General features: G+C 40.9%; 2 protein-coding genes across 3 annotated transcripts; one reads left to right on the top strand and one right to left on the bottom strand.

Annotated features, from left to right (window-relative positions):
- Positions 1 to 37,360: 37,360 nt before the first annotated feature.
- Positions 37,361 to 73,562, bottom strand: SELENOF (selenoprotein F). Its single transcript, XM_073357158.1, has 5 exons — positions 73,446 to 73,562; positions 71,423 to 71,590; positions 47,120 to 47,183; positions 38,831 to 38,880; positions 37,361 to 38,223 (listed from the first exon to the last, which is right to left on the bottom strand). Exons 1-5 carry the CDS (start codon positions 73,512 to 73,514, stop codon positions 38,092 to 38,094), a joined length of 483 nt encoding a protein of 160 aa, XP_073213259.1. The 5' UTR covers positions 73,515 to 73,562; the 3' UTR covers positions 37,361 to 38,091.
- A 647-nt stretch (positions 73,563 to 74,209) lies between these two features.
- HS2ST1 (heparan sulfate 2-O-sulfotransferase 1) lies at positions 74,210 to 237,515 on the top strand. Of its 2 annotated transcripts, none has more exons than XM_073357156.1 (7): positions 74,210 to 74,544; positions 200,270 to 200,529; positions 209,488 to 209,573; positions 213,062 to 213,200; positions 222,362 to 222,459; positions 223,858 to 224,015; positions 230,779 to 237,515. In XM_073357156.1, the coding sequence occupies exons 1-7, from the start codon at positions 74,421 to 74,423 to the stop codon at positions 231,003 to 231,005; spliced, it is 1,092 nt and encodes a 363-aa protein (XP_073213257.1). In that variant the 5' UTR covers positions 74,210 to 74,420; the 3' UTR covers positions 231,006 to 237,515. The 2 variants fall into 2 exon arrangements, with proteins under 2 accessions (XP_073213257.1, XP_073213258.1); XM_073357157.1 differs by having other exon boundaries at positions 74,211 to 74,544; positions 200,291 to 200,529; positions 230,779 to 237,512.
- Positions 237,516 to 265,842: the final 28,327 nt, after the last annotated feature.

Raw genomic sequence — 265,842 nt, 5'->3', positions numbered from 1 at the left:
TTTGTGGTCCACTAGAGCTTGAATGAGGACCCTTTCTGACTGATGTACTCCCTCACTTTTGGTGGACAAAGTACGGGGGGGTGTGGGGGGGAGTGCCATTGATAGCCTCCATGCATCTTAAGAACGTAAGAACAGCCATTCTGGATTAGACCAAAAGTCCATCTAGCCCAGTATCCTATCTTCCGACAGTGGCCAATGCCAGGTGCCCCAGAGGGAATGAACAGAACAGGTTATCAAGTGATCCACCCCTGTGGCCCATTCCCAGCTTCTGGCAAACAGGTTAGGGACACCAGCCCTGCCCATCCTGGCTAATAGCCATTGATGGACCTATCCTCCATGAATTTTATCTAGTTTTTTTTTTTTGAACCCTGTTATAGTCTTGGCCTTCACAACATCCTCTGGCAAGGAGTTCCACAGGTTGACTCTGTGTTGTGTGAAGAAATATTTCCTTTTGTTTGTTTTAAAGCTGCTGCTTATTAACTTCATTTGGTGGCCCCTAGTTCTTGTGTTATGAGAAGGAGTAAATAACACTTCCTTATTTACTTTCTCCACACCAGTCAGGACTTTATAGACCCCTATCACATCCCCCTTAGTCATCTCTTTTCCAAGGTGAACAGTTCAGTTTTATTACTCTCTCCTCGTATGGAAGCCATTCCATATCCCTAATAATTTTTTTTGTCCTTTTCTGAACCTTTTCCAAATCAAATATATCTGTTTTTGAGATGGGGCGACCACATCTGCACGCAGTATTCAAGATGTGAGTGTACCATGGATTTATATAGAGGCAATATGATATTTTCTATCTTATTATCTATCCCTTTCTTAATAATTCCTGGCATTCTGTTTGCTTTTTTGATTGCCACTGCACATTGAGTGGATGTTTTCAGAGAAACACCATTGTCTGGAAACCAGCAATAATTTCCATAACTTTGGCAGCTACCCATGGGTAGATGAGTGTTGATAGTTTCGCAAATCTGCATTACCATGAGCCTGACAGTGGATTTCCCTATCCCAAAGTGTTTTGTGACTGACTGGTAGCTATCTGGCATTGCCAGCTTCCAGAGGGCAATAACCACCTGCTGCTGCACCAGTATGCATCTCTGGAACCATGTGTTCTGCTGCTCTAGGGTTGGGGCTGGCTCCTCACAGAGGTCCAGGAATGTCTGCTGCTTCATTCTGAAGTTCCGGAGTCACTGGTGGTCATTCCAGGTTTTGAAGACTGTGGCCCCACCACACTCTGCTGGTTTTTGTGGTCCAGAAGCAGCAGTCCATCATGGATGTACCAAAAAAGAAAAGGAGTACTTGTGGCACCTTAGAAACTAACAAATTTATTTGAGCATAAGCTTTCGTGAGCTACAGCTCACTTACAGTCACAACATGGGCCCTCTCCTTGCATCTCTGTGTCATAGGGCATTGGTGGGTCAGTCACCGTCCCAGTCACCTGCCTCTGGCTTGTGAGAGAGATTTGACGCAGGATTCTCAATTGTCGCAGACTGCAATATACACACATTTGTCCAGCAAGAAGGGCAGGAGCAGAACCACATAATTGATTACTTGTTTCATGTCTTCCAAGTTGGACAGGAGAGAGGGGTTAGTGGGAGCTGCCATTGCCAGATTTGTGAAGGCTCCTGCAATACCCAGCAAGGCAGATCCTAGGACGTCTCCTGTGACTCACTGAACCTGGGGATACCACCCCTGAAATGCTAACGCTAACCTTGTGTACCAAAGAAGACAGCGTGGATGTGGATATACCCAGGTACAAAGTGTATAGCCGTGGCTAGCACAGCATGTTTGGACACTTGTCAGGGGGAATATACAGATGTGTGGACGTGTATCCAGACGCCAGTGTAGACAGAGCCTATATGCTGCATAAACACCAGTTCTGAAAAGATTGCTACCTTCTTGTTCTCTAGAAGTCTTGCTGAATCCTATAGCTTCATTTCACAGTAGTCCATTATCTTTGACCTTCTGACCATTTGATCATCCTGAGAAAAATGTGCTCAGTCAGAAGTAGCCTCAGTATGAACATTCCCATGGGATGCAGGGGTGGGGTGTCCGACAGTAAAGCCCCACTAGTTGAGGTTAGTGGAGGGAGAGCCGGAGATCTATCAGGTTTCTAAATTTAGTTGTGCGTTTCCATCTTCCTTCACGTTCTTGGTTTGACACATTTGATGTAATAAAGGCATAATAAATGAATTGTCAAACTAAGGTGTGATTAGCAATGACCCAAATGAATAATTCAATACTGAAATGAACCATGAGGACCATATATATTTCTATAATAATGTATAAGCAGTATTTAATGCCAGACTGATATGTGAGGAAGCTGAAATAATTTTGTAGTTCGTTCTTTCTTTATTTTCACATGAATAATAGAACACACATAAACTTGTACTATTGAGGTATTTTATGAAGCATTATTCATCTCTCAGCCAATTATATTAGTTTTTTATGCTATGCATTCTAATTAGGATGTAGGTACAATAGACCTGTGCCACAGGAAAACACTGTCTAAACACTTCAGCTGTACATTAGTCCTAAGTAAATGCACCCCACCAGGCTTTCTGAGCAGAAGTTCTATGTGGGATGTGCTTCTGAGATGCTTCAGTAAATTGAGGCCATACTCTTGGCCATAACCAGGCAAAAATCAAACTCACTGAAAATTTCCAAACATTTGGGACCAGTATTGTAATGTGGAAACACATCATCTATTTTTAAATAACTGGCATCTTCTTTTGGAAGCCTGTTGCTAAACAGTGGATTACCCTATGTCTGGTAAGCACTTTAGAGAGACAACTTTTGTTTAAGGACTAGCTTATCTTGGACCATGTACCTATGGGTACAAAACCTTGTTTTCCATTGCAACTTCCATTTTGTTTCTCTGATACTTCTATGTGGCTCTCATTGTTCACTTTTCCTCCTTCCAAGGTAAGCCTTGTTCGCACTGTCCTTTACGTTAGAAATCTGTTGGTCCTCCATTAATGTTCTACTTCATAGGACAGTGGTTTTCAACCTTTTTTCATTTGCAGACCCTTAAAAAATTTCAAATGGTGTGGACCCTTTTGGAAATTCAACCTGTGGTCTGCAGGCCCCTACCATGGAAGTCAGACTGAAAACTGTCTAAACAGAATTCAACTATAAATGTTGCACATGGCATTTAATGCAGCATGAGAAAGAGCGCTGAACTGTGGGCTTCTATGGTAAAGACAACACTTCCGGGTTTTGACCTGTAGGTGGGGGTATTCACATACTTTTGAATGCCTTTTCTGGGATCTGAAACTATTTTCATAGTCGCCTTTCTCAGACCCCTTAGATGTAGTCTGTGGACCCCAGGTTGAAAACCACGGTCACAGAACAAAGGATACTACTTTACTGGTAGGGTCCAGTAGCAGCATTACCACTGCCTTGTAAAGCTCTCTCGGAACACTAACAACTTTTGGTATTTTGGATACTAGTTAAATTCTAGCAACCAAACTTGAGAACGCTACTGGGGGTGAGGAGGGAGAAACTCTGACTGAGGCTGTATTTCTGACTCGGTAGAGCAATTTAGTTTTACTACTTTTGTTAATTCTCTGATTGGTTAATTTAATTTTGGTGGTGATGCAGAATGCATTCTGCATTTACTCTATACAAGGGGCATAGGTACTTAGGGATCAGTACTTTGTGTGCTGGCCTATGTGGGTGTGCATACTTCCGCCACTGAATAATACATACATAGTGGCCTGTTTAATAGTTGTATTTGGATTAATACTATCAGGGGGCTTGTACCATATCAATCAACATAGTCATAGTGCTGTGTACTCTGCAGCAAGCCGAACCGAGATTCTGGAGCAGGGTTATCAGATTCTGTAGCAGACTGGAAAATATGAAGCTTCATTTATATTTAAGAAAACAGAGGTTAAACGAAGCACCAACTTGAATGTCCTGAAGTAATTATTTTTAATGCTTCATTTGTTGCATTTAGGTTTCAAACCCCCACCCCCATTTGATTCTGACCTGAGCTATTGTTTCAGGCTCTCTGCAGAATCAGGCACATGACATTGCGTTCATTTGCGTTCAATTAGTATCTTTAGATTTTTACAGCCATTCAGCTGAACACCTCTACCACCCCCTCCCTTGTTTTTCTTTTTAATTTAAGTGTTTTGATTGTGGAGCACAAATCTTTGGCAAATGCTTCACAGCCACAGAATCATGGAATATATAGAGCCCTGACTACAGTCACGCCAGGGGAGAGGAAAAAAACTGTAGAGGGATCATGTGTCTGGGTTGTCATCCTGGCTCATATGATGATGTACCACATCTTTTAGAGTAAGAGGATCAGAATGGGCATTTCCTTTCTTACGGTTCAAAGGCTGTAGGCACATGCTGTGTCTGTCACAATATTCGGCTACTGCCTACGCTGCAATAAACTAAGATTTTTGGAGAGGGTTGTATGATTTATTTCAGAGGGGAAAAATTCACTTCTTCCCCCAAGCTCTTGTTCTTCCATGATGTTTTTGGCCTGAAGCTATCTTTCAAACTGTTAAAATAACTAATTTTAAAACCTGATCCTAAAATTTTAATATAAGTGATATCCTGCCTTGGAGAAAAGGTACAATCCTATTGAAGTGATCAGGCCCAACCTTGGCTTCTCCTGGAAACACATAACTAGCTAAAATAATAGTTCATGCATCGATATATTTGCCAAACCTACATTTCTTTTGGAGTGGGTCACTGAAGCAGACTTCTCCATGGTGAGAGGGAGGTGGTTTCCATAATGATGCTTTTGGCAAACATGCCCATTGTTTAAGTGTTAGGGCATTCAGTAGTTTTCTATACTGTTCTCTTCTAGCTGTCCCACTTGGAAGACTATTTAACTGTTTCTCTGCTGAATGCAAGACAAACAGAACAATTATGATCACACTTCTGATTTTACCAACAATTGTATGACCCAGAAATAAAAAATATTGGTTAATTTGCTCATCATTCTGCTCTTACAGGAAAAATAGCTACCTCTGCCTCAGCAATGCACTAAACTAGCCTGTAGGGAACCTAGTAGGGTTGCAGCTTTTGGTGACTTTATTTGCAGCCCCAAGTCACAATTTGTATTTAGTCCCATTTTTGTTCTTACTCATAAGGCCTTCTGAAACAGTTAATACAAACGAATGCTACCAAATTGTATGATGATGGATTAATTAAAAGAGAATATCATTTAAATCTGTCACATATTAAAAATCTATATATAGAGTTGAGTGCATCCATGTACTGGTTTAGGGATATAAAATTTCAGGGAGAGTCTTATATTCACATGATGTCTCCATGCTGGGTTTTGCAGTGGGAGTTAGTTGACCTATGTAAAATTACAAAGCTCCCTCAGAAGCTTGTGTGCATTATAGCATAAGAAAGCTCTGAAGTTGAAGGCAAGGACTTTGTTTCCGAGGGGCCTTATTCTGGATAGGCAGTATATGAACAATTGGTGCATATTGCTGTCCACTGGTCTCTCGGGAGATGGGAGGATTCCAGAGTTCAGACTGCAGCCCAAACATGAACATCTACATTGCAATTAAACAGCCCCTTAGCCCAAGCCCCACAAGACCAAGTCAGCTGGCACAGGCCAGCCCTGAGTGTCTAATTGCAGTGTAGACATATCCTTAATTAATTAAGAGGAAGCAGATTTAAAATAAACAAAAGAAAATAAACAACACACAGTCAACCTGTGGAACTCTTTGCCAGAAGATGTTGTGAAGACCAAGACTATAATAGGGTTCAAAAAAGAACTAGATAGGTTCATGGAGGATAGGTCCATCAATGACTATTAGCCAGGATGGGCAGGGATGCAAAATCATCCTCTGAAGTGTCTCTAGCCTTTGTTTGCCAGAAGCTGCGAATGGGCAACAGGGGATGGGTCACTTGATGATACCTGTTCTGTTAATTCCCTCTGGGGCACCTGGCATTGGCCACTGGTTACTGGGCTAGATGAACCATTGTTCTGACCCAGTATGGCTGTTCTTATGTCCTTGAGGGCTGCTACTGTAATGCAGGTACAGCAACCAGAAACACCTACTACCTGGTGGGGCAGGTATAGAAGAAGCCTGCTCTACTAGACCCCCTTAAAATAACCTTATGACCCCCCTGCAACTCCCTTTTCTTCAGGACCCCCAATTTGAGAAACACTGGTCTCCCCCATGAAATCTGTATAGTATAGGGTAAAAGCACACAAAAGAACAGATTTCTTGGTGGGAGATTTCATGGTCTGTGATGCATTTTTCATGGCCGGGAATTTGATAGGGCCCTACTTATGATTAACTGCTCCTCTGCTCTCCAGACTCACATGTGGGTTCCAACTCAATTCTGTCTTGTCACCTGTCCTGTTTAGTGGTGCACTGAGCTGTTGCAGACAGATTCTGAGCTGCAGAGTCATTAGGTTGCTGATACTTAGCTCTTCCCCAGCTTTTCACAGAATTAAGATTCTGTAGCAGTGTCTGTTTCTCATTGCCTAGCTGAGATAAGGTGTGTGGTGAGACTCATTCCAGATCAGGCTGAAGTGATGCCTGTAAAGGAAAACATTTGGAGACATGGGGAAAGGCTGTGTTAGCTCCTTTTTGGGGTAGGGGTTCTCTTCCATTTGCAAAGAGAGGTCCTTGCATCAGGGTCATATTGGATCCATTGCTGCTCTTGGTTTCTCAGTTACAGGGGACATTTTCAAAAAGCCCCTAAAGGATTTAGGATCACAAGTCCCACTGAGAGTCAGTTGGTACTTGGCTCCTAAATCTATTAAGGCACATTTTTGAAAGAAGCTAAGTGCCTTTTTCATCTAGAGTTTGTCACTGGGCTTTGAGCTTTCCACTCTAATATGGACCTCGCCACAGTTCTGCATGTCTTTATTTTCAGGTTGGATTATTACAAGGTACATTATTGGAACTGTTCTGGAAGCTGCAGAGTTCAGCTCCCCTTCTTCCAAATGCGTGGAGACACCGAGTACTCCACATAACGCTAATGCTCTGTGCTCTGCAGTGGTTAGCAGTTCAGGGTGTAATTTCAGATTGTGTGGAACCCAGTTACACAAGAAGCTGACTCATGCCAGGCAATTCAGATTGTCTGGATGGTTTTTGCTGTCAGCTCTGGAAAGAGAAGCCTTCAGGACTGGCAACAGGGTATGTTCCTGGGAGGGTCCTTTATAGTATTGGTTTAAAAAGTACTTCCCATAGCAAACTGGCTGATACATAGTGATGTAGAAAAGAGAGCCAGGCAGTCTGTACAAAACAAGAAATCCAGCATGTGCAGTACCACAGTTTGGCTCCAGTGTGGTCCCATGAACACATTCTCCAGATCTTCAGTTAAACAAACCCCTGAGTGTGGTGGAGGGAAAATCTCTCTCTCTCTCTCTTTCAGATATTTCAGATGGGACATCGCATGACCGAATGTTAGTGCCTGGTACCGTGAAAGAGAATTGGGACACTGCGGTACTATGAGACGATGTTGGTTGTTTTTGTTTTGACAATTTATACACCTTATTTTCATTTTTCTACGTTCTGTTTCTTGTAGGGAAATGAGCCTGGTGGACTGTACAGATAAATAAGAATAAATTTGGTGTGAACTGTAATTTAAACACTATTTCCCTCTGTCATGCTGGACGCAAGAGCTATTAATAATTGCATGTAAGCTGTTAACTCAGCCCCAGTGTAGTTGTGCTCAGCCCCTGTGAAGCTGAGGCTCTGCTCACAGGGAAATGATTGCAGGATTAGGGCCTGAGTTAACCATGCAGTCTCCAGAGAATGGCATTTGCTGACATGAACAATGAAAGTTAAGGCTGTGCTTAATTCTGTTCCCTTCTGGGAGATGATAGCCTTCAATTACATGCCTTTATATTATTCAAATACATATTAATGAAGCACCATTGAGAACATTGTAATCACTGGAAGAATTTTAATTTGATTCCAAACCCCTAGAGGTGCTGGAGAACCTTAAGTATTACTCTGTTTGTATTTGGAAAAGTCCTAGATAAGTGTAGTGTACTGTTTTCATATAATTGATATGTACTGACTCTTCTCAGTATCATGGGGCATTGTGTACTACTGTACTGTAAGACAACGCATATTTGGAGTCGGGAAGGAATTTCCCCGTAAATCTGATTGGCAGAGACACTAGGAGTTTTTTGCTTCCTGCTGCAGCATGGGGCACACTTGAAAGTTTAAAGTAGTGTGAGTGGTGGATTCTCTGTAACTTGAAGTCTTTAACTCATTAGGGATCTGTTGCAAGAGTGGGTGAGGTTCTGTGGTCTGCAATGTGCAGGAGGTCAGACTAGATGATTGTGATGGTCCCTTCTGACATGAAAGTCTGAATCTTAAGGCTTTGAATAAAAATTGGAGAATACATTGTATTTGAGAAATAGGATGTGTTCATGTCATTCGACAGTATCAGAATGCACACATACATACAGGCAAGAGTTATGGTTGTATGTACACACCTGACTTTAAAATTTCCTGATGTGTTAAAATAATGTTCAAGGGACATAATTAAACACTTTCTATTATGGCATTTCCTACACTACAAAAGAGAGAGAGAGAGAAAGAGAGAGAAGAAATATGGCCCTAGGTGACTGACTGGCTCACTGAAAGCTAACTTAACCCCATACACACACACACAGCATGTTGTTCTGAGAATGTACACACAAGTCCTGATCCTTCAATGCAGTCTGCACAGAGCCTTTTTGACTTCACTGGGGCTTGGATCCCATGGAACCCATCGCAGGATTAGGGCCTTAATGAATTTAACAAAACCAAAACAAAAACAAAAACAACCCTGCACATGCTCAGAATGTGATTTTCAAATGCTCTTGGCTTAAGATTTGATTTATGAACCTAATTCCTCCAGAGTAAGGCCATTTGCTGTTCCTCAGTGAGGACATTTTTGATTCCAAACTTTAGTTTTTAAAAGATGCAAGTTTCAGAAAATTTAAAAATGACGAAAACCAGGAATTAGATTGGAAACCATGAACTTTAAAGGGCCCTACTACTGTCAAAGGTAGCAACCAAAATTGCAGTACCTGAAAGCACCTGACATTGGCCACTGTTGGAAGACAGGATACTGGGCTAGATGGACCTTTGGTCTGACCCACTATGGCCGTTCTTATGTTCTTATTAAAGAAAATATTTCCCCCCAATATATTGCTTCTGGTATTAGTCTGATGTCTATAGTCAACTTCCCTGTTGTGTTGATGGGGGTTTACATCATTCATGCCTAGCTAGAGTGATTAAACTCATAATGTGCACACACCCACTTACATGAGCCCTGCAAGAAGGTGTATGCCATTAACAGCAGCTAAGCTGAAACTGAAGAGGTGCAGCATTCAGCCACAAAGAGGCAGGGAGAATGGGTATGCTTGATTGTGCTTGGTGATTTGCTCTTTGCCCATGCAAAAGACCCTGCAGCAGGGGGAGCAGAATACAGGTCCATTCAGGAAAATAGGTTTTATCTGCAATTTGAAAAAAGATCAGGATAACCATAGGTTTGAGACTAGAAACCTCCTGTAAAAATACTTGGTGCTGATCCTCTGACTCTGTTAGTGTTTTACAAACAAGCCTCAAATCCTGCCCCCTGTGAGGTGCTGCTATAACAGTTTTACAGACTGACAAACAGGTTTTTGTCAACACTGCATTGGACCAAACAATCCGATTCACAGTTCTCTGGAATCAGTAGACACAGATGTCTCACGTGAGCCATTCCTGAACTTACTCTTACACCAGTAGTAATTAACATATTGTTAGGGCAAAAAGGGAACACAATTGGAGCAGGAACTGGCAATTTGGCAGGAAGGGTTGCTCTGCTACCATGGATGTCTCTCTTGCTGTTGCTGTCGGGGTGAGGGAGACCCCAAATGTGGCCAAGTTACAAGCCCTTGAAAAATCTGTTTGCATGTAGGGACTTTGACAGCTAAATTCTGTTTCAATCTGCATTGAGCATGCTCCAGCCTAGGGCTGCATGTGCTGAGCAGGACTTTCCCTGCAATACCTGCTCCTAGCTGCAGTGGCGGGCACTCAAGAACTGAGAGCAGGGGAACACTTTCCTGTGTTTTCAGTGCTCACCCTGGTGGCTCTCAGGCGAGGAGGAGGAAGAAGGTGCTAGTCTTGAATGCAGAAGGGACAAGAACTGAACCGGGGTGGTAGAGGAAGTAGATTGAGACAAGGAGTCTCAGATGCGGGGAAGGATGGGAAATTAAGAGGTGGGGGGGCGGGGACTGGGACAAGGACTCCAAGAGGTGGCGACTGGGATCAGAAGTTTTGTGGGAAGGGGGGAGTGGCAGAGATGTGAGGAAAAGAATGGGCCCAGAAGCCAGGTATGGGAGAAGAGACAGCACCAGGACATGCTGAAAGGGATGGAGTAGAATGGTTCAGGCTTGAGGGTTATGGGTAGAAGGGTCTGTGACCACTAGGCTCATTCATTTCAGAAGCCGGAATGGAACCTAGGATGCCTGAGTCGTGCCGTTCCTCTTCTGTCAGCAAACAGCTGTGAAGCCCACTGGCAAAGTGTTTGTCCAATCTCCTCTAGTGCTGGTCCACATAGCGATAGTAGGTTATCTTCTATCACTGGGGTTCTCAAACTGGGGGTTGTGACCCCTGAGGGGGTTGCGAGGTTGTTATGCGGGGGGAGGGGGAAAGGTTGCAAGCTGTCAGCCTCTATCCCCAAACCCTGCTTTGCCTCCAGCATTTATAATAGTGTTAAATATATAAAAAAAAAAATTATAAGGGGAGATCGCACTCAGAGGCTTGCTATGTGAAAAGGGTCACCAAAACAAAAGTATCTGCTCTCAGTTACTCCATTAGCTCAAAGGGTTTGTGGTGGAGCTAAAGGTTCCATTCTTGCTGATAAACCATTTAGGTGTCAGAATGATTCCAAATGATGGGATTTGTTTTTATCAGTTTGCTTTTTTAAAAATACCGAGACCCAGATTCTTAGAGGCATTTAGGCTCCTAACCTCCATTCATTTCAATGGAAGTTAGGCACCTAAATACCTTCGAGGAACTGGGCCCTTGTAGTTTGTGTGTAATCTATTTTAAAAGAACATTAGTGTGGCACAAGTTAGGAAATGCCAGAATTAACTTTACTCCAGCCTCCTTGTGCATATGCTTTGTAATAGTCTTTAATTATATGATCACATACTAATTTTTCCACAGAATCCTCTGGCTCATTCAGTGCACAGGATGGACCTGCTCTGGGGATGAATCAAGGGTGTGTAGTAAGGCAGGCTGATTGTAGGACCCCTGCCTCATTTGCTGCAGAAGATGGATGGTGTGTTGTGTTTGAGACAGGGTACTGCAGGAATTAAAAGGATGGTCTCACAGTAAAGGGTCTGATGCCCTTGAGCTTGCAGTTCTAACTCTGCCCCTGATGCAGAGGTTGTGTGTGATGCTAAGTCAATCACTTAAATCAAATTCTTCACAGGTGGTCACTAACTGTGTGTTCTTCATGTTCTGGGTGCCCAACTTGATACCTGGAGGTCTGCTTTGCAGAAATGCTAAGCACTTATTTAGAGCTTACTTACAGTTACTTAGTATAACTTTAAAAATCAAGAAGTCACTGTCCAGTCTTGAGCTGTCTTTTGATCAAAAAGTTTGTACATATTCAACTTTTGTAACCGATAACTTGAGCACTCACTTACACAAGCCATAAACAAACTGTTCTTATTAAATGTGATCAGCATGTTAAGAGATTTGGGGCCACTGTAGCTGAGGATCTGAACTGGTATGAGCGGAAAAGTTCATCTGGCCCACCATAACTACCTATCTTTGGTTAATTTTACTTCCTGCCTTTCCAGTACGCCCCTCCATTCCCTCCTCATGAAACTAAGTCTAGGGCTTTCTTGAATGCACTCATTTCTTTTGCTTCAGTTGTCTTTCCCTTGTTAGCTTATTCCACCTTTTTGGCTCTTGGCATGCATTAGACCAATAAATGGCCCACCTTGATTTTCATACACGTTGTAAGGAGAGTGGTCACTTTGGATAAGCTATTACCAGCAGGAGAGTGAGTTTGTGTGTGTGGTTTTGTTTTTTTTTTTTTTTTGGGGGGGGGGGGGAGGGAGGGGTGAGAAAACCTGGATTTGTGCTGGAAATGGCCCACCTTGATTATCATACACATTGTAAGGAGAGTGATCACTTTAGATAAGCTATTACCAGCAGGGGAGGAGGTATTGTTTCATGGTCTCTGTGTATATAATGTCTTCTGCAGTTTCCACAGTATGCATCCGATGAAGTGAGCTGTAGCTCACGAAAGCTTATGCTCAAATAAATTGGTTAGTCTCTAAGGTGCCACAAGTACTCCTTTTCTTCTTAAAAAGAAAAAAAATCTGGGAGTGAATAAGGAACTCGAGCAGAACACATTTGCTAATTCCTTGAGGTTTGCATAAGTGGAAGAAAGCCCAACCAACTTCTGTCGTGAATGTAACAGACAGAACCGCAAGGAACAAGATTATGCATCATTCATCCCAATATCCAAGTCATAGATTTCCTTCCAGAAGTTAGGGCCCACTGAGGCAAGCTTTCCATGGAAGGCAGAAATTTGGCTGAGTCAGAAATGCAGTGTGAAGTTCTGACTACCCTGCAGCTGGGAGTATGCTTCTCTGCTTGGGTCAAAAGACATGCCGTAGCTCTTCTCAAGTTAGCACATTAAAAATAGCAGTGTTGTTGTAGTGGCCTGGGCAGTGGCCCACACCAGCCACCCGAGTACAAGCCCACGCACTCCCCTGGGTCCAAGCTTGGATGGCTCGCCTGTGCCACCATAGTGCCCACACTGCTATTTCAAGTGGGGCTCGTGTCTGTCTGTTGCTGACTGTGCAGACTGGGAGACATGCTCCCAGCTCAGAGTGGCCACATGCGGCTAAGGCATTAGATGCAGTAACCAGAGCTGGGGGGAGACTTAAAGCTTGATCCAGCTCTCAGTAAGATAAAGGGGGAAACTCCCATTGATTCAGTGTGAGTTGGATTGGGGCTCTTAGTTAATTGACAAACTGATGACATGGGCCTTATCCTGTAAACCTTTACCCATGCAAGTAATGGTCCTTTCTCACACAGGTTGCCCTATTGACCTGTTTAGGACTACTCATGAAAGTAAGCATTGCAAGATGTGGGGCCGCTATGTATACATTGTGGGAGACGCTTGGAGACCTATCTATTCTGCTAAGCAACTGAAAGTGGAATTTCTGAAAGCCTGAACATATTGAGAACTTATTAAAGCTGACAAAACATAAAGAACCAGAAATAAATCTTGAAAGAATTCAGCTGCAGTGAGTCCATGTTATGGCCATGCAGGCTGTTTAAAATTTACGCTGTGAAACTGTTATCCAGTATAGAGACTGTTGGGACAGTTGGCCTCTTAATATATATTAGAATTGAGCAAACAGCAGAATTGTTTCATATTTTGAACAACCCAGCTCTTGGGGATGTTCTAAGCTAGGGTTGTGGTTTAGCTCATCATGTAGGAACTATATAAGAACAATAGACTGGGGCCTGAGTTCTAAACGGCCACGTGCATCAACACTTTGAGGTTGTTTGTATGTGGGGTCTAGGCATCTGGTCTATTTCTAGTATTTGCCTGAAAAACAAAGGAAGAATCCATGATCATAAGGCCGAGGCACAGTAAAGAACTCACGGCTTACCTGCCAGGAAGAAATAAATGTTTATGAGGCAAATTAAACTTTGTGGTCACTCATTCAAAAGATGCCAGGTTACCTCCTTGAATCAAAGTGCTAGTAAAAATCATGTCAGTTACATCATTTCCTTTCACCTGAAAAGAGAGCAAGGACTTTAAGGGTTATTAAAGGTGAGCTGCCAGGGATTTTTAAAAACTGAGCTGTTTCAGCTTTGTCTTCCTTATCATGATAAGCATACAATTTATCTCAATAGCCTTTTAATAACAGTAGGGATGATTAGTGAGATGACTTGTAAAGCTGCAGTGTTACTGACCACATCATCCAATGATCTTTTCTGGCTCTACTATCTATGATCCTGTGACTCCTATTATGTATAGAGAATACATTCCTGAGAGTAAACCAGCTGACTATGTTGAATCAAATATGGGAACAGCATCTTTAGTTTAGCAGTTAACATTTTTGAAAGTATCATGAGATTGCTGGAGCTGCAGTTCTCTGAAATTCTATTTTTGGAGGACCCCCTGAAATCTGCTGTTTTCCTTGCCATTAAATAAACATAGCACCTAATCATGAGTCAGTCCAAAGGAAAACTGAATATTTCCAGAATTTTCATTTAAGTCACCGGCACCCAAACCTTCGAATTTTTAGGGCAATGTGGGACTTTAAATGAAAGGACCAATACCCTGACTGATAAAGCATTTGGATAGTGGTGTTCATCACTGTTGCACAATCTTGCATCCTGAGAGTGGTCCCAAAAGTGAAGGAGAACTTCAGAATTGTGCTCCTTAGTGTCCAATTGCTGATTAGCAATGAGGAATTTTATTACCTTTGCTGCGGAGTGATGCTCAAAGTTGCTAGGCTCCCAGTGCAGCAAAGTATTAAAAAATATGATGAACTTTGAGCATGCGGGTATTCTCATCCCCATTCAAGGTACAACATTTAGGCACATGCGTAACTTTAAGCACAAGCAAAAGTGCTTTTCTGAAAAGGGGTTCGAAATAGAATAGCAGTAGAAAATTTGAAATTGTTCAGTGCAACTAGATGACCCTTTAATCCACATTTCAGTGTGCCTAGAATGTCTCCATTTGCCAGGGAACTAAACCAATATTAAATATTGAACAGAAAGGAGTTCATTTGTGACTGAAGCATTTTCATTAAAAAGAAAAGCTGGTGCAGATCATTTGGCTTATGCCTTCTTTTACCTCCATCAGCTGGAGACTTTTGGAGGAGCAAGAGATCATTCAGCTTGGAAGAAGCTTTAATGGGGGAAGAGAAGAAGGAGCACCTAAACCAAAGGCCCAGCAACCCCAAATAAAACCAGGCTTAATCATGTAGACTTTCTTCAAAAGAGCCACCTACTAGAAATAAAAGAGGTGATATCTTGTCCCCATTGAAGCCAAAGGGAGTTTTACCATTAATTTCAGTGGGATCAGCATTTCACCCAGAGAAGGACTGCAGGATTAGATCATTTGATCTCATAGATTCATAGATACTAAGGTCAGAAGAGACCATTATGATCATCTAGTCTGACCTCCTGCACAATGCAGGCCACAGAATCTCACTCACCCACCCACTCCTGTGAAAAACCTCTCACCTATTTCTGAGCTATTGAAGTCCTCAAATCGTGGTTTAAAGACTTCAAGAAGCAGAGAATCCTCCAGCAAGTGACCCGTGCCCCATGTTACCTAGGAAGGCAAAAAACCTCCAGGGCCTCTTCCAATCTGCCCTGGAGGAAAATTCCTTCCCGACCCCAAATATGGGGATCAGCTAAACCCTGAGCATAGAGTATCTATGAATTTGGAGCCAGGGTGTCTGTTGTATACAGTGAGACTGTAAGTGGATCTTCCTGGCTCAGCCTCACTGGAAACACACATCCTTTTCACATACAAATCCCCTTTAGTTTGTGCGTCATCTTTTTTTTACCCTTGGAAGTAGCAGAGAGCCAGAATTCCTTACTAAACCAGATTTACAGCCTAGTCTATATCCACTTCCTTCTTTAAGTTAAATTAACAATGGGGATGTTCTAATACAATGGTTGTAGCCAAATTTATTACTCTGGGCACATGGAATTGTACACCACCAGCCTGTTAGTTTCACTTAGCCGTGAATATTTCTGCCAGCTGAAACACATTGGTCCTCGTTGACCCTCTAAACATGTCCTGTTCTGTATTACCAACCAAACTGCTGTTCAATGATGTGGAGCAATAGGTAAGGCATCTGGCAGGAGGAAAACCTCCAAATAAATAAGACAGTTTGATGCATAGTATAATTCAGCTGTGGACAGAGTGAAAATACAGAATTACTTTATGAATATTAAATCTTTTCCAAATAGTTTCCTGACACCCGTGATTGATGGAAAAACACATTAACATGGGGAACATGCATCAAGTTATTAATCTGAATGTTAAAGAGGGTTTTTTTTTCTGACAGCTCAGAATTGTTTTATACATTTTTTAAAAATGTGAAATAGGAATCTGACATGAACGATTAAGGGAAGCTATTTAGAATTGCAAAATGAATTAAAGCTTTAAAATGTCTTTACACAGTTATGGGCAGAAGCAAAACTACTGAAATTGGAATAATGAGCTAGGAAATTGCTGTTTCAAAAGGAGAATCAGCTGAAAACTACCTTTCCAGAAACAAACTCCTTCCAGTGCAGGTCCTATGAGTGCAATTTATTTTAATTCTTGAGACTCAACAGCAATGTGGAAATGGAGCAGGAATCTGGAAACATGCAAAATATTTTCTGTACATTTAGAAGTTAAAAGTATTTTGGTTAGAAATCTTGAAAATATCCGAACGGAGATTTGATGGACTGGTCTGTGTACATACATGCAGGAAAGGAAGAACGCTTCCCCCATTGTGTGTTTAATCTCATTTTTCCCCAAATTTCTACCTTTTACACGCTATGCAATTGGGATTGGGGTGCCACTTCACTGAAAATGTGAAAACCCAGATTCAGCAAAGTACTATAAGCATGTAATTCCCTTGAAGTAAAGATTACTTAGGTATATGTTTAAAGTGCACTGCCAAATCTTTGCCTCAGCATTTTCAGTTGAGTGGCATCAATTCCATTTCTAAGAGTATAATGTGTAAAAGGTGGTAATTTGAGGAAAAAGAAGGATCTAGCCCTAACTTGTTAGCCCGCTAGTATCATTAAATGCTTTCATTTTATGATGAATAATAGGACCTTTTTTTTTTTTTTTTAACTCAAAGAATGTTGTCCTCCCAGACCATTATTATGGAGAGGTACTAGCGTCTTCATGGTTAAGGTTGTCTTCTATGTCCATTACAATGGTTTCTTTTAGTCCCTATGTAATTTTAGCTTGGAAAATTCATTTGTGTAGAAAAATGTCAGATTTACTGTGTGGGGAAAGAAAAGTTTTCTATAAAATTTGAAGAAAATTAATCAAAATGTGTTTTGAATTACAGCTGAATAAAAATGTCACCCTAATTTGAAATGTTGATTTTTGTCTAATGTTTCTTTCTTATTTTAGCGCAAAAATGCCACACAGCTATCCCTTCAAACATTCCATAATCTTCCATATAATTGAAAACTCATGCACTGGCTATGTTTGAAGAAAAGAGACTATATTTAAGCAAAGTTACTCACAATGTGTGTGGAGGCTTTAGGCCCCTGCGCTGCTCCTATGGAAGTCAATGGAAGAAGTTTTTTGCCATTGACTTCAGTGGAACCAGGATGTGTGTTGTGAGCAAGTTTGTTTTTTCGAAGCAGCAACCAATGAAAAGCAATGTGATGTTCTACAGTTAATAGAGCTGCTTCTCTAGTTCAGGGGTTAAAGGCTTCTGGTTTTGAACCTCTAGAGGCAGGGTTCTAGTTCCCATTCTGCAAATATGTGTATTTTATTATGGAGAGGTAACAGACTCTCCAAAGTTATGGTTGCAACCAAAGTCCCCATTTGAAGACTGCTTTTTGCAATTTTTGCAGTGTCCCATAATTCTGTAAAAAGAAAAGGAGTACTTGTGGCACCTTAGAGACTAACCAATTTATTTGAGCATAAGCTTTTGTGAGCTACAGCTCACTTCATCGGATGCATACTGTGGAAAGTACACAAGATCTTTTTATATACACAAAGCATGAAAAAATGGGTGTTTACCACTACAAAAGGTTTTCTCTCCTCCCACCCCACTCTCCTGCTGGTAATAGCTTATCTAAAGTGATCACTCTCCTTACAATGACAGGTTTCAGAGTAACATCCGTGTTAGTCTATATTCGCAAAAAGAAAAGGAGTACTTGTGGCACCTTAGAGACTAACCAATTTATTTGAGCATAAGCTTTCGTATAAATTGGTTAGTCTCTAAGGTGCCACAAGTACTCCTTTTCTCCTTACAATGTGTATGATAATCAAGGTGGGCCATTTCCAGCACAAATCCAGGTTTTCTCCCCTCTCCCCCCCAAACCCACTCTCCTGTTGGTAATAGCTTATCTAAAGTGATCACACTCCTTACAATGTGCATGATAATCAAGGTGGGCCATTTCCAGCACAAATCCAGGGTTTAACAAGAACGTCTGAGGGGGAAGACGGTAGGAAAAAATAAGGGGACATAGGTTACCTTGCATAATGACTTAGCCACTCCCAGTCTGTATTCAAACCCACATATCTATTCAGGGGACACCATCACAGGGCCTAATAACATCAGCCACACTATCAGAGGCTCGTTCACCTGCACATCCACCAATGTGATATATGCCATCATGTGCCAGCAATGCCCCTCTGCCATGTACATTAGTCAAACTGGACAGTCTCTACGTAAAAGAATAAATGGACACAAATCAGATGTCAAGAATGATAACATTCATAAACCAGTTGGAGAACACTTCAATCTCTCTGGTCACGCGATTACAGACATGAAAGTTGCGATATTACAACAAAAAAACTTCAAAACCAGACTCCAGCGAGAGACTGTTGAATTGGAATTCATTTGCAAATTGGATACAATTAACTTAGGCTTGAATAGAGACTGGGAGTGGCTAAGTCATTATGCAAGGTAACCTATTTCCCCTTGTTTTTTCCTACGCCCCCTCCCCCCAGACGTTCTTGTTAAACCCTGGATTTGTGCTGGAAGTGGCCCACCTTGATTATCATACACATTGTAAGGAGAGTGATCACTTTAAATAAGCTATTACCAACAGGAGAGAGGGGTGGGCGGAGAGAAAACCTTTTGTAGTGGTAAACACCCATTTTTTCATGCTTTGTGTATATAAAAAGATCTTGTGTACTTTTCACAGTATGCATCCGATGAAGTGAGCTGTAGCTCATGAAAGCTTATGCTCAAATAAATTGGTTAGTCTCTAAGGTGCCACAAGTACTCCTTTTCTTTTTGCGAATACAGACTAACACGGCTGTTACTCTGAAACCATAATTCTGTGTGTTTCTGGCCAGTGCAATCACATTATACAATTACTTTCTTGAAACATAGTAGCTGTGTGCAGGAAACACATCTAAAGGAATGAACTAGACATATGTTTAAGAAAATTAATTTATTGTAAAATCTAGACCAACAGAGAATAAAAACATGGCAGTGGAAAAAGTCTTCTTCAGACACAGTCTTCTCCAAAGTGAGAAGAAATGCCTCTAGGGGCTTTCTTTACCAAAATGGGCCCTGGCCTAGGAGAATTATTTCCTAGCTAGCCTTTGAAAATTACAACTCTCTCTTCCTCAATTGCCCCCTCTGGAAAATGAACCTGTTTACATTCTCCTAGGCCATGTTCTAGAGTTGGTAATTAAGGAAGAGAGAGCTGTAGGAATTAAGGAAGAAAGAGCAATTTTCAAAGGCTACATAGGAAATTGGTGACAAAGCTGGTACCAAAAGCCACTCTCTGGAATGTCAAGCTCATATCTTATCCATTAGATGCCAGTGGTTCTCATACAGATTTTTCAAATCTCTGTTTTCATGACACTATAAAATTAGGCAATTAATATGTACTTTTGTCATATTCTTCTAATGTTACATATCTAAATGCAAAGCATTGTTGCTAACCCAATTTTCAGATGATATAACTAAGATTAAAAAAAACCAACAACTTGGTCCAATTCAGCAAATCATTTAAACACATGTCCAAATCCATCCCTATTCAGCAAAGCTCTCACAGTGGTACTTAGGCACTTGCCTAAATTAATGTAAGCATGTGCTGAATCAGGGCTGTAGCTGGAAGGCACTATGGCCTAGTGGTTTGGGTATTGATCATGGAACCCAGCAATGTGAAAATTTGCCTTTACAGTGAAGGCAGGCTGGGTATATATATATACCCATATGCATATATGGCTAATTTAGCTGTGCAGTAAGAATGAGTATATCAGGCCACATTGAGGCTGGACTCTACAAGAGCTGTCATTAGCTCTACCCTTGATAATTATTCCCTTAATTTCATAATCTGATGATCAATCCATTCCCCAATTTTTATTTTCAGGTATTTACACAACAGAAAAAAAGTAAAGATTTACAAAAACAAAAATAATAGACACCACCATACCCTACCTGTAACATGCCAATAATGTAAAACTTTGTTTCAAAAGCCAGTTAAAGTTGCTATATTGGCCTTGCTGACACATCATTTATAAAGCCCAAGCATTTAAAATGAGGAAATTACTAGGTAAAGACTTCATAAACCTTCTACTGGTCACAATGGTCCTGATTCCAGTCTCTTCTGAGGCCCCTTTATGAGAGCTCAGCTGCTGTAAAGGGACTAGAAAGCCCTCTTAATGGTTTCTGGTTGTTTGGATGCTAACACAAAGAGCACACCAAATAAGGAATTATGGTGGGAGAGGAAACAGATGCATAGGAAGGTTTACTGGGAATTTCATCGGGTGGGTACAGACTCCTATGGCATGCTTATATTTCCCACAAAGACACTATAGGTGCTTTCCAGTCTGTTAACTGCATCCAGAGTTAAAATAATAATAGCTATTAGCATGCAGTCAGAAATCTCCAAGCACTTCATAAAGGTGGGTAAGTATCATTATCCCTATTTACCAATGGGGACAGTGAGGCATAGAGTGATGAGGTTCCTTGTCCAAGGTAATTGGCGGTAGAGTTGAATAGAGCTACGGCCTCCTGACGCCTAATGCAGTACCCTATCTACTAGATCTCATTACCTCCCCTAAAAAATGCAGTTTTGGAAATGGGAGTTAAAGGGGAAACTTTGGAGGCCTTTTGCCTCAATATCAAAGGGAAAGGGGGCCTGAGATTGGAATGTCATGTTTTTGGTGCCCTAAGTATGGAAACTCCAATGGATGGAAGGTTGATACTTCTTGTTCTTTACTCCTCTCCTACACCCTCCTTGTTGCTTTCTCTGGTTGTAATTCTTGGAGAGCCCATTAGTACCCCACCTGCACTGGCTAACCAAGTGTGGGTTTAAAAGGCACTTAAGCATGGTTTAAACTTGGTTGTGACCTAACAAGGTTCTAACATGGCCTGATCAGCCAGCCCAAATGCCAAATGAATCAATGATATATACACAAAACCCAAACTGTATAAAACCAGCCACATTTTAGCATAACATAAGTAGGGACATAGGCTAGAAAACAGCTTTTGTTTTGTCCCAACCAAGTCTCAGCTATGCTTGAGCATGGTTTTTAAGCCCTGTGCAGACAGACCCTTAATTGGCTAGGGCTGTGGGGAAGTGGTGACACAGGAACCAAACCTGGTGTGAATGTAACTTGAATGTTTTTTCTTATTATTACAGAAATAAATACCATCTTGCACCTATAGCCCTTTACATCTACAGGCTGATTGTTCTTGGTTCCTTGTGAAGTCATGTAGATAATAATTCTAGCAGATCAGATCAAGATCTTATGGCTCCCTCAACAACCAAGGCACTATTCCCAATGGTGTGTGGCTCAGCTGACATCACTTGAATTTGATGTTAAGAGAGACAGGAAACCAATAGGAGAGTTCAATCCCTCTAGAGATTTGTTGCTTTCCTCTTCTGCCTTTCTCTGCAATGGTTTCTTCTGCCTCCAGTTTTGCTGCACTTTAGTGGGAAACTGCTTCGGAGAAGGCTTAGTCCTTTTCCATCTTCTAGCCTCCTCTTCAAGCCCAGAAGCCAGCCTGGAGACAAGGTCAGATTTTGTAGGGTAGAAAAGGGAGAAGCTATGAAAAATCTGTGAGGAAACCAAGGGGAAATTCTCACAGTAGGGAGCTGGAAAGAAAGAAGAGGAATGCATTGCCCTGCTGTGTTTAGCAATTACCAATCTCACCCAGGGCTCTAATTCCTATTCTGGTCTGGGTCTGATGTTTGTCACAGGGTTGCTAACGCCCTGAAAGGCTTGGGGCAGTTATATGGGGTAGTATCCTGGGTGGAGACGCATTCAGCTTTCCATTAACTGATTGTTCTGTATCCTGGGGAAAAAAAGAAAAAAAAAGTGTGGGGGAGGAATCTAACTTATTTTCCAAATTAAGACAAGGTTGTCTTGTCTCTCTCACTAACAGAAGTTGGTTCAATAAAAGAGATCTATCTCATCCCTCTTAGCTCTCTAAAGTTGATCGCTGCATTTCTAGGTGTAAAGTATCTGCCTGTAGAGCTATGCCTGGCTTGAAACAGCTGTGGTGGCTGAGAAGTATTTAAGCTTTCTGGTGCAGCCTGAGTGTCCCTGGAAATTAGCACAATGGACTAAGACAGGTTGAATGGACACTAATACTAACAGGGCAGGTCTCAGAGAGAAGCTGGAGTTTGCTTAGTGGTGTTTTGGCATTTAGGCCTTGAGGGGATGGTAGTTTTTCCTAGTTTGAAAGGAGAAAATATTCCAGAAATTCCCAGACAAAATTCCTCTCTGGCTAGAGCCTTTCTTGAGACTAGTAGACAAAATTCACAGTGGTTGATTGTTCCACTCCATTGAACTGGTCTTGAACTCATCACTAGGGACACAGTCTTCCTTATAACACACATAGGCACTGAGCAAGGCCAAGGGATGGGAGAATAAGCTGCATGTGACAGATGTGTAGTCACATTGCTTAATGCATTATTGGAAGGCGTTCTGATACTACAGTGATGTGTGGTATAAAAACCTGTATAGAAGAGATTCTGAATCCACATAGTCCTTAGTTTTAAAACCTAAGTCAACATCACCTAAGTGGGGTGATGCAGACTCTGGGAATTAGGGGCGTGCATGAGATTTAATATTTGTATTAACTGTTTGAATGGTGGTAATATCCTAAAGATGAGCTCTTGTGTTATTTCAGTCGCACAAACAGTTTGAGGCACAACAACAGCCCTTGGTGACTGACCATGAATAGTAAAAGGGAGCTATTTGGGTTCCTGTAGATCCCCAGCACAGAGCCCTGCTTGGAATTGTGTGTGGCAGTTAAATCCTGGAGCAGAGCAGCTGGAAGAGCTGAAATACCATGGGAGTGCTTGGATACCACCTCATGATGGGTGTGGTATCAAACACTGACTTGGTTAATGTGGAGTTACACCAAAATGGCAGCTTTTTAGAGAGTCTATCAAATGGCTGTATATTGTACATTCTTTACTTTTACTTATATAAGACTTTTTTTAGTGTTGCGATAATAGTCATAACCAGACTCTAATGGTTTCAAGGTTTTGGTCAGAACAGGTTCTCACTGACTTTGACACGTTTGGGGGCAGGGGCAAGCGAGGAGTCTCTTGATGTTTGTTGTTACTTTTAAAATATACTCATTACATCTTAAAAAGAAAAGGAGTACTTGTGGCACCTTAAAGACTAACAAATTTATTTGAGCATAAGCTTTCGTGAGCTACAGCTCACTTCATCGGATGCATTCAGTGGAAAAAACAACGCCACTAGCCGTCACCTTCAGCTCCCAACTAAAACCCCTCCACCGCATTATTAAGGATCTACAATCTATCCTGAAGGATGACCCAACACTCTCACAAATCTTGGGAGACAGGCCAGTCCTTGCCTACAGACAGCCCCCCAACCTGAAGCAAATACTCACCAGCAACCACATACCACACAACAGAACCACTAACCCAGGAAGCTATCCTTGCAACAAAGCCCGTTGCCAACTGTGCCCACATATCTATTCAGGGGACACCATCACAGGGCCTAATAACATCAGCCACACTATCAGAAGCTCGTTCACCTGCACATCCACCAATGTGATATATGCCATCATGTGCCAGCAATGCCCCTCTGCCATGTACATTGGTCAAACTGGACAGTCTCTACATAAAAGAATAAATGGACACAAATCAGATGTCAAGAATGATAACATTCATAAACCAGTCGGAGAACACTTCAATCTCTCTGGTCATGCGATTACAGACATGAAAGTTGCGATATTACAACAAAAAAACCCTTCAAATCCAGACTCCAGCGAGAAACTCTTGAATTGGAATTCATTTGCAAATTGGATACAATTAACTTAGGTTTGAATAGAGACTGGGAGTGGCTAAGTCATTATGCAAGGTAACCTATTTCCCCTTGTTTTTTCCTACCCCCCCCCCCAGACATTCTTGTTAAACCCTGGATTTATGCTGGAAATGGCCCACCTTGATTATCATACACATTGTAAGGAGAGTGATCACTTTAGATAAGCTATTAGCAGCAGGAGAGTGGGGTGGGAGGAGGTATTTTTTCATGCTTTGTGTGTATATAAAAAGATTTTCTACACTTTCCACAGTATGCATCCGATGAAGTGAGCTGTAGCTCACAAAAGCTTATGCTCAAATAAATTGGTTAGTCTCTAAGGTGCCACAAGTACTCCTTTTCTTTTTGGGTAAGTTCTGTAATCATGTCCAATAATGATGGTCTCTAATACATTCATGTAGTAATGTTCACTTCAGCACTAGTATGGACATGCTGTTGCTATATGGACACAATGTGAAGCCACAATGTTTGTATTCCTGTTTTATGCACCTTTGTACTATAAGAAGATCCATTTCTTTAAAATCTGGGTGACTCTGTGCCAACAGAGGGAACAACTTAATAAACAGGGTAGATGTTGTGGGAAAAGCTGAGCAAACAACCACTGACAGTCACAAAGACAACCAGCAGATTAATCTTTCCTTGAAAGAGACTTCTTTCTTCAGATGGTACAGAAGGAGAAATGTTTGTCCTGAGATTGTCTAGCTCAGTTAGTCAAATACTTCTGTGTTTTCATAAACATTACTGACTAAAAATATCTGCTACATGTTCTGTCGGAGTGGATCAACTAGGAAAGCTCTGATATTTTTGCAAAAGATGGCTAGTCAGCTTAGAAATACTTAGATTTTACCTGATGTATGTAACTTGCGGTTCACGTTCCAAAGGGACTTGCTTTCATTTAATTAACATTGTGGCATTGTTCCTAAACTAGAGTGGGGTATAGACAGTTCTTAAAGAAGGCAAGGAGTCTGCACAATTGAGTTTGCAATGGGTTAATTGGAATGTTAAGCTAAATTTGATGTTGTCTGCTTTTTAATAAGCTTTGTTAGGAATATGTGATGGTTAGGAAATATGCCAGGGGAGTTAGGGTAAAAAGGGAACATGTATGGAAATGTGGTGAAAGCAATATTTAAGTCCTGGACACTTCTAATTACTCACATAACCTATATTTTTTCTGTGCTAGGGCAAATAATGGTAAATATCTTCTTTCGTTTTAATCCTGTGGTGTTGAGTGTTGCCCACCCTGATCCAGCAAAGCCTTTAAGCATGTATGTTAATTTCATATGCCTAATTGATTGGGTCTGGATTGGGGCCAGATTGCTCAGCACCTTAAGTTCCAGGACTGAGTAGTTCCTTAACAATTTGAAAAGAGTAATGCTTGTCAACCCAACCTGACTCTCCCGATTAGAGATTCCCCCCACCACACTTTGGACGTAAAAGCAGGAAGAACCTCTTGGATAACTTCAGGGTCTCTCTGGGGAGCCTGTTCCTTGGTGACTTTGCTCTTTCTCCTCTTCACTAGCCTCCCGCACAGACCATTGCAGCTGCTGTGGTTGTCATTAAAAAGTCAATGCTTGACAGCGGTAGCCATGCAATGGTATTGGAGAGAGGCAGATATTTCCTTATGTTTCAAATAGGAAATTTCTGAGGTATTGTAGAGACCACTGTGTGTTAACATTGGGAAATGTTGACTTTCTTTAATGGTGACTGCTGTATGGAGGGTCTTTGTTAGCTGTTTACCATCACATCAAAGTACATTTATCTGCTTATCTCTTGCAGTACATCTGAGTGTAAAAAGCATTGGGTGGTATCTGTAAGACATCAGGATGGAGAATCAATGGCTCCCAAGTTAAGTGACTGCTGTCCAGTCTTGGGTTCAAACCCACTCCCCGCTGACTCTATATCCCTTACCTCTAGGGGAGAACAGGGACTGGTAGGCACGGTAACTGCACTTGTGATTTTTATTGCATGTTGTAGCAAGAGTGACAAATAGAAGCTCTGGGAGGAACAGTTTTTCTGAGTTCATGGGTTGTGCTAAATGCCAGTGCTCATGAGGCACACACAATAGATTTGATTTAAAGCAAGTGTAATTTAAGAAGCTGACATCCTCCCTTTTCCCTGACTGAAAAGGCAGAAGCAAATATATCTGGTATAAACACACTGCAAAGAGTCTGCTGAAATGTCAACCTTTCCATTGTGCTGACAGAGGGATTGATCTAGGTGACTTGATGAGTGGTTTTCATCTCTAATAGCCATGAGTTTTAACAATAGAAACAATGGCTTGTATCCCTTTGTTTTTTTATAAGGAGTCTTCCCCTTCATGGCAGAGGTGGCTCAGCTAAGGATTCTAGGTATTTATCTACACAAGATATAGCATGTAATAGAAAGCATAGAATGTGAGAGCTCACGGTCACTTCCCTTTGAAGTCAGTCACATGCATACATACATGTCTGTACAATATATAATCTGTATGCCAGATTTCCTAGTGAGCTAGACATTCACTGGATTGAGTGTGTTAACAAAAGATAAGCGCTGCTTCTACAAAATCCCTCAGAACTAACATAGCAGTAGCATAGATTTGGTGGCACCTGCATTCATCTTGGAAATTAGAGTACATACCTAAATATGATCACTGCTTATTATAGCAACACTGCCATAACTGAGGAACCATTGGTGTTTCTGCTGTGACTTACAATGTGACCTTGGATAAACCAGTCTCTCTACATGCACTGGTCCCCCTCTCTCTCCTCTTCCCCCCCCCCCATCTTGCCTATTAGATTGTAAACTCTTCAGGGCAGTGTGTTTGTACCGTTGTCTAGCACAACAGGATCTCAAACTCAACTGGAGCTTCTTGACACTACTATAATAAATCCGCTAAATCTATTCCTGATGGTACTCAATTGAAGCTAAGAGTCACCTGGGGATGAAATTGGTTCAACATGTTATAATCTAGTGAACCTAGTTCTTAATTCTAGAGTCTGGGAGAAACTTTAAAAGTTTTAGATCCTTTTGTCATATTTGAAGTGTTAAGATATACTTGGTTTAAAAAAAATCCTTTTGCAAGCATTAGGTCTTGGGTGAAGCCTTTCACTGTTGTGTTTTTAATAACCAAATTAAGCAGAAGAATTTGTTCTTGGTGCAATTTCATTGAAGACAGTGGAGTTACACTATAGTGGTGTTGGTGTTTTGTATAGTAACCTTTACATTCTAACAGCTAACCTGATGATGGAATAAGGGCATGAACAGGAAGTTTCAACAATGACATTGTTTCTATGTTATGTATACATGTGATATTATAAATTCATAGCCAAGGTGTCCATTTTTTCCTTTCCTGTGCTAGACTATCATAGTTTTTTTTTATTTAGGGCAATGATTAAGTAACATTGTCTCTGGAACTGTGTAACTGAAGATCTAATGACCAAATTCTGACCAGATTTAGGATGCAGCTCATCAACTTTAGTGGGTTTGTGCACAGGTTGTAAGTCAAGCTAGAAAACTGCATTAAATGTCCCCTTGGGGAAGTTTAAAAGAGTAAAAATCTGACCTAAGCTTTTTAAAGGAAAGCAAATGGGTGAGCATCACCTTTACATCATCAGAGAAATGCCCAAGACAGTTAACAACAATCTTCTCTTTGTAACATAATGTGACCGGCAGATGGCACCAAACATTTGGCCTGAAGAAGTGTGTGTGTGGGAGTCTTGTGCTATAGTATAATAGGCAATTAGAGAAGCACCACATTGTTCTATAGCCGTATTTTCTGGGACTGTAAGATTCTGATGAATTGTACTAGTGCCGTGGAACTCTGATTTATTCAGTGTACACCAGCACATTTGACAAATAATTTTGTGTACAGCATCAAGGACTAAGCATAGCATTTCAGCATAAGGGATGCAGTCTCACCTTCATGGATGGGGATTTTCTCATGAGCCTACTAAATCTCCATCTATCAAGATGAGAAATGCACTTACAAATATTTATCTTGAAGAACCAGTGAAAGAAGGTGCAGGAGAAGAAAAGAGAGGCTGGAGTGGAGTTATGTAGAGCTCTGAAGGTTAGAACAAGGAGACCGAGCATAATGTAAGAGACCATAGGAATCCAGTAGAGAAGGACGACATAGCTAAGACAGTAAGCAAGGAAGTCCTTTCAGTAGGGTTAGCCAATTATTTTTTGTCAACGTCCAGATTTCTTGGTCAAGATATAGTCCAGGTCCAGACTCCAGAGAAAATAATGGAAAAAATAATAATGATGGGAATAGGCAACAGGGGATGGATCACTTGATGATTACCTGTTCTGTTCATCTGGGGCACCTGGCATTGGCCACTGTCGGAAGACAGGATACTGGGCTAGATGGATCTTTGGTCTGTCCCAGTATGGCTGTTCTTATGTAAGTAAATAAAAAGATTTTGGGGTCCATTCAAAAGCATCTGGTGGTCCATATTTGGCCTGCAGCAAGCCTATTGACTACCCCTACCTTTTAGACTAGGTTAGGGAACCCAGAGGGAGGGAGATGACCCATGTTGGGCTGGGGGTTTTAACCACAGGGGTGGAGAAAAGAGAGATGGGTTTTCAGGGATGTTTTACAGGATATTGAGGATTAATTATCTCTGTTCTCCAAATATAGAAAGCCAGCAGCATGTATGGCTTAAAGCTTCTGTCAAAGCCTTGAAAGGGAAAGACTTCTGCTCCTATCAACCTCCACTAGTTCTGCATGTGCTTTAGTATCTAACAAGGGGTATTTGCTTATCACAGATCATCTGTAGAAGGAACTCTTTGTTGACCAGACAACCTGATTAGCTTGATCTTTCCAAACCAGCAATTTGTGGTGCCTCTACCCCTGGAAATATAGGGACAAAAGACTGCAGAGGTGTTAATGGGCCACTCTACCTTGAATGGTCCCTTAAATAGTGCTTACTACTATGTCCTAACTAACCAATCTGGGAGTACCTTTACCAGAAAGGAAGAAGAGCTGTGTGTGGCTTGAAAGCTTGTCTCTCTCACTAACAAAAGTTGGTCCAGTAAAAGATATTACCTCACCCAATTTGTCTCAGAAAAACATAGGCATTCAGTTTGGTATATAAAATGCTTATATAATTGCATGTCTCACTGGCATACAGATATATGAGGAATTTTCCAAATTATTATTCAGCTTCCTCACCAAAAGAAAACCACTGTCTGATTTCAAAAAGAAAACAGTACTTGTGGCACCTTAGAGACTAACCAATTTATTTGAGCATGAGCTTTCGTGAGCTACAGCTCACTTCATCGGATGCATACCGTGGAAACTGCAGCAGACTTTATATACACACAGAGATCATGAAACAATACCTCCTCCCACCCCACTGTCCTGCTGGTAATAGCTTATCTAAAGTGATCATCAAGTTGGGCCATTTCCAGCACAAATCCAGGTTTTCTCACCCTCCACCCCCCCCCCCCCCAAACTCACTCTCCTGCTGGTAATAGCCCATCCAAAGTGACAACTCTCTACACAATGTGCATGATAATCAAGGTGGGCCATTTCCTGCACAAATCCAGGTTCTCTCACCCCCTCACCCCCCTCCCAAAAACCACACACACAAACTCACTATCCTGCTGGTAATAGCTCATCCAAAGTGACCATTCTCCCTACAATGTGCATGGTAATCAAAGTGGGCCATTTCCAGCACAAATCCAGGCTCTCTCACCCCCACCCCCTTTTTTCCCGGGACACACACACACACACACAAACTTAAGCCTGGATTTGTGCTGGACATGGCCCACCTTGATTACCATGCACATTGTAGGGAGAGTGATCACTTTTTGGATGAGCTATTACCAGCAGGATAGTGTGTGTGTGTGTGTGTGTGTGTGTGTGTGTGTGTGTGTGTGTGTTTGGAGGGGGGTGAGAGAACCTGGATTTGTGCAGGAAATGGCCCACCTTAATTATCATGCACATTGTGTAGAGAGTTGTCACTTTGGATGGGCTATTACCAGCAGGAGAGTGTGTTTGTATGTGGGGGGGTGGAGGGTGAGAAAACCTGGATTTGTGCTGGAAATGGCCCAACTTGATGATCACTTTAGATAAGCTATTACCAGCAGGACAGTGGGGTGGGAGGAGGTATTGTTTCATGATCTCTGTGTGTATATAAAGTCTGCTGCAGTTTCCACGGTATGCATCCGATGAAGTGAGCTGTAGCTCACGAAAGCTCATGCTCAAATAAATTGGTTAGTCTCTAAGGTGCCACAAGTACTCCTTTTCTTTTTGCGAATACAGACTAACACGGCTGTTACTCTGAAAACTGTCTGATTTCTTCTTCTGGCATCTCGCTCTCAAATCACCACAGACCAGCGATTTTTCACTTCAAATCCTAGCCATCTTACCATTTGACAGCTAGCTTTCTTTTGTACCATCTTAGTGTACAACATCACCAGCACAGCAGGCATGACTGACAAGCAGCCATACTTGTTCCAAAATGTTTGCATGTGAGATTGTCTGTCCCAAAAAGACACGTGTAATGAGTTCCGAGGCCATATATATATGAGGATTCTGTCACTATTAACTCTTCTGTGAAACCATGCTCTGAGTACTGGGACATCACAGGTATTTTACCTCCCTATGCATAGATCTTTGGCCCAGTTTGTAAGGGATGGATGCTCTTCTTTACCTTTCCTGCCTGGGTATCTGCTTGATCTCCATTCCCTCTGTCAAGGTTCCTTCCCCACTCTGAACGCTAGGGTACAGATGTGGGGACCTGCATGAAAAACCTCCTAAGCTTATCTTTACCAGCTTAGGTCAAAACTTCCCCAAAGTACAAAATATTCCACCCTTTTGTCCTTGGATTGGCCGCTACCACCACCAAACAAATACTGGTTACTGGGGAAGAGCTGTTTGGACACGCCTTCCCCCCCCAAAATACTTCCCAAAACCTTGCACCCCACTTTCTGGACAAGGTTTGGTGTAAAGCATCACCAATTTGCCTAGGTGACTACAGACCCAGACCCTTGGATTTTAAGAACAATGAACAATCCTCCCAACACTTGCACCCCCCCTTTCCAGGGAAATGTTGGATAAAAAGCCTCACCAATTTGCATAGGTGACCACAGACCCAAACCCTCGGATCTGAGAACAATGAAAAAGCATTCAGTTTTCTTACAAGAAGACTTTTAATAGAAATAGAAGTAAATAGAAATAAAGAAATCCCCCCTGTAAAATCAGGATGGTAGATACCTTACAGGGTAATTAGATTCAAAACATAGAGAACCCCTCTAGGCAAAACCTTAAGTTACAAAAAAGATACACAGACAGAAATAGTTATAAAAAAAAACCACAGGAGGAGAGTGAGTTTGTGTGTGTGGTTTTTTTGGGGGGGGGGTGTGAGAGAACCTGGATTTGTGCTGGAAATGGCCCACCTTGATTATCATACACATTGTAAGGAGAGTGATCACTTTAGATAAGCTATTACCAGCAGGAGAGTGGGATGGGAGGAGGTATTGTTTCATGGTCTCTGTGTATATAATGTCTTCTGCATTCCACAGTATGCATCCGATGAAGTGAGCTGTGGCTCACGAAAGCTTATGCTCAAATAAATTGCTTAGTCTCTAAGGTGCCACAAGTACTCCTTTTCTTTTTACTTATGGTACAGAATCACTTCTTTGTGTAGTTTTTAGGTATGCAAGTGACTTAGTTGATGAGCTTCAGCCCAAGTGGGAAGGGTGGTGTGTATCTCAGCTCCAGCATGCACTGCTGTATTGCAATAGTGAATACTGGCCAAAAGACTCCTGGCAAGGAAATTGCTTCGTGAATAATTCTGCAAACGTTCAGTTCTACACTGAGAATCTTTTGTTCACTTATTCCAGTAAGTCAGTTGCCAGGCCCTCCCTCTATGAGGAATTTCTTCATATATTAAAAAAATAAAAATAAATGAGCAAATATTTTCTGAGATGAAATTGTGGCTTTGCAATGCGATTGATTCGTTCTATCCCTTCCAATAGTGACTTTTATAAGGAGATTACATGAATGTAAATCTTCAGAAGAACAGTTACAAGATAATGCCTCAAAGCACAGCACTGAGGGTTTGACTCTTGGGAGTGACTTCCTTCCTGCTGATGATGAGTTGATCAAAGCTATATTATAAATCACTTAAATTGAAATGAGGCTAACTTCTTTTTTTGGGCTAATGGGATTATTCTCGCAGTTTGATCTTTAACTTTGTAGTTTGCTATGGAAGGGAAAACTTTATAAATCAGAAGAAAAAAGTAACAAGTACTTGTCTCTAGAAGACAGTCTAGAGTCTAGACTGGGACTTGTCTCCCCAGTACAATGAGGATCTGAGCTTGACTGTGTACTAATTATATTATTACTGCAAATAGTAATTAAGCTAAGTCTTAACAGAGACTTAAAAAATAGCAAGAGCGTGTCTATTTTATTACTAAAAAAAGAAAGTATTTGTACAGATTCTATATGAAGAAAATTAGCCTGTGCCCTAGCTTTGTAACCATTATCTAATTATGCTATCGGGCCATTCAAACCCCTCATTCAAACCCCTCCTAAATTCTCTGTCTCAGTGTCCATAGTTCATGCTCATGTTACTACTACATATAAATATACTGTCACTAAATATAAAAATATTCTCTGGCTTTCCAAGTGTGTCCCATCTTCTCGGCCAGTCTTCTTTTAGTGCAGGGACTGTTTATCTTTGTGTCTTGTACAGGGCCAAGTAGATAACTAGATGCTGTGGCCTTCATGTCCATTCAGCTGATCTGACCTCCATTTCTCTTATAGCTCACTCTGAAATCAGAAGTAGCATTCAGTCCTGCCTGGGGCAGAAGAGTGAGATAAAGTTCTTCTATCAATCACTCTTCACTGTTCAACACATGTTCTGTGCAGGCCTAATCTAGTCTGGTGCTCAGTATCTGCAACTCCCACTGAATTACCACCCAATGACTCAGTTGCCCCTTGCCATGCATGTGACTCTGATAACAAGTGTTAAGACGATACCAGGAAGATTATGACAGTACAAATTCTGCTTCTTTTCAAATCTGTTCAACTCCTTTTATACTCAAATTGTTGGTGTGGTGGGAAGCAAGAAGAGATGCATTTTACTCCACTTCAGTTAGGACCTCAAATAGTTGGGGATAGACCTAAGCATCACTTAACTTTTAGGGGTTTCAATGCATCAAGAAGCACCTAAATAGGTTCTCTTCCCCTCCCCCGCCCCTTTTCCCTCAGACAGTAGATCAGCCTTATAAAGGACATTGGCTAGTAGGCCTCACTTACTCTTAGGAACATATTTCAACATCAATTAGATATACTTTATCTAAGCCTGTATCTAAATTTAGGTGCCTAGCACCATAGTTCCTAATGGAAGCATAGTTTTACTAAGCCTCCACCCCACTTTCTGTAACTGTGATCTTAATAACTAATTAGCCAAACCTGTTCTCTGTCCATTCTCTAGCATGCTATTTTTACATTTGATTATCATCACTTGCCAATATCTAATTAATGCCCTAGTGACAATATACATAGACTACAGAACTCTAATATAAAAGTGCATTTGGTAGGGAAGACAGCCTACTGATCAATAGCAGATCAATAATGTAGTAAGGCAATATGCTGAACTATCTTTTGTCTTCTAGTCACAGCTTTTCTTGAAGGAAAAATGTGTTGGTGAGTCTAATAACCAGTCACTAAATGATCTTTTTCAATATATTGGAATAAACCATAAGCATTTTATGGCTTCCTATGATTTGAAGAGCAGCAGGTCAGCTACAAGAGATACTGAGCTTCCATGAGTTAAGTCCCTGTGGTTGTTAACAGAGAAGCGATTTTGTTTTTAGTCTCTGAATTCTCCTCTACAGACATGCCTCCCCCTTTTATAGGAGGAAAGAAATATCCTATATTCTCAGGCAGCTAAAATAGCCTCCATAACAAGGCAAGTCTCTTCACAATTGTCTAACTTTTCCCACACATCATCCAAACCGTGCAAACAGCCACCAGATTTAAGTTCCTACTTGTTGTCCACCCTTGAAACTATGTAGGGGTAACTATTTCAGCCCTTGTCCCCCTTTGACCTGGCTTGTATCCATGTTGTCATGTATTGTAGGCGCAAGAAGCCGGGTATAGTCATGGCTTGCCGCAACCAAAATGTTAAATTTTAGACTTGATTTACTGCTTCATTTAGGGCTATTTTGTTCCACTCTAGTGGTGTAAAACAGCCTTAAATCCTACTTAGCTAGCTGCAGGACTATGAGGGAAATCCTTGGGTACTGAGCTCCCCTGAGTCTTGGATTATTTCAGGCCAGTGAAATGGGCCTTTTAGCATCATAGGAGCCGCTATGGAGTACAGCAGCCTTTCAGATGCTCTAATTTATGCTTGGGACTGGCCTGGAACTGGGTTGGCCCCACCCTCAAGGAAGTGCCACAGTAACAAAACTACTTCTGTCCTGCTCATTCCCAACTCCCTAGACCTACACTGAGCTTGCCTTGCCTGAACAGAAGAGTCAGAAATAGGCCATGTGCAGGGAGAATACAGACTTCTCAGCAGTCATACATAATCTGTGACTTTTGGCCCAGCTTGTACGTCCCACTGATGGTACAGTACTAGGCTACTAAACTGTATATATAGTTTAATTATGTACTTATCTGAATGGCAAGTCAGTAGCAACACTTGCTCTGCGATGAATGATTCTTGTGGCTTGTCACAATTCTAATATGTTTATTAAATAGTTTCCTTAAAACTGCAAATAAGAGGATGTGAAGCAGAGTTTGTTATGGGTATCTAGAGAAATTCTAACTACTGTAGTTAGTGCTTAGATCCTACAATAAGAGCCCTGGAAATCCTTTCAAATAGTAGTACGCTTCTTCCAAGATCTAGAAGTCTCCAACTCCTTCAGATGTTGGATTAAAGTGTACCTTTTAGAAACAGGTCTAAGCTTTTCTTAAAGACTGCATGCAATGGTGAATCTACTACCTTCTCCGGCGAACAATTTCAATATTTAATTACCCTCCCTCACTGCCAGGAAATTACAACGTCAAGGTTGAATTTGTCTAACTTCAACTTCTAGCCACTGGTTCTTCTTATGCCTTTATCAGGAAGGCTGAATCAGGAAAGCACCCCCCCTTACCCACCATCTCTTCTTTTCAATGTGTATGTACTTACATGCAGTGATTGAGTCACCTTTCAAACTTCTTTAAAGCTGAATAGGTTGTGCTCCTTAAACCTTATGTCAAAGCTTGTTTTCCAGTCTTTGAATCATTTTTGTAGTCCTCTGAACTCTCCAGTATTTCCACATACTTCTTGAAGTGTGGATACCAGAACTGGACACAGTATTCTAAAAGCAGGCTTATCAATGCTGTGTACAGAGGCAAGGTAACTCCCTATTACTATTTGATATTCCCTTGTCTATGTAGCCAAGGATTACTCTACCCCTTTTTACCACAGAATTGCACTGAAAGTTCACACTGACAGTTAACCTGTGAAGAGCCTTATGTCCTTCAGAGACATGTAGAGGTATAGGCTGCATTCTTTGTTGTGAGATATGACCTTGCATTTGGCTATTAAAATGCATCTTGTTGAATTGTAACCACTTAACCAGGACCTCCAGATTACTAACAGTGACCTGTCATTATAGGCTACCCCACCAATCTTTCTCATCTGCAAACTTTGCATATCATTTATATAGTAACTTTTCAACAGAACAGTGTTTGGACCAAGAACTGACTCCTAGAAATAACCCAACTCATTTGTCACCCTGCTAACAATTATAGGTGGAGATCTGTTAATATGAGCCAGCTTTTAGTCCATCTAATGTGTGCTGTTAGTTTCATCTAATGCAAGTTTATTTGTTTTTAATCAGTGTCATGTGGTACTAGATTAAATGCTTGGAAAAAAATCAACAGTACCATAATCTTGTAAAAAGACAGATTTGATTGACAAGACCTACCTTCCATGAAACCATGTTCATGGATTATAAAACAGACTATGATTTAGTCATGGAGGTCACAGCAGTAATGAAATCTGACTTCCAGTGACCTTCCTGACTTCAGCCTGCGGTGCTGGGGAGCTGCAGGGTCCCCCTGGCACCCACAGGTGCTGGGACCTGTGGGGTACTCTTGCCACCTCTGGCAGCCCCCAGAGCTCCCAACTGCAGTGGGCAGCAGGGGCACCCTACAGCTCCCAGCTATGGGCTGCAGGAGACCCTGGAGCTCCAACACTGAACCTGAGGGGGGAGCCCCCAGAGCTCCTAGCTGCAGCACAGCTGCCCCACTGCAGGTAGTGTGGGGACCCATAGATCCCAATTTAGTCAGATATTTTTAGGAAAAGTCACAGACAGGTCACAGGCTTCTATGAATTCTTCTTTATTGCCCATGACCTGTCCCTAACTTTTACTAAAAATATCTGACAAAATCTTAGCCTTCCTTAAAATTAAGGCAAACATTCTGTCATGCAGGTCACTGATTCTGTGATTTTACATTACCTCTGACTTTAGCCCCAGGTGGCAAAGCTCAGGCTTCCAGGGCTTTAACTAAAGATACCGGTGACAAAATCTTAGTCTTAATTATAAGGCTAGAAGGGACCACTGTGATCATATAGTATGAATGCTTCTATTGGATGATTTGTATAATTTTAGCCTTTAATTTTTTGAGTCCTGAATTAACCATTCCATTACTTAACCAATCTATAGGTCCTCCTGTCATCCCTTTTAACTTTTTCAAATATTTGAACTGCTGGCAGTAATCCAAGCCTTTACAATTTCCCCAGTTTTTCACAATTGTTCAAAATAAATGTCAGTGGTTCAGTGTGCTTCACAGCTAGTTCCTTTAAGACTGTTGGATGCAAGTTATCCAGGCCTCTTGATTTGAAAAATGCTTCATTTTAGCAGATAGCAAACTTTCTATTCCATCCACCACCACCATACAAGATTAATACAGCATTTTGCACAATTTCTCCTTTTGATTTCCAGGTAGGTGCAGTGCTCTCTCTCTTACTCTGAGCTATCCACTGAGATACAAAGTGGTATTTAAAAAACTAGGAAGTTGTTTTTTCTTTTAATTATGTCGAGTAGTAGTTAAGGTTGCATGAGGACATAACTTATTTTTAGATTTTTAAGGTTTTTGGATGGATGAGGTAAGAGGAGAGATTTGTTTGTTACTTAAACTTCAGCTTCAATATAAATTAAGTCCATGTTTCATAAGTTATCCTTATTTTATTGTATGTATTCACTCAACTAGCAAAACTGACAATTCACACTGGGTCTCAGTCTTAGTATACTGTGTGTACAGGTATCTGTTCTCTGTTCACAGTAATGAGTTGATTAAAAAGGGAAAATAGATGCTTTAAAAAGGAAACAAGCTTTATAAATTCAATAAATAAAAAGCATATCCAAGAGATTTGTGAAAGTAATTTATTGCCATCTCAAAACACTTTATATTCTAAGAACTCAGATCTACAGTAGTAAAGTAAAACACTTGGTGTAAAGTACACCTAACATCAGACTTACACATGCCTTAGAGGTTTTCTATGTAGTCTTCACTAAAGTGCACCTACTTCATGTTCTACAATCACTCCAAATCATGAGTTCTTCCATCATAACCAAACTCCCAAAACTTTCAGAACCAGGCATTTGTTATAAACTGTAAATAACATGTCTATAAAAAGGACAGCTGAGAAATACAAAATGCGAGAGAGGACTAGCAGACTAATCTTTCTGGAGGCAGAGTACATCTCACATTTGATTATGACTTCCTGTACACAGAAAAGCAACATACAAAAAGCATGGTAATTATCTCAATTATTTAGAACTGCCAGCTAGTTTTAAAAGTTTGTAAAAACTGGTCAAATTACAACAAACTCAGGAATTTGCATAATTAACTGAGTTTATCATTAATGAAATGCATTGCTACAAACACAGAGCGGATATGTACTAGCACAAACTATTTGTTCAGCTTGCCAACTTGTCAGATGTATGCTGTGCTGAAGCTTCAATTTCTAATTATTTAGTACCATACAATATGATCTTTTTAAAATTAATATAGAAGCTGGAATGATTTGCTGGGTGTAGCACACTTTATCTCAGAAGATAATCAGGATCAAATGTGAGGAAAGGACTGACAGCAAGATTTTATATGCGTTCTAGTTTTTCACTTAGGAATTCTTCTACACTATCTGTATTCCATTTGAGGATGCTCAGTTCTTCAGCAATGTTCCCACTGTCATCCAGCAACTTTAGTACAGGATCAGAACCACGCACATACTGCACAAAGAGAAGGTTAGTTATCTTCTGTTTGGAAATCACATTCCTACCTCTTCCCCCCTCCCCCCACAAATCAGCTTTAAATTAAATGCCTTAATTGCAGAAATACCAATTTCAAATTGAATTACTTTTTATATGCAGGTATAAAAATCAATTAAAATTAAACCAAAAAAACTCAATGACATTTAATACCATAAAGCACTAAAGTGCAAAAAGTTTATCTAATTTGGGCCATGCAAATTGTATTGGAAAATCTAAGCATAGTTGTGTGTGTGTGTGTGTTTTTTTGGGGTGGGAGGAGGTTATGCTAATTTAAAAATCCAATCTTAATTTAGGAAAATATAGTCATTCCTGCTAGGGCTTAAGTAAGATTGTAAAAGTTTTAAGTTTAAAAAACCTTGATGCTTTTTATCAGCATTTGCTCCAACACTGAAAACAGTGCCTAGCATCCATCCTGAACTGGATTCTTATTCTTAAACAGTTTGTATAGGATACAGGTTTATTTGATAAGCAAGTACTAAACACTGTGTGAAAGGACAGGTTTCAAGTGGGTTTAATTCCTCTTAAAAGCCAGAATTTAAAATGTGGTTAAAAAAATGCTACTCACCTTGATTTGCAGTCCCCTGAATAGTTTGGGCTTGTCACTCCTGACAAAAGCTGAAGTTTGGAGGAAAGAACAAAGAAAACCAACTGAAAATTACTATTATTCGAAAAGAACACAAACTAGGTAATTTTCTCCTATGTGGTCTCTCATAGATATTGGGAGATTTAATTTTTCCAGATATACTTTTTGATTTTGAATACATGCTTCAGGCTCCAAACTATACTGCTACAAGCATTAAAATCCTCATCCGTAAGCAATAACAGTTGTGGAATTAATTGTACTTGAAAAAAGCCACATTTTTACTTTGAATACATCTCGTCTTTTCCCCCCAAAAACTTGGAAGCACATCTCATGCCAGTCATGGTTTTCATGTATGAAGGAGGATAATCTTAAGGAGATTTATATTGTATTGTTGAGGGCAGTCTAGTGCTACTACAAGGTGCGAATGTGCAAGAACAATAGTTTCAACCTAGTTGACAGTGCATTCAGTTTTGTGAGTGGAAGGGGAAGGGATGTCTCCTAGTCATCCCCTCTCTCTCTCTCATGCACACACAGGCAGCCAGGGAGACCCTAAACTTCTACCGAAAAGGCAGAAATCCTTCTGTTCAGTCTGACTTTTTTGAGGCAGCAGGTTTGAGCATTTCCCAGGACTCCCAACTCAGTCAAATTCAGATCCTCCCCTTTCTGTTCTATCCTTTAGAAATCATCTGGCCCATTTTCTTCCAAGATACCAGGGGTCTCTCTTCAGTCTGAGCATGAAGCCATAATTGAGACCATCTACAGCTAATCTTTCCCTTTACAGGAAAATAAATTATGGGATCTTGTCTCCACTGCAGTTGACCATTATAGGAGAGGTGCCAGAGCTCTACATGTTTTAATCCCAGCATCTCTTGACATCTTCTGAAAGCAACATCATGAAAACTCTGGATTTACATACATGAAAAAGGAGGAAGATCTTTCAATGTTGGTATAAGGTAATTAAAAAAAAGATTTAAAAATTGCTAATGCACTTAAATTGACTTAAATACAATTCCTATTTAAGTGTTACAAGACAGGATTTCCTGCTAGGAAATCTGGTATCTGTGATGCAACAGCTTTCATTGAGACAACAGTACTGTTTTACCATGGGAATAGTGAAAAAGCAACATTTCTAAATCACTCAGATAATAACTACAGTGGTATATATTCACTACAGCTTTCCCTTGAGAGGTTAAGCTTCATTCAAGTAGTAGCATCAGGATTTGTGCAACTTCAAACTATGTACAAGAATAATTTATTTAGAGTATCCTAATATATAAGAGGACTCCATATACCCTCAAGTACACCTAACAGACTGGCTACTAGCAACAACTGTACCGTATATATTGTGGTAAATACAGGAAATAGGAATTATTTTCAAATAAAATGAGTGCAAACAACACTGGACTGAAATCAGCGATACTACTTAACATGGGGGGAGGGCAGAATTGGGCATGAAATTAGTACTAGTGGCAGTCAGTTTGACAGCAGAATAAAAACATTCAGATGAACAACATTACGAGAAACAAGAACTTAATTTTCTAGTCAGCAAGGTCACAAAAGACAGAAAATCAGTGCAGAAGTAAAGGGATCTACCAAGACTAACGAACTACTCAAGATTTTATTCAACTTATCACATAAGGAACATTTTAAGCCTTTAGTTTTCAAAGGGAACATTCAAGAAGTGATCTATTGCACAGAAGAGTAAAAATAAAACTTCATCCTATTATGTTTGGACATTTGAGCCTCATTTATAAAGGTAAGATACAATGAATTGTTGAGTAAATGGCAAAAAAGTGTTGGCTAGTAATATGTATAAATCATTCTGAATAGGAAAGTATGCAGAATTAATTTCCTCCAGCAAGGACACTTCTGTAAAAATATAATTTTGGGGGGCAGGAGCGAACATAACATAGTCCTGCTTCAAAACCTCCATGATGACCCATATAATTTTATGAAGAGACTAAATTACAAAAGATTTAGTGCACATCTAGACTTTAACAGGCTCAGTCATTTTCCTTGTGAGACCTCAACTCTGGAGAAAAAAGTAGTAATTTATTAATGTGGATTGCATATTGAGGACTATACATTTCTATGAAGAACAAGTACTTCACAATAGCAATTTGATAGATTACAAAGAATTAAAGTTTTCAAAAACCAATTCAAGATATCTGGAATGAGGAATGTGATCACAAAAATGATGCAGGTTGTGCATTTGTAGTTTCCCACTCGGCATGACTAATCGGTTACATTTCTGATTTGGAGAGCACTGTTTTTGACCGTTCCTACTGCAGATGTTTATTTTATCTGAATAACCTGGCTAAGGAAGACTGTGATAAAGGGCAGTGAGTATTTAGGGGCAGTTTTTGGAACAAAGGCCACACTGAAAATAGAAGGCATTTTAGTAAATAACTGCAAGATACAAGTCTTAATCAATGGGATTTTGTGAAAAATTAGACATTTCCAGTATTTAAGAATTGGGTTAAGATTTCTGTGTAACAGATTTGCTGGGAGTATACCAATGGCCTGATTAAAACCAGTCTCATAAGGAGGTGAGCTGGCTGTTCTCCTGCTGATCAACTGAATGCATTGGGAAAGCAGCACCATTCAATGAATGTCTTTATTAGAACAATGGAAACAATGTTAATACATTAAATATCACAATTTTATCTCCTTCATGAACAAAACAGGGCTACCACTGAAGTTGTACCTTAAGGTAAACTGATTACCTACAGCGATTGGTTAATTTGAAAGTTTGTGTGCAGATGTAAGAATAATTAGACTAGTCAGTCAAATGGGAATACATTTTCTGGCTTTCTACTGTGAATTAATACATTTAAATGATCTTACAGAAAAGGTTTAATATTTAGAGTAGAATTTTGTCCAATCTCACTTAGTACAAATTGAGTAGTGTGCGTGTGTCCATAACGGAACAATTTGAGGAATGTTCACCAGCATTTTTGCTAGTACCACTGAACAAATATTGGCAGAAAAATATTTTTCTCTATATCTAAAGCTGTTTATATGACAGATAATGGGTGACTCTGGATGTATGTACAAAGACACTTATTTAAAATGTTTCTGGAAGTTTTTTTTTTTTAAATATAGTGTGGTCTAGTCAGAAAGCAACCAGTTTTCCAAACTGAATAATTTGCTGGGACTAAAGGTATTTCAGAGTCTCTCATACTCTTAGGTGCTTAATAGCCAGTGACTACATTTTGAGCTTAATCTAGCGAGACAGATTTTAAAAAACATTTCTTGAATATTGACCTTTTCCTAAATTAAAAACAGCAATTGAAATTACTACTGTACTAATAAGAGTTCCATTTGATGTATTAGTACCAGATAATCTATTATTTTGTACCAGTGGTTAAATAATGGTTCCTCTCCTTATTGTATAACTTTATTTTCATACGATTAACTTTATTTCACAAACAAAAACTTTAAAACTAGATCTCTGTATGGTGAACATCATCTCTGGCCAAACAGAAAAACAAGAGAGAGGTAGATTTCAGAGTAGCAGCCGTGTTAGTCTGTATTCGCAAAAAGAAAAGGAGTACTTGTGGCACCTTAGAGCCTAACCAATCTATCTGAGCATAAGCTTTCGTGAGCTACAGCTCACTTCATCGGATGCTCAAATAAATCGGTTAGTCTAAGGTGCCACAAGTACTCCTTTTTCTTAAGACAGAGGTACTGTGCCATCAGATTTAATTGTAAGCCAAGTGATAAAATTTTAATCAATGTTTTATATTTAATATTCTTTATATTTCTTAAAAATAAAGAACTTTGGTCATCTACAGAATTAAACACAGTAATTTATGTAATTCTAATACATTCACAATCCACCAATTAGTGCTGCCACCTTGTGTATACTCTGCAAGAAAAAATCCTAGAGGGAGCCATCAAACTGAAGTAAGCATTTGTAATGAGAGCATTGGCAATGACAGGTTATACAGTTCAATATAACCTAAAAATACCAGCACTCCTGAAGCTTCAGAAGCAGCAGTATGACCTTCAGTCAACCTCACTTCTGTAACAGTCAAGTCACAACTGGAAATATATAGAACCCTTAGATAAATTTAAGGTTCCCAAAATGTTAAAATTTAAGGTGGAATCTCAAGATAAAAATGATCATTTTTACTTCCTGCCAAAACAAATGGGCAAGTATAGTAAAAAACTTAAGGTACCAATAATTGAGAATCTGAGAATAAATTCAAATTAAGTAAATTGCTCCACTGTGCTTCTAAATATTTTACAGTATGGGGGAACAAGCTGAACGCTGGTTGTATCAAAACTGGTTTGAAGACACCAGTTATGATGCCTTTAGATCTCGTAACTATATGGAAGTTCATGACCAAGAGAAAATTTACCTAGCTTGTGTACCTGGAACACTGAAGCTACAAGAGGGTATACTCCGGCGTGGGCTGTACAAACCAACCTGGAACCCTGGGTGATTACTTGCATGACTAGCTCATGCTGAAGCATGTTTTGCCATGGCTTCACTGCTCTAGTACTGGAGCTAGCTAGATTAAAGCTGACTCTGGTATACCTCCATGAAGGCGCAATCACACCCGGTGATTGCAATGTAGGCATACCTTCAATCATTTTAAAAAGCAAGCTAAATTTAGTAGAATTAAAGAAACTTACAAACTTGTTTTGAAAAAACAAAGATTAAGAGAGAGGATTCTTGATTACTAATGTGAGCCAGCTTCCAGGAAATTAGATTCTAGAGATCCTGAATGAAAAACTGATTTTAATATAGACTAACATGGCTACCACTTTGAAAGCTGATTTTAATTAGCTCTCTTTCAGAATAATTATCTCCAGCTCCTCTATGGAATGTCTTCCTGTATGTTCACCATTATTTCCCAAAATGGGTATAAATTGTAGGGGACTAAAGAAACAGGATGTTGAAGTTGGTTTTAACTGAAGATAAAGACTCAAAAGAAGGAGCCTGGGCTTTTCATTAGAGGGTGGAGTGAGGAAGAAGAGTGTTTGGAACAGTATGTACACTGCTATTTTAAGATAGGTTGATAGAACAAAGGTCATTATATATCTGTGCAGGCTTAATTTGGCCCCCTGGTGCATATGCGCTTTGATGGATAGTGCTCAGTTAATGAGCAGCTGGACTTGATAACTTCAAGATTCCTTCTAGCCCTTCATTTCTAAGATTTTCTTTTATCCTCATTGTTTAGTGTGTGGCTCCATGCCTTATTTATTGCACACTATTCAAACCCTGCTCTGAAGACAGAATGATTTCATCTGGAGCTTTTCTATGGTGCTCATCACTTAGCTTGTGAAGCACTCATACTATATTTATCTTCGACATTCTTGTTAAATGGGGATATGTGGAGAATGGAGTTACCAGTATTTAATAATCCTATGCACTTCATGTCATTATTCAGGCACAATCATATCAAGGAAGGTCACCAGGGGAAACAATGAGCAATCTACTAATTGGGAAAAGTGCACCAACCAGGCTAGGAGGTTAGTTTTTCCCTGGCCCAAGGCTAGCATCAAAGGGGCACTAAGCTAGTAAAAACCCAGCCTAGTGAGGAAAGGGGGTGAACAGGCAGTAGCAGCTGGACAGAAGTCTGACAGAGTAAGCCACAGTCTCCTCCAGGCCAGGAGCAAGGGGTCTGGGCTTAGTGGAACTTACTTCCCCAAACCTTGCAAGGAAAGAATGGAGCTAAGACCCAGGCAGACAGGCTTTTCGTTTGTATAGCTTTGCTTACTGAGTAAGTAGTGCTTTGTTTTGAAGAAACTAGGACTTTAATCAGCCACAGACTCCTGGAAAAAGAGGGCATGCAGGTGCCAAATACTGTCAGGCCTGTCTATTTATAACAATTTGTAAATGGGTGCATCCCAGAGATGCAGTCTAAAATTGGTAGGATCACATGGTTCTGTCCAGAGAGGAGTTAAAGTAGTGAAACATATCACCAGACAGGTGCACCTGAAGGACTAAAAACAGTCTGAAGTGCAGCTCACCTGTAATGGGACAAGGGGGAAGATTCTCATTTTACTGATGAGAAGGCGCTGAAGCAGAACAAAAGTGTCCAATTCTGGTTGCCCATTTTAGATACCAAGAACCTGATTTTTCAGAATACTTAGCCTTACACAGCACTTCAAAGAACAGCTCCTATCAACATCAGTTGCATCTTCAGTGATCAGCACTTGTGCAAATTAGATCTTAGGGACTTACATCCGACACCGAAAAAGTGAGGAACACAATTAGTTACCACCTGTGAAAAGTCTAGATTAAGTGATATAGGAACCCTACAGCAGAAGCAGGGATAGGATCCAGTTGTCCATGACAGCATTCAACTGCCTTAACCATAAGATCTTCCTTTCTCTTGCTGCAATCCCCTTTTCTGAGTCACTACACACTTTTCTAACATTGCAAATAAAGCAGAGGTTCTACTACCTCTTTCACCACACAACCCTGATTCATCCCGAGCTGGACCATCTTGTGCACTGAATCAGGCAGGGGTCCTTTGGAAAATATTCGGATTTGATCATACAATTAGATCATAATGCATATATACAAGGGACTGAGTTAATACTGCTCAGGCATTAATGCAATGTTAGTTCTGGTATTTCCTAACCTGAGTGCTTGACTTAGCAACCTTGATGTTCTTTTAATGTAGTTTGTGTGTAATTTCCTAGCTTTTTAAGAAAGTCAACTGACAACACAATTCCAACATGTCATTATATTGACACCAACATGAGGTCATTAGCAGGGCTGGAACCTTTAGATCCGCCTCAAACATTTGGGACTGCAAGTGAGTAACTGATAGCAACATCCTACATGTGGACCAGCACTAGAAGGGGGATGAGATACCCACTTTGCCAGTAGTTTCACTATTCCTCTGCTGTCAGTAAATATCTGTGAAACTTCCACCACCGGGTTCTATTCTAGGCTTTTGGAGCAGGTGTGTGTTCTAGTAGGGACAGAGTCTTCAAACACATCCCCTCCAACCTGTCCCATCCTCCTAGCCCAGCTGGTACCTCCCCTCCCACCTGATCTGCCTCTCCATCCTATCTCCACAGACTCCCAGTCCCCCGTCTCTCGCTGCTTATGAAATCTGTCTCCTCTTACATTCCCTCCCTCATTCCACGCTGTCCCAGTCTCCATCTCCCCTTCCCAATAATCTACCTCCTGTCAGGCTTTTGTTCAAGCTTTTATTTAAGCCAGGCATCTTCCTCCTCCACATTGCCTGTGCTCTTTAGACCCCTTTTTAGTACCTCAAATGCTCCTTGCTCCCAGTTCCAGTGCCCAGGCATCCCAGCTGGGAGCAGCATTTATAGGGCAAGTCCTAGTGAGCTTCTGCAACCCGGGAGCTGAGTTACTCTGTGGGGTTTGTGCATGTACAGTTTGGTCAGCACTAGGACCTGAGAGAGTCTGGCGCATGCACTGTTGGTGTGTAGGGATGGTACAAGTACAGTACAGTCACATGTAGGAACTGCAAGAGTCTTCAAGCTTGTGCAGTGAGGATCTGCAAGTTTCAAGTTCCTCTCCAAAGTAGGATGGTGCTAGAGCATTTCAAAGAAAAATTTTAACATGGGCAAAATTTATTTTGGCCAGGTCGCATTCTCTAAAACGGCTGACCTGTTTTTTGGCATGAAAAATGTCACTCCAAGTTTGACACAGTTATATAACATCTTCACATTATAAACAGCAAATGAAATATAGGGCAAACTTAATGGACAATGCTATCAGCCCTGCCTATAATAGATGTTTTCGGAAGACTGATTAGAAAAGATAGGTCCACCAGGATAAAAGTCCATAGCAGAAAGATGAAAGCTTAGGATAGGTACTTCAAAAATATATCTAAATCAAACAAATTAAGAACTTACTAAATAGATGAAAGGGCTGCTGCCATTTAAATCCTCTCCCCTTTATAAACATATTTCCATATTGAAGTTCTTTATAGATTTAACCCTGAAACACGTTCACATTGACACGGTTTACCTTTTACACTACTGTATTCCAGCCATGCTAGTCAGCTTATCCACTGAGAGAACAGGCAGTTACATCAGGATTTGAGCTAAGAATAGTCTATAAAATGGCCAGCAAGCTTCATGTAACAATACAGAAAGTTATTGTGCCTTAGTTCCAGTAGTCTAGAGTCTATGGGACTCTCAGTTTTTATCACTTTCCTATTAAATTCACAACTTGTTTTAAGAAAAAATACTATTTAAATATAGTGTCATAGCTGAATGATCAAATTTTTATATATATTTGACAGAAAATTTAGTGGTACCTTTACTTACCCTGAACTTGAGGGAACCTTCCCAATTTTCATCCACACACTTCAAGAATAGCACCTGCATAGAGCTGCAATAGAAAGAAATATTTTCTATTTATTAAGTTCAGACTACTAGTTTACTTATTTTTACATCTACATAATTATCTTTGGGAAAATTCAGTGTTACACGGATAATTTAAATGATACTTTTTAAGCACAAGTCATCTTACTAATAACCCATTTTTAATTACTTAACAGGTTAATTATTAAAATAGTTTCTTTTCCAGAAAGATCACTCCTTTGTCCTTTTTAACACATTCCTTTCATCATACTTGTTTAAAATGGGATAGAGTAATTCCAGTTGCAATGCTGTAATCTGTTAATATCTACATGGATATAGCCATTACTGTAGCATCTAGAACAGTGGCTCTCAACCTTTCCAGACTACTGAACCCCTTTCAGGAGTCCAATTTGTCTTGCATACCCCCAAGTTTCACTTCACTTTAAAAACTACTTGCTTACAAAATCAGACAAAAATACAAAAAAAAAAGTGTCACAGGGCACAGTTACTGAAAAATTACTTACTTATTTTTACCATAATTATAAAATCAATTGGAATATAAATATTGTACTTACATTTCAGTGTATAGTATATAGAGCAGTATAAACAAGTCTTTGTCTGTATGAAATTTTAGTTTGTACTGACTTTGCTAGTGCTTTTTCTGTAGCCTGTTTTAAAACTCGACAAATATTTAGATGAGTTGATGTGCCCCTTGGAAATACCTCTGCATACCTACAGGGGCACATGTACCTTTTGTTGAGAACCACTGAATATGAATGGGGGGGTGGGGAGGGAAGAAAATGCAACAAAAGAAAATTCCTCCACAGTAAGATTAATTTACTATTAATTTTAGAATGGGAACAAATCTACTTCTCAAATGTTCTATTAAAATGGTATTAGAATATTTTATTAAAATAGATAATTAAGGGGTCACAGCCACTGCATGAAGACTGGCTAAATGCTAAGCTCCACTATGTCAAAAAGGAAGAAGCTATAACTCAAATTAGGAACAATCCTGACTCAAACAAGTCTTAGTTCCTGAAATGCAGGAATGTTTTGTTGTGCATTTTACTTAGGGCTTGTCTTCATGTACAGCAGCTGCGCCACTGTAGCACTTTAGTGAAGATGCTACTATGATAACGGGAGAGCTTCTCCCATCAGCATAGTTAAACCAGCTGCCCAAGAGAGGATAGGAGGATGTGTCCATGGGAGAAACTGTCTACACTGGGATTTTTCACGCTCCTGAGCAACGTAGTTATCCTAATATTAGTCTGTAGTGTAGACATGGCCTGAGTATCCATAGAGCTAGTAAACCTAGAAGAAAGTTTTCAATGCTATAAATAAATCAATTCTGAAGACTTCAGTGAAACATTTTCTAGATTTACAACTAGTCATCTTTCTCTTAAGCCACTGGAATCCTCCTTGCAACTCAGGGCTTGTCTACACTCCCGCTTAAGTCGATGTAACTTATGTCGCTCAGGGGTGTGAAAAACAACCCCAAGCGATGTAAGTTACATCAACTTAAAGTAGTGTCTAAACTGTGCTGTGTCAGCCGGAGATGCTTTCCTGCTGACATAGCTTCCATCTCTCGTTGAGATGGAGTAATTATGTTGATGGAAAAGTACTGCACCCATGTAGCATAGTAATGAAGACAAGCCCTCAGTAGGTTTAAGAATCTAAAAAAAATATTTGAAACCAAGTAGATTTTTACTTTGAAAAAGATCTTTTCTCTCCAATGACAAAAAAGCTTTTACCGCTTTCTGTTTTCACAACACTAAGATACAACGAACTACAGATTCTGTTGCATCTTGAATATAAACAATTCTGTTGCTAATACACATTTCTAGAGCTCTTTGGGATCAGTCAAGCTGTCTGCCTTCCATCTTTAAATCTCATTCATCATAACTAAAGGTCCTGTAGCCCAAATGATGCCCCTCAGTGATAACTCTGAAACACAACTGCTTTTCAGTTCAAGTTCAAACATGTTACACCTGGGCTAACCTACTGAAGGCTGGCAGTTGTAAACAGAGAATGTTATTTTCTAAGTAAAAAATGTGAGTGTGACAATGAAGGACCCATACAATCCAGCTTTCACAGCAGAATTGCATAAGGTTTGATATAAAGTGCACAGGTTATATATTTAACATTTGCTGGCTTGATTCTGAGCTTGTAATTAACTTAGTCACCACTGTATGATATTCAATTTTAATTTATTACTATTTCTGCTGAATTAACAATGACTGGCCATAAAGTAAATTTGTGCATAGTGTTACAGATGTCTCAAAATAATGAACAGCGACTATTTAGGCTTCATTACCTACAATGAGCATTACAAGGTTGACTTAAGGATGGATTTGCAGCTTAGCTTCTGAACCTCTTTCTTGAATATAGGTCAAACAACATTTCTTTCATAATTTTGTAGATTAACAAATCTCAAAGTACGTTACTATTAGCATTCATAGAGACCGAGAGATTTTGTATGATCTGTATTAATCAGCAGTCATTTCAACAGGAAACTGAACCAAAAATGTTAAAATAAATCTACATTATCTGCTCAGTACTGCATCCTGAAAGTTTGCTTTGATAAAAGCACTTTTGACCATATTTAAATTTTAAGTTGAATCTGGAAATGAAGTTCTTAAAATTAGCATTTTGCCTCCTGCTGAAGACCTCTACAGTCTACACCTCTGTAGAGCAGCATTTGCTATTAGCAGTGCTGGGTGCCTTCTAACTTCAGTTTTAAATCATGGAGTGACACTGATTTAAGTAAAAATAACTTCATTGATTAAACATTGTATAAATACAGTTTATATAATATTAGAAAAATGAAGTCCACAAACTTAAATCTTGGTGTTCCATATTCCCAATAAATGTCATTACAAATCAAATACTGCTCGGCTTGCATGAGCAGTATCTGAATCAAGCTGTTCTTTTTTACCTGGTACATCAACAATAATTCTGGATTTAGACTTCAGATAGCATGTATATTGATGCATGAGGCAAAATAGATTGTGAAGTGCTTTGCCATCCTTATCTTGGCTTTAAGTTTGACAGCAATAAACTTGTTTTTCCTGTTAAACAAGTTTAGAGTAAATGGATGGGATTATGAAACAGATTTGGGAAGTAACAAGATGCCTCTCTAATCACTTTCTGACTATATCCACATCTTTACATTTGCACATAGCAAAGTCAAGTATCATGGACAACTTCTGTCAACAGCTTCTAGATCTGGTTGTTACAAACAATATAATTAACTCCTTCCTTGGGAAAAGAGGAATTAGTTGTAATCACGTGTGTAATCCACATAATGTGTAAACTAACTTTTTAAAGTTAACCACTCCCCTCAATTTACATAGCAAATACTAAATATTGCATGTATATATTTGAGGTTAAATCTGCCATAATTGAAGTCCAACTGTGCTACAGAAAAGTTGAGTCATGTAGAGACAAACAACTGCTCTGTGCCATTTTTCATGAGATGATTAGACAAAGTCAATCAACTTCATTTACAACTCAGGACAAAAGTTACTTTTGTGAGATATAGATCCTTTGCACCATTTAAAAGCACACAGTGCTGTACTTGTTAACATCTGCCATCACATCATAACCAGACTAGAGGAATGAAATCCACCACACTTGTTTGTGAACAAATTCCCTGTGTTAAAGTATTATTCAGAAAGAACATAAGGGAATGATACACCACTCTATATTATAGCAGAAGTATACACATTTAATTTGACTCCTTTGTTCGTTACACAATGCTTAGTTTTTAAAATGTGTTGGCTCATTTTAAAAAGAATGCTTCACTTGCTTTTAGTCTTTATGAAAGTCATTTTAATGTCACAGAATATAATAAAGGACTTCCCACAACCCACTATTCATTTGCAAATTGGACACTATTAATTTAGGCTTAAATAGAGACTGGGAGTGGCCAAGTCATTATGCAAGGTAGCCTATTTCCCCCTGTTTTTTCCTACCCCCCCCCCCCCAACGTTCTGGTTAAACTTGGATTTAAACTTGGAGAGTGGTCAGTTTGGATGAGCTATTGCCAGCAAGAGAGTGAGTTTGTGTGTGTCCCCCGGAGGGGAGGGGAGGTAGAAAGGGGAGGGGGGTGAGAGCCTGGATTTCTGCTAGAAATGGCCCACCTTGATTATCATGCACATTGTGAAGAGAAAAGGAGTACTTGTGGCACCTTAGAGACTAACCAATTTATTAGAGCAAAGCTTATGCTCTAATAAATTGGTTAGTCTCTAAGGTGCCACAAGTACTCCTTTTCTTTTTGCAAATACAGACTAACACGGCTGTTACTCTGAAACCTGTCACTGTGAAGAGAGTTGTCACTTTGGATGGGCTATTACCAGCAGGAGAGTGAGTTTGTGTGTAGGGGGATGGAGGGTGAGAAAACCTGGATTTGTGCTGGAAATGGCCCAACTTGATGATCACTTTAGATAAGCTATTACCAGCAGGACAGTGGGGTGGGAGGAGGTATTGTTTCATGATCTGTGTGTATATAATATCTGCTGCAGTTTCCACGGTATGCATCCGATGAAGTGAGCTGTAGCTCACGAAAGCTCATGCTCAAATAAATTGGTTAGTCTCTAAGGTGCCACAAGTACTCCTTTTCTTTTTGTGAATACAGACTAACACGGCTGTTACTCTGAAACCCACTGTAGTGTCCATTTTAAAATTTGAAATGGATTGCTGTTATGGTTTCTAGGCTGACTTACGTATACCTTGCAAGCAGAAGTTATTTAAACATTCTCAATCTCTCTTCCCCCACTAAGGGTTATCATGACATTAAAATTTGAAGTTCTCTCTCTGTTTTACAGGGCACCAATTTCAGTTAAGATTTCCCTCAAAAGCTTTTTTTTTTAAAGCACTTAAATGCTAATGTAGAAATCATGGCCCTTTAAATTTAAAGAGACATAATGTCATTATGACATAAGCAAAAACAGTGCACATTATATATAGAATGTCACTCACAGGAAGATACCAAAGGGTTTTACACTGGTACAAATCATTCACCCTGAAATGCAAAGAAGCCAACATAAGAGTTTTTCTGGAGGTGAACTGAGTAGTAATTTCTTCCAGTGAAGTTCCCAGTCACTTGTAAATAAGTTCAGTGGACATAATCCAATTAGCCAGTTTCCAGTTTGAGTAAGAGCATGTCTACACTGGTGGAGTTACAGCACCACTCAGAGAGCACTGAAGGGAAACCGCTGTTGTATGTTCATACTGTCAGCTGCCTGCACAATAGTGTATTCATACTTGTGGCACTTGCAGCTGTATTCTGAGTGTTGCACTCTGGGAGCTATTCCACAGAGCATTTCTTCCTCTTCTGCCACTAAGAGTTGTGAGAAGACGAAGGGGGTCCTCAGGCTTCCTGAGTCCTGTCCCAATGCCCTGTGATGCATTTCTTCGTATCCCAGCAATCCCTATGCTTCTGTCTGCATTTGGCGCCATCTTTCAATGGTTTGTGTACTGTACACTCTGCCTCTTCTGCAGGAATGGATCCCGAATTGTTGACCAGTATGCTGCTCGCTACACGTCATGGAGTGGCAGTGGAGTTATTCCTTAAACTACAAAGGCAAGAGGGGTGCGACATTGATCTTGCCACGTGTACTACTTACAACCAATGTTCCCTCTAATTTTTGACAGGCCACATGTGCAAAAAATTTCTGTGCAAATTTTTGTGCGCACGGTAATTCACCATGTGCGTGGGGGTTAGGATCTGTGTGTGTGCGTACAGCTTAGAGGAAACCGTGCCTACGACATGAGATTGTTTGCAGCATTCACAGAGGTGCTGACCACAGTGGAACACTGCATTTGGGCTCAGAAAACAAGCACTGAGTGGTGGGGATCATATAGTGATACAAGTCTGGGATGGCTAGCAGTGGCTGCAGAACTTTTGGATGAGGAAAGCCACATTCATGTGACTGGGAGATGAGCTTGCCCTAGCCCTGTGGTACAAGAACATGAGAATGAGAGCTGCCCTGCCATTGGAGAAGCATGTGGCAACTGGACTGTGGAAGCTGGCTACTCCAGAATGCTACCGATTGGTCACTAACCAGTTGGGAGTGGGAAAGTCGACCATTGGACTCATGTTGATGGAAGCGTGCAGGGCCATTAACTGCATCCTGCTCTGAAAGACTGTGACACTCAGCAATGTGAGTGACACTGTGGATGGCTTTGAAAAAATGGGCTTCCCTAACTGCGGAGGGGTGATAGATGGCACGCATATTCCAATTCTGGTACCAGGCCATCTAGCCCCTGCCTACATTAATCGCAAGGGGTATTTCTCAATGGTTCTCCAGGAGCTTGTGGATCACCATGGGTGTTTCACAGACCTTAACACAGGCTGGTCCGGAAAGGTGCATGACACATGCATCTTTTGGAACACTGGCATGTTCAGGAAGCTGCAAGCAGGGACTTTCTTCCCAGACCAGAAGATCACTGTAGGGGAAGCTGAAATGCCCATTGTAATCCTGGGAGACCCTGCTTACGTCATAATGCCATGGCTTATGAAACCATACAAGGGGCAACTTGACAGCAGCAAGGAGCGGTTCAACAACAGGCTGAGCAAGTGCAGAATGACTTAGCGTGCTTTTAGCTGGTGCTGTCTCTATGGCAAGCTGGACCTGGCAGATGACAATATTCTTATGCTTATAGCCGTGTGCTTTACGCTCCATAATAATTGTGAAGGGAAGGGTGAAAGCTTCACCCAGGGCTGGACCTCAGAGGCTCAGTGCCTGGAGGCTGAGTTTGAACAGCCAGAGACCAAGGCTAATAGAGGGATGCAGGGCCATAAGGATTAGGGATGCCTTGAGGCAGCAATTTGAAGCTGAAAGCCACTAACATTTGTTGCTATGCTCAGGAGTGCAGTGCTTGTAATGCTAGGAGGTGGTTGTGATTGGTGCAGACGATGCAATATAAAGGTTTAACATAACTGTTGCTTTGCAGGGCTCCATTTGCTATCAATTAATAGAATAAAGATTGCTTTCAAACCAATACAAGTCTTATTAAAAAAGAACAACCGAAGGAGAGAGTCAAACAAACAAAAAAATCAGCCATGAGGGGAATGGGAGAAGAGGTCTCTGGAGGAGATGGGGTCCCGGAACAGCTAAAGATGTGTATGTACAGGGATCATATCCAACCTTCTCCTTTGGAGTACAATGCAGCAGGTACTGTAGTTCAGCAGGGCCAAACGGCAGAGGGATGGGTGTTGAGGGCAGTGGGTACTGGGAGTCCGCAGTGCTGGACTGTGAAGTGGGGGGGAAAGAGTGGAATGCCATGGGTATAGACTGGAGCCAAGAGGTTGATAAGTGTGTGTTGGCAGTGGCTGGGGGGAGCATGGGAAAGAGTTTTGTAACAGTGGCTGCAGGGGCAGACGGGCATGGAGCTGCTTGGTTTGCAGTGCTAGTTTTGCCTGGAGCGTGTCTGCTTCGTGCTCCGTAACATTTAAGAGCCGTGCCGTGGCTTCGTTCTGGCGTGCTGCATTCTCCTTTCAGTCCCCCTTCTTGTCCTGCCACTCCGATTTCTGTTTCTCAGCTGTGGAGCGCAACATAATGTAGAATGTCCTCCTTAGTTCTTCTTGGTCGCTTTCTAATTCTGCACAGCTGTTCAGATGCTGATTAAAGAGGGAGGCTGGCTCCCAAGGTCATCTCTGAAGTTTAAATGCAGTATTTTACAGAAGCAGTATTGTCTGCAACACGCACAACACTGATTCAGTGATTTAAAACACAGCCCGTACTCACACTTGTCACTAACTGTCTGACCCCAGGCAAGCGCAGATGAACCCCAAAATGGTGAGTAGCCCCAGGGGCAGGGCAAATCACTCTTCCTGGACCCTGCTGTACACTGGCCCTTTGGCTCTTGTGGAGAGACAGTACTATGGGGAGGGTGGGGGGGAGCCCTGATAATCATTCCTTCCCACAGGATGTGATTATGGAAGCTACCTCACTGTTGAGGGTGAGCAGGGAATCAAGGGAGGGTCTTCTCCAAGACTGTGGCTTCTGCCATGGCCCCATGCGGATTGCCTGTGTGCAGCAACAGTGTTACAGGAGTAACAGTGTAGAAAGCTGCTTTACTACAAAGAAACTTGCCAGTGTAGACAGGGCCTCTGACAGAGCTTACATCTAAATGAGAAAAACTATCAGATTCTGTAGTGAACTGAACATAACCTCTGCTTTCTCAAATGAAATATAGCACCTCAATTAGCACAGATCACCCCCATCATCTTGCTAGGGGTTTAGATCAGTGCTAACTTAGGAGAGTTTTGCATTGCCAGCTAATGAATAGTCAACATTACTTTCTATTGAACCTACGATTTCACTGCAAGTTTTCTATTCCACTGCTGACTTGGCATGATCTTGTTTAGACTGACATCTAACTTGAACATAGCCATAAAATTATAAGCTATTTTTAAAATCAAAAAATGGATTGAGATACGATACTCAACTAATAAACAATCTTTAAGTATTCAGATACTCTGATAGCAACATTTTGTAAAATAAAAAAAATGACTTCTGAAATCAAAAATTGTTGTGGCATTTGCCTATCTATTGCACCCACTGGTTTAAAGACCTTGACAAATTTTTTTTAAAGTAGCGGGAATAAGAATTCTGAACTCTAACAAAAGAGAAGTCACCAACAAATAATACGAGAGAGAGAGAGTGTGTGTGTGAGAGAGCGTGCGTTGAGAATTTCCAGTTACCTCAGTTACAAACTGTATAAGCTGGTAAAATAATTCATCATCAAACCATCTCTTCACAACCAAATTTGACTGACACTGCCTTATATGAAACTGGAATTCTAAATCAGGTTCTTTTTCTAATTCATTTTTTACATTTTTTTTTCCACACTTACATTTGAAATCCTTTTTTGTATGACAGCAATAATTAGTCTTAATTTGAGGATATTATAACATACAGACAAAACTAAGGTAATTGATTTAACAATCATACATTGTACTCTTTTCGGAGCAGGTCATTAAAACAGATTATAGGTTATGCATGTTGCCAAAGTGACCCTAATCTTCCCGGGAGACACAAAATTCACAGGAATCAGTAGAATACAAGGAAGCAGTAGGAGAACCTTGTTCCAAGGGGCATTATGAATTATTGCTCTGTAAAAGAGAGCCACCAAAAGTCCATTTCTGCATAATTCCTAACATGGCATCAGACTAAATCTGGTTACAAAAACCCCTCTCATTCAAACCTCACCCAGGGATGTGGGGCAGAGGGGGGAGAAGTCAGGGTCTCAATGAGAGCTAAGAATGTAAAGGTCAGATGGTCAAAAGGCACAGTTGTCTGGTGGTGTTCCTGTGTTCGTAGCCATGTGTATCAGAGGAATTTGCCAAACAACCCTTGTAGCAGAATTCTGCTGCAGAATCTAAGCTTTACTTTATTTTAAGCTTAAATTCTAGCCTTTGATTTTTGAAAGAGCCTCCCAAACACAGAAAACGAATACCAGTTAACAATACTTAAGATAAATGAGGGCAATTTTTCTCTGAGCTAATGACTACTATCAGACAAACCCTGCTCCTCATTTTAGCAGAAACATCTAGTTTGTGAGTGTCCAAACACTCACCTCTTTGCTAACCAGTTGCCAAAACCTTCAACTTGTCTAACAACTTATGCAGTGTAGTTATGCCTCGTCACTACAAAAGTTTGAAGCATACTGAAAGTTTAGTGACAGTGTAAAATTGAATATTACAATCAGGACAGTGTTAACACACATGTATATTTAATCAATGCATTTCTTGACTTACTAAAGAACTGGTGGGCCTTGCTGCAGAGTTTAGATTAATCTTATCTGTAATATTTCAAAATTGTGTACACGAAAGACCAACCGCCTGCCTTACACAATTCTGGCAGAGAGTTAGCAACAGCTTTGGACTGAGGTCTTATTCATGAAACAGGTGAAAGACCCTATGCTACAAGACCAGAAATTCCATTGGATTATGGTGGTCTTGAAGGTCCCTAGACCAGCCCCTTCCCAAAGCACCACCTCTGACTTTCAAGAGAACAAAAAATTAAATTTCATAGTTCTCAGATAGAATGAAGGGTCTCATTGTCCCAGAAGCGAAAACCATTAATTACTAGAGCACTACCAATTTCACAGCCGTGAAAAAAATGTCACAGACTGTGAAATCAACCCTTCCCCATGAAATCTGATCTCCCCTGCTGCTTGGAGCCAAGGGCTCCCAGCTGCTAGTCTGGACACACTGGGGCAGGACAGGAGTTGTCCTTCCCTTCTATGGCTGCTCCTTGTAGGGAGATTAGACCCCCCTCTGGAGGCAGCAGAGAAATGAGGGTGGTACATCCTCACTTTTGCACTGCACCAGCCCAGGAGCTGGGCTCTGGTCTTCCATTGCCCACCCCGCACACACACTTTTCTCACTGCTGTGGCTCTAGGCACTGAGCTTGAGGCTTCCGCCCCCCACCCAGGGCAGCCTGGGCTCGGAGTGACCCCGTTAGGGCTTCCACCCTAGGGCTTGGGTGCCCATTTTCCCAGGGGAGCCCCAAAGGGGCTGGGGGCACCTGCCTTAATCTGTCCCTGGTGTGGACTAGCAGCTAGGAACCCATGGCTGGGGCACTCCCAGCAGCATGGGGGAGATCCTACCCACCTCCATCTCCAGGAATCTCCTCTAACTGCAGGGAGCTCTGAAGGCAGCACAGAAGTGAGGGTGGAAATCTTGGGACGCTTTCTACAACAACTTTGTAACCCCACATAGTCCCATTTTGGGTCAGTACTCCCATGGCTACAAGACCATGAAATTTCAGGGGTAAACATCTGAAATAATGAAATGGACCAATTTTAAAACTTTCTGGCTGTGAAATTGACCAGAATGGACCATGAATTTGGTAGGGCCCTATTCATTACTAAAAGAATAGGGATGATGTCCACGTCAATGTTTCCTGAAAGACTGGGCACCTGTTGGAGGCGAGAGCCAAAGGGAAGCATGGCTAAGTGGATAGGAAATCATACTGGAACCTAGCACCTCTACTACTGACTCAGTTTTAGGAGTCACAACCTTTCTCTAGTGGTAAAAATGGGGCTAGTGAGACTTGCCTACCTCTGTGGATGTTTGAGAGTTATAGTGAAAGACAAATGTGAAGTAGCTATGTTGCAATTAAGAGCTAGATTTTCTTAAAGTAGAAAACTAGAGGATATAGATGGATGTCTGGTAAACATTACTAGTCAAAACAAAAAAAATACAGATATCTATGTAACTACCAGATGTTGGCACACCACCACCCCAGAAAAGGACTCTGTGCTAGTCATCTCTGAAAATTAGTGAACAGAACCAGTTTTATTATTTTATACCAAGTTCAGTTAGTGTATGTAACTGAAGTAAAAAAGTGGCAAAGTATGGGAAAACTAGCAATTTTTGAGTCTCAACTTTAGAATCCATTGTCTAAATAATTTTTTAATGTCTCAGGAGGGCCAGCACAGCATAATGATCTCTTACAAACTACCTCCTTATTCTCCAGGATCATTTTTTTTTTAAATGAAAGCAGAGTCTAGCATGACTGCTAAGAACTTTGAAAACGTTAACAAATGTAAACAAGCAATTGTGTACTTGTTTGCAGAGTCAAATAATAACGTTGAGGTATGACTGTCCACATTCATTTCACTGGGTATTCATTCAGATTTTAACAGTAATACTTTAGGAATATGTCTGGATTAGGAAAAGACAAGGTTAGGTTAACAGTTAGCTGACTACATCCTATTCTACTGTAGATGCAGATTCACAATTTTTTTTAACCTTGCTTTCTACCCTTGATTCTCTCAGCTCTTCAACCTCTGTTTCCTAATGTAGACAAATGTTCCATGGCTATGTCTAGATTAGACAAAGAGGTCAAGGCTAGTCACCATCTTCTACCTACTACAGACACAGATTAGCATCTCTGATTTAGCTAACTGAGATCCACCTTGGTTGATCTCGTCCACCTAAAAGGTGGTAAGCTTGTCTGCCCTAAGAACACATTACCTAGCCCCAATCTCTCTTCCTAGATACATATTTTGTCAACTTTGACTATTCCACTACTGAATAAAGCATTAAAGCACAGAGAGAGGATCATATTACTAAGAATTACTGTCAGTGGGTGGGCTTGGGAAGAGTACCATTTATTTAACATCTTCCCTCCATTCCAATGTAGGAGCCATGCCAACAGAGCCAATGAAGTGAGCTGTAGCTCACAAAAGCTTATGCTCAAATAAATTTGTTAGTCTCTAAGGTGCCACAAGTATTCCTTTTCTTTTTGCGGACACAGACTAACAGAGCCTAGTGAGGCACCCAAATCCCATTAATGAGCCCAGAAGATCAAGGGTGTATTTGAACTTCACTTAATGGGAACCAAAGCCAAAGAACTTTGTGTGCCTAATCACAGTTTAAACATCTGCACAATATATTTATTAAGAAAGGCATCTCCTTTATCATCTCAAGTGGACAGATGACAGAAGATCATAACTACCTGACTGTCCCCAATTTGACCTGCACTCCCCTAAAAACAAAAACCATTTATCCCATATATGGACTGCACATGGAAACTATGTGTTTAAAAAAAAAAGTTGGAAAGTTGAATTATTTTGACCTTTCAGCCTTAACTAAGGAATTAAGGTCATGACTCAGCATTGTATTTCACCATTTAACTATTTCTCATTCTGCAATTTCAAAATTGCATTTGTAATAAAAGTAGGATAACTTATTAATGGGGGTACCGAACAATATCCAACTCCTTTTACATGGAAGTAAAATGTGAAAACCCCCACTCATGCAATATATCAGAAGTGAGGGGTAAAGCTTCGTAAAGCCACAATTTGATCCTCTCTAAAGTTAAGCAAGGATCTCACTAATGTGCATCAAGATATAGGATATACAAAGGATTTTTTTGTGATGGGCAGGAAATAAACTAATACTGCCACGCACTAGCACAATTTAGGGGACCTGATTTTTACACCCATTTTACACTAGTGTTAAGAGTTCACTGCAATTACAATTCCTCAATTTATACCATCATAAGCCAGATGAGACTGTCTCACTAGAAACCATGTGTTTAGAATATCCAGCATACTGACAAGAACAGAACTCAGGCTGCTTAGACTTAGACAACAATAAGCCTTATATTGTTGTAGCACTTAATAAAACAGAATGAACCCGACTTAAAAATGAAATGAAATCAGGTCACTCAAATGTAGAATTAGCTCAAAGCATAAAATGCCTTCTATAATCACTCAATTACTCTACTGTAGATTCTTTAGGCAACTCAGATAAAGTGTTCTAAGTTTTTTTTTCAAATTCTTCTCCCTTACTTCTTCCATCACCCATAACAGACTACTTAGAAAGTGAACAGTTACAGAAAGCTGGGGCTTTAAGAGGCTATTCTATAACTGAATCTTATGTTAATACTAAACATCTTTAATATTCACAAACAAAACTTGGTTTTACATTAGTTAAGGTTGCTCTAATCAATAAACAAAATAAAAAATTAGGAAATATAAAGTTAGGTTCTAAAGTCAAGTCTCTCAAATTAGGAAATGCTAGAATAAATGTTGCCCACACAACCTTAATTTGACCCCCTTGTGAGTATGCATTATGATAGTCTAATTATATGATTGTTTTAACTTCACAGGACTCCCAATATGCTCAAATCTGCTTTGGCAGTGAACTGAGGTTGTGCAGTGAAGGGGCTTGTCTGTAGGGACCTCATTTGTTGCAGAAGTTGGCAGGGGACTGTAGGAAGAGAAAAGATGGTCTTTGTAAGGGCAGCTGAATGTCATCTTGGAGATTTGGATTCTGTCCCTGCCACCAAGTTCCTATGTGATGCTAGGCACATCACTTAGAGCATGTCAATGCTGCAATTAAAAACCCATGGTCGCCCATATCAGCTGACTTGTGGGACTTAAGCTAAGGGGCTGTTTAATTACACTGTAGACATTTGGGCTCAGGCTGCAGCTCAGGCTCCAAGACTCTGCGAAATGGTAGCTGTAGCCAGAGCCCAAATGTCTATACTGCAATTAAACAGACCTTTAGCCTGAATCAGCTGGCATGAGTCAGCCACAGGTGTCTAATTACAGTGCAGATATGCCCTCACATAAAATTCACCCCAGATCGTCACTTCTGCATGTAATTAAAGGCAGTATCATAAAGTGCATGCACAAAGGGTCTGAATTAAGGTTTCCTGGGCAATATTCATTCTGGCATTTCCAAACTTAGCATGTTTCACTTTGCAACCTTTTCATCCTTAACTTTATATTTCCTTTTTTTTTTTTTAAATTTATACATGAGTGCAACCTTAACTAGTTAGTATTTTTGTAAATGCCCTTTGTTAAATAGAAAAATGTGCTATTTAAATAACAAAACTTGTCTTCTCTGTATACTGGATTGCTACTATCTTTCTGCAGCTCCCTATTTCACCACCCATTGCCATATTGACAAATACACTAAGTAATTCAACTGCATTCAAACAAAACACTTTTTAATGCAATCTCAGTTTTGCTGCAACTTCTAAATTACTAGTGAGGAAACAGTAACTTGGATATGGTTTTGCAGTGTGGCTGTTCACATCTGGGCACCAGTTAGTCCTACTAATTCTGGTGAAGATATACCCTGAAGAGGTTTCTGTTAATCAGGGGAAACCATCTGATCCTATTGGGATCCAGGAAGTGGGTGAGCAGAAACCTGCCCCCTGTTAAAGCCTAAGCGGGGGATCCACAGGACCTGGAAGCCAAGTTATTTCGGGGGACAACTAATAAAACCACAGGAACAGGAGTGCTGTCAAAGGGTCAAACAAAGGGAACCTGACGGGGACACAGAGCAGAAGATGGAAGGAAAAAGCAAAATACTCCAGTGAGGGAATCTCTTGTTGTACTATATATGGACTGGGAAGAAGGCTTCAATTTCTGTTTCTTCAATCTCAAAAATGTGGGAAACAAACAGAGAAGGCTGGCATCATCTTGCTAAATGTCACTAAATCTGAAGTACTTTTGAATCTTGTTCTGGTTTCCTTCTGCTTATCAGCAATTTTAAGCGTTTTGGTACAAGGAACTGAATTAACAGCCAAATGACAGAATCACAAATGCTACAATTATTTTAGTGTCTAGCAGAACCTGGAACCGGATATGAGGAGGAAGCTAACTCAAGTAGGACTTCAGAAATGCTTTAGCCTCGATTGCCAACTAACATATCAAAGAAGGCAATTTTAGTAATACTTCTGGTGTTTTATTTCTTCAAAACTTTGTAGCAACATTGAACTATTAGTCCAAACTGGTGAATTTAAAGATGGAGAAAACAAATTTTCAAGCATTACAGCATGCGAAGTTTAAAATTTCTTAGCTAACATAAAAACAGGCCAAGTGCCAAATTTACACATTTTTAACCTTGTGCACTATTACATTAAGCATTAGGGGGGTGAAAAAGCTGATGCTGAATTTCTCTTTATATTCTCAGTGCAAATGGCTAAATATACTAACACATCACTAACCTATATTTTTCTGACTATTCTTTTGCCCATATTATTGGCAGCTCAGAGTGCACAGTCCAAGTGCCATACGAGGTAACTTAAAAATCCAGGTGCTAAGTTGTAAGCTTATGAACTCCCTATTGTGAAGAAATTTCCTGCTTTTTGAAACTTTTATTGTTCTTGTGCCACAACTTGCAGTCATTCATATTTGATGATTTAGAATAATGAAAGCGCTGCTCCACACAAGAACACATTCCTGCTTTATTTAGAACCATGGTTCCCAAACTTTAGTACTGCATTTCCCTTACAGATATTTTAGACATTTGTGGCTCCCCACAATTATGTTTTTAAACCAACCCACTGCAACTTTTATTCAACTACATATAGTTTAATTATCCAATCTGGGTTTTAAAAATTACAAACTGAAAACATTAATTTTTTGGCATGTTTGGGGACAGCCTAAGATTTCAGTGAGAATGTGCCTGTTCCAAACTGCATAGTTGTACATTTGGTTGAATCTGATAGTGCCAGATGTAAGTTGTTTTCAGAGTTTAATTTTTTTTCTATATTTAGTTTTCACAGAAATCATGGCTGAAAACCTAATCTCTCAGAGGTAACTGGAAGCAAATGGAAACAGCACTTTTACAGCTTCGTCTCCGAGTTCTTCATACTGATGTAACAGAACTCCTAGATTTATATTTGAAAAATTGGTCTTTAGCATGTAATCACTTGACAATTTTGATAGTTTCTTGAGCAAGTTACTTAAGGTTGGAATGGAGTAAACAGTGAGAATGGGTTTCAAATCAATCTAGAGATTTGCATTGGACTCCAGGAAAATATTCATCAAAATGGGAATACAATCCAGTTTATATTTGGTCTTTAATAGCATTCTGATCACTTTCACTCCATTTTTTAAAGAAGTCTGACATTTATTTGTATTCCTACCTTGAAGTGATAGGTTCAGACCATTCAATTTATCAAATGTGTCCATCAGGTAAGCTAATTTAGTCAAGAAGTCCACATTATACATGTAATCTGCAAGGCCTCTTTTCCAGAGGAAAGTTCTGATGTAACAAAATTCAAAGACCACTGTAACACTTTCCCATGTGACAACCACCTGACTTGTCTGTGAAACAGAAGCTCAGTGTGGTCAGGGCCCATCTGTTTGTACGGCAAATGAAAAAGATAACTGCTTGAGATTTTATAAACAATTTTAATAAGAATGGGTGAAGACTTTGTACTTCAGGTTGCAACTTCAACATCAAGACTCGGTAATGAATCATCCAATGTCCAAATTGCTGCTAGTACCACTATCTTTACTCATGCTGCAACCTCATTGTTCTTTTTGGTCATGACTGCTGCCCCATCTTTGCAGAGTCCCACTGTAACAGGACCCAGGCAGGCCCCTCTATCTTCTGCGCCCACAAACCAGCCAGAGACCTCTGCTTTGGTGCAATCACCCTTGCTTTTTATTTACAGTATAAATTCCCACCATCTTGTAGCTACATATAGCATCAGGCTCACAGCCTCAAGGACTGCTAACAAGGCCTGCAGCTGTTCCCTATTTGTCTCTTAGGCCTGGGCTTACTCCAATTCCCCATCCTGATTGGAGCTGGCATGACAGAGGTCTGGCTCAGGGTTTCCTAGCCAGCACCCTGTTACACCCACACACAAAGCCCAGTTAAGACCCTCCATACATTATGAATTTATCAAGGATCTTGAGTATTTCCTCAATGGTAGTTCAGGTTGGGATTTCTTGAAAAGTTCAGTTATTGTCCTGGCTTTGGCAATGGAAGCTCACTGTGAGTAAATATTAGTAAGGCTGTCTTAAATAAAAGATAAGTATATACAAGCAAGCAAACATTTTTGTTTTAGAAGTCTTTTTGCTGCAGTGAGCAAGTCATCAGAAATCACTGACACACTCACTTTTTGGTGCTGTCAAATGAAAATTAATTGAATGATTTTTACAAGACCATAAATTAAATATTTGCTTCTGGGTTGAAAACTATATTACTAACTGCACCACTGTTAAAGAACTTTTCATAGTTCTACTAAATCTTTGTGAACTGATGCTTTTATTGGGAGTTCATTGACAAAGCAAATGCTGTAGTTATTTTGAAGATAGTCTTTTTATGATACTATGCCACTCAGTTTAAAATGTGACAGATTTAAAAATCAGAAGAAGAGACACTCTTCACTCCTCCTTCCACCACTATCAAATTGGGTTAGTCTACAGGGGAAGTTACTCTTCAGAGTTTGAGTTTTAAAAACCTGGCAAATCCAGGCTGTGCAGTTCCAAGCAATGGTTTTACACATGAGTTTAATAGGATAAAAAATCTGAAATATTCTTTAAAAGATCACTACAACATGATGTTGTATCTTACGACAACCATGGTAAAAGAATCCAATATTTGATATGAAATAACTGAAAAGTCAATCTTTATTTTTTTTATCCAATTTGTAAATGCAACTAGTACTAGTGCTTCCTTAATCAATCACTTTGGCAATTCTGACCTAGTCTCACTGGCTTTATCAAATTGGTACTCAATGAGCCAGCTTCAAATCACAAACGTGACTTGACAGTTTCTCCAACAAGGCAGCAGACTGAGTAAGAAAGGACAGAAGGATAATCAAAATAAGTACTGAACCCTACTAGGGTCATTTCTTTAATGCACTTGCCACAAAATCCAAGCAAGAGCACTGCGGCAGAGTAAAGCAATATAAAGACATAGCTTTCTTTCACCAGGAAATCAAGTATTACCTCATATCATTTCTGTTTCCCTTTAAATATACAGCATATCCTGTTGAATAGCCTTACTGAAATGGAAACTCGATGTACACTGTAAAGCCTTGAGCCTGCAAAGACTTATTAACATGCTTAACTTTACACACTGTAGTCTCTATGAAGTCACTGACTACTCACATGCTGAAATCTTATCTACTCCATTCCCCAAACTTCCAATGTCTGAGATGGAGCCAGAATTTCACCAGCTGTAAGTTTAAATACATACATAAGCCTTTGCAACATCAGAGCCAAAAACTGGGAGGCCTAAGAAATGAACTACCACAAAGCTACCACAGCTTCAGAAATCCCTCTAATTCCACAACACACATTTTCAGCATGTCCCAGTATAAAATTTCATTAATCTTAAGAATAGTTATACAATAAAATTTGTGATTTTCTTAAACACTGCATTCTAAATGAAGAACTTCTAAACGGTGCCCAAATTAACCTCCACTGTGTGTCTATAGGGCAATTATTGCGGAATACATGACTATAAATATTGAAACATAGGTTTTTACACTGTTAGCTTGTTAGATGTAATTAAGAATCTATCAGTGTAAAATGTTTTATTTTTGCATATATCTAGAAACATTAAGTCAAGATGATAGAACAGAAGTTTGTGTGTGAAATGCGTTAATAAAATGCTATACAAAATACTAGTATTGTGTAGATTGGAGAATTTTCTTAAACATATGCCTTTTAGTATAAGAAAGTTAAGATGATTCACTGGACACTTGAATGTAAAAATTAAGATTTCTTTAACTTCAAGTAGGGTGGCATCTCTCATCACCCCTAACTGTTAGAAATTATAGTTATAGCTTAGTCATTCCCTGGGAAAGTGACATCTAGACGCTTATGCCTACAATATCCAACTTGGTGGTTATGTACAACAAAGCATTCTCAAACTGGAAAGACAATAAGCCAGAGGAGTGACATTTATAACACCTGAGAAATGGTTTTGCAGAGTCTGATCATAGTTGGTCAACAGACTACGTAGCGCAAAGAACTGATTTGTTACACAATTAAGCTTCAAATGAGTACTAGAGTGCACTGATCTTCAACAGCTAACTCAAATCTTGGCTCCAGATTTTACTAGTGCAATAGTGTCCAAGGTCTGACATCTATAAGACATATCTTTGGAAAATAACCCAAACATTATCTCATTTAGTATATAGGATGGGTTAGGGTCAGAGCTGAAAAGTTCAAATGTTGCAGCTGAAAAGTAATCACATTGACAGGGATCCTGTATCTCCTACTAGTTTTCACAACATATACTGGTAACGATCTTATTCTTTTCTCTTCCCACTTGTAATATTTCCCACCTGTTTAAAAAAAAAATGCACAAAACTTTCCCATTAGTATAAAGCAAATATAGGCATTTTCCAGAATTTATGTTAAACTAATCTCATTAAACTCAATTTAAACACTGTCAGATGAAAATGTGCATGACCTTTCGTTAAGTCAGACAATGATTGAACTGCAATATTTCTTCAAGTATTTTCTCAGAGAAAATATTGTTAATCTGTGTGACAAACCATAAATCCTTATCCCATTGTACAGGCATCAAAGGGAGAAGGCTGAGTGGCTACAGCATGAGCCAAAAGGAAAGTGCTAAAGAGAGGGGAATACCAATTAGTTCCGCAGCCTTCAGTTAATTTATTTTTTGGAAAGCCTGCAAGTAGGGGGACATCTTAATTATTCATAATCATTTTAAATTGAGACCTGAACATGGTCTAAGGAAACTCGGAAAAATATATAGTATTTGCATAAAAGCAGCAGCAGCATCTGCAAAGAACAATTTTCTTGACACTCCCCACCCCAACTCCACGTATACAGTCTGATAGCGGCCAGGGGTTCAACTATGATAAATAGCAATGAAGAGGGCCGGCAACACTGCCTGAAGTCTACAAGTTTCCATTTTCAGTTAATTTAACCTTTAAATCTCAGTAAAGTAGTCCAGGATAGCAAGTTTTGTTTCCTGAAGTGGAGAGTTGTCAAAACATTGAACACACAATCTTATGGCTCTGGAAGACCGCTGCAGGATGTATGAAAAGGCCCACTCTCAGCATCATGAATATTAAGAATTCATCTGATAATAACTATCTGAACTCCACTGTATGTGGTCAGATTGATCATAAATTACTCCCACTGGTAAAATTGTATCTACTCAGCCAGTTAAAATAATACAATCCTGACAGGTGTCTAACCTGTTCTTAAAGACTTCCAACAACAGTGATTTCACAACCTCCCAGGGAAGCCTATTTGAGTGCTTATTTTTATATAGTTAGTAAGTTTTCTTTAATATCCAACCTAAATCTCTCTTGCTGCACATTAGGCCCTTTACTACTCACCCTACCTTCAGTAGAAATGGAGAACAATTGATCACAGTCCTCTGCAAAACTGCCCTTAGCATATTTGAAGACTTATCAGGTCCCTCTCCCCCCCCCCCCCCCCCCCGACTTGGTCATGTTCTCTCGGAACTAAACATGCCCATATTTTTTTCCCCCCAACCTTTCCTCATAGGTCTAACTTCTGCTTATAGTGAAGTCCATGGTACAGTTTTTGAAAATCTCACTCATGGAGAAAAGGTAATACAATGTTTTAAATACAGATCCTTAGTACCAATCAAGGACTGCTTCCTCTCCCCACTGCAGGATTCTTGTATTTCTTCAGGTGCTATCTCTGGGTGTGTGCTATAGGTTTTTTTTATTCCATCCCACCTCTAATACTGAAACACGTTATTATGAATAAGATCTGTTCAGGTATCAAGTAGCATAGCTTGTGTATTTTGAATTTGTTGTAGAGTAAACATTACGCATTGTATTTTAACTTCATCTTCGAGCAGTCCTTTTTCAACTACAATAGCCTCTTTTATTGGCATTCTTTCATCCCCCAAAGGAACCAGTCTTTCATCTTAACGGTCTTCAGATTTTCCAGCCCTCATACTAAGGCACTTCACTAATTTCTCTAACTATATAATATTCATCAGATTTTTTTCAAGTCCCCACACTTAGACTTTTTGAAATCTAATATACTTCTACTACTGCATTCTCCAAACCCTCTCTCACATTACGCTGAAATTAACTAGTTGCTGATGACTGCTAGGTCTTCTCCTTATTTTCATGTTCTCACTCAAGTGTTCCCTATCCATAGGAAGGGAATCCAGTATTTTCCCCACTTTCAATTCTCTGTCTAGATAGTTACTTTGTCCTTTACAAGTCTTTAAAACACATGTCAAATATATTTAATTAAAGGGGATCCACTTAGTAGCTATGTGAAGGTTTTTCATTTTTATGACAGGAAAAAATAACCAAAGACATTTACATATTGTAGAGAAGGCTAAAATACAATCACAGAACAAGTAAACTCAGCACAAAATGGAGGGACCTTACAGTTGTCCCTGACACAGGATAGGCCTTTAAAGAGGCTCATGTATTTAATACTCAGTTTGGGAATTGGAGACAGAGGTGCAACCTTTCTAAAGCATTGAATAGAAGAATCCACTGTACTAAAATCAAACTATCATCTTAAGCAGCTCGCCATAGTGTCAAAACTTTAGATTCAGGACTAATGAACCTGGTGTCAAGGCAAATTATCTTCAAATCCAAGGTCTTGCAATGTCTAAAGTGAAGTGTCCAGGAAGATCTTAAACACTGAGTGTCAATCCAGAAATTTTTCTATTAATTCTCCTTTAACACAGCTGGAAGGCAGCAGCTTCTCCTCTAGCACAACCTCACTAGTACCAAGTTGATAATTGGTATGGCACTAGCATACTGCCATCTCTTTAATTACTTCACAAATTGTACCTCTCTGTTCCAACACTTCAGATAGGAAAATCTTCTCACCCCATTTTAGTTATTCCTACTACTAGCATCAGTTGCCACTTTAGACCTTCACTTCATATACATCAGATGGATGGGGCACCATGACAGAACTTTAAGCTAGTACTGGGTAGAAGGAGAATATTTGCATATATAGTTTTCCTTCCTCCTTCTATGATCTTTTTCCACTAGTACATACAAAATTAAGCTAAAACCTATATCAATGTAATGCTATGGTTGAAAAGGGAAGCATTCAAGAGACTGGAAACACAACACAACATTAAAGTTTTTGGATTTAATATCAAGCACCTTTGAAGCCTGCCAAAAACATAACTCACAAGGCATATTTTGTACAAAGATTATTAGAGTAGTGTGTAGGATGTGAATACAGGGGTGCATTGCACCAGTCACCTATTATAACTGATTCCTGTTAACTCAGTGTTTTCACATCTATTCTCCCTCTCCCACAACCTTAACAAAAAAATGAAGTCCAGCTTTGTATGCTCTTTTACAGTTAAAGTGTGGCTGGCAGAGCCCCTCACAATCTCCCATCCCCATTTCTCCAACTACCAGATTTTGGGGAGTGGGGAGAGAGCTCGGGACCTCTGCCTTGCAGCAGAGTAGTGGGATAGAATCTTCTGCCCAACAGGGAGGTGGGTCTCGTGGCTTCAGCCTGCGGGATGTGCCTGCTGGGGTTCAGGGCAGCAGCAGGGCAGGGCTGAAGCCCCAAGCCTCGCCAGGAGCATCCTGTGGGGTTGAAGCCCTGAGTCCCAGGAGGTGTGCCCCGGCTCTTGAACTTCTGAAGATTGTCGTATACGGCTTGGAGGGTCAGTAAGTTTGGCCGGCCCTGGTTTTATCATGCAATTTGTGCCTATACCATCACCACATACTTGTGCAGTTTTTCCTAGGTCAGCTGCCAGGTCTATATTCCTATTCCATTTAATATTGTGTGTCTGTTTCCAGTCAAGTAAAACTTACTAGAATTATCTTGTCAAGTGCTGACACCTGGATTTTAGTGAATTGCAACTGACTGTCAGCAAGTCTTCCTTCATATAAAGTGAGAGCAAGAGCAGAATGGCAAGGAATTCACACAAAAATAAAGCATGTAGAGAGGCTGGAATCCTTAAAGCTTACACATAGTGAGTGGTCCCCTGGAGTTTGCTATCTATTGTAACAGATCATTCTTCATGTAAGATACCTTGTTTATGGTAGCACACGTCTAAGGATCTCCTACTGGATTTACAAACGTTAAACCTTTCACTGCACCAGTAGGGTGAAGTTACACACAGATCTGTTACCATTTAAAAAAAAATATATATATAAAGAATGATTAAAACCAATATACAATGTATGTTACGAAAGAGCTAGAAAATTCAAAATTCAGGTCAACCATTTATGCCATTCTGTTACATAAGTTTAAAATTCACTAATCTGTCAGACTGAAATAAGAGCTTTTTCTGTATGGACCGAGTCCAGGAAGTGTTTTATACTCACGCTCTCTCTGTTGGCTTACTAGCTATAGTAATTTCCAGAAATGTGCTGACATTTTTGAATATATGAGCACAAAGTAAAAAATAAAGCCAGTTAATTTCTTGCTCCATCAGAACCATAGAAAGGAAACCTGAAGTAGTTATTGGAATTTAGTAACATTGAAATAATTAGGCTTACTATTGTGATGTATACTTTATCTATAGATTTTTGGCTATAATTACTGATAGTTATTTTCAAACTGCTCTATTTTGAAAACTATGGAGATTAAAATAAAATGAAAAAAATTATTCAGTGTCCTTTAATACTTGGGTCCTTAGGGCAATAATGGCTGCTGCCAAAAACAAACGAACAGTTATTCCTATCCTTCATTTCTTCCCTTCTCCCCTCAAATCCCAGTCATTCTTCCAATCAACCAAAGTTGAACAGGGTTCCCACCAAAGCTAGTTAGTAGTACCCAAGTGACCAGAAGGGCGACTGTAGAAAAACGAAAGGTGCTTGTACTCATACCTGAGCATTGTCTCAGAAGCTGAACTGTGCCAAACTTTCAAATTCAGATCATCTCTATATTGGACTGTCATGTAATAGCTGTATTTCCCCATGACTTAAATGAGGTTCTAATTAGAGTATTTATACAAGTCTAGGAAACTTATTACTTAATTTAAAAAGTTTCAGAAAGTGTTTTGAAGGTTTGCTTTAAACTTACCTTTCTGGTTTCAAACTGAGCTTCTTCTTGGCAACACTCTCTGCAGAATGGATCTAGTTGATTCAAGCTAAATTGTCCCAGAAGGTTGCAAGAACTACATAGCAAGTTACTGGAAAAACCTAGTTCTCTGCATGCTTCTGATGATAACTGCGCCCCATACACAGATATCTGAAAGCGAACAAACAATCATTACATATTTTAGCATTTAAAATAATTATTTGCAGTTGTGGGAAAGGAATGCTGTTTGATAGCTAGTCTGGACTCTTGGGTTCTACTCTTGACTCTACAACTAATTGGCTTTTTCAGTTTAGGTAAATCACTTAAACTCGTGTAGCATTGTACATCTGCAGTGGAGAGTTGTAGCATATGTGCTCCTGAGGATGTAGCAGTGGGCAGTTTCTTGAAGCCTACTATGCTTTCCTGCTTCAAAACAGCCCCTGGTACAGCTGTTCTTGCATACAAGTTCAGGAAATAGCTCAGCAGGCCTAGTTGTGTGTGTGTGCATGGTCTAACAACACACTTCAGCTATGAAAAAACATTCTGGCCCCACACAGCTTTCACCCTGGACAGTTCAGCCCATTACCGTATGATTACAGCATTCATGAGTGAAGGGAGCAACAGGAAGAGAAATAAAACATGAATGCTTAGAAGAAAAAAAGGCAGAGAATGTAATGAACCCAAAATGAAACTTGGCAATCATCAATACATTAAGTATTATTACTCCTAAATAATTTATTATTATTTTCATCTTTCAATGGGAGAATGAACATGTTAAAACTGGCTCTTAAACTTTTTTTTTACTGGTGAGGCCTTTCACATAGCAAACCGCTGAGTGCAACCCCCCCTTGTAAACATATAAAAAAAAGGTATTTTTAATTTAACACCACTATAAATGCTGGAGGCAAAGCGGGGTCCCGACCCCCAATTTGAGAACTCCTGTGTTAAAAGGTATAAATTGCCTAGGAAGGCTGTGGAATCTCCATCATTGGAGATTTTTAAGAGCAGGTTAGATCAGTGGTCCCCGAAAGTTCCTCCTTGTCATAGCTTGGGAACCTCTGGTCTAGATAATACTTAGTCCTGCCATGAGCACAGGGGACTGAAGTAGATAACCTCTGGAGGTCCCTTCTAGTTCTATGATTCTATAACATTTCCTTTAATTTTCTTCCTATGGTACTTTCAGTAGCTGTGTGTTTTGCAACTCAGTGAAAAGGGATAAATATTGTATTTAATACAATCCTACATTTTTTGGGAGGATGGGGAAAATAAGGGTATTTAAAAAAAATGTAAGCGACCACTGCTCATCAACACTACAGAAAGGGAGAAGTCTTGCAGATCAGATATAGCAAGGGCAGCAATAACACAATATTCTCCTCACAATACAACCTCCATAAACCACGAGCCGAAGGGGGCAGCCACACAGCCCTTTTACAAAATCCAAACCACTCCCTGCTCTTGGTACTGAGAAGGCCAAGCTCTAACCAATACTACGGTACGGTGTCGGGTCAGGGATGCATATGGACAACATCCAGTTGGAAGGAGAAGATCAGCAAACTCGTTTCCCGAGTTACCGCCCAGCCCCGAGAACAACAACTCTTTAGTGATAGTCAACCCAGGTTAGAGCCGAGAGGGTAACCCGGGGAGGAGAGACTCTACCTCTCACAACCAAATCAGAGCAACCCACCCTCCTAAACCGTATCCACCACGGGCGTCAGCCAGTGCAGGACCAAGCCCTCCCTTCGGGCGGGACAATCAGCGCCGCCGCTTTCTAGAAGGCGCAAGGAGGGAGAACGGCGCAGGCGGGAGCAGGGGGAAAGAATGGGCCGCTGTCAGTTACGGAAGAAGAAACGAGCATGAAAAGAGCCACCCCGGCCGCTAGGCCACGTCTCTCTCTGTCACTCGCTGCCCCCGCCTCAGCCGGCATCTCTCTGCCCGCCAGGCCCTGTGGGCTTTAGTCTCCCTAGGGAGGAAGGTACCCACAGCAGCCCTCTCCCTCGAGCCCAGCCAGATTGGAAACCGCCCTCACCGCCTGCAGCACCGCCAGGAACCAAAGGGGCCAGCACCCCGGAGCCGTTAATCCTGTAACTGCCGCCATTTCAGTGCGGGTCTGCGCTGTCAGTACCGCCGCCGGGAGGTTACTCTCAAGACCCCGCCCTCGTAGGGTGACTTTTCGCTGCCTACGGCGAAAGAAACAAAATGCACGAGTAGGGCCCTTACACCGCCGAGGAAAAAGATTATCCCAGGGCTCTATACGTAGAGAATCTGCAGAGGAACTACCTGGCCCCATCAAGGGAAGGGCTTTATAATGTAGCTGGAGATATCATTTCGGAAATTTACTCAGGCATCAACGTAGTAAGCCCACTGGGGTCCTTTTTCTTTTTATAACCTACAGCGAACAGACCTCTCATCCTGAAGATTGGCAACCAGATTAACCAATGGCGCTGCGAATTTGCTGATTGCCGCGGTGCCAATGCCCAATAATATATAGATATGTGGGCCGGACTTCAGAGCAGGTATCCAATGGAGAAGGAACGCGTGTGGGAGGGGCGTCACGTCCGTACATCCATTTTATTGGGGTGGAGCATTTGTGGGCGGTGTATTGGACTGACCGGCCAATGGGATAGGGGAGAGGGTGGGGCGCAGGAGATGCCGCCCAATGGTGGAGGGGCCGTGGGTAGAGCGTGTGTTTTGCTAGTCAATGGTGGGGTTAGGTGGGGGTGTGCGCGGTTGGGCGTTCGGTTGCTGAGCAGCGCACGCAGGCGGCGGGCGGGGAGTGAGGCTAGTGAGGGGCGGGCTGGCTGGCTGGCGCGGGGGGCGGCTGGGACAGTCCTGGCGGGGGGCGGCTCTCGAGGGATGTGAGAGCCGTGTGTGTCCCTTCGTGCGCCTCACTGCTACCCTCGCGCGCTGCGTCCCTGCGCCCGGCTGAGGCTCCCCTCGGCCTCCCCGGCCGGGCCCCACGTTATGTCGTGATCCCGGGCGGGCGGCGCTGCTGCTGCTGCTCATGGGGCTGCTCAGGATTATGCTGCCGCCCAAGTTGCAGCTGCTGGCGGTGCTGACGTTCGGGGTGGCCGTGCTCTTCCTGGAGAACCAGATCCAGAAGCTGGAGGAGTCCCGCGGCAAGCTCGGTAAGTGCGAGCGGGCCAGGGCCAGGGGGCACTTAGGGAGAGAGAGGCGGTGGAGGGGAGCGGAGGGGCTGGGGCTATTGCTGTGGTTGAGGGACAGGGCTGGGGAGAGCCGGGGCCACAAGCTCAGAGGAGGGACGAGGCCCAAGGACCAGAAGCTCTGAGGTGGGATGGGGGCATAGGTGAGGTACGGGGACTATACACGTGTGGGGTGGATACTACACAGAGCTGAGAGGGAAGGGTACCGTGAGCAAAGGTGGAGCTGGCGGGGAAGGGGAGAGAGGGCAGTGCACAAATCTGGAGTATCTGGAGGATGAGGAATTGCAAAGCGTAACCCCCTCCCTTTCTTATATTGAACCCACTGATGTGGGAACATAACTCTTCTTCTCCCATGTGGCCCTTGTATTTACAAGTCTGGAAATTCTAAGTAACTTGAGCGATATGATTTGGGGGACCCTGCAAAAGAGGTTGTAAACAGTAGAGGAAGCAGCCGTGACCTTTAAGTTTGTATGCACATTATGCAGAATCGTGAAACCAACGAGAGATTGGTGTTTTGGGAAAATGTATAGTTATAAAGAATCTAAATGCACATTCTTTCTCGGAAAGGGAAAGGAAAGTTAAAGATCAGTATTGTGCTATTAGCAGCTGCTGGCCTCTGTGTGTATTGTGCGAGATGCAGTTGGAGATTGAGGAGCAGCAGTGATACCTGAAGGAAGCCCAGCTCTGGTTCCTCCTCCTCCGTGTGCTGCTGCACATATTTTTGCCTAATCGCCTTTATTTTGACATAATAACAAAGAAAAATACAGAAGATAATTATAGTTAAAACATGCATGTTTGGTGAAAATCGTCTTAAATTATTGTAATTATAAATTAGTGTGATTTGTTTTACTCTTACTGAACACAGGTTTTAAATACCGCTATTTAGCAGGCGGTGGTGGTGTTACTAGCCTCATATGCTCTGTTATGAAACAGTAGTTAAACAGTATAAAACTAGGTCCTAATAACTGTCATATAAAATTGTTTTTTCCTGTTAAAAAAAGTTTCACTCTTCAGTTATAATTTTTCTGCTAAAATAACACTTTACTACTTCATGTGTACATTAAATGTCAGACTGCAGAACCAACAAGCATCGGGATTAAACCTGATCAAAATGAGGAAATGCTGTTTCTAAGACAATACAGTTTATTTATGCAAGAGTTGTAACTGGAGAGCAGTGGGACCCCCAGAAATACCTAGGCATGGTGTGGTGGGCAGAAAACAAGTTCAGTGCATGTTTCTGATTCCCTAATCTGCTCAATATTAGTAGTTTGTGGTAAAATTCTTAATATTTGAATGTTTATGAGTTAATCCAAGAAAAAAGGGAATGACTGGATGAGCGGTCTGAAACTTACTCAACTAAAAGTTATTAATATTTGAAGGATGATTTTGTTTTTTTCATAGTTTAAATATTTTAAGCAATGGTGTTCAGTGAAAAAGGGAAATACTTGTTATGGAATCAGAGAATATTTTGAGCAGATATTGTTGATAGAGCAGTCGAGGTTTAGTTTTGTGCAAGTCTATTTTTAATTGTTCGATGCCAGTGGTTTCAGTGCATCTAATGCTGGCAATGGATGTCATGCAGGAAAATCCAACTCCTGGCACAAAAGGATTAATGTAATGCAATGCGAGAGTGAAGAGTAGTGCTGGTAAGATTTCCCAACCCTTTGCTCCTCCTTAATATATATGCACTGGACATGATTAAGTTACATATTTCGAGGATTGAAATATACAACTCAGTCTGCCTCAAGAAAAGAATCATATCACTCTGTTTTGCTGATGCTCTTTTTATTTTTTAAAAATGCTTAAACTCTGTTTCTGAGCTTCGATATTAAAATATAATGGGAAATACTGCCTTATAACGAACTTGTTAGTGGCTGTCAAAGTTTGTGTGGGAGGAGAAGTAAGGGCTTTTTATTTTTAGTGTTGAATTATTCTATATGGGTTTAACAACCTCTTAGATCGTGTGTGTTTTTCATCTTGATCCCTTAGTATGAAAGGCCTGTTGCTACAATGATGTCCACCAAAAGGCTCCCCTTATTTTTTGTGTATGTTTAAAGAAATAAATTAAAAGTGATAAATTTTAGAAGCGTTCTGTATCTGTTAGTAGAATTTCCATCCAACTGTGATACAGAGAATGTAGTTTCACTAAATTAAACTAATCAATTTTGGCCCGATGCACTTGGTTTAGAGGAGTGAAGATAAAGAAAAAGAAGGGGGAAAACAGACTAGTGATTCTATGGACTGCTTACAATAATTATTGCAATTTAGTTGAAAGGCCTGTGAAAATAGTCTGCGTGACATTAAATATTGCTCTTAACATGGTACAATGTGTAATTTGGTTTAAGTCCCATATTATTGAATTATATGTACCTAATATATCACATGAAAAACCATTCTTGATGGGATGTAAACATGAATAACTGCATGACTTACGTTCTGACTCAGAAAACTACAGTATGTCACTTTAAATGGAACAGTTTAGCAAAAAATAGTTCTACCAGAGTCTTATGAGTAAAACTCAGAACAGCATTTCCTGACACTTTCTGATGGAACAGGATTCCCTGACATGCAAGCCACATTGGTTTCCATATTGCAAAAAGATTTTCACTCTGATTCAAGACTAATATAAAATAACTCCCATTAAATGAGAAATAGGTGCATCTTTATGGGAGACAGAGAAAGAGGGAAGCTTTTGGTTTTTTGCAAGTATAATTCATTCATTTTTGCAGCTAAATTCCAAAGTCACTATTATGTATAATTTTTACCTCTTTCTTTAAGGACTGCAGAAGTTAATTTGCAATGGGCATTTGCTTTTGTCACATTGTGGCTAAATTCCCCCTTTATTATTCAGATTGGTATGCTCCTAATAAAAGGAGGGCTTGTGGCACCTTTAGAGACTAACAAATGTATTTGAGCATAAGCTTGTTGCCTTTAAAAATGTTTAAATAGTGCTGTTGTGAGCTTGGTTTGATGGTGGGTTTTTGGTTTTTTTTTTTGTTTGTTTGTTTTTTTTTGAATAACTGATGAGCCCACCATGGGTAACGCTTGTGTCTTAAGGGAAATCCTTTTCAGTTTAAAAAAAATTCTGTCCACATGAAACAATAAGACAGAAGCCCCTTGAGAAATAAGAATCTTGAGACCAACTTCTCTGATATTAAAGCAATACTTTATTAGAGTTCCATATTTATTAAGAGAATATTTGAATATGAAAATGGTTTATTATTGCCTCCTACCCCAAACTACCCTGGGAAAACTTGTTTTTTCTTGTGAAATTTAGTTAATTGTTGAGAAAATAGTTTTTCTTTTTGCTAATTGAGCAGATAAAGTAGATAATAAAGAGGAAAAAAAAGTGTTTGTTTTTTTTTGTTTTTTTTCTCCTGATTTTCTTTTTTGTTTATGGTTTACTTCTTGGGTATATATTAATCTAAATTACTTTCTTGTAGTGTGTGGAATATTGGCTATTTCCAAAGGCTGATGGTCCCAGAAAGTGACTGATCAAAAGGCCTGCTGGCCTTTTGCAAGCAGTTCTTAATACTTAATTTATTGTCTTTCAGAGTATTTCTAGTGTCAAAACCCAGGTTCAGGTACCTCTTTGGGTGGGGTGTTTAACATATAACCAGTAATCCTGATTATAATCTGTAATTTTGTAGAAAACATTTTAAAAATGTATTTATTCTCTAAAATATGTGACAAATCTTAATTTGTGTTGCTGCAATTTTCTAACTAAGCATATCTAAATATTTATTAACTATTTAGTAAGAAGATTGAATTCTAACTTTGTTCTGTGAAGGTAAAACATGACTTTGAAGTAAGCCTCTCTTTACTTTCTGTCAAAATGAACTCTGAGAGTTTATAACTGGATTTATTCCCTGCGCTATCCCATAATATTGTTAGGTTTCTCACTCTGTACCTACATTACATAATGATGGTGCTACCAGCTGACTCCAACAAGTACATAAAACCATTTATTAACAGAGTTGATTTTCACTTTAATATTGACTGACCGATAGTGCCCCTTTTATTTGATCACCCACAGTTTCCTGCATTCCAGCAGGAATTGGGTCATGTGGTTCATACCCATCTGTGTAATTCTGCTGAGATATAGTGACTGAACTAGGAACAGATTGCCCTGTTGTATATATGGGCATACATTTTAGGCACCAGTGAGATCAAGTGTGAGCAGTGATGTGTTTTGTTGAGGGTAAGAGCTCCACTGACCATCCAAAAGAGTCTATTCTGAGTTATTGAATACATGGCTATGTTATACCAATAAAATAAAAACCAGCAGGATCTTATTAAAGGGAAAAAGGCAAAATACCACATTTATTGTGAATACAGAAAGAATCATAGTAAACAGTTAGTTATAGCTATAACATTCCATTCAATCTCATATTTATTCACACATTCATTCATACAAACACACACATACACAGCCACACACACAGGTTCTGCAAGGTTGTTATCATAGTTACCAGCCTTAGAGTTGCTCATGCCAAGCCACTGGCCAGGTGGCCTGGACATGAGGAGGGAGCAGGGCCTTGTCAGATGCTCATCTGATGCTCCTGGAAGTTGGTTTGCAGAATCAGACCCCAAAGTTCTCACTTTTTAGAGTCTATTTTTATGGGAATTTCTTCCTATGCCAGTCTATGGGAATTGCTTCATCATGCTGTTGCTGAATCAATCAGCAGATAGCACATTCCTGACGGCTCCAAGATGTTATCTTGTTCTTTGGTTCTCCCATTCTTGAGGCTGTTGGGTGGATTCCAGTCTGCCCTCGGGGGGGGGGGGGGGTCCTCTAGTTATTTCCACTTGACGCCTTCTTCAGCCGATGGACACTGGATTCTTAGGCTGGCACCTCCCTGATCATTCAGTTATTATCCACACCAAGCATCCATCCACATACATCCTCTATCTCTATTTTAATCACAATTGTTAATACAACAAAAGGGCATGAAAGTCTCTGGGTGCTGTTTCTGTTGTTAGAGTATTGCTTTGAGTCTCTCTCTCTGTGAATTGCTTTGAGAATAGACTCTGTCTTAGAATGTACTAACACAATTAGCAGCTTGCAGGTTTCACACATAGAGGGAGAGAAACAGTACCAAAAACCAAGAGACCTCTTAATTAGTAATACCCTGGAATTTAAACTCTGGGGAATCAAACTCATTTGTGATTTTAATACAGAACTTCTTTAATATGATCCAACAGCTATGCCATTACATATGCAGTTCTTGCTTGGATTTATTTCTAAACATATTTTTTCTGTAACGGATTCTGTTTATGGCATTGCTGGATTTGTGACCTACAGACATTGGTAAGACATCCTTGTGGCATCTCCACCCATTTGCAGCAAGGATCTTATGAAATGGGCTGAAAAAATTACCTGTGTTGAATTCTTACTGAATGGGTCAGTAGGAGTGGCACAGTATTCCATGCCCTTTCCTTTTGAAGGGGATGTAAAATACATCCTACTGATTCTTCAAGCTGAAAAACAAAACAGTGCTTCTCCATTCTGTCATTTTAAGCTCCAAACTACTGTAGTAAGTCTCCGCTGACTCATATTATTTTGAGCTCAAGAATAGCCTTAGTTAAAAGCTTTTTGTACTCTGGCTTAACAGGACATAAACTGTATGACACTTTTGTTCATCAGACTCAAAATTCTGTGGCAGATCTAGCAGAATTAAAAATGGAGGTTTATGGAATTAAATATGAAAAATCAACACACAATTTGTTTATTTCTATATTAAAATTTCCATCTTCCCCATAATTTTCAGTTGTCAATGTGAAATGTTGTATGTACAATGTATTGTAGAGTTTTGTATTGATAACTTAGAATTTGTTAGGAGAAAGCTGTAGGTTGTGGTGTTTGGATGGAGGCCATTTATGTTTTTGGCACCAGGGAAGGTATGGGAGACTGAAATTGTGGCATAAGCACATTTGTTTAATGTTTCTGCTAAAAGTATTGGTATTTCAAGTTAACAACATTACTTACATAGTTAATATTTTCGGTAGTGTACACCCACATCGCTATGAATGGTGGGTCCTTAAACATCTCTTACAGCTACCATTTTAGACCTTTTCAGGAGCTTAGAGTCATGTGAGTGCAGATGCAGAAGTATTTACAGAAATCATTTCATATTTTTTTGTTGAACTTAAAACAGAACAACCACCTCGCCTGTGAAGCTTGGTTTTCTTTAAGGGTGTATTCATGAAAATTCTGGTGGTGATGATGATGATAGTTACAGAAAAGGGTATTGTAATATTCCCATGTTTGTGTTTTGTTGAAAGTTCTGTTCTTCATACACTTCAGGCAAGTTGGAGGCTCCTCTAGGTGCTTCAGTGCAGGTTAACTTCTCACTGAATCAGCAATTTAGATTGAAGCCTACTTTAACAGTGTTTGGTAAAGACTTCCTTGATCAGCTGAAGCTTGACTGCTAGGCTTCCTTTTTCACTTCAATGTAACAAGACTAATGCTTCAAGATAGCATTGGAGGCAGGATGGATTAAAATAGTTTATTTTTTAGAAAAATCAGGTTTTTTAAATTAGTTTTTTAATCAATTAAAGACCTAGTTTATTTTTTAAAACCAAATCTCTTTAAAATTAAATTTGAATGAGACAACCTATATTAAGGCCTAAATTTATTATAATCTATTAAGATAATTTTAATTTAATTAAAAATATTAAACAGTGCATGTTTGGTGCCAAGATTTAAAGAAAATCAGACCACTGAACTAGTGGCAGTTACTGGCTAAGCACCTGGCACCAGAATCTGTTGAAGTGCTAAACCAGCTTGTTTTCGACTTTCAATCTAAGAATAGCAACTGTGTATGAAAGGATGGGAGCTACTAGTTGTAAAATCTTAAACGACATTGGGACTTGAAACAATAATTTAAATTCACTAGCTACAGATACTACTTCCTTTTGTTGAAGAAATCAGTTAGTTTTAAATGCAAAACATGTTTTAATAAACTCTTTTCCTTATGTATTAGCATTTTTAAGGTAGTTTTATTTAACAAAAAATAAAATGCTGTTAGTGCATTTTAATTGAATTGAATTTCTGTCCAAATAGAGCTTGACACAAACCCACAAGTAAAATATCATTTCTTAAATAAGAGAGGCATCATTCACCATTTTCTAACAGTGTAAAAATTAAGAATCTGAATAAACGTAATTTAAACTATATAGTTACTATATATACACACTTATCCTCTTGATTAGCAAATAGAAGCACCAAATTTAATAGGCTTTATTTTGTTACAAATAACATGTTTTAATGGTTATCAGCTAATCAACTTTTTTTGGGGAAAATAACTAAAGTTCACATGCAAAACACTATTAAAATTTATTATTTAAATTAGGGTTTCCTGCTTGTTGATTTAATTTCTTTGATTTAAATCAGTAGACCCTGACTGGAGGTGGGAATTGGGAAATAAAGACTATATATAAGAAAATATTAAGACATCAGTGATGTACGAAAAAACCCTGTTTGTACAAGTGAGTGCATTTTGCTGCTTGATATGAAAAGCAGAATTTGATCTGAACTGGAATTGTTTCCAATATTTTTTCAGTTCTTCCAGGGACTATGTAAAGGGTCTCTTTTTTTTATGGTCTAGATCAGGGGTGGGCAACTTGCAGCCCGTCAGGGTAGTCTGCTGGCGGGAAACAGTTTGTTTCCATTGACCATCTGCAGGCATGGCCGCCCGCAGCTCGCTGTTGGAACAGCGAACCGTGGCCACGGGGAGCTGCTGGTGGCTGTGCCTACAGATGGTTAATTGAAACAAGTTGTCTGGTGGCCTGCCAGTGGATTACCCTGACGGGCCGCAGGTTGCCCACCACTGGTCTAGATTGTAGTCTTGGGGCCTCTTAGATCAGAAGACACTAATGGAATCTGTTTCATAAACAGAGTTTATTTCCAATGATACTGAACCTGGTCATACAATCATAATTGAATATCACTAACTTGCCTGCCTTGTCTCTTCTGTTCTTAGATATAAGAAATTCATTGGACACTCAAAATGCAAATGTTAGAAGCACTTTAGGAGTTGGGGAGCATGAAGAGGAGGAGGAAAGAAGGGAATGCCTGAAGGGAAGAAGAGAGGAAAAGATCAGACAAAATGCAGGGAAAGGTAGAAAAGAGAAGGCTTAATCTTGCTCAGGATAGTAGTGACTTAAAGTTGTTACCATCTGATTATTTTGTAGCCTATGTGAAATAAGCTTGTTCACAGTCCAGGTTCCAAATTGCAAAATTCACCACCAGATTTTCAGACTCAGCAGAGAAGCCAAGGATTAAATTATCATCTTACCTTTTGAAGGTGATCTCTCCATGTCAAGGTTGAGACATGTTGGCTAGATAGAGTAAGGAACTTGTACGTCTGCCGTTTGTGCGGGATCTGTTACATGGACAAATAGAAGACTTGTTTCCTTGGGGCTGCTAATTGAGCATCTTTCATCAAATGGACAGTTTACAACACTTCAAAGAACTCTGTCAAAAAAGGGGGTTCAATAATGTTGAAAAGGTATGTTGCAAGTGAAAGCTTGAGGATAATCAACTATTTTAAATCTAACTTTAGGTGCTGCAATTATTATTTTGTAATTTGTGGTGTTGCAACATCTTGGGCCCCAATCATCAATCAGGACCTTATTATACTAAGCACCATACAAATATATAACAAAAAACCCCTTTTGAAGCTTAAATTATTTATTTAAGGTCGGGGCAATTGAACTGTTCCTACTGTAGTGTTGTATAAAAATCTGAGGTATTTTATTGTTCTTAGATGTATTTTTTAGATCCCTTTATTTCCTTTAATCAGATGCAGCCTACTTTTCAGTTGTGTGCTGCCAGTTTAGCATGTGGTTCTTAAACCAAACACTCAGAACAATGTCAGGAATCTTGTTTAATTGTCCTTGACAGTGTAGCAAGTACTGTGCCTTAGTACACTACTTATAATTGGACTTTATTTAGAAAGATAAGTTACTTATACTTAAACTAAAATGTACTAGTTTAATTATATAAAAATGTAAAAATTATTAAAAAGGGTGCTTGTTGTTTGCTGTAGAAGTAGCATAATATATTAATTTGGGCTCATAGCGAAAGAGTATTTATTACATCAAGGAGTTGGGAGTGTTGAGTAGGTTTCAGCCCCTCGCTGTTGAAGCTAACTGGACAGTTGAATGGTTCATGAGCCAGTCATTTCCATATCTACCGACTGGCAACCATGAATCACACTTAGAATTACTCTGGCTAGGCTTATCCTGCCTTCTGGTATTGCATGACTTGTCTGATAATTCTGGCACCACTTTAGAAAGTAGAAGACTTCTAAATATCAAAGCTTCCACGTGCTGCCACTTAGTTTTTTTGGATCAGCTATCTGTTTGAAAATATGTGTAACTTGTAATTAATGTTGTCATTTCTGTCAGGTGTACAAAAACCTTGTCAGAATGCTGTTAAAGTGCTGGTAGTCAGCTTGTTTGAGAAGTGGTGCTATTTATTTGTGTACATTTTAATGTTTAACTTGGCAAAAAAAGTATTTTTCAATAGGATGGTGTTGGCGTAGTTTAACATTTCTGGGAAGTGAAATGCTTACCCTTATTTTTCAGTCATAAATGAAAGATAAAGCATTGTGAATGGCAAGGGGCCAATAAAGACAGGTACACCTGGAATTTGGCCAAATGGCTGCAACTTTATTTAAACATACAAACTTAAACAGGATAACTTCTGAGGGCAACTTGTCCTTGCAACAGTGAAATGGGGGAAGGGCAAGTAACATCTGCTTCAGGCTGTCATAACTTGCCTGCCTTTTGATGCTGAAATCCCAAACATCATACAATCCTATTGACTTAAACCATCTAATTAAAATCAAGGCTGTATTAGAGCTTCTGCTCACAACCCAGAATCCTGGGCAGGCATCTTCCCAAAGAAATCATTTAACCTGTTAGTATAGTGAATCCAACCCTTTTTCTCAGACACAGTTGATGCTTAAATCCTAGTGAAAGTGCTTGACCACAGCCTCCTGATCTTTTGCATTGAATCAGCCCTCACGCCCCCGTCACTACCTTGATAAAATGGATCTACACTAGCCTACCACTTCTCAATACATGCGGAAATGTTTGTGACAGGTATGACAGTGTCCTGGACAAATCTTATGGAATTGAGTAAAATTTTATTGAATTTTTTAAGGAGTTGATTGTTTTGCTACTAAGGGATTGTATGTAATTTTATGGGGGAGATGGACCACAGGCCTCCAAGAACTAAGTACAGTGGTGGGTAGTTAGGCAAATAAACTCAGTTGTAACAATTCCAGAAAGCTACCGCCCCCTGGAGAGAGGTTCACTGGTTCAAACTGGATTCTCCTGAGACCTACACACAAAGAAAGGACTTTTGGATAAATAACCTGAGCTTCAACTGACTCGGGGGCCTTCTTTCTGATCCAGCATACAGACAGGATCTTCTGACCCAGGGGAGGGCCTCAGTCCTTAGGGAAGGGTTGGAAGGATTGGTGCTAACCAGTGGTTTTTGTGGAGATGGGGCTGTGCAAGAGATTTGGTAAGCATACTAGCATGCATGTGGGTTATTTTATTGTATTTAGTATGTTTTCACTGTAATGCTTTTACCTTAAAGATAAAAGTGCTTGCTTAGAAAGAATAGTGCGGTAACTTAACTGCGGCAATTACACTGTGTACTGTCTCTGAAAAGAGGAGCGAAGTAGGCCTTGTTAGGTAGGTTGTCTTTTTCTGGGGATATCACAGTGTAGTCAGGGAACTGTGTAGTCTGGTTAGAATGCAGAGATGCACCTCCATCCAAGAGAGGTGATGGCTGAGCAGCTTGGAGTGGGTGCCATTGCTGAACCATAAATAGGGAATACGGGTGCTATTGACCTGAATATTGAACTGTGACAATATTTACGTTAAACGTATACATTCTTGTGTTAGAGAGCTGCCCACCATCATGATGAAAGAGTTCAGTGTTGTCAAAGGAAATACTTTTGGGCTTCAAGGTCTGGCTTCCAGCTTAATCAGCTAATGTCCTTACTGCCTGCTGGATACGTGTCCTCAGTCATCTGCATGGCAGCAGCTCAGACCACACAGCACAATCAGTTGAAAGAAAGGGTTCAGAATTGCCCAATCCTGTTTCAGGTGGAGGAGAAGCACTAGTGTTAATCATACTGATTCAATCAGGGTGGATTCAATCCCGAAGGTGGATGATGAGACACTGGGGTAGGAGAATCAGCCACTGCAGCTCATAGCTCCAAGGCATCAGCTGATCCCACCATATGATTTGCTGACCAAACCATTGAGGCAGCACATGATTCCAAAGGATATCATGGCCAGTGATCCATAGGGAGGGAACATCTGGTTGATCTTATCAGGTGAATGTAGAAAAAGAAACTACAAGAGTAAATACAAAGGGTGAGGGTAGGTGGTATCTGTTTTTGTCCAGAGGAAGGAAGGAGGAGTGGGAAGCTCTTACGAACTGCTGAACTGCAAAGTGATGGTGGTTGGGCAGAACAGGAAGAGATCTGCTTCCAGGCCATCCTTTTGTGGAAGACACTGCCCCTGAACCAATCCTGACACATTTTAGAAGTTCTGTCCTTTTGGCTTGTATATGTCTAGGGCCTGAACCCACATGTGTATGCTGGCAGCATGGTCTGAAGAATCTTAAGTCCAATATTTTCATCCAGATTTAGGTTCAGACTTTGTTCTCCTACATTGTTCAGTTTTAGAATATATAACTTCTTTATAGCAATATTGGGACTATTTAATATGTATGATCGTTTAAGTATGGGGACCATTTTTCAGATGACTTAATTTACATTATATAAGCAAATTACTGCCTGAATGTGGACAAAACACTATTGCTTATGGACATTCTCACATTTCATACCAGTTTAAACCTATCTTTTATTCCCCAAATAAATGGCTTTACTTATGATGCTACATGTTTCTGATTCAAATTCCATTGATAGTGGTCATAAACTATATCATAAAAATATCATAGCTACTTAAAAGCACCTTTATAGAAGGCTCGCACCATGTTGTGCTTTTCTACTCATGAATAATTGGGTTTATGGATTAGTTTTGCCTGTAGAATCAGAAATTAAATTAGATTTTAAGTCTGACTTCGTTCTTGGAGTATCGACTGGACGCGCACAAATATCAAGTGATAGGGATATTGCAAAACTTTTTTTCATTTTTTTTAGTTTTGGGTTTTTATGGTGTATTGTAGGAGTGTATGAAAACAAGGTATCTAAAATACTTACGGCCCCCACTATCATAGTGTTCAGAACTTCACAATCTTTATTTATTGGAATACCCTGGATCCCCATTTTGCAGAAGATGAGTTGAGGTAAGGAGAAACTCAGTAACTTACCCAAAGACACCAGGAAGTCTGTGGTAGAGCAGAAAATCAGGGTGGATTTCATGATTTAAATCATTAGGCAGAAAGACTATTTAATCATAAAAGTGCATTCTTGTTGGTTGTTATAACCTTAATACATATTCTTCACAACTCAGAGATAGATGTAGGTTTCATTTTTAGAAGATACCCACTATACATTTTTAAACAGTGATTTATTTTGAAAACTTTTCAGATTAATTTTACAGCTATATCAGAAAATGAATGATTGGTTATTTCATTTACCAAAAGTAATTGAAGCAGATAGTTCTCCTCCCAATGACTTCATAAATATCTCCAATTCAGTAGGTTAATCATTAATATTTGGAGGATTTTCTTGCCATGCTGTATTAGGAGGAGAACATCACCAGACAGACATTTACCTTGTTTTATTTAACTAAAACAACAACGTTAAGTATTCTGGATGTTTTTCTTCAACAGCAAACATACAATATTTTAACAAAAAGGTAAGAAGCGAGGAACATATGCTTTTATCTCCAGACGTCTTCTCCTTGTCCAGATCTGTTCCGCCCCCAACAATCTTCTATTCATTGAACATTTTGAAACTTTGCACTTTTAGAGAGAGGTCGGGGATTGACTCTGTCTACACTAATTTGCAGAGGAACAATAGAGTTGAGGTCTGATTTCTCACCTCTATATATTATTTATTTATTTAAAACATTTTTGCTGTTAACAAGCATGTTAGCTCTGGAGACACAAATCCAATTTGAGAACTGCAAAACTAAGCATCTCTGATGGTATCTTCTAGACTGAGCACTGAGTCCCTTTGGGTAGATAGAAAGATTAACCTAAACAATCAACACAGAAGCCTGTGGAACCCCATAAGATTAGGGTCCCTAATCCATGAACTATTGGAATTTATTTACAAAACTTTTTTTAAACATTACATGAAAGTATTGTCTCATACTATAGAATTAGAATTAATAATCCCTATTCCATGATGATATCTTTGAGCTACAATGTATTTTTATCTTTAGATAAGTTTTTTCCTCAAAAAGCATTTTATCAAAAAAATCCGGTTTTAATTTAAAAAATCTGATTTATTTATTTTTATTTTTTTTTAAATCATTGATTTTTATCCACCCTGCAGAAAATTAAACCTGGCTCTCCTGAGTTCCAGGCTAGCATTATTACCAATAGACCATTTTTCCTTTCTCAGCATTTTTACCAATAGACCATTTTTCCTTTCTCAGCTGTGGTATAGAAGAGTATAGCTTGTTCAGGAAGGTCAAGCAGGATTAAAAGGGAAGATGTGTTGCATTATGTGTCAAAGAGATAGACACTTGTTCTGAGGCTCAGAAAGAGGTGAGAGGCAGACCAATTAAGTCTCTGGGTGTAGATTAAAGGGGTAAAAAATAGGGGTGATGTCATGGTAGGAAGTCTACTACAGACTACAAAATCAGGAAGAAGAGGTGGATGAGGCATTCTTTTAGAAGAAATAATGGAACTATCCAAATTGCAAGACCTGATAGTAGTGGGGGGCTTTAGGTGCCCAGATATTTGTTGGAAGAATAATATGGCAAAACACAAAATTTCCAGTAAGTTCTTGTTTCAGAAAGTGGAGGTAGTATCCAGGGGCACAGCCATTTTAGAGTAGATTCTGAACAATATGGAGGAATTGGTTTCCAGTCTGAAGCTGTAAGGCAAAATGATCATAAAATAATAGATTTAATGATTGTGAAGATAGGAAGGAATGAAAGCAGCAGAATAACGATAATGGACTTCAAGAAGGTAAATTTTAACAAACTCAGAGAATTGGTAGGTAAAGTCCCAGGAGTGAAAGTTTAAGGGAAAGCGGAATTCAGGAGAGCTGGCAGTTTGTCAAGGAGATAATAGTAAAGGCATAACTGCAGACTCTCCTGCTGCAAAGGAAAGATAGGAAGAATAGTAGGAAGCTAATATGACTACAGCAGGAGTTCTTTTATGACTTGAAAATAAAAAAAGAATCCTACAGAAAGTCTAAACATGGACAGATAGCTAACGAAGAATACAAAAGAATAGCATAAGCATGTAGCGACAAATCAGAAAGGGTAAGCACAAAAGTTACACCTAACAAGGGACATAAAAGGCAATAAGAAGCAGATCTTTAACTATGTTAGGAACAGGAGAAACATGAAGGAAATTGTAGGCCCTCTAGTTAGTGGGAAAGAGAGCTAATAACTGATGACATCAAGAAGGCTGAGATGTTTGTCTATTTTGCTTCTAGCCTTCACGAAGGGTATGTCTACACTAGTCGCCGGATCGGTGGGCAGCAATCGAACCAGTGGGGATCGATTTATCGCGTCTAGTCTAGATGTGATAAATTGACCCCCAAGAGCTCTCCCATCGACTCCTGTACTCTACCACCGCGAGAGGCGCAGGCAGAGTTCACGGGGGAGTGGCAGCAGTTGACTCACTGCGGTGAAGACACCACAGTAAGTCGATCGAAGTATGTCGACTTCAGCTATGATGTTCACCTAGCTGAAGTTGCATAACTTAGATCTATTCCCCACCCCCCAATGAAGACCAGGGCTATAAGGGTTAATGGTGACCAGATACTCAACAGAATTAATATTAACAAGAGGGAAGGAATACAAGCCAAAATAGGGAAAGAACAGGTTACAGAATACTTAGGCAAATTAGATGTATTTAATTGCACCCTTAAACGATAGAATACCAATTGAAACTTATTAAATATTTTTGGATTTTTTTCTACATTTTAAAATATATTGATTGCAATTACAACACAGCATACAAAGTTGACAGCAGTCACTTTATATTTTTTATTACAAATATTTGCATTGTAAAAATGGCAAACAAAAGAAATAGTATTTTTCAATTCGCCTGATACAAGTACTGTAGTGTAATCTCTTCATTGTGTAAGTGCAACTTACAAATGTAGATTTCTTTTTACTATCTAACTGCACACAGAAGACACAGTGTAAAACTTTAACGCCTACAAGTCCACTCAGTCCTACTTCTTGTTCAGCCAATTGATAAGACAGACAAGTTTGTTTACATTTATGGGAGATAATGCTGCGTGCTTCTTATTTACAATGTCACCTGAAAGTGAGAACAGGCGTTTGCATGGCACTTTTGTAGCTGGCATCACAAGGTATCTATGTGCCAGGTATGCTAAACAATTCGTATACACCTTCATGCTTTGGCCACTATTCCAGAGGACATGCTTCCATGCTGATGACACTCATTTAAAAAAAAAAATGCATGAATTAAATCTGTGACTGAACTCCTTGGGGGAGAATTGTATGTCTCTAACTTGGTTTCACCCCGCATTTTGCCATATATTTCGTGATACAGCAGTCTCAGATGATGACCCAGCACATGTTGTTCATTTTTAAGAACACTTTCACTGCAGATTTGGCAAAACACAAAGAAGGTACCAAATTCCAATGAGCTTTTTAAAGATAGCTATATTACTCGACCCAGAGTTTAAGAATCTGAAGTGCCTTCCATAATCTGAGAGGGATGAGGTGTGGAGCATGCTTTCAGAAATCTTAAAAGAGCAACACTCCAATGCGGCATCTACAGAACCCGAACCACCAAAAAAGAAATCAACCTTTCAGCTGGTGGCATCTAACTCAGATGAGTGAAAATAAACATGCGTGGTCCGAACTGCTTTGAACAGTTATTGAGCAGAACCCTCTATCAGTATGGACGCATGTCCTCTGGAATGGTGGCTGAAGCATGAAGGGATATATGAATCTTTAGTAATAATGCTGCCCTCTTCTTGTTGACAATAGAAATGTAAACAAACTTGTTTGAGCGATTGGCTGAACAAGAAGTAGGACTGAGTAGAGTTGTAGGCTCTAAAGTTTTACATTGTTTTATTTTTGAATGCAGTTATTTTTTGTACATAATTCTACATTTTGTAAGTTCAGCTTTCATGATAGAGATTGCACTACAGTACTTATTAAGTGAATTGAAAAATACTATCTTGTTTTTTACAGTGAAAATATTTGTAATCAAAAATAAAGTGAGTATTATATACTTTATATTCTGCATTGTAATTGAAAGCAATATTTTTGACAATGTTGAAAATATCCAAAACTATTTAAATAAACGGTATTCTATTAACAGTGCGATTAATCGTGTGATTAATCACAATTAATTGTTTAAATCGTGTGATTAACCATGATTAAGTTTTTTAGCCAGTTGACATCCCTAGTTATAAAGAATAACCAGCATGGGTTTGTCAAGAGCAAATCACACCAAACCAACCTAATGACCTCCTTTCCTAGGGTTATTTTTCTGGTGGATAGAGGGGTAGCTGTAGAAGAGCAAAAGTAGTTGATTTTAGTAAGACTTTTGATACAATCCCCCTGACATTCTCATAAGCGAAGTACGAACATGCAGTCTCGATGAAATTACTATAAGGTGGGTGCACAGCTGGTTGAAAGACCATACTCAGAGTAGTCGTCAATGGTTCATTGTTAAACTAGGAGTGCATATCTCATGGGGTCCCACAGGAGTCAAAACTGGATTTGGTACTAGTCAATATTTTAATCAATGACATGGATAATGGAGTGGAGAGTATGCTCATAAAATTTGCAGGTGACACCAAGTTGGACGGGGTTGCAGGCACTTTCAAGGGTAGGAATAGAATTCAAAACAACCTTGACAAATTGGAGAATTGATCAGAATTTAACAAGATGAAATTCAATAAAGATAAATGCAGAGTACTTCACTTAGGAAGGAAGAAATAAATGCACATCTACAAAATGGGGAATAATTGGCTAGGTGGTAGTACTGCTGAAAAGGATTTGGTGATTATAGTGGATCGCAAATTGAATGAGATGCAGTTCCAAAAGACTCTGTCATTCTGGAGCATATTCATAGGAGTGCCATATGTAAATCATGGGAGATAATTGTCCTACTCTACTCAGCACTGATGAAATCTCAGCTGGAGTACTATGCCCAGTTGTGGACACCACACTTAAGGAAAAATGTGGATAAATTGGAGAGGAGGAGAGCAACAAAATTGATAAAAGGTGTAGAAAACCTGACCTATGAAGAAAGGATTAAAAAAAACTGGGCACGTTTAGTTTTGAGAAAAGAAGACTTGAGGGGGACCTTGTATCAGTCTCCATATATGTTAAGGGTTGTTATAGAGAGGAGAGTGGTCAATTGTTCTCCATGCCTACTAAAGATAGGACAAGAAGTAATGCTTGTAATGTACAGCAAGGGAAATTTAGGTTTGATATTAGGAAAATCTTCTGTACTGTAAGGGTAGTTCTGTGGAATAGGCTTCCAAATGATGTTGTGGAATACCCACCATGGGAGGTTTTTAAGAACATGGGATGGACTAAATTTACTTGTGCCTGCATCAGCACAGAAGGGTGGACTTGATGACTTCTCGAGATCCCTTCCAGACAGATATTTTTGTGATTTTTGTGTTTCTATGAAATAGATCTTCAGTGTTGGAAATAGCCTACTCAGGTTTCATGAGAATGAAGGTTATTTGAAAGAAAACATATTCATAAATACAAAGAACAGATTTGAATGGCTATACATTTTGGCTTAGTGATATCTGAATAAGAGGTTTGTACTCTGACTGGAGCAGAGTAGAAACAGAATAAATGTCTTATAAGAGCAATGCATAAACAATAAGAGAGGAGTTTGGGGAACTCAGACTCAGACCGGTGGCATCTGACAACAGTTGCAAAAGGGTGTTTTAGATAATTGTTGTACAGAAAAGGAGAAGCGTGTATTTCGTTGTGAACACTGAATGGGTTTTGATACCCTCCCACCTTAGGATAATACAATATATGAAAGTAACATAAAACTGAAGTTGATTGCATGGCTTTATTCCTTAATAAGGTCATATCTTAATGGTGTGCGTAAGAATTGCAGATAAATATAAAAGCTTGGTTGTTGATCTCTGTAAGATACACCTGAGTGGCCCAATTCAGTAGTGGCTGAACTTTATTCACAAATGTTTGGCATCTTATGTACAATAAGTTGGCAGTATCAGTTCAGTTTCTGATGTGTGGATGTCCGTGTCCCAAAACCACTACAACTGATACTGATTCTTACCCATGTTGGCAGTTTCTGCTGAGGATGTGAATTGGCACAGAGACTGAACTGCCCTCTTATTAATTAGTGTATTCCTTCCAAGTCAAGCATAGAAGTACCCTGCCACTGCAATTGGATATTGTAATAAACTGCTGCTCTCCCCCACTCTTATTTGCTTTGAAGTAGTAATCTTGAGTTTGCTGTAATAAGGTGAAGATGTGTATTTAAGAAATTAATTTTGTTGCAAAAATCGAGACTAGCATTTGATTTTAAGTTTCACTTACATAAGGGCATGAAGGATAAGCCACCAGAGTCCCTCCTGCCCTGGGCTGAGACTTCTGTGCTGCTCCTATTCCAGGGTTTCTGTTCCTGATTTTGCCATAGACTAGTTGCATTGATCTTAAGCAAATCACTTTACTGTTCTGTGCCTCAGCTTTCCCCATCTGTAAAGTGGGGATACCGTCTTACTTTTGAGGTATGATTTAGACTTAATTCAGTAGTGTCTGCAGAGTGCTTTGAAATTTTTGTATGTTGCTTGATATATAAACAAAGTTTTATTATTATACATGACATTCTTAATCATTCATGGCTAATTTTATTATTCACCAAACAGTTATTAAAATTTATTCTCTGATTTATTGGAATGGTTTAAAAAAAAAAAGTGCTTGGAAAAGGAGAAATTTATTTTCGCTTTAGAACAAACCTGTTTGTTCTTTCTCCACCCCCTTCACCTTTGAAGTGAAGATGATGATGACAAATGTGTAGCTCACGAAAGCTTATGCTCAGATAAATTTTAGTTCTAAGGTGCCACAATCCTCCTTTTCTTTTTGCGGATACAGACTAATACGGCTGCTACTCGGAAATATGTCAATGTGATTTACCAATTTGTGTAGAAACATGTAGAAGTGGTCTTTTGATTGATTAAAATATGGTTGTGAAGTGTTTATTCATACCTGCTTAATTACCTTAAAATTGCAAAATCTGTGTTGGGGGAAGGGAGATCTTGGTTTCTTTAATTAAAATTTAGGTCTTTTTCCATTGACTTAGATGAGTAACCTCTCTCCCCTCCCCCCCCCAAAGGACCTTATTTTATTTCTGTTCTTTGTTTTAATATAAATCATTAATTTTATCTGTGAACTTTTTTGTCTGGAATATCTCTTCTACTTCAATATGCAGTAGAGTACTATTTTTGTCTGAGGGAAAAAAAGATTGAAGAACATCTTATTTACCTGGAGATAAGGATAAAAGACTGTTGGAGGGAAGCTGATAACAGAAGCAGCAGAGAAAATAAAGAACTTGGACACATGGGAGCACAGAAACAGGGATTACTTGTATTCCACTAAGCTTTTGAAAAGTGGAGAGAAACTATGCCTACTATGTTCATTTTGTCTGTTACTTTAAAAAAAAAAATTTCCTCTTCCAGAAGTCTCCACACTCTTGATATTTTATCCCCTCTTCTTATACACTTTTGCTGAAGATGAAGAGGGAATGCAAATGCAATTGTGGGAAAAGCACTTTAAAAAAAAAAAAAAAAAACCCTCTCATTTCTTCCCATGTACTTTGAGTGCATTGTCATTAGGGTTGACTGATTTTTTTGAACTCCAGTTTTAATCATGATTTAAATCAGTAAGCTAGAAACCTTGATTTAAATAATTTTAATCTTGTTTTGCATTTGTACTTTCTAATTAACTGTCTAAAGAAAAGTTGATTCCTGTGGTTGGTAACCATTAAAACATGTTGATTTGCAAATATCTTTTACACTAAATTTGATACTTTTTGCTAACCAGGACAATACATTATATCTATATATATTTACTTAAGAAATTACTTAACATACATTTATTCAGATTGCTCTTTTTTTTAAATTATATTAGAAAATGGTGAATGATGCATTTCTAATTTACTGGATGATTAGTTTTTACTTTGTCATTTGTATCAAGCTGTATTTGGATGAAAAATTGGAATTCAATAAAAAATGTGCAAAAACAGTGTTTAATTTTTTTTTAAATAAATCTACCTTAAATGCACTAGATACATAAGAAGAGTAAACTTATCAAAACCTGATGTGCTTTTAAAACAAACTGCTTTAACAAAAGAATATTGTCTATAGTTAGTGAATTGAAGTGATTGTTTCTGGTTATGTCCTTTAAGATTTTAGAACTTGTAGGTGTCATCCTCTCCCACCTAGTTTTAATTGAAAAACTGGAATGTGAAAAAGCATGAACGCTTATTTTCCTCTTTTTTTCAATCAGTTGTTTAATTTTGAATTACCTAGTCATTGAACTGAATGAGTTAAGTAAACTGAAATGAAGAAAATATTCTATCTGCACTTGCTACTGCTGACATAAGCTCATGAAGCACTTCAGCAGACTCTGGTACTGTGTGCATAGCCAGAGACTTCCATCAGTTTAGTGCTTTGACTTTTTTTAAAACTGGGCAGCAAACATGTATTGCTTAATGTTGTTTTTATTTACTGTAATGATTTTAGTAAGTTTTGCTTTAATGTAAGTTTTCGTTTCAAATTTAATTTTCAATAGGTTTAATTTTAAAAACGAAAATGCATTTTATTTGAATAAAAGCTGATTTAAATAAAAAAAAAATCCACTCTGGTTTACTTTAGTGTATGTGGTGGAAAGCGTTTAAGTGGCAGAAAAGTTGCTTGTGCTACATCCAGCATACAAGCTGCATCTTAGGAACCTTACTGGCAGTAGTTTGGCCACACATAATGTATTTTTACCTTAATCAAGGAATTCAGCATGTGAAATGTTAAATATTTAGTTAACCATTGAATATTTCAGTTGAAATTTTTTTAAAAGTTGTGAGTCTAAGTGGTGAGGGAACACAAAAGAGTAATTCTATCCTCTTGAAATCTGCTAATGTGTCTTAAAGTGCAGTTACTACTTGTTGACATGACGCTGTTGATTGAATAATAGTCTGTTTTGCTTATGGGAATAATTTTTGGCAAGCTGAACCACCACAGCTTTTATCACTCAAACGGGCCAACTCTTTAATCAGTAGCAAATACTTTGTCCAATAAAAAAATCAATCTCTCAAATTCCAAGTAATGAATAGGATTCACTTGGACTTACAAAACACAATGGAAATGACTTTCCATTGATTGTCCCATCAAGATTAGGTTGTGTAGGTTTAGATGGAAGTGTTTAAGTGATTCTGACAAGGATTTGCAAAGTGAAAGGGGATGAAAAACAATGTTTTTAACGAATTTTGAAGCTGATAGTTAAAATGAATAGAAACACTTTTTTTTCCAAAAGAACTATTTATAAGATCCCAGGTTAACATGAGCAATATATTAAATTCAGCAGTCGAAAATATGTATCTGTACTTGGTAAGATCTGAGTTAAGATTTTTTGTTTTCTGCAACAGTTGAAATTACTCAAACATCACCAGTATTTTTATTTCTTATGTAAGTAAGATAGATAGCTCAGTGGTTTGAGCATTGGCCTGCTAAACCCAGGGTTGTGAGTTCAATCCTTGAGGGGACCATTTAGGGATCTGGGCCAAAAATTGGAGATTGGCCCTGCTTTGAGCAGGGGGTTGGACTAGATGATCTCCTGAGGTCCCTTCCAACCCTGATATTCTATGATCAGATGTAGCGATGCCAACCTAACCCCTGCTGTAGATGAGAGCTGCTAGATCAGTTTGAAGAATTCTTCCACTGACCAAGCTATTGCCTGTAAGGAATGTGGATTACTTATGCCATTGGGAGAATCCTTCCTGTTGGTGTTATTACGTAGTCTCTTCCTAGAAGCACTACAGCAGTGCAGCTGCAGCATTTTCAGTGTAGATAAGCCCTTAGTCTTAACTTGTGCCCTTTGAGTACTAAACATCTTCCAGCCCACAAAGCATATCCATGCTTTGTTTTTTAAACTTGCTAAATGCACTAAAATGTCTGTCTTATTTTAAACGGGTTTAGTCTTTTTAATAGGTTTTTGGGCAAATGAGCTTTGCTGTGTTAATTTGACTGCCAGTAAAGCAATCCTTAGGTAAATACTCAATAAGTGGCTTGCTACCCTTTGAGGAAAGAATTAGATTTTTCTGTCCCTTTTGATTATTTGAATATTTGATTATTTCAGAGTATATGGAAGATGGATGGACCATTTTTTTGCTTTGTTTTTTGTTTGTTTGTTTTTGTTTTTTTTAACCTTCATTCAGTTTACCAAGATATTTCAAGAGTGGCTCTCTGTAAATTATTTCTGCTTTCTTCTTTGAGAATTTCCTTACATAGATCCTCAACTTTGCAATCCATAACCTTCTACGTGGGTCAAAATATTTTATAGTTACATTCTCCTTAGTGCTAATTTTAGTGCTTTAAAAACTAAAGCTTGTTTCAGGTCTTTCTCATAAATCCTTAATCCATACATATTTACGGAACTATTGCTTGGCTCATGTGGTGCTGGAGCTGAGAGCATCAACTTCCCTTTTCCATGGAAATTGTATAAGGTTCAAAGTCCTCATTTGACATTAGGACACATTTGGTATATAAATTCAGATATTGATCAAACTTAAAACAACACAAAACGCAAAGTTCTTCTGGTAAATAATATGTGGAGAATGCTTTTTTCAGATTTTTAGATGAGATGATGGTAAATGCTTTTAAGAAAAATTTTAAGTTGCAGTGGCTGGCATTGGAAATACTGAGGGCTTGTCTACGTTACCGCAGGATCAACGGGCAGCGATCGATCAGCGGGGTTCGATTTATTGTGTCTAGTGTAGACATGATAAATCTACCACTGAGCACTCCCCTATCGACTCCGGTACTCCACCAGAGTGAGGCGTTGGCGGAGTCGACAGGGGAGTGTCAGCTGTCGACTCACTGTGATGAGTAGATCTAAGTACGTCGACTTTGGCTATGTTATTAACATAGCTGAAGTTTCGTACCTTAGATCGATTTCTCCCCCCTTCCCCTCCCTCCCAGTGTAGAACAAGCCTGAGAAATCTTTCCTTCCTGTAGGCTAGAAAATTATTTCTAAAGCTTTGAGTTGCATTACCAACAAGCCTGCTGAGCTTAAAGCCAAAGGGTGAATAAAGGAGGAGGAGCCACTCAGGCTTGCATTTAACATGTAGCAGAGTTTTATGACCTGTGATTTTTTTATAGATTACAAATAATGGAAGTTATCAAGTTAACTAAAGGAAGAATTTTTTCTGGTGTGCAGATACTAGCTAGTAGGAGGCAAAACAGTTTTTCATAGAGTTAGTTGAATTGGTACAATACTTACTCTAAATTCTCAGATTTTAGAAGAAATCTCTTCTGTTAATGTGGCTAATTTGTCATCTGCCACCAGTGGCTTCTATATTAAAAAGATGGATAGGACAATTCACGGGGAGACACCTCTTCATGGGATACTTAGTTATGCATGTGGGTTGTCAAAATGTTCTGTAGGTCTGTATGCAGTTACCTTGCAATGCATTTACCTTGACACAGAACATATCTGTTAAAAGAAACAAAACCCTTTTTAGCCATAATACAGTCATTATTTTTTAAATAGGAGATTATTCATGTAAAATAAAAGTATTAGAAATTATTGGATATAACGCCCACCAAGTTTGTGGTAAAATAGCTTTTTAAAGCACTTAATATATCAAGTAACCAACTTCCACATAGTTATATCACATTGACTTTTTGAATGTCAGTAATTTACAACTGGGTGAATACTGGGGGAAAAAATATAAAAGTTCTACACAAATTCCCCTGACCTGGGCTTGCGTTAATGTCTGTGCTTTCTGTTCATAGCTTAGCAAACAAGTTCACTAGTGGAAATGTTTGCCAAAACAAGTTTCAGGGAATATTCCCAAATTGAATAAAAATGTTTTTTTGAACTGAGACTTCTTTTTTTTCACTGAAAACCTGATTTCAAAGTAGTACTCATTGAGTCTGAGCAGAAATAGTACCATGGGATTGCATGATCCATTCAAAGCAGCTAAAGTTTTGAATATCAAATACATGAGCAATCTACAGACCATTATTAGTAAAAAATTATTAAAGTAATTTAAAAAACACATTTTAAGAAAATCGCATTATATCTACAGAAAATTTATGAACAGAAATATTGAACTCCAAATTATTTGTTACAAAATATCCAGGTCTGTCAAAGATGCATCTTTGGTGAGATATCAAGCAAAAATTACTTGAAGGACAGAATAGAGTTAGACTCAACAGTGATGGAATAATTCATTTCTTCCATGATGTTCTCTAGGTTCATCACCAGTGTTCTACCTAACTTTTTTTCCTGTGTGTAGAGTAAGTTTCACTCCTGTGAGCACAATTTGCATACTAGGGGAAACCACTGTGCATAAAGCAATGTCAAGCATACATAGTGATTATTGTTGCTTCTGTTTTTTAGATAGATGTAATGAACATGGAAAGAACCCAGTTAGAATATAGACTTCATGTATGTAAATATAAAACATAGTGATTTTTCTAGAGGGTGCTTACAGGTAACCCCTTAACATGCTGTTACAGAATTAAGGAAAAGTTGGGACTATTTTCAGGCCCCGATAGAATTTCTCCTTGTGTAGCTACGACTAAAATATCCTGCTACAGATAATTTATCATTGTGGTTCATAAAAAGACTTTACAAAAGCAGATATTTTGCTTTTGGAGTAGATAAAATTGCTGTAAATGACTAGTACCTTCAAAAACTAGATGAGGAATGAGAACCTTGCACTCTTAACAAGGTCTGTTCCTCTCCCCTCCTTTGTTTCAGTTTTCACAAATAAAATACTGCTATACTGTCGAGAATTAAGAATAGTCAACATACTATTTACGATTAAAGTAAAATGACTTATAGCAAAAGGGCACTTTTCCCAGGGCTGTTGCTTTTCTCCTTGGTTGTGAGGAAAGCATTTCTGGAATTGTTTGGAAAAATTAAAGCAGATAAGTGTACATAGCCCTGGTCTACACTACGAGTTTAAGTCACATTTAGCAGCGTTAGATCGATTTAACCCTGCACCCATCCACACAACGAAGCCATTTTTGTCGACTTACAGGGCTCTTAAAATCAATTTCTGAACTCCTCCCCGACGAGGGGATTAGCACTGAAATCGACATCGCTGGGTAGAATTTGGGGTAGTGTGGATGCAATTCAACCATATTGGCCTCCGGGAGGTATCCCAGAGTGCTCCATTATGACCGCTCTGGACATCTCTTTCAACTCAGATGCACTAGCCAGGTACACAGGAAAAGCTCCGGGAACTTTTGAATTTCATTTCCTGTTTGGCCAGCATGGCGAGCTCATCAGCAGAGGTGACCATGCAGTCCCAGAAAAGAGCTCCAGCATGGTCCGAATGGGAGGTACTGGATATGATCGCTGTATGGAGAGACGAATCTGTGCTATCAGAACTCCATTCCAAAAGACGCACATTTCCCGAGGAAGAACACACTACCGGGAGCCCATGACAGACGATATGGAGAAATTCGCTATTCAGACAATGGCAGCAAAGCAGAGTTGCAGTGGATGACGATGGTCAGCAGTCCTACTGCACCATCTGCTGAAAGCAGTATGGTGTCTGCACAGAAAAAAGGTGTGAAAGGATTGTCTGCCATTGCTTTCACGGAGGGAGGGGCGACTGACCACATGTACCCAAAACCATCCACAACAATGATTTTGCCCCATTAGGCATTGGGAGCTCAACCCAGAATTCCAATGGGCAACGGAGACTGCAGGAACTGTGAGAGTGCACCACTCCGTAAGTCGATGCTAGCCATAGTAGTGAGGACGCACTCCACCAACTTAATGTGCTTAGTGTGGACATACGCAATCGACTGTATAAAATTGATTTCTAAAAATCAACTTCTATAATATGGACCTAATTTCGTAGAGTAGACAGACCCTATTCACTTTTGGTCAGATTAAGGGATCTCTCTTGTCTGGTCAGTTATTCAAGATGAATGTTGTTAAAGCCATAGTGGGATTAATTTTTGTGTGTGTGTGTGAGAGCGCTGCTTTTTCTTTAGACCCTTATCCTGACTTGTATAGTACTTTTTTTTTCCTTCCAGCATCACCCCATTCCCTACAAATTCCATCACCCAGTTTCTCACTGCCTTTTCCCACCTTCCCCTCTGAGTCCATCAACTGTTATTTTCCCTCCCATCCCTCTAACCTGTTTTTTGCCTGGCTGGTGACAAGAGCAGAAGGGGAGAAGGAGAAATTACACCAGTTACGGCTGCTACTCTGAAACCAGTTATAGGATGTTTGGAGCATATTTCCTTGAGCAGATGGAAAAAGGGAGCCCCTTAAGTCCCTTCATCTGGAGAAGAGGAACTCTGAAATCTTTTACTTCTGTCATCTCTGCTCAGGGAGAAGAACATCAAGGGGAAAAGGGAGTCACAGAAATCTCGTCCATAAAGGGCTCAATATGAGTCCCTTCTCCCTTGCCAGGATTGGCTAGTGGCATGGGAATGGAGAGGCCTCTCTCCATATATAGGAGCAGTATTAAGAACCCGAGAGCTTCCTCCCTGCCCCATGCTGGATACAGGTGCTTCCTGAGGGAGCTTTCCTGTTGCAGCAAATACTGTGTTAAATGCATGGTGCTTAGAAGAAGATACATGGCTGTGCATGTGAATTGTTTGAGTGGAACTTTGATCATCAGATTCCTTTTTTATTATTTTTTGACAGGACAAGCATGTAGGGTGGAGGTGGGTTTTTTCTTTTCTGGCTAGACTGTACAAGCAAACTTTATATGTAGCAAAGATTTAATAAGTGGTCCCACTAGTTTCCCTCAGCATTCCAGTATACCATAGTTAAGGTTACAGTAGTACCGCTTAATTTATTAAAACTTATCCACTGTAAATTATAATTAGCAGTAGGAGTTTGATTAGGATTTGATTATAGCAGTTAAGATGTTGTGCCCTTATTATTCCATATGAAACTGAATTACTTTAGTTTGTTATTAATTTTGGTAACATAAAAAGAGAACTTAGGTTAATATTGTTAACTGAATAAAATGTTCCCCCTTACGTTCAGGTGTGGCATCATCAAAGCTGCTTGCCTAAAGAAGTGAGTGTACAGTATGTTGCTGTGCTTTGTTCTTTAATGTCTAGAATACATTTTATTTCCAGAAAGCTAGAGGTATAAAATTACAATAATATGTAAATGATTCTAGTTTTCTTAATGAAACTGAAGGTGTTCATCATAATAGAGGCCACATTTTTGTCAGATCTGTTGACAGTTTCTGGGATAAGTTTTAAACATGTTCAGTCTTGCACACTGTCAGGCTTAATCTGGAAGAAGATAATCCCACAAATATAAGAACAGCTAGGATAAAATACTTAAGGTTTTGGTTGTTTCCTGTTGTATTTTACTTTAACAAACTCAGTTATTTGGCTAGATTAAAACTACTGGGGGGGAAAAGGGCTGTTTTGACATTTAAATAGCATGTTTTATACAACCATAATGCAATAAGAGAAACACATAAGAAAAATGTTTCACATTTTGTGACCTAGACAGTGAATAGTCTAATGGTGATAACGTGACATAGCTTTTTCCCTACTACTTAAAAATATTTTCTCAATTTGTGATTACTAATGTCACCGCAAGCAAATCAGAGTTTAGAATTGGATACAAAGGATCCTGAAGGTTGATTTCTAAAACTACTCATCTTTGTTATAACATCCATTGATCTTGTCAAAACTTGCGGTAGTATTACTGTACTTGATAACTGACATGAAAATGTGTAGTAACTACATGCAATACAAGATTGAATATATTAACATGCTCTGTGCTGGTTGGTTGTGAGATATTTCTGCTCCCCATATCCTTGAGTGAAATTATTATGAGTTTTCTACATTAATTGTACAGAAAAAAGGTTAATTTGTTTGGTTTGACTGAATGATTTAAAAAAATCTGAGTGCTTTGCAGACAAAATATTGTGCTCAAATCACATATTTTCTAATTTTACTATTGCTTCTTGTTCAGACAAAAGGTGAACATTTATTCTTATCTAATATTCCTTATAAATGATGCGTTCTAGCATTTATTTTTTATAATAGTTTTGAAGAGCAGCAAAAAATTTCTGAATGGCATATGTGCCAAAGAGCAGATAAATTAGCTGTCAAAAATATTTTTTGGTAATTGAGACTATTTCTCTAATCATTTTCTGTAACAAACAAATGACAGTTGGGGCTTTGCCAAATGACTGCTAAGGTGTACTGAGAACTATACATTCTAGTGCTGTTGTTTTTGTTATAGTCTTAACTTGGCAGCAGTACTGGTGTTACAAATGTAAGAATTAGTTATGCTTTGGTTCTTTTTTTAATTATAAAAATACTTTCTAATTAATACATGCTTCTCTATAAATTACTCTGAGACTGAACCAATGGAGTCATCACAGAGTATTTGATAAATGAAAAGTTATTTGAGTTACCAAAACTAGACTTGGCATTGAGTGGGGAAAAGTAACTCTCGAATATTTTCATATGCTAGTTAATAGTATCTTAAATACTGCAGATTTCTTCAGGGGGATGATTTAACGGGTGCTTAATTGAAGAAATCTGAGACATAATAGGTTGTTTTTTGGTTGGTTGTTTTTTTTAAGTCTGTCAAGGAGAAATCTTCAGCCAGGTGGGGGAGGAGGAAGGACAAGAAGACTTTTGTGGTTGAATCTTGCTCAAGTTGTTAAGCCAACATGTAGCTATGTGTTGGCATGGGAAATCTTGGGTTTCAGATATAGTAAGCACTTGATATCTGGGTGCTGTGGTCTGGTTTTTTTAACATCTGACTGTAAAGATACCAGTGCCTCTCTCTCTCTGCTTCTGTTAATATTCTATTATTGTCCTCACAGTAAGATTGATATGATTCTTATTCGCTTTGTTGCTGGCCCAGGGGTTAAGAATACTGGTTGTTAAACAGACCGGAGTATTGTTAATTTCACACATTTGCTACTTGGGAGAGCTCAGAGGTACTGCAGAAGCACTGGAGCTGTCTTTCTGTTTCAGAAGGATAGCACTGCATTCTTTATCATTTGGAAGGTTGGTTTTACAACTGAGTACTAGAAACTTCTTAAAAAGAGCTTAAATTTTTCAAAAATTAATGGGTCCCTGTACTAATCAGGGCACGTTTGTCCTCATCAGTAATAAGAGGAGTGGATATTTCAACTTTGATTAAGGGGCAGTTTTCATGATTGACAGGCTTTATATTCGCACAGTTATCTCCCTCCTGTCAGTTTACAAATCTGCATACTGGTAAAATTTCTTCACTGTTTCATCTTTTTTTTTTTTAATTGGTAAGGCTAGCAACTATGAACAGCCTAATAATATCAACCGGTGGATATATGGATAATAAGAATCCTTTAAGGTTCATTTCAGGCTTTCAAAGAAGTATGAACAGTAAGCGTGCAATTTAAAGGGGAAAAGGAAATTTTTTAAAAATTTAAGTACTGCTTCTGGGAATAGGAATGAAGACCTTCCTCAGATTACTCCATGGTGTGTTGTGGGGGGTTGTTTGACTTGCTATTTGTACATTTGTCTAAATGCATGGTTTTCAAATGGAGCCAATTGAGAAATGAGATCTTCATTTCAAGCAGATCGTACCCTTTCAGTGCCATATTTATTTTTTTTACCTGTTTGCTTATCTAGATTTGTCTTGCTTCAGATACTTCTGTTCTTAAGCTTATTTAAAACTGGTGAGAGTATACTACCATTAGAATGTCTGTTATTAGATCAAAATGTGGTGGGCTCCCCGTTTATAAGACCCCCTGTCATGTTCTTAGGCACATATTTTAGTCTGTTTCCCGTCTGAGGTACAGCTAGGGCAGCAAAGTACTGAAAGCAACTGGCTTCAGAATAGCGTGCTGCTAAGGGGTAGGAATGCCTTGACTAACCTTCTAGTCAGTTCTACTTTACAGTTAAACATTTATGCAGGTTGCAAGTTTAAAAAGAGGGATTTTTTTTTTAAAGTAAAAAAAGGGGAGGAAGGAAGCTGGAGAAAATGTGGGAAGAAGTAGGAAAGCAGAAGTATGGAAACTGCCCAACAATGGAATATGAGGCAACAACAATAGTTCCAAAGTTAGTGTCCAGTTTTTAAATTTAGGACTTTGTACTGGACCCCATCCCATAATCTAAGCATCTTCCATAGAAAATGAGCAAATAAGGTCTTTAGTGGATTTCATAAAGTCTTTATTTCTTCTCCCTTCTCTGATGATGGGAAGTTCTGGGGTTTTGTTTTGTTTTTATTCTTGGTGGTGGTGTGGAACAGTAGAAGACCGCAATTGTTGCTTTTTCATTCTGTATGGAATGGAAAGGTTTGATCAAATATGTTGCTTTGATCATGCAACACTACCTACAGATACTCAGACTCTGGATTGTCTCATCCCTTTTGGAGTTTTGTTCCAAGAACAAAAGACCCCCTCTGACTAAAAATGCTTTATCTATAGCTCTGAGGCTCTTCAGTCTCTGTTTTTGAACTGCTGCTTGCGAAAGGAGTGCAACTTTCCTGGAAGTTCATAGATGGAACTTTAGGCCCAGATTCTCAAAGGTGTTTGGCAGCTAATACCCATTGATTTCAATAGAAGTTAGGAGCTTAAAAGCTTGTGAGGGTCTGGGCCTTACTCTGTCACATAGCTGGAATCTGCTCCATTAATGGCTTGTGGATCAGAACAAAAGCCTTGAACTTGCAGCAGAAGTTGGCTGACAGTCAGTAGAACAACTGGAGCTTGGATTTAATGTGCTCTCTTACTGGATCAGACTGTATACTGTAGAGCTGTGACTTTGAGAAGGACATAGGGGTTGTGGTGGATAACCAGTTGAACATGCATTCCAAATGCACAAGTGTAGCTAAGAGGGATAACTTGATCTTTTGAATGACCAGGGCAATATCAAGTAGGATATCTGAATAGAGCATTGGTGAGATCAGTATGGGAATACTGTGTTCACTGCTGGCATTAACACTTAGGGCTCGCCTACATTTGCGAGTTACAGCGCAAAAAAGGAGCTCACTACCCGTCCACAGTGGCAAGACACACAGAGCGCTCTGATTCTGTGGCTACAGCCCTCCTGGTACTCCACCTCGGCGAGTGGAATAACGTTTGGTGCTGCAGCGCTCCAGCAGGACACAGCAATGTGGACATCCTGGTCCTATAGTGCGCTCTGATCAGCCTCCAGAAATGTCCCATAATGCCTGTGCTAGCCACTCTGGTCATCACTTTGAATTCTACTGCCCTGCCCTCAGGTGACCAACCGTCAGACCCGCCCTTTAAATTCTCTGGGAATTTTGAAAATCCCCTTCCTGTTTGCTCAGCCGGGCGAGGAGTGCTCTCAACCAATCTTTCCAGGTGACCATGCCTCCATGTGCCAGGCAAGCCCCAGTATGGAGCAATGGAGGTGCTTGGGGGGAGGAAGCTGTCCAGTCCCAGCTGCGCTCCAGCTGTAGGAATTACAGTACCTTTGGGCAGATATCAAGGAACCTGATGGAAAGGGGCCATGATTGGGACACACTGCAGTGCAGGATTAAAGTGAAGGAGCTCCAGAATGCCTACTGCAAAGCCCATGAGGCAAACAGCCGTTCCGGTGCTGCCCCTGCGACCTGCCGTTTCTAGGAGGAGCTGGATGCGATACTTAGGGGCAACCCCACCTCCACTCAGAGTACCACTGTGGACGCTTCAGAGCCCAGTTTAACAAGGCAGGAGGAGGAGTGAAGCGGGAGCGAGGGTGCTGAGGTGGAGGAAGACACCCCAGAATCCCTAGATGCATGCAGCCAGGAGCTGCTCTCAAGTCAAGAGGAAGGTGGCCAGTCGCAGTGGCTGGTGCTTGGGGAAGGACAAACACCAGAGGAGATTCCCGGTAAGCAGCTTTTATTTTGGGAAGGAAGTTATTCAGTGTGGGCTCTTAGGGAGAGGAGGGTTAGGGCTGCATGCCTGCCTAGATGTGTAATAGGGCGTTGATGTGCTCTTGCACATCGTGGTAATTGGCCTCAGTGATTTCTTCAAAGGTCTCATCCAGAACTTGGGCAATGCGCTTGTGCAGGTTTCTTGGGAGAACCACTGTGGTCCTTGCCCAGTAAGGCTAACTTGTCCACGCCACTGTGAGGGGTGGGGGAACCATTGCTGCACACAGGCAAGCTGCATATGGGCCAGGGCAGAATCCGCATTGCAGTAGAAGACCCTCCCTTGCTTCCCAGGTCACCCTCAGCAGCGAGATATCTTCCAGGATGAACTCCTGTGGAAAATGTGGGGACAGTGTTCAGTATAGGGGTCCCCTGCCACTGTTGGCTCTCCCAAAGGCACAGAAACCTAGAGGACAGTACAGCCATGGAACAATCAGTCATGCTTGACCCTGTGCTTACTCACCCTTTTGAGGCTCCTATGGGTTATGTGCCCTCGCTTTGGGACGGGCAAATTATGCTATTGTGTAGACTGTGCTTTCCCTTACGTACTGGGGATTCACTGCTCTGTCTGGTGTGAACAATGCTGCCTCTGTTAAGTGTTGCATTTTGCCTTTACAGATGCAACCTTGAGATCTCAGCCGTCCATGTTATCACCAACCGAAAGACTCCAAAGAATCAGAAAGAGGCCATGTAGAGGCAAGGAAGACATGTTGCATGAAGTAATGCAGCATTCAAGTAATGAAAATTGAAAAGTGCAGGAGTGGTGGGACAGTAAAAGGAGGATCCGCCAGCAGAATGAGGAGCGGTGCTCTGGCAGCAAAGCATGGATCGGCTGATAAGCATAATGAAGCACCAAGCGGACTCGATCCAGGCGCTCGTAGCCATGCAGGCGGACCACTACTCCGCCCATCCCCCCTGCAGCCCTTGTCTCAAAACTCTTTCCCTTGTGCCCCCATGTCACCTCCAGCCCACTTTCCCCAACGTCTGGGTTCTTACCGCCACCAGCTGCCTCGAACATGTGTAGCTTCACCACCCAGCCTTGAAAACTACGACCCTTACCCTCTGCACTCAACCCCCATCACCATGCAGTATAGTCATCCTGAAGTGCACAGCACTCCAGACAGGAAGGCGGAGTATGATAACAGGACATACGCAAATCTGTAATTATACCGTTGCCTACCCCACTCCCTTGCCCTTTCTGTTTCCCAAACAGTTGTTTCTTTTCAATAAATGGATTTTTTGGCTTTGAAAAAATTCTTTATTGCATAAAGTAAAAGATACCTTAGCCCAGGAAAGAAACAGGGACTGCAAGTCAGCGTAGCAAACACAGATTCCAACTAACATTGGAACCACTGCAATTCACTCCCGTGCAGGGCACCAGACGTTACTGGTGGCTTTCAGCCTCAAATTGCTCCCTCAAGGCATCCCTAATCCTAGCAGCCCCTCTAATAGCCCTGCTCTCTGGCTGTTCAGATTCAGCCTCCAGGTGTTGAACCTCTGAGTTCCATGCCTGAGTGAATCTTTTACCCTTCCCTTCACAAATTTATGGAGGGTACAGCATGCAGATATAACCCCGGGGGTCCTGTCATCGACCAGGTCCAGCTTTCTCATACAGAGAGCGCCAACTTCCCTTTAAACAGCCAGAAGCACACTCCACAGTCATTCTGTACCGGCTCTTTGCTGCTGTCAAGGCTCCCTGTGTAGGGTTTCATGAACCATGGCATTAAGGTGTAAGCGGGGTCTCCAAGGATCACAGTGGGCATTTTGACTTCCCCTATGGTGATTTTGTGATCTGGGGGAAAAAGTCCCGGCTTGCAGCTTCCTGAACAGGCCAGTGTTCCAAAAGTTGTGTGCATCATGCACCTTTCCGGGCCAGCCTGCGTTAATGTCAATGAAACGCCCATGGTGATCCACAAGTGCCTGGAGAACCGTTGAGAAATACCCCTTCTGATTAACATACTCGGAGGCTAGGTGGCGCCGGAATTGGAATATGCGTGCCATCGATCGCCCCTCCGCAGTTAGGGAAACCGATTTGTACAAAGCCAGCCACAAAGTCATGCACATTACCCAGAGTCACAGTTCTTCTGAGTAGGATGCGATTAATGGCCCTGCAAACTTGCATCAACACAATTCCAACAATCAACTTCCCCACTCCAAACTGGTTAGCGATTGATCGGAACCTGTGTGGAGTTGCCAGCTGCCAGATTGCAAGAGCCACCCGCTTCTCCACCATCAGGGCAGCTCTCAATCTTGGGTCCTTGCGCCGCAGGGTGGGGACAGGCTCTCACACAATCCCATGAAAGTGGCTTTTCTCATCTGAAAGTTCTGCAGCCACTGCTCGTCATCCTGGACTTGCATGACAATGTGATCCCACCACTCAGTGCTTGTTTCCCAAGCCCAAAAGCGACATTCCATGGTGGTAAGCATGTCCATGAATGCCACAAGCAAACTTGTGTCATATGCGTTACTCGAGTTGATACCGTCCTCGGAGCCCTCACTGTCACTTTGGATCATAAGGAATAACTTGACTGCCAGACGTGGTGTGCTGGTGAGACTCGTCAGCATACTCGTCAGCAGTTCGGGTTCCATTCCTGCAGACCAAAAGGGAAGACAGAGCGCACAGTACAAAAAACGTTGAAAGATGGCGCAAAATGTGAATAGAAGCAAAGGGGATGCTGGGATGCGAACCAGTGCATCATGGGGTGTTGGGACAGGACCCAGAATGCCCCACACTCCCCACCCTCTTTGCATAAGCCACAGCACTAGAATGGGAAGAGGTGCTCTATGGGATAGCTGCCCATAATGCACCGCTCCCAAAGCCGTTGAAAGTGCCACAAACATGGCCACGCCAGTGTGCTTGCAGCTGTCAGTGTGGACGGACTGCAGCACTTTCCCTACTGCGCTCTCTGAAGGTGGGTTTAACTCACAGTGCTCTACATCTGCAAGTGTAGCCATGCCCTTAGAAAGGATATTGAAAAATTGTAATCTTTGTAAAGGGTTCAGAAAATAGCCATAAAAATGAAGATCTGGAAAATCTGTTTTACAGAGCATGTCTTTTAAAAAAAACTCGATCTTCTTAAAAAAAAAAAAAAAAAAAAAGAGAGGAATCAGTGGATTCTAGTCCACAAAAGCTTATGTCCAAATAAATTTGTTAGTTTCTAAGGTGCCACAAGGACTCCTCGTTGTTTTCGCTGATACAGACTAACACGGCTACCACTCTGAAATCTGCCAATCTACTTAGTTTATTAAAGAAAAGGTTAAGAGGGACCTTGATCTGTGTAATACAAGGAGAAAAGATTTCTGATAGTAGAGGGCTCTTTAAGATAGAAGACAAAAAGCTTATCAAGATCCAGAAGCTGAAGCTAAGTAAAATCAGATTAGTAATAAGCTCCATTTTTTAAACAACCTCACTGAGTGAGGGTAATTCGTCATTGGAAAAACTTACTAGGAAAGTGGTGAAAAGAAAAGGAGTACTTGTGACATCTTAGAGACTAACCAATTTATTTGAGCATAAGCTTTCGTGAGCTATAGCTCACTTCATCGGATGCATAAAGTGGAAAATACAGTGAGGAGATTTATATACACACAGACCATGAAAAAATGGGTGTTTATCATACACATTGTAAGGGGGGGGGGGAGAGAACCTTTTGAAGTGATAATCAAGGTGGGCCATTTCCAGCACATTTCCAGGAGTTAACAAGAACATCAAGGAGAGGAATAAACAAGGGGAGATAGTTTTACTTTGTATAATGACTCAACCACTCCCAGTCTCTATTCAAGCCTAAGTTAATTGTATTCAATTTGCAAATGAATTCCAATTCAGCAGTCTCCTTGGAGTCTGTTTTTGAAGTTTTTTTGTTGAAGAATAGTCACTTTGAGGTCAGAAATCGAGTGACCAGAGAGATTGAAGTGTTCTCCGACAGGTTTATGAATGTTATAATTCTTGACATCTGATTTGTGTCCATTTATTCTTTTACGTAGAGACTGTCCAGTTTGCCCAATGTACATGGCAGAGGGGCATTGCTGGCACATGATGGCATATATCACATTGGTGGATGTGCAGGTGAATGAGCCTCTGATAGTGTGGCTGATGTAATTAGATTCTCCATCACTTGAAGTCTTCAGCTAAAGACTAAATGAATTTCCAAAAGGTACACTTCAGTGCAACCAGAAATTATGGGCTTGATGTAGGAACTACTGTGAGAAATTCTAGAGTTGTGTTTATGCAGAAGGAACTAGTAGTAGATGATCTCAGTGGTGCCTTTTGGCCCTAAAATCAATTATTATTTTCTTGGTAGTGGCTGTGGTTTCTTCTGCAGAAAATAAGGTATGGAACTAAATGTCAGTTTCATATGGCTGATGCCCCGGGATGTTTCACTGGACTGCCTAGCCCTAATGCAGTAATTCCTCTCTTAAGTGACCATTTCAGGAACCAAAAAGTAAGTTGATTGTATTTAAACTATACTGGTGGTGTTGTAAGAGTGTAGTAGAATAGAACTTAGTAAGAGTTGGGTGGTCTGCTGCACTGGTTTCACAGTAATTGGAATAAAACTGTGCTGTACTTCTTACTGTCTTTTTATGAATTGGTTATTAAAAAGCTGATTTACTTACTTTAAAAGTGTAATCAGTTGAGTAGATTTGCTTAAAATTAGTAAAATTGCTGTTCAAAAGTATGTTTAAAATTGAGTTGAAGAACTTTGAAGAGTTAATTAGGTCCGATAATACGATTTTACCTAATAACGAACCAATGTAAACTTGACTTAATTTGAAATCACACTTAATCTACTGTAACACTCTGAACCTTGCTTTCAAGATGTTAAATTACAGTATCAATTCATATAAATATTCACAGTCTCAAATAGCTCACAATCAACAGAACAAATTAAAACCAGTTTGGCAAATTAGCAGAGTAGCCCCAGTAACTGCTAAATTACTATACTCTTTTGTGTATTGGCCCCAGTGAAGAAATTTATAAACTATTGCGTGCACACACACAGTTGTTTTAAAAGAACATTATTAAGGTAGCAAAGTCAAGCACTCAGGCAACCTTAATTCCAGCATTTACTACACTTCTGTCACCTTAATTTGGGTCCCTTATGCATATGCATTATGGTGTAGTCTCTAATTACATGATCACATACAATTTTTGCCATGGGACCCAGGCCTCATGGGTGCATGGATGCATGGAATGTAATGTGCTCACTTAAGGGGTAGTTAAATTATTCAATATTTTGTTTTATCCTCATTGGTCAGTGTATGGCCCCAGACCTTATTTAAACTCTGTTCAAACCCTGTACCCTATTAAAATCCTGCTCTGATGACAGAATTATTAATTTTCTCACTGGCTTTATTGTGCCATCACTATAGTATTGAAGTGTATCACAAACAATCTTCAAACACTCCTTTGATGTAAAGAGGTTGTATTATCCCCATGTTAAAGATGAGGATCTGAGGGACAGATTAAGGTAAAAAGTTTTTGTGAATTTTGGATGTCCAATTTGAGATGACTAGGACCTGATTTTTCACGGAACTTAGCATTTTATAAGCACTTTATATGTTCAAGGAACAGCTCCCATTGAGTTCAGTTGCAGATATGAGTGTTCAGTACTTCTGCAAATCAGACCTTAGTGTCTCAATACACAGGCACAGGCCATCTTAATTCTGGCATTTACTATGTTTTGAGTGCTTGACTTTGCAGTCTTAGTAATGTACTTTTTGTGTGTGTAATTCCCTGGGTTTTTAAAAACTGAAAAAGCAAAAATTCAGTCATGGTGACATAATGACACCCACATGAGTTATCAGAAGGGTTGCACCCTTTAGTTCAACTGCACAGACCTCTGGAGCTAATGGAGTAATTGATAGCAGTAGCAGGTTGTCATTTTCTGTGTGGATCAACCCTAGAGGAGAATGAGAAACACTTAGAGTGGGTTTCACAGCTATTTGGTGGCGATAGAGGAATAGGTGAGACTCAAGAATCTTGGGTTCCCTTCCATGCTCAAGGAGGAATAGACTTTTTTTCCCTGTAACATCTCCTTCCACCAAAGCTTGAACCCTTGTGCCTTGTCCCGTTTCCAGTCTGGTGTCTTTCCCACCACTTGCTCCTTTTCCCAGTCCATTGTCCTTCAGGCTTGTTGTCCGAATCCCAGCCCTCTCGTTCCCTCCCCACTTGCAGTCTCCTTGCCCAGCCAATTGCAGTTCTTCCCCCCCAGCTCTGTTTCCCAGCTCTTTGCCAGCCAGATCCAGTTCTCTCCACACACAGCTGCTTCTTCCACGCTGCTTGGCTGCCAGTGGAGGAGAGCAGGAGGGGTCATTGGGAGTGCAAGAGAGACAGGCTCCCTGCTCTCATTTTCAGTGTCTGGGCCCATTCTGGCCTGGAACAGCCGTCATAGGGAAAGACTTTATGAGCCTCTATGGCTCTAGGGTTAGAGTCACTTTATGGGACTGGTGCATATACAGTTTGGTCACACGTAGGAGCTGTGATGGGATGGACCATGCCCTTTTACTCTGTTGTAATGGTGCATGCTCAGTCTGGTCAGCACTGTTGAGTTGAGAGGCTTGAGCTTTCTTGGTATGAAAAGAATCTTCAGAGAGTTTAGCGGATGAAAATCAAACAAGTCTTTCCTGAGCACATGAAAACTGCAGGGTGTGTTTGTTGTTTTTTCTTTTGTTCAAAAGCTTAACTCGATCAAATTAGGATGGATTTTCATGGGGATGACAAAAGTCATATTCCTGACACAAGGGCCAACTTCCTGCTCTAGTTGTAATAGGGTGCTAGAGGTTTTCCAAAGAAAAGAATGCCAGCATTTTTTAACATGGCGGGGAGCGGGACATTGGTTTTCCCTAGCTTTGTTCTCAGAACTATCTGAACTGTTTTGGCTGGAAAATTCAGCCCAAATGATAAACATTAGCCAAGTTGTAAACAACTGTAAATAGGCTGTTATAATGGGAAGTGTTGGGCTACCTTAATATGTGGTGCTACTAGTTCTGTCTGTGATACCAGGCTATACTATTTGTGACTTTTAAGATATTTTAAATAAGGTTAATAAGTAGGACTAATGAGGTGGTCAGTGGAATTTAGATGTACATGGTTTTAACAAAAAGAAAAGGAGTACTTGTGGCACCTTAGAGACTAACCAATTTATTTGAGCATAAGCTTTCGTGAGCTACAGCTCACTTCATCGGATGCATACTGTGGAAAGTGTAGAAGATCTTTTTATACACACAAAGCATGAAAAAATACCTCCCACCACCCCACTCTCCTGCTGGTAATCGCTTATCTAAAGTGATCACTCTCCTTACAATGTGTATGATAATCAAGGTGGGACATTTCCAGCACAAATCCAGGGTTTAACAAGAACGTCTTGGGGGGGAGGAGAAGGGTAGGAAAAAACAAGGGGAAATAGGTTACCTTGCATAATGACTTAGCCACTCCCAGTCTCTATTCAAGCCTAAGTTAATTGTATCCAATTTGCAAATGAATTCCAATTCAACAGTCTCTCGCTGGAGTCTGGTTTTGAAGTTTTTTTGTTGTAATATCACAACTTTCATGTCTGTAATCGCGTGACCAGAGAGATTGAAGTGTTCTCCAACTGGTTTATGAATGTTATCATTCTTGACATCTGATTTGTGTCCATTTAGTCTTTTACGTAGAGACATCCAGTTTGCCCAACGTACATGGCAGAGGGGCATTGCTGGCACATGATGGCATATATCACATTGGTGGATGTGCAGGTGAACGAGCCTCTGATAGTGTGGCTGATGTGATTAGGCCCTGTGATGGTGTCCCCTGAATAGATATGTGGGCACAGTTGGCAACGGGCTTCGTTGCAAGGATAGGTTCCTGGGTTAGTGGTTCTGTTGTGTGGTGGGTGGTTACTGGTGAGTATTTGCTTCAGGTTGGGGGGCTGTCTGTAGGCAAGGACTGGCCTGTCTCCCAAGATTTGTGAGAGTGTTTTTGTTATCCTTCAGGATAGGTTGTAGATCCTTAATAATGCGGTGGAGGGGTTTTAGTTGGGGGCTGAAGGTGAATGCTAGTGGCATTCTGTTATTTTCTTTGTTAGGCCTGTCCTGTAGTAGGTGACTTCTGGGAACTCTTCTGGCTCTATCAATCTGTTTCTTTACTTCCGCAGGTGGGTATTGTTGTTGTAAGAATGCTTGATAGAGCTCTTGTAGGTGTTTGTCTCTGTCTGAGGGGTTGGAGCAAATGCGGTTGTATTGCAGAGCTTGGCTGTAGACGATGGCTTGTGTGGTGTGGTCAGGGTGAAAGCTGGAGGCACGTAGGTAGGAATAGCGGTCAGTAGGTTTCCGGTATAGGGTGGTGTTTATGTGACCATCGTTTATTAGCACTGTATTGTCCAGGAAGTGGATCTCTTGTGTGGACTGGACCAGGCTGAGGTTGATGGTGGGATGGAAATTGTTGAAATCATGGTGGAATTCCTCAAGGGCTTCTTTTCCATGGGTCCAGATGATGAAGATGTCATCAATATAGCGCAAGTAGAGTAGGGGCATTAGGGGACGAGAGCTGAGGAAGCGTTGTTCTAAGTTAGCCATAAAAATGTTGGCATACTGTGGGGCCATGCAGGTACCCATAGCAGTGCCGCTGATTTGAAGGTATACATTGTCCCCAAATGTAAAATAGTTCAGCAAAGTTCACAAAGTTCAGCCACCAGGTTAGCCGTGACATTATCGGGGATAGTGTTCCTGACGGCTTGTAGTCCATCTTTGTGTGGAATGTTGGTGTAGAGGGCTTCTACATCCATAGTGGCCAGGATGGTGTTATCAGGAAGATCACCGATGGGTTGTAGTTTAACATACTCTTGTGGTTATTCTAAAATTTTTAGTCAACTAAATCATCTTTCTTTGGTCAAACTTCTCAAGGCTTGCAGCATCAAACAAATGAGAGCGCGTGCGTGAAAAGAACCCTGATATTAACTTAATGTGTAATTGTATGGTCTTTTAAAATAAAGATTAAACGGAAGCAGTGTTTGTAGAGTTGCAGTGTATAAATACAGGTTTCAGAGTAACAGCCGTGTTAGTCTGTATTCGCAAAAAGAAAAGGAGTACTTGTGGCACCTTACAGACTAACCAATTTATTTGAGCATGAGCTTTCGTGAGCTACAACTCACTTCATCGGATGCAAAGTGAGCTGTAGCTCGCGAAAGCTCATGCTCAGATAAATTGGTTAGTCTCTAAGGTGCCACAAGTACTCCTTTTCTTTTAGTGTATAAATAGCCTTTGTGTAAGAGAAACAGTGGTTTTATATCAGGGTTCTCAAACTTTTTCATAGTATAGATCATATATTTTTGGAGAGATCCTCAGTGGTTTGAGCATTGGTCTGCTAAACCCAGGGTTGTGAGTTCAATCCTTGAGGGGCCATTTAGGGATCTGGGACAAAAATTGGGGATTGGTCCTGCTTCAAGCAGCGGGTTGGACTAGATGACCTCCTGAGGTCCCTTCCAACCCTAACCTTCTATGATTCCCAGTCGTCTTGTCCAGACTGACTTACCTCCTGTCATAAATATAAAGGGAAGGGTAAACCCCTTTGAAATCCCTCCTGGCCAGGGGAAAGCTCCTCTCACCTGTAAAGGGTTAAGAAGCTAAAGGTAACCTCGCTGGCACCTGACCAAAATGACCAATGAGGAGACAAGATACTTTCAAAAGCTGGGAGGAGGGAGAGAAACAAAGGGTCTGTGTCTGTCTGTATGCTGCGCTTGCCAGGGACAGAACAGGAATGGAGCCTTAGAACTTTTAGTAAGTAATCTAGCTAGGTATGTGTTAGATTATGATTTCTTTAAATGGCTGAGAAAAGAATTGTGCTGAATAGAATAACTATTTCTGTCTGTGTATCTTTTTTGTAACTTAAGGTTTTGCCTAGAGGGGTTCTCTATGTTTTTGAATCTAATTACCCTGTAAGATATCTACCATCCTGATTTTACAGGGGGGATTTCTTTATTTCTATTTACTTCTATTTTTTATTAAAAGTCGTCTTGTAAAACACTGAATGCTTTTTCATTGTTCTCAGATCCAAGGGTTTGGGTCTGTGGTCACCTATGCAAATTGGTGAGGCTTTTTATCCAACATTTCCCAGGAAAGGGGAGGTGCAAGTGTTGGGAGGATTGTTCATTGTTCTTAAGATCCAAGGGTCTGGGTCTGTAGTCACTAGGCAAATTGGTGAGGCTTTTTACCAAACCTTGTCCAGGAAGTGGGGTGCAAGGTTTTGGGAAGTATTTTGGGGGGAAGGACGCGTCCAAACAGCTCTTCCCCAGTAACCAGTATTAGTTTGGTGGTGGTAGCGGCCAGTCCAAGGATAACGGGTGTAATATTTTGTACCTTGGGGAAGATTTTGACCTAAGCTGGTAAAGATAAGCTTAGGAGGTTTTTCATGCAGGTCCCCACATCTGTACCCTAGAGTTCAGAGTGGGGGAGGAACCTTGACACCTCCCATTTACAATTGGGTAACATCTCTGCTAAGATTTACAATAGTTGGATAATAAAGTAAGACTGCAAAAAGAAAAGGAGTACTTGTGGCACCTTAGAGACTAACCAATTTATTTGAGCATGAGCTTTCGTGAGCTACAGCTCACTTCATCAGATGCATACCGTGGAAACTGCAGCAGACTTTATATATATATATATATATACAGAGAATATGAAACAATACCTCCTCCCACCCCACTGTCCTGCTGGTAATAGCTTATCTAAAGTGATCATCAGGTGGGCCATTTCCAGCACAAATCCAGGTTTTCTCACCCTCCACCCCCCCACACAAATTCACTCTCCTGCTGGTGATAGCCCATCCAAAGTGACAACTCTTTACACAATGTGCATGATAATCAAGTCTGGCTATTTCCTGCACAAATCCAGGTTTTCTCACACACCCCCCACCCCCATACACACACAAACTCACTCTCCTGCTGGTAATAGCTTATCCAAACTGACCACTCTCCAAGTTTACTTACTCAAAGTAAGACTGCTAAATCAATATTTAACATCTAAATAAGTGGCCATATTTTCAGAAGTTCTGAGCACCTGGCAGCACCTATTGACTTCAGTGTTCAGGCTTCTAGCCTTAATCTGAGGACACTAATTGTTCCATTGCTTTAATTAAAGTTCTTTAGGGGTGGGGGGAGTGGGGGAGGAGTTGTAACTATCTAGCAGCACAATGGGAATATTTATTTTTAACTTTTTTCTATATGAAGACTTGCTTTTTGGGGGATTATAAGAAAAATTGAAATAGATGTTTTTATTTATCTTTAACTCCCTCCAAAGACTGAAAACTGTCAAACCTATAATAAATAATACCTATAAGAGTAATTTTGACTGCAATATGGTTTATTTATGTTATGAACTATGAAAAATTTTTTTCAGAGTATGTTCTTCTCATGCTGGCCTGGACTGGGAAAGTTATGCCAATTACTTCCAGTAGGTGGAAAACTGTAAGAATAACTTGCCCACAAAGTTAGTGTCTGTAATTTTCCTGAGGCCTTTCCAATAACTGATTCTTGTCTAGGATGAAAGTGTAGACCGAGGCAGGTTTGCTGCTCATGCAGTGTTCAGTACCATCTGCTGGAATGGAATTTCATAACAGCACATCAGAAGTTTTGACTTATATCTTGGCTGCTGTAGTCAAGAGTGCAGCAGAATTTTTGCATCCTTAATAGATCTCTGCCCACGATGTAGGACTGAAGAACACATATTGAGCCATTTTGCAGATTAGTCTGTGAACTGCTGATGGAACAGAAACCTTTTGCTAAACGACAAAGTCAGTCTTATAATATCAAAATTGGTCAAGACTCTGGTAGGAAGGGTGGTTTTTAGCAGTCCATACTTGGATACAGGGTAAGCTATTGCGAATAGTTGGTCATGATTATTCATAGAGGTAATAGGAACTAGTATGTGTTTAAGGTTTTGTTACTCGCCTGGTGGTCCTTGCTACAATGCACAACAAATTGATTAAACTGAATCTAGGAGACTGGAAGCCTCAAAATGGTTCTCTGCTTTTCCATTTTGAGTCCCACAAATGTCTGTCTTCATCTCCCATAAATAACTTGGAAGCTCCTTGCTACTTCAGAAGGAAAAATAGTTAGAAAATGGTTGAGATACGAATGCCTTAGTACAGAGGTGGTGCAGTCTGTTAGCTGTTGTGTGTATATATATCCTTCATGACACACGATGATACTAGAAATATCAAGAGTAGACATTATAGTTTTGTAAATGCCCAAAAGGCTAAAGACTACTGAAGACTGTTGTCAAGAGCAGCAAATCTGTATCTCTTCTTTCAATTTTTTGAGACTGGGTTGTTCTGTTTTTAACCATTTATTATTTATATTAGTGTCACTTAAAAAATAATACGATGTTAGGGCCTGTTTGTGTTTGGCACTATACAAACATGTAGTTGGTGTCTGGGCATGCAGCTCCCGGAAGCAGTGGCATGTCCCCCCTCTGGCTCCTACATGGAGGTGCAGCCAGGCCCCTTCCGCAGGTGCCATCCCTGCAGCTCCTGTTGGCCACAGTTCCTGGCCAATGGGAGCTGCAGAGCCAGCGCTTGGGGCAGGGGCAGCATCGTCTGGAGCCTCCTGTCTACTCCTATGCCTAGGAGCCGGAGAGGGGACATGCTGCTGCTTCTGGGAGTTGCGCGGAGCCATGGCAGGCAGGGAACCTGCCTTAGCCTTACTGCGTCGCTGACCAGACTTTAACAGCGTGGTCAGTGGTGCTGACCAGAGCTGCCATGGTCCCTTTCCGACCAGAAACTTGACACCTGGCAACCCTTCTTTCTTCACTTATTCCTACTTCGTTTCGTCCTTTGCATCTCACATTGAGGGATACCCTTAGATGTACTGCATCCAAGTATTCAACTTTTTTCAGCATTGCCTTTACATATGTATGTTAATGTAGGCAAAGTATAAAATTGACATTTAACAAAGTGGACATGTTTATGAAGAGCTTTTCTAAGTATACATTGTACCCTATAAGACAGTAATGCATGTATATGTACATATATAATTTTAGAGTGTGATATTGGCTTCTAGTCTTCACAGCCAGCTATTTCATTTATTTCACAGCCTATCCATGTGTTGCTTTCAAAGGTATACACTAACTGGATATAGTTTATTAAGGTAAATGTATTCATATTGTGACTACAGCATGAACTTTCTGAATCTGTTTGGTTATACTTTTACAGAGCAGACTAGCGGTGCAAACTGTTGGAAATCCTGTCATTGAGGTAAGGAGCCTGGATAGTAACTTGAGGCACCATCTACGTATAGCTTAGATCAAGGGTAGTCAATGGGTGGACTGCAGGCTAAATCTGGACCACCAGACACTTTTGAATGGACTCCAAAATATTTTTATTTACTTATTATCATCATTATTTATTAAAATTATTTTTCTTCTGGAATCTGCACTTCATAGTACCTTGACTAAGAAATTCAAACTTTGACAAAAAATAATTATCTACCCCTAGCTTAGATGGATATGTATACAACTACTTTATTACTATCCTCATGGTCTTCTCTCTGTATTTCTATGTAGTACTCTCACAGAGTGAGGTGTCTCCAGTCCTGACTTCAGAAAGCCCTTAGCTTGCAGATCATCATCTACAGGATTATAATTCCTGCAAGGATCCCTGATGTATAAGATAACTGAATGTAATATCTAATTATTAACCCACCAAATGTACCAGAAGATCTTATTGGGACAAACAATATAAAACAAAATAAATCTAGAGTTTCTATGTCAATCTGAAATGCTAAGCCAATAAAAGGTATAAAACTTTCCTAGAAGTGAAATCTCTAACTTTTTACTCTCCCCTCTGAAATGACGACGTCTCTGATTTTCCTAAAACTCCAAAAATGTTCAACTATTGAATCAGATTGCACATAGGAAAACTTCAGTCTGATCTCATGTATAGATAAATTAGGTTTATGAAGGGAGAGAGGTGTCAGAAGTGGGCCTGAGGTTGACTTTAGTCTTCAGTATTTCTATGCTGAAATGAGCATCTGTCCATATTTATCAGACCTCATTTTACATGTTATATTTAAAGTATATAATCTGTAAACCTATGTATATTTTTAACACCTTTTAGAGAGCACCCAAAATGATCATCTCTTTAAGACCCAGTAAATGAACTGTTGTGAACTTCACTTTTGCGGGTTTCTGTTGGGAATCAGACTGACAGTACTTCTCAAAATTACCCAGATATCTTAGTTAGGTGCAATATTTCTATAAAAGTAGATTTTATTAACAAGGTGACATTGCAATGAAGAAACAAGAAAATAAACTTTTAAAGTGGCCATTTTGCAATTTAGTTCTTAGAAGTACTTAATTCTAGCAGAAATCTAAAATTGCAGAAAAAATTAGATTATTTGAAGTTTGCTGTCCTGAAAATGTAGAGTTGTAAAGCTGATTTTTATTACTACCATCACATATCTACTCAGAAATCCTTTTCTCTCATGCACATGCTTGCTCGCTCACTCACACACTGACCCTTTTCCCTTGTATTCAAGATTCTGTCTTTGAAATATTGGACCAGAGAGGGTTGAAGAATGCAGGACTTGTTTACATATGTCATAGATCTATTCTGATTAAAAAACATTTTCTTTCTTAATCTCCTTCATTGGGATTGTATACAAACTCACTTCCTCCAAGTCTCGAGAAAAAAAATCCCAATTAAACACACAGCCTTAATTCTGTTAATTCAAGTATCAAGCAAGTACAAGCAAATTTTACCCTTGCTCTGCATTTGAAAGTCTCAGACCAGTGGTTCTCAAACTTTTGTACTGGTGACCCCTTTCACACAGCAAGCCTCTGAGTGAGACCCCCCTTATAAATTTAAAATACTTTTTTATATATTTAACACCATTATAAATGCTGGAGGCAAAGTGGGGTTTGGGGTGGAAACTGACACCCCATGTAATAACCATAAGACCTCCTGCGGGGGTCCCAACCCCCAGTTTGAGAACCTCAGTCATGGACTGTGAACTGTGGCACACTTGCCAGTAATCTGAAGAGAACTGGCTACTCCCAAGTGCTGACTCACCACCTTGTTTCAAGTAGAAGGAGAACAAATGGTAGGTGGTGATGAAATGAAGAGCATCAAGTAGATAGTGTGATTTACTTTATTCTGGACATAACACATCACTTAAAGTGCAATGGATTGCACTTATTAACAATGTCTTTGTTCCTACCAGAGTTGCCAATAAGTAGAAGGCAGGTTTGTGGGGCTGGAGCCAGGGAAGGAAAGGCTGGGATGTGCCTTTCCTGGTTGTAGCCCCATAGACTTGCTTGCGGGGAAGGGCAGCAGGATGGAGGGGTCTGCAGCCCAGATACAAGGACTTTCCATGGTGAGTAGAGACACCGGGGCCCGCAGAGCTGCACTGTACTCCTCCTTGCACACTCAGGGCTATGCCCTAGACTGGCACCAGAGGCCCAGGCTCAGCACACCCCAATGCTTCTTTCACTGGCTGTAGCCCCCTCATGCTAGATCAGCATGCAGCCTGGAGAGTGCAGGGAGAGGTACTGTGCTGCTCTACAGGCCTCCAGCACCACCTTTCCTCATGGAAAGCCCCATTATCTGGCCTGCAGCCCCCCTTCTTGCTGCTGCCCTGCCCACAGCCTCCCCTCACAGTCTGGAGTGCTGGGTCGCTGGCAGGGACATCTCTGCGGGACAGGGCTACAGATGCCCCACCCCATTACTTCTTGGGTGGGCAGCAGATTCCCAGGTGCAGGGAGGTTTGCGCTGCTGCAGCAGGGAAGGATATGTCCAAGTATTTCCCTGGCTATGGTTCTGCATACCTGCCTGTGTCTGGGTTCTTCCAACCCCCCCAACCTCCAGTTCTCGATAAATGGCATTCTGTTGCCTATATCCAAATCCATTAAAGTCAATGGATTGGATAGGTTCGTGGAAAAAGTTACTTTTAACCAGAAGTTGTTAATATCAGAATTGCTATTAAGCGGAATCTACTACCCAAATATTATTTTCCATATGAGCAATTGCTGTAGTTGCCATTTGGTTGTTGTGCAATCAAGGCTGACAGGAAAGTTGGCCCACTAATTTCTCTATCAAGCTGAGGTACACACTATGAAAAGGTATGGGAACCCGTAACCCTTGATAGACAAACACCTTTTGCAGTGTGTTCGCGAATTTTCTGAGTCCGACAACCCACAATCAAATTGAGCATGCAAATAACTGGAATGTAGATATAATTAATCTGTAGGTGTTTGGGTGAACTGTGTTCCCAAATCATAAATGAAATGAGGTTTACTTCTAGTACAAGAAGTTAAAATGTCAGAAATTTGTTTAAACTATGAATGAATATGGCTGACGTACTGTTTTGTAATGGCTGAGAAGCCACAGTGTATTTTTGACAATGCCCAAGAAAACCAGGTAGTACCCAAGTTAGTTATCACATGTGGTTGGAAACAAAGTAAATTCAGAATAACACTCTCAAGGTGTAATATGGACTCTTTTTTGATAATTCCACCATTCACGAGATCACAACCAAAGGTAATAAAAAGCCTAAAACAGACCTGTTATCCACAGCAATCATACAGATATGTAGTGACTCCATAGTAAAATTTCAGCACTGAATGACCCCTGTTCATTTTTCTAAGAGCACAGTGGGTAACCAGTTAGTGTTCCTTCATGTATGAAACATCAATGCATTTAGTCTTTTGACACTAGCCTTCCGATCGTACTGTTAGCTTTTAAATAAGAAGACTCCGGGCCATGTGGTAGTGTTAATTTGAATACACTCTTTGGGTGCATTGTGAGTATGAAAAATATAACAATATCCTGAACAAACTTCATGGAGTTAAGGTAAACTATTGAATTAATACTTAGGATCCGGCATATTAAAAGGTAACTGCGTATGTGTTATTGTGGAATTGTATGTAACTTTTCTAAGAGACTGACTAAATTGGGAGGGATTAAGAACTGCATAGGACTTTTTGGGCCAATATGTGTGAAATGGATTTCCTGGGAAATACTTCAGAATGAGGGAAATGCAAATGATCTACCTTTGAGCTAGGCTTTTGAAGCTGTGCCCTTGAAACAGAGACCCACTGTCTACTGATGACTTCTGGAAACTTCAGATTCAGAGACACCCAAATTATATAAAGAATGGACTAAACTGTTCATGATGTGCTGGTTCTGATATGGGGCTGTTACAAATTCGTGACAACTAAAGAAACCCCTTGGGGTCGGGCGGGGGAGGGCTAAAGGACTCACTTGCCAGAGCCAATGTTGGAGACAGTCTAAGCTTATTAGAATGCATGCATTTTAGTGTTTTTAATGTTTTCTCTGCAGTATTTTACCCAAAGAATAAATAGGTGTGCATAGGAAGTGCTGGGGAGTATTGTATAACTGTTGGCAATTACTCTGTTGTTAGTCTCTGAAGAGAAGGCAAGAGAAGCCAGCTTAGGTTGCCTGTCTTTTGTTGGGAGTAACACAGTGAAGGCAAGAAACTGTTCAGCCTGGAGATACCCTGGTCAGAAGGGAGAGAGAGAGAGATCTCTCTCTCCACCCAAGAGAGGTGACTGTCAGGGGAGCCGGAAGCCTAAGGATGGGTGTCCTGCCTGTACTAATAAGGGGAAATACAGGAGCAGTTGCCCTGAACTGTGACCGTGAGAAATGAGAGCAAAGTTATCAGTCAATTTTACCATTAATTTGAAGTGTCGTACTGTAATTAGTTCTGTGTTTTTTGTTGTTGTTTTTAACTATTTAAATTTTTTCTAATATGTGGTGGGTCCTCAGTATGGTGGCGCGGGATTACACTCTTGAGTTACTCTCTACCCCTCCTTCCAACACCCCCTCCCCATCCCTCTTCAGGGACCCTTCTCACTAGAGTTTCCTGGCACTGGAGATGGAGGGTTACTACAGCTAGGTGCTGTGGAGGTCATTCCTCCAGAATACAGGAACAATCCCAAAGGCCAAGGGCGGTCTGTGACCTATCTTGGACCTGCGAGACTTGAACTGCTTCCTAGCAATGTTGAAGTTCCTCATGGTCTCCCTGGCCCCATCATCCCGTCCCTGGATCTGGGAGACTGCTATGCCCACCCTCTATCTGAAGGATGCCTACTTTCACATTAACATCTTCGAGGGACACAGACGCTTCCTCTAGTTGACGGTAGGTCCCAACCACTATCAGTTTGTGGTCCTCCCGTTTGGCCTACCAACAGCACCGCAGGTATTTACCAAGTGTATTTCGGTGGTGGCTGCTTACCTCAGACGTCGGGGTGTCCATATCTACGTGTACCTCGATGACTGGCTAGTCAAGGGCAGCTCCAGGTCCAAAGGGATGTCACAGTGCTGTTAGCCACCTGCCATTGCCTCGGCCTGTTGGTAAACGAAAAAAAATCCACATTAGTTCCAGTACAGAGGATAGAGTTCATCGGAGCAATGCTCGACGCGACCTGCGCCAGGGCTTTCCTGGCGCTGGAGAGATTCAGGGTACTGACTGATATCAATCGCAGAAGTCTCCGCAGAAGTTTTCTCCTGACCACGGCTGGGGTTGCCTGCGTCTACTAGGTCACATAGCAGCATGTACATATGTGGTGTGCCATGCCAGGCTCCGGATGCGACCCCTGCAGCAATGGCTGGCGATGGTCTACTCCCAGTCCAGAGACCATCTGGAAAAACTTGTTTTCATCCTCGTGATGGTACTTACCATGCTGTGATGGTGGACCGACCCCGGGAAGGTCCTGGAAGGAGTTTCCTTCATCAGCACTCCTCACTCAGTCAAGTTGGTTTTGGATGCCTCAGACCTCCGATTGGTTTATGAATGTTATAATTCTTGACATCTGATTTGTGTCCGTTTAGTCTTTTACGTAGAGACTGTCCAGTTTGCCCAATGTACGTGGCAAAGGGGCATTGCTGGCACATAATGGCATACATCACATTGGTAGATGTGTAGGTGAACGAGCCTCTGATAGTTTGGCTGATGTGATTAGGCCCTGTGATGGTGTCCCCTGAATAGATATGTGGGCACAGTTGGCAACGGGCTTCGTTGCAAGGATAGGTTCCTGGGTTAGTGGTTCTGTTGTGTGGTGTGTGTGGTTACTGGTGAGTATTTGCTTCAGGTTGGGGGGCTGTCTGTAGGCAAGGACTGGCCTGTCTCCCAAGATTTGTGAGAGTGATGGATCATCCTTCAGGATAGGTTGTAGATCCTTGATGATGCATTGGAGAGGTTTTAGTTGGGGGCTGAAGGTGAATGCTAGTGGCATTCTATTATTTTCTTTGTTAGGCCTGTCCTGTAGTAGGTGACTTCTGGATACTCTTCTGGCTCTATCTGTTTCTTCACTTCAGCAGGTGGGTATTGTAGTTGTAAGAACGCTTGATAGAGATCTTGTGGGTGTTTGTCTCTGTCTGAGGGGTTGGAGCAAATGCGGTTGTATCGTAGAGCTTGGCTATAGACGATGGCTCGTGTGGTGTGGTCAGGGTGAAAGCTGGAGGCACGTAGGTAGGAATAGCGGTCAGTAGGTTTCCGGTATAGGGTGGTGTTTATGTGACCATCGCTTATTAGCACAGTAGTGTCCAGGAAATGGACTGCTTGTGTGGATTGGTCTAGGGTGAGGTTGATGGTGGGATGGAAATTGTTGAAATCATGGTGGAATTCCTCAAGGGCTTCTTTTCCATGGGTCCAGATGATGATGTCATCAATGTAGTGCAAGTAGAGTAGGGGTGTTAGGGGACGAGAGTTAAGGAAGCGTTGTTCTAAGTCAGCCGTAAAAATGTTAGCATACTGTGGAGCCATGCAGGTACCCATATCAGTGCCGCTGACTTGAAGGTATATATTGTCCCAAAATGTGAAATAGTTGTGGGTGAGGACAAAGTCACAAAGAGATTAATGATTCTGCTCTACAGCCTTAGCTAACGGCCACATGGCTTTTAGCTCATGCAATAGAAGCTCATGCACTAAGTTCCAGAGGTCCCAGGTTCAATCCCACTCGCTGACGACTGGGGTCTGTTGGTGCATTTGCAGCTTAAATCTCCAGGTATTCCTTTTACAGACTGATCTATCTCACCTGGGCTCAGCCCCTGCCTCCCCCAGCTTAGTTCCTTTTGTTTCTTCAGGTGTTTTCAGCAGTCTTCCTTCTTGGGTGGAGAGGCAGTGAAGAAGAGTCAAGATTAACTCACTCTGCACCTTAAATAGGACCTGCGTATGCTCAGAATCCTTTGTTTCCCATCTTGTGGAAAAATACCACCATTTTAAGGTGGTATCCTGTACCAGGTGACATGATCGCATGACCCTGCAGTGTCAAAGCAGCATCCCAGGAAACTTCTCAGGAAGATTAGTGTCTTCAAAGTCCTATTGTCCTTCCTAATGGCCCATCCAGGCTGATTGCATACTGTCCGGTGGGTGTTCCCCATGTACACACACCTTTGTAATTGTTACATAGTCAGTATCCCTAACTTCAGATACAGAAATGATACATGCATATAAATTGGATAATCACATTCAGTAAATCGTAACCTTTCCAGTGATACCTCACATGACCCATCTTGGATAAAACGTATTTTATAATATGAATATGGCATAACTCACAATATTTTTATATGTGATATTACGCTCCATATTCTTCATATGTTGTGCCAAGTTCCTCAGAAAACTACTGAGGAACCAAGAACTTACGAGCAAGTAAAAATAATGTACTGCATATGCACAGTACACCAGACCCTCACTAGAACGCGCGCCTAGATACTGTGAATTCACATATAACGCGGTTGCGTCCATGGATCCCAAATGTAATTACTTTAATTGTAATTCATTTTAACGCGGTCTCCGCGTTAACACAGTACCATGCCTGGATTCCAAATCCCATGTTCTATCGAGGGTCTGGTGTACTGTATTTCCCTCACAGATATGAGGTTAAGAATCTGGTAATCCTGAAGGATGTATTTGCCAGTCTGTCCATGCACTGAAATATGGGTGATGGGTGTATTTGGATATTGGAATCATTTAGCTTTTCCCTTAACTTCCCTTTCTTCTTTTTCTAAGGAAACTAAAGTTGGAAAACCTACATTAATGCAACATATGGCTGAAATATCATAATACTAAAAACAGAAAATTCAGTTACCATTTCCACAACTGTAACTGAGCTAAACAGCTCATATTCACAGAGGGCTTGTCTACACAGTGCTTTAGTGTGCACCAGAGAGGTGTAAATTCCAGTGCTTAACTAGTGTGTCATGCACTAACTGCCCTATATGGACCCTGCAGGCATACACTCAAAGATCCCTACCATGTGTTAACGTAGTACTATTTGAAACAGGAATACATTAATGCACACTAGAGAACTTTTAGTGCACGGCAGCAAGGTCCACACAGATCTCTTACTGTGCAGCGTGCTCGTGCAGACTAAAATTACATTACTCTGGTGCAGACTAAAGCAGGGTTCTCTACCTTTTTCTTACTGAAGCCGCCCCCCCCCCCATGCTATAAAAACTCCATGGCCCACCTGTGCCACAACAACTGGTTTTCTGCATATAAAAGCCAGGGCCAGCCTTAGGGGATAGCAAATGGGGCAGTTGCCTGGGGACCCATGTCACAGGGCTCCCTGTGAAGTTACATTGCTGAGGCTTTAGCCCTGAGTGGTGGGGCTCAGGGCCCTGGTCTTCAGCCCCCTGTGGTGGGGCTTTGGCTTTCTGCCCTGGAGCCTAGTGAGTCTAACACTGGCCCTGCTTGGCAGAGCCCCTAAAACCTGATCGTGGCCCCACAGGGAGCCTCAGACCCCTGGTTGAGAACCACTAGACTAAAGAATCATGTAGAAGGTCCTAAGACAGTAGCTATGCACAAGTCCAGAGTCTCGTGGCATGATTTCTAGGATCCTTTGGGCTTTACACATGGGTCTACAGGGAAGTGCCATATATAGTATTTTGCAATCACATCCTACCTGGTGGGAGGGGGGTTGTCATTCTCTCCTTACCTCTTCTTGAAAAGTACAGGTTGCCTGGGAGTGAAATTGTGGTATCCAGAGCAGCTGTGTCTGACAGAGTGGAATATCAAGTGAGGGATAAGGCTACAATCAGAAAATAGAGTTTTCAGTGGTAAACAGTTGAGAGAGTTCTTGATGAACTTTGGTTCTGAGAGTTGGAAAGGAAAAGAGCATGTGCTTAGTCTGCTCTTTGTGCAGGTCTACGCTTAGTAATATATAATACTTTCCTACCATCAAGGGGACAGTGTTTTTGATTGCTCTGGGAACCAGAGCTTTGAGATTCCTGACTTTAGTGCTATAAAATTGCAACTACATTTGGAGAAAATTCGTTCTTTTCCTTCTCCAAACTGCTGCTTCCTCCTTTTGTGACACGCTTGTGTATATCTTCATACAGCTGCATATGTTAGTCAAGACATCACACTTGATGAACCAATAGTATGGTAAGTCCGATGGAATCACAGAGTTGCATTAAGGTATTTCTTGCACTTAATTCTATTTAAATTTGGATTTTAGATTAAAGTGCTACTAGAACATGAATTTTAGAAGATTAGCTACTACTTACATTTTTTGAATTCCCAAGCATACAGATAAACCAAGCATGGATTAACTGCATCCATCTGTAAGTCATTTTCTTTCATTCAGACTGCCCAACAGAGAATCTTTATTTCACCCCGTGGAAACATGTATTTCAACTGGTTTCTTTTTTTTGGCTATTTTCCAAGCCCATCAGGACATTACCCAATTTTTATTTTTAAAATAAGAATGTAGACATTTTAATTTTTAGGAACAGAGGCCTGTTATTTGAGAGAGGGAGGAAATAGAAACCACACTCATTCTTTTCCAATTAAGTACCAGCACTCTTATAATTCATGAAACCCTTAAAAATGGAGCTCACCTTTCAGTAACCCCATTATTGTAACTGGTTGGTGTTACTTTGGTTTGAAGAGTTCATGCCTTTTTTCCTGTGTAATAACGAAATAGTTGCTTTTTCAGCTTTGGCTCCCTCATGCTGACAGGCCACAATGGTGGTAATAGAGCTCGCACATCATATTCTAGAATGCTAATTTAAAGGAGGATAAACCCTTTGGTGATGTAAGTTGAGCTTTTCCACATGTAATTGCATTAGAGGACTACACTGGTGATGATGTAAATGCTATATGGTGAATGCAGGTGGACAGACTTACTGGCTCTTTGTGCCTCTTGTACAGTATGGCCCTACTTTAGTTTTCTGGTTTGTATTCTGTTCAGTCCTGTGAAGAACCTGGGTCTGGTTTCACTTTCCCTGAACTGATGATCCTTGAAAAGAAATGCACTTCCCTGTGGAAAGGGGAAATCTCTCACAATGAACCCTTTGGCCAATCAAGAAACAGTGAGGTAAATCTCTTGCAGTTCTCTTTGGCTGAAGGAACATCACAGGTGTACACAGCATGGGGTTGGTTCTGCTGCACAAAAGAGAATATACCTTCATTTGAGTGTGTTTATATTGTTTAAATACTTATATTCTGGGGGAATGGAAATCACCCTCCCAGGTCCTTAACTGGGCCTTTCCTTGCTGCTACCCTTGTCTAAGGCAGGAGGCCTATATTTGACTTCTTGTATATCACACTTGCTCCTAATCATGTGCCCTTTGACTACAGATTCTTGCTTTAAAGGTCCCAAGGACCATAGCAGGCACATTGGCAGGCAAACATCTGTCTCAAGGCTTAGTGCCCTGTTACAGAGTGTGAATTTGGTGCTTACGAAAGCAATGTTGCTAGTACTTGAGACTTTATCATTAATCTTGCAATATTTTGTGTGGTTTTTTTGTAAAATCCCAGCTGTTGGACTCAAGTGGTGAGGTGAGAATTTCAGGTTTCATTTTTTAAAAATAAATTTCCTCCTCGTGGTTGCAGTGAAAAGCTTAAAAATGTGAACCAAGTGCGCTTTAGTCTCAAAACCCAGAAGGCAAATAAAAAGAGCTCCAAATGTATTATTGTTGCTACTTTTAATGCTTGCTTCACTTTGCTGCATCCATCTTGTATCCGTGTCCTGTTGAAGCAAGTACAGCTCTAGAGGCAGTTGCAGGGCAGTGAAGCTGGATGCCTACAGCTGAGTGGAAGGAAACTGCTCCTGCCCCTGCTAAGTCCTTCAGCCAGTGCCTGGAAACAGACTGGGACTATTAGTGGCTATGCCATCACTTCGTTTTTAGTCCCTTTTCCCATTAGTTAGAGGTAAGGAGAGAGAGAGAGAGAGAGGATCCCTTAGTGCCTCTGTGCACATGTGGGAGCAGAGGACAGGAATTTTGGATGGGCAGCAGCTCATGAAGAGTTAGACCCCGTAATAGAGCTCTCCCTACGGGATGGGGAGCAAGTGGATACCGGACACGGTGTTGGTATATAATACTCTAAATGCTCTTTATTGATTACAAAACAAACCTTACTCACTCCACATTCGCACCCCAAGCATACTACACCAGAGTCCAAAGGTCAGAATGGTCCCGATGGCCAGTTGAGGTTCCTTCTGTCAGGATAAGATCATAACATGCGGGGAGCCGGGAAAAACCACATCTATATCCACATAGGACTCTGGATCCATAAACAACTCCAATTTGCAGAAATCATAGTCATCCATTTATAGTCCATTCCATTGCGTCATCGGTTCTTTGCCTTTGTTTACTAGGCCTTCTACCCACACAATTCCAAAGAGACGATCCTGGGCGGCAGGCTGCCATGATCTAAGGTGTGCCATTTCCTCCAATTCTTATACAATTTTATATCAGTCTAGCTGATACTTCCTTTTCTGATGATTTTCCGTATTTTTCCCAACATTCCCCACTCTTGATACATGATTAATACCATTAATTATTGTATCACTTTATAATTTCGTAAGCAATTCAATTTTATATATCACTTTCTCCAAAACTTCTTGTTGCTTTCTTATTTGGCGGTATAAACATAGCATAATAAAAAGTTAACAAAATCATTAATGGAAATAATATCACAGTAGGATGTAGCATTAAATTTAGAAGAACTGGGGGACCATCCTTTAAAAACATTGTAACAATGAGAAATTACGAATTCTCCTTTTTTCCCCAATTTTAATATTTGACCATTGTGTACCAAAATGTTTATTTTTCTCAGCTGAGCAGACTTACATACATCTTTTGCATATTGCCTGATTTTTTTTTGCTTTCATCAATCAATTTTTCCCATTGTTCCCAATGTATCCCCAAATCAAAGGACCAGTCCACATCTTTTGGTTCCCAAACAATTTCCTTTTTTAAAAATAGAGGACCTTGGTAAATAATTCCATTAATATTTATCTCTGTTACATTACATTTACATGACTCAATTGGGCCTTTTTCTGTCATACTTCCCTAAAATACATGTTTTTTGTTGGTTACCACACAAATACACCCATTGCCCAAATCAAACACTCTTGTGCTATTAGAAGCTAAATATTGTATGGTACATTCTCTGCTTGAATAGTTCAAATGACATCCCTCTAGGGACCAAGTTAGTTGTGGGCACACCCATTTGCTTCGTCCCCACTCTTCACAATGTTTTGTGAATTCTACTCATTTTGTAATTCCCTTCTTCTTGGATCAAGTGTGTCCCACTTATTTCTATTTGCCATAACTCTCCATTAATAATTTTTGGCAACACCCAGGCCATTGTTGCTTTTCTTTGCTTCCCTGTGTTGTGTAACAGCATTCTGTCTTTCCACTCTCGTCTGAGTGGCTTGATCCTAGTTAAACTCCATATATTTCCTTCATCCTGTAATTCATTGATTCTGTATATGAGGATCTTTGAACCATTCAAAAGGCCGTTCCCATTACTTAACAGATTAATCATTCTCTCTATGTATTGTATCCCATAAATTTGCACCTGTACACGTCGTATTGTTAGTACAGTTTTATTGTTTATTTCAGATACACCGAATAGATTTACATTTAGAGATGTTTTCAAGGCTTGGGCTTGTTTCAGTTGGAGTTCCACACTTCTTATTCCTTGTTCCGATAATGCACCAGAATTTTGCGTCACATGTCCATCTAGCCCCCAAAATCTTACCCAAAGCTAACATTTTCCCTTGTAACACCTCAATATCAAATGAGTTTAAAGCTCCAGCTCCAACAATACCTGCGATTTTATTCCTGTATACCTCTTTTTTCGTATAGTCCCATCTCCTCATGGTTGCCATGCTTGTAATAGAGGCAAGGCATATGGCATGTGCTCCTTCCAACCAGATTGTTTTATCCGCAACGTTTGGGGCTTCGATTACTTCTTCCCTATTGGTGCAGTCTTTTTTACTGGTGTCTGATTAATAAACATAAAAAAACCAGTCATATCCCTGGAAATATATTCCCCCATTAGTTTTTCTAAAGCAACTCAATCTGATTATTATGGAAGGATTTACTATTACACCATATTCCCATAATTTAAGAGCCACTGACTCGTTCCATCCCACATGAGTATTAGCCAATTCTTATTCATTAGTCACATCTAGGATGACTACATCAAATCCCAAACTCCAAAATGTACAATTCAGAGAACTCGTATTCAGATTGTTCTCATTGTAACTAAATCTAAACCTTAGGTGACCACCTCCCCCCACCCCTTAGTATTTACAGATCTCCATTGCTCTTCCAAATCTTTTGGCTTTAGATATTCCCATGTCACATTTTGCCATCTTCCCACCATATTTCAAAGTTTACCTCAAAAGGTTTTTATTTACATAGGGTTTTGTTTGGTCCTGTTTTTCCCATTCTGTCCCACGAATAGTCAAATGTATTATTCCCTTTGATCCATACCTCCATCCTAGAGGTCCCATATGTATATCCATGTACCTGTAAATTTAACCAAATATTCAAAAAACATAAAAGCCAAAAACCATATTTCTACCCCTGTTGAATTATGAGGATCCTCAACATTGATGCTGTGAAAAGAAAAGGAGTACTTGTGGCACGTTAGAGACTAACCAATTTATTTGAGCATAAGCTTTCGTGAGCTACAGCTCACTTCATCGGATGCATACTGTGGAAAGTGTAGAAGATCTTTTATACACACAAAGCATGAAAAAATACCTCCCCCCACCTTCTACACTTTCCACAGTATGCATCCGATGAAGTGAGCTGTAGTTCACGAAAGCTTATGCTCAAATAAATTGGTTAGTCTCTAAGGTGCCACAAGTACTCCTTTTCTTTTTGCAAATACAGACTAACATGGCTGTTACTCTGAAACCTGTCATTGATGCTGTGGCCGTTATTCCATCGGAATAATGTCTGATGCTTCCGGCCGTATTATTTTAGATACTTACACTAACCTCTTCTATCATCATTCGAGCTCCGGTGGTATTTTTTTCTTCCTAAAATATAACGCACACAACACAGTTCTTCTACTAAGCACAAAATGCAAAGCAAGCTTAAGCAATAAACTAATTACAAAAATTGTAGCACCATATCCACACTCCAAATCCAAGGTCCGCATAGGATAATCTCCAGTGCAGTTGGGCATTCCTTTCCCTCTGTAAGAAACTAAAAGAAAAAGAAAGGAACATTGTTTAATTTTTAGGCCATAACTTTAAATGTAATGTGTGGACCCACTTTCCCTTTTCCCCCTTGTTAATCTGCACTACAGTAGGTGAAATTTTATTAATGGGGAAAATGGTCCAACCCAATTAGACTCCAGGACATGACTTTTTTTTGTTAATTTCAAATACATTACTCTATCTCCGATTTTCCATAATTTACTGTCCTGAGCCACACGAGAATCCATATAGTTTCTTGCTTTTTCAGTGGCGTTAGTTTAAATTCCATTTTCTTAAGTTCTATTGGTAACTCCCTTACCCATTGGGTAACTGATGCCTCCTCTTCTTCTTCTGGGTACAATAAAGGGATCCACAATCTCATAGGCCTTTCAAAGAGAATTTGATAAGGCTGGTAGCCAGTACCCAATCAACCACTACTTCAGATTGCCACCAACACCATTGGCAATTTATCGTCCCAATCTTTGCCACTTTCTTGCACTGCTACTGTTTAATAGCTTGATTCATCCTTTCTACTGTCCCTGGTGATTGAGGATGATAGGGGATATGTAGCTGTTGCTCTATTCTTAAAGCTTTTAATACACTTTTAATAACTCCTCCTACAAAATGTGGCCCATTATCTGAATCAGTTACTTTTGGAATTCCATATCCGCTAAACACGACTTCCCACAACTTTTTGGCAGTGGTCTCTGCAGTATGATTTCTGGTGGGGAATCGCCTCCACCCATCCAGAAAAGGAATCTAGTATAACTAATAAATACTGATTTTCCCCCTTTGGGTCTTAGGCAATTTATCAGTATAATCAAACTGTATTCTACTCCATTGTCCCACAATTCTTTGGTGCAACAAGGGTCCCGAATTCAGTGATCTATTCCCATCTGCTGCATACTTTATGCAGTCTTTAACAAAGTTTTCTATGTTCTCTCACACCTTAGGCCATATTCCAATTTTTTTTACCTTAAAGAGAGTATTCTTTATTTCTTGGTAGGCCATAGAGTGACACAGGTTAATAATCTCTTGTCTTTGAAGTTTGTCAGGTATCCACTTTACCTCTCCTGTTTTCTTATTCACTGCATAGCCACCTTGTAGATTCCACTTTCCCCATCTTTCCTCAGGTTTAACCTCCTGTTTTATGGCTTGAGCTCTAGTAACTACCATAACTCCCAAGGGTTTCGTTGCTGCTAATTTAGCTAAAGCATCCACTTTATCATTCCAATATTTTTCATTCCCTTCTCACTTTTGATGACCTTTAATATGTCTTACTCTTAATTTTCTTGGGTGTGGTTCTTTTTTTTTTTTTCAACCAATCATTCATAGATTTCCAATCCTCCTTTTGGACCAAATTTTTCCCCTTAGCTGTTTCCCAATGATTTTTTCCAAATCCCAGTCCAGTACAACAGTCCTCATACCACAAAGTCTGAATCCATATAGACATAAAGACATTCTGCAACATTGTTTCTGTTTAAGCAGATCACTAAGAGCTCTGACCTCTGCTCCCTGAGCTGAAGTCATACTCACAGAACCAGAAATAGTTTCCCCATCAATTTGTACAGCCGCATATCCTGTATGTTTCTTAGAGTTCTCAGTGTATGAACTACCATCTGTAAACCAAACCTCTTTTTCTCCGAGGCTTAAAACTTTGTCTACCAGGGATGCTGCTTCAACTAATTTCGGTTCAGTTTCTGGAATTGGGCATTCATGCTCCTCTCCTTCCGTCAGGAGGGCATATGGTAACATCATTGGTTGTTCGTTATTCTCATAAGTAACATCTGTTAGTTAACATCAAGGTCCATTGGGCCATCCTGCTATTCAATACTCCTTTCCCCTGTAGTTTCCCTGATAAAATATACTTCAGGAGAGAGTGAGGTGTTTGTATTATAGTAGAGGCTGTGCCAGTAGTCAAAGCAAAAGCTTCTATAGCCCACACAGCAGCTAAACATTCTCTTTCACAGATCCCAAACTGCTGCTCCATAGGGGTTAATCTTCAGGACTTGTATACTACTGGTATTAACTTTGTATCAATTTCTTGCATCAATACTGCCACTAGATTTCGTTGAGTTGCTTCCAACTTAATCACAAACTACTTTTTTATTCCTGGATAATGCTATCCATGCTGGAGCTTACATCAAGGCTTGTTTTAAATAACAGAAAGCTTTTTCTTGTTCAGGCCCCCACTCCCATTCTACTTTCTTTTTTAGTAAATGCCACAAGGGTCCAGTTATAGTGGCAAAATTCCAGATTTGTTTCCTTAAATAGTTACCTCCTAACATCACCCTCAACGCATGAGAATCCTTTGGGCTTGGTAAATTCATTAATGATTTCACATTTTGTTGATCTACCTGAATTCCTTATTCCCCTAGGGTCACCCCCAAATAATGCACTTTCCTGTGCACTAGTTGGGCTTTCTCTTTATTGGCCTTGAAACCTGTTTCCTGGATGAGTCTCAACACTTTTATAGTCCGCTCAGTCACCTCCCCTTCAGTGTCCCCCCCCACACTAATATGTCCTCTAGATATGCAGTGACATCCTCCCAATTCTCTTTGGATAATTGATCCAGCATTCGCACCACATGTTGGTGCACAATAGCCGGAGCACAGTGTAGGCCTTGGGGAATTCTTTTATATAAGTACACATGCCACTTAACTCCATTAGTTAAATCCAAAACCAACTGATTCCTCTTCAAAAAGAAGCCCCCAATATTACTGGCTCAGCCGCCTGATCTATCTGAAACATTTGTTCTTTACAACAAAAATCCCCCACTCTCTATCTGGGTATAGCTATTTCTACTGAATTATATTTTTTTTCCTGCCACTCCTTTCCTAATAAAGGAGGCTGCTGTAATAATCTCTGACATATATAGAGTCAAATCACAACTTCTATTTACAATATTTACAGTAGCCCCACTATCCAATAGGGCATCTTTGGGTCCACAATGACAGTTGTCCTAGGCCTCCCATTTGAATCCCATCTTACTCTAGTTACCATCTCCCATTCCTGAGGACCCATTTCCAGTGGGAGCAATTTGTCATTGGGGCTTCCCTATAGAACAGGTTTCTCTGAACACTTAGCTTGCATAGCTGCAACCCTTTTCTGCTCCTTAAACATTTTCTTCTTCTATCCTTTGCATTTCTTCGATCAGTTCATCAGTATGTCTCCCATTCCATGTATCCATATCTACTCCCCTCAATTTCAAATACCTCCAAGCGATATTCCAAATCACATCTACTCCTTTCTGGAGCTCATTTTGATTATTCCACCCTCTACCTCCTTAGGGTGGGGTGTTTTGTCCTCTACCACACACCTTCCTCTCTCACGGTATCCTGATCTATAAGCACTCTTATTTGATTGTTATTGCTTCAAACAAAAGATACTCTGGGTTTCAATCCTTCTACCTTGCTTCTCCCTTTCATCATTTGTTGGCATAGTATTCAGTGTTCCAGTGCATCCATAACAGTTAACCCCTCATCCTGGGCTGCTTTGTTCACCAAATTAGTAGCCATCACTAATAAATTTCTGTCCAATCCTTCAAACACATCATTCCAAAATTCCCCTCTGATTCAAATCAACTGCCATCAAAGAATCAGCTGTGACATGTCTGGTGACCTCCGCCCTGGGATTAGTCACCAGTTGTATTTCTCTAGCTAATAATCCCATTGTTGTTCTCCTTAACAGGTAGTTCCTGGGTGAATCTCCAGGCTTCATGTAATCTGCACTGGATAGGACCATCATGGGTTTTTGACCTATAGTATCTCTTTTCCTAACAGCATAATAAATCGTGGTATCAGCTGGTGTGCTTCTGGCTGCCTGTCTAAAGCATATTTCACTCTATCTACTGCCTGTCTAATCTCTCCAGTGTTAGCTGGCCTGATTAACCTATAAGATTCACTCATATTTAAATTCTCTGATCCTCCTAATTCTGCCCACTGTAGTAACCATGTAGGTAAATTTTTCATATTCACTGGGCTTAATGACTTTACTATCAACTGTAAATCTGATGAATTTGCAGGAATTGCTTGTCTGCTCTCACTGTATCTCCCTCATTGTATCCTTAATGGTTGATCTCCGTTCTGTCACTGCTACAGGCTTTTCTGGCTTAGGCTTTCCTGTCCAGTTTCTTATCTCTTCCCTCAACTTAGTATAAAGCTCCTCTTGAGGTTGGTGAAATTCCCTTTTCTCTTGACCCCGCTCGCAGGTCCTCTCTATACCAAATATCATTGGAATCCAAATCTCTCTCTGACACACAACCATAACTTGCAGCTCCTGTATTTTCACTTGCTTTTTCAATGCTGCTATAGTTTTCTGACACCAACTGTGAGAAACACTTGCGATCTCCTCTTCCTTTTCCTTAGTCAAATCTCGAATTAACTGTTTCATTCCCATAACTTGATGGTCTAATTTATCTTTGTCATCTTTCATCTTTTCCCAATCCATTGTTCTTTTCTCCAGTTCCCTGTTTTGTTTCCCCATTTGTTCTTACTGAGTTGGCATTATCTGTGCCTGCCGCACTTCCTTTCCTCAACACCCCCCCCATGACATGACTGGGGCCGGGACAAGGAAAGCGGAGTGGGCTAGGGCTGGGCTGCTTCGCTTCCCGCCGCCGGTGAGTGCAGAGGACATCCTTTCCCCAACCTCCCCGCACTCACCGGCAGCGGGAAGCGGAGCAGCCCAGCCCGCTCCACTCAGCCACTTCCCAGCCACGGCGCTCCACCTCCCGCTGCCAGTGAGTATGGGGGGGGGGTGTCCTTTCCCCAACCTTCCCACACTCACTGGTGATGGGAAGCAGAGTACAGTGGCTGGGAGGTGGCAGACTGGAGCGGGCTGGGGCTGTGTTGCTCTGCTTCCCGCCGCTGCTGGTGAGTGCCTGTCAGGGGGTGGGGGGGGGTGGATAGGGGTTGGAGTAGTCAGGGGACAGGGAGCAGGGGGGTTGGGTAGGGGATGGGGGCCTGAGGGTGATTAGGGATGGGGATGTCTGGAGGGATCGGTCAGGAAACAAGGAAAGGAGGGGGCCAAATCAAGTTTGATATAATGCGGTGAGATTTTTTTTTGTCTCCCGAGGACCACATTATATGGGGATAGAGGTATATTTAATAATAATGTTGGTAAAAACTCCAGCTCTGCTGAAAGTCTGTGTGAACAGATGTGTCTTGCAGCAAGCCTGGAAGATCTATATTCTTCAAGCTGTCAGATAGGAATCCGCTCACTCACTCAAAGTAGAACATTTTCCTGAAAATACTCTCCTCCTCAATATGCTAAACTAGGGATGGTCAGTCAAGGTCTAAGCCGTAAAGGTCAAAAGGCCATATAAACACCTTGAATGAACTTGGTAGCTAATGGCAGTGCAATCTCTGGTGCACAGGAGTAGCGTGTCTGAAATAGCATTAGAACCCCTGGAAAATGTGGACCATTTTCCATAATTTGGCAACCACCTCTCTCAAACAGGCAGCATTGACACACAAATAGAATACAGAATCCGCTGTGCCAGCCCATCCTTTAGAAGACTACTCAAACGAGTCTTCAATGATAGGGATCTGCAAACAGGCACCAATGTCTTTTTTACAAGGCAGTTGTCATCCCCACCCTTCTCTATAGGTGTGAGATCTGAATAACCTACAGATGGCATCTCAAGCTGCTGGAGTGGTTCGAGAGGCACTACCTCAGGAGGATTCTCAGGATCAGCTGGGAAGACTGATGCGCTAACATCAGTGTTCTCTCTGCAGCCAACATTAGCAGTGTAGAAGCGCATATCATGAAACACCAACTCCGCTGGGCTGGAGACTGTGTCCATGTGCCTGACACTTGCCTCCTGAAACAAGTACTCTTCTCTCAGTTACGTCAGGGAAGAAGCTCTCGCGGAGGGCAGCGGGAGTGCTTCAAAGACGTACTGAAATTACACCTTGAAAAGGGAGGAATCAACCCAACAAACTGGGAAGACTTGGTGTGGAACAGAACACAGTAGCACCACACCGTACACCAGCTCACTTTGAGGAGAATAGACATGCTCATGAGACAGTGAAGTCTCTCACTCGCATGACTGTCCAGCTCCTCCTCCCCCTCAGTGACGATTTATGTCTCTACCAGCTGCTTCAGGCACCCGAACCATCCTGCCTATGCTACTGGGGAGGGGCGTATGTCTGCTTTTGCAGCTTCCCTTTGCTTCCCTGGCAGAAGTCCGTTTTCTGTGGGGAAGCAAAGAAATCTGCGGGGGACATGAATTCTGCACATGTGAAGTGATACAGAATTCCCCTAGGAGTAAATAATATATATACACAAAATAAGTTGGCATGGGTGGCTGATCTTTGTGTCCTGCTACAAAATGATAGTCAACCAATATAAATATCCTAGTGTGTAGTATATCCAGACTGAAAAGGATCAAGGAAATCAGACTCCAAATACTGTTGCCACAAATTTCTCAATCCCATAAAGCAAAACCAGATGGCAATTGCTGAGAGAGGCCCTGGCTCAAACTAACAGTCACCTGTTTAAGAGATACTGTCACTTTGTCTTCTCCTTTAAGGGAGGCATTGACTAATCCATCAGTAATGGCTTAGTGTCTCTAAGATTCACCAGCCTGAAGAGGTGAATGGAAGGAAATCACAAGTGCAGCATATGGCTGCTTAAGTGTTTCGGGAGCATTAATGAGTGGAAGTGGATGGGACTGAAGAAGAAAGAACTTCAGGTAAAATGTTCAGAAGCACATAGATGCTTCAGAAAATTTTACTCTACACTTCAAATCCTTTCTATCATAGATGTGCTAACATGGTGCTGGCCTAGATTGATTTTTCACAAAGTAAATTGGAAACACAGCAAGAAACACTCAAGTATGTTTCTGTGCAATCTGACCTGGAATGTCCATGTTCTTTGCTGCCTGACACAATTTTCAGCTAATCAGAACTATGCAGACCGTGTGGTGGAGGCAAAGAACCCTCTTTTCTTCCTCACCTGCCCTGGCACAAGGTTTTAAATAAATAAAAAAAATCTGTGCTGCAGTTTGTCAATGCAGGATGTAATTTTCATCATTGGTTCCCTAGATGCCTCATTGTAAACCAAGGTGCCCTGTGACAAAGCACATGTTCTCCTCCCCTGTGTGAGTAATGAAACATAGCTAACTTCCTTTTCAAAATAAACTTTGTTAAAATAGCTACTGTATTGTAAAATGACAGGTTTCAGAGTAGCAGCCGTGTTAGTCTGTATTCGCAAAAAGAAAAGGAGTGCTTGTGACACCTTAGAGACTAACCAATTTATCTGAGCATAAGCTTTCGTGAGCTACGGCTCACTTCATCGGATGCATAACAGGCTCTGTGTAACAGAGAGAACTTTAAAAATTCAGTTCTCTCTGCAGGAGGAGGGTGGTTTGTGTATGTGAGAGAAATAATTGCCATTTACAAAACTGTCAGTGGTGTCTGAGTACAGAAGATTTAAATCCCTAATGGGGATGTATTATTTCTCCAGAGAAATCTCCTACCCTGAAAGGTCCTTAAATGCAAGTTGGAGCATATACAAACTGAAAGATTATCTTAAAAAAAATTCAAGAGCACTTCTCAAGTCACTTTTTCTTCAGGTAACTGCTGTTCTTCCACCAACACATTCAGTTTCCCCCCTAATAAATACTTAAGGATCTCTCCTTTTCGTACCCCCCAACACTCCATTTTTCTTTTTGAATCCTGGCAGCAACACTGTTTAAAAATAACTTGTGTTCAATTAAAGTAACTGGGGATACTCTCCGAGTAGCCACACACGCAGGGAAAATGAGATGAGGCATGGAACTTGGGCTTCATGCATGCCAGTTCAGAACATTATTATTAGACATATGTTTAATCAATCTACAATCACTGAAATCTGAACATATTGGAAAACAAGCTGTATTTCTGCTTGTTCATAATTAGGAATTATAAGAAGTCTTGAATCCAAATTTAGCTTACATTTTTATTTATAATCCACATGAGAAAGTAGAATACAGCTTTCTTTGCCATAGTTACAGTGGCTGTGCAGAGAATGCAAGCAGTCGTATAAACTTGTATTTGTCAGCTAAGTAGTTCTGACTAAAAATACCTGTAGGGAACAGATATCTGCTGTAACAAGTTGCCAGTCATTTACAGAGCCCAGTATCAGTAATTAACACAACAAAGAATAGTAATAATTCAGTCTTGTATTTTCTGTTTCTCAATATAATGCAGGCATCTCTCAAGCTGAGCTATCAAACTGTGACCCTTCCTGGCCATGGTGGGATAGTACCCTGTGACCCTCCATGCTTTGGTGTTCACCAGTACCCCATTAGCTTGCATTTTTCAGCAATCCTCCTAATGTGACTGCTGTGATTACAGAACTGCTCAATTTAGGAATCCTGTATGTTTACCTTGTTGTTGGGATGTTTCGGGTAGGAATGTATTGGTTTATTTTAATAGGTGGGCTATCTAGAAAAACAGGCAGGAAGGCAAAGAATGTCTCAAGATAAGCTACTGCTTGGTAAACGTTTAAGGGTTGTGAAGAGGCAATGTGCAAAATATTAGCTTTGAAGATTCTGCCTCTTCAGCCAGCCAGCCTACAAAACCGATTTTATCGAGGACAAGAAAAGGCCTATGAAAACAAAAGAATGCAGACTACAATAGGGTTTTAAAAAAGATGCTGTATGATTGCCTCGGTTCCTATCGTGGTGGCAGGCCTTTAGATAAGATAAAATAGTCTACATGCATGTCTAAAATTCTTTTTTTCTGTATGCTTTGTTCTTACTGCAAAATAAACAACACATTGGTTTTAGAAATGCTCACTGGTCACAGCGCAGATACCTATGTTCATTCAGACCTTCTGGGTAAGCTTAGTTAAAATCCAGGGTAGTGTGCTTAGGGAGAGAATAGCAGAATAGCAGCCCAGGTTAGGTAAAGGCAAGAGACCTGGCAAGAGGGTGCACTCAGAGACCAGAAGGGGGACCGAGATGCATTTAGTCTTGTAATATTAGGAGTACTAGTGGCACCTTAGAGACTCTAAGGTGCCTCTAGTACTCCTTTTCTTTTTGCGAATACAGACTAACCCGGCTGCTACTTGGAATCTTGTAATATTGACACCCATGCATTTTGGAAGAAAGAATTGGCCTAATAGCAAGGAACTGCTAAACAAGACTGTTAAGTGTCTAATTTTCAAATCCATGAGCATAACAAAAGAGCTTAATTACTTAACCCCCCCCTTAAAAAAAGAAATCATTGTGTACACATCTTAACAGGATAGTGAAAAGACTAATTCATCTCACTTTCTCATTCTTATGCACTAGCACAGTTGTGCAGATTTTGGCTTACAAATACTCCTGGGAATCATCTTTTTAATTGAACCTCTTGTTTATTGAGAACACTTATTTTTTCACTTTTGTATGTTTTCAATAAAAGCACTGAGCTTTTAGACTTTAACATTTATAAGAGTTCTTTGTTACAAGTGAGGGTTTACTTTGAGATGTAATATTGTATATTTGGTTGTCTCCACAGGGCTGCAGAATGTACATTTTATTTAGTTCAGCTCTTAGAAGCTGCTTCCGGAGGGGAAGCAAAAAAAATAAATCTTGAATTTCTGCGCACTCTCAAAGACGAAGCAAAACTTAACGTTCTGTGCATACTTTTCTTTGAGTAATTGTTTAAAAACAAAACCAAACCAAAACAAGCTACGGGGATTTACAGTTATTCAAGGACTGTAGAGGCCCCAAAGAATCCTCTTTGATTTGTTGTACACCTCTGCAGCAGCACAGTTTTGCTTTGAGAATGCCAACGAAGTAGAATATTTCTCTTTTCTGGTAAGAACCTTGTTCTAGCAGAAGCTGGAAATATTAAGTGTTTACTTAACTTTCTAAGAAGGCTTTATTATATTTTATGTCAACCTTAGTGGATACAAACATGCAATATCTCCATTTATATTTTATTACATTAGGGATGTGTGCTCATTGGCGGCAAGCAACATAAGGAAAGGAGAATAGATTATCTAAATCTGTCAGCACAATTTGTATCATTGATGAGTCTAAGATATTTTGTAAGGTGTGTATTAAACAGCCTTCCCCCCATTTTGTTTCCCTCCTTCACTGTAGAGCTGTTAATTACTGCATTTTTAACAAATGGCTAATAAGCTGTTCTGGTTTTTAATATATAGCATGTACTCCAGTTAAAATAAAAATAACTTTATTTAAATCTAATAGCAGGAGTCAGAAGAGCATTTCTATGCTAACATTTGTGCTTATTAACATGCTGTCCTTGCACTTAAATATGTGCCTCTTCCCCACTTTCTTTGTGATGCTTCTACTAAAGGCATAGAAAATTAAGTGTAAATTACATTACCTGTGGAACATCTCTTCACATTTACATAAACTCACCTTTACTAAATTGCACCAAGAAGGAAAATGCAATATCATAATTGTATGATCAGTTGACTGTGATTATATTTTCTCTTGATGCAATTTAGTAAACGGGAGTTGGTGTAAATGGGTAGTAATGTTTCTCAGTTAATGTAATTTGTGTAGTTTTCAGTGATATTTTTGTAGAAATGGGAATCAGATACATTTTCTTTTAAGTTAATGTTTCTTTCTAGGATTCAAAATGCATTTGCCTCATGCCCCTTTCTGATGGCACCAGATGGCTTTCTTTGGGAATAACTTACAATTTGTCTCTGTTTAAATCTGGGACACACAGACACTAATCTTTGAAGCTGGAAATAATATAGGATTCATTTCCTCAGTGTAAAGCTTTTCCATTTCCTCAGTTCCATTCAGCATTTTTAATGTAAATGTACAGTAGTAGCTGACATTCTAGCAGGTCTTTGCAGGAAGAAGACATACATGGGTAAAATGAGGGACATTTGTGAGATCTGACAGTCAATTTTAGTTGAGTGATTGCAAAAGAGATTTTATTTCAATTATTTCTCAATTTAATGCATCATGAAGAAAGTATTTTCCCCACAATGCAAGCAGCTTAGAAAATAGCCTTTTATTATTAGCAAATAATAGACAATTATATTGAAGGATTTAACATAAAGGAAATGCATTTAGTGAATTCATTGCTAGATTGGATCTTGCCATAACTTATGTAGTAATAGTTTATTACTGCTCGTAGTACTCCAAATACTCAACTATTGTACCTTGACAAAATCTTTCAAACTTGGGTGTTTAAATCCATATTGAGACTCTCCACTAATGTGGCTCATGATTTGCTAGTATGTTTTACGGTGTTTAAACCTGTCTACACTAGGTACCATGGCAGTTTATTTTAAAAATTGTACTAATTTGGCTAAAACAGTTTAGAAATTGACTTAGTGAAATAGGTGCAATTTAGTTGTTTGGATGCTCTTATTTTGGTTAAGATAACTTTATTGATTTAACTTAAACTAGTGAGGAATCTAATTTAAGATAAATGGATATAAGAAACTCTTAACCAAAATAGCAGGTTTCAGAGTAGCAGCCGTGTTAGTCTGTATTCGCAAAAATAAAAGGGAGTACTTGTGGCACCTTAGAGACTAACCAATTTATTTGAGCTCAAATAAATTGGTTAGTCTCTCTAAGGTGCCACAAGTACTCCCTTTATTTTAACCAAAATAAGCATCCACACATTGTCACCTTCAGGTTTGATTCCCATAATGCACATTACATGAATGTATGTTAATGGCTACCACTTAGAAGCTCCAAATATTGCAAAATGCAACTGCTCACACTTAGGTTCTGTATTTTGCACTATTTCCCAATTTGTTCTTGGTATAACTTCTGAGATATTGATTACCTAGAGTTTCAAATAGTCAAGGACTCAATTATGGGTCATGTGTTATGACATATCCTTGCTGTGCTCCAGCATGACAGTTGAGATCAGCTTTGGCTGATGCATCTTTTGGAACTTGTGGGAACAAGCAATAGGGTGTTCTTAGAGTTCATTTTGGCTAGTCCTCCATCAGAACCTGAATCTTGCTGTTTCCAGGGCTAGTTACAATATGCATCTCTCTGATCAAGGTCGTCTTTGTGGGTTGGTAATTTCCCCTATCCTTTTAGTCCACTGAGATCCTTTTAGTTTGTATTCCTATGGCTTGCATGTAGGGCTTTTCTTTTGTTTGGAGAGAGGTAACAATTTTTTATTTTTTTTTTTTTTTTGCACAGAACAGATATTTGTAAAGTACCTGATCCAGGCTTTAGGTAAATATCATATATTAATGGTACAAACTGAAACTATTATTTATTTGTGCTACCATGGTTCATAGGATCCCTAATCATGGATCAGGAGCCCATTGTGCTAGGTACTGTATAAACAGAACAGAAAGGCAGTTCTTCCCACCCAAGGAAGTTACAGCCTAAATAAACTGTTCAGGTGCATGGGTGTCCTTACATGTTTGTGAATAAGATGCATTGAGATAACTTCTTTACAAAAGACTGTATTTAAAAAAAAACCAACCTTTTCTGAAATTAAAACAGCAACTAATTTAGTAAGTTAGTATTTTGCCTTACTGCTAATAAGCAGCTCTTCACAAAGTGTGGAATGATGTGATTGATGCCAGTGGGAACATTTTCCCCTTTAGTTTTCATCACTTCTCCTACTTGTTGTCCAAGAAGCAAGTGTAACAAATTTTGCAAAGTCTAAGTGTTACTTGACTAATTGTGTTAGGGCAAGAAGGGGCTTTTTTGTTCAGGAACACATCTACTGAGTCAAGTTGCTCCTTGAAATTCTCACTTCTTGAGCTGCTTGACAGAAACCAAGATGCTTGAATAGGATGAATACATTTAACTGGTATCTCAATACATAACAGCGTTTTTTAGTAGTATGGCTTTTGAAACCATTTGGGTGCTGATTATAAAGTAAGCAATTTAAGGGTAAAGTTGCTTCAGGACCTATTAACCTAGCTTGAGGAAAACCTACTTTAAATTGATTTGGACTCTGAAAAAAGCAACCTTCAGTGAAAACCAGACATAATGCAATCCTTTTGTAATAGAGTGGGTATGCTACAAAGCAGCACGTTTCAGTGTCCAAGCAAAATTTTCATAGCTGGTGAATCTTACTGTGCTGATGTTTTTGCTAAATTAGTGTTCGAGCTGAGTTGGATTTTTTTAAGTTTGTTTTACTGAGATTGCATTAAATGTGGTTGTTGCAGTATTAGGGACACTTTTCCTTTTTAAATCTAGGATTTGATCAGAGTTGTTTTGTTTTGCAACTTTCTCTGATCAGAAAGTTGCTTTATTGCACTTTTAAAAATCGTAAGGATTTTTTAGTGTGTTGGTTAGGTTTTAGTTACAACAAGCTAGTAACAAGTTTTAATAGTGCTTTAGGATTTTATTGGAACTTAGACATTAGGGCTGATTTTGTAGGCTCTTCAAAATACACTTGCTAATATTTGCGCAAAAAAAGGACCTTTTGCAGGGATTAAATGATTAAACCATAATGGGTTTCATAATTTTCTGACATCCATTAAAAGAAAACTGACCTTGTTGTTTGTGTTTGGAATAGTACTGTATATGGTAAAAGTATTGCAGACTATACGTGAAAGGAAATACGGAGCCATAACGTGTCTGAGAAATAAATAAATAGCTTGTCTAATATTCTGCTTTATTTATTGCCTGGCAGCTTGCTTGTGAAATAGACATATTGACTTAGACAAGCGTATTTGAGAAGGTACTTTAGAAGTAGTTCTCAGCAGTAGCTCTATGGAAAACCCACTGACCTGTAAAAGTGTGCTGCTGAGTGCAGTATGTCCATCTGGATGGTGAATGTATTTGATTATTCACTAATGGTGCTACTGATCCTGAAGATATTTTAATGCATTCATCACTTTGAAAGAACTCTGTTTTCCTCAGCACTTACAATCAGTTATATGAAAACAAATTGAATAACTCTAGCAGAGAATGAGCCTCAAGGTTTAGTTTACAAAAGTAACCAGACATAAAGATTATGAAAGAAACCAGCTGTGACTGGTGTTTGCATTTGAAGAAAAATAAGCTTTTGTCTGAGTTTTTTATTATGGTTAGCAATGGGAATGTCCTTGACCTAAAAATATTTTACCTCCTTCAATGTCCAGAAAAAATAAATGAACAGTTTTATGGGCCAGATTCTGTATTTAATCCACATACATAACTCCCATTGAAGTCTATGTGCACTAAACTGGACAATTGATAGCATATTCCCCAAAGTGATTATCTTTTGACTAAATATGACCACTTTTCATTGTAATTCTGTCTTCCCTTTCAAAATGTGGGAATATATGAGTATCTCTTGTAAGGAAGGTTACAGTATTTCCACATATAACCTAACAAGATACTGGTACTTTTTCATGTGGAGGAGAGCAAGACTTAAGTTTCCAATATGATCATTATGTTGGCAGCATTGTGAAATTGACTAGAGTTCAGATATCTGAAGCTCTATATTTCTGATACTTAAATATTTCACCATTTATTTTTAAAACATTCAAGTTTTGATAGAGTACCACTGTAAGTTCCTTAAAAAGAATAAAAAATATGTTTTTCTGCTCCCCAACTACAGTTTAGAAAGGTGTTTTGGACCAGGTCAGAGGACTACAGCATCAAATAGACTCATGCCTCCTTTGTCTTTTTATCCTGTCCTGCTACCCCTCAATTTTCATTCTTGCTTGTGCTGTTAATCATATTTTTGCATAACATGGATAAGAATATGCATGTAAACTACCTCCAAAGTAGTGCTAGAGTGATGACTTCGTGCTACTCCAGAAGAAAAGTGCAATGGACCATCAATGCACAGTCAATGGAATTGACTCTACACCAAATGCAACAAATTAAATGGGGATAGATAAATCTTTCTCTAATTTTTCAATTATAATAATCTCAAGTATTACCTGTAACAATTAATAGGTGTAACATTTTCACAGAAGAAATGTAATTTTCAAATAGATGGAGTTGTTCTGGAGGAATCAAGTTTTGTCATTTGACTAAAATGAAAACAAAGAAGGGGACTAACATCTAGAGAAAGGGAGTGGCATAAAAAGAGAAGCAAACTGACTTCCTGAACCAATTAAAATATGACTACTTTATTAATGACACTTCTAGCCCCTCAGTACCTTATGTGAGTGCTGATGCTTGTGACATCTGTGACCAGAAACATCATATTAAGTGAGTGCATATGTGCTTGTGATTGAAGTCCTCTTGTAAGTTGGATGGAGATGCCAGAAAATTTAATTTTGCTGACAATGGTTGAGTAATCATTTCCCCCCTACCCAGTAGCAGCTTTCTTTTAATTATCCAAACGTCTGTTTTTTAACTCCAGGACTGTTCTCCATTTGAGTAGATGTAATATAAGCTCCCCCTATTAGTGCATTTGCAATAAGCTTAGTTGAGGAAACAGCAAAGAAAAGGATTTTTATTAAAGATGTTCATTATAAAAATATAGATGAAAATATTTACTTCTAAGCTTTACAGCTACAGTACCATAAACTTGAGGAAAAAAAAGACACATACTGAGCATTCATTTCATGTATTTGGTGCATATGCCATTTAAAAAATTCTTAGGGTTTTGTGATTATATCATCGAGCTATCATTCTTCTAAATTTGGAGAAGGGTAGATCTTTTGTTTTACTATAAATTTTAATGAAATTCTGGAAAGACTGTGACAGGCTCTATAGTGCATCAATAAGGCTATGGTAACGTGTTTCTTGTTTTCCTAGGAGTATCTTCCATTACCTTAATATGTGCAGCAAATTAGTCATAACAATTGTTTCACTTGGGAATAGTGGTGAATTAAGGCAGGGTTTTAGCATTGACATTACCAGCTCAGCTCATTTTTACTGCCAAAAAATTCAATAAGAGATATAGCAATGGTTTGAGCCGTATTAGTTGCTATATTAGTTTACTATTATAATTCAGCATATATACACTGGGAATTCTTAATAAAAGGGCATTAAAGTAAATAATGCACACATAGCATTTAGTAGTCAATTGGGGCTGATTTGCCTAGACAGAGATGGACTTTCTGATTGATCATATCCATTACATCAAGATTGTATTAGTTTTAGATAAAGAATCAGTAATTATGTGCCTAGTCTAATGATTAATAAGTATTAGTTGGTTCATACTATCAGAGGTATTGATGGTAATTCTCTATTAGATGAATTTTAGTTCATGGTCTTATTGATTTAGTCTACTTTGGGATTATGGACTACTACCTGTAAATGTGTATTGTCAGGGTTGTGGAAAACACTGGGGTGAAGGTTTCAGGGAGAACAATCCAGTATGTTTTCTCTGTGGTTGTGTCTTTTCATTGGTTTATTACAAAATTTTAAAAACTTCTACACTACTATGGAATATTTTTGGGAACATAACCTGAACTTGAAACATTTTTGATACTGCAAAAATCAGGGTCTAACTTTATTTGTGATTTTAAATTGTTAGCATAAAGTTTCAAGGGAAGTGATTAGAACATCAAGGCCTATTCAGTCTACTAGGAAAAAATAAAATGTAAACTGTCTAGAGGCCTGAAGGGGAATGGGGTGGCGTTATTAGTAGTTCATGGAATCAGTCACCATTAGGTGTTAGAGAGGAGAGGTGGATAGGGTTGCAAACTCAGTGTTTGCAGGAGGTTTGCTTTGCAAGAATGTAGAAACTTCTTACAACATGGTTATGTAAAAATCTGACTGGCTTATATTCTTTTCTAGTCTTCACAATCGGTTTCTCATTCTAACTGTAGGAAATGTGAGCGCTGCAGATTGATTTAACAAATGAATATTGGAGCTTGAAACTATGAAAAATGTAAATGGAATTTCTGTGAAAAATTGCACAATTTTGTTTACCTTTTCAACAAGCTCTGTGTCAGTGTCTGGATTTATTTGACTCCATGTGCCTAACATTGAGGGAGATGCTAAGAAACAAGGATATAACTGACGGAGGTAATTAAAACAGATAATTCTTCTAAAGTAAAATGTAAGAATGTCACAAATTAAGTAGCAGTATGTAAAGGATGCTTTCTCCAAAAATGTAGAAAATTGCTTGGTTTGAGTTTTTCGAGAACAAATGAGCAAATTGAAAAATACGTCCAAGTGGAAGAGCAAAACGCACTGAACTTCCCCCTGCAAGTGGGACATATCAATGCCATTTTCATTATCAGAATTTAGCAGTGATGATTTAAATTTGTGGTCTAGGTCTTCTAACAGTTCTTCAATATCTGCTTCATTTGGAAACAGTCTTTGTTTATGTGACACCCAAAATATGGCAGTGACCAGTGATTATGTTTTTAACAAGGCATTGAAGGCCCAGCTAGCAAACATGTAGGCAGGTTTCAACTTGCCAAATCCAGGTATTCTAGTACTTGTCCCTAGGGAGCATGCCTGATTTAGCAGCATCTACACATCAGCTGAGAGATGTAATTCCTAGCTCAGGTAAATCTACACATGCTAGTTCTTCTCATTCTTGTGCCTAAAAATAACAGTGTGGCTGTGGATGCGTGGGCAGTGGTTCAGGCTAGCCATCCAAGTACATACCCAGGGGGATGGGCAGGGTTGAAGTTGGGCAATTATCCCTAGTTGTCATCTACGCTGCTGCAACCACGTTGCTATTTTTAGGTTCTACACAATCAGAGCTAGAATGTGTATGTCAGAATTAATACATTTTTAATGAAGTATTTAATTTAAGGAAACCTAATTTACTGTGAATGCTGAAGTTACAGGATTTGTAAAAAAAAAAATGTATTCAGCCACAAAAATAATTAGGTCTGTTTCAAAGCCACCAAAAAGAGCAGTTCCTCTTAATGTATATTTTAAATAAGTATTGGTGGTATCTGTGATCAGTGTATTGTACATTCTTTGTGCTGCACCAACACAAGGAAAAATGGGTAGACTTAGATGAAGTTTGAAAAGTGGACTTTTAGTCTTAGTTGAGAATCTCTGCTCGTGTGAACTAGTCTTACCTAATGTTACTCTATTGCTTAATATATTTTTAAATGAGTATGTGGACAGGGGATCTAAGTGATACAGTGAGCTGGCTAATTTAATAAATTACAGATATGTCTATTGGTGGAATCCCAAGTCAAGTAAATTAGTCATATTTAAGTTAAGTAATTTATACTGAATGCCTAAAACTCTAATCCATGTGGGAAATGAAAGCTTTAGAAGTGGCCTGTACAGCGTTTTGGTCAGAGCATACAGGGAAAAGTTGACACAGTTTTGGTTTTGTGTAGCCTCTTCTGTTCATTAAGGCAAAAATGTTGTGAACCCATTTGCTTCTGCTTAATAAATGACACCTAGCTTGGATAGTAATTTTCATTAATAGATTTCCAAGTGCTTTACAAAGGATGGAAAGAGTTCCTGTTTTACAGATGGGGACACTGAGATAGAGAAGAGAATAAACATATCCAAGATCACAGGCTATCAGTAGTAGAGATGGGAATAGAATTCAGGTCACCTGATTCCCAGCACAGTTCCCTAGCCACTGGACTACAGTGATTTCTATAACTTTATTTTGTAAGAAATTGTAGCAGAGAAAAGATGGTCTTGTGATTAGGACATTGTGCTGGGTCTTGGAAGATCTGGGTTAAAATCCTGCCAAAGATTTTATGTCTGACTTTGGGCAAGTTGTTTAACCTGTTTGCGTTTCATTTCTTCGTTTATAAAAGGGGGTGTTGTGAGATCAAATCCATAAACTCTTGGAATACTGTGGTACAGATACTATGGCACTGAGGGCCCCATGAGTACATAGAAAGAAGAAAAAAAAAGTGTGGCGAACAAGTGAAAAAAGGACTCGTGTAATTATAATCTGAGGTCTTGGAGACCACTGCCTTATGAATGTGTTATCGCCCATGGTAGGGAATACTGTATCATATTTAGCTTTCACAAAGGAATGTATTTTTAATAGTTACCATTTTTTTAAAAAGCATACTTTATAAAGGAAATATTTCACTTTTGTAAGCTTGCCAGCATTTATCCCAATAATTATAGAACACACTCTGAGGCCACAAAAAAGTTACTATATGTTTGCTATCATCCCTATTACTCTTTCTCATTGTTCTTATTACCATCCCTATTGAACACTAAAATACTCTCTGTGCTAGAAATATAAATTATAAAGGCTATTTTCACATGGTAGATCTACTTTATTTGAATTTGATTTGTTGGATGGTTTCCGTCCCCTTAGAGAGGTGGAAGGGAGGAAACTGGTGCAGATTTCAGAGAGGAAGTAGCAGCTCCACTGCACACTCCTGTCCTTCCTGAGAGCTAAGAAAGACCCTCTGTAAGTTTGGAATTCAGGCACAGGGCCTGTGCAGGGCTACCAGCCAGGATGTAGTGTCAGAAATCCAGACAAGAATTAATTTTGTAAGAAGCAAAATTAATTCCCCTGCACAGTGTATACTCCACTTGAGATTTGGGAGGGAAAGTGTAATGGGGAGTAGCCAGTGGCAGCTCAGCTGCTAAGTAAGCAGCAGCGCAAAAGGGAAATGCAAAGGAAAAGCCATCTGCTAAGGTTCATCCAGGATATTCAGGACTGTGCCCTGCCTTGCGTTTTATGGTGTTTATAAGTAGGACCCTACCAAATTCACGGTCCATTTTGGTCAATTTCACAGTCATAGGGTATTAAAATTAGTCAATTTCACATTTTCAGATGCTGACATCTGAAATTTCATGGTGTTGTAACTGTGTGAGTCCTGATCCAAAAGGGGTTTGTGGGGGTGTCATGGGATTGCCACCATCACTTCTGAGTTGCCTTCAGAGCTGAGGGGGAGGTCTGATTTCATGGTCTGTGACACATTTTTCATGACCGTGAATTTGGTAGGGCCCTATGTATAAGGCACATCTCTTCCCTATTCCACAAATCTACACTCTCCTTCTGAGAACAGGATGACTGGCTACTTAAGCACCTATCTAATGTGCAGGGAGGAAAAGCTGCTTTGTCATGGGAGGACTTAAATCTGCTGGAGGTCTTATGTTGCTATTATTAAAACATCATGGAATTTCTAAAAACAATAGATGATTCCTTAACTCAAAAAGTATTGCATCCAACATGAGGGAGTGCTAGTATGTTCATCCTATCTTGATAGATATAGAGGAATTAGTGGTTGTCCTTTTACAACTGCAGAGTAGATTTCAGGGTAAACATACAACATCTGTGTGAGAGAACCAAGTATTCTATCCATTTATTTTGCTATTTCACAAAACTTAAATCTAACCATCACCAACCTCGAAGCTTTGTTTTGGTATATTAAAGGTGGTCTTAAAGTTCTGATTTTCTGATTTTCATCCTGCATTGTTTCTTATCTATATGTATTTATTACTGTAGAAATTTAATTGTCTTAATATAGTGTCTTACTCCAATGAATAATTTGCAAAGACGTGGACTGCCACTTTCTTGGCACTTTGTGTTTGCATCTTAATGAACATTTTCTGCTTGGTCATGATCCAAATGGGAATATATTTACATAATGCTAATCAAGCTCTTGTTCTGAGCATTTGGGAGAAGACTTTACATTTATTTGTAGTCTGTACATGTACAGTAGAACCTCAGTTACAAACACCAGAGTTACAAACTGACTGGTCAACCACACACCTCATTTGGAACCAAAAGTACGCAATCAGGCAGCAGCAGAGACCCCCCCCCCCCAAAAAAAGAGTAAATGCAGTACAATACTTTGTTAAATGTAAACTACTAAAAAAAAGGGAACGTTTAATTTTTTTTGAAAAGTTAAGGAAACTGTGCTTGTTTCTTTTAAATTAAGATCGTTACTATGCAGAAGAAAAATGCTGCTTTTGAAGTTTCAAAGCTGTATTAAGTCAACGTGCAGTTATAAACTTTGGAAGAACAGCCATAATGTTTGTTCAGAGTTACGAACAATCTCCATTCCCAAGGTGTTCGTAACTCTGAGGTTCTATTGTATCTAATACACGTATTCAGCAACTAGTTGCTTAAACTACAAATTACTTATACAAGTAGAAACTGGTAACACTGTCTATCCTACATGCCATATATTTGAAGATACCTCTTTAAAAATGTCTTTTTCTAGATTATATTTTATAATATTCAGTTATAAAAATATTTAAATGTTGATCATTCATTGGGGAGGGTGGGATGAATTTTAAGACCCTTTTCTGTGTACATTTTAGATTTCATAAAGCTTCAAGTTTTTTCATTGTCCATATAACAATGGCTCTTCTGATAGTGTGGTGGTGTTGGCAGGCAACTGGTGAGGACTAAGCTCTGTCAGAACCAACCTTAAAAATTACTTCAGGTCTTGCCTCTTGAAAAACAATGGGAATTTTTGTTTGTTCTAAATTTAAATATAAAATTGAACCAACTTGGAATTTAGAAGAGTAGGCCACTTTTAGCCAACAGTATTGTACTTTCTCAGTATAAATGGTTTGTGTCCCATAAAGCAAATGGGGGCACATGAAAGAGTACTTTGGTGATTAAATTTACTGTTTCTTAGTAGAAAAAAGAAAAATGGATGCTTTGGCAACCGTGAGACGTTGCAATATGAGAGGGTTCTTTTAATGGGTATATTCAAGAGACCATCCCATTGTCTTTTCTTGGAATAGCTCATTTGTGTCTTTTAAAGATTGTCCAGTTTTCTGCAGAGTGATAGCACAATACAAATTAGCCCTAGATGAATTAGAGGATTGGGCCAAAAGAAATCTGATGAGGTTCAACAAGGACAAGTGCAGAGTCCTGCATTTAGGATGGAAGAATTGCATGCACCACTGCAGACTAGGGACCGAATGGCTCAGCAGCAGTTCTGCAGAAAAGGACCTAGGAGTGACAGTGGACGAGAAGCTGGATATGAGTCAGTGTGCCCTTATCGCCAAGAAGGGCAGTGGCGTTTTGGGATGTATAAGTAGGAGCATTGCCAGCAGATCGAGGGACGTGATCATTCCCCTCTATTCGACATTGGTGAGGCCTCGCCTGGAGTACTGTGTCCAGTTTTGGGCCCGACACTACAAGAAGGATGTGGAAAAATTGGAAAGAGTCCAGCGGAGGGCAACAAAAATGATTAGGGGACTGGAACACATGAGTGATGAGGAGAGGCTGAGGGAACTGGGATTGTTTAGTCTACGGAAGAGAAGAATGAGGGGGGATTTGATAGCTGCTTTCAACTACCTGAAAGGGGGTTCCAAAGAGGATGGATCTAGACTGTTCTCAGTGGTAGCAGATGACAGAATGAGGAGTAATGGTCTCAAGTTGCAGTGGGGGAGGTTTAGGTTGGATATTAGGAAAAACTTTTTCACTCGGAGGGTGGTGAAACACTGGAATGCGTTACCGAGGGAGGTGGTGGAATCTCCTTCCTTAGAAGTTTTTAAGGTCAGGCTTGACAAAGCCCTGGCTGAGATGATTTAGTTGTGGACTGGTCCTGCTTTGAGCAGGGGGTTGGACTAGATGACCTCCTGAGGTCCCTTCCAACCCTGATATTCTATGATTCTGTGAATACATTAAGGAATACTTGTGGCACCTTAGAGACTAACCAATTTATTAGAGCATAAGCTTTCATAAAGCCTGCTGCAGTTTCCACGATATGCATCTGAGGAAGTGAGCTGTAGCTCACGAAAGCTTATGCTCTAATAAATTGGTTAGTCTCTAAGGTGCCACAAGTACTCCTTTTCTTTTTGTGAATACAGACTAACACGGCTGTTACTCTGAAACCTGTGAATACATTATAATCGTCCTCTGTCAAGTAGGAGTCAGGAAACTGTTATCCACTAATGTTTTGTTGTGTTTTTGCCAGTTTTTCCTGTGGAAATCGAAAATGGTAACATTCAAATTTTAATGAAGTTTTTTAAGTTCAACAGAAAAATCTTATCAAGGCACAGAATATAGAAAACATTGAAGTATTTAAGCCACATCTGTCCAACTGACTATGTGCTTGTTTTAAAAAATTTCACTTGTGTTTTGTCTAAAATTCCATGAATTGAAAGATGTGACTAAGAGGTTCTTTTTCTGTTGCCTTCCACTGAGTCAAGCAGAAAATGTTGTTTGTTACATTCTCCCTCATTGAAATATTTTCTTTCTGGAAGAAATAACTATATAGAATTGACAGTGAAGGATAAGCTTATGAATCTGCACTTCCAGAATTCAAAATCACATTATAAATGTTTGACGAATGAAGTTCTCAAGTGTGCTTTTTAACTCAGAAAGTTTGGCCCCTATTGGTTGTTGAAAAGCAAACCAGAAGGTAGCTGTGGCTGATGCAGAAGTCGTTTTTTAAAACCAAAATCAAATTGGACTGTATACTGACAGCAGTGACCAATCTATGTATCCAAGGCCTGCACTTCAAAAGGGGCCTGAACAACAGCTGCCTCACTGCAGGAGTTGCTTGCACAGCTTAGGCCTTGTCTACACTACAGGGAAAAGTCAATCTAAGCTACGCAATTTGAGTTACGTGAATAGCGTAACTCAAATCAACGTAGCTTAGGTCTACTTACCACGGGGTCCGTACTATACAATGTTGATGAGAGATGCTCTTCCGTCGACTCCCCTTACTCTTCTCAATCCGGTGGGGTACAGGAGTCGATGGGAGAGAAGACCTGCTAAATCGACTGCTGATACGTCCATTGCCGCATGTCAATCCCCCAGTAAGTGTAGACAAGCCCTTAGTCTGCAGGAGAAGCGCAATAGGAGCTTTGATCACTGTGCCTGAGTTCTGGCAGAGCCGCCATCAGAAGAGCGATCCCTATTTTGACTGAGCAAGACAGAAATTATTCTGCGTATAATTGATCCTCCGCTTCCTCTTCATGGGAGAGGAGTGGCAATCCCAGGCCAGGCAGGTGTGCTCCTTCTTTGCTCAGTCAGTGAAGAGAGTGACAGCAAATGGACCCCCAGCCATAGGAGCAAGCAGGGAATTTTGCCTTCCATAATCAGGAAAGAGCAGGAGTGGTTCCTGGGGTACCTGAAGATAGGTACCATGATGTGTGAAAGGGAGAACAAGAGATTTGAGAGGTGGAAAATCCAGATAGAAGAAGGTATGTAGAAAAAAGAAAACAATGGAGAGAAGTTTAAAAAACCCGCAAGAGCAGAGGTGAATGAAACGAGAAGGAAAGGCTAATTACCAGACCAGAGCTGAGGAATTTTTGCAGTAAACCCAGTTAAGAAGAGAGGGGATAGAGTAAATCAAAATCAGTATAAGAAGGATGGTTGTCTAGTGGATAGGACACTGGACTGGGACTCTAGACTTGGGTTCAGTTTCCACCTAGCCACAGAAATTGTGTGCAACTTTGGACATATCACCAAATCTATGACGTGTCTCAGTTTTCCTATCTGTAAAGTGGGGATAGTACTGATCTACCTCACAGGGGAGTTGTGAGGATAAATACATGATTTTGAGGTGGTCAGATACTGTGGTGATGAGGACTCTATAATACGTGGTTGTAGAGAAGTGTCCAGAGGAGATTAGACTTTCTTTTTTAAATTATTAAACTTATTACAAAGAATTACAGCGTGAGAAAGCCAACTCTGAAAAAGAAAGAAGAAAAGATACACAGTAGAAAGAAACATGGAAAGAACGAATCCAAAGGAGAAGCAGTTAAAATGTACTTTTATCATCATCTTGGGGCAAATAAAGAATAAAGCAGAGAAACTTGTGTCAAGGACTTTTGGCTTATGGTATGGACAGGACTGTCAAAGTACCTGACCTATGCACTCGAGTATGCTTTGTGCAGATGGGCCCCTATGTTCCCGAGCAGCTTGACAATTAATGTAGGCACACCCCCATGTTTGGGTTGCTGTGATTAAATCTGTTATCCAGCAGGCCCAACTGTACCTAAATTTCCTTTGGTGTGTCTACTCCAAACACCAGTTAAATTTTATCAGTTATAATTGGATGATACTGAGTGTGCCACTCCAGCTCCCTAATTATAGTTGTCACAAAAATGCAAAGGGGGTTAAGTCATTTAGCTATTTCATGCAACCTTCCTTAGGGGGACTTTCTCCCAGGTATAGACCCCAGTCCTCTGTTAACTTCCTAATGGGAGAAAACATATGAGAAATAATCCATTAGCAGTGATGAATTACAGGGCCTGAGGGTGCATCTTTACTTTTGTAAGATCATGCAGAAATTGATTCACATGGGAAATTTTGCTTGTGTAAGGACTGCAAGAGTGGGCCAACAGCAGAAAAAGGAGAAGCTAACATTGAGCAAAGCTCTAAATAACAGTAGTGAACACTACCAAAAAAAAATCCCACCCCTCTATCTGTGAGTCTCAGAGGCCAGGTCAGCTGACTTGGGCTTGCGATAAGGGACTAAAAACAACTGTATAGATGTTCCCGCTTGGGCTGTAAAACCCAGCAAGGTAATTGGGTGTCTCAGCCCAGGCTCTTGCTTGAGTAGGAAGACCAAGGCCAGGTCAATTGACCTGGCTCTGAGATTCATTGACGTAGGTATGTTTTGTTTTTGTTTTTTAAGTGTAGATGTACCTTTACTTTCTCTTAACCATAGCCACCCAGGAATGGTGGCTTTGATCCTAATAAATCAAAGGGTTCAGAGCTCACAGATTGCCTGTGAAATACTGGTGTGCCCAACTTCTGCTTTGACTCCTTTGTATGAAGGCATATTCAAATGCCTCAGTGCATGCATGGGTCTTCAGGCTGGTTGCTGTTATTTCTTGGTCCAAACCATTGGGACGTTCACTAGAATCAGAGACCGTGGATGAAATATTTAAATCTTTTTTCCTCAAAACCGCGTTATCCAAAACATTTGAAAGATCATAGAGTCCAATTAAGGATAGTGCTCATATTCTATGGTGATAGGGCTTACGTAAGTAGATGCATATACAGCAAAATTTTAATGACTTACATAAACTTTGTACCCATGTGAACATTGAAAACTCCTGAGAGTTGTTGCTTCAAAGTGCTGAAAGGCTCCGACAAGGAAGTCGGTGTGCATACTGCTGGTATTTATACAGAGTTGTCATGCAATTGCTCATTGCAATTTAGGTATGTGCTGTGAAAGGGACAGTCTGTGGCAGGAGTATGTGGAAGAAATCACAGAAGGTATCTAGTACGTTTAATCTATTGTTTGCCTTTTAATGCTTGGTTATGAAACAGTGAATATCGCACTAACATCTGGTGTTTTCCTGTGGTTCCCTGACATGACAGGTGAAAACATGTCAGAAGAAACATTACCTTTATTGTGACGTCTGTGCTGAAAGTATAAAAGCTTTGGTGTATATAAAATATTGAGTCTGAGTGACACTATAAATGCAATTACTATATTTTTAATAGAAAGTCTGACGGTGTTATAGCAGAACATACAAGTTGGAGTTGTATATATTCAGGGACATGATAGCGTGTAAAGAGGATGCTTTGTTTCGGCTGGTGGTGTGGAAGCATGTGTGCGCAGAAACCTAGTGTCCCTTGGGATAGGAGTGAAGTTAGGGGTCCACAGGTGACTGGGATCTGGGCATTAGACTGTGTGAATTCATAGGCATAAATTTGAGGTTTTTGTTTGTGTGACTTACGATTCCCAACTTGACATCAGAAGGTTGGTAGCTTTTGACTCATTCATTCTAATATGTATTGGTGGTTTTATACTTTTTCCCCCTGGCAAAAATCCTTTCATGCTCATAGGAAGTTCTGATTCTGGTGTCAGACATATTGTATTGTGCCTCTCTGCACTTTGAAGATGAAGAAATTGATCACTTAGCATAACAATTTTATTTGCATAAATGCTATATCTCTACTGCATAATTATATACCACCACTGCCAGCAGCTGTGTATTACGTGTCTTCAACTTGAAATATTGTTTTAATTCTGGGGTTTTTGTATTTTTATTTTTCGGTGTCAAAGGTTGGCTTCATTTTATACAGCTAAAAGCATTTGAGTAGGGAGCTGTGATTAGGGGACTTGGTTTGGCATATTTAATTGGCATATTAGCCATAAACATGCTTAGTATATTAGTGTTTCATTCTGTATTGAAATGCAGGTTTTTGGCATTCATTTTAATAGATTTTTTTTGTGTGAAATGCACAAATACAAAGCTGTGTATGGCTGATTATCATTGGGAGACAAATCTCCTACAATAATGTAGTATAACAAAGCTCACAGCTGAAAACAAACAAATGAAAAAGAATAGCTTTTTCTTGCAGTACAATGATTATCTCAGTTCCTGAAGTACACAAGAGACTTTTGTAAAAGAGCTGTTAGATGTTTAGGCCTGTCTACACTGCCACTTTACAGCGCTGCAACTTTCTTGCTCAGGGGTATGAAAAAACATACCCCTGAGCGCTGCAAGTTTCAGTGCTGTAAAGTGGCAGTGTAGACCGTGCACCAGCGCTGGGAGCTACTCCCCTCATGAAGGTGGGTTTTTTATAGCACTGGAACTCTCCCGGCACTCATGCTGCAACTACACAGCCATGTTAAAGTGCTGCCACGGCAGCGCTTTAATGTTGCTAGTGAAGATATACCTTTAGTCATTGTCCACCCTCAGTTGGGTGTGAACCTCAGTGTCTACAGGAAGCATCCATTTACAAAAGTGAAAAGACAAATTCAGCATTCCAAAATGAAAATATGTGCTGCAAGTATTATTCAAATAGTTGCAGGAAAGAATTGGGCTAATGTATCAAGCGCACTATTTAAGCTAAGTTGCTTCCTTAATCAACAAAAATGCTTATATTTAGGCTCACTTTTGTATAGGTGTATTCCTCATGGAGGCTATATTGCAACTATCCTGAACTTAAACTACAGACAATTTCAGCATTCATGAATAAAGTGTGGGATAATAAGAAAAATAGTGCAGAAACCATGTCCATGCATGATGCTGATAACTTCACTCCTGGTTTTTGTTTGCTTTGTTTTATTTTTGCCCTTTACATTTAAAAAAAGGGGGGGGGGACTGGTTAGGTGGCAACAGCTTGGAAGCAGGGTGGGTGTTTGTTTCTTCGGGGGGAGTAGCATTCAGTAGATTGGGAAAAAGGGAAACAGAATTTTATTAAAGGAGGTGCAGTTACATGGAGGAGGAGAGAAGCTTTTGGAAGCTGAAGAGGAATACCAGCAGATGTTGAAGCAGGGGGATCTGACTTCAGGAGCCGAAGAGGTAGTAAGGAGCTAACACGGGGCTTGTGGTGGATTTGAGAAGCTATTTATATAGGAGTGGAAGGAGGGTAAGGCCATTAGAACTGGAAAACCAGCCTGTTAGGTAGCTCCTGGAGTGCAGCAGTCCTCTCTTTACAGAACGATTCTTAAGTCACTAAAGCAATGTCTACACTACCACTTTTGTCAGTAAAATGTATGTCACTCAGGGTGTGAAAAAATGCACCCCTGATCGACCTAAGTTACACTGACAGTGCTGTCCACACTGACGCTTCTGTGTCGGCAGGAGACACTCTCCCCTGACATAGCTACCGCCACTTGTTAGGGGTGGTTTAATTATGTTAACAGGAAAGCTCTTTTTCATCAGCATAGAGCGGCTACACGGGATATCTTACAGTAGTGCAGCTACATCAGTATAGCTATACCGCTGTAAGATCTCTAGTGTAGATGTAGCCTAAGGCTTGGTTTGCACTAGTAAATTGGGTCAGTTTAACTGTTAGTCAGGGATGTGAAAAATCCACACCTCTGAACAGCGTTGTTTAGTCAACCTAAGTCCCATGTGGACAGTACTAGGTCAGCAGAAGAATTCTTCCATCAACTTAGCTCCTGCCTCCTGGAGGTGGATTACCTACACTGACGGGAGAACCCCTCCTGTTGGCACAGTTAGTGTCTATACAGAAGCGCAGCAGTGGCGCACTGTAGCGATTTAAGTGTAGACTTACACTAAAGCAGCATGGTGATGAGTGCTACAAAACTGGTTTAAAGAAGAATAGATCTTAGTGGGGGCTGGAAGGAAGAAACCTTGAATTTTAAAAATAAAATATTGACAGGAGGGGAGGGATGAGTCTAGATAATAAGCAGAGACTGATTTCGCTGTCAAGTTACGGTTCTTTTTTTGGGTAGTTCTGCACCTTCAGATCATCACTCTCGGAGTGCATTCACTCCTCTTCGCCTGCCGTCAACAGAAATGAACCCAATTCAAGTGTAACAGCTTGAATTGTTCCAACCTGTGATAACATGCATTGCCTCCACACCACTATAGCTTCAAGAGGAATAGGATGATGAATTTTCTCCCTTTTAGTTGTGGGATTTGCAAGCCTGCATGGAATCCCAAGTACTTGCTTGCCTTGCCAGCCCGAATACCAGCATAAAGTTTAGTGTCATCTTAGTTCCTCTCTCATTTTTTGTATCTCTCTCCACCACCTGTGCTGCCTCTCTGGAGAGAACAGTAGTTCTTTGTGCACGTACCTTTTTTCCAGTCTCTAATACTGTACAAGCAGAGGGGTAGCCTATTTTGTGTTTGTTTTTGTTTTTTTACAGAAACAGGTTTTTGTAGTGAGGAAAATTGTGGCAGGAGGAAGTATAAGGGGAGCTCAGGTGAAAAGTCTCTAATATTTTCAGACTGCCACTAGCCTTCTGTATGTCTATTTTATGTTACCTTTGAGTTGTAAAGTACTGAAATAAAATCCATTAGGACAAGGCTTAGCACCCCAAATTGAAAAAGATGGTCCTAATCTGTAATTTTGTACATAGGAAGCCAAATAGCAATGTGTCCATTCTCCCAACATTCCTTAGGCTTTTCAGACGAGCATTTTCCCTCATCCTTTGACAAAACAGTCATCAAAAACAAAAACAGGCTGAGACAAGGGATGGCATAATGCTGATGGTTGAGAGATTGGATTTTCAGGCCTCTGACTTCTTACTGATCTCATTCAAATCTATTAAAAGCTATCTAAAAGCTTCCAGCTTGATGGATTTAGCAGTGTTTCTGGACCTCCAGTGCACTCATTCTGAACTGAAGGACTGCACCTCTTTTTTGTGGTTTGTAATACACCAAGTTACCAGGAATATTTTAGTGGCCTCTAGAATACTTTTATTTCCTCATTCATTGTTGACTTTTCTTTGAAATAGAAAATAATTAGGGCTGTCAAGCTATTAAAAAAATTGTGATTAATACCGTCTGTGATGTTACACCCCATATTCGTCCTAGAAATATGGTTATGTTATGAATATGGTATAACTAAGATATACTTTGTGCAAGATGGGTTTTATAAGAATCATTGGAAAGGTTATAATTTACTGAATGTGTTTATGCAATTTTTATATGCATGTATTATTTTTGTATCTGAAGCTGGGAATATTGACCATGTCTCTGTATTTCAAATGTGCTACGTTGGATGAGGCCAGACAATGTTAGTGGCTTATTGAAGAAGTGCACACAAGCATAAGAATTAACCCAGGAACTGTGTGCAATAGAAACCTCTCAAAAAGAAAAGGAGTACTTGTGGCACCTTAGAGACTAACCAATTTATTTGAGCATAAGCTTTTGTGAGCTACAGCTCACTTCATCGGATGCATACTGTGGAAAGTGTAGAAGATCTTTTATACACACAAAGCATGAAAAAATACCTCCCCCCACCTTCTACACTTTCCACAGTATGCATCCGATGAAGTGAGCTGTAGTTCACGAAAGCTTATGCTCAAATAAATTGGTTAGTCTCTAAGGTGCCACAAGTACTCCTTTTCTTTTTGCAAATACAGACTAACACGGCTGTTGCTCAGAAACCTCTCAGAGATAGCTGAGGGGTCCTCACCCTCCCTACAACAATACACCTGAAAACACCTGAGGAAAAAAGACTGAACTATGAGAAGTGATGGTCCCAGGCTAAGATCTTTAGCCTGTGTATGAAAACCTGGGAAAGCCAAGGCAACTTTTGCCTTAAGAATCTGCCAGCCTGTTTATTCCTCAGTGTGAGAATTTGCTAATCTGTGTCGTACGTATCTAGTGTGTCAAGCTTAGTTTGCGTGTTTTGTTTCATTTGCTTGGTAATCTGCTTTGTTCTGTTTGCTATTCCTTGAACGGCTTAAAATCTGCTTTTTTTAGTTAATATTTATTATTAAACCCAGTTTATGCAGTGTCTAACTTGGGGGACAAGAAGTCATGCATCTCTCTCTTAACATTGAGGAAGAAGGCACATTTTATGAGGTTGTGCTTTACAGATATTTCTATACTGTGTAAGACAGTAGTAATTCGGGTTTGTCTCCCAAAAGGGGTGTGCACGTGAGTGCTGGGGAGTCCTCTTGCACAGAGCTGACTTCAGCCTGTGGCTGCAGCTGGGTGTGTGTGCTGCAAAAGGCTGGAGAGCCTAATTCAGCAAAACAGGGAGTGAGAACCCAGGTTGGTAGAGCAGGAGAGGCTCAGTGAAAACCCAGTACAGGTGGCATCCCAGACTGGGAGGCAGGGTCCCAAGCTATGTCAGCGTGATTAAAAAAATTAATTGCAATTAATTGCGTGAATAATTGTGCTGTTAAACAATAATAGAATACTATTGATTTAAATATTTTGGATGTTTTCTACATTTTCAGATATATTGATTTTAATTACAACGTAGAAAACAAAGTGTACAGTGCTCACTTTACTTTTACTTTTGACACACATTTGCACTGTAAAAAACAAAAAAAATAGTATTTTTCAATTTCCTTATTACAACTGTACTGTAGTGCAATCTCTTTTTATCATGAAAGTTGAACTTACAAATGTAGAATTATGTACAAAAATAACTGTGTTCAAAAACAAAACAGTCTATAAATCCACTCAGTCCTACTTCTTGTTCAGCCTGTCGCTCAGACAAACAAGTGTGTTCACATTTGTGGGAGATAATGATGCGTAGTTCTTGCTTACAATGTCACCTGAAAATCATAATAGGCGTTCACATAGCACTCTTGTAGCTGGCATCGCAAGATATTTACATGCAAGATGTGTTAAAGATTCACATGTGCCTTCATGCTTTAGCCACCATTCCAGAGGACATGTGTCTCTGCTGATGATGGGTTCTGCTCGATAATGATCCAAAGCAGTACAGACCGATGCATGTTCATTTTCATCATGAGAGTCAGATGCCACCAGCAGACGATGAATTTTCTTTTTTGGTCGTTCAGGTTCTGTAGTTTCTGCATCAGAGTGTTGCTCTTCTAAGACTTCTGAAAACATGCTCCACACCTTGTCCCCTCAGATTTTGGAAGGCACTTCAGATTCTTAAAACTTGGGTTAAGTGCTGTATCTTTCGAAATTTCACTTTGGTAACTTCTTTGCATTTTGTCAAATCTGCAGTGAAAGTGTTCTTAGAACAACATGTGTTGGGTCATCATCCAGGACTGCTGAGGTAGGGGATCTGAGTGGAAGGGGAGGAGGGGTGCAGGCTCTGGGCGGCGCTTACCTCGAGCGGCTCCTGGAAGCAACCAGCATCTCCTGCTCCTAGACTCAGGGGTGGCCAGGTGGCTCTGTGAGCTGCCCCTGTCTGGAGGCGCTGCCCCTGCAGCTCCCACTGACTGCAGTTCCCAGCCAATGGGAGCTGCGGAGTCAGTGCTCGGGGCGGGATGTGGAGGCAGCGTATGCACCCCCCTTCCCCCGGCCTCTCCTGCGCCTAGGAGCCAGACATGCCGACTGCTTCCGGGAGCCGCAGGGAGCCTGCCTTAGCCCTGCTGTACCACTGACTAGACTTTTGGCCTATTAAAATCTCCCAGGTTGCTTTTAGTAGTCACTTGGAGATTGAGGCTGATTCTGATAGACTCCTGGCCAATCCAGGAGGGTTGGTAACCCTACCCTGGCTCCATTCTCCAATGCATGTGATATGCAACATTGCAGCGTGTTCACTGCTGGTGACAAGTTGGAAATGACATATCTTCTAAATTTTTATTCCCGTGACTATTTGAAGGTGTTTAACATATATTGACCAATTGAATTCACAGGAATGGTAATCTTCATCAGTTCATGATTGTAAAGGTCTTGTACAAAAAGTGCTCTAAGTTCAAAGTGTTGCTAATTTAATTTAGAATAATAATTATCTTAAAACCTATTATTTTATTATATAATACTATATTTGAAACCCAGTGCAGGTCACCAGCAGGGCATAAAAGACTTTTTCATCTTGAGTGAAAGATTTTTTTGTTTTGTTTTTAATATAAGATGATCTAAATGAAAAATGGTTTATATGCTGCTCTGTGTGCGCTGTCTCACTGCTGGTTATCATGCAGCAGACACCAAGTCATGGAGCGGATCAGGATAGAGAGTGGGAAGAAGTGACATTGGAAGGCATTTTGTGTGATGGCTAAACTTGAGAGAAAAGCAGTAAAATTAAGATGATAATTTTAGACTAAAATTATTCTTTTAATGACTTAGCCTAAGAGGACTGCATAACAGTGCAAGCATAATCCTTAATACAGTACTTATGAATATTTAATTTGGATTTTAATTTCTTTGGAAATACAAATATTTTGTTATATTCTTGGAGAAATGTTTGTACTCAGGCAGCTTTAATTATTTATTATTTCAGATTATAACAGTCATCCGTCCAGAGAGCTGAGTGATTTACACAAGAAGTTATAATTCAACTTAAACACAATTCATTGATTATTGTATGATAAGCAATTTGGGGTATGTTTTTCCCCCCCTTAAAGCATGCACAATAGGGTTACCACCTTTCTAATTGCTGGTAACCGGACCCTCGAGACTCTGCCCCTTCTCTGCCTCTTCCCCCAGGCTCTACCGCCATCACTCGTTCCTGCCACCCCAGACCTGCCCCTGTTGCATGCTGGGTCATCTCCACCTCCCTCGCACCTCTCCCCCCCCAGCTGGGCTCCCTCTGCTCCGAGGCTGTACTGCTGCAGCCTGACAAGGAGCCTACCTGCAGATAGGAGGTGGCCCCGGCTGAGCAGGGGCTGGTGCTGGTTAATGACCTGACCACTCCCCTCGCCCCGTGGTAACCAGACTTCTGGTGTCTGATCGGTACTTATGGCCAGACATTGCCAGGTCCCCTTTTTGACTGGACTGGCACCCAGACACAGAAGCCAAATAAAACCTGGACAAGTGGCAACTCCAATGCACAACACCAGTCATTTTTAAACCCTGAGTCTTTAAAGTAATTTTTTGTGTTGATTCCTTTTATCATGGCATATAAACTTGTAATACTTGTTTTTAAAGTGTCTGTCCCAAAGTAAGGGGACTTCAATTCCCATTGAATTCAGCTCATGAACAAGAAAAATCTACCACCTCCAACTGCTTTTTAATCTAGCCACCCTTGATTGGTTGATAGCTGATAGGCATCACAGCAGAAGTCAACCTGAGGAGAGATATGGAAGAATGTATATTACTTTTTCCTAACTTCTGAAGCTAACATAAACAGTTTTACTGCAGTGTTTTTGTAACTATCAGGATACTCTGAATCTTTTTAAAAGATTGAAAAGAGAAGTGAAGCACTATTTTAATTAGTCGAAGCTGCATTTTTTGCAGTTAATGAGTTAATCCATTTTGTGGACAACTTTCTCACCGTGCTTAGGAATTTAATACAGCACTCATTAAAAAAATAATTAGTATGTACAATGACCACTTAAAATTCTCTCTCTTGTAATCGGGCATTTCTATCAGACTGCAGTCTGGACTTCACTATAAAACACTATTACACATGAACAGATGGAAATCATAAAATCATATTTAATTACAGATTCGCTGTCACATACTTTGCAAACAAAGTGAGAGGGCCATTCTCAACTAACCAAAATCAAAACAAATAATGCTAGTGCAATGCAGGCATGTAAATGTCATACACAGAAATATGACAGCAAGGCATTCTATGTGTGTGATTTTGAAGGGATGACATTCATAAAATAGAGACTATGTGTTCACTTCTGAGAATTGATTATTGTATTAAAAACAAGTAACTATCTAAAGGGGGCAGAGTTTCAAATGAAAATGCAATTCAGTTGCACTAAAAGTTAGACACTTCTGAAGTCCTGATCCTTCAGTCAGATCCATGCAGGCAGGCAGCTGAGCTTTATTAGTGTTCCGAGATCTGCCTGCATGGATCCAATTATAAGATCATGATCTGGAAATGTATTACTCCTATTAACATTTTCCCATTTTACTGAACGTATTAAGTTGCTTCTGTTGATTTTCTTTATGCTGTTAAAAGCCCTCTTGGTTACAGTGACAGTATTACCAACTCATGATTTCATCATGAATTTTGCAAATTTTGGTGGTATTCTTTAAATCCTAATTCCTGGATCCAAGTGATTACTTGAGAATCCCAGTTTTCGTTTGAGTGAGAGAAAAAGGCGGCCGAGGGGGGGGGGGGAGAGTTTCTGCTCCTTATGGTTGTGGAGAACATTCTGAAAATGTTTTGAAAAAAGTATAGCTTAAAGGATGAAAACACAAAAAGTAAATTAAAAGAACCCCAGATGTATTATTATTCTTTTAGTCTTAAGATTTTAAACCAGTGATTATGTTGAATGGGGAAGAGGGGAGGGTCTGACACTGGATTTTTTTAATGTTTGAGTTGGGCAATGTTCTCCTTTTTTTATTTATGAAAGTGGAGGAGGCAGCGGCGGCAACTTTCCATTGTTCTGTTTTAGAACCCTCAAGTTGTACATAATTTGTGTAACCATGTGATCTTATTACCATTAATCTTGTCCTCCCTTATCCTTCCCATCTGTTTGTTTCATGCCATTGTTACCTCTTAAATTAGATTTTAAGGTGTTTGGGGTCGGGATAATGTCTTCCCATGTGTTTACATAGTACTTGGCACAATTGACCTATGATCCTGATTGCGTTCTTTGGACATTACGGTGGTACTTCTGCTACTAATAATAACGTACACTGGGTTCACTTTTTTTTATGCAACAGTATACACTGGATCACTTCCATAATTGACCTGCTTAAGTTTAAAGGCATTGCCAACTCGAATGTTTTTAAATTAATTTAAAAAATTCAGTGTTCTGAGAGATCAACCTTTTGGTAGTATTTATTGATTTTTTAAAAATTTTTTAAATAACTATCAAACTTATTCTGTTCTCCTTGAACAGGTCTATTCACAGCTCAACTATTTTATTTATCTTGAACATGTTCTCGTAAATTTTTATTTGGTCAGGTTTGCTTTTAATAGTCCAACATTAGTGAATTATGTCCAAACAAATTTTTTCATGGTAGCTGCAAGAGTCCCACCCGCCCCCCAGCTTTGGTATTTGTACATTTGTACACTGTGTGATATGTAAACATCACAGTAGAAAATGAGTGCTTTGGCTAAGCTTCACCCAAGATTTATAACTTTGTAATTTATAGGGGTAAATTCTTAGTGAAGCTTGGAGAAACTACCCTAACGCTGCACAATAGTAAATCTAGTATTCCACCCTCCTGTTACTCAGGGGTTCTCAACCTTTTTCCTTTGGAGCTCCCTCTCCCTCCCCCCAATGTGCTATAAAAACTCCAGGCCCACCTGCCACAACTTTTTTTTCTGCATATAAAAGCCAAAGGCGGTATTAGGGGGTAGCAAGCAGAGCAATTGCCTTGGGCCCCACGCCACAGGGGGCCCTGCAAAGCTAAATCATTTAGGCTTCAGCAGCGAGGCTTGGGCTTCAGCCCTGCTGCAGCTTCAGCCCCACTGCGATGGGGGCTCTAGCTTCAGCTTTCTGCCTTGGGCCCCAGTGAGTCTAATACTGGCACTGCTTGGCGGACCCCCTGACATAGACCCCCAAGTGAGAGCCACTGCTGTAACTGATACATTGTGTCCTAAAGTGCAATTGGAAAAGATGAGAAAAGCATAAAGAGTAAAGAAATAACGTATGAAGAGTGTTAGCCAAAAATAATTAACAGCATTATTAGATAAATGGACCCAGAGAAAACAGATTGCAAGACTAAATCAGCTGAATCAAAGCAAAGGAAAAAGTAGTGAATTAAATGATAAAGGGAAGAGAATATTCGATTTCTAATTTTAAGGACAGTTTAATGGCAACATTTATTAACTTCTTCTAATTCCAATAGAAAATTATGAATTGTTGATCTAGCATAAGGAGCTGTGAAGGTCAGGAGGCAAGGCGTGCTGCAACTCACCTATGCTGGCACAGAGATGGAAGAGTTCAGGGGACATGTGTCCTTTCAGGGGAAAGGCTGGCCTTTGGGACTTGCTGTGAAACCAGCATCTACAGCCCTTTAGGACTTCAGTGTCCAGAAGGACACCGGTTTTCTCCTTCTTTAGAACATGTGTGTCATTAGGTATTACTTTAATAAACATTGTAATTACTCACCTTCCCTGTACCCCTCCCTGCACATTATAACAAAAAGCTTTGGCAATATATTACCCACATCCTTATCCAACATGCTAATATTAATTGAAATCAATTTAAGAAAATATGTTCCTAAATGACGTAGTGTTATCAATACAAATCATTGTCTTTATAAATGGCAGCAAGAAGGAGGTTGAAGATCCCAGCTGTATTAGATAAGTGCTAATGCTGGATTTCATACTGTTAACTATTGTGGGAAGCTGATTAATTTACTTGTATTAAGTAAAATCTAACAATTTAATTTAAACATCTAAATGGTTGAATAAGGTAATATGAGCAGCTAACCCCCCCAAAATCACTTAGCTGTATTTGTACCCTCAGTACCGTTTTCTCTGATAACTCCATATTAAGGTCCAAAAAGGTGTTTTTTAAAACTAGATGAGCTTTTTGGCTGTTCTAGAGAGTTTAGTAAAATTGACATTTCTGAATTAATTTAATTTACATTTTTATATTTTTAGTTCTTATTTGTGTCCTAATATTTTTGAGGGGTTTCTCAGAGATTCCTCTTATCCCCCTTTTTACCTTCATTTCACCTGCATTGAGTTTAATTGCAACCTTTAACCCCTGGTTTACATCAGGCTGTGAAAGTCAACGCTTCTGCATGTCATAGTCAGAATGAATTGTTGGAGACTGGTGGAAATTACCCCACTCTTAGCTCTTGTTGGCTCAGAGAGTAAAGTTTCTAAGCCTGGCACCTGAGGTTTCTTCCCTCATGCAGCATCAGTCCAACATGCATTGTGTTCTCTTTTTTTATATGTATAAAAATTATGAGCAAATAGTGACTTTTCAAATGATATTTCTTGCTGTTAGAAAAGACTTATTTTTAGATCAAAAGAATTATTTTATGCAGACATGGAAGACTATTTTAATTAAAAGCTTAATCCAACCCAAAGCTGGATTAGCTCCCAGAATTTCTGGAAGAGCAGCCAGTTCACTGCTACCAGCTGGAATACTTCTCTGTACAAATAATTTTATTTGCATACCTAACCTGTTGCTCGAATGGTTCTGTGCCTTTATCAGATAGCTACGACCCTTGATATACACTGTCTCTATATGGTTTTAAGATTTGTCAATGCTTAGTGTCTGAGAGCTTTCTCCATTGAGTTGATGTGTTGTTTGAGCTTGTTTGGCTGATTAAATTTTTATCTTTTATGACTGCTACTATTTATCAGCACAGAGAGGATGAGCACTTAGGGCTTGCTGTAGTACAGTCCGTTTATGCCTCTGTGCTGTTCAGAACACAACTTTTAGAAGAAGATTCAATATTGGTGGTTCCACCTGGTCTGAGTCAGGAAAGCCAAACAGGAACTTTATGACTAAGACCATGGGAAAATATTTTCTACCAAAAAACATAACTCTGAGTGAGTAGGGTTGCCAGCTTGGTAATACACCTATACCTCGATATAACGTGACCCGATATAACATGAATTCAGATGTAACATGGTAAAGCAGTGCTCTGGGGGGCAGGTCTGTGCTCTCCCGCGGATCAGTGCGTCAGCGTGTCTGGCTCCGACACGCCGCTCTAAGCAGCATGTTAAGGGTGCCCGACCGGGGGCTGAGGGGTTGAAAAAGGGGCAGAGGGTCTCAGGGGGCAGTCGGGACAGGGAGCCAGGGGAGTTGGATGGTTCGGAGGTTCTGGGGGCGGGGTGGTAAGGGGACGAGGAACGGGGGTGTGGGAGTCCCCGGGAGGCCTGTCAGGGGGTGGGGGTGTGGATAGGGGTTGGGGCAGTCAGGGAATAGGAGGGTTGAGTAGGGGGTGGGGTCCTGGGGGTGATTAGGGATGGGGGGGTGTCTCTGGAGGGGGTAGTCAGGGGACAAGGAGCCGGGGGGGGGGGGTTGGATAGGTCAGGGGTTCTGAGGGGACAGTCAGGGTGGGAAGTGACTATTAATGGAAATTCTCGAGGCCAAAGCCAGTTTGATGTAATGTGGTTTCACCTATAATGCGGTAAGATTTTTTGGTTCCTGAGGACCGCGTTGTATCGGAGTAGAGGTGTATTTAAAAAAGAGACACTCCAGCAGGAGTGCAGGAACCTCCCCTGCCCTCTCCCTGCCTTCCAGAGCCATGCTCCTGCTCCACTTCTTCCCCAGCACATCCACTGCTCTTCCCACTGACCCTATCCCAGATCAGAAGGGACTCGCCTGAGGTGCAGAGCTGGAGCTGCAGCTGCCCAACAAAGGTAATAGGCAGCCCCAACGGAGATGGGGCTGGAGCAGGTGATGACCCGGCACCTCCCCCACTCTCACTAACCAGACTTTGAGTGTCTGGTCAGTAGATCTCACTGAATACAGTCAGGTCCCCTTCTCAGCTGGACTTTCTGGTCAAAAACCAGGCACCTGGCGACCCTGTGGGTTAGGCTTAGCTCCCATTTGTTGTCATGGCAAATGTGGAGGAATTAATGGTTATTTCAAATCAATAGGGAATTATGCAGTGTAAGGAAACTGTGCATAGTCTTAGAATATTCTAAAACTTGCAAACGTTCCTTTTTATCTTTCCTCTTATTGCCTCAGCTGAGCAGTAGCGCTGTCTTCATTCACAAACCAGTGAGGAGATATCCATTTGACTTGCTTGTGAAGAAATCTTGTTTTTCAGAGAGGAAACAGGTCATTGGCAGCCTGCATACCTTTGTCCCATTCTGCTTAGTTGAGTTATGATCCAAAGGTGCAGTGTCATGCTGTGATATAGCAAGCGTAAGTTACTAGATTGCCGGCCCTCATTCTCATGGGAGACTTCAATCACCCTGATATCTGCTGGGAGAGCGATACAGTGGTGCACAGACAATCCAGGAAGTTTTTGGAAAGGGTAGGGGACAATTTCCTGGTGCAAGTGCTGGAGAAACCAACTAGGGGCAGAGCTCTTGACCTGCTGCTCACAAACCGGGAAGAATTAGTAGGGGAAGCAAAAGTGGATGGGAACCTGGGAGGCAGTGACCATGAAATGGTCGAGTTCAGGATCCTGACACAAGGAAGAAAGGAGAGCAGCAGAATATGGACCCTAGACTTCAGAAAAGCAGACTGATGGGATCTGATGGGCAGGACACTCTGGAAGAATAACATGAGGGGGAAAGGAGTGCAGGAGAGCGGGCTGTATTTTAAAGAATCCTTATTGAGATTACAGGGACAAACCATCCCGATGTGTAGAAAGAATAGTAAATATGGTAGGCGACCAGCTTGGCTTAACTGTGAAATCCTTGCTGATCTTAAACACAAAAAAGAAGCTCACAAGAAGTGGAAGATTGGACAAATGACCAGGGAAGAGTATAAAAATATTGCTCGGGGATGCAGGAGTGAAATCAGGAAGGCCAAATCACACCTGGAGGTGTAGCTAGCAAGAGATGTTAAGAATAACAAAAAGGGTTTCTTCAGGTATATATATGAAAAACTCATGAAGCTGCAGAACCAGAGGGGCGGTCGCATCTTTTTGCAGGATATCAAGAAACCAGATCGTGATGATTGGGAGAATGGGTTGACAGCAATGGAGTGTGCCTTGCACCTGGAAAAGAATGTGAACCAGTCACTCCTTGATCTGCACAAGCTGGCAACTGACAAGAATGACCCTCATTTGTGTGACTTCATTAGTGTGGGCCCCTTACTGAATGAGGGAGGCAACCTAGTGACAGGATGTGGAAAAAACTAATGTACTCAATGCTTTTTTTTGCCTCTGTCTTCAAAAACAAGGTCAGCTCCCAGACTGCTGCACTGGGCAGCACAGCATGGGGAGGAGGTGACCAGCCCTCTGTGAAAAAAGAAGTGGTTCAGGACTATTTAGAAAAGCTGGATGAGCACAAATCCATGGAGCCAGATGCGCTGCATCCGAGAGTGCTAAAGGAGTTGGCGGATGTGATTGCAGAGCCATTGGCCGTTATCTTTGAAAACTCATGGCAATCGGGGGAGGTCCCGGACAACTGGAAAAAGGCTAACGTAGTGCCCATCTTTAAAAAAGGGAAGGAGGAGGATCCGGGGAACTACAGGCCAGTCAGCCTCACCTCAGTCCCTGGAAAAATCATGGAGCAGGTCCTCAAGGAATCAATTCTGAAGCACTTAGAGGAGAGAAAAGTGATCAGGAACAGTCAGCATGGATTCACCAAGGGCAAGTCATGCCTGACTAATCTAATTGCCTTCTATGATGAGACAACTGGTTCTGTGTATGAGGGGAAAGCAGTGGACGTGTTGTTCCTTGACTTTAGCAAAGCTTTTGACACTGTCTCCCACAGTATTCTTGCCAGCAAGTTAAAGAAGTATGGGCTGGATAAATGGACAATAAGGTGGATAGAAAGTTGGCTAGATTGTCTGGCTCAACGGGTAGTGGTCAATGGCTCCATGTTTAGTTGCAGCCGGTATCAAATGGAGTGCCCCAAGGGTCGGTCCTCGGGCCGGTTTTGTTCAATATCTTCATTAATGATCTGGAGGATGGCGTGGATTGCACCCTCAGCAAGTTTGCAGGTGACACTAAACTGGGAGGAGAGGTAGATACGCTGGAGGGTAGGGATAGGATACAAAGGGACCTAGATAAATTAGAGGATTAGGCCAAAAGAAATCTGAGGTTCAACAAGGACAAGTGCAGAGTCCTGCACTTAGGACGGAAGAATCCTATGCACCGCTACAGACTAGGGACCGAATGGCTCGGCAGCAGTTCTGCAGAAAAGGACCTGGGGTTACAGTGGACGAGAAGCTGGATATGAGTCAACAGTGTGCCCTTGTTGCTAAGAAGGCCAATGGCATTTTGGGATGTATAAGCAGGGGCATTGCCAGCAGATCAAGAAACATGATCGTTCCCCTCTATTCGACATAGGTGAGGCCTCTCCTGGAGTACTGTGCCCAGTTTTGGGCCCCACACTACAAGAAGGATGTGGAAAAATTGGAAAGAGTCCAGCGGAGGGCAACAAAAATTATTAGGGGACTGGAACACATGAGTGATGAGGAGAGGCTGAGGGAACTGGGATTGTTTAGTCTGCGGAAGAGAAGAATGAGGGGGGGATTTGATAGCTGCTTTCAACTACCTGAAAGGGGGTTCCAAAGAGAATGGATCAAGACTGTTCTCAGTGGCAGCAGATGACCGAACGAGGAGTAATGGTCTCAAGTTGCAGTGGGGAAGGTTTAGGTTGGATATTAGGAAAAACTTTTTCACGAGGAGGGTGGTGAAACATTGGAATGCGTTACCGAGGGAGGTGGTGGAATCTCCTTCCTTAGAAGTTTTTAAGGTCAGGCTTGACAAAGCCCTGGCTGAGATGATTTAGTTGGGGATTGGCCCTGCTTTGAGCAGGGGGTTGGACTAGATGACCTCCTGAGGTCCCTTCCAACCCTGATATTCTATGATTCTATGACTTAGAGCAGGTTTAAAGAACCAGTTTATTTTCTTAATATTCAGTGTATTTACTGCATAAAAGACACATTCAAAAGCTTTCCACTCTTTCATTTACTATGCAGTAGCTTTAACTGAATGCTATAAAATGTAATTTTTGAACACAGGAGTGATTAATATGGACAAATGTAAAATTGAACAAAACAAGCTTGCTGCACAAATTAACAATCATTCTGTTTTTTGCTGCCCTTGCTACCTTTTTCTGCTCCACTTCAGTTTAGATAGGCTCTCAATGTATTTTCAAGAGGAAAATAAGAAGAATTTACATCTATTGCTATTTAAGTTACTGAAGTCAGTGAATTTTTTGCTTATGAATCAGTTTGAACAGGTATTACATTGAAAAGTATTGAACATAAATACTAGATTACTGATGATTTGAATATAAAGTAACCAGGGTATACCATAATATGAAGTCCTCAGACCTAAACTCTGAAGGGTCCCATGAATATCTAACAGATTTCAACAAAGAAAATGAAACTAGAGCTGTATGATCAAGGGCATATAGGGCATCCATTTAGGAACTGAAATTATTTTTAATTATATTATGATTTCCAATAGCTGATGCTATTTCCAACTATAGACTTCTTAATGTTTTTGCAAAGGGCTGTTATATAAGCAATTTATAATATTATTGTAACCAGAAATAGTGTTTATCATAATAAATACTTAGCCCTTCCATAGTCAATAGTATTAGTTATGGCGATAGCATATCCCATCTACAGGTACCAGAGATATAATTGTGGTAAAATTATCATTGTTAAGCACAGATTCTTAGATCTCTAAAGTCTTTCGATCTTTTGTCAAGGTGTGTCAATTGCTGTGCTAAATTAGCAGGAGATGCAGTTTCCAGTATTGTCTGATGCTTGTGGGGACAAACTGGCTGTATTTTTTTCTAACCTAAATTAATTTAGCCAAGAAGGGAAAAGACTGTCAAGAATGTAACTGTAACAGATTGGAGTAGCTGTATGTCTTTGCAATCATAGTTTTGTAGGATACAATTGGTGATTTATCCTAGCATAGTACTGTCCATATATTTTTCCTTAAAGTGATATTTAAGTGATTTAAAAAAAAATTTTTTTTTTAAATAATCCCTTTCCCTTCCATGCTAGCTGGGTACCCTACTGGAAAAAGTAAATGACTGCGTGTCTGGTGAAAGCTTGTATAAAAGCTGTCTCCGGCCTTTCTTACTAAATGGAGTCAGACGATCTATATTGATCTTGCTTTTTTTTCATTCTTTGAAATTGGATTTTGCTTGAGGGAATGACAAGCACATTTGTATACTGGAACACTTGTGACAATTTTATCCATATATAAAACAGTTCCATTAACTTTTCCTGTTAACAGCTAAAAACTTCATTGCAAGGTGAAGACACAGTAATAAGAAAGAACAAGCCCCACTGTTAAATAATACACTACAGTTTTGTATATACAGAACAAGTCCTACCCCGACTTGTCAGAATTTTTCACTGTAGCTCTTGTAGTTACAATACTTTGTAACAATTTGCCATGAAAAGCATTTGGCAAATGCCAGAATCATCAAGCTGCCTCTCTCCATGATCAGTTATTTCTGTTTCTGACTAAATATCACACAAGGCTTGTTTTTCTTTTTTCTTTTTTTTTTTTTTAAAGCTGAAATTACAGAGATGAAAAAGGGAGCTGAATGGTGTCTATTCTATCTGCTTCAGCGTTCCTTCCTTATCGTGTATTTCATGTATACCACATGTGATGCTGTGAGTAAGGTCAGTTTGAAGTAGGAGAGTTTGCAGAGCCATTTGGCATCTGGTTTATGCAAAAGCAGTAAATCTTGCCACTCTGTTATGCTGTCTGAAATGTTTCTGTAATGATTTCATTATGTAAATTTGTAATGAATGTTAACTACATCATTATAGCATACAGGATACTGTAGTTCTGGTTGAAGAGGCACTTTTAGTGTAAGCCTTTATTCTTCTTCGAGTGCTTGTTCACGTCCATTCCACTTTAGGTGTGTGCACGTTGCGTGCACGAGTGTCGGAAACGTTTTCCCTTAGCGGCTCCCGTCGGGCCCCCTGAGTGGTGCTACTGCACCCCACATATATACCCCGCCGGCCCCACCCTCTCCAGTTCCTTCTTACTGTCCCTGGTGGCGCTGGAACAACCTCTCTCTGTCTCTCCTAGAAGAGCAGTCCCTTAGCCTTTAGAGTAGCTGTTATCAGTTCGTTTTACATATAGATTGTGAACACTTCAGTGATTAGGTGCTTGGAGGCCTCCAACACCTGCCTTGGGCTGCGGGGCATGCTGCAGGCCCATGGCTTCAAGGCTTGCGCCACGTGCCGCAAACCTATGCCAGTTAGTGACCCCCACAACTTGTGTCCATGTTGCCTGGGGGATGGACGTCAAACTGAATGGTGTAGGATTTGCAAGGCATTCAAGCCAAGAACAAGGAAAGAAAGAGACTTTCATCTAAAGCAACTGCTGATGGAGGCCGCATTGCCGTCGCTGGGCCCGGAGCGCCCGACGCCAGCTCAGCCTTCTTCAGTGCGTAGTGCCCCGGAGCCGTTGGGAGACCCGGCACCGGCGAAGCACCGTAAACTGTCGGCCCCGCAACGCCAGGCTAGGCCCCGGCACCAATCATCCTCCCCTGTGCGGCCCCCGGCGCAGTGTAAAGGAAGGCGTGGCCATTCCCCACACAGGAGGCTGGCGCCTCCCAAGGCACTGAGCGGGAAGGCCGTGGTACCGGTTCTGGCACAGGCAGTCGCGGCAGCACAAGCCCCACCGAGCCCAGACCTAAGTGAGCTCAGTGCGTACGATGGGCTCGAGGGCATAACGGATCAGCCCTCTACGCCCAGTACCTTTGAGGCTGCAAGGGACCTCATCAAGCTGTCGGCAGCGAGCCCCCTCCCGTATAGGGAGAACTCTCCAGCACCCATGCCTCGGGTGCCATCAAGGGGTAAGCCAGCAATGGTGTGCCGCTTGAAGACACCGTCCCTGCACCACTCCCGGAGTTGGTTCCGGTCAAGCTCCGGCTCCGCAGACTCGCACTTGCCAGCGGCCCAGAAGGAGGTTGCGGCACCGGCAGGGGATCGATGTGAAGAAGCACCAGAAAGGGCACACCGCTCTCCACCCAGAGACTGGCACTGGGAGGAGTTGAGACAGCCCTCGCCAGAGGTCTCCCGCAGACGGTCCCGGGGACGACGGTACCGGTCCCGCTCAGCCAGGAGATGCTCGTTCTCCCGCTGGCACAGATCGTTGGCACCCCCTAGCCTTCATGATCGGCGTCGCCACAGTCTGGCACCGGCCGCTGTAGCTACCTGCATCGGGGCCCAGACAGCAGGGATCCTCAGGGGAGCTTGCAATTGCAATGGGGGCCGCCAGGCCATTGGCCCTTTTGGACCCCCTGGGCCTATCAGGAGCGCCAAGGGGCCCTGTCCAGGGCAAGTTACTCGGTGCAGCGGTCCCGGTTCCCGCACCGACGCCAGAAGGTGCCGGAGGCAACAGTATCCAGGCCTCCAGCATCCCCCCAGAATAGACCGGAGAGTTCGGCACCGAGCCCGGTGCCGTCCCATGGACTCCCGCCCTGGCCTGAGCCAGGGGCCGCTTCCAAGGGAGATGGGGAGCAGGAGGACCAACCAGAGGGAGTCGAGCAGCAGCTAACCTCCTTGTCTTCCCTGATGAGGCGGTGGCGGGTACAGAGGTGTCCGGCCCTCCGCTAATAGACCACAGAGCCCACCAGGAACTGCTGTGAAGAGTTGCCCAAAATTTGGAGTTGCAGGCCGAGGAGACGGTTGAGCAGGAGGACCCCATGGTGTACATTTTGAGCCCCGAAGATCCATCCAGAATAGCGCTCCCGGTCATTAAGACCATTCAGTCTAACTATAAGACTATATGGCAGACCCCGGCCTCCAGCGCTCCAACGGCTAAAGGAGTGGACTGTAAATACTTTGCCCCATCTAAGGGCTATGAGTTCCTATTCTGCCACCCGAGTCCATGCTCCCTACTGGTTTCGGCGGTGAACGAAAGGGAGCGCCATGGACAGCTTGCCCCAGCCCCTAAGGCCAAGGAGGCGAAACGCCTGGACCTTTTTGGTAGAAAGGTATGCTCATCTGGGGGTCTGCATTTGAGGATTGCTAACCAGTAGGCTGTCCTCCACAGGCACAAATTTCAACTCCTGGGCGGCAGTGGAGAAGTTTCAGGACAACCTCCCGCAAGGTTCCCAACAGGAGTTCACGGCCCTGGTGGACGAGGGCAAGCTAGTAGCCAAGACCTCTCTCCAGGCCTGCCTGGATTCGGCAGACACGGCGGCTAGAACAATCACGTCAGGGGTGGTCATGAGGCGCTCGGCATGGCTCCAGGAGTCAAGCCTGCCCCCCGAGGTCCAGAATATGCTCCAGGACCTCCTCTTCGGAGTGTCCGGGCTCTTCTCAGACCAGACAGACGCAAGGTTTCATAGCCTCAAGGACTCGTGAGCTACGCTCAAGTCACTGGGTATACACACCCTTGCGACCCAGAGGAAGCCCTTTAAGCCACAGCCTCCCACTTAACGCCAGTACCAGCCTCACCATAGGCATGAGCCTTACTGTAGGCGAGGCAGGGATAACAGGAGACGGTGCAACAACAATAATAACAATAATGCACTGGGCCCGACCAAGGCCAACACAAAGCCCAGCTAGGCACTAAGCCAGGCTTTTGAAGGTGTGCTCGAGGACGGCGTACCAGACCAGTCACCAGATCTGTCCCTTTGTTTCCTGAACCGCCTGTCCCGTTCCTCCCGTGCGTGGTCCACCATTACGTCAGACCATTGGGTCTTACGCACAGTATGAAATGGGTACTCGCTGCAGTTCACCTCTCTCCCCCCTTCCCACCCCTCTTCTCAAGGTGTGCAGGGACACGGCGGCGGTGATCCTCATCGCCCCAGCCTGGGCCTGCCAACACTGGTACACATTGCTCTTAGAGCTGTCGGTGGAGGCCCCAGTAGTCCTTCCCCTACACCGGGACCTCATTACACAGACGGTGGGTGGCTTCTCCACCCCGACCTGCGGTCACCGCACCTGACTGCGTCGAGGCTCTGTGGCTAAACGCCCTGGCGAGCCAGTGCTCCCTCTCTACTGCCAAGCAGAATCTGCTGCACAGGAAGCCCTCTACCAGGACGGCCTATATGGCCAAGTGGAAAAGGTTCTTGTGTTGATGTGAACCCCAACAGGTGCGGCCAGGCCAGGCCCTGGTGCAGGCCATTCTGGAGTACCTCCTGCACCTCAAGCAGTAAGGGCTAGCCCCGTCCTCACTCAGAGTGCACCTGGTGGCCATCTCTGCCTTCCATCCGGGGTTGTCGGGGGGCTCGGTGTTTTTCCAGCCAATGGTGGGGTGGTTCCTTAAAGGGTTGCAGAGGGTGTTCCCATACTCCCGCCCACCAGTCCATCCATGGAACCTTAACCTGGTCCTTTCTAAACTCATGGGACCCCCTTTCGAGCCCCTTGCTACCTGTTATCTCCTCCACCTTTCCTGGAAGGTGGCATTTCTGGTTGCCATTACCTCAGCCAGAAGGGTGGCCTTCACCTCTGAGCCACCATACACAGTATTTCACAAGGACAAGGTGCAGCTCTGGCCGCACCCCAAGTTCCTCTTCCTCCCTAAGGTGGTCTCCCAATTCCGTGTGGGCCAGGACATTTGTTTGCCGGTGTTCTTCCTGAAACCCCATACGGACCCGAGTCGCCACAGCTTGCACACCTTGGATGTATGTCAAGTGCTGGCGTTCTGTTTGGAGTTCACCAAGCCCTTTTGCAAATCCGCGCAGCTGTTTGTGGCTGTAGCTGAGAGGGTAAAAGGCCTCCCAGTGTCACAGTGGATTTCATCTTGGATTACAAGCTGCATCCGGGTGTGCTATGAGCTCGCAGGTGTTCCGGCCCCAGTAGTTATGGCCTAATCGACCAGGGCGCAGGCGACTTCCATGGCGTTCCTGTCACAGGTCCTCATCCAGGAGGTCTGCAGAGCAGCCACCTGGTCCTCGGTGCACACCTTCACGACCCACTATGCAGTCAACCAGCAGGCCAGAGAGGACATGGCAGTTGGCAGAGCGGTCCTCCGAGCAGTTGTTCTGTGGCTCCTGTCCTCCTCAGAGATAAGTTTGTAATCCACCTAATGTGGAATGGACGTGAAAAAGCACTCGAAGAAAAAAGTTACTTATTTTCTCATAACTGTTGTTCTTCGAGATGTGGTGTTCATGTCCATTCCACCACCCACCCTCCTACCCCTCTGTCAGAGTCGCTGGCAAGACGGAACTGGAGGGGGTCGGGCCGGCAGGGGTATATATGCAGGGCGTAGTGGCTCCACTCGGGGAGCCCGCCGGCCTGATGGGAGCCACTAAGGGAAAAGGTTTCTGATACTCGTGCACATGGCACATGGACACCTAATGTGGAATGGACGTGAACAGCACATCTCGAAGAACAACAGTTACGAGAAAGTAACCGTTTTTTTTCAAGTACGTACAATTTTTTCAAGTACGTACAAGATTTTGGGGCTTCAGTTCACATGTTTGTTTGTTTTTTCCCCCCAGTTTACTTTGTATGGTCACCCATACTGACAAGTTTCTTACAAATAAATGTAATTCCATAGTAAAGATTGTATGTAACCTTTCCTGATTTCTGATTGTTTATTTGAGGGAACACAATTAAGTAATTTGGTCCCTAAATTTGACCCGACTTTGGGATTCTAGATATCTGTGGTATTTTTTTAAACCTATACTTGCTGAAAAATTACATAAACTAAACAAAATACCCTACTGTGTATGACCAACTGGTGCTGATGCAAAGCTGGACGAGAAAGTGCAAGGTAACTATAACCAATTTTGTTTCCAGAGCTCTGTTAACATCATTCCTGGGTCTTATGAATAAATAATAGAGAACACAAGCCAACATGGTTCTATATGGAAAAACAAAATGTGTGTTGGGGGAAGAAATCAGTACTTTGGATTGGTATAAAATTCAAATTCAAGTTTCATCTTTCAAATTGTATATTTAATAGGAATTTGTAAGTTAAAAATTTAGTTGAAGGCCTAACAAAAATGAACACACAAACTACAGTGCAACCTCAGAGTTACAAACAACAGACTTACGAACTGACCAGTCAACCACACACCTCATTTGGAACCAGAAATACTGAATCAGGCAGCAGCAGAGACAAAAAACAAAAAAGCAAGTACAGTACGGTACTGTGTTAAACATTAAAAAAAAAAAAGGGGGGGGGGGGGAAGCAGCGTTTTTTTCATAGTAAAATTTCAAAAGTTGTGTTAAGTCAATGTTCAGTTGTAAACTTTTGAAAGATCAACCATAACATTTTGTTCAGAGTTAACAACCTCCATTCCCAAGGTGTTCCTAACTCTGAGGTTCTACTATATAATAAAGTGTTCACTGCTCACCAAGAAATACAAAATTATGACCAAAACTTAATCCTGAACTCAGTATTGCATAAAATTGCAGCTGACAAGTCTTCTGTCAAATATCTATGGAACAGTGGGCAATGTAGAATCTGATGTTGAGATTAGTTTAGATATAATACATATGCAGAATAATGAGAGGATTTCAGCTTTAGGACAGAATTTTCTAGTTAGATTAAGCCAAACCTTTAACTGTTTTATAACACGTTTCAATGTGCATATTTGTATAGAATACATTATGGCTTGATATTCTTGTTCCAAATAAAGCTCAGACAAAAATGCTATCTTGAAATTAAATGAGTATCAAACACTTCTATGAAACAGTTGCAGGTTTTCAGCATCAGTAGTTCTAAATTTCAGACAGCTGCTGCATTATATTTTAGTTAATGATCTCAAAGCCCAGCTAGAGCTGAGTCCTATTTGCTCCTTGTGTTTTTCACCCACCAGTAACATGAACGCCAGGTGCAATTGTTAAGAGTGTGAAAATAATTGTTTTTTATAGATTGTCATCAACACCATTATTTTCCCCCTTTATTCTAAAGATGCTTTATCCAGTATTAAAGAAAAGAAATATTTTGGACATTTTAGTGACTTTTAGTTGTTCACTAGACAATTACTATTTATGGAAGAAAATGACTCCAAAAGTCCTTTGTAAATTTTTCCATAAATGTTTATAATAGAGAAATATGGAATGGAATTTAATATTTAAAATTGTTAACTAGTGTCTCATAGTCCGAGAACACAATCACGTGACTTTTGCGTTTGTTTATTTTTTTCTGGTGTATAGTTCTTTTAAATTATTTTATTTAATATTACAAAAATTATAAGTACCTAATTCCCGTGTGTTTGTAAATGCTTTGAGCCAGATCTTCACCTGGTTGTAAGTCATTGTAGTGGCACTGGCCCTACACAAGCTGAGGATCTGGTCCTTTGGCTCTGTGAATGCAATTAAATCCTAGGTGGTTTGGGGATTTCCTTTTTTTTAAAAGACAAATTTTAAATTAAGTTGTTTACTAGATGTTTTGTGGGATGATTAGGCTTTTAATAAAAGAATATATATTGGTCTCAACATATAATTTTTTTGTCTAACAGTTAAACATCTTAAAACTTCTTCTGTAAGGTTGAGAATCATCAAGACATCTTAATTTAATATACAGTTAAGTAGAGTTATTCCACCCTAGAGAGATAGATATTGATAAACAGAGGAAAGCAAGGTTTCAGAGTAGCAGCCGTGTTAGTCTGTATCCGCAAAAAGCTCCAACCCCTCAGACAGAGACAAACACCTACAAGATCTCTATCAAGCGTTCTTACAACTACAATACCCACCTGCTGAAGTGAAGAAACAGATTGACAGAGCCAGAAGAGTACCCAGAAGTCACCTACTACAGGACAGGCCCAACAAAGAAAATAACAGAACGCCACTAGCCATCACGTTTAGCCCCCAACTAAAACCTCTCCAGCGCATCATCAAGGATCAACAACCTATCCTGAAGGACGACTCTCACAAATCTTGGGAGACAGGCCAGTCCTTGCCTACAGACAGCCCCCCAACTTGAAGCAAATACCCTCCAGCAACCACACAACAAATCCACTAACCCAGGAACCTGTCCTTGCAACAAAGCCCATTGCCAACTGTGCCCACATATCTATTCAGGGGATACCATCATAGGGCCTAATCACATCAGCCAAACTATCAGAGGTTTGTTCACCTGCACATCTTCCAATGTGATATATGCCATCATGTGCCAACAATGCCCCTCTGCCACGTACGTTGGCCAAACTGGACAGTCTCTACGTAAAAGAATAAATGGATACAAATCAGACGTCAAGAATTATAACATTCAAAAACCAGTCGGAGAACACTTCAGTCTCTCTGGTCACTCGATTACTGACCTAAAAGTGGCAAAATTACAACAAAAAAACTTCAGAAACAGACTCCAGCGAGAGACTGCTGAATTGGAATTAATTTGCAAACTGGACACCATTAACTTAGGCTTGAATAAAGGCTGGGAGTGGATGGGTCATTACACAAAGTAAAACTATTTCCCCATGTTTATTTTTCTCCCTACTGTTCCTCACACATTCTTGTCAACTGCTGGAAATGGCCCACCCTGATTATCACTACAGAAGGTTTTTCTTTCTCTCCTGCTGGTAATAGCTCACCTTACCTGATCACTCTCGTTACAGTGTACATGTTAATACCCATTGTTTCATGTTCTCTGTGTATATAAAATCTCCCCACTGTATTTTCCACTGCATGCATCCGATGAAGTGAGCTGTAGCTCATGAAAGCTTATGCTCAGATAAATTTGTTAGTCTCTAAGGTGCCACAAGTACTCCTTTTCTTTTCGTGGAGAGCAAATGTCTTATTTAAATACTAAGAGTAAATTAAGGGCATTCCTGATCTCATTAACAGTGAATTCCACAGACTCCATGTCCAACTTCCCAAAGTGACTGATTTTGGAAGTCAAAATGCTTGGAGACCTCTCTTGCTGACCTCGGTTGACTTCCACTCACCTGAGAGGATTCGGTAATGCAATTTGTTCCCTATTTCAGGAGTACGTTACAATACAAAACATTTCCTGGTGACTAGTACAACTATGGTAAAACTGGGACCACATTGTCAACCTCCAAGCTGTTGTTTTTTGTATCTTGCTCATTTCTTTTTTTTTTTTGGTATAGATTGCATTAACTGGAAAAGGAACAACTATACCCTTCGGTTTGCATACTGTATCATTCTTAGCCTGACTTTGCTTTGTAAAGTAAATAGACGTTAAGGGAATGTCTACATGCGCCCTAACTGTGCTGCAGGCCAAGATATAAATCTACAGTGCTCCAGTGTGCTGCACACTAAGTATCCCTGTGGACCCAGCTGCTGTGGACTGAAAATTCCCTAGTGCTTTTTGATGTGTGACTGGGAAACGTGTTCCGCAGCAGCAGGGTCCACACCAGGGTACGCCCTGCTGAAGTGCTGTAGAGTTATACCCCAGCTTGCCACGCAGTAAGTGCTCATGTAGATATGTCCTCAGTGCCCGGCACATTGGAGCCTTACACCTCAGCTTGTTGCAGTGGTAAATGCTTATTTTTACATCTCTATTCAGCCTGCACAAAGAAAGTATCTAAGATTTCAGCTGGGATAGGCCCATTGTCAGTACAGGGTCTTGCCCTTTGGGCTGTCAGTAGCACCAAGAGTCTTCACCAAATGTTTGGAAGTTGTAGCAGCTCACCTGTGAAAAAGGAAACAATCGTGTATTCATACCTTAACAATATATTGGTTTGAGAGAAGTCAGCACAATAAATAGAAAATTCAGTTAATCAAATTCTCCAGCTTTTCATCACAATAAGTCTTAGAATCAATAAAGAGAAGTCATCCCTAGTATTGACACAGAGAATAGAGTTCATAAGGCAGTTTTGGTTTCTTCTACAACTAGGGCCTGCCTGCTTTAGGACAGATTCAGCATCATGGTGAACCTTATCAACTAATTACAAACTCAGCCACACACCATTAGGAGAGCTTGCTTAAGTCCGCTCGGTCACATGCTTTCCTGAACATCCATCACAAAGCATTCCTGACTTCACCTTCATTCACCAAGGATGGCGGAAGTCTGTGTACCTTCCAAACAGACACCATATAGACATGATACAGTAGTTTGTCCCCTCCAAAGTCCAATTATTGAATTGGTGGAAAGATCCTGATCAGGATTGCAAAGGAGTACCATTCTCCCATTCTCTTCCCACCAAGACCTTAGTCACAGATGCCTCCCTACTCAGGTAGAGAGTAGACCATCAAACCAAGGGACTATGGGCCCACAAGGAAACTTGATAGTGTATAAATGTGTTGCACTCAGAATGAGTTGCCGAGCCCATGCAGCTTTTCTACCAGTGATTCAAGGAAAGACGGTACAAATCATGACTGACAGCATGACACTTACGTTCCCTATAAACAGATAGGGAGGAGCCTGGTTGTCTCCTCCACCCACCCATGCCAAGGAGTGTTTGTTTGGAATTGATGCATCTGACGCAAAGTATCCCTGATAGCTCTGTGCCTTCCAGGTCTATAAAAAGCCTTGGCAGAGCACCTGAGCAGGCACTTCTTCAAGGACCACAAATGGACAGTCAAAGACTCCATTATTCAGGAAATCTTTCACAAATGAGGACAAACATCTATAGATCTCTTCACTAAAGACACAAACACAAGTGCCTTAGGTTTTATTTGAGAGGAGGTGTAAGCCAAGGGTCAGTTAAATGCCTTCCTGCTTGCATGCATGCCAAGCAAAATATATGCTTACTCTCCCATCCCATTCATATCAGTGGTCTTTAGGAAACTCGTACAGGATTCAGCAATAATGATTTTGATAGTATCAGCTTGGCCCAGACAGTTTTGGTGTCTGGACCTCATGAACTTGCCCACACAGCCTCCAGTGGAAACATCCTGCATCTAAATCTGTCCTCCGTCAACCTCACAGCTTGGATGCTCTATCAGGATTTTGCATGTATGCCTGACATAGAAAAATCCTGCTCACTGGAGGTCTAAGATACATTAGTTCAAAGTTGAAAATACTCTACCTGACTAACATGTGCAGCCAAGTGGAAGAAATTAGTTGTTTGAGCTGAGCAGCACCACTCATCTGCTACTGGCAGCCAAATTCCAGCTATCCTGGATTATTTGTTGATCTTAAAGAGCTCAGGGTTAGCAGTTTCACTGGAGTTCACTTGGCACCCACCTTGCAGCATCCCAGGGCCATGCGCCCCCTGCCTGGCTCCAGCTGGGGCTCGGTGGGGTCTGCTTCTGGGGCTGCGCATCCTTGTCCTGCAGCTGTGGCAAGCTCCGGAGTGGTGGCTGTGCAGCCCTCGCTGTGGTCACTGGAGCCGGAGCTGTGCCCCCTGCCATGACGGGGGCTCGGCCTCTCAGTCCCACCCCCCCACGGGACTCCATCCCCCCTAATTAGCCCTGCCCCCTCTCCCCCCCCCCCCCCCGATTATTTTTAGTAAAGTCACGGGCAGGTCACAGGCTCCAGTGAATTTTTGTTTATTGCCCGTGACCTGTCTGTGACTTTACTAAAAATAACCGTGACAAAATCTTAACCTTATCTGTATGTGTACAACAACTTGCTCTCCTTCCCTGCTATTACAGGGGCTTATAAAACCTGGATTTGGTATTGGCAAAGGAACTGAGGTGTAATTCGGCCAGCTCAGTCCTTTATACCCACAAGCACAAGACACACAGGATGCGTTCATGATCCCAGTGGCTGCTAGCCAGAAACTTCTTATCTCAAGTGAATGGGGAAAATGCACACCCAGAAGTAAAATATATGTAGACAGCACTGATACAGGTAGGGTCAGATCACTCCCAGTTTGAAGCTAATGTTGAGACTAAAGCTCTGATACCAGTTAAGGCAGCTGTTGTCAGATGTTCAGCTGTGTGTGTATGTATTCTCTCTGTGTGCCTTCCCAGCTCTGTGCAGACAGCTGGCACAGCAGACCGCCCCATCCCCGTTACAGTACGAAGGCACCCGGCCAGGTTTATTGTCGACGAAGCACAGTCCTAGCTCCCCCAATCAATGTCTACAGTTACACTAACACATGTGTGCCCGTGGCAATGGACGCAGCACAGTGAATGGCGGGACTTTCCATTCCTCTGTAGGCTGGCCAGACACACTGCCTTTGTGACCCCATTTTATACATCAGTACAAACAAGTTATGTACTGCCCCTCTGGCGTAGTTAGTTTACACCCTCTGCCTTAGCCAGTTACTACCCATCACCCTGTACATCTCTGGCCATCACACTGTCATCCTGACCACCTTTAGGATGGGTCAGTGTGTTCCTGTTATCTTTGGGGAATGTGTCAGTATCGAGGTGTTCTGATACCATGCTTCTGGAATGTGTTTGCGTGAATGCTGTGTGCCTAGCACTTCTTGGGAATGTGCATTTTTGCAATATCAGCCCTGTTCTGTGATCAGGGTCTGTCTCTAGCTTACAGCCTGATTTTGCTTTATATCAGCAAAGTTTTGACCACTACTTTAGCTTAGGCCTCAGAGCAGGCCTCTGATACATGGACTTATGTTTCAAGCCCTCTTCCTACTACAGCAGCCTGCTCAAATTATTGATAGCTAAGTAATAGTCAATAGCCAATAACTTCTTTCCCTCACCCCTTAACATAGGGTTACAACGAAACATTATAGTAAAATACATGATGAAAAGACTTATTACATTTAATATTCCATGACAAATTTAGGTGAAAATAATATTTCTCAGAATTAAACATACATTTCCTAACATCTCAAAAATATGTATTTGTGATCTTTTAGACAACGAGATTATTCAAGGTCTGTTTTGTGTATTTGAGAAACTGTTCTACAGGTGCCGCACTCCCTCATATACACCCACATTCACTACCAGCCATCTGTTAAGAGTTTAAAAGCAAGCGCAAGAATGCAGAGATTGATACATCCCTCTACTTTATAAAGATTTGAAAACAAAACCAAACTGAAAAGGCTGATACTTTGGCAGGATGGTTGTTGCAACTTTCTTGGTTTCATTGAACTTCAGGAAGCTGGCATGTAGCTGAAAAGATTACCTAGTGGTCTTATCTGCTCAGTTGTCAAACATTGATTAACTTGATGGCTGACTAGAGGTTACTTGCTTGTAGATGTTGCTGGACTCCTACTCCTTGGTGGCTGGCTGGGAGGGTAGAGAAATCGCAAGAGTCTTTGACAGGCATGGTAGGATTGCATACTCATTGTCCACAGCAGCAATCACTGCAGGCAACCAAGCCAGCCAGCAAGAGCAGTAAGGCTTCTTCCTTTTCTTCAGATTTTGCCTAGGCTGGTTCTTCCCCTCCCTCCATTTGGAACTTTTCCCAGGAGCTTCTGAGGTTGCTAGCGTCACCAAATGGGGTCACTTTTATGCAAATAAAGAACCTCCTATTCCGTGGCTCACAAAGTCTTTGGATCAGAAACCTACCCAGAGTGTCATTCATCAGGTTTGTAGGTATTTTCAGGCACCTTGAAGTTATGGGTCAATCCACAGGCATTATCTCAATCTCAAAAAGTCCCAGCTCAAAAATACCTTTAGAAATGCAAGGTTAGCAAAAAGTTGGAACTGAAATTATAGGAATACACCAGTCATACATTCACTCAGCTGTGCCCAGTGAGGGACAGTTCCTGTTTTACAGACAGATGCGTATAACTTCTCTCTTATATTTTTGGAACTCAGAAGCTCAACTTTGAACAGCATTTTTTTTAAACACAAAATCTGTGTGAAAGGAGGGGTTAGAGTATGACAGGTTGCTGGGCTGGGATTCCTGAGCCAACTGTTTGTCACATCAACTCCAATTAGGGGAGATAAATTGGAACTGGCTAGAGACACCTGTACCTGATTGACAAAGGGGAAACAGCTGCCAACCTAATTAGCCTGGGGCTGCATAAAAGCCTCAGAGGAAGGAAGCTGGGGGGTTGGGCAGGGAATGGACAGTGAGATCTCTTCTCTCCTGGCTGCAGAGATGGAGAAGTCTCTGAGGCTGAATCCTGCAAGCTGGCTGTGGTGAGAAGGTGGTGGGAATTGCACACTGTAAATAAACTGCACCAGAGATTGCTGAGCCAGAAGCTCTTGGAGGGGTTTTTGGAGCAGCACAGAGGCAGGAGGGGAGGGATAGTTCAGTGGTTTGATCATTGACCTGCTAAACCTGGGGTTGTGAATTCAATCTTTGAGGGGGCCATTTAGGGATCTGGGACAAAAATAAGGGACGGTACTTGGTCCTGCTGTGAAGGCAGGGGACTGGACTCGATGACCTTTCAAGGTCCCTTCCAGTTCTATGAGATAGAATAGATAGGAGCAAAGGGGGCCCTGTTACATAGAGTCTAACTTTTTCAGAACAGGTGGTCTTTTCTTCCCAAAATCATAATTTTGGAGTTCAATTTTTATATGCTTGACTATGAGCCTTACTTTTTTTCTTTTTTTTGTTAGCTACGTACAGTGTCTCTAGAAATCTGAGCTTTATAGAAAACTTCTCTGTTTCCATCATCATAGCCAAGATGAAATGGATAAAAGCAAGCTCTTTCAAATCAACAAGCACTTCAGCATGGACATTAAATTAAAAGCTTATGGCATTAGAATATCTCAGATCAGATTGTTCTTAAAAATAAAAGTAGATTGAATAAGATTCTGCAAGATCTGAAGGCTGGTAAATATGTCCACTTCAGTTTCCTTAATCCAATTTTAAGAATAACATCTGTTTAGCGTAGTTTATGGAGTGGGATGTGTATTTGGGTTCTGCTAATTATTCAGTTGACTTCAATAACTAATTGTATTGGGAGACCAAAGAAGCTCATATAATCTCCTTCAAAAAATTTAATTTTACTCTCAAATACTCTGATAGTGTTAGGCTGTGGGAAAGGGGAGAGTCTCAACAAAAATAAACTTAAATCCTGGTTCTTCTGGAGCCTTAGAGATAAATATTGCTCTATACAGTAAATGTAAGATTTGTAAAATTTAGTTTACTACTCTTTAAGTAGCGTGTATAACTTTAAATTTAGCTTGGGTGTATAATACTTCATTCATAGTTATCACTTACCTATGTGAAATAAATATTACTGTCAACTTAGTTTTTAATAACTAAAAAGGCATTAGCTTTTTGAGACAGGAAAGGATGCGAACAAGAATTAAAGAAAATTACAGTAATTAGTTTTAAGTTATTTATTAAAAAATAATTTCTTAAACTGGGTTTTCTAATCTGTCTAGAAGAACCTGTCACTGTTCTGTTTCCTTCAAAACTATACATACTGATGTCTCTCTCATTGGGGGCTGCCTTTTCAACCGTAAAAAGAAGAGGAGTACTTGTGGCACCTTAGAGACTAACAAATTTATTAGAGCATAAGCTTTCTTGGGCTAAAACCCACTTCATCGGATGTATGCAATGGAAAATACAGTAGGAAGATATATATACACACAGAGAACATGAAACAATGGGTGTTATCATACACACTATAACGAGAGTGATCAGGTAAGGTGAGCTATTACCAGCAGGAGAGAGAGAAAATCCTTTTGTAGTGATAATCAAGATGGGCCATTTCCAGCAGTTGACAAGAATGTGTGAGGAACAGTAGGGAGAAAAATAAACATGGGGAAATAGTTTTACTTTGTGTAATGACCCATCCACTCCCAGCCTTTATTCAAGCCTAAGTTAATGGTGTCCAGTTTGCAAATTAATTCCAATTCAGCAGTCTTTCGCTGGAGTCTGTTTCTGAAGTTTTTTTGTTGTAATTTTGCCACTTTTAGGTCAGTAATCGAGTGACCAGAGAGACTGAAGTGTTCTCCGACTGGTTTTTGAATGTTGTTGTTCTTGACGTCTGATTTGTGTCCATTTATTCTTTTATGTAGAGACTGTCCAGTTTGGCCAATGTACATGGCAGAGGGGCATTGCTGGCACATGATGGCATATATCACATTGGTAGATGTGCAGGTGAATGAGCCCCTAATGGTGTGGCTGCTGTGGTTAGGTCCTATGATAGTGTCCTTTGAATAGATATGTGGACAGAGTTGGCTACGGGGTATGTTGCAGGGATTGGTTCCTGAGTTAGTGGTTTTGTTGTGTGGCATGTAGTTGCTGGTGAGTATTTGCTTCAGGTTGGGGGGCTGTTTGTAAGTGAGGACTGGCCTGTCTCCCAAGGTCTGTGAGAGTGAGGGATCATCCTTCAGGATAGGTTGCAGATCCTTGATGCTGCGCTGGAGAGGTTTTAATTGGGAGCTGTAGGTGATGGCTAGTGGTGTTCTGTTACTTTTTTTGTTGGTAAGTAGTCCTGTCCTGTAGTAGGTAACTTCTGGGTACGCTTCTGGCTCGATCAGTCTGTTTCTGCACTTCACCAGGTGGGTATTGTAGTTGTAAGAATGCTTGATAGAAATCCTGTAGATGTTTGCCTCTGTCTGAGGGATTAGAGTAAATGCGGTTGTATCTTAGGGCTTGGCTGTAGACCATGGATCGTGTGATGTGGTCTGGATTAAAGCTGGAGGCATGTAGGTAAGGATAGCAGTCAGTAGGTTTCTGGTATAGGGTGGTGGTTATTTGACCATCGCTTATTTGCACTGTAGTGTCCAGGAAGTGGATCTCTTGTGTGGATTGATCCAGGGTGAGGTTGATGGTGGGGTGGAAATTGTTGAAATCCTGGTGGAATTCCTCCAGGGCTTCCTTCCCATCAGTCCAGATCAATGTAGCACAAGTAGAGTTGGGGCACTAGGGGCAGTTAACTCATGCAATTAACTCAAAAAATATTAATCGTGATTAAAAAAATTAATCACGATTAATTGCAGTTTTAATTGCACTGTTAAACAATAGGATATCAATTGAAATTTATTAAATATTTTGGATTTTTTCTACATTTTCACATATATTAATTTCAATTACAACAGAATACAAAGTATATTATTTTTATTATAAATTTTTGCACTCTAAAAATATTTTTTCAATTCCCCTCAAACAAATACTGTAGTGTAATCTTTGTCATAAAAGAGCAATTTACAAATGTAGACTTTTTTTGTTACATAACTGCACTCAAAAACAAAACAATGTCAAACTTTAGAGCCTACAAGTCCACTCCGTCCTACTTCTTTTTCAGCCAGTCGCTAACACAAACAAGTTTGTTTACATTTACAGGAGCTAATGCTGCCCTCTTATTTACAATGTCACCAGAAAGTGAGAACAGGCATTTGCATGGCACTTTTGTAGCCGGCATTGCAAGGATATGCTAAACATTCACTAAAAGCCTCGTAGTGTAGTCAGAGCCTATGTCTTTAGCTGACTCCTGGCTCTTCTGGTTGAAAAGTACGATTTAGCAGTTTTTCAAGCTTGTTAAGTTCTTAAAACACTTTTGTGCAAAATGGTACGTTTGAGTGCTCAAAGTTCTTTCTTTCTTCTACTTCTGGCAGTTTCTTCAAAGGAGTGTGTGGATGTGTTGGTTTTTTGCTGTTTGTTTCCTTCCCCCTTCCTCTGTATAGAATTTGCTTCCAGGGAAGCTGTCTGTCTATGTACTGCCACATATATACAGAGCTCCTCCTTCAGCATGCTCTAACCTTGTCTGCATTGGAGTTCTTTGCATTGGTGTAGCTACACTGGTGCAAACCCTGCTATAGACATGCTGCACTGTGGTAAGAAGTGCAGATTATCTGTTTAATTTCTGCCATCTGAGATGCTGTTCCATATTTTTTGTGCCCGTATGGGCAACAGAGCAGTATCTGTCTTGTGGGAAGTGGGGAAGATCAACCTGTGTGTGTCATGCCCCCTGCTGCAGGTGTATGGTGGTCTACTCTGGATATTTGCATGTGCGGAAGGGATTATTAACTGCCTGCTGCAACCTCCATCTTCACCTTGATGAAACGTGAACTGTTGCCACACCACTTTCCACAAGAGTTGAGGGGTTTGTCAGTGAGGTGATGAGGGGCAAAGAAGGAGAAAACAAAGAGGGAGAAGATAAGAGGGGATATGAAAGAGAACAAGAGGGAAGCAACCAGGAGTCAAGCAATCTTGGTTATTTGTCACAGGTTTGAATGCTGAGTAGTATGCCCTCAGCCTGATCTACACACAGTTTTTATACTAGTATTACTAATTTGGTTAGGAGTGTGATTTTTTTTTTCTTTTTTAACTGAAATAGTTATACCAGCACAACACTTGCCATGGGTGCATTATACTAGTATAAGCACTTCTATATTGGCACTGTTGCGTCAGTACTAGAGGAGCTGCCCTGCTTTAATTGTGCTGGTAAAGTTAAGTGGTACAAGTTCTTTGGCTAGACAAGACCATAGGAATGTTAAACCTGGTCTTTCCCAGTTTTACGGGAAGACTTCTTTGGTGTTACGAAGCATTTTGTTGTGAGTTCCAACTTCTTAATTGAATGTGCCAGGATTTTGAGTTCTTAACAAAGACATCATTTATCTAATATGTTAACAAAAAGAGTTGTCAACAGCTCAGCCACAGATCCTTCCACTGCCTTGTGTCATTGTGATGTTGTCATTTCACTGGTTCTCCAGACATATTCTTCCCAGGCAGACTATTTCACAAATTGACATCACACAGGGAACATGCCAGCTTTCTGGAGTTTTAACTTAATGATATTCAAGATGTGCTAATGATCCACATCATTCCACAACTAGGTGAAGTTGCAATTTTTAAAAAAATTAATCTTGGTTTCCTTTCATCTGCTATTTGCTGAATTAAGTGACAGGTTTCAGAGTAGCAGCCGTGTTAGTCTGTATTCGCAAAAAGAACAGGAGTACTTGTGGCACCTTAGAGACTAACAAATAATATTAGTTAAAAACATAAAATTCTTCTTTTCCTTCTAGATCTGCCTACTTTTCAGGCAAATGGGTAAGACTAGGCTTTCAACTGAGAAATACATGAATCATTTACAGGAAATTTCACACCCATTTGGGCTGCTAGAGGAAACCTTGTCTGTCATTGGTGACTGTGCTGCCAGCACTACTTGGTTCAAGACTGTGTGCACAGCAGGAAGAGATGCATACATTTGTACTTCTTTCTTCTTGATATTATTATTGTGGTAACACCCAATGGCCCCATTCAGGAGTGGGGCTTTGTATTAGGAGTTGTACAGGTACATAGGAAGAGATGGTACTGCCTGAAAAGTTTTGCAGTCTAAAACAAGACTTGGGAAATGAGTGTAACAAACAGTAGGAGAGAAGTTGTAGGAGTGTACAGTAACTCCTCACTGAACGTTCCTGAAAATGCGACTTTAAGCGAAACAATATTAAGCAAATCCAATTTCCCCATAAGAATTAATGTAAATGGGGGGCGGGGGCAGGTTAGGTTCCAGGGAAAAAATTTTTTGCCAGACAAAAGACACACTATATATATAAAAAACTTATACTGTGTGTGTGTATACACATACACACACAAAGTATAAGTTTTAAACAAACAATTTAATACTGTACACAGCTGCTGCCAGGAAGCTCCCTCCATCCTGAGCCCTGTTGTGTGTCCCCCTGCTCTATGGAGATGGGGTAAGCAGGGTGCAGGAGCAAGGGGGAGGGGGACACCCTGACATTAGCCCCCCTTTTCTCTCCCCCCCCCCAGCAAGTAGGATGCTCGGGGAGCGCTCCAAGGCAGAGGGCAGGAGCAGCACATGGCAGTGTGGGGAAGGACAGCTCAACTGTAGGATTGATAGCCTGCTGGGGCGGCTGCTGCACAGGGAATTTAGGGGAGCAGGGAGCTGATAGGGAAGCTGCCGGTCCACCCTGGTTCCAAGCCCCCCTCCAGCTAGCTGCAACAGACTGTGCTTCCTGCATGCAGTGGACACAGCAGGCAGCTGCCAACCGACATTAAAAGGGAGCATTGCACAACTTTAAATGAGCATGTTCCCTAATTGATCAGCAATGAAACAACGTTAAACGGGACAACTTTAAGTGAGGAGTTACTGTAGCTGAGGGCAGTGATAATATGTGGTTTCATAGACTACTTGTATGCACAGCTTGATAGTTCTAAATTTTGTTGTTTTTTTTTAATATTTCACATTTAAACTGTGGTATAGAGGTAGGGTGAAGGAGAACAGTATGAGGGGGTGAGTTAGGAGCACAAGAAGAGGAAGAAAAGTGAAGACCAAAGGTGATGGAAGAGGAGATAAGGAATGGGAGACAAGAGGGGAGGATGCAGCTCTACCAAGTGTCATGCATCCTTCATTACAATCTCATATGTGGCAGTCCTGTCACACCTACCTGCATTGCAGGTAAAATCTTGTGTATATATGAGAGTGGGGAGCGAGAAACTTTCTCTGAACTCCATTTGGCCTAGAGGGAAAGTGCATTGGGTTTAGAGCCAGGAGAGAACATTAGATTCTTGTCTCATTGGTTCATAACCTTTACTACATATCAAAGCTTCATATACGTAAGCTAAAAGGTAACCAAGCTAAAATAAGGTAACCGAGATGTTGCCCATGGTCACTTCAAGCAGACCTGGAATTATAACTCAGGTCTCTAATATGACAAAGCAAACTCACCCATTCTGAAACACTGACTTTCAGAATGAATGTGCCAAATCTGTATATGTAGCTATGCGGTCTGTAACCACTGCTCAAAATACTAGACCACACTGCCCTTGAGCCAGGAAGAGAAGCCAGGATCATAACTAACATTCCCCTGTTGTCTCACATAGCTGTGCCTCGCTGAGTATGTGTCATAACCTCCTTCTAGAACAGTGGTCCCCAAACTGTGGGGCACACCCTCCTGGGGTGTGCGTGTAGGAACTTTCGGCAAGGGACCAGGCCAGCCCCTACAGGGGGCAGGAAGGGAACACCACCCAGCCCCAGCCACAGCTCCTGGCCTCAGGCCCCGCTCCTGATCTCAGGCCCCCAGTCTCTGGCTGCAGCTCCGGCCCCACTCCTGGCCTCAGCCCCACCCCTGGCTTTGACCATGGCCCTGCTCCTGGCCCCACCTCTGACAATGGCTTTCAGGGGCATGGACAGATTCCACTACTGGTAAGGGGTGGCATGACAGAAAAAGTTTGGGGACTACTGCTCTAGGAAGTATTCCATATAAAGGACAGCAGCTTATTTTTACTAACAATTGCTCCTTTAGTTCAAACAGAAAAGGTTTGTCCTGTAAACCTCTGGATCCTGAGGTCAAACCTTGTTGTTGACCCATGTGGAAAAAAGGTACACCATTAAGGATAGTATCAAAATGCATAATTCTAAAAAAATGCTTGGACATTAAATTGTAAATAGTGGTGGGTGCTCTACTTAGCCAGAATAGAACAAAGCTTTTGAATTTTGTCTGGGTCAGCACAAAGTATGTTTGGCATACTGTAGAGCCGTAACGATCTGCTTCTCATTTTCCAAGTAGCTTTATATTTGAAAAGGAGACCAATTGCCCAGAGCGTTGTCCTTCTTGTAAAAGGAATTTTTATTTTTATTTGTAGCTTACCCACCTCTCCAAAACGTGTCTTGTTCAGGGTTTGCTTTTCTCTTTTTTTTCCTTCCTTGTGTTTGATGTACCCGTATATACTCGTTCATTAGCCCATTCGTTTATAAGCCGATCCCCCAAGATGGATAGGTAAAAATAATAAAAACTGTATGACCCTTTCATAAGCCGATCTTATATTTCAGAGGTTGGCCAACTTTGGCTCCTAGCCCATCAGGGTAAGCCGCTGGCGGTTGGGACATTTTGTTTACCTGGAGAGTCTGGAGGCATGGAGCCCCTCAGCTCCCTGTGGCCGCGGTTCACTGTTCCCAGCCAATGGGAGCTGTGGGAAGTGGTGAACTGCGGCCACAGGGAGCTGAGGGGCTCCATGCCTGCAGACACTCCAGGTAAACATGACAATATTTTAGATATTCAATTCAATGATTTCATAGAGTTTAAAGTCATCAAATTTTGGTGTAGACCTGTTTATAACCCGACCCCCGCTCTTTGATGCATCCCTTTTTTTACCAAAAATATTCAGCTGATGAATGAGTATATATGATAGTTTTGTATTCAGGGCAATAATTTTGCCCGCCCCTTAATGTAAATCATTTCATAAGCTTCTCCTGTTTCTTTTCTTATCAAATTTGAGTCTAATACATCTAATTAGATTCTTACAAAGCCATGTGTTGTAGTATTTACACATGGGGAGTGGTGTTAATTGGAATAAGAACAATAGTAGTTTTATTTAAACTCCAGTGCCTCTTCACCATTAATTGACTAAACCATCTATGGTCAGTGACTTTTATTGTTTTTTAAAATACATATTTTATACTTTGATATTTGAACTAATTATTCCTTTTACCTAGTATTTCTTAGTACTGGGTATTTTATAGGATTTTTGGGGGGACTTGTGAGAAGGGTTACCGTTTTGATACAGCATCATAGAGAACTTTTTAAAGAAAAGAGTGTAGCTTCTTTTAATGCTTACATAAGTTAAAGGAAAGAATATTCCTCACTGTTTATCAGTTTCCAGACAACATATTCGGTCTCCAAGCATAATTTAGTTAAATCTATAAAAATGCATTGAGCAGGAAAGGAAAATTTTAAATCCAGATGTTAAAAAAACTAACAATTAGTAGTTGTTTACTTTATAGATGGTTTTTAACCTTTTTTGTCACTTTAATGCTAAGGACTGAGTTTCAAGATCGCACTATCTACTTCATTATCACTAAAAGCTTAGTTTTTCTGTTACTCTTTACAGAAAGAGCTATTGCAAGACATGAAGTCAGAGAGATAGAACAACGTCATACAATAGATGGTCCCCGACAAGATGCAACTCTGGATGAAGATGATGATGTGGTGATCATTTACAACAGAGTACCTAAAACTGCAAGCACATCCTTCACAAATATTGCCTATGACCTTTGTGCAAAGAACAAATATCATGTTCTGCATATTAATACAACCAAAAATAATCCTGTTATGTCACTGCAAGATCAGGTAAGTTACATTTATGGAGATGATAGTATGGGTTTTTAGCCACTTGAGCATTTTTAATATATTAGGTATTTTATTGTGTGTTCAGCACTATTCAGGAAGAACCATTTTGAGTGTGTACATACATCCACAGAGAATAGTAATTTGCTATTGTAAATATAACTGGAGGAACAGATGGAATTTGGTGCCATTATAATGTAACAAGATTAATTTACCACACTACTTGGCATGATAGAAGTCTCTGCTTAAAGGTCTAAGACAAGAATAAAAAGGGATACAGTGGGTCAGGACTGACCTGCATTGGCGTAGCAATGTGTAATGCTTGTCTAGTATATAGTTTACTCATTTTATGCTTGGCTGTACATAGTGCTTCCAGTTCACTACTTCCATGTGAATCAAAGTTAACTCTCCAAAATATATTTTAAATGAGAAGACTAAAAAAGCTCTTTCAGCTAGGTGAGTTATAAATTACTAGAGAGGAAATAACATAATACAATGAACATCTCAAGTTCAATTGTATTAGGAAGTGTTTGGTATTATGTAATGTTCAGCAAGTTTTGAGTCCACTTCTGTGTCCCTGAATATTTCTTAGTTCTTTTTTAAACCCTATTCTTTAAAAATTCAGCACTACATAATGTTGCTCTGCTTGCGGTGTTTAGCTTAACAGAAAAGCATTACTTGCAAAATAGGTTGTGCACAATTGTGGATCTAATTTCCAATGCAGTTACTGTTAGTAAATTCACAAATGAGGTAATTGCATATGCAAGTGACCAATTAGATGCATAATGTCCTATTAAAGTATACAGTTGTCCAATTTGCACAAGAAATCATGTGCCTGAATTAGTCTCACAAATGCACATTCCTGACTTTCAAAATCAGATCCCAAATCTCTATTAGTCTATTTTTTCTGTAATGTAAGTGAACATGGATCAACTAAATATAGCATTAGCGGTAATACTATAACTGCTTGTGGCGTATTGTCAAGATCAAGATTCTGGCTGGTTGTTTCACCTCAATAGCCTTTAGTTATAGGTAAAATAAAGTAAGAATAATCATTGGCAGGGGATAATGAGCTGTTTTCTTAACAAGTAATTGAACTGTGTGTGTCTGTCTCTGAGAGAGAGAACCTGCAATTGAACTGTGTGTGTCTGTCTCTGAGAGAGTGGTTTTATTTCAGAATTTTTGATAATTTTAATTCAGAAAGCAGTGTTTCAATGGACAATATGAATCAGTGACTTAAAGAAATTGAAGTGGTTTTCGTACCAAGGCTTCTGGTACAAGGCGAACTGTGTAGTAAGTATTTGATGATAGTCCTTTTTTTTTTTTTTTTTTTTTTTTTAAAATAAGCAAAAACTCTGGAAAGGATGTAATGCCTTTAAGCTTCAGGGCATAAGTCAACCTCTTTGGGCTTAACTCTACCATATGGCTATTCCTAGCACAAACTAAAAGGTACCTAGTTCACATTAATGTAGCCCTCTTCATACAGGTCTATGTTAATACAAACTAGATACCTTTTAATTCACACTAGCAACATCCCCACGAGGGAGCTGGACTATTTTGGTGTGCACTGCAGTTCACACCCCAGGAGCCCAAACTATGAGGTTGTGTAGATAAGCCCTAACTTTTTGTGGTGATGAAACTTTCCTTGATGACAGGTTAAGCCATTGCTGCCTATGTAGGATTTCTACCTCTTGATCCTGAACACGGTACCAAACTAGATGGATCACTGGTCTGCTTCAATGTAGCAATCTGTGTTCCTAAATTTAGAGTGGTCAGTTAGCATGATTTCCTCAAGTCCTTCCCAGACCTGGGGAATCTCAGGTTTTCTGTCCAGCCCATGTTGCCTCTCTTGCAAATTTCTGGATTTTTTGACAGCCAGTCAAGGGCTAGTTTCTGTAACTCCATTCCTGTTAGAACCACCCAGTAAGGCTGCTACATGGTCATCTGTTCCACCAGTACTCTAAAAAGCAACTCAGCTGGAGCTGCGTGGGAGGAAATTATCTCCAGAACAAGGAATTCAAAAATAGCCAACAGGAAAAATACAGCCAGAGAAAGAGAGGTGTATAACAGCAAGGCAGTGGGAAGAAGCAGCAATGCAACAGCAAAATGCTTAGCCCTGCCTATTGGGAGAAAAGGACCATAGCAGTGGAGTAGCTGCTGCTGTTGACAAGAGGAGCATGGAGCCAGGGAAATAAGGGGCCTCAGACTAAGGAAACTATATTTCTCAAAGTGGATATTTTCCACTAACTTAGTGCTCTGAATAAGTTCAGCATGAAACACTTAACAAATGTCATTATCATTCACCTTGAGCAAAAGGACAGTTTTGACAGTTTCTTTAGAATTTTCTCTTCACCCCATACTGCACTCATTCTATTGGACTGTTTGTTCCTGGTGAACACAGAACTAATTCTACTCCGTATAGCAATATGTCTTGAACAAATAGTTAGATGTTATAAACAAAACCAACATCATAATGAAAAGCTGGAATGTTTCAGGTCTCAAAAGAAGTTCCTGGGACACAAAGTCTTAGGAAAAAACTAGATATATGGTCAGTACTGCAGGGAGGAAGAAGGATGGATTTAGGGGACAAGGAGAGGTGATTGGGGGCGAATTGTATAGTAGGACACCAGTTTTGTGCTGTATGCACTTTTCTTTAATGTAAATATTCCCGGCTTATTTTGCTGAGTTGATATAGGACCTTCTGGCACCTCCTTTTTGATCACTGGAAGCATTTTAAGCTTCCAGTTACCTAGAAAACTGAACTTCTTCATTCATTCCTATTTTCCTTGCAGTACTTCTTAGCTCCTCTGATTACATTTGATCCAGTTTTCAATTCAGTGAAGCTCAGCTGAGCTAACACCTATTAGGAGCTCTGAAATAGCCTTTCAGTTATTTTCTAAAAATGCCTGAAACACAATTTCATAAAAGTCATTCACACTTACCTGTATTTTCCAAAATAACCTCAAAGAACTTACTTAGTTTGGACACAAACTTTAATCACTCACTCTCATGTGAGCCCCAGTAGCTACAAGGCCCTTTAAAATAAAATAAAACAAATAAGCAAACAAAAGCCAACCCATGCTCAACAGGAGAGAGAGAGAGAATTGCAAGAAATAGTCATCAGTGATCCAGTGAGGGGGGGAAAAAAAAATCATTTACCCCAGCATGGGTATGGTTGTCATAAAACTTCAGAAGTTCTTTGCATCTGGCTTAAAACGTGGACTTGTACTACAGTTGTCACAGCTGCTGTATAGCAGCTCACTTACCCTCTCTTGGCTTGTGCTGGACTGAGTATTGTCTGTTGAAAGATGAGCTAAGACAAGTCCTGGCTAAATCAGCTAAGCAGGCCTCTGATATACATGATGACTGTATACTATCATTGATATTACCTTCTTAGCCATAGGTTTTGCCTGGACCAGCATGAAACAAAGAATAAGTTAATGGTTCTTCTTCGAGTAGTGCCCCTATGGGTGCTCCACTCTAAGTGTGTCTGTATTTCTGCGCTGCTGATCAGAGAACTTTGATAGCAGTGTCCATTGGGCCCGCACATGCACTGTGTTTCCTCGTGCTGTTTCACGAGGCTAGCCAGTGTGTGTGGGCTAGCCATCCTCAGTTGTTTCTCACCCACCCCTTGTTAGAGATGGAGCCTTTTCTTTAGCTTTTAGAAACCCTTTAGCCTTCTTTTGACTTTTATTAGGCAAAATTTTTATTTATTTATTTATTTAAAGAAAGAAAGAGAAAGAAAGAAAAGATTTTGTTCTTGTTTGACCCCTCGTGGGTGGAAGGAGACCCCCTGAGAAGGGTATGCCCAGCTCTCTAGGCTTCAAGAAGTGTCGCACTTGCAGCGAAGCAATCCCGGTGCACTCCAAATGCATTTGCTGCCTTGGCAAGGGCCACATCTAACAAAAGTGTTCCCTCTTCCAGCAGCTCCGACTGAGATTCCCGCAAGGACAGAGAACTCTGCCAGAAAATCATCTGTATGGAGGCAGCCCCTAGCCCTCTGGCGGGTGAGAGTCTTCCCCATAACCTTCAACTTTGAAGGACAGTGGGTCAAAGAAACAGTCTGGGGACTCCTCCCATAAGTCAAAAACTCAAGTCCCGTCATTAACCCCAAGGGATAGCCAAAAGTGATCACCATCTCTGTTGGTGTCTGGTACTGTTGACAAGCCCATGGATCCTTTGGGCATCGGCATTGAATCTTCGGTACAGAGAGACAAGGGCAAATGCCCTAAGATGTTCATGGAATGCAAGCTGTCATCTGTTCCACCAGCAGCAGCAGCCCATCTGCCATTGGAAAGATGAGTACGGGTGAGGTCCTCATCTCTCCCAGCACCACTACTGATGCTGGGATGCTCAGTACCAGCAAAATTTCACCAGGCCGGTGACCTGGCTATGTAGGAAGCTCCTGACTCTCTGCCCCTCAGTATTGAGATCATTGCACTGCGCCATGGCCAACCAAAGGGTATTTCTGCACAATCATGCCATGCCTCTCCGATGTCAAGTGAGGGATTCGACAGTGAGCCGGCCAGGGTTTCTCTCTCTTCCTCCCAAGCTTTATATGGGACCTGATATGAATAGGGTCTGGGAATGAATCACCAGATATCACTGCCACCATCTTGGTTTGGTCACCCGTGGGCACCTCCACCAGGCCATATGCCCCCTCAGTGGCCATACTGGGACCCCTGGGCAGCACACCGCCAACCTCTCTCGAGGGCACCGAGCACTGCCCAAGAGCTTCCCAGGCATCTGGAGGAGTGAGAGGTGGACACAGAGGAGGTCACACTCAAGGCCATATCCTCTTCTTCACTGGACGAAGCAGTCATGGTGTCTCCACCATCCATGGCGGATGACTTCCACATGTTTCAAGCTGGCGAAGATAGCAGTGGACATCCTCCACATTGGAAGAGGTTAAAGGTATGTACCACTAGCTTATCGATACCTTCCATGCCTCATCTACCTCCAAAATCACCCTTCCAATGAACGAGGCCACCCTAGACCTAGCTAAGATGATGTGGCAAATCCCAGCTTCGGTGGCCCCGACATGCAAGCGGGTAGACAAAAAAAAATTATGTCCCTGCAAAGAAATCAGAGTTCCTATTTACTCACCTATTGCCCAGTTCCATTGTGGTGGATGCTGTGAACTCTAATGGCCCACAACACTGCTTTAGGACCGCGCCCTATGACAGAGATTGGAAGCATCTTGACCTTCCTCCCCCACTGCTGCTCCTCACTGTAGCCTCACTGGGGGTGGGGAACGGGGCTGCCCCTTGCCCAGTGTGGGGCAGGAGCAGTGACTGCAGGCCGGGGGGAGGGGGGGTGTGTGCTGGTGGAGGGTCCCACTGGAAAAAGGAAGGGTCCGAGGCAGAAGAGCAGGGTCGGGGCAGGGCAGGCTGGATCGGGGGCACTAGGATCCTGTGGCGGCAGTTCATGCTGGGAGCCAGAAGAGCGGAGTCAGCGTGGAGCTGCAGGGGAGAGGCAGGGATGCTCTGGGACCCGGGGGAGGTGCACGGGGGCAGCAAGTGGGGGCCGGGGGACACTCAGGAGAGGTGCAGAGGGGCCGCAGGCAGGGCCAGAGGAGAGACTGGGCCCCAAACATTGGTGGAGCTGGGTCCCCGGGCCCTGAATATTGCTGGAGCCCGGGCACCACAGGCCCATATAGCTCGCCGCCCCAGCATGGAACCAGTACCTACAAGGCAAGGGGTTCTGCTCTTGTTACTTTCTAATTTGCATCAGGAAAAGATTTCAGAGCTCTCAAAAAGTTTGTCAAAGCTCAAAAGTTCAAGATGGTCACCCTGTTGACGCTCATTCCATCACAGGAACAGGGAGGCTGGTTTTTGGCTCTCAATCTGCAAGATGCCTACTTTCACATCTCAGTACTACTGGCTCACAAATGTTTCATCAGTTTCACTCCTCCCCTTCGGATTTCCATCGGCACCCAGAGTATTTTCCAAAGTTCGCTCAGTGGTGGCCACCTATCTACGATCTCCAGGGATAATGATCTATCCTTACCTGTGTGATTGCCTCCTCAGAACCTGGTCGCTTCAGGAGGCTCATCGAGCCAATGAAGACACGATATGCTTGTTCACAGAGCTGGGCCTGCAGACCAATTCCAAAAGTTGACCCCCACACCAGGGCAATGCCTAGAATTCATACGGGCCGACCTAGATGAGCTATAGGCCAAAGCCTTCCTATTATCAGACCAGATTTCTGTCCTTGGTATCGCTTATAGACACGGCTCAATGCAGCCCTCAAGTGCCAGCGAGAATCTGCCTTCAGCTCCTGGGGCAGATGGCAGCTGGCACAGCAGTGATTCCACATGCCAGACTTCACATGCGGTGCCTACAGCTGTGGTTCAGCTCGGTTTACAGACTGAACAGGGACAATCTGGATAAAGCTCTGTCATTGCCCACCAGGGTCAAGAACTCCATGGACTGGTGGAAGAACCGGCCAATGCATGCAAAGGGATCCCCTTCTTACAGGTGCCACCTTCGTAACTCCTTACCACTGACAGATCCCTCATAGGATGAGGCATGCATTTAAAAGATATTACGACAGAAGGCAAATGGTCACCTGCAGAGACATCCCTGCATATCATCTCCTTGAGTTGAGAGCGGTGAGGAACACCTGTGCCAGTTTCCTCCCACTGATAACAGGATCACATATAAACATCCTGACAGACAACATAGCCTACATGTATTCTATCAACCGCCAGGGAGGAGCCAGATCACACCCTCTCTATGCACAGAGTCAGTGAAACTGTGGAACTGGTGTATCTTGAGTTAGCCAGGTTCTAAATAATATAGGGTTTTATAGATAGGAATCAAAACTTTGAATTGCATCCTGAAACAGATGGGAAGTCAGTGCAGTTTGCTTTGCAACATTATAATAACATCATGTGGTCCTCAACCAGACTTGATGAAAGTTAACTTCAAGGCTAGCATTAAGCAGAGCACATTATTTCAATCCGTTTAGGAGATGCCATACATAAGCTCTGCATCAAAGGAGGAAAAGCTGCATATGACAAAGTAGCATGAGCCACTTCCACATGGGAATTTTAAGAGCCAGTGGTTCAAAGGAACCTCAAGACAATGGACAACTGATCTCATCCATTCCAAGAAATAACATATCCGCCTTACAGAATCTTCACTGGCTTTGTTTCATTTCTGAATTCAGCACATGTTCCTCAGTGGCTCATTATCCTGTTCAGATTATTATCTAAGGTTATCTGTAGACACCAGACTTTTCTTTACTGAATCTTTGTCTCTCCTCAGTACCTCTGCATCTGTCTGCCTCATTGACACACTGGAGAGAGGAGTCACCAGGCCTAGTGAGAAGTGGTTGGCCTTAGGAGGGGATTTGCAAGCAATTCTCTTCTCCCTGTGCTTCTCAATTTTACTGATTTTGAAACTTGGTTAAGTAACGGGTCTTCACCGTTCTGTTGCACATCTATAAATGCTTAATGTACAATATTTTGCAGTCTCCCTACTTTATTTGTATTTGTATATATGTACTCCGTGTATCTGTGAAGTGTTCTGTGATACTTTTTACATTTACACTGCTACAAAAAATGAGTTCTGTTTAACAGAGAACAGCTGCACTGAGAATTTTGCAGTTGATATTTCTGTGGTTTAGCTGTATAGGCCATCACTCTGTCTGAGTTTAGTACAGGGCAAATTCCTGGTGCTTTAGTTAATATCCAAGTGTGATTCTTAACTATTTCCTTTAATTATGTGAGTGATCTACCCTCTGCTTTTCAGCTTCAGAAATGGCATATCACTACCCTACAGCTAGTGAGATTCAAATTTATCAACTTTTCTTTATTAACCAATGCACCAGCTATTAAATAATTTTCATAGTTTTATTGTTCTGGGTGTTAAGACTATTTTCATCTAATAAAACGAAGCTACCAGCATTTGGCTGTCTTACTTTCTTAAATTGATCATACTTCGCAATTTTGACCGTGTATCTTATTTTCTACTGCATAATCATCTTCCAAATGTGAGGTCTGTTTCTATCCATTGTGGAGTTTTGCCAGGGTCTACTTAGATCTTGATCAGCTCTTGTCTAAGGGCTAGTTCATGCCTTGGTATTATCTAAGAACATAAGAATGGCCATACTGGGTCAGACCTAAGGTCCACCTAGCCCAGTAACCTGTCTTCCAACAGTGACCAATGCCAGGCACCCCAGAGGGAATGAACAGAACAGGTAATCATCAAGTTATCCATCCCCTATTGCCCATTCCCAGTTTCTGTCAAACAGAGGCTAGGGATACCATTCCTGTTTAGATTTAGATTGTTGTGTTGAGCTTTTGGGCTTAAATTAATTTTTCCTAGTTATAAGCTCCAGAGAAGAATGAAGATGTACCTTAAACTAAACATAGTGCTGAAATGCAGTCTGGCTGATGGTCCATCCAAAAATTAAAATTCTGCTCCTTTTGAGCAAATGGTCCACCTGGTTCGATGCCTTCCTGTCCCTGTAAAATAGATCCAATAAAAAACCAGAGTTTCACCTAACACATTTGAAGAAAAAATCATTCCCTTCTTGTGGAAAATCTGTTGGAATCTGTATACAGATTGATGGATTTGGTCCCTGTTGCTCACTGCTGAGGGCACTCTATATTGCCGTCAAACTATGTTTAAGGCTAACAAAAAATACTAATTAAAATGTTGTTTGTATTGGTCATATTTCTGACTTTGCTTTATTTGCCTTTCTGATTGCTATATTCTACTTCATATTTTTTTAACTTTAAATTGTGGCCCTCTACAGTGAGTCAATTGCCATGTGCTTCTAAATAAAGTATCCTTTTCAGTTAGTCATATGTCTTTTGGTAATATTCATGGTGATAGATTTTTATCATAATGCATTGTTCGGTTTTACTTATTGAATGGAACATATTAGTGTAGGCTGAGCATCAGCCATTCCAAATGGTATTGGAATATTGACTGTTTTCTACTTTTGTAGGTGCGATTTGTGAAGAATGTAACTTCCTGGAAGGAAATGAAACCAGGATTTTATCATGGACATATATCTTACTTGGATTTTGCAAAGTAAGTTACCTCATGATTTGTTTCATCTGCAATGGTTAATACTATTTATATTCTTAAAACTACACAGTAGATAAAATATTTCCTTCCGAAACGTGTTAATTTTGCCAGTTTTCAGTTGTGGAGTCCAGTAGTTCAAGTAGATTATGTTGATCCATCTTAAATATTACTGCCCTCTAGTGTTCAGAATCTGTCAACTGTTTTAAAAAAAAAATGCAAACATTGAGTGTCCTTCAAATGAGCAATATTCCCTTTAGATTTTTAATACAACTTTGACCTGTTTATTGCATGATAAAAAAGAATTAACTCCTCGTTTAGGCCTGATTCCACAAGTTAGCAATATTATTCCTTGGCTGAGCAACAGGAGTGCCTTTGCCTGAGAATTTCAGCTTGCTCTTCTGGATACTGAGAGTATCATCCTGGTGATATGCTTCACAGGCTGAGTTGTTTAGACGCAGTCTGTTCCCAAACACAGCGCATCGAATAAGTAACACCACATAACTGGCGTTCAGTGAGGTTACTTTGAAGTGTGTGGCTCTTCACGTTCACCATACATTTTAAACTTTTTACAATTTAGTTTTTAACATGCCACAGTTAATAACATAGCAGTACATTAAAGCAGTCACTTTTGTGCTATACATGCTACTTTTTAAAAAAATACATAGGAAATACACTGAATGATGTTCCCCTTTGTAGGGCTTAATCCTGCTCCCACTGAAGTCAATAATAAAACTCCTATTGACTTCATTGGTGCAAGATCATGCCCATATTCCCCATCACTTGTGTTCCTCCTCCTTTCCACTCAGACAATTAACCTCAGAGGGTAAAGATCTTTTGGTTTGTAGCCTTTAAAGCCCTCTCTGGAAGTAATTTTTAATTATAACTTTTTATTTAAAAAAAAAAAGTAAAAATAAAATGGGGGAGCATCATAAACTCCCAATTTAGCTCATCTCTAATAGAAAGTCCTAAAAGCCACTGCAGCAGCTGAAAATTACCAGTGGCAGCAGCTGAAATTTCAAGATTGCTGAAAGAAACAGAAGGAGAGAAACCTAAACTTAAAAAAAAAAAATGAAATAAAATGAAGAAACTCTGTGCTTCACATTGAATCAACCTCCCCTCCCACCTTTTTTTAAAAGTTAAAATACTATATTAATAGACTTTCTGAATTGAACCCTTAATGGAATAACAGCCTTGTGAACAGCTAGGTGAATATTATTCTTTACATTACTCAAGGCATAAAGCTGAAAACATCTTACAGGTACTGGAACTTTTCAGATTAAAATAATTATTGTACCTGTAGAAAGGCATCGAAGCAATTTCACAGATTTCATTCATGTTCATATTTCCTTCCAGGGCTGTGTTATCCTTGTGTTTGCTGATTGTTGCCCTTTTATCTAAATGACTAATTTTTTCCCACAACAGTTTCCTTTCTCTTATTTTTGGTTTTCATTATTAAAATCATATATTGAGTGCTATGGTTGCTCTTGGCTTTTGAGCTATACTTTTAAAGAAACTCTGAGTATGTTCTGCATTCTTGTAATTGTCAAGTGTAAACTATTTCAGAAAATATTAAGGCTGTGTATTAAATGCCAAATGAGACTTGGATGCACTAAAATATTTCAGAAACACCTCTTACATTATGCTGAAACCAAAAACATTGCAGCAGTAGGGGCCAATCCAAGACTGTTGGTGTTGAGGGAGTGGTGCCATAACCCCAGACTATTACTAATAGTAATAACAAAAATCCTTTGATTCTCTGTTTTTTTGTTTTTATCCTATTTTCATTCTGATGCCACTTTCAGTCATCCATAATAATAGTTGATCTCCATTATGATGCTGTTTTCTTTTCGTTAAATAGATGGGAAAATAGCTTCCTTTGACACAGGACAATACTGTTTCATTATTATTATTTTATTACTTATTATTTGTATTGTGCCATGAATATTTACAGAGTGCCAAGAGACACCAATCAGGATTGAGACCTATAATGCTAGGTGATGTACAAATATATGTCATGACACAATCCAGGCTCCAAGGAGCTTTGCATTAGTTGGTCAGCATGGTCATTATAAGACCAAATGTTCAGGCCTCTGTCCAGTCTGCCCCCAAAATAATAATCTTTTCAGTTGTTTTTATTTCCTCGTTTACTACTACTAACCTTTTGCCCTTCTGTTATCTCTCCTCTTCACTCTTTCAACCCAAGACCTAATAGTTTTCCCCTACCAACAGCAGTAAGTTTAGTTTATAACTTTTTTCAAATGTCTTTACCCCAATTGTGCTGCATCTTGAGTTGTGCTTTGCTAAAGTTTCTCTAGTTTAGCAAGTACGGTCACATGATTCTCTGTCAATACAAAATTCTAGCAGTTATAGCTGAACATAAATGTATTCGACATTTTAAAGATTCTAGTTTCACTTGAGGATGTCATGCTTGCTCATGATATTATTGGATGCACCTCCTGGGGTCTCTGAAATGTTTAAATGGTCTTTATGTTCTTTTCTTTTTGCTTAGTTCATCATGATCTTTTACCTAAACTATGGCTGACAAGTCTCAAAAGGAGAAGAAAAATAAGGAAAATTTCCCCTAAATATAGACCAATTGGGGTGGAAATAATATAAAACTATTTTTGATCACTTGTCTGGTCATTTGAGTTAGCACCTTGTTATTTTTTACAAGGCTTCCAGTTTGTACTATGCTAAATCAAAATTTCCTTAGGTAGCACAGTGGCCTTAAAAATCTTGAAAAGTCACTGACTGTAATAGAAAATGAAGTTTCTGCTAGTATCAGACACCCACATTTTATAATCATAGCCAAATGACAGTCCCTGAGCACCTCCCCTTCCTTGTAGTCTCTATCTCTGTCCTTGGAGTCATGCCAGGAATACCACTTACTTCACTAGTGCATAGCACAGTTAGAAAGGCAACAACAACAGGAAGCAGAAAAGGAAGACCGAACCTTCTGAGGGCTTCTGTGGTATGAATATTTTGTTACTAGACTGAGGGAAGGAATTTCTAAGGTCAAGTTACTTATATTAAAACTTTCTGCACCTGGTATGGAAGCAGATGGGATGTAATTATTGACATTTCAATATTGTTTTAGCTCAAAGACTAGGGTTGGATTATATTAAAAACAAACAAAAAATTATACAAACACACAGAATTGACTTACCTGGTGTGTGGCTTGGTTTTTTGAGTTTGTCTTGTTCCTGTAATCAAGAATCTATTGTGTTAACATCTCTGGAACCCTCCATCACAAGGTAGAGAGTATCTCTGTTTTCAATACTTTTTTCATCTGTCCTTTTTCAGAAAGCACTCTTCTGTTCTTTCGAACAATAATATAGAGCCCTAATGTGAAATGTTGACTTCCTGGCACTAAAGATTAAAATTTCCTGTCTGTAATATGTATATATGTTCACATTTACATAATGTCAGTAAATATATTTTTGAGAAACTACAGGAAAAAAACATTGGTTTGACTTTATTTTCTATTTCAGATTTGGTATTAAAAAGAAACCAATTTACATTAATGTCATAAGAGATCCTATAGAACGACTAGTTTCTTATTATTACTTTTTGCGGTTTGGAGATGATTACAGACCAGGGCTACGAAGGCGAAAACAGGGGGATAAAAAGGTAACCTGCGCTTTAGATTCTGCTTTCATGTCTTCTTCGTACTAAAATTGATCTGAAAACAGCTTTAAAATACGGTTTGGCTAAAGCCATATTTCCTTAAAAAAAAAAAATCCAAAATATTAGTGGATTTAAGGTTGAAATTGAATTTGTGTGAAGTTTGAAAATCAGAGCTGTTCTTGGATCAACAGTGGCGATGCTGGTGATTTTGGTAGGTGGCATGCTCACTTTGTGTTGGTTTTGAACCAAGGTGTACAACTCCATATGCTGTAAGACCTTTGAAGAAGTATAAATCCAAAATTCTGACCTTTTGTGAGCAACTGTTTACTTGAATGACTAATTCTGAAAAAAAAACATGAAAGAATTTTCTTGAAACTTTGCAAACAAATTAATTTAGGGCTCAGAAGTCTGAAAAATCTCAGCCCAAATGTCATTGTTGTAAATATTCAAGGTTGCAAGCGTCAAATGAAAAGACTATTCTATTAGAGGTATCCAGAAATCCATTCCTGCAAGAAGTTGAACTGAACCTGCACTCTAAAGCTATCATGCTAAAAGAATATGTGTTTTGTCTTTCAGCAGCAGTCCTAGCTGTTGATTTTGAACACTTAATATTGTGATAGGACTTTAACATATGCAAGGTGCACTATTTGAAAATTGTTGTGTTCAAGCGATACATATTCTGCACTTTCCCACCCTTCTTTAGAGCTGACCGGGACTGACCCAATTTAGCATATTCAAACAGCCAAACCTCCCTTGCTCAAGCATTGTTACAGCTTCCTGTTAATTCCATAATTTATTTATCCCAGGATGCATTTATATATCTACTATAATATATATACTGTTGGAATGCCTCACTTTGGATCGTACTTGCATATAAGTAAGCAAAGTAATGCAATATATTTGCTGAATGGACAGTTTTTAAAGAGATTGAATTTGACCCAAAATGTAAAGTTTTGTAAAAGTAAGCTTTTTACAAAACTTAAGAGCTGAAATTTTTCCGTTCTTTTTTTTTCAATTTCAGTGGAAACACAGGATTTTTAACCAAAAAACTTTTTCTGCAATGTTTGCAATCTAAATAGTGCACCGTTATGGTAATACCTTGGAAAACTGAAAGTGAAACTGACTAAACAAAAGTCAAACCAAATAGATTATTTTCATTAAGCAAGCTGAGCCAAATGCAAAGAAACAATGACATAGTAAGTAAGTTTTTACTTTTTAAAATTAACATTTTTTTGGTTTGGTTTTTGGTTTTGGGGTTTTTTGGCAAGACCACTAATCTGGAAACTGCTGCTCCTCCTTGCTTCCTGAGTTAGAAGTAGCTCTGCCTCTGTTACTAAGGTTTTGGCTCCATCTGCTGCCCCTGCATCCCACCTCCCCTCACCAGACTCTACCATGTGAGTAGAGAGAGGATTCTCCAAATAAAGACATTTGTGTGTTAAGTGTGGGGTTTTTACCTGAAACCTTTCGAACATTCTGAACTTTATTTCAAGTTTGTTACCTTCAAACGTTGCAAAACCTTGATTGTAACAACATATGTGCTAAGTTTGAAGATAACTTGAAGTTTGCTTGTGTTTCTGAGTAGAAGCAACTGTTTAGGTGCTTTTACTGTTAAGCATTTTTAACATTTAACCAACTCAAAATATGCCTAATTAATTTCCTGTAAGATTTCCTTAGGGAAAATCTTTTCTCGGTAAAAGAAAAAGCATGAAAACTTCAAGCAGAACAGTAACTGAAAATAAGGATTTAAAATGTGTCCTTTGTAGACTTGCTATAGTGATGGTATGATGTATGATATCAGATTTAAAAAAGAAAATGGGGGAGTATAGTTCTTGACTTTATAATCTACTCTCTGTTCCTTTGTGTATAGCTGCTTTTACTCCACTGATGGTTAAAAAGTACTAAATCATCACCTTATACAGATTGTGGGCACTAAATCTACTTCTGTGCGTTCTCTGCTATGATCTGTCCCAAAGTGATATAGGAAGACATTAGATCCAGGGTTTTCTTTATTTTCAGCCCCAAATAATGATTGGAAATGGTTTGAAAAAAAGTCATTTGGCAAATTAAATATTGAACTATTGTTATTTCACTGGACGTGTATCTGACAGAATTAAAACTAGCATTGTATAATAAAACTGTTCCACTTACAGTATACCTTTTTGTCTTCTATCAGACTCTGGTATGAAAGGAATACTTTGATTTCTTAAGGTTGCTTTTAAAAAATCACATTCAGTTAAGGCATTAAATCGGTTCAATTTTTTTATTTCCCTTGAGTTTGCAGTAAAAAAATTAATATTGACTGGATAGATTTGTCTGATTGCCAGAAGCTGAGAGTGGATGGCAGGATGGATCACTCAATGATTGCCTGTTTCATTCATTCCCTCTGAAGCACCTGACATTAGCCACTGTCAGAAGACCGGGTACTGAGCTAGATGGACCCTTTGGTCTGACCCACTGTGGCCAGTCTTATATTCTTGCATAACACCATGAAGACTTTCATTTTTAAAACATTGTTCAAGACCATCTAGAAAAATGTCCACTTTATACATGGATGTTTGGCTTTTCTTTTGGGTGACTGATTCAATTGAACTCAGATTAAACAAAGAGTATGCATATATTACTGTAGCATATATTAGTTGGACATTGAAAGTAAAGGTCTAAGATAGACTTTGGGATAACAATAAATCTTCCTTACAACTGAAGATTCTAAAGTTCATTGGAAACTCTTATCTAATGTTTTGTGGAGGTGTAAATTCTGTTAGCAGTGCAGACTCAGCACAGCCAAGAGTGAATGTGCTGAATTCTATTCTATTGTGTGTGTGGATTGTTTACTTCTAATTCCCTTATGCAAAACTACTGAAGGTAGTGTGGTTACACAGCGTCATTGGAGGCATAATTGGCCCGCAGAACTTTTCACTGGTGGAGATGTGTGAGATAGAGAACTAACTGTGATTCCAAGTCCAGGATAAGTGGACTGGACTGGAAGTTAATTAAAAAAACAAAAAATAAAAACCTAATTTTACGTGTAATTTGTAATCTGAACACATCTGGTGTGCATTTATTAAGAACCAATAAGCCAAAATCCCACAATGCCATTTCTATGGAATTTCTTTTCAGAATAGAATGCACTTTAAATAACTTCCTTCAGAGATTAGAGCTATTATCATTAGTTTCAATTTAAACCTTCCTAATGTGTTACTTAATAATTCTCTGTTCTTGTACTTCAGGCTCTTGTTTTCAATCTTTTATCATGTCACTTTTGCTAACATAAATGTATTTTGATTTTAGATATTACTGTTGTTGCCATACACATTTGAATTGTCCCGCAAGCACCCTATTCTACCCAGATAAAATTTTGTCACCAAGCTTTAATTTCTTCCACTATAATAATTCAGATGGTAGTGCTTCCCATGCAACCTTTTCAAAGTTACTTAACAAGAGGATGACCATTTTACTTGCATCAGATATAAAATTCAGAACGATCAACAACTGACTAACCCAACCGGAGTATCCATCATCATAATAATTTACTATATCTTAGAATCCCATCTGAATTGTGTCATTGTACATATGATTTCAGATAACTTCCAAAGAGCCGCTAATTTAAGCATTAACAATACTGCAGCATCTTCTGCATGTTTCTTTCAGTAAGACAGTTTAGCTGCTTATTTGATATGATTTTTCTTGATACAGTCCAAAACCAAAAACTTACATTTAGAAAACCAGTTAAGATTTCTAAGAGTTATGTTTTTCTCTCATTAATCACGTTACTTAAAAATTCTTAAGTAAATAAGCAACTAGTTAAGGTTCTTCTTTGAGTGATTGCTCATGTGTATTCCACAATAGGTGTGCGTGCTCGCCACGTGCACCGGTGCCGGAAGTTTTTCCCCTAGCAGTACCCGTAGGGGAAGCACCCCAGTGACCCCTGGAGTGGTGCCTCCATGGCACGGTATAAGGGGAGCTGCGTGCTCCCCCCACTCTCAGTTCAGTCTTGCTGCTGGTGAAGGTGCATCGGAACTGTGCTGCTCCAGCTTTGCTGTAGCTCATCCCCAGAACTCTTCGTTCGTTCAGTGCTAGTACCTATAGTTAGTTAGCTGTTAGCTAGTTCATTTAGTTAGAGTACCTGGGCCGGGGCATGCCCTACGCCCCGGGTTTTAAGGCATGCGACACTTGCAGGCGATCTATGCCAAAGAGTGATCTACACACAGACTGTCTATGCTGTTTGGGTGAGACCCATATCAGTGATGGTTGCAAAATTTGCAAGTCATTTAAACCTCGGACTAAGAGAGAAAGAGACTTTAGGCTCCGGGCCATTCTCATGGAGTCGGGGTTGACCCTGGCTCCGGCGCACTGCTCAGAATCAGCACTGTGGCATCAGTGCACGGCGACCCTCCCGGTGCCTTTGACTAGTCGACACCGCTCCCCATCTGTGGGGCATAAGAAAGCTAAGAAAGTGCCTTCTTCACAGTGGCACCGAGGTAAACCAGGGGCAGAGACTAGACCTCATTCCCTTCAGGCCTCTAGGCCTCCGACTCATGTTGAGCGGAGTAGCCCGGCCACGTCGGGCCAGGCCTCCCCAGATATCTGGATGCCGTCCTCGCCAGAGACCCTGCAGACGGCCAGAGACTTCATGACCATGCTGGGACTAGGAGCGCTGCCGGTGTCGGCTCTCCGCTCCAGAGCAAGCCACCTCTGGGTTCTCTACAGTTGCACCTGGCACAGCACTGGTCTTGGTCGCGGGAACATTCCCAATGCCGAACAGCCGGGGCCATCGGTGCCACAGCAGGTGCAGTGGCACCAGGCACAGTGGCTGGCACAGTGGTACCTGTGGGCACCATGGCCTCCAACGCAGCCCCCTGGTGGGGTCCTGCTCAGTAGCCAGAGTCTCAGAGGCACCATCAGCCTCTCTCTCCAGGCCCCCGAGGAGAGGGTTGGTGGGACGTACGTCATTGGCACTGTTCCAGGAGACCGACCAGGTGGTGGACCTTCCGGTGCCGGCAGATACCCAGAGCACCGTACCGGCTTCCTCACCCTCCCCGGATGAGGCGATAGCAGCCCTGCCCTCCTCTGTCCCGCAGGAGGACTTTAGGGCCCATCAAGAACTTTTAAAATGGGTGGCATTGAGCCTTCACTTCCAGGTAGAGGAACTGGAGGAGTCCTCAGACTCCCTGTTCAATGTACTGTCATCTTCGGCACTGGGCAGGGTGGATTTGCCCCTCCATGAGGGGGTGGCAAGGATTTCAAATGCCCTGTGGCAAACGCCAGCTTCCCTAGCCCCCATCTCGAAGAAGGCAGAACACAAGTACTTTGTACCCATCAAGGGGCACGAGTACCTCTACACCCACCCAATGCCCAACTCCCTGGTGGTCGAGACGGTCAACCACAGGGAGCGGCAGGGCCAACCAGCCCCCGCTCTGAAAAATCAAGACTCAAGAAGGCTGGACTCTTTTGGCAGAAAGGTTTATTCATCCTCAAGTTTCTAGTTGTGGATGGCAAACCACCAGGCTCTCCTGAGCAGTTATGAATTCAACTTGAAGTGGGGTTCACTGCCCAAATTCAAGGACTCCCTCCAGGAGCGCAATAAGAAAGAGTTCAAGGCACTGGTGGAGGAGCTTGCAGCTGCTGCCGGGCGTCACTGCAGGCGGCGTCAGATGCGGCGGACACGGCAGCTCGATCCAGGACCTCGGTGGTGTCCATGAGAAGTGCATTGTGGCTCTGGCTGTTCAGTGAGGCGCAGTTGGCCATGCAGGATCTCCCGTTTGAAGGCTCTGTTTGCGGAATAAACGGATACACAGCTGCATGGCATGAAGGACTCCCGCACGACCCTGCAGACCCTGGGTCTTTAGGTTCTGGTTCCGGCCAAAACTAAGTTTAAGCCGCAGCAGGCCCCTGCTCCGGCTGCCCTGCCTAAGTACAAGGCTGCCTATAAAAAGTCGAGAGACTATAAGAGGCGCCCTCAGCGGGGAAAAGGCGGTTTTGATGGGAAGCCGCGGGACACCCTGACAGTTCCCAAAGGGGATCCCCTCTCAATAAAGCTTCCCTTATGCAATTGGTTTTTTGCTTTCCTCCCGGAGCGGTCGCAACTAACCTCAGACCGTTGGGTCCTCAACACAGTCTCCCGGGGCTATACGCTGCAATTTGTTTTGCCCCTGCCCAGCCATCTCCCACCCCCGTTCCTTCTGGGGGATCCTTCACACGAAGCCCTGCTAGACCAGGAGGTGGGGCGGCTCCTAGACCTGGGAGCAGTGGAAATGGTCCCTGGGGCGTTCAGAAGCGAGGGGTTCTATTCCCGCTATTTCCTTATCCCGAAGGCCAAAGGGGGACTCAGGCCCATCCTGGACCTGCGGGATCTGAACCAGTTTATGGTCAAACTCAAGTTCTGCATGGTCTCCCTGGCCTCTATCATCCCCTCCCTGGTCACTACAAAGTGACCTGTGCTGCAGGAGAAATCTTACCGGCTGATAAATTCCAACTCATATTTGACATTTGGCATATGTCTGCACAGGTCGGGAAATGTGCCCAGGACAGGTCAATGCTTGGATACGTTGATTGATGCTGTATAAATACTTAGAGTGGAAAGCTAGCACTCATGAAAGAGGAAAAAAGATCATCATTTTCCTCTGTTGTTTCAAGCATAAAGCTTTCTCTCTGGCAACTTTTAAGATACTAACCACCTCATTCTGAGCTGAGCAGATTCTTAAGTTGTTTTGTGACTCGGGTCCACTGAATGCATCCGATGAAGTGCAGGCAACTTGTTTGTTTGTCTCTAAGGTTCCCCAAGTACTCCTTTTCTTTTTGCGGATACAGGCTAACACGGCTGCTACTCTGAAACAGGTTAAAACATGTTTATCTTTCAGAAAAGCATCATTTCAGTGAGATGCCACATTGTTATCAGTGCTGAATTCTGAACACTTTAAAGTTCTTCACTAGTGAAAATGCGCAAATATATATTACTGAAGTATGGGCAGAGCTTTATTTAGAGATCCATGATTTTACCAAACTGCAGCAATTTCAAGCAATCTGCTTGTAAGTGTCTGCATTTTGGGTTGGATTCCTAACAACAGTTACAAGAGTGGTAGAGTCCTAAATCTTACTAGGTCTATAGTCAGTTAAAATTAAACAAATGCAAGTCTTATATTTTTTTTACTCTTTTCCCCAATTTATTTTCACTTGATACGTTTGAACTTATCAAAACAGTAACATTTTTAATTACACAGAACACAAGAAATATTGTAAAAAGCTGTCCTCATAAGCATAATAATATACTTCCACAGAATAAAAACAGTACTGTGCTCTAAACATGTATCCTATACCTGGCTTAGAGAAATCATAAATACTTGAGTTTCTGACTATTGTATGTGTAGCATGATTTTAATACTAACTTCCCTCCAATGTTAATAGAACTTTCATTGTAACTGACATTATAAGCTTGAAACACTGTGCTTCACTGCAGGTATCCATGTGTGTAGAATGATGTCATGGGTCTAGTTTTTTTCCTTCAAAGTGAAGTTGGATGCAGAAACTTACTTTCATGTCTACCCTTATTTGGAGCCATAGTATTTTAAGTTCTCCTTCGAGTGCTTGTTCACATCTATTCCAATTAGGTGTGCACGCGTTGCGTGCACAGTCGTCAGAAATTTTTTCCCTTAGCAGCTCCCCTTGGGTCGGCTAGGGAGCCCCCTGGAGTGGCGCCTTCATGGCACTCAATATATGACCCTGCCAACTCAACTCCCTTCAGTTCCGTCTTACCATCTGTGGTGGCGTTGGAACTGCATTTCACTTGCTTGCAAGTGTTCCCTTAGCCTAGTTCCTAGTTCTACCCAGTTTCTTGTTTTAGTAGTTACTGTATTATTGTTTGTAGTTAGTATAGAAATTGGTGCGTGGGATTGTTCCTATCCCCTCATCCCGCCTTGGACTTTGGGGCATGCCTCAAGCCCAAGGGTTTGTCTTGCAGTATATGCGAAAGCCTATGCCTAATAGTGATCCCCACAACTTGTGCTTGACTTGTCTAGGGGAGGCGCAGCAGTCTGAGCTCTGCAAGATTTGTAAGGCTTTCAAGCCTAGAACTAGAAAGGAACGTGACTTCCATTTAAAACAGTTACTGATGGAAGCTGTACTCCGTTCATTGGTCCATGAATCGGTGCCGAGGAAGGGCTCTGGTGCGAGAGACTGTCAGCACCGAAGATCCCTTGCACCACAGCAAGGAGCACACATTTACCACCCACTGTGCCATCACCCAGCATGCTAGAGATGACAATGCTCTCAGTAGAGTGGTGCTCCAGTCAGTGATTCCTTAACTCCGACCCCATGCCCGGGGGAGAGCTTGGGAGTCACCTGATTGGAATCAACGTGAACAAGCACTCGAAGAAAAGACGGTTACTTACCTTCTTGTAATTGTTCTTCGAGATGTGTTGTTCACGTCCATTCCAATATCCGCCCTCCTTCCCCTCTGTCGGAGTAGCCGGCAAGAAGGAACTGAAGAGAGGGTAGGGTCGGCAGGGTCATATATTGAGCACCATGAAGGCACCGCTCCAAGAGGCTTCCTGGCTGACCCAACAGGAGCTGCTAAGGGAAAAAGTTTCCGAGGACCGTGCATGCAGCATGCGCACACCTGATTGGAATGGACGTGAACAACACATCTCGAAGAACAACAGTTACAAGAAGGTAAGTTACCGTCTTTTACAGACTCAGATTTGAAAAGAGATACCAGTAATTTGTTGGTATGGTAAAATAGTGGTAGACTATTGATCCTATCATTTATAAAAACAAAATATTCACTGTATAATACAGTTATGATCCAGTCCACACTCCATTTTGCAGTAATATTATTTCAGCATTTGGGACCATTGTTATGACCTTTGTAATAAGGAAAAACTGTAATATTAACAATATATAGTCTTGCTGGTTCTGACAGAATCCACTTTTCTGCAGAGGATACAAGCAGGACTTAAAGTAGTCAGTTAATTTCAGTCACAAAATGTTAAGACCAATAGATTCTCTTCATAAGGTATTTTGAAAACAACACTTGAAAAAAAATACATTTTCTCTTTTACCCACACATCTCGTGTTCCTCTCTCCCCAGCACGTTTAACAACTAACTGTAAGATGTTTGATATGAAGACTGGTGTTTATAGCTCACTGTGCAACTTTGTCTTTTGTTCCAGACCTTTGATGAATGTGTAGCAGCTGGAGGCTCAGACTGTGCTCCAGAGAAACTTTGGCTTCAAATTCCATTCTTCTGTGGCCACGGCTCAGAATGCTGGTAGGGAGATAAAATTGGCTTAAGCTGCTAATCAAGTATATTATCACTATAATCTATATTTAATAAGTAAATGTGTGGTGGAGGGTTAGATGTTGAGAAACTATTTTCCAAGGAATAAGTTTAAAAGACATTTGTTTTGTAATAGACGTTATAGAAGTGTGCAAACAATTCTTTAACTAAAAATCAGCATTTCCATTATAGACCCCAGTATTACAGATTCAGTAGTGACAATTTTTTGTTGAATCAGGCTAAATCTTAGTGTACATGTTTGCCTGAACTAAGTGTTCTCCTGTTCAAGCTATTTGAGTTTTATACAGAGGGAAAATTATATAAGTAGCTTGGTTTGAGGTGCTGTTGTGATAAGCTGTATGCCAAGCTCTCAATAATAAATGCAGCTTAGTTGTTAGAAGGTGAAATGAAATTTGATAAGGATTAACTGTACATGTGGATGAAGCATTTTTGTTTCTTATACAAGAGCCATGTATTTTAAGTTAGTCTCCAGGGAATGCAAGTTTGAAAATGGCTTATTTGTGCACAACAATTCCATTCAAATCCTTTTAACACTCAGTGATAGAGAAGTTGCTAACTGCTATCTGTGGAAACAAATCTACTTAAAGGTTCTGAGTGAAGACACCGAGCATTATTATCAAGCCTGTTATCACTAAATTTGCTGGATTTAATCACAAGCAAAGCAGGTGGCCACTTGGCGACTTTTACTCAAGTGCAAACTCTGTATAATGTGGGCAAGCCCCATGTACCCCAGTCTGGCAGTGGGACCAGAGGAAGAAGAAAAGTTGAGCCCCTCTGTCCCCCCTTTCCTCCCTGGCAATGAAACCATGAGAGTGGGAGAGATGACAGCTCTATTCTTTCTCCTTTGTAAGGCCAGCTTTGCTTTTGTGTGGGCATTTAACTATGGTAATGAAGAATACTTGCTAAGTCAGAGGAATTATGAGATGATATTTATCAGAGGATAAAGAAAGGAGGGCATGTGCCACCCCCACACACACATCTCATTTTTTGAGTAGGTAAAAAAATGGTAGTTCTGACCATTTGATTCTTGAGACACAGAAAAAGTAAAATTTTAGAAATTGAATTAATTAAATTAATAACCATATAATTGCTAAAACCTCGTGGGTAAGGTGTTAGTATTAGCAAAAGACTGTTGTGAGCGGCCTTGTAAAGCCATAATCCATGACATTGGGGTTTGGTGTTGACAGAATCACAGGTGAGAGAAATTGCCCCGGGGGGGGGGGAGTTAGGAAAAGGAAATTAGAGGTGGGTGTGATTTAAAATGAGTCTCTTGCCTGTGCAAAGATGATGTGAAGAAAACTACATCTAGGAATCAAGAATTCTTGGCTGACTTCAGAACCTTGCTGTAATTACTTTTTATCATTTTAGGAATGTGGGGAGCAGATGGGCTTTGGAACAAGCCAAGTACAACCTGATTAATGAATACTTCCTAGTGGGAGTCACTGAAGAGCTTGAAGACTTTATTATGTTATTGGAGGCAACTTTGCCCCGATTCTTTAGGGGTGCTACAGAACTGTACCGGACAGGTATTTGAATAGCTGTTTTCATTTCTTCCTCACCCCTTTTTCATTTATGCTTTCACATGACCTCTTCAGACCTGGATGAGCAGTCTTGAGTCTCTGCCAGGGTTGCTTCTCAGTTGACTGATGTTACTATGCAGGAGGCGGAATCATTCCAAAAGAGTTCTTCTATCAGTTTTACCATGCAGGCCAAGAATCTTTAGCCCGTATGTTCATTACACACAATCAGAGTGGAGCATTTGGTCTGTGCAGCAGTTCTGCAGTAATATGACTAACTTACTGTTGTTTATACATGAAGGTAAACATGGTAGGCTTTACTAATAAAAGGGCCCAGCCCCAAAGAGGAACTGACAGGCTAGGGCCCTGATCTTGCAAACTGTTCTGAACTGGGAGATTTCTGCACCCAGGTGGAGCCCCACTAAAGGATCCGTTAATCTGTATAAAACTCCTGTATGTCAGTGGGAATCTATACAAACATTGAGGTCTGTCTGCGTGGATCAGCTTGCAAAACTGAGGCCAAAACAATAGGAAAGTACGGGGTGGTGGAAGGAGGAGGGAGAGCCAGCCTTAAACAAGAAAAGGGGAAGCTTGCACCTTTTTCTTTCAGATTGATTCCTTAAGGCTATACTTTTTGTTTTTAAGTGATTTATTTTTTAAATGTTGACATATTTAAAGCCAGAAGGATCATTTTAGACAAAAAATATTTAGTAGTATTTCTGGACATTTCCAGAAATACTGTCCCAGGAAAGCAAATCATTATTTAAGGAAAGTCACTGCAGAACAAGCAAATTGCCAGTTCCTTTGCCACAGTGTAATTTTCAGAAATATAACCTTCTGGAAGTGGTGTTAAAATGATTTGTGTGTTTATGTATGTATTATGTATACAGTTATTGCTACACCAACACATGATTATTTCTTCTTCGAGTGCTGGCTCATGTCCATTCTGCGTTAGGTGCACACATGCACCACTGCTGGAGATTTTTCCCTCAGTGGTATCTGTCGGGCTGGCTCTTGTGCTCTCTGATGCTGCGCGCTTATCTGCCAGTATAAGGGGTGCTGCCAGCCCCGCATCCTCTCAGTTCCTTCTTACCACCCATGACTGTTGCTGGAACATCTTTTGCTTTGGCAAGGTGTTTTAGTGGTATTTTCTGTTCAGCTTAGTTTATTAGTCTTCCATTAGTAGTAGTGTAAATAGTGTAAATAATACTAGTGTATGTAATTAGTCCCCCTCCTTTAGTGTAGAGGGGCTCCCTTTGCCCTTGGAGCTGGGCATGCCCTGGGCCCCAGGCTTCAAACCTTGTGCTTCCTATAGCAAGCCTCTACCGATGAGCGACCCACATTCCAGTTGTCCAAAGCCTCTGGGAAGGGTTCATGTATGAGAGCACAGTCAGATCTGTCGGCACTATAAGCCTCATACGAAGAGACAGGCAACACTGAGGGCTATCCTAACAGAAGCCGCTCTTAGACTAACGTCAGAGCCAAACAGCTCAGTTTCTGCACTGAGCACTTCAGCTTTGCTGTGAAGCACATCTCCGGCACTGCGTGTTTCTTGGCACTGTTCTCCATCTCTGGTACTGAGAAAAAAAACATGAGAAGCAGTGATCTGAGAGAGAACACTCCCCAGTGCTGAGGTAAGGCAAATGGGGAAGGCAGTGGAGTGCGACCCACGCTGGGCCACTTCTCCACCCCGGTCCCATGGCAGCACTGTTGACGCCGCCCTGAGGGCCATTGATTCCGGTGCAAGACCGCCACCACCACTCCGCATATGCCAGGAAGTCCTCACAGTGCCTTCTACCCCAGAGACCTTTGCAGCAGCCAGGGACTTCTCTCTCCCAGTACCACTGACTCCAATGCCCCAACCTCCGGTTCCAATGAACATGAGCAAAAAAGAGCAAGGGGCTCCACGCTCTTTCCCAGTACCAGGGCCCTTGGCATCTTCCAAAGGCAAGCCAGGCCGTGTTTCTTCTGTGAGGTCATCCCCAGTCCGGCACCGGTCCCTAGACTCTCAGCACCAACTAGCAGAAATGAGGGGTACTGCTTCCCTGTGGTCACCTCAGGAGGACATTTCTTCAGTCTGAGGTGGAGCCCTACACGCATCCCAAGAACTGTTGCCGTTATCCATCCTATGTCCCACCAGTCCTACTCAGTGGCATCGAAGAGTTGGGCTCCTGCATGGCTCTATTCGGCATCGGACCCCGACTCTAGTACCAAGTCCAGTACCAACACACAAGATGTGGGCCCAATGTATGTAATCAGGGCAGAAGAAGAGGAGGAAGCTCCCCCACCGGTATAGGCCTCTTCCTTCCCAAACAAGACCACCTTGACTGAGTTTCTCACTGCATCACCATCTGATGTGGCCCTCCCAGCAGCAAGGTTGTTATGGGTCTGATAAAAGCCCTGTGGCAGACCCCATCTTCTCTTCCTCCCACTTGGATGAAGGCAGAGAAGAATTACTATATGCCAGCCAATTGGTACCAGTACTTATATTCTCATCCTCCTTCTGAGTCCCTAGTCATAACAGCAGCCAATGAGAGGGCCAGACTATCCCCAAACAGAAACACTATCCCCAAACAGAAAGACTTAAACTAGATCTGTTTGGCAGAAAAATTTATTCAACAGGCAGATTGCAACTTTGTATCTTGAACCAGCAAGCCCTGCTGGAGAGGAACGATTATAATATGTGGGATTCTCTGACAAAATTTAAGGATTTGCTGCCTTAGGGCTCCATGCAAGAGTTCTCTGCCTTCTTAGAGGAGGAAAAGAACATAGTCAGAGCCCTACTCCAGGTGACCCTGAACGCAGCTGACGCAGTAGCCAGAACAATGCCTTCCACAGTGGTCATGAGACTAATGCTTGGCTGCAATCCTTGGGGCTACTATAAAAGGTCCAACAGTCAATCCAGGACCTCCCATTCGATGGTACCTCATTGTTTTCGGAGCAAACGGACACAAAGCTTCATGGCCTGAATGACTCCAGAGCTATCCTGTGGTCCCTGGGCCTCTATGCACCGGATCCTTCGAGGAGGCATTTCGGGTCTCAGCAACTTGACCACTTCTCAGCTTCTTGTGCTTTGAGTTCCAGCTCTGGTCCTTGCCTCCCTCAACTGGTAGAAGGAGCCCCCAGCCAACTATGGCGGGCATTCCCTTTGTCATCCCCCAATAAGATGACAAGACACCAAGTGTGAAAAATCGGGACAGGGGCCGGGGGGTAATAGAAGCCTATATAAGAAAAAGACCCAAAAATTGGGACTGTCCCTATAAAATCGGGACATCTGGTCACCCTATCCCCCAGCCATCAGTATCCCTAATTTCGGATGCTTCCGATCTAGGTTGGGAGCCCATTTCAACCGCCTAAGACCACCGGGTCAGTGGACCCATGAAGAGCTCTCCCTACACATAAATGTCAGAGAGCTCAGAGTGGTATGCTTAGCTTGCCAAGTGTTTCTTCCCCAGATCTCAGGCAAAGTAGTATGAGTACTTATGGACAACCCTGCAGCCAGGTTGTACATCAACAAGCAGGGAGGAGCATGCTCCTGGGCCCTGTGTCAGGAGGCCGTCCATCTATGGGACTTCTGCATGCAGCACTCCATTCACCTTGAGGCTATCCATCTTCTGGGAGCTCAGAAGGCCCTGGCAGATCACCTCAGCTGATCTTTCTCCTCTCACCAGGTCACTCCCAGGCCACCAGGTTCATCTTCCAAAGGTGGGGATCTCCCCAGATAGATCTGTTTCCAACCAGGCAGAACAAGAAATACCATCAGTTTTGCTCGCTTCACGGTCATAGCCCGGACTCCCTTTCAAATGTCTTCCTGCTTCCGTGGACAGATCTCCTATTTTATGAATTTTCTCCAGTTCTTTTTGTACACAAGGTCCTTCTGAAAATCAAGCAGGACAAGTCGAGCATTATTCTAATAGCCCTGGTATGGCCATGCCAACACTGATTCAGTACACTGCTAGACTTGTCAGTAACGCAACTAATCTCACAAGATCCAGGGCTGTTTACTCCACCCAAACCTCGGAGCCCTTCACCTGATCTTGTGGAAGCTCCATGGTTGCGCCTGGAGGAACAAGCCTGTTCAGAACAAGTCCGCTAGGTCTTGCTAGGTAGTAAGAAGCCATCTACTAGGGCTACCTACATGTCCAAGTGGAAGCGTTTTTCAAAATTGTTTTCTTAACGAGGTCTATCTCCAACTCACTCAGTCTTCCCTTCAATCTATACTGGAATACCTGCTCCACCTAAAACAGCAAGGTCTTGGCCGTTGCATCTATCATAGTAGACCCAGCAGCAATCTCAGCCTTCCAGCTGCCAGTGAGTGGTAGGTCAGTTTTCTTGCACAAGATGTCCATCTGCTCTCTTAAAGGGTTAGAGAGACTTTACCCTCAGATTTGTGAGTCGATTTCCCTGTGGGATTTAAACCTGGTCCTGTCAAGACTCATAGGCCCTCCCTTTGAGCCGCTAGCATCGTGCCCTCTGCTGTTTCTCTCCTGGAAGGTTGCCTTCATGATAGTGATTACCTCAGCCAGAAGCATCTCAGAAATCAAGGCCGTTGCATCAGAACCACTATACACTGTGTTAATCAAGGACCAGGTTCAACTGGGCCCCCACCTAGCATTCCTGCCAAAAATGGTTTTTCAGTTCCATAGTAACCAGCCCATTTTCCTGCCAGTTTTCTACCTGAAACCACACAGGAATTCAGAAGAATGGCAGCTTCACTCATTGGATGTCAGATGTGCCCTAGCCTTCTACATTGAGAGGACTAAACCATTCTGTAGATGTATGCAACTCTTTGTGGCAGTAGAAGAGAGGATGAAAGTCCTGTCAGTTTCAGCCCAGAGAATCTCATCTTGGATAATCTCCTGTATTCAGGCATGCTATGAGCAGGCAGATATTCCACCTCCTGCTATCTTGACTACTCATTCGACAAGAGCTCAGGGCTCATTAGCGGCATTTCTGGCCCAGGTCCTGATTCAAGTGCATACCTTCCCACTATGCCATCACCCAGCAGGATGGAGGTGATGCCAGATTTGGGAGAGCAGTGATTACAATCAGCATGCCCATGAACTCCAAGCCTACCTCCTTGAGTACTGCTTGTCAGTCACCTAATGTGGAATGGACATGAGCAAGCACTCAAAGAAGAAAATCGGTTACTAACTTTCCCATAACTACTGTTCTTTGAGATATGTTGCTCATGTCCATTCCACAACCTACCCTCCTTCCCCTCTGTCAGAGTTAGCCGGCAAGAAGGAACTGAGAGGGTGCAGGGCCGATGACACTCCTTATACTAGTGCAGAAATGTGTGGCACCAAAGGGTGCTAGAGCCAACCTGATGGATACCATTGAGAGAAAAATCTCTGGCAACGGTGCACGCACACCTAATGTGGAATGGACATAAGCAACACATCTCGAAGAACAAGACTTACAGAAAGGTTAGTAGCCGTTTTTTATTACTTCTACTGTTGTAGCACCCACGGGGCGAGCACTTTCCAAACCAAGATGAAGAAATATTCACTGCTCCAAAGAGCATAACGTTTGATTATACTAAATCTAAATCCCCTTCTTGCAGGCATAGAGAATGCCCAGTTTACCTGTGTCTGAAGGTACCTGTACATTTGGAGGCCCATAAAGTCTCAATGGGTATGTCTACACTGTGTTTTAAAACCCGTGGCAGCAAGTCTCAGAGTCCAGGTCTACAGACTCGGGCTTGTGCTTGGGTGCTAAAAACAGCTGAATAGATGCTTCAGCTGGAGCTCAGGCTTTGAAGCCCACCCTTTTCCCCAGGCTTCAGAGCCTGAGCTACATCCTGAACCCAAGTGTCTACTCAGCTGGGACTTGCTGCTTTAGGTTGTAAAGCGCAGTGCAGGCATACCCCATGAGACTTGCAGCCTCCCAGTCTATTTCAAATTGGACATCTTGCTGCTGAGTTTTGGTTTGTTTTTAGCGTGATCCTACCTATTTTGCTCTGATGTCTTACCTTTGCAAGGGCTTGTTGTCCCCATCCTGCATCAGATTGTTTGGGCTATGGACATACAGATCCATGTTTCTCCTCTTCTTCGGTTATCATAGACTGCTGCCATTGGAAATAGCTGAACCCTCTCTAGGTAGCTGCTGGTGCCTCAGTTGGCCCTGCTGCATGTGATGAGGTAGGACTCTGGGCAGGACTTCTGCCTCTGAACAGGAAGAGGGACAAGATTATTGTTTAGAAGCCCCTAAATATGCAAAATTAACATTTTATATGTAGTTTTTAATCATTCAACTATCGCTCTTATGAAGAGTGATCATCAGTATTAAAGTTAGTAAAGCTGCACCTTAAACAAAGCATGTTCTCTGAACCAGCTTTCCTGGTAGTAGATGCTTCTGGCTTTGAATTTTCTTAATTTCTTAGTATTTAGTATCCATAGTAATTTCCAAGTAGATATTAATCAAGTTTGAAATAAAGATCTTACAGGCTGATTATACAGTTCACTAAGTGACCATTTCCTGTTTGGAGCTTTAATAACTGAGTCCGTTGCATAGAGTGAGGAGCGGGTTCTCTTGAGAAAACACTAATGCAAAACGCATTAATGCTTAGTGGCAAAGGTTTCAATTTACCAGTTCCACATGGTTATATTAATAAATTTGGGTTTAAGTTCTATCAACTTTTATACAGTTTATCAACATGTTGATTGAAGAAACTGCAAATAAAACAACCGTAGTCTGTATGGTACAATTCTGGAATTATTTAAACTTGTAAGTGCAAGTGGAGTTATAACTGTTTTCATTTTCCATTTAGGAAAAAAGTCTCATCTTAGGAAAACAACAGAGAAAAAGCTCCCAACAAAAGAAACCATTGCCAAGCTGCAGCAGTCGGAAATTTGGAAAATGGAGAATGAGTTCTATGAATTTGCACTGGAGCAATTTCAGTTTGTCAGAGCACATGCAGTTCGGGAAAAAGATGGAGAATTGTATATTCTGGCGCAAAACTTTTTCTATGAAAAGATTTACCCTAAGTCGAACTAAGAACAAGGTTTACTGTTAGATTAATGGACTAAACCTTTGGTCACTTTGTCATCTTAGTTCCCAGCCCTGGAAAATAGATTGCTGGTATTTCTTTCTAGAGCTGAGGAAAGTGGGCTGTGGATCACACCAAAGGTGTTGGATACTTGACTTAAGCTTCAGTTCTTTTATCTAACTAATAGTTTCAGTGGGAGTTACTACCCTTTCCCTGAAGAAACCTACATTTTCCTTTACAGATATTAACCACACAGAGGTTCTAGTTGGAAATATAAACAAAAAATGCTTCTATTTATGCTGCTGTTGATTCTCAGAGCAATTTATTTTCATTTAAACTTCTGCAAACAAGAACTCATTTGTTTTCCCAGCTTCTACATGGAGATTTTGGTTGTATACAATTATGAATAGTGTTAACTGGTTGACATCTGTGCTTTGTTTTTGTGAGTCACGTTACATGATCTTCATTGGAATGGTTAATCGTGTTCTGCTAAGAAATGCTGCTGCTGGATTTGCCCATATATATAAATGTGGTTTTATTAAAAAGAAAAGTTATAACTAATCATTAGTGTTTTAAAAAAATAATTTCCATATTAATATTGTAAAAAGAGAATCAAGCCAGTATTTCCTTTTCCTCCCTCTCCCCAACTGCCAGCTGAAGTTGGGAAAATTCTGCAAAAAAAGTTGGCATTGCCTGCAGTTCTAATGAATGCTTATACATCAATATAAAAAAAACCCTGTAAATTCAGTATCAAGTTGATCCATGGATTCTTTGTAATGACTGTAAACTGAGATAGTGATGAATCCATATTATGACTCCATTAGTGAGCTGTGGTATGGTTTGGGTTTTCCTACTTCTTCTATACTTTTACCTGTAGAATATTTTTACTAAGGTGCTTTATAATGTGTTTTAAAGCATTGCATTTACAAAAGGAGTAAAATGCTGTAAATACTGCATATTTTATGTATTTGGACCAAAAGGTTACAAGTAATTAGCTGAAAGTGGTTTTTGCACCAGCTTTGTTACATGTGGAGTAAAAAACATCTCATCTGCTGTTCTGCTTCCTACTTTAGTTAACTGTTGGACATCACTGAAATGCACTTCAATGACCTCTACAACTTTACTAACACAGCACATTGTCCAGAAGTTCTCTTTACCTAAAATTAGTCTGTATCTTTTTATAACACTTGAAAGAGGAAAAAGAAAATCAAATGTGTGATTGAGAGAGATGTTGAACTTGACATAAATGTGTTTATGTAACTGCCTTATGTTGCTATTGTAAACTTGTATGATTTGCTGTTATTAGCAGCTTGAAACACCTGGTAGATTAAGTATAGTTGAGATTAGTGAACAGATGTTTGGGTACTGGGGACACTGTGTTTTAACAAACTGCAGTGAATACCTACAAAGAACGTATAACTTTTTAAAAAATCACAGTAATTACCCCTTTTTTCACCTTCAGTTTATAAAAATTAGTTTCCCTGGGGTGGAGGGAGGAGATAATGTGACATATATCTGAATTCCTACGGATGGTGCTTAAAGCAATATTATAAAGTTATTAAGATGGAGTTTCTTTAATGCATTTATTTTTTGTAATATGAAAATGATTGGGAGTTGAAAATCATGTGTACATTGGATGTTTGCTGCCAAAAAGGTTAATTGAAAAGATTAATTGAGACACTACCCAGTATTTAATTTTTAAATTTGCTTTACTATCCTTTGGACCTTCCTCTTTTGAGATTTAAAAAAAAAAAACCACTTTCTCAAATAACTGTTCTCCCCAATTAAGTACTGGTGGATCTTTCTTTCTGATTACTGATTTATGTAGCATGCACCAGACAGGATTTTGCTTGATACCTTTCCTGTGTATCAGCTTCATTAATGATGCCAACACATCACTGGGGAACAGGATTTGCTACTCGATTTATGTTTCTTCTAGTAGCTGGTTGTCTAGCTGGACAAGAAGTACTGAAGTACTGGAGAGTTGTCATGAGTGGCTATTGCAATTCTGAAATTTTCTGTTAGACTGGTAAATTTTGGAAATACAATGGATATTTATCCTTTTAAAAAAAGAACATTTTTAGGGCAGATCACATTTTGTCTCTCTTCCATATAATTTGGATTTATTTGCTTAAAGCACCTTATTTTCTTGATCCTTTTGTAAAATTTTCAGAATAATATCTCTGAACAAAGATACGAAGTGAAAACATAGTACCCAACTAGCTAACGAAATAGGGCATTTAAACATACAAACAAGTGCCCTAGTTTGAGAAGAAAACTATGGGTGAAATCCGGGTCCGGGTGAAATCAGTAGAAGTTTTGCCAGGATATAATCCTATAAATACAGTTTTTGAACTTCTGCTCCTCTTCTGCCAAGATTTAAATTTAGAAAAATGAATGAAATAGTCATCTTAAAAATATATTAAAAATCTTTGCATTTTGAAGGAGACATTTATCTTTTGTAGTTCACATCATGGAAAAAATCTTTATTTCCTCAGATAATATCAACTCCCGTCCTCTCCTTGCTGTGAATTGATAAAATTGAGAGTGGTGATACAGAAATAGGCATCTCTTTAGAAACTTACTAATTGAAAAATATTTAAACATATTACATGTTGGGGTGGAGGAGGAATCAAGATTGTGGCTACTTTTATATCATATTAATTCATTCAGAGAGTATTTTAAAATCTTTTGACCTCAAAGAGTCAAACTTCTGCTTCTCAAGGGGATAATCAACTTTACACATTTTTAATAACCTACTCTATTCTTGTACTCTGTAATTCTCCAAATCACTGGTTGTTAAAAGTAATTTACAGTATATAAGTGAGAATTTGTCTCAATACTTTTCCCCTAATGAGTCCAGTCAAATTTAGGGACTTGCAGATTGTATGATCATTGCACTTGATTATGCAGCCTTTTGCATGCACATAGAGTCATAGAATCATAGAATATCAGGGTTGGAAGGGACCCCAGAAGGTCATCTAGTCCAACCCCCTGCTCGAAGCAGGACCAATTCCCAGTTAAATCATCAAACATCACATCTGACATTGAAGTCAATGGGGGCTGTATGCAGAAGTAGCAGGAAGAGATTTGCGTTATGGGAGCAATTTGGGGTGAAATTCTGGCCCATTTAAAGTCAATGGGAGCTCTACCATTGACTTGAATGTTGCCAGGATTTCACCCTTTATGTCCATGCACAATATTTAAAATATTTTAGGAAATGGAAGCCACAAAATCAATGCTGTGTACAGTGCGTGAATTTATGTTCAAATATTCCGTTTATTAATTATACACAGATCATGGATTCCTGTTAGATTATTTAAAACAGGAATCACAGTTTATACTTTTAGAATGTAGCAAAGGGGAAGCACTCCGTCTGGGAGTTTTGGAATGCTTTTTCTAGATGTTCCATGCTTCTACGTTCCAGTAGTACACATTTGCCTATTATAACCTTACATTAATGATGTTTACGTCAAGGGAGGTCCAATTGCTATTACGTTTTTGCATCAATTTCACTGGTATTGAAAAGGTATGTATAGAAAGAGATGTTTGTGATGCTGTCTAAACTATGCTGCTTAGGCAGACAGATGAAAAACCTGTTTCAAAGTGCACTGCCAGTGTAGCTCTTTAAAAGTGGAGCTTATTTTATGACTACTGGAGATCAGACTTGCAGAAATTGTAATGGGTGACTAGTTGTCGGGATATATTCTGTACTTTAAGCCCATGCAGCTATGTAACCCTTGCAGCACTATTTATAAATTGAGCCCTCTTTGTGAAGACTTTGATAGCACATAATTATAAATGTGTTTAGACACTCATACTGTCTAATACCTAGATCAGCAATTTTCTGTAGCTTCTGTATTAAGAGAGTTAGGTTTGTGAGCATCTCTAAAGCAGTACTGAATGTAACTTTGAGAAACATGGATTGTGCCTCATGACTTTTACTTTTTAACTACACACACACACACAGCTAAATAGTGCCTTTTTTCCTCACAATCCATGTTGAAGATGCTCACTCCTGCTCTTTTTCCCTCTCTCTCCGTATATTGATTCATTCGTGCAATATTATCCCGGTGTGAAACCATTTTGTCACATTTGTTTGAGAGGTAATCGCTCAGTTTTCCTCGCTATCATGCCAGCTTCTGTTGTTGAAGTGTTGATTACTGATGCAAATGCTATAAAATAAAACACCCAGTGGGAAGGGGAAAAAAAAGTCCAGTGTCCTGTCTTAATATTTTTCATGTAGCGTTCGCACTGATACTTTTCTAGCAGGCATCAATATACATTATAATGAACTTCACTTACAGCCATTGTTGCTGGAGCAGTTTCCATTGTGGTTGATCTATAATAGTTTTTATAACTTGTTCGTGGGATTATTTTATTAAAACTGCTGTGAGTAAACTGAAATGTATAGCCCTGTATCACCTGCAGTGGAATCTCTGATTGGAAATTAATAAACTGCATATAGGGTGTATGTTATAATGGAAGTGTCAGTGGAAAGAAGCTCTGTGTAATAAAAATATTAAGTTTTGAAAGAACGAAATAGGTTGACATTTAAGCAATGGGCTGAAATGCACATGCCTCTCACCATAAGGAGAGCATGAGAGAACATGTGTGAGAGATGGTGGTCACATTGCTTAATGCTTTGCTGGAAGGTGCTCAGATACAATGGGGATGAGTGTAGTATATACAATCGAAATGTAGTGTTGGCAGCTGCAAATGCAAATCTGTTCAAATGAGAAGATGTCTCATGAGCACTCTATCCAGTGCTACAATGTAGGACTTACTAAATGTGTATTATAAACACTTCTAGCCCCTCTGCTCCATGAAGCAGCGTCTCAAGTAGCTGAATAGTCAGTCAACTGACCCAGCTTTGATTACTTAATAGGATAGTTCTTAAATATTTAGCCAGAGCACTACTAGTTGAGAACCAAGTGTCACATAGCGTTTCAGCCCTTTAAGATTTGTGCTACTTCCCACTGAGGAGTCTACTGAAGGTTCATTATGTCTCTTGCATTGATGAGTAGACTTCTTCCCCAATTCCCCCCCATATATGTGTGTGTGTATGGATATAAATAGATAAAATCCAGAATTAAAACTGATCTTTGTTACCCTTGCAGGTGCAATTGTTGCATACAGACTTCTGCCTTTTATCAGTCAATGGGACGTTGAGAGAGAGAGAGACACACACACACTGTGGCCTGTAAAAGGATGCAAGTTCATCCTCTAAAGGCATCTTTTCCGGAACCAAACGATGTAGTAATGGAAATAACTATTGCCCAAAAAGAGGCGCATAGCTCACTACATAGTATATTAGTAATTAATGTGAGCTCTACTGTAAAAGAGAAAATATCACAATAATATATCAACGTATTAATTGCCTAAGCAATCTTATAAAATTAATGCTGCCATTCTATGGATAATTTAATCTCTTGAATTGGAATTAATTGGGAAGATGGTGCTAAATTTTTCCACTTCTTGCTTTTTCATTTTACTTTTATTAATCCGTTAACCTGTCTAAATCTTAGTTGAATTTAGTATAAATTTCCTTATTGCTTAATAAAATATAAGCTGCTAGTGAATCTCAAAGCAGTGTCCAGATGTTTTCTTCAAGTACGAGTCCCCCGCTATGACCTCTCTCCCTGCTTCATTACCACATAGCACAGATGTGGTAACTTGCAATAAGAGCTAATTTAAAGGACCAATAATAGTCTTTATTAAAAAAAAATCTCCACAAAGAACACCTGTGGCTTAAAAATGAAGGCTTAAAGACCTTTCACCTTCTCATAGTGACCCACTGTATCCCCCATACAAATGAAAAATACTGTGGTAAATATACTCTGTCCATTTTCTAGACACTTACAAGATTTATTCTGGATAATACACTCTTGGGCTTGCTGCACACTCGAGCATTAACTTTTTATAATAAGAATAGATATAAATATGGCTGCATGAGGAATGACCCACACGTCTCAGTAACTATAATAAAAGTTTCAAGCCAAATAGAGTAATATATATATATATATATCTTAAAATAGTAGTACTAAGCTTGGGAATTGTGGCTGTAGTTTGTATGGATCATATTTCTTTGATATTTAAGAAATATTTGATGTGCATGTATTTGAGTCATAGACTGCTCAAACACCCTTTATATGTATTGCAACATCCTGCAATTTGATATGAATTTGTCCTCTGAGTTAAAATGATGTTTCTTGATCGTGGTTCTTATTTCTAATGCTGATATCAATTTTAAATAATAAAGGAAAAAAACACTTTCCTATGTTGGGAACAAAACAGAATTCATTGTTTATTTTTTGTAAGTCCAGGAAGTCTCAAATGTTGCAAATTTGGTACAGAAGTTCCTGTGCTCTAACTTAAGCAGAATTTTTGAGCCTGATGCAGCAATTACTGAGTGAAATTTCATGGCCTATGTTATGCAAGAGAGTCAGAGAAGATGATCATACTTGTCCTTCCTAGCCTTAAAAACTATAAATTTATCTTGATAAACATTAGTTGAGTCTGTTGGCACAAAGTATTAGTCTTTTGTTTCCTTTATTTAGAATAAAATTTAAAATGATGGATGGCTCAGATGACTGACACACTTATTAAGTTATTGCCCAGCTTGGTCAGGACTGTCACAACGTACCCAATATTGGGTGGGGAAGTGAAAGAGAATGCAACTTCAGTTACGTAATCTAGTTCAGGGTGTAACACAAAATATGTGGTCTTGTGTGAAGCCAATATACAATGAACACAGATAAAGTGCAAGCAAAGAGATAAGTCTCTCTTGGGGTTGCCTTTGAGATCTTATCCATTCAGGAGTATGTTGGAATAGCTTCTGAGAGCCTATCCCCTCTCAGTAGCATCAAGACTTTTATCCACTTGGTTCCCAAGAACTTAGCTCAACTTTGAACTCACTAAGGTTTCTGTATTGACATACAGTTAAAGCTCACTCCAAGCCCTGCTCTTTCTATCAGATCACTGTTTCCTACATGTACTTTTTCTGGATTTTGCAGTATAGCATGGAATTCCGTAGGCATGCAAATGGCCAAATCTACTCTCACCAGATCACATGGTAACTGGGTGAAATCACCAAAATACTATGCTTTGGATCAGATGGACTTTATGGAAAGAGTGACATTCCAGCACTAAATTTTTCAAGTCTCTCATACATTTTTTCCTTTGTCAGCAATTCTTACAACATCTTTCTCTATTTTATCAAGACTTCAGTGGGACTGCATGTTTGAACATCTGTTGTCGAATACTACACAGGCTCCCCTTATAATATTGCATCATGTTCAAGACCTCGGTCCTTGTCTTCAGAGCTTTCAGTGATCTGGGCCAGCTGTGTACCTAAAAGCTCTCCTCATGCTGTGGGGCCAGCCATGCTTCTCTGGCACAATGGAATTCTCAGCCACAAAGTGTACAGATAATTTTCCAGGAGACAGAGCAATATTTGTTCCTGTGGCAGTTTGCTCCATAGTCTTGGATTAGCTGCTAAGAAGGACCACAAACCTCACTACTTTCCATTCCAAGCACAAAGCACATTTCTTCAACTTTGTCTCTGCTAGTAAATGTGCATAACATGTTATACATAAATAGAAATTTAATTTGGTTTTAAATCTGCATGTAATTTCCACTCTGGGTAGCTACATCACTTTATACCTCCCTGGGAGGCACTTATAAGAGTGATGGGCATGGTGGAAGAATCTAATTAGGATAGAATACAGGTCGCAGAACTGGGCCTCAATTGAGCTCTAGTGGAGGTTTATGGGGTCTGAGTGTCTACACGGCCCATGACACCAAGCCTCCTATCCTGGATCGACAGACTTGGACTAGCGGGGGTCATGCTAGTGCTCTAAAAATAACTTTGTAGAAGTGCTTTGAAGTTGCGGATCGGGCTCTGAACCCTCCCCCGATGTCAGAGCCTGAACTGTAACTGCAAAATGCTGTCTAGACATTAATTTTTAGAGCATTAGCATGAGCCCTGTTTAACCAAGTCTATTGACCTGGGCTGAAAGAGCCTCCTGTTTCAGGCTGTTTACACATACCCATAGAATCATAGAATATCAGGGTTGGAAGGGACCTCAGGAGGTCATCTAGTCCAACCCCCTGCTCAAAGCAGGACCAATCCCCAATTAAATCATCCCATCCAGGGCTTTGTCAAGCCTGACCTTAAAAACTTCTAAGGAAGGAGATTCCACCACCTTCCTAGGTAACGCATTCCAGTGTTTCACCACCCTCCTAGTGAAAAAGTTTTTCCTAATATCCAACCTAACCCCCCCCCCCCCACTGCAACTTTAGACCATTACTCCTCGTTCTGTCATCTGCTACCACTGAGAACAGTCTAGATCCATCCTCTTTGGAACCCCCTTTCAGGTAGTTGAAAGCAGCTATCAAATCCCCCCTCATTCTTCTATTCCGCAGACTAAACAATCCCAGTTCCCTCAGCCTCTCCTCATAAGTCATGTGTTCCAGTCCCCTAATCATTTTTGTTGCCCTCCGCTGGACTCTTTCCAATTTTTCCACATCCTTCTTGTAGTGTGGGGCCCAAAACTGGACACACTACTCCAGATGAGGCCTCACCAATGTCGAATAGAGGGGAATGATCACAACCCTCGATCTGCTGGCAATGCCCCTACTTATACATCCCAAAATGCCATTGGCCTTCTTGGCAACAAGGGCACGCTGTTGACTCATATCCAGCTTCTCGTCCACTGTAACCTCTAGGTCCTTTTCTGCAGAACTGCTGCCGAGCCATTCGGTCTCTAGTCTGTAGCGGGGCATGGGATTCTTCTGTCCTCAGTGCAGGACTCTGCACTTGTCCTTGTTGAACCTCATCAGATTTCTTTTGGCCCAATCTTCTAATTTGTCTAGGTCCCTCTGTATCCTATCCCTACCCTCCAGCATATCTACCTCTCCTCCCAGTTTAGTGTCATCTGCAAATTTGCTGAGAGTGCAATCCACACCATCCTCCAGATCATTTATAAAGATATTGAACAAAAGCGGCCCGAGGACTGACCCTTGGGGCACTCCACTTGATACCGGCTGCCAATTAGACATGAAGCCATTGATCACTACCCGTTGAGTCCGACAATCTAGCCAACTTTCTATCCACCTTATAGTCCATTCATCCCATACTACTTTAACTTGCTCGCAAGAATATTGTGGGAGACCGTGTCAAAAGCTTCGCTAAAGTCAAGGAACAACTCGTCCACCGCTTTCCCCTCATCCACAGAGCCAGTTATCTCATCATAGAAAGCAATTAGATTAGTCAGGCATGACTTGCCCTCGGTGAATCCATGCTGACTGTTCCTGATCACTTTCCTCTCCTCGAAGTGCTTCAGAATTGATTCCTTGAGGACCTGCTCCATGATTTTTCCAGGGATTGAGGTGAGACTCACTGGCCTGTAGTTCCCAGGATCCTCCTCCTTCCCTTTTTTAAAGATGGGCACTACATTAGCCTTACACAGTATGTTTGTGGGATGAAGAGGTGTTTTTGTTTACCATTTAAATGGTCTGTCTCTGTGGTGCTTTTCTTTCTCAGAGTTACATGGTTGAACCATTTTGTCTTTTAAATGAGTTTTCTTGTATGTGTGAAACATTTCTGATCAAATATCCAAAAGGAGGTACGGATTTACTTCTCCTTTTACCCTAAATTGATCTTTCCTCAACTCTCAAAAGATCACCCCTCCCAAGAAAATTTTTCATTCATCCAGATCCAGGACATCAAACGTGGAGTTTAGGTGGCTGGGATTCTTACAGATCAATTGCAAAGGTAGTGCAAAACTATTGGAAGGAATCTCCATCTCCCATTGGGGATCACAGCCATATAAATGTATATTGTAATCTTTCTCATTGTCCATGATTTGATGTGAGATATTTGCAAACACTATGATTAACTTGAGAACCTGGCTGGGACAATATTTCATCTTTTGCTTATCTTTCAAAATTTAGAAGTTTAGGCCAAAATTTTCTACTTAGGAGCCTAATTGGTAGGTCCCTGTGTTCATATTTAATTATCATTTTCTCTGGATCTTGCTTGCCATCACATCTGCAAAAAAAAATGTGAGTGAGAAGAATTAATCATTTTGAGAGCCTCATATCTAACTCTTTGAAGACAAAGTGCTGCTTCTGCTGATTCCAGACTTTTTGCCTAAGGTGTCGTCTTCTTTCCACATAAATCAAGAAACCATACTGCTGTCGTTATGTCCAAATCTTTAAAACAAACAAACAAAACCTCAAGGAGCAATAACTTTCTTCCCTATGATGTCACAGCCATAAAAAACAAAACCAAACTCAAAGAACTCAGGATTTCTGGAAACATCATTTTAAGTAGGAAAAAAAAATGCTCAAACCAACTTTGGCCATACCAATTAAAAACAAAAATGCTACTAAGATTCCAGATCTTCTAATATCCAAACATATGTCTACAAATGAAACATTGTAAGAAGTCTGTTGGAATAGTGTTGAGATGTTTACTGCTCCTTCCTTGGCTTCCCCCAGATCTCTGTTGTCTATATAATATAGACAACAAGTTTGGGTTTTTTATTAGCAACATTGTGTTGATTTCCACTCAGATTTTTTGTTTTGATAAATTCTCATTTCAGTGAAGAATACAGAGGTGAAGAAAAGAACCGAATAGTTGTCCCAGACTTGTGCTGTGGAGGTGAAGTTTTTGTTTGTAAGAAGCACACGGGATCTTTTTCAGGGGAAAAGGCGAGATGCTGCGTTTATTTGGAAATGCAACAATTAGCATATGCGTTCAATCTCACACACACACACACACACATACAATGTCCCTCCAGTTGATGTTATAGTTACGAGTCCAGAGTCAGGATCAATCTAGTGGCCAGGTTGGTTGATCTCGGGTAGAGAGGAGCCAGGTTCTGTCGGTTGCAACACGATGCTCCGGGGAAGTCTTGGCAGGACGAACCCAAAGTTTCATGGCAAAGCACCCTGTTTATATTGTGATTTTCCTTCATTGGGGCCAGTGAGTTTTGCACGGTCATTCTGTAATCAATTGTCGTTTGAGTGCCCATTTTCTTAAATTGTTCTTTTTATTCTTTAGGTTGTTTTTTTCTTAGTCTCTCAGGTTACCCCATGCTGGTTTTTATCACAGCTATCTTGTCCCCATTGATAGGTGCCTGCCACATCTTTTAGAGTCATCAATCTGCCCTCCTCTGACATCTTAATAGAGGGCAATCTTCCTGGCGCCCTTACCCATCCTTGATTCCTCTCTAGAACATCTGGTCCGGTGATAGTATTCACACTTAACTTCTAACACACACATTCCGCATTCACACACAAAACAGGATTGATTTACACACAGCATTTGAACGGGAACATCAAATTGCAATGCAAAAGAAAACAATCATTGCATTCTTTTACTTATTTTAAAATGCTAAACCTGCAACAAAGTGGTGACCCTAAGAAGTCTGTTACTGCCATGAAATCCGCTTCAGACACAAAATTCTGGCTGATGCATCTTTATCAATGGCCCATTAGGCCATTCCTTTCTGCTTACAGAAAGGGTGTCTGGCAGAATATGGTCAAATCATACACCAATACTTTTCGGGAATGCTACATTATTATTCTTTCCTTCATTCTAAATTCTGCAAAATACAAACATAAAATCCTACTACTACATAGTGAGTTATCTGATGTGGGTTTTTAGTAATAATGGAATACTGCCACCATCCTTTCCACAGTTTGTAGCTGTTCAAGATAGAATAGATGTTTCCTAACCCCTATTTTGTCTAGAACCACATGTGTAGCATAATTCAAGGATGGATCATAGTTTAGGCTACTTTCCTTCAATTATTCATTAGCTAGAGATGAACACTTGAACATTAATTCATGTATATGAAGGAAGATGAATTCCTACATCTGGCCCTTCTGCGCGCTCATACCCTGACTGCTTTTCTGTTCACTACTAAGGCAAGCCTTTCCACGTGGTAAGCAGTCTTCCTTATAGCTTGCAGTAGGTTCTGGTCTACCTTTAGATGTCTTGGTGGCAGTTGGCTTAGTGTTTGGATCTTTTTTTCATTCTAACAGAAGAGAAACGCTGACTACTCATTACCACTACCATTTCCTGTTTCTGGTTCAACACAACCTGTAGGATTCTGCACTTTGCTCAGAAGTGCTGCTGGTGCTGACAACAAATACTGTGGGTCAAAAACAACATTGATTTTCAAGGTTGTATAGTTCTAGACGATATTGATACAGTATGTGCTTTATTAACCAGGAATAGGACATCTGTCCATCTTAAACACTTATGTGATCCCCAGTATGATAGTAGCTGAGCACCTCAGAACCTTTCAATGTATTTATCCTCAACATCCCTGGGAGGCAGGGCGGAGCTGTTTATCCCCTTTTCACAGATGAGGAATTCAGGAACAGAGAGACTGTGTGACTTACCCATGGTCACACAGGAAGTCTGTGGTGGAGCAGGAAATTAAACGTGTGTCCTGAGACCCAGACTAGTGCCCTAACTGCTGGGCCATCTTTCCTCTCAGACATCTCTGAACTCTGGCATCATCTTTATTCTGAACAAACATCATGGCTTTGAATTTTTTTGAATTTAAAAAAATAATAAAAATTATAGATTATATGAAGGCCAGTGGTACTGACTTTGTATTTAACTCTTTTTTTCATTGCCTAAAGCATGATGGTAAAAGGATACCTCAGAGTTCCTGTGGAACACTGCAAGGTGTAGGTGACACAAACTCCATGTTCTTTGATGGTGAAAAGGTTAATGCCCTGGATATTTTTTTTATTTTTTCTTTGTAGCTTGCTGGAATCCTATCTGGGTACTGTATATGCTCCCTAGGGCTTCAGGTTGAATCACAAAACCTCTAATTAGGCTGGGAATAAAAATGCAGTGAGCAGCAAGTTTCTGAAAGTTGGAACCAGCAAATTTGACCCTCCCTTTGGAAAAGGGTCAGGCTAGAACAGATGTGTGAGCAACGAGCATTAGGGAATTAGCATGCAGGGTTTACTGCACTAATTTTTCCAAATCTGATACTTGCTGCTTTGGTTTTGTGGGGTGAAAAAAAGAATTGCTATGATTACAGTTTTTCTTTGTTTGCCATGTCCACATAAAATCCCTTAGGCAATGCAGGCAGCAGAAGGCAATACGACATTCTTAAACAACTGCATTGTCGCCAGCAAGGACAGAGTTTTTCAGAGCTGTCTATAGTGAATGTTGAAGATAACCACGTGGCAAAATATGCTACCAATGGGAAAAAACGGAAAAAAATGTAGAAAACAAAAGTCACATTGCACAGAGAAAAGTGTGTCTGCTAATACCCCAGCCAAGAAACATGAAAGCCATGAATAAATAATGAAGAGGGGGAATTTGAATATTTTAGTCTCCTAAATTAAAAAAAAAATGTGGAAAGCCAAGAAAAAGGGTAAAACCTTTAAAAAATGGAATATAAAGATGCTGGACTAAAATTTCTCAAAATGAATCTTAACTCTGCTCCCTGTATTCCTGCCCACTTTTCAGCAAACAATGAAGCAACGGTATCCTTGTGCCCTGTTCACACCTCTAATGTTGACAATATGAATCTTATTCCCATCCACCGGACTTGTATGGTACTATACTCTGTATTATATGTAATCATGTAAATTAAGAGCTCTATAATAACGCATTTGCACATGAGGGCAGAGTTGACATTCCATGCACAGCTGTAGCTTTAGTATTTGGGTACTTCAGCATGCAAGTTGAACATTGTCTTTTCTGTGGGCTTCTCTAGGATTTTATGTAAAGAAAGATGGGTAAAGAAAAAAGGAGCTTCTTTTTCTAGGACTTTAACATTTACCTGGCTTTCAAAAATTTCAAGCAATGCATGTAAATTCCATAATCTGGATCCGTTTACCCAGACACCCTTTGCTAGGCACTTTAGGAGGTCCACAAGTGGGAGCCCCTCTCTAGCACATCCCTCCCAACCTGTGCAGCTCCTAAGGGCATCCGAGAGAGTTTCCCGCCTGCATATCTTACAAAAGTCACAGGCCCTTCCTTCGGCTGTTCCCGTCAAACTCTTTTCTCAATTGTAGGGGTCCCCTCCAATTTGCAGTAACCAGAATTTTCAGGATGCATTTAAAGCAGCCATATGTGCCATTCTTAGCAAGAAAACAAATGAAAAGGTCAAATGTTCACAAATTGGTGTTTAAAGTTAAGGTGCTAAATCCATATTTAGGAGCCTAAATAAGTGATTTGGTTTTCAGACGGGAGGCTTGCTCTGGTATCCATCAGAAACACAGCAGCTAGGAAGTGGCTCTGATATGCTGGAGAAGGGATCCTGCCTCCTGAGGTGAATAGGACAGGGTATTCCAGTGGTGTCCAGCCAAATAGTGCCAGATCTTGGAATGTAGATGCATTTTTGGTCATTTTTATCTTCATGTAGCGTTTCCAAGCATTATTGGGTTTTTGAACAATAATGTTCTTTGAGGGGTTTAGCTTAACTTCAGTTTACCGAAGTGGGTCCCCTGTGCTGGGTCAGCCCCTCCTGCCTCCTGGCTGCTCATGGTTCGAACTGCACCTTTTCTTATCCACTGTTGTAACCTGCCAGAACTTCTGGACATGACAATAGCTACAGGCAGCAGCCACAGACATTGTGATACTATAACACCATAGAAATCGCAGTTCATGCATAAGATATGTTGCACCTCAGAAATGTTCCCAAGTTGTCTTAAATACCTCTGCAAAATATCAAAGGCAGAAATCCTCATTGTGGATGGCAGAATTAACCAGACTTGGATTTTTGCTGGCCAAGATGATCTTGGGTCTGACTTTCCAAAAATCCCATGAAGAACAGGTTTAAATATCAAAGGTTCTTCCTTTGTCCAATTGGTCTTACTATCCCTAATCCCATCTCACACAGAGAGAGTCTGCTCTGGCACTGTATTACACACTTCACTCGGATTTAATTCATTCCATGGAATTTCTGTGTAACAGTGTTTGCTTTCGGGCTCTGTGAATGGCACACTGGGTTAGTTTTGAGGGTGTTAAGAGGACAGGGTAAAACTGATCTGACAATGGAAGGCTAGCACAACCTTAGCAGTAGGGAAAGATACTAATTGCTTAAGATTTTTTATTGGGAACCAAAATAAAATACTCAAGGGAACCTGGTTTTCCCCCCAACATATCTTGCACAACTGTTTTTGCTCACAAGATTTATACTTGTGACATCAGGAGACTGTGTCATGTCTGAGCAAGTGTAGTAAATTGGTTTACTTGTCTCATTGCAGTGTTGTTGGAGCTATGTTGAGAGAGACAAGGTGGGTGAGGTAATATCTTGTACTGAAACTCAAACTTTTTATACTCAAACCTGAGTACATTTTCTTTGGTGATCATTTTGCTTGTTATTTATAGATGATATGTTCATTAATAACTGGGAAAATGATTCCACCCATTTGCTAGTCTCGCTACACCAGACTTGTTGCACCTCAAAGCCACCTATTTAAAAGCCCATAAGGTCATGCAATCTGACCCCCATTAACCCTTATTATGGTGCTCTGTGACTGGATAGCAGTATGAGTGAACTAAAAAATCAGTCTGATCAACTCTGCACCATGTTTTAGAAGGGCAAGCTTGTATTACATGTCCACTTTAATTAGGCAATCACCTTACCTACAAACCCTTTATTTCCCCCCTCCTCTGCATGCTTATGTTTGAGGGCCTGCTTAATAAGACTGATCTGAAAAGATCCATCTGATTTTTATCTGAAATGGACAAAAGCCATGCATTGCGTTTTCTTTTGACACACACAGTTAAGTTGGCATGGGTCAAAGAAATGTCAAAATAAATGTCCCTCTATCTGCCTTTCTCCTTACTATTCTCTAGCAAGATTCATCACTTGATGGCCATATGAAACACCATTCAATCACCTGTTGGCAATGGTAACTATCTCATAAAAACTGCAGTGGATCATTATATACTATTATGAGATGATATTGCCTAGACTCCACGTCAAGCTATGGTCTGTCATCATTGTTAGTCTATTTTACAGGCTGAGTGCACTCTAACTCTCCTCGTAAAACTTTGTTTGAACCCGGGTTTCTCAATGTCTCGCTGCTTGGTGTTTTTTCAAAAGAAGCTTTTTCTTTTATATAGGAGTAGAGTGCCCTTCCTGTACACAGTGAATTACATCTGAACCATTCATGAGAAGTACACAGCTGTCAGGCAATCTTCTTGGTGTTTTGCTCTTTGCTTGTTTAGCAACATCCTGTTGTTCTGCATTTTCAGTTTATCCTTGTATGGAGCGTATGAATGTCTTCGGTATCTGATCGATCTAAGTGCTAAATCTCCTACAGTAGGGATCTATGCTAATGTACTTAACTTTGGAGAAGTGCTAAATTGCTTGCCTGTAACTGTTGTTTTCCAAAACAAGTATTTAGGATGGATCCACACTCCTTCCCTGCCTTTCTTCCCTAGAGTTTGGGTTTATTTTTGTTCCTATTTCTAATTAATTAGATTCATAAACAGATTCTGTTTGCCTATACATCACAAGTGACTAAAATGGAAGAGGAAGAAGAAATTTTGCTTGTTTTTATTTTTAAAAATCCTTTTATTGCCTTAGAAAATTCAGACTGCTCTTTTAGGTATATTTTTATAACCCGACAGAAAAGCTTGTGGCTTTTAAAAACGTTTATTGTAACTTATTAAACTAAGGAAATGTGCTAGGTTTAAATAATGCTAATCTTGTGACAAAAACCGTAAAAAGCAAAGAAATTTAATAAGGTTGAAACTCTTGGTTTTGTGCATTTGCAGTTCACCTTTAAGGACAATCCAACCATCTCAGTATAATAAATGTAACAAATCAGCAAAGAGGGGCATTCAGCACACTGAGAATTCAGATCTCTGACATTTCTTTCTTTTCACAGGTCCTGAAGTGCAGATGCATTTCTGAGCATAGGCTTAGGGAGGATGGAATTGTGGTTAAAGTTCAGGACTAGAAGTGATGAGATCCGGGTTATGCGCCCAGCTCTATAACAGACTTCCTGTGTGACTGGAGATAAGTCATATTAAATGTTCTGTGCTTCAGTTTCCCAATCTGCAAAATGCAATTAATATTTCCCTAACTAATTTGTGTTGTGAGGCTTAATGCATTAATGTGTGTAAAATGCTTTGAGAGCCATGGCTGCAAGGGTCTATATAAGACAAAGCTAAATATAGCTGATTATTAATTTCTTCCTGCTTTCTGTTTCACCCCAGAGTGTACTCTCTGTAGGTGCTGGCACTCCCCAGGTGTCTTCTTGGGGTAGAACTTAAGAAGGCATTTTTAAAAGGTTTTCTAACTGTGGTGCTGTGATGTCCGTTTAATGGCACTTCTTCTTCTTCTTCACAGGCAGCCTTTGAAGGCTCCACTGCTCTTTGGTGGGTGGGATAGCAGTGTATGGCCCCCATCGTCTTAGTGCCTCAGAAACATTAATTTATCTTCACAACACCCTTGTGAGGCAGGGGAAGTAGTAGTATTCTCATTGTACCATACGAAACTGGGACACGGGGAAATCAAGTGAATTGTCCAAAGTCGTATAGGAAGTCTGTGCCACGGCCTTTGTCCTAGCGCCTTACCCACAAGACCATACAAACCTGGGTTTAAATTCGTAATATGTTTCATTGCGCTTTTCATGTGGGACATTCAGTACGTCCTATTTGATATCTTTCACAGTACTTGCAGGTTGCCTTAACTAGCTGCTTCTTTCTCCTTAACACAGTCTGGGACCTACCGTATGCAACAGACAGCACAGAAAGCCTATTACATTGGGTCCTTATTTAGCGTTTTAAAGTAGTACTCATGGAAAGTGCAAGGTGGACATTATGTAGACTGTAAGGTTACATGTTAGAAGATGGTGTTATGCAAGGTATGCAATAATGTGGCAGTTAGCAGTGCTGCAATATAAGACGCTAAAACAGGTCTTGCATCACACACTGAAATGAAAACACTAAAACAGAGGGCTTCTGTTTTTCTTCTTTACTAATATGTCCTAGCAATTACTTGCTTGTGGGAGAGAGAAACTAGTCCTTGCAAAGAAAGGCCATGCATTAAGCCATCAGAGCTGGTCCTAGGCTTTATTGAGGGATTCTCCCTGACACCTTGTGAGCCCTGGAACCTTCAAGTGTATGTACAACACCCCAACCCTAGAAGGTGGCTGCCTAATGAGGACAGAGGTGTCTGGGCATATATGCCAGCCAGCAGAGGGAGCACAACACAAACAAATTGAGGATAGGAAACAATAGGAATAAAACCTCTAAACAGCCCCTTCCTAACAGTATTGTCAGAACATAGTTGGATGGGAAGGAAACCGAGGATGGAGGAGGGGCTGCAGGGCTCTGATGGTCACTCAAGGCTTCTATAACTGGAGCTGTCAGCTGTTTGGCAGTGGGGCAGAGGGTCCCTGGATGTGAAGAGCCCTATGTGAATGCTAGACTGCATACTATGTAATGTACCATATGAAAATAAACCTTTGCACTAGGCCCAGTCACTTCTTGGATCCATCTGCACTTCTGATCTACCTCCTTATTAGGAGATGGCAGTTACGCTGTAACATGACCAGTAATCAGGAAGATCATGTGCACATTTTATCACTATAGCTATTGCCAAAGTGCAAAGTGCTCTTTAATCTAAAGTTGTACAGACTTGCACCTAGACACAGATAAACTGTTAGCTGCCTAGCTTCAGTCATTATCAGGCTCTGAACTATTATCAGGAGGCAATTATCTAGCTGCACAGCTTGGGGCCGTAATAGATAAAAGCAATGACAAATTCAGAGCTTTACCCTGTGTCTGTTGCCTCTGCCTCCCCTACGGTCTACACTTTATTTGTTTAGCAGACCTAAATATTAAGCAAGAACCAACCTAATTTTGAGTTTAAATGTTTGTTAACCAGAAAATAGTCCCATTGTGAATCTGATGCTTCTACACTAAGCCACAAAGAATGTGAATAATGTAGCATTTCAGTCACTAGATGGTGCAAAAGGAATATACACCTCAAAGAAGGAAGGCATGTTAGCACTTTGAAAGGCTTCACTGGCACATGATGCCATCTCCCTGGGTTTAATGGAATACTTGTGTTTTGCTGTCAAGTTTGCCTTTTACAAAGGGTCAGGATTCTTGCTGCTAGCCTCATTCCAGCTTAATTTCACATAAAACGAACAGCTTTCCTGCAACTGAAAGGTTGTGCGTTTCATATTCACAGAATTGCTAGAATTGCTATTAACTCTGGATGAATGCGATAGTATTGTGTCGTTTTTTTGTTTGTTTTTTTTTAAATTACAAGCATGTTTTTTTCTCTTCAGGCTCATTCCCCTGAGTGTTTATCAGGTTGTCTGCTTCTGGTGGCCTGTTTCAGAGGGTCTTAGTGCTACATGGGACCTAATTATTTTTATAGTTTAAAAGGGCTGTTTTAAGTTATATAATGACTCTGGTGTTGTCTCTGTGAGTGAAGAATTAACCTGGGAAGGTTGCCTTTTCTCACAAAATGGATTGCTCACTTGGTTCTCTATATTGATTAGTTAGGCATTTAAAGAGCTGCATTTTCTTGCTAAATGCCTTGAAAATTTGTCATGATAGTATTTAAAGGGGCAAATTGACATTGTTTATTTTCTCAAACCTTTTCGGCAGATTGCTTAGCCCTGTATTGCCCCTTTCGGGAACTCTGATATAGTATGAAGGAATGATAATGCCCTTTCTGCTTAGATAAGCGTGACAGATTAACATTTCTTTTCAGCTGTAATACCAAGGAAAGGGATGCTGCAATGCCAAATGTATTTTACATTGCAGCTGATGGGGTGACGATAGCCGTCCTGAATAGCTCTTCAAGGGGACTGGACTTTTCACAATTATTATGAACGATCTGAGGGTTTGTTAGCATTTCTATTCATCGGCACTCCGAAAAGTAGAGTTCTTTTCTCCTTGGGAGTTTTCCAGATGAAAGGTGGTAGCTTAATAGTCGCAAGGTTGGCAGTCCAAGCATGGGGTAGCATTAAGAATTGTGAACTTGTGTACAATTAAGTGTGTGTGGTTACCTGAGAAGTTTAATAAGAAGATGGTGAGGAATTGAAGGTGAATAGGAGCCTCCATTTTCCTCTGTTGCACTGAAGATTTGTAAATTATATACAGTATCTGTTTAAAATCTTTTACTTTTATAAAGAAAAGCCCAATTTACAATCAGATACTTTTAAGACATCTTTTGGGTTAACGCAGTGGCTGAAAATTGCATCTTTGTGTACTTTAAAAGCACACAACACTAGCATTCCATTGGTAGCTCTCTCAGCTATGCCCTGTGGTTCACCGACCTATTTGCCAAGAATGGGAGATCTCAGTTCAGTTGCAAATGGGTGAGGTTGTACGTCAAGCCCCTCCCATCATTAGCACCTTCATTGGCAAACGTAGCAGAATCCAATGGTTTAGTGGGAAGGGTCTTTCACTCCTCGAGGTGATCCTTCCATTGCAGGATTGCAGGCAGAGCCTGTTAAGGAAACTGAACTGTAATGGCTTATGCTGCACCTGGCTGGTGACAACAGGCAGACTTTGCTTTCCAGGGTTGTCAACCAGGCACCTTTCACTAGCTCTGCATTCTTTCAGAAAACTGAATTCGGGTACTGGATCTGCCACTGAAGCCAGTGGTGCTCTGTATTCACTCTTTGTTAATTCACTTCTGCTCATTTAGTTGCCATCTCTGTTTATTTTCATGGCAGTCAGAGTTGAATACACCTTCCCCAGGTCTCTGAATACACCATTGTCACCCTTAGATCTGACACCTGAAGTCAATGTAATCAAATATGCTCACTGTTTACAATCCCAAAACAAAATGGAAGTAGAGGCTTCAATCTGGTTAAATCGCTTTCAGAACAACTAACTATGCTAAAATCTGCAGTGCAATTAGCACTAGTTGACTTGGCACTCTTTGGAGGCCCTGCATCAGCTGCAGATTGCAGGAGTCTGAAATCGGGCTTCATCTAGAAGGTAGGAGTTGGGAGTAGCTCTCTGTAATTTTAAAATCAGAAATCTCTCCTAGTGGGCCTCCTCTGCCTCCACCAAATGCTTCAGGCACTGCAGCAAATCGTTTTTTCCAGCTGGGCCAGAGATGGTATTTGGTCACCTCTATAACATTTGCGTATGGCCAATTCCTTCAGTCACTAGCTCCCTTGAGACACCCACAGGCCCCAGCTCCCATTCTGAACCTATGTTTCCTGCATGGCAGTCCCACAAGTTTCTGCCACTCTACCAGAAGGCAAAAGGAAAATGATCCCATATTAGGACTAATGGGACCATCTGTATTTCTAAGGGTAAATTATTTCTTGCCTGAAAAATATCATTAAGTTGAGTATTTGTACTCTCACTCTTCCCCAGATTCCTTGGTAGTGCTGGCTACTAGTGAACAGGAGAGAGGACATGAAGCATCAACACCAAAAGGCAAAGATTCAAAGAGGCTGTACTTATTTGGATGCAAACTTTATTCTACAGGAAGTCTGCAACTCAGGTTTGCAAACTAACAGGCACTCCTGAGCGGCTATGACTTCACCCTTTGGGAGAACATTATAAAACCTAAAGACAAGTTACCAGAGGACTTAGGCAGGACTTGGCAGTAATGGTGGATGAGGGCAAGTTAGTTACCAGAACTGCTCTCCAGAACAGTTTAGATGGTACAGATGTGGTGGCTTGAACCAGGGCATCAACCATTTTTGTGAGAAAATGTTTGTAGTTACAGTCATCTGGGCGCCCCCAGAAGTCCAGGACCTTCCTTTTGAAGGTCCCTTTTTGTTTTTTTGATAAGACAGATGGTAGGCTCCATAGTCTAAAAGATTCCAGGGAGACATTGAAATATCTTGGAATCTATACTCCGGCGTTAAAGAGGAAATAGCTCCACCCTAAGCTGCCATACAGACACCAGGATTTTGCTCGCTAGTCTTCAGATCCATTGAAGAGAAACGGGTTATGGGAGATGACATGCACCACCCTTCTCTTCAGCATCAGTGAGCTCATCCCATCCAGCCACTTCATCCAAACAGACATTTTGATGTATTGGTTGAGACATAAAGGATGCTTACTTCCATGTCGCAATATGAAGTTTCTCAAATTTGTGGCAAATGGGTCCCATTGTTAGTTCATGGTGCTCCCATTCAGTCTCTCAGCTGTTCCTCAGGTTTTCATGAAGTGAATGGTGGTGGTGGCAACATTTCAATGAAGTCTGTGTGGGGAAGTGCCCTTTATCCTCCTGCTACCAATCCTCACTCTAGTCACAGACGCTTCAGCCCTGGGTTGGGGGACTCTAATGGGGTCCCTGCAGACTCAAGGTTTCTGGTGGTTTCATGAATGGATCATAAATGTCAGGGAGTCAAGAGCTGAGTGACTAGCTGGTTCAGCTTTCCTCCTGTATGTAGTAGGAAAGAACTTCTTAATTCTAAGAGACAACTCCAAGACTGTTTTATATAAACAGAGAAGAGTGTGGCCAATCTAGTTATGCCAGGAGGCAATTTGCCTCTGGGACTTTTGCATAACCAATTCAATTCATCTCAGGGTGGCTTACCTTCTAGAGAAGGAGAACACACTGGTGGATTGACTGAGCAGGACCTTCTCCAATCACCATGAGTGTTTTTATGACCAGACATTGCCAGATTCATCTTCCAGTTTTGGGAGACTCCCCAAGTGGACCTGTTTGCAACAAAGCCCAAAAAGTAAATGCCATTGGTTTTGGTCTCAGGGAATTCTCAGCTCAGGCTCACTGACAGATGCTTTTCTGCTATCTTGGAAGGGATCCCCCTCAATATGCCTTCCCTCCACTTCTCTTGCTGCCCAGAGTATTGTTCAAAGTCAAACAAGACCATGCTTGTTTTATACTTGTAGCCCAAACAACACTGATACTCGATCCTACTGATCTTGTCAATCAAGCCTTCACTCTCTTCCCCCTCTGGACTCAGATGTGAGTTCTCATGAGCTTGGCTGCTTGCTCCATCCCAACCTGCAAGCCTTCCACTTGACAGTGTGGATGCTTTGTAATTAACACCTGTAGAGATACTGTTTTAAGAAGGTTCATTAAGTGCTTCTGTATAGTAGAAAACACTCAACTAAGGACACTTTCCTGGCTAAATGGAAAGGCTTCTCCATTTGGTCCCATCAGAAAGGCTTATCTCCAGAGCATGCACGCCTGAACCTCATATTGGACTATCTTCTATACCTAAAACATCAGAGTTTGGTCATTAGCTCTATAAGAATACATCTGGCAATTATCACAGCCTTCCATTCCTTGGTGGATAGTAGGTCTCTTTTCTCCAACTTCATCGTTACTAGATTCCTAAGGGACTTGGTTAGATTGTAACCACACAAGCAAGATCCTATCTGTCCTTGGGACCTGAATGTGGTCCTAGCAAAGTTGACTGGACTGCCATTTGAACCCCTTGCAACTTGCTCTCTGCTCCAGCTCTCTGTGAAGATAGCATTTTTAGTTGCCATTACCTCAGCCACAAGGATGGGTGAGTTGAGACCCCTAGTGTCAGAGCCTCCCTATACAGGTTTCCATAAGGATAAAGTTTATCTCTGCCCTCACTCAAAATTTCTCATGAAGGTAGTATGTAATTTTATGTTAACCAGGCATTCTATTTGCTGACTTTCTTCTCGAAATCTTATACGTGTAGAGATGAGGTGAGATTTCATCTGTTGGATGTGAGAAGAGCTTTAGCTTTCCACCTGGATCGTACTAAGTTCTTTAGATCCTCCATGCAGTTGTTGGTTGTGGACAAAGCCAAGGATCAACCAGTTTCCACTCGGAGAATCTCATCCTGGATCTCTTTGTGCATGCGTTTATGCTGTCAATTGGCTAATATAACCCTGCCAGCGAGAGCATTGGCACATTCTGCTCGAGCGCAGGCACCTTTTAGCAACTTCCTTGGCACAAATACCCGTTTATAAAGCAGTGACTTGATCATCAGTCCACACTTTTGCTTCTCGTTATGCCATGTCCCATCAGCCCGGGGACAATGTCAATTTTGAACAAGTTGTCCTGCAATCATTGTTCAGGTATAATCCGAGCCCACCTCCATGTTTGTCTGCTTGTGAGTTACCTACAGTGGACTGGACATATGCAAGCACTTGAAAAAGAAAAAATGGAAAAGAAAAAGAAAAAATGGTTACCTACCTTTGTGTAACTGTTGTTCCTTGAGGTATATTGCAAATACCCATTCCACGACCTGCCCTCCTTCCCCTCTCTATCAGTCTATCCAGCACTAAAAACTAAAGCTCAAGCTGCCCCAGTGGGTACTGTTGGGGGGGAAAATTTTCCAACCACTGTGTACAAGGCGTATACAGACCTACGGTGGAATGGATATGTGCAACACATCTCGAAGAACAAGTTACAGAAAGGTAAGTAACTGTTTTTTATGGGGCAAGTTGATTTCACCATTGGGAAACTAGGGATTCTCTCCCCAGAGTAATAACTATAAAGCACGGTAATGCTATTCAACATTAGTGCATTAAAGTGTGGCCTTATTAATTCAAAGCATAAAGGCAACAAAATAAGCTGTTCAATTTAAAATATAATACATATATAATGAGGAAAATGTGTGAAAGCTTTATTCAAATGAAAATGCAGAAGTGTTTGAACTAGTGAGGTATGTTTTTGTGCTGAGTTATGAGCATATGTAATAGATTTAATTATTAATTTCTCCATTGTTCTATGCACACAGACAGGGTTCAAGGCACAGTCATTCTCTGGCTTTCAGAGATCTAATTTGTATAATTATTGTCTGAATAAAGAATTGCTCCAATTCCTAGCGCTTTTTTTTCCTCTCCTAAATCTTATTTCAATGCGGCATTCCAAAAGAGGAACACCTGCCACTTCTTCAAAGTCAGCTGATCACTGGCAATGATGGAGTGAGCTACTGCTGATGACGTTCCTTTTCAAGCCCTTTTGTCTAAAGGAATTATCATGCACCCTTTTCATTTTATCGAACAAATTACATTTGTCAAGGTCTATCTTTGTAAATAAATAACTAAAGACACATGGCTGTGTATTTCTGCTCTTCCAGGTCTCTTGTTCTATTTATGGAAGCCAGATGACATGAAACAAAAGAGAAACTTTCCTCTGAAAGCAATTATCTTTCTGCATTCCCATCAGTATAATTATATTGCAGGGAATTTTAAGAAGCTGTACAAGTAGAATTGAATGCTTAAAATCATGTTTGTTGAATTGTTGTTATGCAAAAGTTGAGCAGGCTGTATTGCATCATATTAACAGAACAGCACCAATGGCAATTCTGTTACAAGGCTGTGCCTGAAAATGTGTGTGTGTGTGTGTGTGTGTGTATATTTAATGTGAGACCAGAATTTGAAAATGGGACTGGGCTGTAAAAAGGATTGCAGAAAAATATGTATGGGAGCCTGTGAAGGTGGTTCCCCTCACCACAGGTTCATCTCCTAGTGGCTGCATCTTGGAATTAGCTTTCGCCTCCTATGGTGCATCCTAAAATCTGTTGTTCGTGCTGTGGTCCGTCTCTCTCTCTCTCTCTGATTCAGGGTACTCCCTCTTTGTGACTTGGTCCTCGGGTCAGGTTGCTGTATAGTACCCCTCTTCTGGAATAACAAAGCACTCCTGGACAAGCAATCTGTATGGTGTCTGAGGCAGACCTCTGTTCCAACTCCTGGGCTACTTACTTATGGCTGGTAGGAGACGTCAGGTCCACCCACTATTTTGGGTTTCAGCAACCTAAGTCATCTTGGTCTCAGCTGCTATTTCCCAGGGCTTCTTCCTACCACAGCTCTATTTCCCTGCCTATTTCTGGGTTTACTACTGCAGCTTCCTTTAATCCCCCATGGCTACTTCATTCCTCTAGGCCTCTTGTAAGACTCCCTAATCCAGGGCAGGACCCCAGGGCTTACTTTCCCCCTGGATTGCCTCCTTGTCCCTGGCCAACTCCCCTTCCTTCTAGGGAGTGACTGCAGACCTTCTTCCTGCTCTCACTTCCTAGCTTTATATGTCTATCCTAGCTCCTCCCACAGCTGGGCGTCCTCTGCCATAGGCTCTGTCAAGCCCAGCTTCCATTCCAGGTTCAGCATATCAGGTTAATTGGCCCCTTCTGGCCCATATTAACCCACTCACGAGTTGTGTGGGTTGAACATCCCACCAGAGAACCAATGCTGTCTTCTCCGTTGACTAAGAGTGTTACAAATGAGTCCACAAATATGTTTTAAAAACCTAATGCCCCATCCTGCAAGTGCCTACGCACGCGTGTATCTTTATTCATGTGAGAAGTCCTGTTTCACTTGAATCAGACTACTCATGTGAGTGAAGTTATACATGTAAAATAAATGACTGCAGGATTGGGGCCTTGATTGGCTTTTTGCCCCTACCACATGTAGCAGATGCTTGTAGAGTTGGATTCTCTTGAAGTGAGTAAAATCACTACTTAGCTCAGCAGTTGTTGGATGAAGACAGGGCAAACCCTGTGGAGAGTGAAGCTTTGCCATCGACTTGAGCTATTTTGGGGGTATGCAACACCTGTTAGCGTTCATTAATTTTTTTCTTGTGATACAAAGCCATATGTCCATGAAAGATTCCATTTTTAAAACAGGTGGTCTTCCGCGCTCAAGGGTGGGCTTCTGCTATTTATAAGGAATATAGCATGCAAACATGAACCCGGGGTAGACTTCATTGTGTAGGGGAGCTGGTAGCCACACCTATATTTACACTGTCTAACATTTTCCACGATAAAAAATTCTTGTAATCTGTTTTTGAGAAGCTCTTACATCACAGGTGTTTAAAAATGATATTTGAATTTTGCAGGGGAAAAGCTTTCAGCCTAGAGAAGAACCCTTTCTGCATCCCATGAAATTCTGCTTACTTTTGCTGAGGTATATTAAACGTGGAAAATCACCATGTCCATTCTCTTGCTCATATTCATCTGGAAAACTTCGGCAGCCTGCCAAATGAATAACTCAATGTGAATATTCTAATACTGGACCCCCACTACCAGTGCAGAAGCAGCACATGCTGAACTGGGAACACTGGAAGCGGACGGCTTCTCTGGGATGGGAGTAGAGAGAGGCTGCCCAAGCTCCCTAAACGCTCCTTCTAGAGCAAATGTGGCAGTGATTCTACTGACAATAGCCTCATTCATTACACAATCCGAATGTATTCCCCGAGCACCATCCGTCCTTTGCAGTGAATGAGGCAGGGGTCCTGTGGAAAAATAAGAATATAATAATGTAATTAACAAGGGAGCTGAAATAAGGTTTCACAGGCAACCTTAGTACTAGCATTTCTGCTTGACTTTGCAGCTTAATCCAATTGTTCAGATAGTTTTTTGTATGTAATGCTGTAGATAGAACGGTTGTATTTTTCCATTAGATTTTTTCCCTTCTACCCTCCGTTATTATCCTAGTTTCATTTGATTGTCCCCTTTTCTTCCCTGCTTTGCTTCTCATTAGTTTTGTTGGGGGATTTTTTACAGTCTCTCCCTGGTGGAACAATAACATACAAGACAAACTTTCAAAACCAAGATATTGGAGCAGTTTCAAAATGAGTTTCTTACCCTATCCCTGGAAGAAAACTTGGGTCCGTAATAAGAGGAGGGATGTTAATTGTGTCCAGGAGCACCTGGGGTGTGAACGGGAAGGGAGAATTTTCCCCTTGCCCCCCCCCCTTTTGAGAAGGTCTCCAGATTGAGTGGTGGTCTGACCTGGGGTGTGGGGTTGCAGCAGGGTTCAGATTTGGCTCTCCATCCGTCTGTCACAGTCTCCCAGGACAGGAGCTGCAGGGAGAGCATGGGGTGGGCTCACTCTCCAGCTCAGATTTAGATGTTCAGCTTGGAAGGCCTCCATTTAAGATTTTAAGGGTGATGTCGTGTTGGGGGTCTGTTATAGACCACCGGACCAGGGGGATGAGGTGGACGAGGCTTTCTTCAGGCAACTCACGGAAGTTACTAGATCGCAGGCCCTGGTTCTCATGGAAGACTTCAATCACCCTGATATCTGCTGGGAGAGCAATACAGCGGTGCACAAACAATCCAGGAAGTTTTTGGAAAGGGTAGGGGACAATTTCCTGGTGCAAGTGCTGGAGGAACCAACTAGGGGCAGAGCTCTTCTTGACCTGCTGCTCACAAACCGGGAAGAATTAGTAGGGGAAGCTAAAGTGGATGGGAACCTGGGAGGCAGTGATCATGAGATGGTCGAGTTCAGGACCCTGACAAAGGGAAGAAAGGAGAGCAGCAGAATACGGACCCTGGACTTAGACTTTGACTCCCTCAGGGAACTGATGGGTAGGATCCCCGGGAGAATAACATGAAGGGGAAAGGAGTCCAGGAGAGCTGGCTGTGTTTTAAAGAACCCTTATTGAGGTTACAGGGACAAACCATCCCGATGTGTAGGAAGAATAGTAAATATGGCAGGCGACCAGCTTGGCTTAACAGTGAAATCCTTGCTGATCTTAACCACAAAAAAAGAAGCTTACAAGAAGTGGAAGATTGGATAAATGACCAGGGAAGAGTATAAAAATATTGTTTGGGCATGCAAGAGTGAAATCAGGAAGGCCAAATCACACCTGGAGTTGCAGCTAGCAAGAGATGTTAAGAGTAACAAGAAGGGTTTCTTCAGGTATGTTAGCAACAAGAAGAAAGTCAAGGAAAGTGTGGGCCCTTTACTGAATGAGGGAGGCCAACCTAGTGACAGAGGATGGGGAAAAAGCTAATGTACTCAATGCTTTTTTTTTGCCTCTGTCTTCACGAACAAGGTCAGCTCCCAGACTACTGCACTGGGTAGCACAGCATGGGGAGGAGGTGACCAGCCGTCTGTGAAAAAAGAAGTGGTTCGGGACTATTTAGAAAAGCTGGACAAGCACAAGTCCATGGGGCCAGATGCGCTGCATCCGAGAGTGCTAAAGGAGTTGGCGGATGTGATTGCAGAGCCATTGGCCATTATCTTTGAAAACTCATGGCGATCGGGGGAAATCCCGGAAGACTGGAAAAAGGCTAATGCAGTGTCCATCTTTAAAAAAGGGAAGAAGGAGGATCCTGGGAACTACAGGCCAGTGAGCCTCACCTCAGTCCCTGGAAAAATCATAGAGCAGGTCCTCAAGGAATCAATTCTGAAGCACTTAGAGGAGAGAAAAGTGATCAGGAACAGTCAGCATGGATTCACCAAGGGCAAGTCATGCCTGACTAATCTAATTGCCTTCTATGACGAGATAACTGGCTCTGTGGATGAGGGGAAAGCGGTGGATGTGTTGTTCCTTGACTTTAGCAAAGCTTTTGACACGGTCTCCGACAGTATTCTTGCCAGCAAGTTATAGTCCATTCATCCAGCCCATACTTCTTTAAGGTGGATAGAAAGTTGGCTAGATTGTCAGGCTCAACGGATAGTGATCAATGGCTCCATGTCTAGTTGGCAGTTGGTATCAAGTGGAGTGCCCCAAGGACTGATCCTGGGGCCAGTTTTGTTCAATATCTTCATTAATGATCTGGAGGATGGTGTGGATTGCACCCTTAGCAAGTTTGCGGATGACACTAAACTGGGAGGAGTGGTAGATACGCTGGAGGGTAGGGATAGGATACAGAGGACCCTAGACAAATTAGAGGATTGGGCCAAAAGAAATCTGATGAGGTTCAACAAGGACAAGTGCAGAGTCCTGCACTTAGGACGGAAGAATCCAATGCACCGCTACAGACTAGGGACCGAATGGCTCGGCAGCAGTTCTGCAGAAAAGGACCTAGGGGTTACAGTGGACAAGAAGCTGGATATGAGTCAACAGTGTGCCCTTGTTGCCAAGGAGGCCAATGGCATTTTGGGATGTATAAGTAGGGGCATTGCCAGCATGAGGGATGTGATCGTTCCCCTCTATTTGACATTGGTGAGGCCTTATCTGGAGTACTGTGTCCAGTTTTGGGCCCCACACTACAAGAAGGATGTGGAAAAATTGGAAAGAGTCCAGCGGAGGGCAACAAAAATGATTAGGGGACTGGAACACATGAGTGATGAGGAGAGGCTGAGGGAACTGGGATTGTTTAGTCTGCGGAAGAGAAGAACGAGGGGGGATTTGATAGCTGCTTTCAACTACCTGAAAGGGGATTCCAAAGAGAATGGATCTAGACCGTTCTCAGTGGTAGCAGATGACAGAACGAGGAGTAATGGTCTCAAGTTGCAGTGGGGGAGGCTTAGGTTGGATATTAGGAAAAACTTTTTCACTAGGAGAGTGGTGAAACACTGGAATGCATTACCTAGTGAGGTGGTGGAATGTCTTTCCTTAGATATTTTTAAGGTCAGGCTTGACAAAGCTCTGGCTGAGATGATTTAGTTGGGGATTGGTCCTGCTTTGAGCAGGGGGTTGGACTAGATGACCTCCTGAGGTCCCTTCCAACCCTGATATTTTATGATTCTATTTTGCCCTGCCCCCACCCTCCCAAAAACCTTGGTGCAGTCCTGGTGGCGGTGTATTACAATTTTAAGCACAATCTCTTTAAATGTCTGGGGTTTTTTCCCCTGGTCCTGCTTGCAGGCTAAGGGGATTTGTAGGGAAGCATGTGATCTGGGCCTACCAGCACTAAGTCTGCAGCCAGCCAGCCTAGAGAAAGGTGGGCTGAGTTGGACCCTCTCTGTTTTAAGGAGCAGCCTGTTTTGTGTGTCTGTTTTGGGTTCTTGAGTGTTATCATTATGAATTCTAAGAAATAATGTAGTGTTACATTGCAACTTTCCAGCAAGAGTAGTTTTTTATCTAACTTCTCTGTGTGTACATTGAGAGCATAACATTAATATGTCCCCATAACACTGCAGAAGACTGTACAAAAACAAATAATAGAATGTGCCCTACACACAAAGGGAAGGGTGCATAGTCGCCTATATTGACTACAACAGAATATTTTCTTTTCTGTGAAATTCATTTTGACTGCCATGTGTTTGTATTTATTTTCTTTCCAGTTCCATAGATTACTTCTCCATAACTTAGCAGCAGGACAGAACATATTGAGAGCATGCTTTCTGCTCCACAAGAAATTTTTTCCCGTTTCCTAGACACCATTTTGCCATGTTTTCCGATAGTTCCACTGTGAAGAATTCTGTCTGATGGGATAAAGACATACAAATTAACAGTGTTCCAAGTCAGCTGAGTTCAGTGTCACTTTGCAGGCCAGGCACACAAGGGCTAAACTGTTCCAAGGCACTTGAGATAATAGCTGAAATTCCTTCCTTGTGCTCTGGAGAGTAGCGATGGAGGCTACCCAGGACTTGCATTCACTCTAGCCTCATACCGCCCCACTTCCTGTGGATGGGAGTCATGGTGTAATCTCTTAAAGTTTATTTCAATCCAAATATAATCTTTTCTTTTTCTAGACATCCTATTGGGGCCACAGTTTCTTTGCGTTCTTCGACCATAGACAAGAGTTACAGTAAGTGGCTGCCTCCTGTTTTGTTGTGACATCTTCTGTGGCCAATGCTGAAGGTCTGTTTTCACTTATGGCTCTTCCTTGGAAAGGATTAACATTTCAGTGGGTTTAAATTTGAACCTTAATGCAATAGTCTGTCATGGGTTTTTAATAAATATCTTTTTTTTCCCCCCCAAATAATCTGTAAGGCTGTTACTAATCAGAATGAGACATTTCCACAGTTGGTTTCACTGGGGCTTGTTTCTGTTGCATCTGGCAGTGTGTCCAACCGAACAGCTCAACCAAAATGTGCTCAGTTGAAATCAGTTGTTTCATAAGAAGCTACTATTTCTTGGTTATATTATTATTAAATATCCAGGCACATGTGTCTAGAAAATATGCCATTTTTCCTCCTCCAAAAGGATGAAGAATAACTGATCCAAAGCCTCACAAAACCCAAATATGCTTCTATTTAAGAATTGAATATATGGATTTTTATGGGGTTGGGAATGGGGGCAGAATTTAACAAAACAAAACACAACAAAAAAATCCATGTTGACATCTCTCCTCTTAACTCCAGGGGGATTTTGGTTGCATAGTTTTAAATTCCTTAAAATACTGGGTTAAGAGAGCTGACAAAGTGTTAATGGTGTCACAAGGGTGATGCCAGTATTCCAGTATATCTTTGTCCATATTCTAATATGCCTCTTAGATAATGGAATTCATTAATGATTTGAGGATGTTTTATTTTATTGGCATATCTTGTTGTTTTCAAAAGTTTGTCATTGGGGACCTGGGGGCTGCGGCTTCTGGCATTGCCTGTTTAGATAGCTTAGATGTGTGAAGCTTTGTTCCATCGTTTTGCTTAATGAATGGACTGTTGCTCTATAAACACAAGGAATACCATGTTGGATTGTGTTCTCTCAGCTGAGCTGCATCAGTCTTGTTAGTGCTTGAGTAGGCGATCTCAAAGAAAACCTATTTGCTGTGGTGGTACTGGTGGTTCAGTAGATGAACTACTTTCTTCTGACTCAGTTCTGAATCAGTGCTCCAGCACTGCACCATTGAGAGGGTGTGGATGTGATGTGTGTGTTACAGTATGCTGGGGTACCACATTTTGGTAGGCAAGCTCAATTGCCTGTAATGCAGAGAAGGCCATCGATACCACCTTCAAAGATAAACAATTCCCTTTTATTATCACACCGAGCCTTAGCGCTACCAGCTTCAAATAACACATAATCACAAGTCTGCAATATCATTTACTTCTGCAAAGAGAAAATAGCACATGTTAAATTGCTGCTGAGGTGATAGGAACATTTTGACTAACATTCAACTGGAGAAACAATATGAGCCAGGCAGGAACTAACTCAGATGATGACTCCACAGACACTAATAGCTTGCACCATGCCAAATACATCAGATGAGTGGTCCACTGTTGAATCATCTTATGTATTTGTGTGTTGTTACTCCTAAAAGAACAACTGTCCAGGAACTTTTGTATGTGTCCATATTACATACTCATGAGATATTTTAAAGTAAATATATGCGGACACGTAAAAAATATATGCATATAGGTAGGTAGATAATTTTCTGCTAAAGGGAGGCTGAGGGGCTGTTATGGATAAAATAGCTTGAGTTCAGTGTTCGGAAAATGGTATCTTTGCTCAGGTATGGCTCTGAGTCTGGTGTTGTGACCTGTTAGCTACGACACACCTGGAACCTTAAGGCAGGAAGGAGGGTATGAACCTGGTTGGCTAATCTGAGGCTCAGGCTTTAAAGAGGTCCCCGAATTTTTTTACTCAATCCTTCTAGAAATACAACTGCAGCGACATGGGCTGAAAATGTTGCTCTTTAAAAAAACAAAAAATATCATTTTGCTTCAGTAGAGTCTGAATTTGTCAAGGACACCAGATAAATATCTCAAGCAAGCTTAAACCAGCCCAGAGCCAGGCCTTTGACCACTGCTTGAATCTGTACCTCGTTGTGTGGCCAAAAGGCCAACATTGTGCTTTAGAAATGCACACCAGTAGTGAGTCCTGATTGACCAAACTGTTTTCAGAGAGCTGAAACACTGACATTGACAGAGCTAATGTTTAATCTTCAGAATTTAGTCTGTCTCTTTCCTTCTCTTTTTGCAGAGTCCATGTCACTTTTTACACATACATATATTCTCAAATCCAATGCTTTGTTAAATTTTGTAAAAAGAAATGCTAGTAACTCAACACGAGCAACCCTACAATAACAGCTTGATCTAAACAATAGCTTGGTTTCAAGCTTCTAAGTGGCAGTTGCACAAAAGTGAAGGAATGTTTTCAAACTAAATAATAAATCCATTTTAGAGGGTCCATTTTCAATAATCTAGAATTTTACCACATGGTTAATACCCAAGAGAAATGTCCTGGCTTGAATGATCATATCACTGCTGCTCTACAAGCATTATTATGGCATCACAGGAAGTTTTGAATAAATTGCAATATTTTTCTTTTAACATGCGAGACTTTACATTTCCCTATTTATTGGTTTAAACTTTCCTCTGCCTCCATTTTACTTTGCCCTTTGAATGTCCTGGGTACAGCACATTAACTCTCCTTGAAATACGAACCAGAGCGCGCAAGTGCCAGAACATTTGTGTCAATGGCTTCCAAAAACTACAGAATTTCCTGCCCAGCTACATAAGATCAGCCAACAACTTTGTAATTGCTTTAAAAAACAAAACAAAACACTGCTGACTTTCCTCCTCTCCCCCAGCCCAAATGGTTCAGCTGGCATGGCGCAGCTTTTGTCTTGTATCCAGTATCTTCAGATGTTTCTCTAATGTGCACTGTGCTGTATTTTTATGGTCAGTGTATTCTATACGACACAGTTTTAAGTTTACAATGAAAGAGAGATTGGATTCAGCTTAGTGATCTGAGAACAGGTCTAGGAGCCAAGAACTCCTGAAGTTCCAGTCCCAGTTTTGCCACTAAGTCAGGAATCTGCACGAAATGAAAGCCACATGATGAGCGACTTTTAAAATAATTTTTCTTGTTTCTCAGAGAAGGGTGCAGATTCTCAGGGGTGGTCTTTCCCTTGCCCACGCAGCCTAACTGAAGCTGAGTTTCCAGGTGGAAAGTGTGTGCATCTCCCTTCCCATTTGCAATATTGAGATTCAGGAGATTAGGTAATCTAACTGGGGACCTTACATTTTCACCTTGAGAAGTATTTGGACTGACATCTCAATAGTAAATGAAAATAAATTAGCTGAGGATGTCTGCATGAAACTTTACTGCTGAAAAATTCATTCTCTAAAAACATTTATATTGTACTCTTTATTGTCAACTAATCCTGCCCAAACTCATTTAATGGCAGTGTGTGGGTTACTTGCTGTCAGTGAAATTATCAAAGGCATTTTTCAGTTGGTGCACCGGGAAAGCATATGCTTCAATGCCAAGTAAAACAATAATGAGGAAATGTTATGATCAGACTTGACCAAATGACCTTTCCCATTTTAGA

This window comes from Lepidochelys kempii, chromosome 8, assembly GCF_965140265.1.
Source record: "Lepidochelys kempii isolate rLepKem1 chromosome 8, rLepKem1.hap2, whole genome shotgun sequence".
Taxonomy (NCBI): domain Eukaryota; kingdom Metazoa; phylum Chordata; order Testudines; family Cheloniidae; genus Lepidochelys; species Lepidochelys kempii.
This window is presented reverse-complemented; position numbering and strand designations above follow the sequence as displayed.

What these genes read in the sequence shown, in the direction of transcription:
- HS2ST1 (XM_073357156.1), top strand. Translation starts at nt 74,421, where the DNA reads ATGGGGCTGCTCAGGATTATGCTGCCGCCCAAGTTGCAGCTGCTGGCG. An exon ending in GGCCACGGCTCAGAATGCTG is followed by an intron (nt 222,460 to 223,857) that starts GTAGGGAGATAA and finishes TTATCATTTTAG; the next exon opens with GAATGTGGGGAGCAGATGGG. An exon ending in TACAGAACTGTACCGGACAG is followed by an intron (nt 224,016 to 230,778) that starts GTATTTGAATAG and finishes TTTTCCATTTAG; the next exon opens with GAAAAAAGTCTCATCTTAGG.